General features: G+C 43.4%; 1 protein-coding gene and 1 long non-coding RNA gene across 2 annotated transcripts; both read left to right on the plus strand.

Annotated features, from left to right (window-relative positions):
- The first annotated feature begins 52,101 nt into the window (after positions 1–52,101).
- Positions 52,102–54,122, plus strand: LOC115892467. Its single transcript, XR_004052352.1, has 3 exons — positions 52,102–52,129; positions 52,536–52,611; positions 54,077–54,122. It is a non-coding gene; the product is annotated as an uncharacterized LOC115892467 (long non-coding RNA).
- Positions 54,123–104,356: 50,234 nt separating this feature from the next.
- ENPP6 (ectonucleotide pyrophosphatase/phosphodiesterase 6) lies at positions 104,357–228,610 on the plus strand. Its single transcript, XM_010377921.2, has 8 exons — positions 104,357–104,678; positions 160,812–160,991; positions 189,169–189,280; positions 198,235–198,376; positions 199,093–199,272; positions 203,241–203,378; positions 221,334–221,457; positions 227,418–228,610. Exons 1-8 carry the CDS (start codon positions 104,438–104,440, stop codon positions 227,621–227,623), a joined length of 1,323 nt encoding a protein of 440 aa, XP_010376223.1. The 5' UTR covers positions 104,357–104,437; the 3' UTR covers positions 227,624–228,610.
- Positions 228,611–288,358: the final 59,748 nt, after the last annotated feature.

Consider the following 288,358-nt stretch of genomic DNA (forward strand, 5'->3'; position numbering starts at 1 on the left):
CAGCCAGTAGCCAGGTCAGGCCCCCATTACAGGAAAGCTTAGACTAGTCCATCCACCTGGGCAGAATTTATACTTTTTAGAGCACGGGGCAGGTCTGACATTGTTGGAGGTGTGTGTTCCTGTTGCAAATAGCTGGGCTCTGTTGCTAGAGGCGACCATCTTGTCGTACGTAGGCTGAATATTAAGGCCTAGGTCTGTATGTGCAGCTGTGGTCTTCTTTGACATGGATGGACTTTCCTGCTAGGAATTATTTCAGGTGACAGGTCCTCAGACAGGAATGACGACCAGAACTCCCAAATGGGACAGGAAGTCAGAATTCACAAGGTGGGCCACAGGCAGGTGAGAAGGAATCCTGAGGTTTTTTCCCTGAGCCTCACTCCTTGGGTCTGAAATTTGAGGAACTGAAAAATACTTAAGAGGAGGATTCTAGGTGGTAGGAGTTACGTGTGGCGCCAGCATCTTGGAGGCAATGCGGGGAACTGGAGGCAATGCGGGGGACCTGCACAGAAGACGAGAAAGCTGTGCTCCTGCCTCAGCCTCCCGAGTAGCTGGGTCTACAGGCACGTGCCACCACGCCCAGCTAATTTTTGTATTTTTAGTAGAGACGGGGTTTTACCATGTTGCCCAGGCTGGTGTTGAACTCCTGACCTCAGGTGATCTGCCCACCTTGGCCCCCCAAAGTGCTGGGATTACAGGCGTGAGCCACCTCACCTGGCCAAAAGCTGTGTCTTCTAAGGCAGAAAATTCAGAATTGTCTGTGTTGATTTGCTGTCCCATAACATTGGCAACATTTTGGTTAAATGGGTCAAGGTTGCACTGGCTGTGTAGCTGGGGAGGTAGGCTGAGTGAGGAAGCAAGGAGGGGAGGATATTAGAAAAAGAATGAGGGAGAGGCACCTCTCCCTACAACCATTGCTGAGGTCAATAGACCTAAAGGGACAGAGCCCTGTGACTGAGTCCACCTGCCCTTCTCAGCACTGGGGCATGAGGGATTTCCCAAAACAGATACCTTTTTGTGGTTCTTTCAATATTTCAAGGTCAAACAGGAGAGATGCGCTTGTGCCTCTATGCAAAGAGAAATTCAATATGTGCAACTTTCATGCTCTCTTTTATGCCCACAGTGTGTCAGAGGTTCTAGTACTGTGGAAATTCCCCAGCCCTCCCACCATCATTTCGTTTATGACTGTCTGCGTGTGAAGTTTTGGTCTCTATCGGTTATCATGCTCCACCTTGCAGTCTATCGGAAACACCAGCGATATGATGTTAACAGGTGCTCAAATTATAAGGTCAAAACAATAATTTTATGGAAAAATTTCTAGAAAATTGACTCCTTAAAAATTGCAAGCAAGGGCTTCCTAAAAGAGCTTAAACTGAAATTTATCTTTGGGGCAGACTGTTCCCGCTTGACTGGGTCCTCACCATTAACTAGATGGCAATTGTACTCGCTTGTGCAAGGACCCTGTCTCCACCAGCTCTTTTATGGTGCTGATGGAGGGTGCACAAAGGTGGGAGGAATGATTCCTGGCCCCACATGGATTGAAGGTGAGTTCTGCGGCAACCTGCCGTGCAGCCTGCCCTTAACCTGCCGGTTTCTCTTGCTATGAGGCTGTATTCTTCTTTGTGCAGGTGTTTCTAGGAGCTGGAAAGCTCACGGCAGCATTGTGCAGGAAGGACACACAGACAGAATCGCCGTCCCAGGTTGGAGGAGAGAATGGCACCAGAACGAGCTCAGGCCCAGCGCTCTGTGGAGTGGACCTTTGGGGCCCACTGTAGGAGCATGATCCCACCAATTCAGACGGCTGCAGGGGCTGGGAAGGCGATACACAGGACTAAAAGAGAACTTTTAGAGGAAGGAGCTGTGTCTTAAGCCATTTTGTGTTACTATAATGGAATACCTGAGGCTGGGCAATATATATATGTATATATAATGGTTTATTTGGCTCGCGATTCTGATGGTTGGAAAGTTCATGATCAGGCATCTGCTTCTAGTGAGGGCCTTGCTCTGCTTCCACTCAGGGTGGAAAGTGGACGGGAGCCGTGTGAGCGGAGATGGCAGAGATGGCATGACAAGAGGAAGCACGTGTGTGGGGAGGCACCAGGGTCATGTTAACAACCAGCTCTCTTGGGAACTAACGGAGCGAGAACTCATTCATTACCATGGGGATGGCACCAAGCCATTCATGAGGGATCCACCCCATGACCCACACACCTCCCACCAGGCCCCACCTCCAACACCGGGGATTGCATTTCAACCTGAGATTTGGAGGGACACATCCAACTGCCGAGAGCTGCTGCAGAGCTCGCAGCATGACTGACATGCAGATCCAGAGGCTGAATGTTGTTTTCAAGAGAAGATAGAAATTTAGATTTTTTAAAATGTAAACTATCTCAATGGGAATATTGATAATAATTCATACATATTTTTTAAACTGCATGACCCAAATGAAACAGGTCTGTGTGCCTAATTTGCAGCCTCTGGGCCATTATGTGCCAGTGGAATCCTGTGGCGTGGGGTCAGGAAGCAGTGCTGCAGGCCCATGGGTACGGCCTGGGGACGTCCCCGAGTGCAGTGGGAACTCCCGCTGCCAGTCCTTCTGGAAAGTGGCCTGTCCTAGGACAGGAACTGAGGCACAGGGAGGTAGAGTTTGCCTCCCATGTGTGGAGGAGCTGCTTCTCTCACTGAGTCTCTGGAGGGCTGCCCTGCATGGTCAGGGGCAGGTGTGCTCATAGCACCCTGGTGGGCAAGCCCTGCTACAGGGAGGCAAGCTCGGGGCGGACTGACTGAGCAGTGGGACTAGCAGCCCCAAGTCCCCCTGTTTTGAGTGTCCCTTCTGCTGACACTTCCAACAAGGCCTGGTTAAAGGTTATAGCCCAGCTTAAGCTGGGTGCAGAGAGGAATGAGGTGGAGCAGAGGAGAAGGTGGGGAGCGCATGCTCCTTTTGCAAGGCCTGAGTTGGGGGACCCAGTAGCACCAGAACAGTGGTAATCTCGGGAGTGCCAGCAGGGGGAAGGCAGTCCTGGCCGCTCAGGAGTGGGAAAGAAGAGCAGACGCCCAGGTACATGGGAACCTATTCCTATTCCAGAGCACGTGTGACACAGCCCAGGGGGACCCCCAGAAATAACAGAAAGGTGCTTTGAGGGGTTTAGCTTCCTGTGTGGGCAGACAGGAAATGCATGCAATTGGTTGTAATTAGAGTATTGATGGAAACTTGCCCCGTTTTTTTTGTAGCCACAGGTGGTTAAAGCTGGGCCCTTTGTTTGAAGCAATGACAACAGATGTTTGCCTGGAGTTTTAGATTTACAAAGTGATCCACTAACACCGTCTCATGGAATCCTCACATCAGTGGTGGGGAGGAGGTGTTGTAGGCATTCCAATCCCTGCTATAGACGCGGAATCTGGGGCTCACTGTTCGGGCAGCTTGTCTGAGGTCACGCAGCTAGTAAGACACGGAGCTGAGATACAAACGCAGGTCTTAGAATTCTAAACCCAGGGTTATCCTCTCTGCCTGGCACTCGGGGACAAGGTGAGGGGATGAGCTACTCTAGCCCACTGTTATGGCTTGAATTTTGTCCCCCTAAAAGATATGTTGAAGCCCCTATGGATGTGACCTATTTGGAAACTGAGTCTTTACAGATGTAACCAAATTAAGATGAGGTCATTAAGTTGGGCCTTAATCCAAAGGACTGTTGTCCTTGTAAGAAAAGAGAAATTTGGCTAGGCGTCGTGGCTTATGCCTGTAGTCCTAACATTTTGGGAGTCCAAGACAGGAAGTTTGCTTGGGGTCAGGAGTTTGAGACCAGCTTAGGCAACATAGCGAGACTGCATCTCTACAATTAAAAAATATATTTTTTTTAAATTACCAGAGTATGGTGGCTGGCATATACCTGTGGTCCCAGCTACTCAGGAGGCTGAGGCAGGAGGATTGCTGGAGCCCAGGGGTTTGAGGCTGCAGTGAGCTATGATTGTGCCGTTGCACTTCAGCCTGGGCCACAGAGTGAGAACCCCACTCTAAAAAGAAGAAGATGAAGAAGAAAGAAGGAGCAGGGGAGGTGGAGGAGGAGGGAGAAGGAGAAAGAGAAGAAGAAGAAGGAGAAGGAAGAAGGAAGAAGGAAGAAGAGGAAGAGGAAGAGGAGAAAGAGGAAGAAGGAGAAGGGGAAGGAAGAAGGAAGAGAAAGAGGAAGAAGAAGAAAAAGAAGAGGGAAATTTGGACACAGGTGCACACAGGGAGAAGAAGGCCACCTCGAGACAGACACAGAGGGAAGAAGATGTGAGACAGATGAGGGCAATGCTGCTAACAGCCAAGGACCTCCTGGGGCTGCTAGACACTGGAGGAGGCGAGAAAGGGTCCTCCTTTCAGGACTTTGGAGGGAGCACCGCCCAGCTCACACCTTGGTTTTAGACTTCCAGCCTCCAGAGCCGTGAGGGAATGCGCCGGTGTTGTTGAAGCCACCCTGTTGTGATATGTGTTATGGCGGCACAGGCAGAAGTAGGGACACAAGTGCAGGTTCAGGGCAAGGTGTGCGAGCACACTCAGTCCCTGGCCTCGGCGTCTCTCTGGATGGCCTCTTGCCTAGGGTGCCTGACAGAGGGAGGGATGATATCAGAAGGCAGCTGTTCTCCTCACGACCTAACCCCAATTCTTACCCCAAGGGTTCATGGCAGCCCATTCTGCTGGAGACTGTGTCTGAAACCTTTCTCCCCTAGTTTCCCTCAAGTACCCCTCGTGCTTTCACTGGGCTTTGAACTCTTAGGCCATTTTCTTTGTGCCTTTCTACCAAAGCTTTAATATCAACTCAATTAAACCACATCTATTGTGGTTTTCCATTTTCCTTTTCTGTCTTTTTTGATTATTGTAATTTTTTCAAATGGATTATGTATTTTTATGTTTTTTTTTTTTTCCTTTTGAATTTACTTCTTTTTTAAGAGCCATTTTGTTGTTTGGAGCAAAATTGAGCAGAAAGTCCAGGGAGTTCCCCGCTGCTCCCACACATAGCCTCCCTGCTATCGACATCTGGCACCAGAGGGGTCTGATCCGTACAAGTGAGGAGCCTATGTTGATGCACCATTATCACCCAAAGCTCATAGTTTACACGAGGGCCCACTCTTGCTGTGGAACCACATTTTTTTCCCGCGTGTTTTCGCATCCCTTTTCTTTTTTCTGCCTTTCCAAACCCTACGATGTTCAGAAGAGCTATGATCGCTATTCTATAGAGAGGACACTCAAGGAAGCAGTTGATAAGTAGAACCAAGACTCAAACCCAGATCTCATAACTCTTAAATCCAGCGGTGGTAGTTTTTTCTCTTTAATACAGTTATGACACTCCCTTTTGAACTTGTTATGTACCTGCCGCTAACACACACACACACACACACCTTGAGAGGCTGCTGCCAATTGTTCTTTAGATGTCCCACACAGCCCCGGCACACAGTAGGGGCTTAATAGATATTCCTTACATCGAAGTTGAAAATCTTATCTCAACACTGCCCTCCTACACTCTCCTACAAATTCATCAAATAATAGAGCATCGATTCTCATTCTTTCCCTCTCCCTTCCTTTTAAATCTCCTGGGGCTTAGAATACATAATCTGTGGAATTCCCACATTCCCACATGTGTCCTGGGAGGTGGGCAGGGGCAGCACTTCCGCAGCTTCTGCAGCGCAGCAGACTCCTGGGCCCGATGTGCTGGCTGCCCATTCGCTATGGGTCTTCACTCGCCAGCAGTGCCTCTCTGGGTATGGGGCAAACACCCCTCATGGCTGCAATGCAGCCTCTGCCAAGTGAAACAGGATGCTTGATTTCTATTGCATCAGTAGCAACACTGCCCAGAGGTCTAAGAGAGGAAGTCAGAGCAGAGCCCATCAAAGCCCACCCAGAACAGCAGAACAGCAGGGAAATTCCAAGTCATCGGTTTCTAGTTCTCCCCATGCGTGTGGTGGCCCTGCTTTGTGGTGAGCTGCCAGGACTGTCCTGCTGTGCCTCTGAAGCACCTGCTCACAGAAGGGTGACCCATTGAGGCATGCGCTGGGTTGATACAAATGTCAACTCTAGCCCCTGTCATCAGCTAAAGGTCAGCAAATGAGTTCTCTGACATTTGGGGTCTGTGGGGGCAAGTGAATACTGTGAACACCTGCAGTGTGGAGACCACGTCCATCTAATTGGCATCTATGGGGCCCAGTGCCAGGCTAGGCCCAAGTGTCGATTCAGGAAGGTTGTCTCAGGATGCAGAAGCCCCCTGATGCGTGCAGAGGTGGATGGGCCTTTAGCCTGCTCTCCTCCTCTGTCCTGCAGACCGAGTGAGTTCTGTTAGCCTCTGCTTTCCTTTCCTGTCCTGAGCACAGGATTCAGGACAACCACACATCCTCTGAGAGATGATAAAAATAATGAGACCAAGAAGACTGGACCCAAATCGATGTTTTTTTTTCTTTGCACAGACCCCATAGTTTGTGTCGTGCTGCAGAGGGAAGCACCTGGGATCTTGGAGCCTCCTCTCTGCCTCCTCCCCGCTTTGGCGAGGGGTTTTGTCTGGGGAGGCCTCCATCCTTTGGAATCCTGTCTGCGCTGTGATTCTCCCTGATGGTCTTTATAACTTTGTGTTATTTTGCTTTCAGAGAACAGAGAAATGTGAATAAGAACAGAAACATGGCACAGATGTCCTCAGCTTCTTCCCCAGCTTCACAGAACTGCTGCTGCAAACTAGTAGTTTTGAGAAATTATGAAAAACGTGGTTTTCCCCAACTTCCAAGAATCAGAGGCAGATTCTAGGAGGGTGAAGGTGGTCTGGGCTTAAAAATAGTCATGCAACACACCTGCTGAGGAAATATGCTGCCTATCAAAAGGACAAGACAGGAGTTGGTGTGTGGGCAGTTTCTACACGGCACATAAAGGCTCAGCCCGGGAACTGCCTGCCCTTGAGGCTGGGGGCTCACAAAGAAAGATTTCCCCCAGTTTCTGATGTCTGTGAAGAGCAGGGAGCGTGCTGGTAGTCATTCATAACCCCCTGAAATGTATCCTCAGTTTGCCAGAGAAAAATTTCTAGGACTCCCCCTAATAAGTTCAGCCATTGGTTCCCAGACTCGGCAGGTTTTCCCAGATCCCTCACGACTGGTCCCAGCTTCTCTCCCAGCACATTACTCGAGGGTACACAAATAGTCCACTGGGCTTTGTTTCCTGTTTCTTCCAATTCTCTTTTCTGCTTGACCAGCTTGTACTTGAAGATCTGGGTTTTGGGAGATTCCTGGGATTGCTGCCGGGCACTGCCTGCCCCCATCTGAGTAAGGGCTGTAAACCTCAAGACTATCTGAGACAAGTCGCAGTTAATCAGGATTGTATTTTGCCAAGGTTAAGGACATGCCCAGGACACAGCCTCGGGAGGTCCTGACCACAGGTGGGCCTACAACTTGGTTTTATAAATTTTAGGGAGACATAAGACATCAATCAATGCATGTAAAATGCACATCGTTTTGTCTGGAAAGTTGGGACAGCTGGAAGTGGGGGCTTCCAGGTCACAGTCAGATTCAAAGATTTCCTGACTGGCAGTTGATTGAGTTATTATCTCAAGACCTGGAATCAAGAGAAAGGAATGTCTGGGTTATGGTAAGGGGTTGTGGAGACCAAGGTTTTATCACGCGATGAAACCTCCAGGTAGCAGGCTTCAGAGAGAATAGGTTATAAATGTTTCTTCTCAGACTTAAAGAGGCTGTTCTATCCATAATTCCAAAAGGAAGGGGGGTATCATGGGGCATGTCTGGCTCCCCCATGCCCTCACGACCTGAACTGGTTTTATAGGTTAACTTTGGAATGCCTTGGCCGAGAGGCCATCCATTCAGATGGCTGAGGGCCTTAGAATTTTCTGTTTGGCTTACAGGGACTTGCACTCACAGTGGCCTGGCTGTCCATGTGTCTAACCTGGTATTACGCACAGACTTGGAGTTATCTTATTCCTTCTCTGTGATCTCATTGCATGAGATCCTTGGATGCAGGAACCATGTCTCCTCCTTGTTCTCCAGAGTACAAATTCTTCTTTCAATAACTATGCACTGAGCTCCAATTTTGTTCCAATTGCTGTGCTAAGCTCTGTAGATGAAGTAGAAAAAAATAAAGTGAAGACATGATTGCTGCCTGTGTTTGTTTTCTAGGGTAGCAAAGCACCATACATAGGGCAGCTGAAATCACAGGAATTGATGGTCTCACAGTTCTGAAGGCTGGAGGTCCCAGATGGAGGGGTCAGCAAGGTTGGTTCCTTCGGACAGCAGCGCCTTCCTCCAAGCTGGTGGTTTGCTGGCGATCTCTGGAGTTCTTCGCTTGTAGAAGCCTCACCTTAGTCTCTGCCTTCATCCTCACGTGGTCTTCCTCCTGAGTGTCTTTCTCCACACTTACGCCTTTTAGAAGGACACCAGGTTTTTGGATTAGAGGGCACTCTAATGACCTAATTTTAGCTTGATTTGCTCTGTAATGACTATGTCCAAAGAAGGTCACACCCTGGGGGACAGGACTTTATGAGTTTTTAGGGGACACATTGTCCCGAGGCTTGTGGTGGAGCCGGGTGGGGCCGAGGTGCCCCAGGACGCACAGGTGCACACCGCATGTGCCCACCTGGGCAGCACACCTTGCCTGTGCCTAATGAGCAGGCAAGGCTTCCTGTGAACCGTGAGAGACTTCTGACGCCAGAGGGACAGGTCAGAATTACCCAAGTGGTGGGAAGGAAGGGGTGGGGAAGGATGTTTGGAGCTGGAGGAAAGGCATGGGGGAAAGTCCTGAGGTAGGAGAGAGTGTGGTTCCTTTCAGAGACCTCAAGAATGTAACAATGGACACAGCACAGAGCAAGAATGGGGACTGGCAGGGCTGAAGTTGGAAGGAAAGGAAGGCCCCAGTTTCAAAGGGTGTGCCTTTGGTGCCATGAGGAAAATTGGACTTTGTCCCGAGTGCAGGGGAGAATCTCTGAAGGGTTTTAAGCAGTGGAAGAACATGATTCATGGCAGCCTTCCAGAAGCTCATGGGCTCCTGGGAAAAACTGGCCTGGGAAGAAATCAGTCATGCTGGGCAGTGAGGCCGACTAGAAACATTCCTTGTGCCCAGCGAGCACAGACTCCAGGGCAATGCCTGTTCCTGGGAGGGCTCGGCCAATGCTGGGTAGTTTGGTTCAGGCCCTTCTGCCTGCAGCAGGGAGGCCCAGCACGCTGCTCCTGGGGGTCTTTGCTGGAGGAAGCTGGGAGGCCAGTGCACACCTGGGCTGCATGCACTCTTAATGTCTTTTGGCTTCAACATGGAGTTCATGTTCTCACTGCTTGTTGCCGCTGTTGCTGCTGTTGTTATTGTTGAGGGAATATGGGGCTGCACTGAGCACACCACATGCTGGAATGACCCTAAAATCCCGCCACGAGTCTCTGGAATGTCTCCAGTGAGGGACTCAGGGAAGGGCGTTTGCTCCCCCACACCAGGTTAGAAAGTTATCACATGAACAGAAGTGGTGGCGGGGGGTTATGAGGAAGGGACAGGGTGACACTGGCAAAGATCCAGAGGAAGCTGGGGTGGGTTTCATGCCTGAGGGGCCTGTGCACCTCCCTACGGCCCCCAGGAAGGTCACAGCCCGTGAATGGCGAGCAGGACAGTGTAACTAGGGAGGCAGAGGTGTACCCAGGACATAACAGTTCATTGCATGACCCTGAGAGTGAGTGCCTCCTTGCGGCTAGGGACGACACACTTCCTTTCCAGCACCCAGGGTGGCTGCAGGGCAGCTGAGGAAGGGACTGGGGCAGGTTGCGTGCCCACGTGTGGCCGTGGCCACCATTCACAGCCATTTCCTCTCCTATTGTTTCCTGGAAGCACCATCTCAGCCCTGAGGTTGGTGGGGCAGGGACTGTTGACTCTGCTGCAGGTGAGAAAACAGAGTTGGGCTGAGCCGCTGCCCAAGGGGGCCAGTGGGGACAGAGCTGGCCTGGCTGGGCTGGCTTCTCCTTGACCTGTACCTCTCTTCTCAGGGCTCAGGGCTAAGGAGATACAGGGCCTCCTCTTTTTCCAATCCCTGGAAACAGAATTGGTTAACCTGGCAAATTACTGTCAGTTGTACCTTAAAAAACCAAAATGGGGAGAATAGAGGCGCAGGTGTGGCTGCACCAAAGGATTGCTTAGAAACCTCGGGCCTCCTGTGCACACAGCAGCGTGGGTGGATCTGAACATTTCAGTGTGAGTGAAAAGGGTAAGAAACAGCAAGAGACGCGTGGCACAACGCTCCTTAGGAAAATTAAAAATACACACATGAAGTCACTGTATTTTAAAATAATTGGCACAAATAAAAATACATAAACACATTCTAATGGTTACCCGTGAGGAGGTGAGGAGAGTAAAAGTCCATAAAAAACAAACCACGGGAAGGGTCTTGCCCAGCCCTATAGTGACAGTGTGCCATTGAGAGAGGGCTACATGTCCTCCACCTCTGTGGCCAGAGGTACCAAAACTCCAAACAAATGAACAGACAAAAACCAAGACAACACCCTGAAAACACCACAGCAGCAGACTGTGTGCAGCTTGTGCCCTAGGCATTATTGGCAAGGCAAAGCAGGCACCCCTAATGCTTTACTTTTGTTTATTCACTTCACAGAGGGAAGCTCTTGATGCTGCCTTAATGAAGATCTATAACATCCATTTATCCACGCATCCATCCATCCACGCATCCATCCATCCACGCATCCATCTATCCACGCATCCATCTATCCACGCATCCATCTATCCACGCATCCATCTATCCATCCATCATCCACCCATCTAACGAAAACATATCAAACATTCCTAAATGCAAGACACTCCCCTTGGTGCTGGAAGGGAAGATGAGATAAAGACATCATCTCCTTTCTAGAGAAGTTTTTAATCCATCTAAGGGTGAGGCATTAGGGACTTTGTACAGTTGGATTTTAGAGCTTGACTATAAATACAGCTTGCAAAAATAGCACTAAAAATGCTGTTTGGATCTTCATCTTTTAATCACAATGAGGGAGGAGCAAGAGAGAAATAGCACAGTTGACCTACAAACAACACGGGTTTGAACTGCATGGGTCCACTTACATGAGGATTTTTTCTGCCTCTGTACCCCTGAGACAGTGAGACCAACCCCCTCTCCCTCCTCTTCAGCCTCCTCAACATCAAGACCAGGAGGATGAAGACCTTTACATGAGCCATTTCTACTTAATGAATATAAATACATTTTCTCTTCCTTATGATTTTCTTAGTGATGTTTTCTTCTCTCTAGCTTACTTTATTGGGAGGACACAGCATATATGCATAAGGATGTCCAGTGAGCAACACATCACATATATGACAGTGGTCCCACAAGATTTTTTTTTTTTGAGACAGAGCCTTGCTCTGTCGCCCAGGCTGGAGTGCAGTGACATGATCTCGGCTCACTGCCACCTCTGCCTCCTGGGTTCAAGCAATTCTCCCACCTCAGCCTCCCGAGTAGTTGGGATTACAGGCATATGACACCATGCCTCGTTAATTTTTGTATTTTTAGTAGAAATGAAGTTTCACCATGTTGCCCAGGCTGGTCTCAAACTCCTGACCTCAAGTGATCCAACTGCCTTGGCCTCCCAAAGTGCTGGGATTACAGGCGTGAGCCAACGTGCCTGGCGCCATAACATTTTAATGGAGCTTAGAAATTCTTGTTGCCTAGTCATGTTGGAGCTATTGTAATGTCATAGTGCAACACGTCATTCATGTGTTTGCGGTGATGTTGGTGTAAACAAAGCTGCTGAGCTAACAGTCATCTAAAAGTATAGCACATATAATTATGTACAGTATAGGATACTTGATAATGGACAATGATGCACCTGGTTTATGTACATAATATTATACTTCTTATCGTTATTTTAGAGTGTACTCCTTGTACTTATATTTTTAGAAGTTTGCTGTAAACCAGCCTCAGGCAGGTCCTTCAGGAGGTATCTAGAAGGCGGCATTGCTATCATAGGAGATGACAGTTACATGGGTATTATTGCCTTGAAGACCTTGCGGTTGGACAAAATATGGAGATGGAAGACAGTGATATTGATGATCCTGACCACAACCCTGTGTATTGTCTGAGTTTTTTTTTTTTTTTTTGAGATAAAGTTACACTCTTGTTGCCCAGGCTGGAGTGCAGTGGCGCGATCTCGGCTCACTGCAACCTCTGCCTACAGGGTTCAAGTGATTCTCCTGCCTCAGCCTCCCAAGTAGCTGGAATTGCAGGCATGTGCCACCACACCTGGCTAATTTTGTATTTTTAGTAGAGACAGGATTTCTCCGTGTTGGTCAGGCTGGCCTTAAACTCTCGACCTCAATTGATCCACCTGCCTTGGCCTCCCAATGTGCTGGGATTACAGGTGTGAGCCACCATGTCCGGCTGTGTCTGAGTTTTTACAAAAAAGTTTAAGAAGTAAAAAATTAAAAAAATTATAAAAATAGAAAAAAGCTTATAGAATAAGAATATGAAGAAAAAACATTGTCTAGCTGTACAACATGTTTGTGTTTTAAGCTGTGCTATTACCAAAGAGTCAAAAAGATTTTTTAAAAATTTAAAATATTATAAAGTAAAAAGTCACGGTAAGGTAAGGTTAATGTACTATTGAAGAAAGAATGTTTAAAGTGAATTTAGTGCAGCCCAAGTGTACAGTGTTTCTGAAGTCTGCAGCAGTGCACAGTCATGCCCTAGGCCTTCACATTCACGCACCGCTCACTGACTCACCCAGAGCCACGTCCAGTCCTGCAAGCTCCACTCATGGTAAGTGTCATGCACTTTCCCCAAAGCAACTGAGAAATGTTCCCTTCTAAAAAATAATAGCTACCCCAAGCCCCTTTGTCTTTAGTATTTTCTATATTGCCAGTTAGAGCTCAGAGCATTGTCAGTGTTGTACTTCATGGAACCTTCTGTATGAACGTATGAAGGTGTGTTTTTTTTTTTAATCTCCATTTTTACAGGTGAGAAAAGCTGAAGCTTAGGTGAAATAATTTATCCAAGGTCATATGGTAATGAAAAAGGGATTTGAACCAGGTATTTCAATTCAAAAGTATTCTTTTTGTAATCTACTTGATTAGGGGTCGGCAACCTTTTTCTGGGAAGAGCGAGATAGTAGGTAAATATTTGAGGCTTCATGGACCACACAATCTCTGTCTTAACTACTCAACTCTGTCTTGTACTGTGAAAGCAACCACAGGCAATAGGCAACCAAATAAGTGCAACTGTGTTCCAATAAAACTGTATTTACAAAAATAAGCGGTAAGCCAGGTTTTGGCTGGAGGGCTCTAGCTTGCCAATCTTTGCCCTAGACAATGAAAATAGCTTTCTTTTTTTTTTCATGGTTCTATAGTTGCCCCCTTCTAAAGGAAATAAGTTCATATGAGTATACAATTTGATGTTACATAGTCACCTGTAAAAAAAAAACAATTGGCCCAGCGCGGTGGCTCACGCCTATAATCCCAGCACTTTGGGAGGCTGAGACAGGCGGATCACAAGGTCAGGAGTTCAAAACCAACCTGGCCAATATGGTGAAACTCCATCTCTACTGAAAAAGTACAAAAATTAGCCAGGCATGGTGGCGCACGCCTGTAGTCCTAGCTACTCAGGAAGCTAAGGCAGGAGAATTGCTTGAATCTGGTAGGTGGAGGTTGCAGTGAGCTGAAATCATGCCATGCTGCACTCCAGCCTGGGCAACAGAGTGAGACTCCGTCTCAAAAAAACAAACAAACAAACAAAATCATTGCAATCAATAAAACAAACATACCCCGGTGGCTCAAGCCTGTAATCCCAGCACTTTGGGAGGCCGAGACGGGCGGATCACAAGGTCAGGAGATCGAGACCATCCTGGCTAACATGGTGAAACCCCGTCTCTACTAAAAATACAAAAAACTAGCCGGGCGACCTGGCGGGCGCCTGTAGTCCCAGCTACTCGGGAGGCTGAGGCAGGAGAATGGCGTGAACCCGGGAGGCGGAGCTTGCAGTGAGCTGAGATCCGGCCACTGCACTCCAGCCCGGGCGACAGAGCGAGACTCCGTCTCAAACAAACAAACAAACAAACAAAAAAACAAACATACCCATCACCCCCAAAGTTTCCTAGTGCTCCTTTGCAACGTCCTCCCTTGCCACGATTCACTCACCATCCCCGAGCAACCACTCATCTGCTTTCTGTGCTATTGATTGGTTTTCATTTTTACAGAATTTTATATAACGGAAACATGCAGTATGTACCGCTTCTGTGTCTGCCTTTTTCACTCAACATAATTATTTTGAGATTTATCCATGTTGTGTGTAGGGGACTTTGATGAATTCCGATTTATTGCTTTTCTGTTCTCTTATGGTCTATGCTTTTTGTGTTGTAGTTTATCTTTGCAAACCTAAACTCACTAAGATTTTTTCCTGTCTTCTAGAAATTTAGTTGTAAAATTCTAGAAAATTTGTATTTTTAGTTTTCTTATCTAGTCTATGATCCAATTCAAGTGAATTTGTTATGTATGGGATGAGTAAAAAATCAAGATTCACTTTTTTTTTTTTTTTTTTTGGCATGTGGCTAATTTGTCCACTACCATTCACTGAAAAGATTTTCCTCTCCCCGGTCAGTTGCCTTGGCACCTTTGTTAAAGATCAGCTGACCATATGTGAGACTATTTACGGACTTTCTATTTTATTCCATGAATCTATTTTTCTGTCTTTATGCCAATACCACACGTTCATTATGGTAGATTTTAAACAAATCTTGATATTAAGTAATGTAGTCCACCAACTTTGTACTTTTTCAAAGTATCTATTATATTTGAAGTCCTTTGTATTTCCATGTAAATTTTAGAATCAGCTTGTCAATTTTTATGAAAAAGCCTGCTGCAATTTTAAGTGGGATTGTATTAACATATAGATCAGTATGGGGAAACATGTAATCAAGCCTTTGATCTAAAAAAAAAAATGATACAGCCTTTCATTTATTTACATGTTTTTAAATTTCCTTGAGAAATGTTCTGTAGTTTTCAGGTACAGGCCTTGTATGTCCTTTGTCAGATTTTTCCCCTAAGTATTTCATATTTTTGGATGCTGTTTAATTGTATTTTAAAACCTCAATTACAGATAGTTCATTGCTAGTATATAAAAATACAAATTGTTTTGTATATTGCTTTCTTATCCTGCAACTTTGCTAAATTTACGTATTCACTATAGTGTTCTTTTTTTGTAGCTTCCTTAAGATTTTCAACATAGATGATTATGTCATCTATGAGTAAATATGATTTTATTTCTTCCATTCTAGTCTGTATGTCTTTTATTTCCTTTTTTTGCCTTATTGCACTGGCTAGGACCTCTAGTACAATGTTGTATAAACATAGTGAGTGTGGTCATGCTTTCCTTTTCCTAAACTTAGATGAAAGACATTCAGTTGTTAATCATTAAGTAAATGTGAGCTGTAGGTTATTCAAAGATGTCCACATCAAATTGACATCCATAAAGTTGAGAAATTTCTCTTTTATTCCTGATTTGCCAAGGGTTTTTTTTTTTAAACCAGGAATAGATGTTAGATTTTGTCAAGTGCATTTGCTCCACTTATTGAATAATCATATATATTTTCTTTTTAAGTCTGCTTATGTGATTAATTACACTAATTGACTTTTGAATGTTAAACCAACCTTTCAAGTTTGTTAAACCAACTTAGGATGAACCACACTTGGTCACAATGTATTATCATTTTCATAAATTGTTGTATTAGATTTGCTAAAATTTATTAAGGATTTTAACAAATCCTTATGGAAGATATTTGTAGTGTTCTTGTAATGTCCTTTTCTGGTTTTAGCATCAGAGAAGTGCTGGTCTCAGAAATTAAGCTGGAAAGTATTTAATTCTTTGTAATATTTGGAAGAGTTTGGATAAAATTGGTATTCTTATTTTCCTAAATATTTGATAGAATTCACCGCTAAAGCCATGAAATCTTATGGATCTGGATCTTTATGAAAATCTTTGAAATTACAAAGTCACTTCCTTTAGTAGATAAGAGGCCATTAATGTTATCTATTACTTATTGAATAGTCTCTGGTAGTTTGTGTCTTTCAAGAAATTTTAACATTTTATCTAAATTGTTGAATATATTGACACAAAGGTGTTCATAATATTTCTGAATTGCCCTTTTAATATTGGTAGACTCCATGGTGATCTAATTATCATTCCTAATATCAGTAATTTATATTTCTTTTCTTTTTTTCCTGATCAGTCTTGCTAGAGATTTATCAATTTCATTCATCTTTTTAAAGAAGCAGATACTGTATTCATTGATTTTCTCTATTGTTTTTATTTTTCTGTTTCATTGATTTCTACTCTAACCTTTATTGTGTTATTTCTTCTTCTTTGGGTTTCATTTGCTTTTCTTTGTTTAGTTTTTTAAGGTAGATAGTGAAGTTCTTGATTTGAGATCCTTCTTTTCTATAATAGGCATGAAGTGCTATACATTTCCCTTTAAGCACTGCTTTTGCAGCATCCAGCACATTTTAATATGTTATCTTTTCATTTTCATTCAGTTTTAAATACTGTTTAAAATACTCCTAATTTTCCTTCTGATTTCTTCCTTGAACCTAGGTTATTCGGAAGTATATTATTTAGTTTCTATTAATCTGAAGATTTTCTAGACATATTTCCAATACTGACCTCTAATTCAGTTATATTCCATTCAGTTCAATGAACATACCTTGTATGACATTAATACTTTTAAATTTATTGGGATTTATTTTATGTTCCAGAATATGATCTATCTTAGTACAAGTTCAGTGTTTACTTGGAAAGGATATGTATTCTGTTGTTGCTGAGTGAAGTGCTCAAAAAATGTCAATTAGGTTCAATTGGTTGATATTATCATTTAAATATTCTATATCTTTACTGATTTTCTTTCCAGTTCTTCTATCAACTGTTGATAGAGAGTTGTAGACATCTCTGACAATACTTGTGGATTTCTCTTTGCTGTCTTCTTCATTTTGTTTCATGTATTTTGAAGTTCTTTCATAAATATTTATGATTGGAAATGGTAAATATAAATATTTATGATAAATGGTAAATATAAATATTTATGATTGCATAAATATCTATGATTGTTATTACCTCTTGATTAGTTGACCTCTTCATCTTTATAAAATGATCTTCTTTATGTCTAGTAATAATCTTTGTTCTGAAATTTGCCTTGTGTAGTAATAGTCATTCCAGTTTTCTTTTGATTAGTATTATCAGGTTATATAATTTCCCATGTATTTTCTTTTCACCTACTTGTTTCCTTGTATTTAAAGCATGCTTCTTATAGGCAGCATAGTTGGGTCTTGTGTTTTTATTCAGTCTGACAATCTCTGACCTTTAATTGTGGTATTTAGGTCTTGAAATTTAATTTTATTATTTGTATTATTGGTTTTAAATTACCACATATTCAATTGTTTTCTATATATTTCATCTGTTCTTTGTTACTTTTTTCTTTTTTGTCCTTTTAGTGTTTCTCTAAGGTTTATAATTTACATCTTTAACCAATCGCAGTCTAACTTAAAATAATGTTATACTGCTTCATAGATAATATAAGAATCTTCCATCAGTACACTTCCATTTCCCCCTTCCCTGATTTTGTACTAATGTTGACATACATTTTACTCATATATATGGCTTAGACCCCACAATACATTGCTACTAGTTATAATAATAAACAATCAATTATCTCTTAAAGAGTCTTTAAAAATAGGAACCAATATTATATTTAATCACACATTTACTTTTCTGGTTTATTTTATTTTTTTGAACAGATCCAGATTTTCTTCTCTTTTTGTTTCTTCTTAAAAAACATACTATAACTTTCCTTATAGTACAGCTCTGCTGGTGATGATACTTTTAGCTTTTGTATATCTGAAAATATTTTTACTTCACATTTGTTTTTTGTCGTATGTTTTAGCTGAGTATAAAATTTTACGTTGACAGATTTCTGTTTTTAGTGCTTTTAAGATGTTGCCCCACTATCTTCTGCTTGCACTTTTTCTGACAAGGTGTCTGATTTATTCTTATATTTATTCCTCTGTATGTAAGGTGTGTTTTATTTCCCAGGATGCATTTAAGGTTTCCTATTTATCATTGCTTTTAATAATTTTGAATATGATATGACTTGTAGTTTTCTTCACATTTCTTGTGCTTGGAGTTTACTGAGCTTCTTGGATCTGTAGTTTCACAGTTTTCATCAAGTTTGAAAGTTTTTGGCCATTAATTTTTCAAATATATTTTCTGTCCTTTCTGATCCTTTATAGACTCTAATTACACATGTATGAAACTACTTAAAGATGTCCCACAACTCACTGATGCTCTGTTTATTTTTATTGTCAGCCGTTATCTCTGTGTTTATTTGCAGTTTTTACTGGTTTTCTTTAAGTTTACTAATCTTTTCTTCTTTGACATCTAAACTGTGATTAATCCTATCCAATATGTATTTTTACATAACCAATATGTATTTCACATAACCATGGACAATTCAGAACTACTGGTATGTGGACTCCACAGTTTTCAGGAACCAAATTCTTCTATTGCTTTGCCATCTTTGACTTTTGAATTCCATGTTGTGGGTGGAGTCAACTGTCACATCAGTAATCAGGCCAGCAGGAATGAGGTAAGAACTGGAGCAGGACATAGCATTTCCCTTCAAGGACATTTTCTTGAAGTTGCATTTGTCAATTCTCTTTCCATTTCATTGACCGGAACTTAGTCAAGTGACCACACTGACATGGAAGGCAGTCTGAGTAATGTAGTCCATATTTGAATGGCCATGTGCCCAGGTAAAAACATCTTCATAGACTATGGGGAAAATAGATACTGGGAGACTCCTTGCAGTCTCTGCCACTGGCTGTTGGGTACCTCATTTTCCTCTCTCTTCTTATTACTTTATTCAATCTTCAATCAAGAGTCAAGATTAAGTAGTTGGGTCTCTTATGTGACACAGACCCATGAGTGGTAGGAGGCCAATGGTCTACATCCCTATGGGGCAAGGACTCTAGTCAACTGTCCCTTAAAACATACATCTTCTTGGAAATGGTAAAAAAGAATGCAATTGTAGCTTTGGTATTCATGGACATAATAATAAAATATTGAAATACAAAGTTTGGAAGCAGTGGACTTGAATTAAATGCAAGCAGAACAAATAACAACTTTGATGATAATAATCTTCACATGACACTAACTTTTCAAAAGTGTTTCCACATTCTGGAATATTATTGTACTTGATAGTGAAAATAATCATAATTTGTTGAAACTTATATTAGTTCCCTATTGTTACTGTAACAGATGATCACACATTTAGTGGCTCAAAACAACACACATTTATTATCACAGTTCTGGAGGTCAGAGTGTCAGAAATAGGCCTTACAGGGCTACCATTAAGGTGTTGGCAGTGTTGATTCCTTCCGAAGGTTCCAGGGGAGAATTCATTCCCCACCTCTTCCAGCTTCTAGAAGCCATCAGTATTCCTTGGCTCATGGCCTCACCCTCCTCTGCTACTCATGCTGATCTCCTGCCTCCCCCTTCTAAGGATCCTCGTGATCACACCAGGCCCACCTGGCTAACCCAAGATAATCTCCCATCTCAAGATTCATGTTTTCTTCACACCTGTGAAGTCCCTTTTGCCACACTAGGTAATATTCACAGGTTCCAGAGATTGGGGCATGTGTTTTTACATCATGAGTGTTGTGGATTGAATGTGTGTGTCTCCTCCAAGTGCATGTATCACAGTCCTAACCCCCAATGTGATGGCATTCAGAGGTGAGGTTATTCACTGGGGCTCCACCTATATCATGAGGGTGGAGGCCCCATGAACGGATTAGTGCTATTATAAAAGAGACCTTAGAGAGTGCTTTGGCTTCTTCCAGCCACAGAGAAAAAGCTGGCTGCCCATGAGCCAGGAAGCAGGTTCTCAGCAGACACTGAGTCTTTCAGGGCCTTGACTGTGAACTCTCCTGCCTCCGGAAGTGTGAGAAATAAATATTTACTGTTTAAGCCACTCAGTCCATAGTATTTTGTTACAGCAGCCCAAATAGGCTGAGACAGTAGGTTTTATTATTATTCGGGTATGGTGAGGGAAATGGGTCAGGAGATGACTGCCATTCCGTAGAGAGTGTGTTAGTCACAGTTGAAGAGCAGCAGTCACACCATGCCAAGCAGGGCCATGTGGGGAAGCACCAGGATGAGTCAGGAGGCAGAGGGAATGAGAAGAAAATGTGGGCAAGAGACTTTATTATGGGTTGTGAGGGGGAAATGTAGGGCAGGCAAGCAGGTGTAGTATTACCCATTTTAAATAATTTCACCGGGCTCTAGGGCATCGTGGCTATTTCTAGTTGTTTAATATCTGTCCCTGGGGTGATTAGGGCAGGGGGATAGTGGCTCCGCAAGTGAGAGCTAGATAAAGGGGGTCACTGGGGGAATGGGCTTTGGATTGGTGGCTTGCATACAAAAGGCATACTTGCAGGTGAGTCCTTTACCACTACTAGGAACTGACCAGCCCTGGGAGGGGGAGTCTCTCCAGGATCAGCAAGACCCCAGAAGTCAAAACATCAGAGAATACAGAAACTAGAAAGGCACGATTAGAAGAACATGGACATCCTGTAATGTAAGTATGACATTCAGTGTAAGTGTTAGATTCAGTTTACAGACGAGAAATTTGAGACTCAGACATTAAATAACAATTGTTGCACAGTCTCTAAGAGGTAGAGACAGAATTCAAAGCCAAATCTGCCCAAATACAGCTCATTCTCCTTAAATAAATGTCGATATCCGCAGTTTTACAAATCACAACCATTTATCAATGAAAACAACTCTATACAGGTAAGGGAGGCATCCTTCATGAATTCTTCCTCCCATTTCCACAATTCTTGCAGTTAATCAAACAATCTGAGCCAGTCTTCACTTCATGAGAAAAGCTATCTCCAAAATGCCGAGGATGTAAACAACTATAGAATATAATGACTTTATGGCAGAAAACCTCCTATGATGTGGAAGAAAGGAGACCTTCGTCATCTTTTCCTGTCGTGGACGTCTTAGTGTGTTGAGGTGTGTTCTGTGACTTCTGTGGAAAGGGCATGGCTGTGTCCTTCTATGCATTTTGCAGTCATTCCCATCTGCAAACACCATTCCTTCCGTAAATAACAGTCACTTGTTAACTCCAGGAGCTATTGAATTCCCTTTCTTTAATACACACTTCTGTGGGCTTGCTGTCTGCTTCTTCCTTGCAGTCATGGTAACCGTTGTTGGGTAATGCATGGTTGCCAGGCTCCTGAACGGGAGTGAGATTTTTTTTAAACCTGATGTCACATCCAGGACAAACAAGAGAAGTCCTTTTAGCCATATAGGACTCCTATATAACAAGAGTCTTTTAAGTCGTGTGACCTAAGGTGTCCCCTCCAACTACTTTGGTAAGGGTCCTCCACCCGCAGAGATCTGTCTCTATTCTGAGATGGAGAAATAATGATTAGAGACATTATGCATAAAATGCCTGCTGTGCCAGCATCCATAGGTGGACCAAAATTCAGTTAATGCTCACAATTGCCTTAAACATAGGTATTAATATAATTGCCGTTTTACAGATGAGAAGAGCTAAAATTTGGAACATTGAGCCTGATGTCCAGCAATGAGAGTGAAGCTGGGATTTGGACCCGTGTGAATGATTCCAGGTTAGAGTGTGTGCTGTAAAACGCTCTTGCTGGTTCACCTGAAGTTTAGGGCACATACCATTTTTATTATGTGTATTTTATTACCCACCAGTTTTCTTGTTCTAGAGGTGAAAGGATAGGCTCTCTTCTCAATGAGTGAGCTTATATCCAGAAAATGCAGACTTTCAGGAAACTGGCAAAACCAAGGCAAACTTTCTCTAACAAGGAGAAAGGGAGAACTCTTGACCAAAAGAGATAGTAAAGGGCAGCTGTGACCAACTGCAACACCCCTCCCCTCCACACACACACAAACACACACACACACACACACACACACACACACACACACACACACTGTGGGAGGTGCACTGCCCTGATTCCACCTGGTGGATGGCAGGGGCGGTGCTGGGCCTCTCTGGAGTCTCTGAGCCTTTCCATTTCCTATAAGCTGGGATGGTCCTGCTATGGAGGCTGGCCGGACATTCTGGCCTGTGATGGCATAATTCACCTACCAATGATTTAACAACAAACAGCTAGAGTCTAATCACACTCAGACATTCAAAATCTACCACTTCATTGCAATGCCGCATCAGCCAGCTTTACAAGCAAGGTGTCAACATGAGACTGTGTTAGTCCATTCTTGCATTGCTATAAAGAAAGAAATGCCTGAAACTGAGGAATTTATTTTAAAACAGGTTTGATTGGCTCATGGTTCTGCAGGCTGTACAGGAAGCATAGCAGCTTCTGCTTCTGGGGGAGGCCTTAGGAAACTCACGATCGTGGTGGAAGGCAAAGCGGGAGCAGGTGTCTTCCATGGCAGGAGCAGGACCAAGGGAGCAGAGAGGTGCCACAGACTTTTAAATAACCAGATCATGTGAGAACTCACTATCAGGATGATAGCTCCAAGGGGGTTGGTGGTAAAGCATGAGAAACTGTCCCCATGATCCAATCATCTCCCACCAGGCCCCATCTGCTACATTGGGAATTGCAATTCAAATGAATCTGGGTGGAGACACAGATCCAAACCATATCAGAGACCAAAGAAGGACAATCTTCCTATAAAGTTATATTTGCTTAAGGGGTTCCCAAAGTGGATTTTCCTGGGGGCCTCTTCTGTGGCACCATGTCACTACACTGTGTCAGCACATCACTACACTGTGTCAGCACATCACGACACTGTGGCAGCACGTCACGACACTGTGAGGCATTATTCCTTGAACTATCTGCACCTTATTGACACTCAGATGTCGGCTGACATTCTTAACCCGTGTGAGAGTTTTTAGATTGGTAAGAACAAAAATAAACGTGAACAACCACACATAGAATTAGGAGAAATAAAAAATAAGCTGTTAATCAAAAGAAAAAAAATGAACTGCCAAAAAGGATATGAAAGTAGCCAGTCTTATTCTTAATGAAAGAAATGTAAAATCAATAAGATGCTATCTTTATTTATCTGCCCTAGAAAAAACAAAAGTAAAACTCTTCTGTAGACAGTATAAGAAAACATTTATATATGCTGTAGTGAGAGTATAAATTGGTTTAATTATTACAGAAAGACATCTTGGAAAAAATACCACCTTAAAAGCAATAGATTACATAGTTAGATAAGATAGGTAGAGCTAGGTAGGCACACACACACACACACACACAGAGTAAAAAACATACAGTAGTTCTCCCTTCTTCGCGGTTTTGCTTTTCCGTTACCTGAAACCGTGTTGTCCAAAATATTATAACTGTGTTCAACTATGGTCCAAAAATATTACACACAATAAGGTATTTTGACAGAGAGAGAGAGAGAGAGAGAGCACCCATATTCACATAACTTTTATTAGAGCATATTGCTATAATTGTTCTATTATTAGTTATTGTTGGTAATCTCCTACTGCGCCTAATTTATACCTTAAACTTGATCATAAGTATGTATGCATAGGAAAAGACAGTATCTAGAAGGTTCTGAACTACGTGGTTTCAGCATCCACTGGGGAGCTTGGAATGTACCTACGGCAGGTGAGGGGAGACTACTGTGTATATACTGCATGTCCTTTGACCCAGCAACCCAACTTTCAGGCATGTAATCTGAGGTGATTAAGAATATATGACCAGGCTGGGTGCAAGTGGCTCACACCTGTAATCCCAGCACTTTGGGAGGCTTGCAGATCACCTGAGGTCAGGAGTTCGAGATCAGTCTAGCTAACATGGCAAAATCCCGTCTCTAGTAAAAATACAAAAATTATCCGGGTGTGGTGGTACATGCCTGTAACCCCAGTTACTCAGGAGGCTGAGGCAAAAGAATTGCTTGAACCTGGAAGAAGGAGGTTGCAGTGAGCTGAGATCGCGCCACTGCGCTCCAGTCTGGGCGACAGTGCGAGACTCTGTCTCAGAAAAAAAAAAAAAAAAAGGAAAAAAGGATGTATGACCAATATACTTGAAAAGATGCTTAACCTCATTAGAAATCAAAAAAATGCAAATAAAACACAAAGTTCCATTTTTAATCAAAGTGGCAAAAATCAAAAGTTTGATCATATAAAGCGTGGGCGAGGTTGTGGTGGCATACGTGCCCTCAGCCGCTCTCGGGTGAGGGCGTTATTTTGCAGCTACTTTGGTGGGCAAAATGTTTCTCCTCTACGACCTAACATTCTGAATCTGCCCAGAGAGACATTTGCACATGTGCACAAGGTGAAGACTGAATGCAGCATTGTCTGTCTCAGCAAAAGCTAAACACGACCCAAATATCCAGGGATAAGAAAATAGCTCAATAAACGTCGGCTTATCCTTATTATGGAATCCCACACAGTAGTTGCAGATCTTCGTGTGTTGACGTGGAAACGTCTCCAAGTCATACTGCCAAGTGAATGTACAGCACGTTAACATCTGTGCACCACTCGGTCTCACAAATGAAAACGATTCAGCGTGTCTATCTATCTGTATCTCACTTAGGTATCTGAAAATACACGTACGTACATTTCAAAAAAGGGTACACATTAACCAATAATAGCGGGTGTCTCTATGATGGCTATAACAACTCGATTGAACCTGGTTAACAAGGACTTTAGTCTTACCTGTTTTCAGTAAGTTTTTATCAAGAACATACGTCCGTTTATAGTATGTATAACTTTAAAATGTTTTAAAAAGTAACTGTGAAGATTTCACTACACTAATACTTACCAAGGCATTATTTGGTATAGTGAAAATTTGGAAATAGCTTAATTGTCCAACTACAAGGTATTTAGTTAAATATATTATGGGAGATCTCGATAGATTACAACACAACCATCAGAACAATATTTAGAAGTCCAGTAAACAACCGAGAGGAAATGTTCAGAATAATGATCAAGAGAAAAAAGCAGATTAAGCGACAGAGTGCACCTCATCAAACACCTGTCAACTCCAGGGTCCAGGGCAGAGATGTCAGATTCCAAAATCGGAGCATGCTGGCCCAAAGGCTAAAGGTTCAGTAATACCGAAGTCAGCAATGTTGGTGACTAAAGTCACCATCGTGCAGAGACAACAGAAAACTGAGGGCCAAAGAAATTGAGAAGAAAGCCAGGCCGGATGGCTGGATCAAGGATGGAGGCAAAGTGCTAAGGGTGCTGCTGCCTTTGATGAATCCCATCTGCACCTCTCCTCCTTCCACACCCTTCTGGAGTAGGCCCAGCTGTGCCCAGGGTCTGATCCCAGGGACTGATTGTCTGGAGTCTGCAGGAGGTCTGGGCCTCGTCCTCTAACTGCTTGAGCAGGGACCGGGTCAGGCAAAGAACAATGGCCTCCACCTGCTAGGAGATCTTTCCAGACCACAGAGTGGAACCTGCAGAGTGCAGAGGCCTTCTGGTTTGCTGGACAGTGGTGTGCATTCCAGGCTCAACTCTTCATTCCTCCACGGAGTAAAAAGCCCTGCTCCACCTCCCAAGAGCAAGGTTAGGTTGTGAATACCCTTTCCTTTGACGTATTGAGAAACGGGTCCACATTCATTCAGTCACGAGAAACGTGACTCAAAATGGAAGTTTCCTCCTTGAAAGTCAAGAATGAATGTTAGAAAATTAAGTGGCAGAATTAGTCAAAGAGCAGCCCCTTAGTGGAATAGACTTGACATTACGGAAAAGGAACAGAGAGCAGGAGAGAGAACAGAAAAAGGGGGTGGGTGGGTAAAGGGGGGAGAGAGAGAGAGAGAGCTTGATTTCTGCGTTTATAAATGACAATGTGGTTTTGTCTAACCGCCTGCTGCAGCAGGGCTGAGACACAACGGAATCTGTGCCCTCCCGTGCGGTGGAGGGTAGGAGATCAGAAGGACGAGAGGCTGGGGAGAGGGCGAGATTTGTAAATACAGCTGCAAAATCATCAGGCTTCTAAGCACAAGGCAGTTATGGTTAAAAAAAATTAAAATTAAAAATTTAAATAAGTTTAACAGTTTAAAAAATTAAAATAAGCAACGAAACCAACCACCCAACACGTTCGAATCCCGGCATGAGTTTGAAGATCCAGAAGTGGGAGAATTGAATGGGGAGAAAGGAGGAAGGCGCGTTTCTGCTGCAGGAGGCCAATGCCAAGTGTGGGAGAATTGAATGGGGAGAAAGGAGGAAGGCGCGTTTCTGCTGCAGGAGGCCAATGCCAAGTGTGGGAGAATTGAATGGGGAGAAAGGAGGAAGGCGCGTTTCCGCTGCAGGAGGCCAATGCCAAGTGTCAGAGACGATTCCTGACGCTGGGAGCCTCTGAGTTCAACTCATTATTTCCATTTGTTCATTTTTTTTTTTCTACTGTGTTTCAATACCTTTTCCTCCTCCGGCTTTTCTACCTGCGTGAAATACTTACTGGTGGTGAAGGGGACGAACAATTCTAAGCCTGTTGTTTGTTTTACAAGTGGACTCTTGCATGGAGAGGAAGCTCAGGCGCCGGGTGGCTGGGCAGGAGGGCCACTGTGTGCCAGGTTCCAGCAGACTTGCAGACCTGCCCAGGGCAAGCGGAAGAACTGGTGAAACCTGCACGCCTGCTTTGAAGATCTCAAGAACAATTTGCTTTGCTTCTATGGTTAAGCCTGCAAACATATTAAAAGCTTTTCTGGGTGATTTGTCAATGGATTTAGTTAAACAATTTAGAACTTGACCCTGGGAATCGGTCTGTGCTTTAGAGCAACACTGACACCACGTGTTTGAATCTTTAGGACTGAAAGGAAAGTAAGATCATGAATGGAGGACAAGGAGAGATCCCAAATATAGCAGCTCTCATTATGAGGACGCGCTCATTTTACCCACTGAGGCTCTGAAAGGGTCAGCGGTGATGAGCTGGTCTGGCCTCTGCCTGCTCCACCCAAAAGTGAATGTGGGTGTCTGTGATTCTTGGAGTCCCTTTAGGTAGAAAAGATTTTTCAGGGACTATTTTGATTTTAAAAATTAATGTTCAACTTATTGAAGCTAGTTCTTAAGTTTTTAAAGTTCAGCTTCTAAATCTTATTACTTTATTTATTAGGAAAGTGTATGCTCAACATGCACTAAGTGTAGTATTTGGGAAAGTCTGTCGATCAGAAATGAAAATATTCAAAAAGAAACCCGAATATAAAAAATGGAAAAAGTACACTTACAATATTTAAGGGGCTAATTAAATTTGCTATGGGATCCCTTCAAATATTGACATTTCCTTTACAGATTTATTATATTCAGATTTTTTCAAGGGTATCTGACTGAGAAGCTTCCCCAAATACTTAGATGACTTTTAAAAATTATATAAAATAAACATAAAAATAAAACAGCATGTTAAGTTGCTGAAATGACCACATATTGTTTTCAAATTTTAAAACTTATGCTTTCAATTTAATATCATACATGTAAATAGCTAAAAGCATGTAACATTAGAATCAAGACTCATAAGACTTCCAAAGCACTTTGGTAGGCCTAGGTGGGCGGATCGCCTGAGGTCAGGAGTTCAAGACCAGCCTGGCCAACACGGTGAAACCCCAACTCTACTAAAAATACAAAACTTAGCCAGGCATGGTGGCATGTGCCTGTAATCCCAGCAACTTGGGAGGCTGAGGAAGGAGAATTGCTTAAACCTGGGAGGCAGAGGTTGCAATGAGCCGAGATCGCACCACTGCACTCCAGTCTGGGCAACAGAGTGAGAATCCGTCCCAAAACAAACAAACAAACAATTAAACAAAAGCAGTGCATTCCATTAGAGGATAAGTGGTCTATCTGACATTGAGAGGAGGTGCGGCCCTCCCTCTGCCTTATTTCTAAGTTTTGGCTAATTTTTCCTAAAATTGTTATAAAAGACTTTGCTGATGCAGCATTTAAAAAATAATGCATTGAGAAACCAAAACTTATGGTTCTGGCTTTTAAACTGGCAGAACAATGATGGAAAATCAGCCAACTTTTGTCTCTCCCTTCAGAAATGTTGCTGAGCACATCTGGTTCATCACTTCCCTGGCCTCCTCCTCACAGTCATTTGGTTCCTATGGCCTAAAAGTGTGTTGTGTAATTACTGCTAGGACTTTCTATCTACTCACTGTAAGTTTTGCTGCTGGCACTTTTACTTGGATTTTTAATTTAGATTTGCATTTACTTGGCTTGCTTGTGTACCAGTGCCAACTAAATTATGATACAATGGTTTCTTATTACTTAGAATTTTTATTTTAACCTTGGTTAAAGTTCTCTTTTGGACTTAATTAGATTCTTAATTATATAATCATTTTTACAATCATGTTAGCATCTCTGGGCAGTCACAACTGTGTCATGACGGTTACTTGACAAATATTGATTGTAGGGGACTGCTGATTTTAACATGTCCTCAGTTTCAGAGATGTCAAACTGTGGGTTGGTGGGGAACATGTCTCAGATCTGATGAAACATGGGACATCACAGAGTATCTGAAAGATTAAATTGAGAGTCTAGCATACAGAACACTTGTAGCATCTATTTTTTGGTTCTTCATAAATGTTAATTCCCCTTTCCTTCTCCCAAGACTAAACTTTAGGTGACTTGACTAACGTACATCTGCCTCCTGTGAAAAGCAATGCAGAGCATTGGGGAACAGTCAACTATTGTAAGGCTTTCCCAACCGCCAGCTTCTACAGACCCTGGTTCTTCCCTTATTCTTACCTGTGTGGGCATCTATCTGACAGGGCTGGAGGAGGGTCTGAGGTCTACCTGCTGCCATGAAGTCACGAACATGTGAATCAGAATGCTATTTGGTTTAAGTCTAATATTGCTTCTACTGATGCCCTAACCTACAGAGTAACACTTGACACAACGTTATTTTTGGGGGGATGTATTCCTTTTCCTTTTTAAAGAAACGTGTATAAATGTATGGTGTACAAGTGCCGTTTTGTTACATGCATAGATTGCCTAGTGGCCAAGTCAGGGCTTTAGGGTACCCATCACCCAAATAATGTACATTGCATCCATTAGGCAATTTCTTGTTATCTACCTGTCTCCTGCCCCCTCACTCTTCTTAGGCCCTATTGTCTATCATTCCGCTCTCTACATACATGTAGCACCCACTTATGAATGAAAACATGAGTTATTTGACTTTCTGTGTCTGGCTTGTTTCACTTAAGATAATGACCACCAGTTTCACCCATGTCGCTGCAAAAGACATGATGTCATTCTTTTTGATGGCCAAATAGTATTCTATTGTGTAAATAACACTTTTTCTTTATCCAGTGGATTTTCTTCTTCCATTGATGGACACTTAGGTTGGCTCTACAGCTTTATTACTGTCACTAGTGCTACAATAAATATATGAGTGAAGGTATCTTTCTGATAAATTGATTGTTTTTCTTTTGCGTAGATAACCAATAGTGGAGTTGCTGGATCAAATGGTAGCTCGATTTTTAGTCTGAAAAATCTCCATACTGTTTTCCATGGAGGTTGTACTAATTTACATTCCCACCAATAGTGAATGAGTTCTTTTGTCTCTACATCCTTCCAACATCTGTGATTTTCTGTCTTTTGAATAATAGCCATTCTGGCGGGGTAAGATGCTATCTCACTGTGGTCTGGGTTTGCATTTCTCTGATGATTAGTGATGCTGAGCATCTTTTCATATACCTGTAGGATATCTGTAGGTCTTCTTTTGAAAAAGGTCTATTCCTTTTTTTTTTTTTTGCGTACTTTAAAAAGTACCTTGAAATGGGGTTTTTTGTCTTTGTTGTTGTTGAGGTGTTTGAGCTCCTTGTGAAGTCTGGATATTAGTTTCCTGTTGGATGAATAGTTTGCAAATATTATCTCCCATTCTGTTGGTTGTCTGCTCACTCTGTTGATTATTTCTTTTGCTGTACAGAAGCTCTTTAGTTGAACAAGTCCCATTTGTCCATTTTCGGTTTTGTTGCCTCTGCTTCTGAGCTTGCAGTCCACAATGTCATTTGATATGAATAGTACTGGGGAGTGCTTTCCAACCTTCTCCATGTCAGGGCACATACAACAAATGACACATTCATCCAGCCGCAGGGGTCAGCAGGGAGGCTCCTGGAGACGGATTCTCCTACCTAGGCCGCAGGAGGACGCCTCTCACACTGCAATCCTCCTGCTCCTGCTTAGGGCGGACAAGAAACTCGCGGTGTTTTTTATTGGAATCACCGGAATTACTGGACCTAAGGAAGGATGTCTGTCCCAAGAAGCCGAGAAGCAGGGGCGGGGGCATCCCTGGCAAGGGTGACTTTTGAGGAAAAGCGGCAGGCTGATGTGGTCAAGCTCCTGGGCACCGCTGGTCTGCGCGGCCCGGGGAGCATCAGGAGCCTGGCAGAAGGAACACGGCAGCGGGCGCCTGGACGGCAGAGGGAGGCGGAGAACAGTGCCGGGACAGCGCGCTCACATCTCCTGCTGTTCTGAGAGCCTCCTCCCCTGCTTCCTGCCCCAGAAAGCCCCATGCCGTCCTCGGGAACACCACCCACGGGCAAGCTCAGCATGGCTGTGACGGGTCTGGGTCCGGTGATGCTCAGCTTGGGAGATGCCAAGGAATCCAAATGTGAGGCCTAGCGCCCGCAGACACCCTTGGGGTGGGGGTACTGTTTGCTCTCCAAGTCACCAGCCAGGTTGTGCACCACGCCAGGACAACTCCGCAGGGCTGAGACACTTGGCTTCCCTGGGCCCAGCTCCTGGGCAGCACGTTCCATGTGTATGCCCTGAAATCACACCAATACATGCAGCCAACCCTGAGACTCAACCCCAAGGCCAGGGGACGGGCCGGTGCCTGGAGCAGCACAACGGGGTGCCCAGCTGTGACCCTGCCTACCTGGCAACCCTGAGTCTGGTGGCACTGGAGGCTCAGCGCCACAATGATCCTTTCTTGAGTTACAAAAAAAAAAAAAAAAAAAAAAGTTTAACAAATGAAGGCCATTGCTCTTACTTTTTAAAAAAAGGACTGACTGCTTAGGGAGCTGTAGCCACTTAGCCCTACCTGACCTCCACGAGTGAAGGGGCAGAGTCCCCACCTGTCACCATCTGCAGGACAGCCACGCTCTGCTGCACTCTCATTGGCTGGGAACCTCCAGCATTGGCTTTAGGCCCCATTGTGGACCCAAAGTGAAACTCTGAAAATAGAAATAAAGCAGCTCATGCTCCAGCAAACAAATACTATGATTTCTGTCTACTGGAAGAAATGAGTAACCAACCTCTCAAAAGTCAGAATTCAACTACAGCATGTGCACAAAACCACTCACACTGCCCCTAGATGGGCACAGATGTTGACTCTGCCTCTCCTTCGCTGTTCTAATTTTCCTCATGAGCCCATACCCACTGGGTAATAGGAAAAGCAAACTGAACTGCGTTTAGCATGAGCTGGTAAACTTAGTCTGTTTGCAATAATAGAAACTACTCTAGTGTCAAACAAATGCTCAGCCCCTTAGCAAAGACGTGATGTTCAGATTTTGCCCTCCCTGGCTCCATGGCAAGGTGATGCCTGTGCTCTGGATAGAGTGACCATTATAAATCATCTTCCAAAAAGGGCGTTTTTTCATTTTTAGAAACAAGTGCCTGGTTTAGCATGCAATGCATATAAAAATAACGCGCCACTGTCCGTGTCCCCAAACCATCCTCAGGTAACCGTGGTTAGCAGTGTCCTTCCAAACATGCTCCCTGCATAGAGGAACCTTACACACGTAGGTGAGCTTTTTCTCATTATTACTTGGAATTACAGCATGCACCTTATTCTATAGTATTTATTTTTTAACCACTCACGTCAGATCAATCCGAGATGTGTTTGAGAGAGAAAGAGGGCACTATTAATAACTATGCCAGGACAGCAGGTGATGTTTGTTCACTCTAGTTAGAGAGGAGAGGTGTGGCTTAGGCAAACTCATGGCAGACCAGACAGTGAGGCCCATTTTGTGTCCTGTATTTACACGCCAGTCTGTGCAACAAAGCAGCTGGGTTGGTCCCCTTCCTGCACTGCGTTTGCCCTCTGAGGTGGGACTGGCCTCCTCTGGTCTTTTGGGGTGATGCTTTGCAGGCCGTGGTGGCATCTGAGGACCTGGAAACTGTTTTCTGGTTTTGACGCCTGATTCACTAAGGCTTGTTTGAAGCCACCCGAGATCTCTGTGTGCCAAGGTATCTCAATATGGCTGTGTGACCTTCATGTGGCTCGGGGGAACTGTCAGGACTCCAGGGTGCCACATGCAGGCCCCTGCACCCTACAACCCCGCCTTGGACTTAACTGTCATCCACTTGCACCATTTTTTTTTTTTTTTTTTTTTTTTGAGGCGGAGTCTCACTCTGTCGCCCGGACTGGAGTGTAGTGGCCAGATCTCAGCTCACTGCAAGCTCCGCCTCCCGGGTTTACGCCATTCTCCTGCCTCAGCCTCCCGAGTAGCTGGGACTACAGGCGCCCGCCACCTCGCCCGGCTAGTTTTTGTATTTTTAGTAGAGACGGGGTTTCACCGTGTTAGCCAGGATGGTCTCGATCTCCTGACCTCGTGATCCGCCCGTCTCGGCCTCCCAAAGTGCTGGGATTACAGGCTTGAGCCACCGCGCCCGGCCCACTTGCACCATTTTGGGTGTGGTGCTGAGCTGGAATTCTCTGGAACCAGAAACTTCCCCTTCCTCTGCCCAGAAAAGCAGAAAATCAAGGTTCCCAGGCTCACTGATCTGGGTATTTCTAAAGCCTCTCTCCTCCTGCTTGAGAACTGATTCTGTCCTGAGAGAAGGGAAAAACCGAAATCCCAGATTTTGTCATCCTTGATTTCTCTCTCTTTCCCTTCCTCGTGCAACCTCTCAGTTCCAGAAAATGCAGGCTGTCCATTTCCTCCAAGTCAGAACCTCCTGGTAAGGATGCCACTGAAGGACTGGAGGAATTTCTCTAAACTGATCTGGGCCTATGATCTGGGTCATCTAATTTGGTTTTTGACTTACTAAGAAAACTAGAAAACCCTCTCAATAGCAATCTGCTTTCCAGCTGATTATCTTACTACAGACAGAAATAGAAATTCAACGTGATGGTCAGCGCTGAGCAGAGATGCCACGGTGATGGTGGGTACTGCTTTTCCCCTGAAGCACTCCACTCCAGTCTGTCAAAGGGCAGCAAGCCTTGAGTAGTTACAGAAATGGTAGCATTGCCAAGATCTGCTTCATTCTTTGGCTGTTGAATAGGTGGCTTATGGCCCCTGAGCTCACGACGAGGAAAGAGAGAAAGAAAAGTGAAAAAGAGGGCTCCCACCACCCACCTACCTGCTGCCGTTCCAGCTCATCAAAAACAAAAGTCTAAAACAGTTGCTGGAAAGTACCTTGCATGATTCCCTTCACAGAAACAGCAGAGAGGAGCAGCTGCACAGTGACCACTGGACACCAGGCAAACATTCTCCCATTGCTTCTCCTGCCTTTAGCCTCCCTTTATCTTGCTTCTCCCATAAGCCAAGCATCAGATCTCATTTCCCTCTGAATTCTCCTATTTCTCCCGGCACTTTAGAAAACCAAGTCCTGTCCCCAGAGTCCCTGGTCAGTGCTCCCGGCACACCCAGGAGGAAACAGCAGGGTGGGGGCCAGGCAGTGGGCGGAAGGGGCACAGGAGTGGGAGAAGGCAGGCCTGGGGTTGAACCTCAGTGCAAATGCGTGACCTGCAACAATTTATTTATTCCAAGTCTCGGTTTCCTTATTTGCAAAATAAGAATATTATCATCTACTTAATGGGCTGTGGGAGTTAAATATGCTCGGGGTGTATAATTGATTCTCTGTGAGGAAACTTGTCTTTGTGTGAACAAGCCAACCATGCTTTTGTGAACAAATGTGTACCTGAAAGAGCCAATCCTTCAGGATAGATCCCGAGCTGCTAACTGGGCCTACATTTATAACAGAGCCAAGTGGCCCTTTGCTGGCTAGAGGTCACAGACGTACTCTGAGTTCTGGGAAAACCTACATCTATGTTTAACTGTGGACTTTCAGAACTTGCCTGAACCAACCAATCAGAGCTCCCCCACCTTGGCCAATCAGGGCTTAGCTGTGTCAACCAATCAAAACTCAGCTGCATTGATCAATCATAACTAAGCAAGTTTGAATCCCTTATTTGCATAAACAGACCGGATTTAGAACCTACAAAAGCCAAACCCTCTCTTTGTTCTCTGAAATGCACACGTTCCTTATACAGGAAGACAGTGTCTCCTGAGTTTGCAAACTGTTCACTGTAATAAAGTGTCTTTCCTCCAAATTCCTTTTCAGAGAACTTTTGTTCAAACTTCAAAATATGTAGCTGCCCACAGGTGTCACAGCTGAGCTCTGGGGACATAGCTATGGCCTTTATTGCTGATTTTTTTTTCAGGGTACTGCCTGCACAATTTCAAAAACAGAATTTAAATTAATCCATGGGAACAATTTTTATATCTAATTAAATGTGTTAGAGTTAATTAATGCAACAAACAACAAATATGTTCAACTGCAAAGAGCTTGGGACCACGAGTTCAAAAGCCAGCTAAAAGCCCTACCCAATATTATGACCTTGAGCAAGTCATCCAACTTCCCGAATGTTAGTTTCTTTATCTGCAAACACAGGGTCAGAACCAGAGGGCCACTGAGCACCCCTCAGCTATATAGGCCTTGATTTCTAATAACATCTAAGAATGCAGCTGGCTGCTGTTTTTCCTTTTCTAATATTCTCTGGTCATTACTTGGATCACTGACTTTTGAGTCCTTTACTGAATATGAGACTCTAACCCCTGGTCCTCAGTTCCCCAGGTCCCCTAGTCCCTTCCATAGACACAATCCTCCAACTCCCCTTTTCAGTTCATACCTATAAGGAGGGTATGCTAATGAGAGCTGGGCAGACTCAGCTGAAAGATTAGCCCAGTGGCTCCCCATTACTTCAATCCCCTTGCTCTTTTTCTTCTCCTGAAAAGAAGCCATTCATACTCTCCCTGCCTCATGCTACAATCATGCCATTTGAGAACTGTTCCAAACAGAGGCTTCTTGGCTCTTCTGACAAACCCATTCAAGACACTCTTTTAAACAGTAACCAGATTCTTGATTCATTAAAGACCCATATAGAAATGTTCCAACTAGTGTCTCTCTGTCACTGTGCCCCTGTCTGTCTTAGAAAGGGCCCCATGTGGCACTGTCTCCAACAGAGCATGCACTGGCTGGATAACTCCAATCCCATCTTCAAAGCTAAGAGGAGGTGAAATCATCAGCCAAGCAGGATTCCTGAAGTTGCCTGTATGTAACATGAGAGTTGCAACAACAAAAACAATTTTAACAACTGCACTGAAGTGTTTTGGGGACAGTTGGAAAAAAATGAAATAATAGAAATCTTGCCATTCAAAGTGAGATCTAAGAACCAGTAGCATTGGCCATCATCTGGGAGTCTTTGAGGAACACAGACTCTTAGGCCTACTCCAGAATTACTGAATTGAAATCTGCATTTTGTCAGAATCTGTAGGAGATTCCAATGTACATTAACATTTGAAAAGCAGTGATCTAAAATACTATTAAAAAACTAGAAGAACTCTGTGTTGAAAAGTCAAGAATTTATGTTGCCAGCTCTTAAGTAAAATAATCTCCAAGAAAGGTATCATTACATGTGAATTTAGATTCATTTTTTAAAAATGTTTATTTTATTTTATTTTTCTAGAGACAAGGTCTCACTATGTTGCCCAGGCTGGAGTGTGGTGGCTATTTACAGGTTTGATCCCACTGCTTATCAGCACAGAATTCTTATCTGTTCTATTTTAACCTGGTCAGGTTCAACCCTCCTTAGGCTACCTGGTGGTTCCCCACTTCCAGAAGGTCACCATATTGATGCTGAACTTAGTGCAGACACCCAATGGGCATACCACACTACAGCCCAGAACACTTGGGCTCAAGCCAACCTTCCTCCCTTAGCCTCCTGAGTATCTGGGAATACACGCATGTGCCACCACACGTGGCATACATTCATATACTATATGACAGAGACAAGTATACAAAGATCCTCCTCTCTTCCTTTCGCCTTCCAATGGTAATGGGAAGAGCTGTAGACATGAAAAAGCTTAGTGTAGGCAAAGAAACACTAGAAGGTTTCCTTAGGTGGAAAAGAAAAAAGTCATAAAATTGGAAAGGAAGAAAGGAAACAGATGAAAAATGTTGGAAGAGCAGCTTCTGGGATGCATGGAATTTAATAAAACTTTGCTGAGATGGGGTATGACTTTGCCGTCTGCTTTTGGAGTTGGTTTTATTTTATTTTATTTTTTAGATATAATGGCACATGGAAGTGTGTCATAAAGTGGGAGAAAAAGTGCAAGAATTCCCCAAGACCTATATGTAAGGTTTTCTATAATTCACTTTGTATGCTACAACTGTTTGCCCTGCATAGTGCCAGGAAAATATAAAAATGTGAAATGAACAAATATTGTTTTAGAGTTTAAAGATACTTTGGATGTCATGACTCCAATAATACTACCTTACAGATGAACATTTGTATTAGTCCATTCTCATGCTGCTATGAAGAAATACCTGAGACTGGATAATTTATAAAGAAAAGAGTTTTAATTGACTCACAGTTTCACATGGGTGGGGAGGCCTCAGGAAACTTACAACCATGGTGGAAGGCACTCTTCACAAGGCAGCAAGAGAGAGAATGGGTTTGGAGTGAAGGGGAAAGCCCCTTATAAAACCATCAGCTCTTGTGAGAACTCACTCATGGTGAGAACAGCATGGGGGAAAATGCCCCCATGATTCAATTATCTCCACCTGGTCCTGCCCTTGACCCATGGGGATTATTACAATTCAAGGTGATATTTGGGCGGGGACACAGAGCCAAACCACATCATTCTGCCCCTGACCTCTCCCAAATCTCATGCCCTCCCATTTCAAAACACAATCATGCTCTCCCAACAGTCCCTCAAAGTCTTAACTCATTCCAGTATTAACCCAAAAGTCTAAGTCCAAAGTTTCACCTGAGACAAGGCAACTCTCTTCTGCCTATCAGCCTGTAAAATCAGAGGCAGGTTAGTTACTTCTAAGATACAATGGGAGTACAGGCATTGGGTAAATGGTTCCCTTCCAAAATGACCCAAACAAAGGGGCTACAGGCTCCATGCAAGTCCAAAATCCAGCAAGGCGTTTATTAAATCTTAATGCTCTGAAATGATCTCCTTTGACTCCATGTCTCACATCTAGGGCACACTCATACAAGAGGTGGGCTCCTATGGTCTTGGCAGCTCTGCCCCCGTGGCTTTGCAGGGTACAGCCCCTCCTGCCTGCTTTCACAGGCTGGCATTGAGAGTCTGTGGCTTTTCCAGGAGCACAGTGCAAGCTGTTGGTGGATCTACCATTCTGGGGTCTGAAGGATGGTGGCCCACTAGGCAGTGTCCCACTGGGAACTGTGTGTGGGGGCTCCAATTCCACATTTTCCTTCCACACTGACCCAGCAGAGGTTCTCCATGAGGGCTCCACCCCTGAAGCAGACTTCTGCCCGGACATTCAGGCACTTCCATACATCCTCTGAAATCTAGTTGGAAGTTCCGAAACCTCAATTCTTGACTACTATGCACCTGCAGGTTCAACACCATATGGAAGCTGCCAAGGCTTGAAGCAATGGCCTAAGCTGTATCTTGACCCCTTTTAACCACAACTGAAACTGGAATGGCTGGGATGCAGGGCCCCAAGTCCCAAGGCTACACAGAGCAGCAGGTCCCCGGGCCAGGCCCAGGAAACCATTTTCCCCTCCTAGGCCTCCAGGCTTGTGATGGGAGGGGCCACTGTGAAGTTCTCTAACATGTCCTGGAGACATTTTCCCCATTGTCTTGTTGATTAACATTCAGCTCCTCATTACTTATGCAAATTTCTGCAGCCTGCTTGAATTTCTCCCCAGGAAATGGGTTTTTCTTTTCTGTCACAGCATCAGGCTGAAAAATTTCCAAACTTTTATGCTCTGTTTTTCTTGAACACTTTGTCCCTTAGAAATTTTTTCTGCCAGATATCCTCAATCATCTCTCTCAAGTTCAAAGTTCCAAAGATCTCTAGGGCAGGGGCAAAATGCCACCAGTCTCTTTGCTAAAGCATAGCAAGAGTGACCTTTATTCCAGTTCCCAACAAGTTCCTCATCTCCATCTGAGACCACCTCAGCCTATACTTCACTGTCCATATCACTATCAGCATTTTGGTCAAAGCCATTCAACAAGTCTCTAGGGAGTTCCAAACTTTCCCACATCTTCCTGTCTTCTTCTGCGCCCTCTAAACTATTTCAACCTCTGCCTCTTAGCGAGTTCTAAAGTTGCTTCCACATTTTTGTGTTCCAGTATAGCAGCACCCCACTCCTGGTACCAATTTACTATGTAAGTCTGTTCTTACACTGCTATGAAGAAATACCTGATACTGGGTAATTTATAATGAAAAGAGGTTTAATTGACTCACAGTTCCACGTGGCTGGGGAGGTCACAGGAAACTTACAATCATGGCAGAAGGCACCTCTTCACAGGGAAGCAGAAGAGAGAATGAGTGTACCAGGAAGAGGGAAGCCCTTTATAAAAGCTTCAGATCTTGTGAGAACTCACTCATTATCATGAGATTGTCATGGGGGACATTGCCCCCATGATTCAATTATCTCCACCTTGTCTCACCCCTGACACATGGGCATTATTATGATTCAAGGTGAGATTTGGATGGGGACACAGAACCAAACTATATCAACACCTTTTAGTCTTGACACTCAAAGTACTTGCCCAAATCCACAGGGAAAAGCTTAGCTCAGTTGCTAGGGTGTGCCATCCACACATTCATCACAAAGTAAAATAATGCCATAACAAAACTGAACATGTGACTCTTTTTCTGAAAACTTTTAAAGCATTAGATCTATCAAGCATCACAGCTCAAGAGGAAACGCTATCTGGAAATTCCCCAACTCCCTTGGAAATTCCCAGCTGGCTCCCTATACACTACAGATACCTGAAGTGGTTTTGAAGAGTGGGCAGCTAAGACTTAAGTGAAGAAGAATTCCTCCCCTGCAAGGATGACCAAGAACCCAGCCGCTCTGTTTCCTTCCTGACTAGAGTCCTCTTCTCCACTGGTGGGCACTGACCCCTGCAGAAGCTGCCCTAAGCTTCTGGGACCCAGCAGCACCTTTGACGTGGTGGTTGGGGCTCCCAGTAATATCTCCTTTCTCTGCAGCACCCAGCTCTTAAACTCTGAAAAGCACAGAGCTTTCCCCACTTCCTTTAATAAACTCAGGAAAGAGTGGGGCTTGCATGGGCTATTTCAGCAATCTGGAACACTTAACAGGCCCAAATACTTTTCTGTTTCATGCCTCAGCCCAACTCAGGCAACTCCTATTTTCCTCCTGGAAATGAAAAGTGGACATCCAGGAAGGGCTGTGGAAGAGGCAGAAGTCAGGAGGCTGCGGGTAACTGGGGCAAGTCGAGTGGTTCCGAGGGCCAGTGTTAAGGTGTGGGCAGCAGAGCAGCAGCGAGGGTGGGGTGGGCAGTGGAGTAGTAAGAGGGACGGTCACTGACGGGCAGCTCCACCTGCCCCAGCTGTTGGTCTCAAAAATAAACCAAGCCAGATGCTAGTTAAGTGGTAAAGAAAGACTGTAATATCTATTGCAATAGGGAGAAGGCCCAGTGCGAACTGAACTCTAGTTTGATTTGTGCAGTAGAGACTGGGCGTTTTAAAGGGAAAGTGAGAGAACTGGGTGGGAGTGACCAGGGCTCAGTGGGGTCGGGGAAGTGGAAAATTACAAAAAGCAGACGGGGCTTGGTCCATGAGAAACCCACCTGGGTTTGTTAACAGCCTCCCTCACAGAATGGCGCACAGGGCCCAATCTCCAGGTGTTGGCTGGAGCAAATGGCAAACTTCTTTGGCAGCCTTGGGTGTCCTTGGGAGGCACCTAAGGGGGCTGGGGCCACCTAGGGATGAGGCCCTGAGCTGTGAGAAGCCATGCTAGTGTTTGTCCAAGTCTTTGTAGGCCAGGGTTGAGCCTGAGGTGGTCTCCTTCATACTGAGTGTCTTCAACAGTAGCTTTGATTCTGGGGCCAGGCCACTAAACACACAGAGCTGACAGGGCTGTGCTGAGCTGGGAGCCTGAGCACACGATTCAGGGTCCTTGGGGTAGAGCTCAGGAAGGTGATCCCAGATTTCAGCCCCTAACTAGCATGCCCAGAAGGGGACAGGGGCGGCCCACTCAGGAGCCATGGCCACATCCAGGCTTTGGGGTGGAGCTGGGGCTGGCTCTTGGTTCTGCCACTCCCGGGGGGAGGGTCAATTCTTTCCTCTGAGCCTCCATTTCCTTGCTTGCAAAATGAGGACAGGGCCTTTCTCCTGGGGCAGGTGGATCAGAGAGAAGCATTCCAGTAACGTGAGTAGCACCTATTTAGCATTCAGTAAATGCTCATTCCTCTCCTCTTCCTTCAGAGGAAAGTTCAGGCAGTGTCTGATTTAATAAACAGGTTAAAGACCAAAATGCCCCCTGTAAGTTGGTTTGTAATTTGGAAACGTATTTTATTTAGATTCCCACGACCACTCATAAACATTCATTTATGTTGTGTGTAACTTAGAAACATGTTATATTTAGATTCCCAAGACCACTCACATTCGTTTACACCAAATATGGACACTTCACCACAGGCTTATAACAAAAAGTACAGAAGCAAAAAACCCACCTTTTTGCCAGCTTGTTTTGATGTGCTAGGTTTGTAAGTGAGGGGCCCGAACTGTGGAGGGTGCCCATGCTGGCGCCTCCCGGTGAGAGTGCCGAGGCCGAGAACCTGAGCTCAGCTCTTGTCGCCTCACCCGGGTTCCTGTGAATGTTAAGAGAACACAGCTTAGTGTCAGCTTTGAGTTCACATTTTGACTCCCCTGCTGAGTAATTCTGTGGCGTGGGGCAAGTCATTTAACCTATGTAAGCATCGGCTCCCTCATCTGTGAAATGGGCTGAGAACAGTTACTCCTCAGAGGGTTCTTTCGAGGGTTAAATGAGAAAACTCATGAAAAGTGCTCGGTGGAGTATCTGGCCAATCACTAGGCCAAGTGTCCCCTTGGGGCATTCATCTTTCTGCTGCAAGAGCTTGCTGGGTTGGCACGGTGGCTCATGCCTCTAAGGCCAGCATTTTGGGAGGCGGAAGCAGACCCATCTCTTGAGCCCAGGAGCTCGAGATTAGCCTGGTCGACATGGCGAAACTGCATCTCTGCAAACAATCCAAAAGTTAGCCAGGCATAGTGGTGCGCTCCTGTAGTGTCAGGTACTTAGGAGGCTGAGGTAGGAGGATTGCTTGAGCCTGGAGGTCAAGGCTGTAGTGAGCTGAGATAGATGGCACCACTGCACTCCAGCCTGGGCAACAGAGAACGACCCTGCCTCAGAAAAAAAAAAAAAAAGAGAAAGAAAGAAGAGCTTGTGCACAAGTGGTGTTCAGGGAATGTCTGGAGACCTGATCTCAAGCACTGCCTTCGTGTCTGGGCTGCCTCCCTCCTGGAGGCACAAAGCTCAGGAACAGAGAAGGTGGGAGGGGAGCGGGACTCCCGCAGACTTCACGACAGCCTCCTTTACGACAGCCACAGATAGGGACGGGATGGTGGGGTTTCTGCTGAGCAACTTTTATAGACTGAATAGGTGTGGAGCCAGAGGAAACAGAGCTCTAGAAAACAACTGCCTCCCGGTTGTTTCTGGAAACCCAGGTAGAAAACCACAGCAAGCTTCCTAGGAGTCAAAACTCTAGTCTTGGCTCACAGTGACTGAGCAGTGAAGGGAGCTGAAACTGCAGAGTCACAAAGGACATTCTTATTTCATCCCAATGAATGCTTTTTGTTGGGGAGGGATGAGATTCTAGAACCAAATTGCCCATTGTTGATGCGTCTGTGAGGCCAGGAGAACCCATGGGTTTTGACCCGTAACCCTGGCAAGTATTAAATGTGACGATGGTGACTATGTACCCAGGCAGCTAGCCTCCTCATTGATTGATTGAGTGACTGATTCATTGATTGATTGATTCATTCATTCACCAAACGTGCTCCCATGGTATGCTGGACACCGTTCTAGTGCTACAGGCACCACAGGGACTGAAGCAGAAAAACCCCTGCCTGCCTCAGGGGACCGAGCGGACACAGATATGCTCCTGCTCTTTGGAAATAATTCCAGAGTATGGAGTGCAGGAAGGAATCAAGAAGAAGGAGGAAAAAGGACAATAAAAGAAACATAAAAGCAGGAGGGGAGTGCAAGAGATGAAGACGCCCGGGTCACAGCCCAGAGGAATCCACCACGTGGCTTGAGTGCGTCTGGTTATTACCACGGTTACTGGCCCTGATGGCCACCCCTGAAGCAGAAAGCCCATTTCTGTTATTTCTGTAACATTCATAGATGACAGTTCCAAAGCCTCTGTGTGGGTTGACTAAAACCTGCTAGTGAACGTTTAGTGCTCAGGAAATGACCCAGAAATTCTCAACATTTGATTTTCTCTCCAAGACTGGGCATATCTACAAAAAATTCAAACATTTTACACAAAGGGTGGTGGGGATTTCATTTGACCCTCTGATGCATCTATCAAAATATGGTTGCAGATTAGAAAGCAAGTCATGTACGTGGAAAAAGAGGGAAGCCAGAGGGTTGAGGGCCTAGGAAATCTGAACACAGTCGTTGCTGGGTCAGGCCTTGGGGAGGGGAGCTGCCACATGAAGATGCCCAAGTCAGCAGGAAACCTTGAGCCTGTGGGCACTGGATGGCCACAGTTTCAGGCAGAGAATGATTATGTGTGGCAAAGGTTAACTTACCCCTTTGCCATTTTCCCAGGGACCAGCTATACCCACCCGACCTCCAAGAGCACTCTCCATGCCATGCACAGGGGATTGAGTGGATGCCCGCCTCATTTCTCCCAGCATGGAAAGTCATTCCCAGAATTCTGGGGGCAGCGGAGAGGCCCTTCCCCTTCCAGCATGGGAAAGTCAGGCCGTTTGGGAAGCAGCTCAATTCAAGCTGCGGCGGTCACAGGTGCCTTTTCCCAGCCCCTCCCTTGCTCCCACCTGCATTTCACCTTACTTCCTATCTAGATACGTGTCAGATTCTCTCAAATCCAGCAGCCACCACACCTGGCCTCACCAAGGGCTTGCATCATCTGAGCTATTTCAGTATAAATATTGAAAAAGAAAAGTATCCTTTTCCACTGATTTCAGCCAAGGCAGTTGATAATTTTTTAAGAAGATTGCTCAGTAGAGTAAGAAGGAAATGGGAAGAAAAATTCAAAAGCTTAGATGTGGATGAGCTTACAAAGCATAGGCATCTCTTACAAGCATCTAAATTCTCCTTCCAGGCTGACTTGGGCTCAGGGCACGGGCTGCAGGCGGTGGTAAACCAGACTAAGCTTTTTGCCTTTTAAAGTAAATTTAGTTGACACCGATTGGACTTCATGTCCTTTCAGAACCTGCCTGGAAAGTTAGAAGAATGGGACTGGGGTAGTTTTCAGGCCATCCTCCTGCTTTGTGGTTATGCTATAGTTTTGATCCCCCTGCCCTGGTTCTGTCCACTGGATCAAGACAATGCACTCTACCTGACCTGCTTGTCCTCCTCAGAGCAGTGTCTTATGCCATGCACCCCGCTCCCACACAGAATGAGAGATAGATGGACGGATGGAAGGATGGACGGATGGATGGATGGATGGATAGATGGATGGATGGAGAGACAGATGGATGGATGGATGGGTGGATGGATGGATGGATGGATGGAGAGATGGATGTATGGATGGATAAACAGATGGACTGGTGGATGAATAGATAGATCGATAGATCAATAGATCGATAGATAGATAGATGATAGATGGATAAATAGATGGATAGTGGGATAGATGGAAAGATAGATGGATAGATGGGCAGACAGATGGGTAAATGGATGCATGGATAGATGGATGGATAGAGGGATATATGGAAAGACAGATGGATAAACGGATGGATAAATAGATGATAAATGGATGGATCGATAGGTGGATAGAGGGATAGATGGAGAGATAGATGGATAAATGGATAGATAGATAGACAGATAGATGGATGAATACATGGATAAACAGATGAATGGATAAATGGATGTATGGATAGATGGATGGATGGATAGATAGGCAGGTGAATAGGATATCTATATGAATAGATGGAAAAATTGATGGATGGATAGATAGGTAGGTTGATGGATGCAATGGATGGATTAAATAGATAGGAGAAATAGTAGCTGTTTGAATATTCATAATAACAACAACTCAGCAGAGACGCTGGAGAGCATGTAGGAACTGCTGGAATGGTGTCCCTAAGTAGGTAAGAGGCCATGGATTTAGCACACAAATGAAGCAGCAGCTTTCAGCAAGTGTGTGCTCAGGGAAGGAGGTATGGTTAAGGCTGATCAGCCAGCGTTTGTGGAAGTTTTATTCTGATAGTTTCTAATTTATGGTGAAATGATAAGCCTTGTCAGGGGCTGGTCTTGGTGCTGGTGGAGATACTGGTGGTTTGTAAAGAGAGAAGGGGTGAAATCAGAGCGGGAGGGTGACTGGATTAGGGAAAGGGTACAAAAAGTGCCCATCTGAGATTTATGATGATGAATTAAGGGGAGGCCTGCCAACAGGGCTTGGGGATTTCCTCCAGGCCCATTCAGCTGCAGGGTATGTGGAGAGTTGGCTTTAGTGAGGGTTGTGGTTTTGCCTAGAGTGTGACAAAGCCAGGGGGCAAGGGAGTTGATGGTGTATGGGTGGGGGGTGAGGTTACAGTGAATTCCCATGGGGTTAAGAGCTGTGGGAGAGGACAGAGGACAGAGGGCATCAGGCAGAGATGGCAGGAGCTGTGGATTGAAGGACCTCACAGGGTCAAAGGACTATGTGAGTCTGGGTTCTAGAGGGAGTGAATGAAAAAGATTATAAGTGGAGGCTCCAGAGTGGACAGATATAACTGAGGTCGTCGGGGGTGGCAGTTATTGACAATGGTTTGATCACAGCTCAGGATATGAGCGTGAGAGTGGCCAAGGCAGGGAAGGGGGCGTGATCACTAGAGAAATAAATTCCACAAACTGAGGGGACTGGTTTGGAAGAATCAACTAAATCAGTGGTCGGCAAACTGTGGTCCACTGGCCAAACCCAGCCTGCTACCTGTTTTTAAAATAACAGTGAATACAGACATGTCCATTCATTTGTGTATTTCCTCTGATTGCTTCCATGCTACAGTGGCAGTGTCAATGCCAAAAATATTTATTATCTGACCCTTTATAGAACAAGTTCCCCAACTCCTGACCTAAGTGGATATAGAACTTACCATTGTTTGTAGGTTTAGGTGAACAAACAACGTTCTACAACAAAAAAAAAATTCTTTCTTATAATAAATACTCCTGGTGTAATGGCTATAGGCCAGCTGCCCTTGAAATTATGAAAACAAACTTTTCAACATACAGGAAAGCTCTTTGCCCTGCTTTGTATGCAGATATTTTGTTCGGCTTTGTGACAACAAGATACAGAATAAGTATCGACTTAACTGAGTTATATGCTAACATGCTAACAGTTTTGTAAATAGTCCCTAAACATTCCCCTATCTTACTATGAGACGTAGGAGCTGCCTGCTGTATCTTCTGTGGCTACCTGTGCATCACCTAAAGCTGAATGAAGGGATAGCCCGCTTTTAATTCCCAGATCAATATTGGTATGTGATTCAGCCCAACTGTGTCAGTACTGGACCTAATGAAATACTTTTCGATCTATGTGTAAATGTTTTATCCGTCTTTCAGAGAACCTCGGCTCCGCCCTCAAGAGTCAGGAACATGCAGTTATTTAGAGAGACCTTCCCAGACCTTATTTATTTAAGTAGGTCCCCCTGCTGTTCTCAAACCATCACCCCACTTATTTTCTCCATAGCAATTATGCAGTTATGCAAAACAAACCAAATATCTTCACTTACTATCAAAATTTTTCATCCATTTTTCCAATTTTGTAGCTATTCCAGATTTTTGACATAATTTTTATTAGTCGTATGTTATATTTTTACCTGTATAACTTTTTTTAGTATTATTTACATTTCATTTGCTTAAAGTCTCTTTAAAAAACTTTTTTGACTTATTTCTCTGATTAAATCTAAGATATTCTTATCGACTCCTTTTATGTCATAACCTTGTTCTGGAATCGCCCTTGTTAGACAGAGTTGGGTAGGGACATGTAGATGGTACATTTTCTTAGTTCTTGCAGATGTGACAATATCTTTTTGTTGCCTGCTCACATGAGTAACAAGGTTGGGTTGCTGTAGAATTCATGAGTCATACTTGTTAAGCTTCAAAATACAGACACAGTTCTATTGTCTCCTGGTAAGTGCCACACTGACTTTGCTTTTTTCTCTACGAGTAAGTTAAAACTGTTTTTTGATTACTCATTTAGGAAATTCAAGCATTTCTGGATGAAATAGTCATATTTTGGATTCTAATTTTCCTTGGCAAAGGGTGGACAATTTTAGACGCAGGTGTTCATTTCTGGGAACTGCATGTATATTTCTGACTGCTGTTTTTCTTCAGTTACTCTGGTTTCTTTTTCAGAAATGCCAATCTGGTTCACAAGGCATCTTTGCATTCTCTGCCATTTTCTCTCTCACCACTGTCATCTCTGTTCCTGTTTCCCTGTGTGGTGGGGACTCTCTGGTTTGCCCTCAGCCTCATAGTTCTGTTTTCTGTGACTGCAGTTCTGCCTTCGCTGCCTGTAATGAGGTTTCGGTTTCGCTATGGTGTTGTGAGCCTCTCTGACCATCTTTGATAGTCCTCTGCCATGCTGCTCAAGTCAGAAACCCAAATCACACCCGATGTCTTGCTGCCCCTTATGCCTTCCTCTTGTCCATCCATGGCTGCGGTTGCTTCAACCTCCAGAATATTTCTCTCACGGTTATTTTTGTCTCCATCTTTACTGCCATCACTTCAGTTCACGGGGCCACCATCTCACCCTTCTTTTCGCCCCGCCCCCCATGGCTCCTCCTAGTCTGTTCTCTATGCGGTAGTTGGAGTTACTGATGTCTATGCAGACATTTAAACATGTGTATGCACAGTTGACCCTCAAACAACATGGGTTTGAACTATTCAGGTCCACTTACACATGGATATTCTTCTGCCTCTACCACCCCTGAGATCCCAAGACCCAGCCCTCCTCTTTCTCCTCCTCCTTAAATTTTCTCCATAATATTTTCTTTTCTCTGGCTTACTTTATTGTAAGAATAGAGTATATAATGCATTTAACACACAAACTATGAGTTAATCAACTGTTTATGTTATCAGTAAGGCTTTCAGTCAACAGGAGGCTCAATAGTACCTGAGGCTTTCGGTCAACAAGAGTTGCATTTAGGAAAGTCAAAACTTATGGGTGAATTTTCAGCTGTCGGGTGGGGGTTGGCACCTGTTCAAGGGTCAACTGTATGCATGTGTATTTGTGTACAGATGTATACATGTGCATACACACACACACACACATACTGAATATACACACACTCACACACACATACTGAATATACACACACTCACACTGTCATTGGCTTTCTTTTGTACTAAGAATTCAAAGCACTTTTCCCAGCTGTGAAGCTTCTGCCTGAGCTGACACTGCCTATGTCTCCAAATTCAGCTGTGCCGTTTACCAGGCACATGGGTCTTTTTTCAGTTCTTCAGGCATGCGGAGCTCTTTCTCACCTTAAAGCAATTTGCTTCCTCTGCCGGAAATATGCATTACTTGCTTTCCATATCGGGCTCAGATGAAATACTACAGAAGCCTTTCCTGCCTATTTTATCTAAGTAGGTACTACCCGCCCCCAATTGATCCCTTAATAGCAATTCTCATTACGAATTATTTATTTATTAGTGCATCATCTGTGAACCTCACCAAAGTGTAAGCTGCCTCAAAGATGGCATCTTGTCCATTCTGCCCGTCTCTGGATTCTCCACCCCAGCCCCATGCCTCATAATGGGTTCTCCTTTTTTTTTTTTTTGAGATGGCATCTCGCTCTGTCGCCCAGGCTGGACTGCACTGGTGTGATCTAGGCTCACTGCAAGCTCCAACTCCTGGGTTCAAGTGATTCTTGTGCCTCAGCCTCCCAAGTAGCTACGATTACAGGCATGTACCATCGCGCCCAGCTAATTTTTATATTTTTAGTAGAGACAGCAGTTCACCGTGTTGGCCAGGCTGGTCTCGAACTCCTGACCTCAAGTGATCCACCTGCCTCGGCCTCCTAAAGTGCTGGGATTGCAGGCGTGAGCCACTGGGCCAGGCCTTCATAATGGGTTCTTAATAAATATGTGTTAAAAGCATTGGTTCATCACATATCAGTAATTTTCATCTTCACTTATTCCTTATGGTTTCTTGTTTGTTTAATATAGGTTATACCTTTGGATATCCTGTAAGAGGATTCCAGGGTGTTGGATCTCTTGGGTCCTCCTGTAGATTATTTTTAGAGTCTTCTAAAGTCTTCTAAACCATTGAGATGAAGTCTCTTTCCTATTTTCTGTAGCTTTAAAAAATTAACCCCCAGGCCCCGCCCCACCCCGTAGTTTTTCCTCCCTTATTTACTCATCCTTAAAGGAAGTGATATCTGTAGAGAGCCAGTGCTTGTCAAGAGCGAGGGTTAGCTCATCGTCCAGGTCTGGTCCTCGTGTGCGGAGTCCTATCCTAGTGCTCTCGGTGGAGGATACGCGGGCCGTGCCTGCTCCCAGCCTGTTCCTGATTCCTCACAGTTGCCTACAGAAGCTCTATTTCCCCAAACTTCTAACTTCTCCTGCCTTATCTGATTGTTCTCCGGTATTGTATTCTGAGTCCAAGGAGGGCACGAGAAACTTCAGTTTCTAACATGCTGCTGTGCGTGTTTCTTTCGTACTCTTCTCTTACTCAGACAGCTTTGCTCACGTGCACTGTTTTTCCTACGATGCGATGAGCCACCAGCAGTTTCTTCTACTTTCTGCACAGGTGGTTTTTCTTTGCTTGCTTTTTAAGCTCCTGTCTCTGAATGAATATAGATTAAAAGAGGGATGGGACGAGGGGTGGACAGCACTAAGGGTAACTGCATAGCACAAAGAATGACTCACCTGTGTGTTGCTGGTAGTTTCCGAGTTCAGGTCCTGGGTACTGGGAGGAGAGAGCTGCCTGCAGGGTGGTGAGAAATTCTTCCCATCTTTTCAGATGCTTTCCCTTTTCTGAAGTAAAGCCTGAATATGCCCTTAAGAGAAGCCGTGGCAGGTTTTCCTCCCACTTAGTTCTATCTGCCATGTAGTTCATGAAACATCTTTTCATAGTTTCCATGTGGTTATTCATTAAGCCTAGTTTTGGGGATGGTGTGAGTTTTGTTTTGTTTGTTTTCTTCCGGGGGATGGGAAACATTGCATTTTAGGGTTACTGATAAGATCTAATTAAAATCCAACTTTTAAAATTTTAGACACTGAGAGAATTTTCCTCAGAGTAGCATAATAATGGCCATTAAATATGTGGTTCGCCCTTGCCTTAGTCAGCTCTATACTAGGATTTAGCACTAAGAATATTAGAAGAGAGATGTTATATTTACATATTTGGTTGAGACTAAAGAATTTCTTCCTCTTAGCTGCAATAGACTGTCTTATTTTACTCTGGCTTTCTCTCCTAATTAAGCTGGGAACAGCAGCTATTGTCCGTTTCCCTTCCATTTTAACCTGCTGTTTCTGTGTTATTTTCAGCTATACGTGAACAGATATGGGCTAGTGAAACAGAAAAATTAAATCACTCCAGTGGGTCAATAAAAAGGTTACTCTGTTTCTTTCAGGGTTTTGGGGGATTATAATGAATAAAACAGAACCAGAGAAGTTATGAAGCATGTGTTTATCACTCAGCAACAGAGAATTTTAAATAAGTACTTTAAATCATTATTATATATAAAAATACATTTAGTATATTACTGTACATATAAATATAATAAATAATATATTTAATGGGTGTTTTAAATATAATTTGAGTTTTCAAGCATGGATTTATCACTCAAGAGAATTTTAAATATATAATATAAACAATTATATATAAATACAATAAACATATTTTATATACTTAAAAATATTTAAATATGTACTATATATAATTTTATATTAAAACATTAAAATGTTTTATATTCTATTTCATGGTGTATATTAAATATATACTGTATATGTTTAAAATATATTTAAAATTCTGTTGCTGATAATACACATTTTTTAACTTGTGTTTTTGTTTTAAGTTACATATATACACATTATGTATTATCATATGTGTATATGTGTCACACATGTATGTATTTCTCCATTGTACCGTATTTACTTTTAAAACAATAATCTAGGGACAAAAATTGAAAGCTTTAGCTTCTAATGACTACAAGCTGTAGACTGTAGGTTGGCACAAAATCTGAATGGGAGCCAGTGGATTTGGTGAGCAAATCTTTGCAACAAGTCCTTTGATGTTCTAAAGCTAAAGCCGTTTCAGCTGAAAGCCGGTTGGGGCGCGGGGATTAGGACTGTGGTTTCTATATTTTGAAAATAGCGCTCCCCCTTGTGGTCATTCGCATGCTGACTTCTAAAATTGAGTTCTGAGAGCTCTTCTGGCTCAAGGAGCATCTCTCCCAGTTTGTTTTCTTTCTGCTTTTATATTGTAGCCCTGTCTTCGAGGTAGATTTCAGTCTCCGCTCGCCCTCTCGGTCAAGAAGCCTTGTTTATTATTATTAGATATCGATGATGTTGACGGGCCCTACGTGGAGGGTCTGTGATCAGGCAGAAGGGTGATGGGTCAGGACTCACGTCTGCCGCGTTTGACGTCATCCCAGGTTGGAGGCCAGCAGTGGGGAAGTCACCGGGCTTAGACTCGCAGGAAACCAGGTTTGGGTCCCGGCTGTATCATTAACTGGTAGAGTTTTTTCCCGTCCTGGGCTCAAAGCCGTTATTTATGCAACCAAAGACCTCAAAGGTGATTGCTCTCCAGGACACCTTCCCGTTCTGAGAGGCTAGCTCTAGAGTATTTGGAAAGGGGGTATGTTAGACCCTGGCTTCTGCCATTTTTCCTGGGGGCTTATTCCACAGCCTGGGCTGCTGTGAGTTCAATCATGTGGTTACCTGGGAGCCTAGTGAGAAGAAAACCCAAGCACAAGTCCACTTGGAGAACTCCAGCATCATTTTAGTGGGGAGGTGCTATGTCCTCTACGTAGGGGCTGGCGGGATGGCAGCTTGTGCTGGCCGAAGAGTTCTTGGAAGAGATCCCCAAGGGACGCACATTCCGTAAAATGTGACAGGCACAACGAAGGACTCCATTTTAAATCTGTCAAATTAAAGATTGTTTTAGATTATGCTCAATGCATGCAAGGTTTGGTTAGATGGGCAAGTTGATGCAGGTGTAAACAGGTTGATTTTTGTGTGGGCAGTTTGAAAATATCAAGAGCTTTGAAAATGATGGTGAGTTTTTTCCTGAAATTTCAATCACAGAAGCAGAATGTGAGCAAAGATGGCTATACACAGACATTCACTCTGGCTTCCAGTCTGTGGTTAGAAAAACTGGAAGCAACCTAAATGTTTAGCTTTAGGGAAGAGGCTTAAGATGTGGTAACCAAGGTTAAGAAGAGGTAACCAAGGTTGCTTTTATTAGTTTTGCCATGGATGGAGCTTTTCTTCAGGTGAATTGTTACGTGAAACTCTAATTATGTACAAGGGGATTGATTCAAGTTGGTTGGTGGTGGGGGGGGGGGCAGTTTCTCTGGCGGCATCTCACCCAGACTGCATGACCCAGCCAGTCCTCAGCCTCCCTGTTGGCAGCTCATGAGGCACTTCCATGGCAAATATACCCCATGGCGTAGCTAGAAAGCCCTGATTCAGACAACTGTGGGATGTTAATATCAGCCTTTCCTTCTGACTGGTGGAAATTTGCACAGCTCTCTCTTTAATTCTTTTGACTTTTCTGTACTTGCCAAATTTTTCATTATGAACATATTACTTATTGCACTAAAATATCTAAGATGTTAAAAATGATGTCAGTTTATTATTTTAGAATTAGAAGTATAATTGTCATAGAAACCACAAAACTTGGGTCAGCCTGGCCAACATATTCTTTCCTTTTTGGCAGATCTTCAGGCTCATGTGGAAAAACTGATAAAACGGAAAGCAAATGTAAGAATATAAAAACCCCAATAATCCCACCACCTAGAGAAAACTACTGTTAGTATTTTGAGTGTATTTCCTTCCAGCTTTTTTTCTATATATGTGTATGTATTTATAATATATATTAATAATATACTATATATTAATAAAATACTATAATAAATACATTATATGTATCTTGCATAGAATACTGTTTATTGTATTATACACACAGTTTTGTATCCTGTTTATTTTTGTAAACGTTATATTGTAGAATCCCTAGATATTACCATTTGAAAATATGACCTTTAATGGCTTCCTCATATTTAAATCTATTGACAAACATAATTTTATAACCAATATTTCTTCTCTAATGGATAGCACTGATGTGAACATACCTGTACATAAATCTTGTCTATATTCGTACTTTTGAAAGTTGCAGTTTCCAAGAACCTATTCATGATGTTATGTGAGGACTTACTGTCCTTGAAAAAACACCTCCCCAAAAGTAGGTAAGAGACTTTCTTGTAGTCATTTGATTGATTAGAAATATATCTGAAATATGGCTTGTTCATCTATTTAGACAATAATTATAAACATACCAAATTAATTTACATTTAAATGTTTTTCGTTTGTTTCAAATTGAGCTATGATCTGTGGATTGTCAAGGCATCTTTTTGCTTTTATCGGCTTGTTATGGACCATCAATATTATGTTGTTAATTAAAGAAAGTAACTGGGCTGGGTGCGGTGGCTCACGTCTGTAATCCCAGCACTTTGGGAGGTTGAGGCGGGCAGATCACTTGTGGACAGGAGTTCCAGACCAGCCTGGCCAACATGGTGAAACCCCATCTCTACTAAAAATACAAAAATTAGCGAGGTGTGGTGGTGCTAGCCTGTAATCCCAGCTACTTGGGAGGCCAAGGCACGAGAATTACTTGAACCCAGGAAGCAGAGGCTGCAATGAGCTGAGATGGTGCCACTGTACTCCAGCCCTGGTAACAGAGCAAGACTCCGTCTCAAAAAAAAAAAAAGAGTAACTGGTCCTAAGTTTTCTGTTAGCAGCTGTAGTCAAGCGAAGTCTGAAAACATTCAATTTTGGAAGGAGAATTAAGATAAAAGCAAGCAAGCAAACGCCACCTTCCCACTATCCACCCAAATGTATGCAATCTTTTGCTTCACATTTTTGTGTAATGCGTTATGTTTTCAGAATCCTCCTCAGAATCTCGCCTCTCCTGTTGCTTTGTGTTATTGAACGCAGACTTGTGCAAGCGGAAGCTCTGCCAGGCGGGGCTGGGCCCTTTCCTCTCACACACTGGGACACTTCCTTATTGCCTCACCAGCCAGTTTGTTTTACAGCTTGCAGGACAGCATTATTACATCTGAGCACTCAGAAATTAGATGCTGACACTGAGTATTGATTTACATAAAAAGCTACATATTTGCAGTTTTTCGAGAGCTACTTACTTGGAACTTTACAAGGTCAGGCATCCCCTGAGCCTAGGACCATGCCTGACACAAGAGCGTGCTCAACAAAAAGTTGTTGAATTAAAAATCATCTTGGATGGCCGGGCGCGGTGGCTCAAGCCTGTAATCCCAGCACTTTGGGAGGCCGAGACGGGCGGATCACGAGGTCAGGAGATCGAGACCATCCTGGCTAACATGGTGAAACCCCGTCTCTACTAAAAAAATACAAAAAAAACTAGCCGGGCGAGGTGGTGGGTGCCTGTAGTCCCAGCTACTCGGGAGGCTGAGGCAGGAGAATGGCGTAAACCCGGGAGGCGGAGCTTGCAGTGAGCTGAGATCCGGCCACTGCACTCCAGCCCGCGTGACAGAGCGAGACTCCGTCTCAAAACAAAACAAAACAAAACAAAACAAAAAAAATCATCTTGGAATGTAAAGGTGACTAGCATTATGGAAATAGTTTATATTGACATTATTAGTAGTATTTACTATATTTATTTATTTTTTTATTTAGGGTCTCACTCTGTCACCCAGGCTGGAGTGCAGAGGCATGATCTCGGCTCATTGCAAGCCCCTCCTTCCAGGTTCAAGCGATTATCTCCCTCAGCCTCCCAAGTAGTTGGGATTACAGACATGTGCCACCATGCCTGGCTATTGTATTTTTAGTAGTTTTACCATGTTGGCCAAGCTGGTCTCAAACTCCTGACTTCAAGTGAACTGCCTGCCTTGGCCTCCCAAAGTGCTGGCATGAGCCACTGTGCCTGGCCTGTGTTGACATTATTCATCCTCCTAAAATAATAATAAAATAACTGGAAAAATTAGCTTGGAAAAAATTAAACTTTTTGTCTGAAATTTTGGAGAATTTTTTTTAACCTCCTCAGGTGTTTGCATCTTTTCTTTGTCTTAATCACGAACAGGAAATTTCAAAGCATAACAAAGACCCAATTCTTGCTGCTCTGGTGTTGCTTCCGTGGGAATTTCAGGAGCAGTTCTGTGGATTGTCCTGACGGATGCCACCACTTTTGCACACTGGTAAATTTAAACAGTGTAAATTGCGTTTGTTGTTTACAAGGATTCTCACATGCATATTTTCTCATTCAATTTTTAATGAGCTAAAACTTGATTGATACTTAATGCATAATTGCATGCTTTAAGTATATGTATCCTTGTTATTTCCGTTTTATAGCCAAAATTTGGACATGGAAATTTAGAGATTGAATAGCTTACTCACTCCAATGTTCAAGTTAGCAGTCAAACCCCTATTCTCTGATTATTTTCCCTGCACCATGAGGTTTCTAAAAATGTGAAATAAACTTGGTTTTATAAGTGGAGCCAGACTCTTCAGATTCTTCCCAAGTACAGGAAGTTGTAAGAATGTCTTCTCCCTGGCTTTAAGAAGCTGAGAGGCTGCAGCCATTAGAGAGTCCACGTGGCTCCCGGGGCAGCCCCTCCTATGCTGTCCTTCAGTGGCCCTGTCTGTTCACCCATGAGGAGCAATTTAAAGGTCTGCAAGCGCAGGTTACACAGAGCCCAGGTCACAGACAGGATGCCAGGCTCCCACCCCATAGCCCCCTTTCCCCCCCTCACCCCTTGACTGGTGCCTGAAGAATACGATGTCACAGTCACCAACAATGCAGTTACAGGGAATGGATTCGAGCTTCTAAAAGTAGGGTGAGCCAATGGTTTATTGGCAGAACTAGGAGCCTCTTACAGCAGTGTGGTTGTCCTGGCTGCTCATGGTGATGCACAATGAACCGATCACTACATTTTCTGAGGCCAGTTATTAAATGCATCCATTAGTAAATAATACACACTGAAATGATGCTCTGATTCCTGCAACTCTGTGAAGGTAGCATGATTGTAGTGAGTAGTGCTGGAGCTGAAAGAGGTTTCTGTTTAATGAATATGATTTTCACGAGTATGAGAAATTGTTTAACGTCAGTGCACATATCAGAGTTAGCAACAATAGACTTACTGGGAAAAGAATTACCAGATTGGAGTGCATCTCCATTTGACAAATCATGGTTGAATTACAACCACAGGTTGACTAAAAATACAAGGTTTTAGCAAAAATCAACCAAAACTTTTCACAGAATTTTATCTATGAGAATCGAGGGCTATGTGAAATTTACATTAAAGAATAACACATATTTTATTATTGATTGTAAATTTTGTATTACACAGCCTTGATCTCAAATATATGTGTGTGTGTATATATATTGTCATAGTCCCTTTAGGCTGCTATTACAAAATACCATGAACTGCATGGCCTAGAAACAAGAGAAACGTGTTTCTCACGGTTCTAGAGGACGGGAATCAAGCCCAGGATCAGGGCACCAGCAGATTCTCTGTCTCATTAGGGCCTGTTTCCTGGTGCACACACGGTGTCTTTTCTGTGTCCTCATGTGGCAGAAGGGTCAAGGGAGTCTCTGGGATTTCCTTTATAAGGGCATTAATCCTATTCCTGAAGGCCCCACCTTCATTGACCTAATCACCTCCCCAAGGCCTCATCTCCTAACTTTGGGGGTTAGGATTTCAACATGTGAATTTTGGGGGACAGAAACATTCAGTTCATTGCATATACATACACCACACACACATACTGTATGTGTAGATATAGTGTATATATAGTATATACATACTATATGTATATGCATATATGCATAATACAATAATACATATTGCATATATGTATACATATACATATATTCACACACATTGTATGTATATATACAGTATATACATACTACATGTATATGCATATACGCATAATACAATAATATGTACTGCATATTGTATATGTATGTACAATATGTGTTATTGTATTATGCGTGTGTGTGTGTGTGTGTATATATATATATTTGGGACCCTGTTTTATACATTTCCCAGCACACCACTGTTTTTGCAAATGAAAGGGGTGCCATTATTACATATGTCGAAATACCAGGTGAAATCACGACAGTCCCAGGCAATCCAAGAGCCTGTGGTCCTCACCAAACTTTCCAGGTCCAGTCCAGCACACAGTCTCCCTCTGGGCTGTTGTTTTCTTACAGCTCCCACCCCAGCAGAGACCCTGCACAATCCCTCCAAAAAGGCACTTTCTCACGAGTCCCTTTGCCACAGGGAGTCGCAGGAGCATTAAGTGACCTCCCGAGCAACTGTCTTCATCCTGCTTCATCCCTTTCCCAGGTCCTTCATGAAAGCACCATTTCTGGCATTCATTAGCTCTGAGGCTATAGAAGCGTCTCATAAAGTTTGTAGGTCTTAATTTTCTTACTGCAAAATGGGACTGATAGCACCCACCATGCAGGGCTGCTGCGAGGATTAGAAATAGCACGTGTAAAGTGCTTTCTATGTGCTTGGCACAAGATGCATGCTCAATGAATGGCACTGTTTTTGCTATCATTACTGCTCCTGCCCCTACTTTGTTTGAGTCTCCCTGCCTTAGGCTCCGAGTTTTGGACACATCCCCATTACTTGGGCCACTGGGACTTTGATGGTTTTGACTCCTTTCACCCACTCTAAAGCTGAGGGTTTCTCCAGCCCTTCCCATGCCCAGTCCAGACTTGTGGGGTGGTGGTCACCGTGAGGGGTAACCAGTGGTCACTCTGCTCTTTTCCTAGAGGGCCTTATGCTTAGGGGTGGGCCTCCAGAAGCAGCTCTGGGTCCTCAAACCTGCCCCTTGCCCTAGCTACGTGATCCAGCTGTATGCACTATACCCAAGTCAGGACAACCAGACGGCTTCAGCGCTGGACATGGTGGTCAGTCCAGAGGCCTTCCTTGTCTAAGATGGGCCAATGAGAACCCCACTGGACTTTTCTGAGTTGGAATGAAGGGAAGGAGTCAGTGCCCCTGATTGGGAGCTGGAGGTTCAGGAGCTGATGGAGACATGTTGGCTATCTAGAAGAGCCAATGGCAGAGTGTCTAAAGCCAATGACAGAGTGAACTAGACTCCAGATGGCAGAAGAGTCCTGCCAGAACAGAGGTCACTGAGGCCTGACTGCATCCTGACCCTCTCTTGAGGCACATTGAGATCTCCACTCCCATCACGAGGCAACATCACAACTCCTCTCCCCACTCCCACTCACTCCTTCCTTCCTTCCTTCCTTCCTTCCTTCCTTCCTTCCTTCCTTCCTTCCTTCCTTCCTTCCTTCTTTCCTTCCTTCCTTCCTTCCTTCCCTCCTCCTTCTCTCCCTCCCTCCCTCCCTCCCTTCCCTCCCTCCCTCCTTCCTTCCTCCCTCCCTCCCTTCCTTCCTCCTCTTTCTTGAGTCTCACTATGTTGCCCAGGCTAGGTTCAAACTCCTGGGCTCAAGAGGGCCTCCCGCCCCAGCCTCCTGAGTAGCTGGGTCTACAGGCACCCACCATGCCAGGCTCTCTGTTTTTCTTCATTGAGTCTCCAATGAATGGGAGGCTTTGAGCCTGAAAAGTGTGACACTATTTCTTTAAGCCCCAAAGACTCCAAATTACTACCCCTGTGCTTTTGAAGGGTTTCTTAAGGGTGATGTATGTCCAGAATGATTTACAATACCTTTTGTGCCAGGCGAGGCGACTTTGCATTTGTGCTTGTTGGTCCAGCCCCTGAGGCTGTAGCAGGGGATTCCACAGGATTTCTTTGGTGGAGTATCACTGCCATTTACTCTCAACCTTTGCCTAAACTAATTCAAGTCAGCGTTCCTTCACTTGCAGTAACAATGAAAACATTCCTAATGAGTCCTCCCAGCATCCCCAGTTTCAGGAAAGGGAAATCAGACACGCTCTGCCCCTGCTCTAGGCGCAGACTAGCCCCCATTTCATATCAGGGCTGACTCTTCGTGGTCTGTGTCAAATGCTCAAGAGAAGCACATTGCTTGACCCAAATAAAAGGAATGAGACACCAGCGCCCAAGCCCCGAGGAACCTGATTCTAGAAGGGTCCTGCGCTCTAGGAGGATCAGAAGTGACTTCTGCTACAATCTTGCTTTAGGAGTCCAAGTAAATAACAGACTGAATACACTGCTTTGCTCTGAAGTAGACATATGGGGTCTAATTTGGGAGAACCTGTGCCTCTGCAGCCTCTGCCCCCAAGTCTGTGGCAGGCATTGCCCATGGATCATGACACGGTCCTTGCAGCTTGAGTGTGCCAGCAGAGTGCTTCTCACCACAGGGCTGCTGGCCAGCCCTTCTCTGGTGCTCTTGGTCCTACTTGGAGAAGGACTCAACCGAGCTTGTCTTCTTGGCTGAGTGGGCCTCTGTGTGGAGAGGCCACAGCCTATGAAAGGGCTGTTTTGGATGTGGTTTTATGAGTTCTTGCATACAGGTATTCTACAATCCACAAAGCCACGCAAGTGTCTGCAAGTCAAAGGCTAATACCCAGGGAAGGCGAAAATCTCCTTTAAAATTGCTAGTGAAAGGTGGGTTAGGCCAGGGGAATATAGAATTAGGTTTATGTAGCAGCCTGGGTTTCCACAGAAACGAGATGCAGTTGCATCAAACACATGACTAAACTTTTCCACACTGGTTTTAAGCCTGGAAGGAGGCTAGAAGAAGGTATTTACTGACCGTGCAGGCACAGTGAGAATTTTGACAGCAAAGCCCTCCAAAAAGTCTCAATCAAAGCAAATGGCAGTGACTCCCCACAAAAATATCATGTGTGAGCCCCTGCTACCGCCTCGTGGGCCGACCAGAGTGGCACATATGCAAAGTAGTTTTGCTTGGGGGACAAATGGTATTGTAACTCATCCTGGAAACACACCACCCTTAAAAAACCCCTCAGAGGCTGGGCTCACGCCCGTAGTCCCAGGACTTTGGGAGGCTGAGGCAGGCGAATCATGAGGTCAGGAGATCGAGACCATCCTGGCTAACACGGTGAAACCCTGTCTCTACTAAAAATACAAAAAACTAGCCGGGTGTGGTGGCGGGTGCCTGTAGTCCCAGCTACTTGGGAGGCTGAGACAGGAGAATGGCCTGAACCCGGGAGGCGGAGCTTGCAATGAACCGAGATCACACCACTGCACTCCAGCCTGGGCGACAGAGCGAGACTCTGTCTCAAAAAAAAAAAAAAAAAAAAAAAAAAAGAATCCCTTCAGAAGCATGGGGTTGGTCATTTGGGGTCTTTGGGGTTCAATGAAATAGAGCATCACATTTTGCAGCTCAAAGCCTCCTATTTATTGGAGACTCAGTGAAGAAAGCCAGAAGTGTGATGTTGCCTGGGTAGGAGAGCCCGGCCTGCAGTCTTCTGCGAGCAGCGGCAGGAAGCTGCAGCCCTGAATCAGGGCCTTTGTTCTCCTGAAGCCTGTAGGGAGTAGGCGCTTCTGCTCACATTGCCCTGGGGCAGCACGGGTGTGTCCCCGGGAGCCTGCGGTGGCAGACCCCTAGGTGCAGCAGGAGTCGGGCCTGGAGGCCGGGCTGGGGGCAGCTGGGGACAGCATTCATTGTTTCTGCCCCTGTTCCTCCTCGCAGCAGTGAGGTCTGGGCTCCCATCCAGGGAAAGGGCTAGGAGCTTTCTGGGAAAAGCACCCAGGCTTGGTTTGTTGGTTGGTTGGTTTGAAATGTATCCATTATTGGCCGGGCTGCGGTGGCTCACGCCTGTAATCCCAGCACTTTGGGAGGCCGAGGCGGGCAGATCACGAAGTCGGGAGATCGAGACCATCCTGGCAAACACGGTGAAACCTCGTCTCTACTGAAAATACAAAAAAATCAGCGGGGCGAGGTGGCGGCGCCTGTAGTCCCAGGCTCTCGGGAGGCTGATGCAGGAGAATGGCGTGAACCCGGGAGGCGGAGCTTGCAGTGAGTGGAGATTGCGCCACTGCACTCCAGTCTGGGGCCACAGAGCGAGACTCCGTCTCAAAAAAAAAAAAAAAAAAAAAGAAATGTATCCATTATTTAATTAGGTTCTTTGCAAGAAATTGAGAACCGCAGTTGGTCAGGATACATTGCATCCGTGAATGAGAACACAGAATGAAGGCAGCCCTGGAGCTGAGGGATAACTGTGGTTCGGGGCAGAATGTGCAAGTCCACAGCTTTCTGATCTGTCTTGCGCTGCTGTGTAAGCTGCATTTCTTTCTCTGTGTGAAGTGTTCACCTTCCTGGTGTCTGTGCGTGTGCAGCAGTGAGACGTGGGGGATTTTCACACTGCTGATAGCAACTTTGACGGAGGTGGTGATGACACATTTCCGGTGTGTTCTACGCAGAGAAACTCAATTGAGGACCAGAGGTCTAGTTACTGCTTAGCTCAGGAAAACCACCCTCTGGACTCCGTGGCGCCCAGTGAGGATGACTGCAGCCGACCCCGGAGTGAGGCTGCATGCAGCCTTCCACGTGCGGACTGAAGAGATTTTGTTTTCTTTGCCAGGGCTCCACACTTCCAAGGCGCATCTTGAGTAGGCGCATAGGTAGGCATTTCGGGAAGTTTAACCACCCAGGCACCTCCATTCTTATCATCCCCAGCTGGTTTTGTGACAGTAGCAAGAACCTTCTCTTTTTTCAACTCTGGATTTAGCGGCTGAATGTTTCCTCTTGTCCATGGCTTTTCTGGACTACAAGCAGGTCAGAAATATCTGCCTATTCCCCTGACAGGACAGGGTTTCTGCTGCAGAGGGGCTTCCCCTTCCTGGGCTCTTTGGGTTTGAGATTACCCTTCTTAATCTTGTCACTGGCATCAGCCTCCTTGGCTACAGGTTGCTTTCCTTAGCTTCCTCCAGCTTCTCAATTTTTCACTCACCATCTTGCCACATGGGAAAGAGTTGGGTCTTGTTTTGATGCAACTCATTATGGAATAGATGCAGAGGCAGAGGCAAAAGTATCAGTGTTTCATCAATTGCTTGAAAGGCTACAAATACACAGATTCATGGAATGTGTAGCGCTGGAGGAGACCAACATACTCCAAGAGAAGGAAGATATTTAGCCTGCAAATATACTTAATGCCTGGCCAGTCTTAGGGAGAATGGCAGGACCAGCTCCTCTCAATATGAGAAGGAGCACTGAGGAACAAGATCCTGGGGTCCATGTTCTGGAGTCTGAATCTTGGTTGGATGTGAAACTTCTGAGCTCATGGTAGAAGCGAGGCTTACCGGCAGGTCACTTCTGATTAGGAAGAGTGACTTCAAGGTCTGTCAGTATTTCCGTTTCCTCTGGAAGAGCAAATACAGCATAAATGGTGTTTATGCCGTACTTAAAATTGCTGTTCTTAAAAATGTGTCAGAAATTGAGTGGCTCAAAACAGCACAAATGTATTATCTTATGCTCTAGATGTCACAAGCCTGAAACGGATCTCCCGGGGCTCAAGTCAAAGTATTGGCAGGGCTAGGTTTCTTTCTGGGGACTCTAGGGAAGAATCCTTTTCCTTGACCCCTCCAGCTGCCCATGTGCCTTGGCTTGTGATCCTCTCCCTCACTCCAGACAGCAGCAGCCATGCAAGCTCTTCCAGTTCTTTGCATGACACATTACTCTGACCTGCTCTTCTCCTTCCCTTTTCCACATTAAAGGCCCCTGTGAGTCCCCTGGATGGACCGCAGCGATCCAGGATAATCCTCTGGCAACTTTAATTCCATCTACTACTTTAATTCCCCCTTTCCATGGAACCTCCTTCATCTACAGGCTCTAGGGATAGGACGTGAACACTTTTGAGGGGCCATAATTGTTATAGGAGTTATTAAGAAATTATTTTAGGCACATAGAGAGGAAAAGGGGTCCTTGGGAAGTTTTTTTCCCTTTAAAGCAGCTCCAGAAACGTTTCTTGTCTAGCAGGAAAGCCCCGACTGTTAGTAGGGGAGTGGGGTGGGGGGAGGGCAAGCTTTGATACACAAATGCCAGCTGTTAGAAACTGGGTCCACCCAAACATGGCAATTCCCACAGTCTTCTTGTTTCCACATGTGCCTGGCAACATGGCCGCTCCCACATATCCCACGTGCGTAGAACATCATGGCGCCCTGTGTTTGCATATTAAAGGACTAGGGTGGGAAAGCCAGTTTTTTTACCGGCTACGTGAATGACTTGCCTGGTGAAACCGATCGCGGAGCCCTATGCAAATGAGACACGGCCTCCTCCAGCCTCCTCATATAACTGGCTGTTTTCCGCGGAGCTCGGGATTCCCTCTTTTGGCTTGGAGACCCCTCCTTCTGTCTCTGTACAGGGAGAGCCTCTTCTTTCTCTCTTGCCTATTAAATTCTCCTTAAAATCACTTAAAACTCTTTAAAACCACTCCACATGTGTCCGTGTCATTTTGTTCAAACTGGTGCGAGACCAAGGACCCTGGTGTTCCTCCAGTCATGAGAGCCATATCGTTATGTCTACCACAGGGCAGCTCCAGCTTGTCAGGGTACTTTTGACATTCATGGTCTCAGCTGCTGAAGTCCTTGTCTTCAACTATTTGGGAGTGACAATGAGGGTGCATGATTTGTCATTGCTCGCAATTTTACTTCTAGACGCTTGTGCCAAAGCCAGTAACTTCCTAGCGAGTACACCTCCCAGTTGTGACGTCTCAACACCTCCTTGCCAACCTCCCAGTTGCAAGGTCTTAACACCTCCTTGCTGATCTCATTTAGTGATACTCAGATTAGTTCTCACAGTAACCCTTTGAGATGGACAAAATCCTTCCCAGATTCATAGTGAGGAGACTTATAAAATTACATGCTGCAGTAATACTTCCAAATTCAGGGACTATTTCTGTATTCCCTACAGAAGTGTAAAGGTTTTATGTCCTTAATGACTCCAGTCCCTTGCAGGATTCTTTTTTTAAAATCTTTGGCCACTAGAGGGAGACGGCTCTTTGAAGAACTGAGGACATCGTGCATGTTTGTGGCTATAGATGGAGGAAAACACCGTGTTTAAAAATGGTATCCAGGCCGGGCACGGTGGCTCACGCCTGTAATCCCAGTACTTTGGGAGGCCAAGGTGGGCGGATCACCTGAGGTCGGGGGTTCGAGACCAGCCTGATCAAAATGGAGAAACCCTGTCTCTACCAAAAATACAAAAAATTAGCCGGCCGTGGTGGCACATGACTGTAATCCCAGCTACTCGGGAAGCTGAGGCAGGAGATTTGCTTGAACCCAGGAGTGGGAGGCAGAGGTGGCGGGGAGCCGAGATCGCATCCATGATTGCACTGCAGCCTGGGCAACAAGAGTGAAACTCCGTCTCAAAAAAAAAAAAAAAAAAAAAAAGGTATTCAGGGCTGACCTAATAGGTCGACAATGAAGGGGACCATGCCTGCCCTTGTGCTCCGTGCAGGCCTCGTTGGACAATTTCCCCCAGCATCTTCAGGGCTCACACTTCCATAGTAGCACGTGCCATTCAGACCAAGGTCTTTTTTTAGCCTAGCCATCGACGCTGTAACATTTTAAACAATCTTCTCTATCTTTGAAGCCTACTTTGTAGAAAGAAAGGCTAAGTTATCAGAACTGACACTATATAAAAACACAGAATCCAAAAAATTCGAAGTCTCTTAAGTGGTGCATGTGGGATCTAAAACCGTGGCCATTGCTTACCTAGACAAGGCGTGTTCAAACCACATGTCATCTGAGATTGCTCTGAACTGGGAATGAGGATTCATTTTCTCTGTTAGAGAGGTCTGGGTTCCCCGTCACAAGATTTGCTCCTGACACCTCAGAGTGTGCAATATGCGACTTCTGTACTAAAGAGGTTGCCTCCAATGAGGTAAAATGTCTAATATGGTAATCATGTGCGTCCAATTAAGGCTGCATGCAGAAAAATCAGCCACAGATGCCAAATAGCCAACTTAGTAACACAGGGACCGCAGAGAGAACTCAGTAAGGATGACGTGGAATGACTTTAGTTTAATGCTGTGTATGACAGATCTTTATGTTATTATTTAAAAAGTAGTTAGAAACTTACCTTTTAATGTCGATTGAAAACTTAATTAGCTATGGCCAGAGAATGTGGGTTGTATGATACCAGTTGTGAAATTTGTTATTTTATGGTCTGTTTTTCATAGCTATTCCACATATACTTGGAAAAAATATGAATTCTCTGTTCATTTGGTGCAATGTTCAGTATCTATCCATAAGATTATTCATGTTGATTGTGCTGTTAAAATACGCATCTTTAATGATTTTGAACTATCAATTACTTGGAGAGATGTTCTGAAATCTCCCACTGAGATAGGAGAATTTTCAATTCCTTCTTATAGGTGTATTTTTGCTTCATCTCTTTTAAGACTTTATTTCTGAGTTACTAGAAGTTTGGAGTTGACCCATTTTCTTAGTAAAGTGAGTCTTTTCATTGCGGCTTCTCTTCATCTCTAGTTATGATTTTTCCTTAAACTCTATTTTGCCCGATGTTAATATAGCCACGCCTGTTGACTTTTGTTTAAAATCTATATGCTATGGCTTTTCCTACCTTTTTATTTTCAATGCTGCCATAGCCTTACATTTTAAACAATTCTTGTAAGTGACAGATAGTTGCATTAAAAAAAATTTTAATTTTGGGGTACATAGTAGGTACATATGTTTATGAGGTATTCATCACATCAGGGTAACCGAGGTATCCATTGTCTCGAGTATTTGTCATTTCTTGTGTTAAAAACAATCAAACTATACTTTTTAAGTTATTTGTAAGACTCTAGTCACCCCTTGTGCTATCAAGTACTAGATCTTACTCATTCAATCTAACTACGTATAGTTGCATTTACAAAATTCAATTCAGTAGTGTTTGTCTTCCAAAGGGTGGATTTAGTCCTGGCGTTGGTTAGAAGTAATAACACATCTGCGTTTATTTCTCTCATCAACTTTGCCCTTGCTACTGCTCAATCTTTTCTTTTTTTTCTTTCCTTTTTGTCTTATTTTGGATTGTTTTTGCTCCCTTTCTTCTCTTTCCTACTACCATTAAAGTTATACATTTACTTACAAAATTTAATGGAAGATTTTCAGTTGAGAAAACAATGACTAGTTCTTTTTCAATTTACATGCAATTATTGTAGTGTATTTTATTTCTATTTTTGATTCCATGGAACTTTATCAATAATATTGTTTTAACTGATATTTCTTTTGATTTGGCAGCATATTCATCATTTTTTTAAATTCCTTTTTGCATCTTAAACTTTCTAACTGGGCTAACTTGCCTTGTGCCTAAAGTACATCCTTTAGAATTTCTTTTGATGAGGATCTATGAGGCAAACTCTTTCAGTCTGTTTAGAAATATTTTTTCCAGGGCCCACTTGAGGGTGGAGGGTGGGTGAAGGGAGAGAATTGGAAAGCTACCTATTGGGTACTATGCTTATTACTTAGGTGATGAAATAATCTGTACCCCAAAGCCCTGTAGCATGTAATTTACCTTTAGATCAAACCTACGCATTTACCTCTGAAACGAAAGGTTAAAAAAAGAAACTCTTATTTTGTTCTAATCTGCAAAGTTATTTTCCCTGAACATACAATTCGAGGTTCATAATTATTTTTTATTTAGCACCTTGAAGATATTGTTCCATTGCCTTCTGGCTTCCCTTGTTGCTATCGAGTAATAATTTGCTATTCTAACTTTTGGTGCTGCTGGGTAATCTCTTGTTTCACCATGTCTGCTTTTACAATTTTTCTTTTTGTCTTTGGTGTTCTGCAATTTCACTATGATCTGCCCAGATGAGTATTACCTTTAATTTCTCCTATTTGGAATGTATTGAGCTTCCTGAATTAGATAGTTGTCTTTCATTCCTTCTGGGAAATTCTCAGCTGCCATCTCTTCATATATCACTTTACCACTTTCTCCTCTACATATGCTTAAATGTTTGTTAGATGTTATCAGTCTATCCTCCAAGTTTCCCAATCTTTCTTTCATATTTTCTTTCTCTTTGTCTGTCTGTACTATATTCTACATAATTTTCTCAGATCTATTTTCCAGTTTACTAATGCCTTATTTAGCTTTGTCTAATTTTCTATTATTGTGTTTATCTTACTTTTCAGTTTTGGAATTTTTATTTTTTAAATATATGCTTCAGTTCTAAGCAGTTTTTTTTTTTTTTTACCACTTACTCATAGTTTTACCCCCTCTTTTGTTTCTTAAGCATATCAAATACAGGTATTTTATATTGTAGGAGAGAAAAAATGGCTTCCCTCTAGCTTTGTAGGTTCTTTAGCAGAGCCATAAATTAAACTGACATAAGACAGATTAACAAGAGAAAAATCACATTTTATTATGTATATACACACAGGAGTCCCAGAAAATATAAGACTCCAGGAAAGGTCAGATGATTAAAGCTTATACAGCATCCTGAGCTACAGAAAGGAATAGGAGCTTGGGGCTTCTTAGGGGACATGGTGACACAAGTTGTGGGAGGGTAAGGGGAGGAAATTTATGATGAATAAAGATTATCTTGTTAGGCAGATAAAAAGTCTCTCAGGTGATAGGCTGGGCGAGGTGGCTCATGCTTGTAATCTCAGCACTTTGGGAGGCCAAGGCAGGAGGATCACCTGAGGTCAGGAGTCCGAGACCAGCCTTGCCAACATAGTGAAACCCCATCTCTACTAAAAATACAAAAATTAGTTGGGTATGGTGGCACACACGTGTAGTCCCAGCTACTTGGGAGGCTGAGGTAAGAGAATCGTTTGAACCCAGGAGATGGAGGTTGCCGTGAGCCAAGATCACACTACTGCACTCCAGCCTGGACAACAGAGTTGAGACTTCCTCCGTCTAAAAAAAGAAAATTCTCTCAGGTAATAAAAGTTGTCCGGAGCAGCTGCCTTCCTGATACATATACTTTTACTGACATAGATTTCCTTTACAAAGGTAAATTTATTTTACTAAAGGACAAGAGCCACTCCTGTGTCTGCAGTTTCTCAAAATCATCAGCTCAAAAAATGCCAAAGAAGTATATTTTGGGGTGGCATATTCTGGTCTCTATAGTGATATTTTGGAGTGGTGTGTCCTGAGCCCTAATGGTATTGAGTGGCTGATAATTCCAACTTTTAATAATTCTATTTTATTTATTTATTTATTTGAGACCAAGTCTCACTCTGTCGCCCAGGCTGGAGTGCAATGGCATGATCTTGGCTCACTGCAAACTCTGCCTTCTGGGTTCAAGTGATTCTTCTGCCTCAGCCTCCCAAGTAGCTGGGATTATGGGCACCCGCCATCATGCTTGGCTAATTTTTGTAATTTTGTGGAGACGGGGTTTCACCATGTTGGCCAGGCTGGTCTTGAACTCCTGACCTCAGGTAATCCACCCGTCTCGGCCTCACAAAGTGCTGGGATTACAGGGGTGAGCCACTGTGCCTAGCCTGATAATTCTATTTATTATGCCTATCACTCATCAGTGAAGTTCCTCATTTCGTATTTGTGTGTGTGTGTGTGTGTGTGTGTGTGTGTGTGTTTAGGCTCCTATTCCTTGGAATTTTATATGTTGGAATTCTTTAGGTCTCAATTTCAAGGTGAATTTCTTCAGGGAGAATTAGCATCTGCTAATTACAGGCACCCGTGGGACTATCAACTAAGGATAATCTAAAGCAGGGGTGCCCAGTCCCTGGGCTGTGTACCAGTACCCATCTATGGCCTATTAGGAAAGAGGCCACACAGGGGAGGTGAGTGGTGGGCAAGCGAGCATTACTGCCTGACTGCCGCCTCCTGTCCGGTCAGCAGCAGCATTAGATTCTCATAAGAGTGCAAACCCTATTGTGAACTGCATATGTGAAGGATCTAAGTCGTGTGCTCCTTATGAGAATCTAACTAATGCCTGATGATCTGAGGTGGAACAGTTTATCCCAAGCCATCCCCACCCCCACCCTGGGCCATGGAAAAATTGTCTTCCCTGAAACCGGTCCCTGCTGCCAAAAAGGTTGGAGACTGCTGATCTAAGGCCAAGTTCTCCTCCTGGGGTGTATTCTACAACATGGTAATGTGAATTACCATGGTTCAAACTCACCTGAGAGCTGGCTTGTGATTTGGAATTCTCAGGGGACTTTTCATCTCTCAGGCATCCCATCATTCTACGCTAAGGCAGGCGGTTTTCCTTTCTTGTCTTCTCACATGACTGTTGTTGATGATGGGGTGAGGGGTGTGTGCGTGTGTGTGTGTTCCTTTCTGGTGGTGATGGTTTTTGCATGCTGCCTGTATGATTTTGTAAGACTCTCCATCTTTAGCTGGCCTAGGGTTTGTCTCTTGTTCCCTGCTAGGAGTGAAACTTTTAAAAGCAAACCTCTAGGTCATCAGCTTGACAAGTGTGTTCCCGTTGATAACTGATGTTAGTGTTCCGATCACTCTGATTTCTTGTGTTCACTTGATTTTGGCCTCCAATGATTCTTTTCTTTATTGACAGCTTATTAATACATTTAACAAATATCTTAAAGAAATCACTCAGCATTTTAGTTGTTTTAGCCAGCAGGTCAGTCTTGGTATTTAATTCATTACATTCCTGGAAATGATATCCCCATTAGACTTTTAAAAAGTTTTATTAACTATACTGGATTTTTCTATAACCCAATTTAAAATTAAACTTCAGTTACTAGTAGTATACATTGAGTTGGAATATATATTCTCTGTGATGTATGTATCTAGATACATACATCTTTCATAACTTAAGATCTGAGAGTGTTGCACAAATTTTACATAATGACGCCATTTGGTGTTTAAAAAGTCACTATTTTCAATACAATAAACTGTCTCTGTAATATATTTGTATTTGCAAATTGCTTCAATCTGTGTATCTCTTCAGAGGATGGGCTCTCAATAACTAGATGAATGGTCCAGCCTCTTGCAATCAGGGGACAACTTGGGTCAAACCAAGAGCAAACTCTTTTGGCTGAATAAACACGGGCCTAGAGAGTGTATTTGTAGGTGATTTGGGCCACTTCTGGCTCTACTTGAACTCATTCAAGCAGTTGTCTAATTGACATCCTGAAAGTTTCTCGAGGAAGGAAACTGGAGCCCGCTTTCTGGAATCCACTGGTGAAACCCTGGAGAGAAAAGAGGTACTTTGTGTGACTTGGCAGCTAGTAGCCTTAGTATTTGGTGGTGGTAGAAAGATCAGAGTCTCACTCAGATCCCCTCATGAAAAAGGAGATTTACTGAAAAAAATGACATTGGCTAGAAATGAAGCCAGCAAAGATCCAAGGCAAAAGTAGTCCTGGCCGCACCCTTCTTGTCTAGGTTATGGGCAGTCTCCTGGCCGCACCCTTCTTGTCTAGGTTATGGGCAGTCTCCTGGCCGCACCCTTCTTGTCTAGGTTATGGGCAGTCTCCTGGCCGCACCCTTCTTGTCTAGGTTATGGGCAGTCTCCTGGCCGCACCCTTCTTGTCTAGGTTATGGGCAGTCTCTCCACACACATCTGTTTCTCTTTCTTCATTTGCTCCTCTCTGCCATCTTAATTCCTCTGCTTATTTGTGGTTTCTACTTCTTTGCAGCTTTGGCTCACATTTGTCTCTATGTCTAACATGGATCCAAGTTCCAATTCCCAGAGGAGAGAATTTGATGGTGATGGCTCATGGGATCCCCCGAGGCCTTCTCCTCACACTGTTGGACTGGCTGCTCTTGGGTCACCCATCCTTGCCCAATCAGCTGTGGTTAAGCCTCTGGAAGATAGCCAAGTAACACAAACCAATCAGCTGTGGTTAAGCCTCCGGAAGATAGCCAAGTAACACAAAAATGGCTACCATAACGTCTTCTCTGCAGTAGGGGTTCAAGGCTGAGCATGCTTGTGTGGAAGAGAATACTTAGAAGGGGCTTGGCCTTCTTAAGAGTGGCTAAATGCTTATCACTGAGATCTAAATGAATATCCTACAAAACAAAGAGAGTTGGTAATTTTGTCCTAACTGACAGCCATGTACATGTTTATTTTTTTCCAGATTAGCAGCTCCTTCCTTTCTTGTACTTGTTTCTAGGCATTCTTACCTTCTTAGTTTCCCATGCCATGGCATATCACTGGGATATAGGCAGGACCTGCCCTTTCTAACAATGCTTTACATAGACAAGGCCTGACCAAGCCCTATGGACTAATAGCAAAGTATATATCCTTACCTGATCCATTTAGAGTCCTCTAAACACAAAGTTTATGCTCCTATGCACCATTATTCTGGAATTCAAAAAGCTCTAAAGGTACTTCCGGTTTCTAGTTCTGCATGTACAAAACTTAGAAATCACCGCTCTGGCCAGGTGCAGTGGCTCATGCCTGTAATCCCAACACTTTGTGAGACCGAGGTGGGAGGATTGCTTGAGCTCAGGGGTTTGAGACCAGCCTGGGCAACACAGTGAGACCTCATCTCTACAAAAAATTGAAAAGAAGTTAGCTTGGCATGATGGTTTGTGCCTACAGTCCCAGCTACTAGGGGGGCTGAGGTGAGAAGAGTTCTGGAGACTGGAAGTCGGAGGCTGCAGTGAGCTATGATCATGTACTACACTCCAGCCTGGGTGACAGAGCGAAACCCTGTCTCAAAACAAACAAACAAAAAAAAAAAAAACAGGAAGAAGAAAGAAAAGAAATCATGACTCTATCCACTCTATCCTAACAACAACTGAAAATCTGAACAGACTAAAAAATCAGCAACAATTCTTGGATCCATAAGCTAGCTGAGGACACAGGGCAAACGGCTGCCCCCAAGATTGGAGAGACAGATAGGAAATACGGGGAGTTACAGCTTATGAGAGTAGACTCATGAGCAGAGACCACCTTGGGAACTGGTTTTGTGGTAGGGAAATATGAACCATAATTGACAAACGTTGGAGACTCAGTGTGGACAAGCTAGGAGTTAAAAACTGCAAGCAGACCCAGTCATCGGGTGACCACGCCCCCAACCACTTTCATGAATTTTACCTCCAAGAGCCCTACCAAGTTCTCACAGTAGATAATGGAGAAAAACCCCCTTGTTCTCTGGCAGAAGGAAGGGAAAAGGAACCATTTTGAAATATGCCAGAGCACTCTGTTCTTCTTCACAAGGCCCAGTCCAGGGGAAACTAGTTAACCAGACCCTCACCTGCTGGAGTATGACCAGAGCCTAACTGACCTGGAGGAAGGGAAACAACCAACTTCAGTTGACTCCAGCCTTCCACATGGGAGAAAACAATACCGAACTCCAGTCCACTCTAACCATCCTGTCCCACCTACGGGGGAAGAAAAAAATGGAGAAGCACAGTCCAAAGCATAGGCTCACTAAAGGACTGAGACCTAATCTTAGGTCTATAGAACGCTTCCTCCACACATACACACCTCACCACCACATTACTAAAGACCTGTTTACAGCAGTTCCTTTTACCTGCTACATCATGTCTGGCTATTAAGGAAAAATTACAAGGCATACTAAAAGGCAAAATACACAACTTGGAAAGATAGAGTAAGCATCAGAACCAGGCATGGCAGGGATGTTGGAATTTTCAGATTGAAAATTTAGAAAAATATGATGAATTTGTTAAGGACTGTAATGAATAAAGTAGACAGCATGCAAGAACAGATGGGTGATGTAAGCAGAGAGATGGAAATCCTAAGAAAGATAAAAAAAAAAAAAACTAGAGATCCAAAGCACTCTAACAGAAGTGAAGAATCCCTTTGATGGGCTTATTAGACTGAACATGGCTGAGAAAAGAATTTCTGAGCTTGAGGATAACTCGATAGAAACCTCCAAAACTGAAAAACAAAGAAAATCAAGACTTTAGAAAGCAGAATAGAGTATCTAAGAACCGTGGAACAACTACCAGAGGTTTAACATGTGTGTAATGAGCATTTCAGAAAGATAAGAAAGAAGGAACAGAAGAAATATTTGAAATAGTAATGATGGAAAATTTCCCCCAAATGAATACTGGATGCCAAACAACAAATCCTAGTAATCCCAGAGAATACCAAATGGTAAAAATGCCAAAAAGAACCCTACATATAGGCATATCATTTTCAAACCACAAAAATTAAACATAAAGAAAAAATTATGAAAGAAGCCAGAGGAAAAATACAACTTACCTATAGAAAAACAAAGATAAGAATGACATTGGACTTCTCCTCAGAAATCATGCAAGCAAAAAGAGTGGAGTGAAATATTTAGTGTTGAGGGAGAGAGAAAAAAAGCTAGAATTCTGTACCCTGTGAAATTATGCTTCAAAAATGAGAGAGTAATAAAGACTTTCTCAGACAAACAAAAATTGAGAAAATTTTTTTTGCCAGTAGAACTGCTTTGCAAAACTGTTAAAAGAAGTTCTTTAGAGGGAAAGAAAATATGTCAGAAACTTGTAGCCACATAAAGAAAGGAAGAGCATCAAAGATAAAGTAAGTGGAGATAAAAATAAAAACTTGTGGCCAGGTGCAGTGGCTTATGCCTATAATCCCAGCACTTTGGGAAGCCGAGACTGGTGGATCACTTGAGGTCAAGAGTTTGAGACCAGCCTGAACAACAACATGGTAAAACCCCATCTCTACTAAAAATACAAAAAACTTAGCCAGGTGTGGTGGCACCTGTCTGTAATCCCAGCTACTTGGGAGGCTGAGACAGGAGAATCACTTGAACCCAGGAGGTGGAGGTTACAGTGAGCTGAGATCATGCCATTGCACTCCAGCCTGGGCAACAGAATGAGACTTCATCTCAAAACAAGTAAACAAAAACAAACAGACAAAAACCCTCCCAAATTTTTATTTTTATTTATTTTTAATTGAAGTAACAGAAAATTGTTCCAAATAACAATAAGGTATTTGATGATGTATGTTTATGAATATCATATATGTACACACACATATATATTATTATGCATGTTTATATATAAGTAGAACTAATAAAAGCAATGAAACTAGAAATAGGAATGAAGAATTTGGATTATTTTGTTGTAATAAGGTAGTCAGACTCCCCATGAGGTGGAATACTGTTATTTGAAAGTGGACTTGGATTCAGTATAAATGTATATTGTAGAGTCTAGGGCAACCATTAAAAGAAGTAAAAAAAGAAGTACAGGTGATATGCTAAGAAAGGAGAGTAAATAGAGTCATATGAAATGTTCAACTAAAACTACAAAAGGCAGGAAAAGAGTGAACAACAAAAATAGGAACAATGAACAAGGGCAACAAATATTAACAGAAAACAGTAACCAGTATGGTGGACATTAATCCAATCATATAAAAATATCATTTTAAACATCAATGATCCAAATCCATCAAATAAAAGGCAGAGACAGAGTGGTATTAGTAAACAAGACCATCTCTATATTGTCCACAAGAAACTCACTTTAAAGATAAAGACATATATAAATGAAAATTAAGTGAATGGAGAAAAGTGTATCATGCTAACAAATCAAAAGAAACCAGGGTAGCTCTATCAAAGACAAAGAAGGCATTGTATAGGGTCAATTCTATAAGAATACATAACAATCCTTAGCATACATACAATCTAACAACAGGGCACCAAACTATGCAAGACAAAAGCTGATAGAACTGCAAGGAGAAATAGATAAATTCACTTTCATGGGTGGAGACTTTAACACCCCCTCTATCATAAATGGACAGACCCAACTGGCAAAAAATCAATAAAGATGACATACCTGAACTCAACAATATCATCAATCAATTGAATATATGTGTAGGCTACTTCATCCAACACCAGCAGAATGGCCATTCTTCTCAAGGTTACATAGAACATTCAGCAAAATAAATCACATTCTGGGCCCTAAAACAAAGCTTAACAAATTTAAGCAAATAGAAATCATACAATGTCTGCTCTCAGACCACAATGGAATTAAACTAAAACTCAGTAACATTCAACAATTGGAAAATTTTCAAATATGTGGACATTAGCACACTTCGAAATAACACGTGAGTCAGTGAAGATATCTCAAGAGAAATTTCAAAATGTTTTGAACTAAATGAAGAGGAGAACATGACTTATCAAAATTTGTGGGATGCGATGAAACAGTCCTTAGAGGGAAATTTATAGCATTAAATGAATATACCAGGAAAGAAGAAAGATCTAAAATCAATCGTATACGTTTTCACTTTAGGAAATTGGGGAAGAAAAAGAGCAAACTAAATTCAAAGTAAGCAGAAGTAAAGAAATCATAAGAAGTAAAGGCAGACATCAATGAAATGGAAAATAAGAAATTTACAATAGAGGAGACCAATAAAGCAAAAACCTGATTCTTTGGAAAGACCAACAGAACTAATAAGCCTGTAGCCAGGGTAACTGAGGAAAAGAAAGAGGGCACAAATTGTTACTATCAGAAATGAAACAAGGGACTTCACTACAGATCCCACGGACACTAGAATGATCATAAAGAAATGCGGCCGGGCGCGGTGGCTCACGTCTGTAATCCCAGCACTTTGGGAGGCCGAGGGGGGCGGATCACAAGGTCAGGAGATCGAGACCACGGTGAAACCCCGTCTCTACTAAAATTACAAAAAATTAGCTGGGCGAGGTGGCGGGCGCCTGTAGTCCCAGCTACTCGGGAGGCTGAGGCAGGAGAATGGCGGGAACCCGGGAGGCGGAGCTTGCAGTGAGCCAAGATCGCGCCACTGCACTCCAGCCTGGTGGACAGAGTGAGACTCTGTCTCAAAAAAAAAAAAAAAAAAAAATGCTATGAACAACTCTATGCCTACATTTTGATAACCTAGATGAAATGGACCAATTATTTGAATGATATAATCTGCTAAAACTCAGACAAGAAGATATAGACAATCTGAATAAGCCAACATCTATTTTAAAAATCAAATAAACAATAACCTTTCAAAACAGAAAGCCCCAGGCACAGATAGATTCACTGGTGAATTCTGACATTTAAGAAAGAAATCATACCAATTCTCTACACTCTCTCATAAACATAGATGCAAAAATACTCAATAAAATATTAACAGATTAAATCCAACAATGTACAAAAATAATTATAAACCATGACCAAGGGGGACAAAACTTACCCCAAGTAGACAAAACTGGTTTAACTTTTGCAAATCAATTAATGTAACCTATCACATCAACAGGCTAAATAAGAAAAAAATCACACAAGCATATCAATAGATGCAGAAAAAGCATTTGACAGAATCCAACACCTATTCACACTAAAAACTCTCAGTAAACTAGGAAGAGTGAAATTTCCTCAAACTGACGAACAATATTTAAAAAAACCCTATAGCTAACATTCTTTTTTTTTATTTTTTAAATTTTTTTATTATACTTTAAGTTCTAGGGTACATGTGCATAACGTGCAGGTTTGTTACATAAGTATACTTGTGCCATGTTGGTGTGCTGCACCCATCAACTCGTCAGCACCCATCAACTCGTCATTTACATCAGGTATAACTCCCAATGCAATCCCTCCCCCCTCCCCACTCCCCGTGATAGGCCCCGGTGTGTGATGGTCCCCTTCCCGAGTCCAAGTGATCTCATTGTTCGGTTCCCACCTATGAGTGAGAACATGCGGTGTTTGGTTTTCTGTTCTTGCCATAGTTTGCTGAGAATGATGGTTTCCAGCTGCATAACATTCTTAATGGTGAGAAACTTGAAGCTTTTCTACCGATATTAGGAACAAGGCAAGTGTGTCCTCACTCACTACTCCTTTGCAACATTGTACTGAGAGTCCTAGCTAATGCAATAAGAGAAGAAAAGAATGTAGATTAGGAAGGAAGAAATTAAACTGCCTTTGTTCACAGATGACACAATCATCTATGTAGAAAATCTAACAGGATCAACAACAATGAAAAAACCCTTCTGGAACTATTAAGCAATTATAGGAAGGTGGTTAAATTCAAGGTTTACGTACAAAAGTCAATTGCTTTCCTATATGCCAGCAATGAACAAGTAGGATTTGAAATTTAAAATACAATATTATTTATATTAGCATCCCCAAAGATGACATATTTAATTGCACATCTAACAAAATATGTATAAGATCTTTAAGAAGAAAATTAGAAAACACTGATGAATGAAATCAAGGAAGTACTAAATGAACACTGCAGGTATTTATGTAATATACTGTACAGGCACCATGTTACCTCTCTCGCATCAGAAAAACACCTCAATTCCAAAACATAACTGACCCCAAGAGTTTTAAATAAGAAATTATGGAACTGAACCATTAAAAGCAAGTAATAGAGGTATTACTGGCAAATAAACAATAAAATGTGGTGAGGTGGGAGGAGAATCAGAATAAATAATCTGAGAAAGCACTACTATGGAGGATGATATCTACTGCAGACTCGACCATCCTTCATGTTCCCCCAGGCAAGTTCCTTCACCTATATGATGCTCAGCTTTCTCCAAAGTAAGGAAGTCAGATTGATTATCTTTACAATCTGTTCACAATGACATAATTCTGAGCTCCCAGTTCCTTTCTTCAAAGCAGTTCTTCCCCATCCAGGAGCAACTAGGATGCGGCAATTCTTTTTCAAGGCATTTTCAGTTACACGCTACTATGTTTTTCCTTCATATTGCCCATTTTATATGTAAACTCAAACATATTCCTTTGACCATTTTTTTCCAGTTTTCTTTACAAATCACTAAGCAGTTTTTATTGGTTTTAAATGAGTTTTTACATTTCAACTCTCTTATAATTATTAAATAATCCATCTTACTTCCCTCTACATACATGATGATTTTTATTTATCTGGCAAAGACATAAAGAAAGAACATTAGGTCATTTGTACCAGAGAATTTGAGCTAGGACTCAGAATTGCTCGTTCTTGACGGCTGTGCTGAGATCACTTCCCTAGTTCTAGTTTGAAGATAAAGTTCTTTTGTTACCTTGGATTATGGTTTGAATTAGGTTAACATCCCTCCTTTCTCTGATTTATATGATGAAGTGATTGCTTAAAGATGGCAGGTCTGCTAGAGTCCTGATCTTGACAAATGGTACCACTCCATCATTTAAGGCAGAACCTTGGGAGTCACCCAAGACCATTTCCTCTCCCTTACCACCCACATGTTCAATTAATCTCCAAGGCCTGCTGATTTTTAAAAAAATAAAATTATAATATGTTTCTACCCTATAGAAAATCAGAGCACATAATATAAACAACATCAATGAACCAACCCTCACGTTTGTTAAATGGTCACTTTTTAATATATATATGTGTTTAATATATATATGTAAACAACACACATTTAGTTGTTTTTTTAAGTAAATAGAACATTATAGAGAAAGTTGAAGCCCCCAATTGTAATTATGGTATTTATAATTTTCATGTTTGTACAATTATTATAGAGAAGCTCCCAATTCTAATTTTGCTATTTATAATTTTGATGGTGTTCTTCTATTACTATAGAACACATTGGGCTGCGTATTTACATGTTAACATTTTATAGTGCATGCATCCATCTGCAGCTTGTTTTTCATTTCACTTAACATTGGTCTTGAGATTATTCAAGAACTAGACACTTAAGTCTAGTTCATTCTCTTAAACAGATGTATAGTGTTCTATTATATAACTACTGATGCCATTTATTGATACCCTTGTTAATGGACATTTGGATTATTTCTAGTTTTTTGTTATTCAAACACTGCTGCAATAAATCTCCACGTGCCTGTCTCCTTGTGCAAACGAATATATGAGAGCTTCTCTGGGGCACAGTGGACTGTGGTGTGCCAAGATTTTTATCTCCTCCACTGATGGGGACCGTGGGTGGGGCCAGAGATTCAGAGTGGAGTCTACCATTTTTATAGTGTCTACTATGGGGTCGGACACCGTATGTAAAGCACCTTGCTTTACATAAATTAACTCATTCAATATCCATGATAACCCTATGGGAAAAACACGAATGTTATCTCCATTTTACAGACAAGGAAGCTAAAGCACAGGCAGCGATTAAATAACTTGACCAGAGTAAGCCATTTGTAAGTGTCAGAAGCAGTGATCAATTTCTCATTGAAGACTGCGGTGTTCTCTGTGTAAGTACCCGGGAATGAAATTGCTAGGTGCAGGAGTAAGTGTGGCTTCAACTTTACTAGATAATATCACATCGCTCTTCAAAAAGGCGTTATTAATTTACAGTCCCAGCAGCACTATGTGAGAGCTTCTTGTGCTAATCTGAGGGAGGAGAAAATGGTGTCTTTGTTGTTTGCATTTGATTTTCCTTGATTTACTCTGAGGTTGAACATCTTTTTGGAAGGTCTTTGGCTGATCATATTTTCTGATTCTGTTGCTTGACTGTTCATATTTGTTGCCTTTTCTCTTACCTTTTTCCTTATTGATTTTGGTGAGCTTATTACATATTCTGGTTACTAACCCTCTGTGTTCTATTTTTTTTTTTGCATATATCTCCTCTCAGGTGTCAAGAAAAACTGATGTACTGAGCTATAGTTCAAATAATATATGAGACAGTATTTTAATTTTAAATTTACTTTTTAAATAAGAAGAAATGCCTATAAGCTGTGTTCTATTTCTGAGAAAATCTTTTCCGTCTTTTTATGCTGTCTGAGCACATTAGACTGACATCAGTGTCAGACATCAGAAGAGGTTAATGACTCATCTTCCCAAGGAGGGTGAGTGTGACCAAACTTCTCTGAAAATTATAGCTTGTATCTTCAAGTGAACGGCTTTCTATAGCACTCATGGTTTCCATTAACAAGATTGTTTTGTTTTTGGTCACAAGACTATAAACTGTTTGTCATGGGAACAAATAGATTGATACTACGGAAAATCTTTTAACCTGTTTTAGTAAAGAGACATAGAAACTTTCCTATGGCAAGATGCTGAGTGAGCATAGATTTAATTCTTATGGTAGTAGGTTTCATTTGAAACAACCTTTTCTCCTAGCTTCTAAACAAAGGGCAATTGTTACTCAATTGTTTTGTATTCTCAAGGTTTCTGTTACTGATGACTAGGCTTCTGGTTTCAATTTAATTTTTTTTAGCTTTTAATTTTGAACATATTTTAGGTGTACTGAAAATTTGCAAAAGTCATGCAGAGTCTCCCATAAAACTTTTACCCACCTAACCCCAATGTTAACATCGTATATAAGCATAGTACCAAAACTAAGAAATTAACATTGGTACAATACTATTAACTAAACCACAGACTTTACTTGAATTTGCTGATGTTTTCCTTACTGCCTCTTTCTGTTCTAGCACCCTCTCCAGGATCCCACATTACATTTAGTTGCCATTTCTCCCTAGTTGCCTCTGTCTTCTTGGTCTACCCTTGCTTTTTACGACCTTGACAATCTTAAGGAATACTTGCCAGCCTGGGGTTGTCTGGCGTTTCCCCTTGATTACATGGGAGTTAGGAATTTTTGGAAAGAACATCACAGAACAAAGTGCCCCTCCCACCTCACTATAAGAAGAGGAGTGTGACATCTACATGACACCACAGGTGAAAGTAACCTTCGTCACCTGGTTAATGTCGTGTTTGCCAGGTTTTTCCACTGCACAGTTGCTATTTTTCCCTTTCCCCACTCTATTCTTTGAAGATGAGTCTCTAGCTCTGTCCCACCCTCAGTGGGGAGGAGTGGGGACTGAGCTCCTTCTCCTGGCTGGGGAGCATCTACATATATTGTCTGAAGTTCTTTTTTAAGGAAGATCTATCACTTCTCATCTGTGTGCATATTTATTTATTCATTCCATGGTTTATTGTACCAGTGTAGACTTGTATACTTATTTCATACTTCGGGTCATGGTCCAATGTTCCATTGTCTACGTGGTGGTTCCAGTGATTTCAGCTTTGGTTAGTGAGTGCTCTCCTAGCTTGGCTCCTGGGTCCCGTTGACACACCCCATCCTTTGGAGTTTCGAACACTTCCTGACTTTCCGGTTTTCCCAATAATTTTAGCATCCACCCGTAGGTGCTGTCTGCACAGTTATTTCTGTAGAGTTCTAGTGGTGATTTTTCTATTTCTCCCTCTCAATTTAATCAAGATAACTAAAGATATTTAGCATATAGGCTATCTGAGGGATTTGGGTTTGGATTTCAGTTCCAGCACTTCAAGCTATGTGCTGTTAGGGTTCTCTGAACCCTGATTTCATTTGTATCAGAAGGCAAAGTGTAAAACTGCTTCTATCCTCACAATATTTCCGATACCAAGTGTGTGAGGCTTTTATCCATTCCCCACCACCAAGCAAATTTCCAGTTCGCTGTGGACACCAAAATTGAGTGTCCTATAATTTAATGAGTTTGATACTTGCTGCCAGGAGTTAGTGGAGACCCCACAGGCTCAGTCCCAGAAGACTTCCCCGTACTTCAGACACCAACCAAAAGTCTCAGGTTACTTCTTGCACTTATGGCTGACTGGCTGGAAATTGAGGATTCCCATGACCCCCTCCTCACATTTAATAATTTACTATAACAGCTCACAGAACTCAGGGAAACACTCCACTGACTATTACTGATTTATTATAACGGATGCAGTTCAGAAACAGCCAAATGTAAGAGACGCACAGGGCAAGGAGAGGGGTACAGAGCTTCATGCCCCCTTTGTGGGCACCGTTCTCCCAGCACTCCAAGTGTTTACCCACCCAGAAGCTCTCTGAACTCCATTGTTAAGAGGTTTTATGGGAGTTCCATTACATAGGCATGGTTGATGAAGTCATTGGCCACTGGTGATTAACTCAGTCTCCAGGGCCTCTCCCCACCTGGCAGTCCAGAAGGTGAGGCTGAAAGTTCCAACCCTCCAATCACAGGGTTGGCTCCCCTGGCAAACAGCCCCACCCTCCAAGAGTCACCTCATTAGCATAAACTCAGGTATGATTGAAAAGAGCTTATTAAGGGTAACAAAAGTAGCTCCTCTCACCCAGGAAATTCCAAGAGTTTTTAGGAGCTCTGTGCCAGGAACTGGGGACAAAATCTTGCACTGTCCCACTCCACCAGCCTGGGAAGGGAATTATCCCTTTGGCACTGATACACTCTCTGTCCTCTAGTCACTTAGCAGGTATCTGAGTTATCAGATCAAAAAACATGGCATATATAGGGTTCTACACTATCTGTGGTTTTAGGCACCCACTGGGGGTCTTGGAACGTATGCCCTGAGGATGAGGGAGAGAGCTGTATTATTATTGTCGTTGCTGCCACCAGCACTGTTGTCACCTCCATACTTCTTCCAGAGCCTGCTTTGTAAAATGCAAATCTGATGATGTCACGGTATTGTTCAGGGTAACTCATTGCTGTCTGTTATTGTCAGCAATGGTTCCTAAGCCTGACTTCTGATCAAAATCATATGAGGAGCTTAGATAGAAAGATAGATAGATAGATAGATAGATAGATAGATAGATAGATAGATAGATAGATAGATAGATGATTGATAGATAGATAGATAGATAGATAGATAGATAGATAGATAGATAGATGCCCAGTCTTAGCCCAGACCTTATTGACTTGAATTTTGGTGGGGTGGGTCTCAGCCTTTATCTGTCCTGGAGAGAGATGAGAGCAGGGGTCTGTGCAGCAGGAATGAGCCTGGGATCCCTGTAAAGGCTGATAGCTGGTCCCACCCAGTGATGACTCACAGCAATAAAGAGAAGACCCTGGTTCCCATCATGAAGTAGCGAATATGATGCCCAGATGTGAGATGAGGAGTCCGATGAACTGTTTCTAGCTATTCTACTTAGTTCCCGTGTGTTCCTATCTAGTCAGTTGGAAGGTAGCTGTCCTTTATTTAAGGAATGTGTTCTTAGAGGACTTGTTCAATTTAAAACATGCACAAATAAAGACCATTATCCTAGTAAGAATAAATACAAACTGTGTATTCATAAACCTAGTGTTAAATCAAGTTAAGCCTAAAGTGGCCTCCTTACATATCTTAAATTCGGCCTAAAGATTTCTCTGTATACAGTGAGCCATAACCTAAATGGAAGTGTAAACAGATTGTAACCTACAGTTAAAAGAAAAACCTTAGCCAAATTAAATTTAAAAGAGTTTAATTGAGCAAAGAACAATTCATGAATCTGGCAGCCTCCTGAGCCGCAGTAGGCTCAGAGAGACTCCAACACAACCACATGGCGGAAGAAGATTTGTGGATAGAAAAAGGAAAGTGACTCACAGAAAACAGAAGTGAGGTGCAGAAACCGCTGATTGATTACAGATCGGTGTTCGCCTTATTTGAACATGTCATATTTGATTGGCCATATTTGTTGGCCATATTTGATTGGCCAAAACTGGGTGATTGGCAAAGAGTAGGTTACAGTCTGTTTACAATTCTATTTAGGTTATAATTCATGATGTACAGAGAAACCTTTAGGCCAAATTTAAAGCAGGTGAGGAGGCAGCTTTAGGCTAAACCTGATTTAACACTTCTCTTGTGCCAATCACTGAATTTTGACCAAAAGGGATCAACTGTTTGAAATGTGTTCAAGTAAATCAAATGCTGACCTGTAACCAATTTGGCTGTTCGTGTACCTCACTTCTGTTTTCTGTACATCACTTTCCTTTTTCTGCCCATAAGTCTTCTTCCACCATCTAACTGCCCTGGAGTCCTCTGAGCCTACTCTGGCACAAGAGGCTGCCCGATTGGCAAGTCATTCTTTGTTCAACCAAACTCTGTTAAACTTAAATTGTCTAAGGCTCTTCTTTTGACACTAGATTGATTGTTGTAAACACTTTCTTTTTTGAGACAAAGTCTCGCTCTGTCGCCCAGGCTGGAGTGCAGTGGCTGGATCTCAGCTTACTGCAAGCTCCGCCTCCCGGGTTCACGCCATTCTCCTGCCTCAGCCTCCCGAGTAGCTGGGATTGCAAGCGCCCGCCACCTCGCCTGGCTAGTTTTTTGTATTTTTAGTAGAGACGGGGTTTCACCATGTTAGCCAGGATGGTCTCGATCTCCTGACCTCGTGATCCACCCGTCTCGGCCTCCCAAAGCCTGGGATTACAGGTTTGAGCCACCGTGCCCAGCCATGAACACTTTCTTTACTACTTCTTTTCACCTTGAGCTCTGACACTTTGCAGGGTGCTCTCGTCTTAATGAACAGTCTGGGACAACATGGTATTTATGTGTGCCCAGCTTCTTAGCACTTTAACACACAGAATTTCTATTTCAAAGTTGATTTTCCGAGTACATTTTTTTTCAGCTAGCATGAGCCCCACTAATAAACACATAGATGGCATTATTAATAACAAAAATTTTAAATTATAATGTCACTGTGTATTAAAATATTAGTACAAGAGTGTTCCATTGTCTATGATGTAAACTACTTAACCTACTTCAGAATAGGAAGTGTAACTTATCTGTTGTATTAGTCAGGGTTCTATTGAGTGACAGAACTAATAGGATAAATGTATTTATAAGGGAGAGTTTATTAAGGAGTATTGACTCACACGATCACAAGATGAAGGCCCACAATCGTCCGTCTGCAAGCTGAGGAACAAGGAAGCCAGTCCAAGTCCCAAAACCTCGAAAGTAGGAAAGCTGACAGTTCTGTCTTCAATCTGTGGCCGAAGGCCCAAGAGCCCCTGGCAAACCACTGGTGTAAGTCCAAGAATCCAAAAGCTGAAGAACTTGGACTCTGATGTTCTAGGGCAGGAAGCATCCAGCACAGGAGAACAATGAAGGCTGGAAGACTCAGCAAGTCAAGTCCTTCCATGTTATTCTGCTTGCTCTATTCTAGCCATGCTGATAGCTGATTAGATGGTGCCCACCCAGATTGAGGGTGGGTCTGCCTCTCCCAGTCCACTGACTCAAATGTTAATCTCCTTTGGCAACACACTCACCGACACACCCAGGATCAATACTTTGCATCCTTCAGTCCAGTCAAGCCAACACTCAATATTAACCAGTCACATATGGGTACATGAGTTACCTTTCATCTATACTCCAGGGGTAATCACTCAGCATTTGAACAGAAATTTGTAATCAGAGGTGGTTAAAGAAAATGTTTTCTATTTTATTATAATAGATAAGAATTAGCTAGCATAAGGCATTTTAGAAACAATTTTCCATAGATAAAATAAGTGGTGTTCAAAAAATACAGTCACCTAAAAAGGCTGAATGGATCCCAGCACCTTGCTTGGTTGAAGGATCAGAATCAGGCCGGATTCTATGGGGGTGGGGCCCACATCCAAAACTCATGCCCTCTGGGCACCGCATGTAGCAGAGGACTCTGTCATGAGTTCTATCCCAAGGTTGGCTGATCTCAGAGTTCATGCAGGGAACTTGATTGTTGCCTGAGGACAGAAAGAGGAGATCTCACCAAGCTAAGGAGAACAGGTATGCAACTGCTTGTGTAATAAAGCACTGGACTGGCATTTGTTCCTAGTTCCTGGGAGAGAGACTCTGAGTCCTCGGAATTTCCTGAATAATAGGAATCTTTATTATTCATGAGGTTTTTGGGATTGCATCTGATTTACGCTAATGAAACCACTCAGAATGGGAACTGGTCACCAGAAACACCAACCATGTGATCTCAGGAGGTTAGGACTTTGAGTCAGTCTGATCTCCAGGGAGGGGAGAGCAGCTGGTGACTGAGTTTAATCCTTTGTCAATGGTCTGGCTAATCATGCCTGTGTCAGGAAACCATAATACAACTCTGGACACCAAAGCTCAGAGGAACTTTCTGTTGAATAAACACATTGATGTGTCGGGAGGGTGACGCGCTCTGATTTCATGGGGAGAGGGTGTGGAATCTGTGCGTTTGGGACCCTCTCAGATCTTGTCCTATGTGTCTCTTCATTATGCTGGTCCTGATTTGCATTCATAATAAAACTGTAATTATAAGTCTAGCACCTTCCTGAGTTCCAGGAATTGTTCTGGAGAAGTGTGAAGCCTGAGAGGGGTTGTGGGATTTATAGCTAGTTAGTTGGTCAGGGCACAGGTGGTCTGGAGACCTGAAATTACAGCTGGCATCTGCAATGGGGACAGTCTTCCTGGGGGCAGTGCTCCTAACATAAGGAATCTGATATTAACTCCAGATGGTTAGTGTCAGAATTGTACTGCAGGACACCCAAACTATTTTTAGCCTGCTTATTAATAAATAGTTGTCCACTTGGAAGAATATAGCCTTACCTTCATTTTGACAGACCAACTAGTAGTCTGAGGCTGGGCTTCTATAGCCCATACCTAGCTCTAACCTGGGAGGCTGCTGGTGTCCACCGTAACAACATGACAGTTGCCAAAGGGACAAATTGGCTTAGACCGGCCTGACAACCACACACAGAAATCCCTCCTGGAAGTTCCAACACCTGTAAATAGCAGCATGATTTCTAGGACACTGAAAGCAGGGGCTGGTATTTCTGTTTTCCTGTTCACATGGTGGTAGCTTGTGGGAATAGTATAAAAACATTTTACAATTCACTGGCTTTCAGCTTTGTAATTATGTAGTGTTTTATTTTTTCTGGGGTATCTGAATTCAAAATTTGCTTATACAGTGATTTTATTAAAGTTTTTGTGACACTATTTTAAGGAAATAACAGTGCATAAATGCAACCACATTTAATTCTGGATATCAATATTTTCATCGATAAACAGAGAGAAAAGTGAGAATGGCCCTACCTATTTGTATTGAGATTCAAAAAAAATGAAAGAGTTTTGAAAACTATATACATGATTTCTCTAATGGAAAGATTTCCCTAATGGAAAGATTTCCTTATTTTTGCATATTGGAAACAATGCTTAGAATAAAAAAGACCATAAGCAACAACCACAATAAAGAAGTAATCTATATAGTATATTAAAAGGTGATAAACCTATTAAATATTACAAACCATAAAAAAAGCATTATAAAGCTTTTCAGAATGCATGGTTGCAATTTTAGATGGGATTAGACCTCATCGAGAAGATGAGATGTAAACAGGGACTTGAAGAAAATGAGGGAGCAATGTGGATACATGGGGAAGAGCATTCCCAGGTAGAGGAAACAGCCAGTGCAAAGACCCAGAGTTAGAGAATGTCTGCCATGAGCTACTCTTAACAAGGAGGTTACTACAAGTGGGACACATGCATAATTGAGACTAGTAGGAAAGGAGGTCAGTATAACGGAAGGCAAAGTAGTATAGGGCTGGTTGACCAAAATGAACACCCTGGTTTATTATTATTATTATTATTATTATTACTACTACTACTACTACTACTACTACTACTAGACAGAGGCTCGCTCTGTCACCAGGCTGGAGTGCAGTGGTGCCATCTCGGCTCACTGCAATCTCTGCCTCCCGGGTTCAAACGATTCTCCTGCCTCAGCCTCCCGAGTAGCTGGGACTACAGGTACACATCACCACGCCCAGCTGAAACACCCTGGTTTCTACCCTGAGTGGAATGTGAAGTTATTGGAAGGCTTTGAGCAGAGGAGTGACATGCAGTGAGCTGAATGGTGTTTCCTGCCCCCACCTCCAAAAAGATATATCCACACCCTAATTCCTGGAACCTGTAAATGTTACCTTCTTTGAGAAAAGGGTCTTTGCAGATGGCATGAACTTAAAGATCTTGAGACGAAGACATCATCTTAGATCATCTGGCAGGCAAAGTCCAGTGACAAGTGTCCTTATAAGAAGAGAAGAGCAGAGGGAGATTGGAGACAGACAGAGAGGAGACACGACACACAGAGGGGAAGGCAGGGTAAAGATGGAGGCAGAGACTGGAGCAATGGGGCCATGAGCCAAGGGGTGCCAAGGATTGCCGGAAGTCACCACGAGGCAGAAGGGAGGCATGGAAGGGGTTCACCCTTAGAGCCTCCAGAAGTAATCAACCCTGCTAGCACTTTGATTTTGGACTTCTAGCCTCCGGAACTCTGAGAGAATAACTTTCTGTTGTTTTAAGACACTCTATTTGTGGTAATTTGTTAAGGAAACAACAGGAAACAAATACAGGAAGCCAGATAGTAAGGGACCTGATCAGCCAAACTGAGAAGACTCAGGGTTCTACTCTGAGGGGAACTGGGAGCTACTGGAAGGTTTTGAGCAGAGCAGTGACATGAACCTCTTTCTTGTTTTAAATATAGTCAGTTAACTTAGCCAGCATATATCCCTCCTCTCTCACACATTTTTCTGCCTGGTGATTGGATAAATAATTGGCTAGACACGGCCAGAGGCCATCTCAACTTTCAGTTCAATTTCACTCCTTCATGGATGCACTCCTTTGGATATTGAGCCTCTAAACTGGCTGTGTCCATTAGAACTGGATTTGGCTGCATTTAAGAAAAAACCTGGCCAGGCACCATGGCTCCCACCTGTAATCCAAGCACTGTGAGAGGCCGAGAAGGGCAGATGATCTGCAGTCAGGAGTTCAAGATCAGCCTGGCCAACATGGTGAAATCATGTCTCTACTAAAACTACAAAAAATTAGCCGGGCGTAGTGGCGGGCACCTGTAGTTCCAGCTACTCAGGAGGCTGATGCAAGAGAATTGCTTGAACCTGGGAAGTGGAGGTTGCAATGAGGCGAGGTTGTGCCACTGCACTCCAGCCTGGGCAACAGAGCAAGACTGTCTCAAGAAGGAATAAAAAAAAGAGAAAACCTAATAGTAGTTTAACTAAGAGAGAAGTTTATGTCTCTCTCAAGCAATAGAAAACCTGAGCTGGGCAGTCCAGGGCTAGAAATGTGGCTCCATCAGCATCATGGAATTTGGGTTCTTCTGGTTTCTCATCCTATTGTCTTTAGCATATAGTTTTTAGCTTCAAGGTTGCCTTATGGTCCAAGAAGACAGCTGGAGTTCCAGCCATTATTTGAAAATTGCACAGTCAAGGAGAGCAGAGGAGCAGAGCATACTGGTTATACCTCGAGGAAGAATAAAACCTTTTGAAACAGATTTCCTGGAAGCCACCGTCAGTTACTTCTGCTCACATCTTATTGGCCCCCCTGTTTCAAAGGAAGAAGGGATATCACATGCCATCAAGAAAAAGTCATGGGAACCACCACTCAAGTTAACGGATAGAAGTAACATTTCCAGCATTCCAGAGGCTGCTTCCTTCCCTTTCCTGGTCACCACCTATCCCCACCACCACCAAGGTAACTATCTACTTAATTCTTACTGGAATTACACCTTTACTTTTCTTTAGAGTTTTATTACCTGAATATGTATATATTTTTAAATATTAAGATTTAGGTTTTTTAGGTTTGCTTATTTGTTTGGGCTTTATATAAATGGAATTATTTAATAATAATTTTTAAAGATTGTGTTGTGCAGAAAGGGTAGAGAAAGGATATTAGGTGGGCAACTAGTAATCTCCGCTACATCAGCAGAACCCAGAGTTAAGGTTCTTTCAACCATTGGTTTCATTAATGTATCTTCATAATTTACCTGGATTCTGAGCAAAGCCAGTCTATCCTATGGCATAAGCCTCCTTTAGTATTCTAGGACAAAGTATTACAATTGCTTATCACCATCTTCCTGTCAATCTAGGAAGACCAAGTGTTTTTGGTAGTACTTCCTTGCTCATTGAAATTTTTAGTACGCTATAGCTAATAATTGTTAATATGTTTTGGTTGAAGTCCGCCATCTTGTTATTTGTTTCCTATCAGTCTTATCTGTTTTTATTCTTTTGTTTAATCTTTTCCTATCTTCTTTGAGGATAACTGAGTATTTTTAGTATTTTTTCTATTAGCTTTTGTTGCTTTTTATTATAATAAACAACACATAACATGAAATTTACTATCATAACCATGTTTAAATGTATAGTTCAATAATGTTAGGTATATTCACATTGTTGTAAAACAGAAGATCTCCAGAAATTTTTCATCTTGAAAATCTGAAACTCTATACCCATTAAACAAATCTCTTCTGCTCCCTCCTCCAACCCCTGGTGACTACCATTCTACTTTGTGTTTATATACATTTGGCTACTTTAGATAATGAATGTATGTGTAATTATACATTATTTGGCTTTTTGTGACTAGAGTATTTCACTTAACATAATGTCTTCAAGGTTCGTCCATGTTGAAATCTTACGATTTATTTCTGTTTAAGGATAAATACCATTTCATATATGTATATATCACATTTTCTTTATCCATTTGTCAACGGAAATTTTAGTTGTTTCTGTAGTTTGGCATTGCAATAATCTGCAATACTGCAATGCTCCCAAATTACCTGGAGGTGCAGATGCCTCTTTGAGATTCTAATTTCAATTCTTCTGGATATATACCCAGGAGTAGGATCATTGTATCATATGGCAGTTCTATTCTCAATTTCTGAGGAACCTCTATACACTTTTCCAGGGTGGTTGTATCATTCTGTATTCACATCAGCAATAAATAAGAGGTACAATTTCTCCACATACTCATCAACATTTTTACTCTTTTGGGTTTTTTAAAATAATAATCATCCTAATAAATGCAAGGTGTTACCTCATTGTGCTTTTATTTGCATCCCTGATAATCTGTAACATTGAGCACCTTATAATATACCTGTTGACCATTTGTGTGTCTTCTTTGGAGAAATATCCATTCAAGATCTTTGCCCATTTTCTAATTATTTGTTTATTTGCTGTCAGATTGTAGGAGTGCCATATATATTTTGGAAATTAACCCATTATCAGACATATAATTGGTAAATATTTTATTTATGTCACAAATTATCTCTTCATTCTGTTGATTGCTTCCTTTGCTGTGCAGATTTTTACTTCAATATCCCATTTAGCTATTTTTGCTTTTGCTACTCGCACTTCTGATATATCCATAAAATCATTGCGAGGAGCAATGTTATGAAGCTTTTCCTTCATGTTTACTTCTAAGCATTTTAAAGTTTCAGGTCTTACATTTAAATCTTTACTCCATGTTCATGTGATCTCTGTATTATGGTATAAGATAGGGGTCCAGTTTATTCCTTTTGAATGTGAATTTCCAGTTTTCCCAGCATCACTTGTGCAAGAGACTATCCTTTCCCCATTGCATATTCTTTTTTTGTTTGTTTGAGATGGAATTTCACTCTTGTTGCCCAGGATGGAGTGCAATGGCGTGATCTCGGCTCACTGCAAACTCCACTTCCTGGGTTCAAGTGATTCTTCTGCCTCAGCCTCCCAAGTAGCTGGGATTACAGGCATGCACCACCATGCCCCGCTAATTTTGTATTTTTAGTAGAGACAGGGTTTCTCCATGTTGGTCAGATTGGTCTCGAACTCCTGACCTCAGGTATCTGCCCACTTCAGTCTCCCAAAGTGCTGGGATTACAAGTGGAAGCTACTGTGCTCAGCTGCCCATTGTGTATTCTTGATGCCTTTGTTGAAGATCAATTGACTGTGCATGTGTGGGTTTATTTCTGGGCTCTCTATTCTGTTCTGTTGTTCTTTATGTCTGTCTTTATGCCAGTACCAAACTGTGCTGATTATTGTAGCTTGCTAATGTATTTTGAAATCAGAAAGTGTGATGTCTCCAGCTTTGTTCTTCTTTCTCAGGATTGCTTTGACTATTTTGGGTCTTTTGTTGTTCCATATGAATTCTAGAATTTTTTCTCTTTAAGAAATGCCACTGGGATTTTAATGGGAATAATGTTGAATCTGCAGATTGTTTAGTATGGACATCTTAATAATATTAATTCTTTCAATCCATGAACACGGAATATTTTTCCATTTATTTCTGTCTTCTTTAATTCTTTCATCAGTGTATTGTAGCTTTTAGTGTACAAGTTTTTCACTACCTTGGTTAAGTTTATTCCTAAGTAATTTATTCTTTTTGATGGTATTGTAAATAGGATTTTTCTTCTTAGTTTTCTTTACAGGTAGTTCATTGTTACTATATAGAAATACAATTGTTTCTTTGTATATTGATTTTGTATTCTACAACTTTGCTGAATTTGTTTATTAGTTGTAGCAGTTTTTTGGCAGAGTCTTAAGGGACACATATAATTATGTTACTAGCAAACAGAGATGATTTAACTTCTTCCTTTACCATTTAGATGGCTTTTATCTCTTTTCTTGCCTTTATCTGACTAGAAGTTCCAATACTTATTTTGAATAGAAATGGTGAGTGTGGGTATCTTTTTCTTGTTTCTGATCTTAGGAGGAAAAACTTTCAGTTTTTCACTGTTGAATATTGTATCAGTTATGGCTTGCCACATACGGCCTTGATGTGTTGAGGTAGATTCTTTCTATACCTAACTTGCTTAGATTTTTTTTTTTAATCATGAAAAGGAGGATGAATTTTGTCAAATGCTTTTTCTGCATCACTTGGGGTGATCATGTGATTTTTATCCTTCTTTTTGTTAATGTGGTGTATCACATTTATAGATTAGTGCACATCGAACCATCCTTGCATTTCTGGAATAAATCCCACTTGATTATGATGTATAATCCTTTTAATGTTCTGTTGAATACAGTTTGCTAGTATTTTGTTGAGGATTTTTGCATCTATAGTCATCAGGGATATCGGCCTGTAGTTTTCTTTTTTGGTAGTGTTTTTGTTGGACATTGGTATCAGGGTAACATTGACTTCATAAAATGAGTCTGGAAGTGTTCCTTCCTCTTCACCTTTTTGGAAGAATTTGAAAAAAAAATGGCATTCATTCCTTAAATATTTGGTAGAATTCACCAGTGAAGCTATCTGTTCTTTGCTTTTCTTTGCTGGGAGATTTTTGATTACCAGTTCAATGCCTTACTTGTTATTGGTGCCTTCAGATTTTCTGTTTCTTCATGATTTAGTTTTAGTAGCTTATATGTTTCTAAGAATTTCTCCATTTATTCTAGGTTGTCCAGTTTATTGGCATATAATTATTTGTAGTAGTCTCTTATGCTCCTTTTTATTTCTACAGTATCAGTTGTAATATTTCCTCTTTCATTTCTGATTTTATTTAATTGAGTCTTCTCTTTTTCTTAGTTTAACTGAAGACTAGTCAATTTGGTTTTTCTTTTCAAAATAACTAGCTCTTAGTTTTGTTGATTTTTTTCTATTTTGGTCTTTGTTTTTTTTCTACTCTAATCTTTATTATTTCTACTACTACTGTCTTGTACTACCTTTGGGTTTAATTTGTTCTTGTTTTTCTTTTTCTTTTCTTCCTTTTTTTAGTACAGTTATTTATCACTTAAACTTCCCTCTTCATACTTTACTGCCATAAGTTTTGATGTATTGTGTTTTCCTTTTGTCTTAAGACATATCTTATATTTTGATTTTTTTTTTTTAACCCATGAATTGTTCAGGAGAAGGTTAGTTTCCACATATTTGTAAATTTTCCTATTCTACTTCTGTTAGTGATTTCTAGTTTCATAACATGTGGTCAGAAATGATACTTGATATAATTTTAATCTTCTTAAAATTGTTAAGACTTGCTTTGTGGCCTAATAGGTGATATATCCTGGGGAATATTCCATGTGCACTTGAGAAGAATGCATATTCTGTTGCTGTTGGGTGGTATGTTTTGTATATGCCTTTTAGGTCCATTTGGTCTACAGTGTTCTTCAAGTCTGCTGTTCCCTTATAGATTTCCTGTCTGGATATTGTTCCCTTATGGATTTCCTATCTATCCATTGTTGAAAGGCAGGTGCGAAGTCTCCTACCATTATTGTATTGCTATCTATTTCTCCCTTCAGTTCTGTTATATTTGCTTTGTATCTTTAGGTGTTGTGATGTTGAGTGCTTATATAATTGTAATATTTTCCTGAATTAGCCCTTTTATCATTTTATAATGTTCTTGTCTCTTGCAAACATTTTTAATTTAAAGTCTATTTTCCTGATATAAGTATGGTCCTCTCTGCTCTTTTTTTGTTGACCATTTGCAGAAAAATATTTTTTCATTCTCTCACTTTCAACCTCAATGTCTCCTTAAATATAAGTCTCCTGTAGACAGCATATAGTTAGGTCTTTTCAAAAAAATCCATTTATCTACTTTATATCTTTTGACTGGGGAATTTAATCTTTGTGTTTAATTATTATTAATTAATTTATATTAATTAAGTTAATCAATTAACTTATTTAATTATTAATTTAATTAATTTAATTATTAATATACTTAAACAGAGATTAAACTCCCCAATAAAAAGATGTAAAGTAGATAAATGGATTTTTTAAAAAGAGCTAATTATATGCTGTCTACAGGAGATTTATATTTAATTAATTATTAATTAAACACAAAGTAATTATTGATAGAGAAGAACTTACTATTGATATTTTGTTAATTTCCTGTGTGTCTTGCAGTTCTTTTGTTTCTCTTTTACTGTGTTGCAGTCTTCCTTTGTGTTTTGATTATTTTTCTAGTGTATTTGATTCTTTTCTCTTTTGTATCTTCTGTAGGTATTTTTATGTGCATGTGGTTGCCATAATGCTTGCATAAAACATAGTTACAATAGTCTATTTTAAGTTGATAACATTTTAACTTCAATCGCATCCACATTTTTACTTCTCCTCCCATTAAACACACTTTATGTCATGGATGTTACAATTTACAGTTATTTTTACTGTGTATCTATTGGTCAATTTGCGTGTGGTAGCTATTCCTAGTATCTTTCAACATTTTTAAGTTTTAAAGTTTCAAAAGTCTTTTAACTTTTACACTAAAATTAAAAGTGATTTACATAACACCATTACAGTGGTACAGTATTGTTTTTTTCTTTATATTTGCGTTTGTAAGCTGAGTTCTATAATTTCATGTTTTGTGTTTTTATTTACTAGTACTTAGCTTCAACTTGAAGACGGGTGTTCTGCATTCTTGTATGGCAAATCTGGTGGTGATGGACTGCCTCAGTTTTTGTTTGTCTGGGAACATCTTTATCTCTCCTTTATTTTTAAAAGACAGTTTTGCCAGGTTTACAGTTCTTGGTTGACAATTTTTTTCAGTACTTTGAATATGTCATCCCACTCCTTGCTAGCGAGCAAAGTTTCTCCTGAGAAATTTTCTGGTAGCCTTAACAGAGCTTCCTTACACATGACACATCAGTTTTCTCCTGATGCTTTCAAAATTTTGTTTTTCACTTTTGACAATTTGTTATTATAGTGTATTTTGGAGCAAACTTAATTGGATTCATTCTATTTGAGGTTCTTTGGAATTCGTGAATCTGGAGGCCTATTTTCTTTCCCAGAATTGGGAAGTTTGGGCTTATTGTTTTCTTAAATAAGACTTTTCTTTCTGGAGAGACAGGGTCTCACTGTGTTGCCCAAGCTGGTCTTGAACCTTTGGCTACAAGCAATCCTGTCACCTTGGCTTTCTAAAGAGCTGGGATTACAGGCACAAGCCATTGTGCCCAGCCTATTTACATAAATAAGTTCTTTACTCATCTTTTTCTCTGTTCTCCTTTTGCAACTTTCATAATGTTTATATTGGTTCACTTGATGATGTTCCATAAGTTTCTGGGGCTTTCCTTACTCTTTTTAATTCTTTTTTTGTTGTTGTTCTTCTGACTGGATAATTCATTGTCTAATTAGTTAATTTAGTTTTTAAATTGACATATAAAAATTGTATATATTCATTTTGTACAATATGATGTTTTGAAATATGTTTATGTATTAAAATGACTTGATTGAGCTAATTAACATATGCATTACCTCACATGCTTATCATTTTTGTGGTGAGAGCATTTAAAGTCTACTCTTTTAGAAATTTTCAAGAATGTAATACATTTTTATTGACGACAGTGACTGTGTTTTATAATAGAAGTCTTGAACTTATTCCTCATATCTAACTAAAATTTTGTACCCTTTGATGAACGTCTCCCCATATTCCCCACCCCAGGCCTTGGGAACCACTATTCTACTCTCTACTTCTATGAGATTGACTTTCTTCGATTCCACATAGAAGTGAGGGCAATATTGTCTTTTTGTTCCTAGCTATTTCACTTAACATAGTGTCCTCCAAGTTCACATATGTTGGTGCGAATGACAGCTGTCTCTTCTTTATTAAGGTTGAATAGTATTTCATCGTGTATAGATACCATATTTTCTTCATTCATTATTGATGAACACTTAGGTTGATTCTGTATCTTGGCTATTGTAAATAATGCCCTTGCAGTGAACATGGGTCTTTGATTATTTAAAAAGAAGGTTTTTCCCACTAGCATGTAGTTTTCTGTATTTGTCTTTGAAGCCTTTTAATTATCGCTCTGGTTAAATAAATGAGATAAATAAATGAGATAAATTGTGATCCTATTTAGTTATGTGTTTTAAGTCTTTTTTACATTTTTGACAAGTTCCCCAAGTTGAATTCCAAATTAATCTCTTAGACCTTGAGTTAACTTTGGGATTTTTCAGTTGGGAAAGATCAAATGATGTGTTTTTTGCCTTGTATAAGAGGGATATTAAGCTAATTAGGCTTATTTGATAAATTATTTGGAATGCATGGTCACATAAAAGTGAAGCCAAACATTCTTTAAGTTATGCTTATGGATAGGTTATTGTGTTTTAAGAGCTGTAGGAGATCCCTAGATTCCTATTACGTTATCGATCATAATTTTGATATTATTTTTAAATGGTGTATGCCACAGAAATGACCAAATTTCCTTGTCAATTGCTTGCTATAATGTACTCTCATTGGATTTTAAACCGTGTTTCTTCTATGTCTTTGTCATCCACTGTTATTGTTTTTATTCTTCTCTGAAAGCTTTTACAATCAGCTGTAGTTCAAAATTGCTTCTTCAGGGGGATTTAGGAAAAAGACTGACAAGTACTCTAAAATACAGGTTTCTGATAACTTTAAGATCATACCATTGGAGTGGGTAGGAACTTTTAGAACTCTAATGAAGAAACTGATGTGCTCATGAAATTACCAATACAACATCAAGCAGAATAAGAATTAATTTTCTGGGGCCAGGCACGGTGACTCACACCTGTAATCCTAGCACTTTGGGAGGCCGAGGTGGGCAAATCGCCTGAGATCAGGAGTTTGAGACCAGCCTGGCCACCATGGTGAAACCCTGTCTCAACTACAAATACAAAAATCAGCCAGGTGTGGTGGCATGTGTCTGTAATCCCAGCTACTTGGGAGGCCGAGGCAGGACAATCGCTTGAACCCTGGAGGTGGAGGTTGCAGTGAGCCGAGATTGTGCCACTGCACTCCAGCCTGGGCAGCAGATTGAAACTGTCTCAAAAAAAAAAAAAAAAAAAAAAAAAAAAAAAAAAAAAAAAAAGAACTAATTACCTGGAACGGAACTAATAACGGATTATTATAGTTTTTAATGAAACATTGTTGTTTCTTCTTTATGTTTTGTTTTCCAGATTTAAGCGAACTTTTTGTAAAGCTATGCATAGTTTACAACAATTTGGTAAATTATACCTTTGTAAATAAAATATTTACGTTTTTTCTCCTGACCTGATCCCTCTAGAATTTGGAAACTAATATTGAGTATTCTTATTTTTTATGGCAATATAATTATTTGCATAAGTTCAATAAGAATCTGTTCTTCTTGCTACAGTGCACAATTGGAAACACTGGTTATACTGTCAAGGCTGTGACTGGAACGTCATGTTTTCTGACATGAGCAGCCATCTTTAAAGAACTAGGGTTGACTTTCTGCAGCCAGTACATCCTTTAGTACCATCCTTTAGGTACATCAAGGCCTGGTACCTTGAATAAACAGTTCACATGGTTGCCTCACACATAAGAAAGGAATCTGACTTCCTGGTAGGCCCAAATCATCAGAATATTTTGGGGACCTTGAGGAAAAAGTACTTCACCTATATATCTGCAGGTATTTCAGGCACAGTTTGAGGGTGAGTTTTTTGTTTGTTTGTTTGTTTTGTTTTTTGAGACGCAGTCTGGCTCTGTGGCCCAGGCTGGAGTGCAGTGGTGTGATCTCTGCTCACTGCAACCTCCACCTCCTGGGTTCCTGCCATTCTCCTGCCTCAGCCTTCCGAGTATCTGGGACTACAGGCGCCGCCACCACACTCGGATAAGTTTTTGTATTTTTAGTAGAGACGGGGTTTCACCATGTTAGCCAGGATGATCTCAATCTCCTGACCTCGTGATCCACCCACCTCGGCCTTCCGAAGTGCTGGGATTACAGGCGTGAGCCACCGCGCCTGGCCGATGGTGAGTTCTTAGCTTGGCTTCTCAGCCTTCAGAGGCTTTTAAAAGTCCAACCTGAGATTCCTTATTAAAAGTTCCAGCAAAACCGACTTAAAAACACCTATTTAATTATCACTATTCTTGCTGCACTTATATAAATAAGCAGGCCAAGCTTAATGAAACAATTTTTCTTACAAATAAACTGATCTTACTGTGATTATTTCTTTGTAGAAATGGGGGTGACCAAAGATAAATTTATGTTTCAGAAGAAAACCATAGTGCACCCATTATTAAATTCTAGCTCATTGTTTTTGAGCATCTGTAAACTGGATCCTGAATTCTTGTAGGTTTCTGCAATATCTGCCGCTGATTTTACAAGCTAACGTTTTCAAGTTTCCTCCCGCTCTTCTGACATGGAATTACTGCAATTAAAACTGCCCTTTCCTGAAGCCCTGAAAGCTGAAGCTGGATGACTTACTATAGAATTCAGATAAGTCACCTTAATAACTTATGTATAAACAACCTTCGTGTCTGTTGGCATCACTCAGAAAGTTCACTGAAACACATGATGCAAACTGCAGGCCTGGACAACCTTTCAGATTGCCTTTGCCAGTCTCCACTGGCAATGTCAGTCACAACAGCTTAATTCCAACTGAAGATGCTTCAGACCCAGCATCTAGAAATCTCACCTGGCTGCCCTCAGACTCAGAAACTAGTTTATGGACTCCTTCAAACATTAATCTTTATTTTTTTTTGTTTCCCTAGAAATGTATTAATACCTATTTCCATGCACCACATAGAGGCCTAACTTTGATGGGAACTCACCTGCAACACCACCTCCTAAAATGAGGCCACAGCTTTTTCATTGGACTGACCTCTTCCCAGGTCCCTTACCAGTCAGCTACTAACTCCATTTTTCTCTTAGCACCCACCACCTCAGCTTTTAGTGTGTGAAACTTCTAGGGAAGTTTCAGACAAGGGGAATGAAGGAGTTTGGGAAATACCACCCCAAAATACGACGCTTTGGTATGCTGATTACTTTGAACTAAAGACATGAGGAAGGGTGGATGCAGGGAGAGGCTTTCTTGAGCTCCCCTTATCTGCCTAAAGATGAATCCTCTAAGAGGAACTCAGTTATCATAAATCTCCTCCCCCAAAATCTTGCCACCAGGGAAAATTAACTTGCACCAAAGGAGAGGAGGCTGGAGATTGACACCATGTCCAGAGATACTATAACCTATTCTTCTGAGGGCTGCTCAGAGGCAACCTTTATTACTTGAGAGACTTTTTTATCTGCTTAACAAGATAATCTTTATTCACCATACATTTCCTCCATTCATTCTTCCGTAATTTGTGTCACCCACCACCTTCCCCAGAAGCCCTCAGCCTCATTTCTTTCTGTAGTTCAGGGTGCTACATAAGCTTCAATCATCTGACCCTTCTTCAGGTCTCATATTTTTAAGATTCCTGTGTGTCATATGTAATTAAATATGATTTTTCTCTCATTAATCTGTCTCATGTCAATTTAATTATTAGCCCAGCCAAAGAATCAAAAAGTGTGAATGCAAGCCCCTTTTCACTCCCCTACACCACCTTTGTCCAATATCCATTGAATGTAAATGTGTTGGTTTTTTTCTGGCCTCTCTCTTCCGTTCCTTGGGTCTATGTGTCTGTTTTTATACCAGTACCATGCTCTTTTGATTGCTATAGCTTTGTGGTATGTTACAAAGTCAGATAGTATGATGCCTCCAGCTTCATTATTTTTATTCAAGATTTCTTTAGTTATTCACAATTCTTTCTGTTTCCACACACATTTTAGGATTTTTTTTTTCTATTTCTGTGAAAAATATCATTTCAGTTTTGATAGAGATTGCATTGAATCTGTAGATTGCTTTGGGTAATATGAACATCTTAACAATATTAATTATTCCAATCCATGAACATGGAATATCTTTCCATTTATTTGTGTATTCTTCAATTTCTCTCATCAGTGTATTGTCATTTCAGCATGCAGATCTTCTACCTCTGTGGTTAGATTTATTTTCAAGTTTTTTTGAGATGGAGTTTTGCTTTTGTCACCCAGGCTGGAATGCAGTGGCACAATCTCAGCTCACTGCAACCTCCACCTCCCAGGTTCAAATGATTCTCCTGCCTCAGCCTCCTGAGTAGCTGGAATTACAGGCACCTGCCACCACGCCCGGCTAATTTTTGTATTTTTAGTAGAGACGGGTTTTGCCATGTTGGCCAGGCTGTTCTCAAACTCGTGACCTCAAGTGATTTGCCCCCCTTGGCCTCCCAAAGTGCTGAGATTACAGGTGTGAGCCACCATGCCCAGCCTATTTTCAAGTATTTTGTTCCTTTTGACGCTATTGTAAATGAGACTGTTCTCTTATTTTTATTTTGGACTGTTTATTGTTACTGTATAGAAACACAACTGATTTTTGGATGATTTTATATCTTGCAACTTTGCTCTGTGTGTGTGTGTGTGTGTGTGTGTGCACGATCTTTAGGAGTTTGTACATGTAAGATCATGTCACTGGCAAACAGAGATGGTTTTATTTTTTCGTTTATAATTCTCTTGCCTAATTGTCTGGCTGGGACTTCCAGTATGTTGAATAGAAGTGTTTAGATCGAGCATTCTTGTATTATTACTGCTCTTAGAGGAAAAGCTTTCAGCTTTCCACCGCTGGGCGTGAAGTCAGCTGTGGGCTTTTCAAATATAGCCTTTATTATGTTGAGGTAGTTTCCTCTTTCGCTATTGACCTTTTAGTCAAACCTCTTTGTATGTTTTTGTTGTTGTTTAGCACTGACTCTGAGGATTACAATATGCATGCTTATTACAGTCTAGTTAGAATTAATATTCAATTACTTTACATTTTACTCTTGACATCTGACTTTTTTTTTTGAAATTTCATAAATTTCAAAAAACTTCACAATAGCTTAATTCCATTCAAACCTTCTACCCCTTTCGTTTAGGCTGTTGTTTCTATATCTTTTAATTTTCATAAGTCATCTCTCTCAGCATAGTGGTTATTCTTTTAACTTTAAGAAGTTATTTTTAAGGATATTTATAAAAGAAAAACATAGTCTTTTATATTTACTCACATATTGATCATTTACGAATTTTTTTCCCTCCCTATGTATATTAATTTTCATCTGGTATTATTTCCTTTCAACCTAAAGGACATTCTTTAGTATTTTTTGTAGTACAAGCCTATTGGTAACTAATTCTCTCATCTTTTGTTTATCTAAAAATGTCCTTATGTCGTCTTAAATTTTAAAGACTAGTTTTCCAGATATAAGGAGGGAGGGTTGATATGGACCAACAAAAGATCAGCAGGACTGTAAAAGCTGGGATAAATTAATAGGACCAACCAGGGTGGATGTCGGCTGACATGGGCTGACTTGGGATCTCATCCTCAAATTGCATTGATTCTACAGCTAGAAACGACCTTGAAGCCTTTGTCACTTTTCAGAGGTGAAAACTGAAGCCCAGAAAGGCAATTTCCTCAGAATCACACAATTGCATCATACCAGGATCTTGCCTCTGGAATCACAATTTTTGTTTGTTTGTTTGTTTGCTTTGCTTTGTTTTATTTTTCTAAGACTCTTTCCCTTCCATCTCACCTGTCTCTCCATGAAGGCGAGGCACCAGGGTGCTGACTCATCTGGACAACACAATCCTGAGAGCTCATGCATGTCCCTTGAGAGACGTGCAGCAGCTTTAGGACAAAGGTTGTTTCAACTTCTGGAGTAAATTTTTCATATTTTGCATTATCTAAATGAAACCCCTGTGGACAATGACTTTACAATAATGCCAACCCTTGAAAACAAGTTGTAATAAGCACCCATAAGCATTAGGTGCCAATAACCACCCCCGAGTGAAGACATCCAGATCACAGACACATAGGTTTTGGATCACAAGACTTTGGGCACTTAATATTAACCACCTGTATGACATATGGCCTTTACCTATTGCTTTTTAGCTTTCATTTCCAGCCTTTTCTAGGTTAGATGGTTCAAGACCTGGAGTCTGGCTTTGAGCAACCCTAGGATTTACTTGGTTTGAATTATATCCCATATGTCTCTGTCTTCACATATTGGTATGTATATTAAAGATTCATATTGGCAATCATTTATTGATCCAAAGCTTTAGAGACATTGTCTAAACATGGTCATAAAACAATATGATCATAAACATTATCATAAAACAATGATGCCCCCACCCCAGATACATCACAACAATCTTTTCGGAGCCTTGGGAGCCTCTGGTGACCTGTGGACACGCTAATCTGAAACAAGTTACTTCTGAGATGACACCCACAATAGCTCAAAGAGGCACTCAGGGAGCCATATTTTGGGTGTACCTTTGTTAGTAGTGGAGAAAAGTGGAAGTTCCTTTATATTCATCTTTAACATTTGGAATGCTTAACCTCTCCCAAAGTGAACTGAGAAGCCATCCCAAAGTAAACCACCTGGACTTACACTGTTACCTCCAGCCTCATAGTCCAGACAATCCCTGAGCCTCTCAGGAACTCACAGAGCACAGCTATCTGGGCCTCTTACCTCTGTGGGCCCTCACCAGGGGAAGAAGTTCTCCTTCTAGCACATGTGATGCTCAGTGTCCAGGATGCCTATCAACCCATCAGCACACACCTGCCTTTTCCCCTCCCCTCCCCTCCCTTCACCTCCCCTTCCCTCTCCTTCCCTTCCATCTCCTCTCCTTCCCTTCCCTTCCTGTCCCATCTCTTCACTTCCCTTCTCATCTCTTTCTTTCTCCTCCCTTCCCTTCCCTCCCTTTCCCTTCTTCCCATCTCTTTTCTTCCCTTTTTCACTTTTCTTCCCTTCTTCCCTTCTCTCCCTTCCCTTCCCTCCCCTCCCCTTCCTTCCCCTACTCTCCCCCCTCCCTCCCTCCCTCCCTCCCCTTTTCTTCCCTTCCCTTCCCTTCTTCCCTTCCCTTCCTTTCTTCCCTTCCCTTCCCTTCCCTTCTTCCCTTCCCTTCTTCCTTTCCCTTCTTCCCTTCCCTTCCCTTCTTCCCTTCCCTTCCTTTCGCTCCCCTTCCCTCCTTTCCCTTCCCCTTTTCTTCCATTCCCTTCCCTTCTTCCCTTTCCTTCCTTTCTTCTCTTCCTTTCCGTTCCCTTTCCTTCTTCCCTTTTCTTCCCTTCCCTTTCTTTCTCTTTCTCCCTCCCTCAATTTCTTTCTCCTCCTTCCTTCCTTCCTTCCTTTCTTTCCTCTCTTTCTTTCTTTTTTTCTTTCTTTCTTTCTTTCTTTCTTTCTTTCTTTCTTTCTTTCATTCCTTCTTTCTTTCTTTCTTTCTTCTTTCTTTCTTTCTTTCTTTCTTTTTCTTTCTCTCTCTTTTCTTTCTTTCCCCTTCCTCCTCCTCCTCCTCCTCCTCCTTCTTCTTCCTCCTCCTTCCTTCCTTCCTTCCTTCCCTCTTTCTTTCTTCTCTCTTTTTTTCTGTTTATAGCAACAATAATACCACACAACTCAAGGAAGAAAGAGTAACATTGTTTTCAAAGTAACAACCATTTAGAATAAACTCCCCTTTTCCTTATTTTTTATAAGAAAAAAATTTAAATTTAATTATAAAAAGCATTAACTCTTATTGGAAAAAAGAATTCTGTTCCTTGGCCAAGTCCCTTGAGATGGGAGTGGTCATTTGGCCAATGTGTTTCTCTTTTGCAGCATAATTTAAAAAGTGACATGGTGATCCTGTGTATGGGCTTGACTCAAATACAACAGAAAAAGAGGAGAACAGACACTAGCGGAGGGCAGAGGTGGAAGAGGGCTTTGGGCTTGATTGAGAGTGGCTGGGGTGGCTGGTGTCTGTCTTCTTTCCCTGGAAAGTTTGCCCAGAGCCTGCAAGTTTCCTTTAGAGCCAAGTGATGTTATAATGCGAATAACATCTAACATCTAAGCACTTGCTGTGAGCCATGCATGTTTTATGTCTTTTTTTTTTTTTTTTTTCTGAGGCCGGGCCTATGTTGCCTTGCCTGGAGTGCAGTGATACAATCACAGCTTACTGCAGATTTGAACACCTGTGCTCACACAGTCCTCCCACCTCAGCCTCCTGCGTAGCTGGGACCAGGCACATGCCACCATGCCCAGCTAATTTTGAAATTTTTTATAGAGGTGGGGTCTTGCTATGTTGCCCAGGCTGGTCTCAACCTCCTGGCCTCAAGCAATCCTTCCACCTTGGTCTCCCAAAGTGGGCCACTGCACTCAGCTATGTTTTATAAGCCTTCACATGAATTGTGTCGTTCAAATTTATGTAGCATGACAGAGCCACTCTAGGGAACCTCCGGACTCTGGGTACTTTGTGCTAACTCTGTCTGCTCCCCAGCTCACATCTGCCTCCCTGTCACTTATCTCCTTCTATTTTCTGCTCTGCCTAGTCCTCCCTGTCCCAAAACCTGCATGGTAATTTCTAGCTCTGCTTTTCCATCTCAAGCTCTCAATCTCCAGCTCTCTATTTCATTTCCATCCTATTGGGGCAATGCTGCTTCAGACCATTCTGCCAGTAATGATTTCCCATTGTCCAACTCTGGAAGCTTCTCCTTGGCTCTAGGGCTCTTCTATGAACCACTTCCTTTTATGGGCACCAGCAGCTAAATCATATTTGAAAAATAAAGTAATAACACTGCATGTAAAAACGTAAGTGGCAAGACATAGACAAATAATTGTTTTTAAGTGCTGTGACTACAGAGATACAGCTGGAAAGTTTACAAATGGGTCCACCGAAGCGTATTGTTTCCTGTTTATGCGCTGAGTTCAGAGGTTTGCGTTACTAACTTCTAAGTGAAAAAGAGTTTAAATGAGGCCATGATGTGGGATAACATCAAATTAAAATCTTGCCCTTTTCCTTGGTTCCTCCCTTTGGTTAGCTCAACTGCAAAGTTAGTGTTGACTTTGTCATCTTCTAAAATTCCACCTCGGTGGGTGCTTGTATTTCTGGAACGTTCACCAAAAATAATAAGGTTGAACTCTCTCCCCTGGTGTTAATTCTGGGTTGTTTGGAACCCGGCTTATCTGAAGGAGTCGGTCTCTGGACTTTCTAGTAAAGGGTGAGCATAGATGTGTGGAAAAGGGGGTGCTGTTCCTTTAAATTCTGAAAGTGAACTTGGCTCAGGAAGGCCAGCGGCTCAAGGTCCAGCCCCTGGAAGAGAGAATAGCTACAGATTCTCCATCCTCAGTCTTTGCAAGGAGACAGCTGTGCCAGCTGGGCTCTGGCAGGCTCCTGGCAGCATGGCAATGAAGCTTGGGACCCTCCTGCTGGCCCTTGTCCTGGGCCTGGCCCAGCCGGCCTCTGCCCGCCGGAAGCTGCTGGTGTTTCTGCTGGATGGTTTTCGCTCAGACTACATCAGTGATGAGGCACTGGAGTCATTGCCTGGTTTCAAAGAGATTGTGAGCAGGGGAGTAAAAGTGGATTATTTGACTCCAGACTTCCCTAGTCTCTCGTATCCCAATTACTATACCCTAATGACTGGTGAGTACCGTGTCCTCTTCTGGGCAGGGAGGGGAGGGCTGGAGTCCAGCAGGGGACAGTGAGCTCCTGGCATCGGAGTCTTATTTAAATGCTCTGTATTCTCTAGTCCTTTGGGACATCAAAGGTAGATAAGAAATCTGTGTCCCTGGCTGAGAAGACTTTTGTTTTCACGGTGGTGTTGTTTCCCAAAAGTTATCCCAAGGACCTGTTCTGGATTCTCAGTGTGGAGGACAGAGAACTACAGCAGTAGATGATATTCGACGATATTGAAAGTGGTTGTTTATTTTAGAAAGAGAAGTTCTAATGAGCCTCGTATTTTCTAAGTTCAAGTTTGCACAATCAACAGGTGTCCGTGCATGCGTCCCAAGCTCCTTCTGTCCCTTTGCTCTGCGGTCATGCCATCCCGGCGTCCTGTGGGCTTGTTTCTCAGTGTGTTCGACTGTGAAAGTACCTGTGGGGTCCTCAGAGGGGAGTCGTGCTCCTGGACTTCTTGGGGAAGGGGGGATTTTTAGGTCTTATCCTTCTCTGTTACCTAGCAATGCCACCTTCCCCTTCTTCTGCCTTTTTTGGCCAGGTAAAATGATACAGAGAAGAAAAAGCTTGTGTAGTTCAGGTTCCCCGTTTGTGATTTGCAGCGTCTGCGAAAGACCAACCAACAAAAACTCAACAAAACAAATCCAACCTCTGCTAACCCAGACTGCCTGGGCTTGGGACAGCTGATTTTCCTAAGGATGGCCTTCATCTGGAATTGCCAGGACTCCAAACGCGACTGCATGAACCTGAGCCTCTACCCGTGCAGTTATAGAATGTGTGGCCTTCTCTTTGCTCACAGAGTTGGATTCCCAGTTTCTGGTTTGTTTTTCAGCTATAACCTTTGTAAAGGCAGTGAGAGGCTCTCAGAAAGAATTTAGCAAACTATCCAGGGAGGCCGTTAAGAATGCACTGTTATTGCTGGTTATGCGGGACTCAGCCATGTGCTCTGAGCACAGAGAGAACTCTACTAATTATGTTAACAGAAAGAGAATGAGATCTCTGATATCTCATGGATCTCCACAGAACACTAAAGCCGAAGGGGTCTAAAACACACATTTGTATCTCTAACTTTGTGCATAGACAGTATATACATGTGTATGTAAAAATGCCATAAACTGATGCCCCAAATTGAAGGGAAGAGATACTTTGGAGAAATAAAAATGAGGGCATGAGAGAGAGAAAAAAATTCAGACTGCACACAAGCAAGGAAGTTATGTATTTGTTTTTTATTTCCCACAGCAGACAAAAAAACAGTCTGTAAGATAAACAGAATGAACAAAAGTCTCTGGCCCTCCCCTGGCATGCGTCTCCCCTTGCAGGGAAGCGGTTTGCAGGCTGCCGGGTCACACATAGATGTCATTGTGTGCACGGCCGACTCCAGCTCTGCACAGCGGCTTCACACACACAGCCCACCCCCACTCCAGCTGTCTTTCAGAGCCTTGCTGGGGGACCCAATTCATAAACTGCCATGCCACGTGCAGCTTCTGCAATCTCAGTGGAAAACGAACAAGATCCATTTTAGAAAGGACTCAAGTAAGTACCAGGACCATTGCAGACTCCACAGAGACACTAAGCCAGTGACATGGTCTTTTGTTTGTCAGACTCACACTCCTGATATTGGCACAAGGAATAATTTGCACATAGCCTCCGTCATGCTGAGACACGCCTTCTTTTCAAGCTGTGTGTGTTTTCGCTTGTGTCGTCCTGAGAGAAGAGCCCCTTCCATTATGGGCGCACAGGTCCCGTGAGTGCCTGACAAAGATCTCACCCTGGCTTTGAAACTGAGGCTGGCCCGAGGAATATGTGTTAGTCTCTGTATTTGCAGATGGCCAAATGTATTCACTGATGTGGAAGTCTGCTTGGTCTATATGTTTCTTAGAAGCTGCCCCACACAAGGGAGGTATCTAGCAAGGCTCATGTTTATATACAAATGTCTTGTACCTACTGGCAGACTTGCAGACTTGAAGCAGGATTTGCAGGCTGGGAAATGCCGGGCCACGAAGCTGGTATCACCTCCACTGTCTTGGAACTGACTCAGGGTTAAATTTAGACTATTTTCCCCAATATCCATACTTATTTTTCCACCTGATGCTGAAAACCTCCTCTTTTATTCATATAAGGAAGGATATAGCCATTGGGAATTGTACCCAAACATATGGTTTGAGTATTTGAGCGTTTTATGAACCAACAAAATCGCTATGTTAGATCTTTTTGGAACCAAAAGATATGCTGTTTTAGGGTTCCTCAGCATTCATAAGAGACGCTAAGCTCTCACTTCATTACCCGAATTATTGCTCAGAAGACAGAAAGCCCCTGGTGTTCTTTCCTCTGCATAACGAGGAGTGATGAGTTGTTGGAAAGAATGCTGACCTTCGAGCTGGGAGAACTTGCTTGGAGACTTCAGGCAAAATAAAATGAGATGAACTGCCAGCCCTGCATCAGGCTGGGATTTCAGATGCTGCTGGATGCAGGCATAGAACTAGGCAATGCATGGGGAATTTTATTTTATTTTATTTCACTTTAAATTCTGGGATACAGGTGCAGAACGTGCAGGTTTGTTACACAGGCATAAATGTGCCATGGTGGTTTGCTGCACCTGTCAAGTCGTCATCTAGGTTCTAAGCCCTGCATGCATTAGGTATTTGTCTTAATGCTCTCCCTTCCTGTGCCCCTGATCCTCCAACAGGCCCTAGTGTGTGATGGTCCCCTCCCTGTGTCCGTGTGTTCTCATTGTTTGACTCCCACTTAAGAGTGAGAACCTGCGGTGTTTGATTTTCTGTCCCTGTGTTAGTTTGCTGAGAATGATGGCTTCTAGCTTCATCCATGTCCCTGCAAAGGACATGAACACGTCCTTTTTTATGGTTGCATAGTATTCCATGGTGTATATGTGCCACGTTTTCTTTATCCATTCTATTATTGATGGGCATTTGGGTTGGTCCCAAGTCTTTGCTATTTGCACAGGGAATTTTAAAGTTAGGGCTGGCCCCTCCTAGGATGCCTTCGTGTGGAAATTATGCAAATGGCTGAAACTCTCTTGAGAGGGAGAATTTCACAGTGGATGAGGATGGGGAATCAACAGGCCTATTTGTGAGCAACCTTGAAACCATCTAGCCCAGTTGCTGCCATGAAACCACCATGGCTGATTATTTATTTGCCTCAAAACATGTTTACATCAGGACAAACGCAACCAAAATGCCAGTCATGATCATGAAGATGAATCAAACAATTGATTGCTGGGAACACGGAATCTTAAAACTGGCCTTTCACCAGGGAGATTACATTCAAGTGGGGGAGGAAGAACACTCACGAATGGGCGCCTGCTAATATTCTAAAGTGTGTAGCAAGGTGTTGTGAGCCCAAATGTGTCCTCACCCTCCTGTCTCCCAGTTCAAGTTGGGGTTCCAACCCCCAGTACCTCAGAATGTAACTGCATTTGGAGATAAGGTCTTAAAGGTGACCAAGTTAAAATAAGGCCACTAAAGTGGGACCCTATTCCAATATGACGGTATAGGAAGGCGAAGAGACACAAGCACGTGCACGTGCAGAGAAAAGGCCATGTGAGGACACACCAAGGCGGCCCTCACCGGCAGTGGAGAGGGGCCCAGGAGACACCAACCCGCTAACACCTCGTTCATGAACTGTGAACAAACAAATTGCTGTTGTTGGAGCCACTCCATCTGTGGTACTTTATAATGGCAGCCAAGAGAATGAATACACAAAGAATAGGGAGTGGGGTCCCAGCGTGCTGCAGAGGACCAGGGAGAGGAGGCGTTCCTTCCAGTTGGAGTAGCGTGAAAAAGGCATTTTAAAGAGGAGAGAGCTGAGCTGGAAGAAACAGCCACTGGCATGGTGTGTGTCTTTACATCTTACTGTAGGCATAAGCTCCCTTTCTGAAGAGTGGTGTGTGGATCACCTTCATTCTAGTGAAAACACAACCACAGTTTCAATGCCCTTGGAATGCTTTCTGTTTGAGTCTATCTTACCCGGGATCTTTTCGCAAAGTTATTCTCTCTTTGGGGTAAATTCACGTTTGACTGAAGTGGAGTTTAACAGAAAGTCAAGGAAAGAAAGCAGTGATTTGTTCAATCCAGGTCATGGGTAAGAGGGAAATCTGTTTTGAGGCAGCGTAACTTAGCATCATTTTGTTAAGACTCATGGTAACATTTGTTTGCAATTCTCAAACACTTCTGGTTAAGCAGTTGGAGAAAGTGGCCCAGAAACGTTCTGAGTAGCGGGGAAGCCAGTCTAGAACTTCGTCTTGACTGCCAGTAACCCACCCAGAGATCAACAGATGCTGAAATAAGTTTGTCCCACAGTATATTACTAGTATTTCAACATTTAGACACTAGGAAATAAAGTGCAGGGAAATTTAGCTTTTTGTTTCAGGCACCAAAGAATGTCATGGCAGAGCTGAGATGGGAGAGTAGGCATCAGAGACCCCGTTCTCACACAGCAACTGGCCGGGGCCTAGGCCTGCATCTTGGAGTGGCCAGGTTGTTTTGTTGTTTTGTTTTGTTTTGTTTTGTTGTTGAGACGTAGTCTCACTCTGTCACCCAGGCTGGAGTGCAGTGGCGTGATCTCGGGTCACTGCAACCTCCGCTTCCCTGGTTCAAGTGATTCTCCTGCCTCAGCCTCCTGAGTAGCTGGGATTACAGGTGCCCGACACCATGCCTGGCTAATTTTTTTATTTTTATTTTTAGTAGAGATGGGGTTTTCACCACGTTGGCCAAGCTGGTCTCAAACTCCTGACCTCAGGTGATCCACCTGCTTCAGCCTCCCAAAGTGCTGAGACTACAGGTGTGAGCCATTGCATCCAGTGAGTGTTAATATTTTATCAGTAGAATGTAGAAAGTAAATGTTACCCAATAGACTTGCTGTGAGAACAGAATGAGCAAATATACATGTAAACTCACCTTTAGTAACAGCATACATATTACCCCCTTTATCAGTAAGGTGAGGCTGAGTTATGTTGTTGCAACAAGTAATTCCACACCATGTCTGAGTCTTAGAATAGCTAACGTTTATTCCTCAATCATGTGTGTGGCCTTGAGGAATGACCTCCACCCCATTTCCTCTTCATTCTGGGACCCAGGCTGAAAAAAGCAACTTCTAAATGAGACATGCTGCTCTCATGGCAGAGGTAAAAGAGAAAACAGAACATTGTCATCGTGGGTAGTTCGGGCAAAGGAGGAGAAGTGAGCGTGTTCAGGTCAGAAGGAGGGGTGCTGAGTCCATTCACCATCTGGGTGTGGGTTGGGGGTTACAGAGAATTGAGTGTGTAAAAAACATGTGCAACTGATGAAAGTCTATGAAAGCCCCACCAAAGGAGAGTCCAACAGGCTCCTCCTTCCCTCCTTTTCCACTCCAGACATCACCGCATCTGCTCTTTGTGATGGACTGTAAGTGAGGGGGAGAGTTGAATTTGAAGAGCATCCATGAGGCAGAACTTGCTGACTGGCTGACAAGTGAATATGAAAGAAGAGCCCAAACTGATGCCACAGTTATAAGATCTTCTGAAGTCTGAGTAAAGGGGCTCCTATTAGCACAGATGGGAAAGTTCGAAGGGTTGTTTATCTCAGTGAGATTTATTTGGAAAAGTAACTTTTCACCAAATTATATTTCAAGTGGAGTAAGATATTCACTTGACATTATCCCTTTAGGGGATCAGAGACAATGTCTTAAAGGAGAGTTCAAGAAGCATGCAGAATACCACCGAGGCAAAGGAGAGAAATTGATCCTGTGGGTCCTAGTGGACCCCAGGAAATGGACTTCCTATCTCACTGCTTGCTACCCAGCTGGTGCAGAATATTTCTCACAGATACACAGTTAAAATCTGCCTTCCCACCTGAATTAACTTTTGTCAACATTTTGTCATATACTTCCCAGAGACACCTAACAACATTTTTCCACTTAAAACTACACTCTCTGCAATGAGCCTCGATTAAGCTGCCTAAAGATGCAGGCATGGCAGGCAAGGTGTCCAGCAATAGAAGCTAGAAGTGGGTAAGAGCACTAATAACCAGCCATGCCCCGAGGGAAAAAAAATGCATTCTAAGAATTTACTAAAATAATGTCTCCCAGCACATCATTATTTAAGCTCCTATCAACAAAACTCTCTGCACTGAAGTATCACTTTTCAAAAAATATGTTTCTTTCGGCTTCCGTGGTGATGAGAGGGTGTTCTGATTATACGGCATTCAGCTGCTGGAAACTCACTCCATGAAGAAGGGAGTGGTTAGAGTAGTGGGCAAAGCTGTAAAATGTGGTGAAAGCTTTTGATTGTAATAACAGCAAAGGCGTTTCCAGAAGGCTTGTCCACGTGGAGCCACTGCGGTCTACACGCCATGGCGATCTCACAACCCCCACCCCTGCCTCCCTCACCCCAACGTTGATTGATAGGATCATGTGCCTCCTGTCAGGGCTTTCGGGGTGGCTTGACCCCTGCGGCTCCAGTTCCTGCTCAGCTTGGGTGCTGTGCCAAAAGTGGGTTAAAGGGCATTTCAAATTAATTCGGAGGGAGCCTGACTCAGCAGGTTAACATTCGTTTCAGAGACACCTTCAGCAACACCTGCTTGAGTTTCAGAGCCCCTCAGAGCCCCACAATAGGCCCATTGTGTCCGCACAATAACCAGGCAGAGACCTGGGGCAGGGCTAGGGGTCCTGGGAGCCCACGTGCAGCGTTTGGCTCTTGTTGGATACTCTGAACCAACTGCCGTCATCAGCCCTTTCGATAGCAAGGAGAGAAGATCGAGAAGGCAGATCATGGGAGGATGTGTGGGCCACCTTATTTAGACAAAGGGCTGTCGGGGCTGACAGCAATGGAACTTTGGTCCAGGATACTGAAGATGCTTTAGTTCTTGATGAAGGAACTCCCCCAGGCACCTTCAGGAGCACGTGGATGGGAGAATGTGTGTAAATGTCTGCAGCAGAACACCCCGGGCTGAGTGCTAGAAGTGGGCTCCAGGTGTGCCGGGAGGCCAAGTCCCCCGGGTGTCACCTTTGGTGGTGAGTAGTCTCGTCCACTCAACCTGGGTTGCCCTGCCGACTATCTGCACGGGGCAGGCTGGGAAGCAATGTGGTCCACAGGGCAGGGAAAGGGGGCAGAGGAGCCAGCTTCTCCTGACTGCCACAGTCCGCAAGGACTTGGATACATTACATCATCTTCCTAGTCCTGCATTCTTGCTGTTCAGCGTGAGAAGTCCGGACAGATGGAGTGCACAATTGATGTTAATTAGGTCCTGGCCACCTAGATGTGCTGACCCCAACCGAAGCCAGGAAGGTTCACAGTGACTCGACAGCCAACTACACATGCTTGAATCCACCTTTTGTTGAGAGGCCTCCATGCACCACGGATCATGTAATTAACCAACACACAAGCAGTAATAACAGTGTGGTAAGGAACCGCAGTGATGGCTCGGGTGACCAGCACACCTACAACTGAGCCGAGTGGGTCCGGATGTCCTTGGGACACTGGTCAACCAGAGCCTCACTGCTTCTGGCACCAGATGCCAGACTTGGAGAAGGAGAAGGCTTCAGAGCTCTCATGGGCAGAGGCTCTAAAGGTGTCTTGAACGAGGCCAAGTCTTGGCTGCTTTTGTTGTCCTCCCAGATGAGTCTGCTCTCATCATCTAAGCCACCTTTCACTTTCTATCGGTCTGTTTCAGGGTTGGGGTGGCACTGGGCAGCAGCAGGTGTCATCACTTCAGTCCATTGCATATGTGGATATCACTTTGAGGAGGGAGACAGCTTCACAGTGGGCTTACTGATACTTGGCATGAGTGACTCCATTTTGAGACATTAGGAGCACAAATTATTATATCAGGGATGTGTGCTGGGAATGTTCTAGGTGCTGAAAATACCATAGAGAGGTTCTGAGAGCCCACTGAGTGGGAGCAGGTGGAAAGGGGGACTGGAGGGGGTTCCCAGTGAAATGCTGTGTCCCTTGCCCTGTTTTATGATCACAATAGCTCCAATTTGACCTGTTTTCTACATATGAAGAAAGTGGTCTATAGTTAATCCCACTGGACACTAATGGCCCCTAACAAGGACTGGCCTGAGGGAAGGGTGGACGGTAGCAGACAGAAGTCCTGTATCTGTGGATGTCATGGTGGAGACACCCACGGAGTTTGCCTAAGTGGCCCCCAAGCCTTGGGCTCTCCTTCCAGGTTCTGCACACAAACCATCACAGTCACCCAGGTCCTGCACACGAACCATCGCAGTCGCCCAGGTCCTGCACACGAACCATCGCAGTCGCCCAGGTCCTGCACACGAACCATCGCAGTCGCCCAGGTCCTGCACACGAACCATCGCAGTCGCCCAGGTTCTGCACACGAACCATCGCAGTCGCCCATCAGCTCTGCAGCATGTCCAGCTTTCCCTGAAAGATCCTCTGTGTGTCTAAGAATTTGGCTTCCACAGGTGGACTTGAGAAAACATTCTGCTTTAAAGGTTGAAAGCAGCCACTGTACAGAAATATAAATGTTTGGGAGAAAAGCTCAAATATTGTATTCTTCAGCCACTCACTAGCAGACCATGGGCCTAGCCTGGAACCTGCTCTCCAGCCCTCTTCAGCCTCTGCCTGGCAGCCCGGATTCCTGACAACAGCCCCCTGGCCTATGAAATATCCCATCACAGAGTCCACCAAAGAGGAAAGACGGGTGACTTTGAGGCTGGAGCACGTCAAGGCACAGGGGAGCCTGAGAGAAGACGCCTCAGCTCCAGCAGCCCCTGGAAAATGCTGCCATGTCACTTAGCCTGAAGTTTTCCAAGCAGCGTGATGTGTGTGTTAAGTGCCAGTTATGTTAAAACCATTCATGCATGTTCCCTTGGTGTCTGGTCACACATGCTCTGTGGCATGGAGGCAGCCTCTCTACTTCTCTGTTCAGCCAGACTCTTCCCAGAGCCCCTAGAAGGAGACATTGCCGTTTAGGTCATCAGGGCCCCAGCACAGGGTACCTGCCAGTTGGAGGGAAAACATACCTTTGAAGATGCCTAAGAAACCAGGAATCATGGTACCTATCTGGATGGCAACTGGACAGATGAGAGACCAAGATGGGACAGAGACATCTTGTTGCCTGTTTTTGAACAATGTGGATTACTTACCTGTACGCAATACTAAATGAAAAATTTCTATCAGATCCAATGAGACTTGCTCAACTCTAGTAGAACAAGCAGACATTTTGTTCAACATTGATTGAACCCCTACTTGTGATTTAGGAAAATACATTCACATTCAAAGAGTTTTTAAAAACATGTTCTTCAACCTAGTGGATCTAAAGCAATGTTTTGTGGTTTGGTTTGGTTTTCTCAGTCTGCACCACAGATTTGCAAACAGTGACCAGCCAGGGCTCAGGACACCCCAGCTCAAGGTTTTTGTCACTATCCTTCTCTCAACGCCACCACCTCTAGGAGCTGCCACTGCCCCTCTGAGAAGCAGGACTAAAGGCCATCTATGAGACCTCCCCTAGTGTGCAGCCTCGGAAGGGCTCCCATTTCGCAGGTGGGTCCCTGCAGGCAAGACCTGTCCGTGCAGTGATCCCCGCCACTGTTGGTCTACAGTCCCTTGGGGGCAGTGGAGTGTGGACCGTCTCCACATCGGGGCCCAGTGCTTGCTCAGAGGAGACATTGGTTCATGTTTGTGGGACTGGACTGGCTCAGAGCCAGGGACTGGGCTTTTCCCAACTCTGTGGCAGAAGCCGTGGGTTGCCCATCTTCTACAAGACTCTGGAGTTTTGCTGCCAAGCCCTGTGTGTTGGCTGAGGTTGTATTATTTTCTAACAAACTACCCAATGCATCATATGCCTGTTTTGATCTCACTGGATTCTGGATTCTTCTGGCCAAGTTCCACGGGCCTCTTAGTCCCCTCCCCTCATCTTCAAACTGGATGCCTCTCTTGCCCTTTAGGCTGACAGCAGCACCACTGCCATGTTCATCCTGTTGTCCTGGACTTCCCAGCACCCAGAGCTATCCCTGGTGTTCACTGATCTCTGTGGGAGGATCTAATTCCAGGTTCCAGTTACTCCCAGTCTGGCCCACTCCCCTGCAGCTTAGCTGGCTGGCTTGGTCCCACACCATGACATCCCTCCCTGCCATTTCTATGAATGACTTTCATAGTCCGTTTTAGCATGCGTTTGTCTGTGTAAGACATAACACTAAAACTATATGAATTACCTTGGGAATATGTAACAAAATCCACTACACCCCAATCCAAATTTCCCCCAAAGGCATTCAGAATTACAAAATGCCAAAAGCAGAGAATGACTTAGAGATGCTAGCGCATTTGTCTTATTGTGCAGGACACAGAGGCCAAAGATTCAGATCTGGCAACCAGATAAAGGGAGAAGAACCACACCAAATGCAGGTTTCTGAGCCGGGGCCAGCATCTGACATCCCTTAGATGATCAGGGATGGAAGCCCAGGTGTTTGTTCCCTTCCAGCCCCTCTTCCCATGTGCCCAAGTTGCCCTCTTTGCCTGAGCTCTCCACCTGACGCTGAGTACTCTACTCTTTCCATTCTGAACTTCCCTGGTTGTTTTTGCTTCTTTCTTCACCCTCATTAACATCTCCCAGGATGTACAATCTAAGATGGAGATGAGATTCAAAGCAGTGAGTGTGTGTGTGTGTGTGTGTGTGTGTGTGTGTGTGTGTGTGTGTGTGGTGCATGTGTAGATTTCATCAACAATTTGGCCCAGGAGGAGGTGGAGCCACCTGGAAGACTGTGGCTGGTTTCAGGACACAACTTGGCCATCCTTTCTATTTTCTGGTGCCATGAATAGTAACTGAAGACTGTCTGCTATTCCTTAAACCTTTTACATAATCCCATCAAGCTCTGATGGAACAGATAAGAAAAGCACACTCCAAGGAATTCACTCTCAGCCTGTGTCAACATGTATTAGAACGTCCAGCTAAAAGCTAAAGGAATCTAATAAAAACAAAGCAACTTTACCCAATCCCCACCCACCTGTTTGCCTGTTCTTTTGAACTGACTGGCCAGCTTTGGGGGAGTCTTGAAAGTTGACCTCATGAGATTCCCTCAGGGGACATCAGACTGATCCCTAACCTTCAAACCAGGGGACCGTCAGGATTCTTGCAGCCAGTTGTGAGACGCCTGTTGGGATGGAATTTAAACCACGATCTCTTCACCTCTCCCTTTTCACCTCCCAGTTTTTGTTGGAGGCCTCTCTGGGAACTCTCAGTCCTTCTCTTTGTTGATACTATCTATTCTTTCTTTTATTTTAAATTTTTAAAAATTATTATTATTATACTTTAAGTTCTAGGGTACATGTGCATAACGTGCAGGTTTGTTACATATGTATACTTGTGCCATGTTGGTGTGCTGCACCCATCAACTCGTCAGCACCCATCAACTCGTCATTTACATCAGGTATAACTCCCAATGCAATCCCTCCCCCCTCCCCCTCCCATGATAGGCCCCGGTGTGTGATGTTCCCCTTCCCGAGTCCAAGTGATCCCATTGTTCAGTTCCCACCTATGAGTGAGAACATGCGGTGTTTGGTTTTCTGTTCTTGTGATAGTTTGCTGAGAATGATGGTTTCCAGCTGCATCCATGTCCCTACAAAGGACACAAACTCATCCTTTTTTATGGCTGCATAGTATTCCATGGTGTATATGTGCCACATTTTCTTAATCCAGTCTGTCACAGATGGACATTTGGGTTGATTCCAAGTCTTTGCTATTGTGAATAGTGCCGCAATAAACATACGTGTGCATATGTCTTTATAGCAGCATGATTTATAATCCTTTGGGTATATACCCAGTAGTGGGATGGCTGGGTCATATGGTACATCTAGTTCTAGATCCTTGAGGAATCGCCATACTGTTTTCCATAATGGTTGAACTAGTTTACAGTCCCACCAACAGTGTAAAAGTGTTCCTATTTCTCCACATCCTCTCCAACACCTGTTGTTTCCTGACTTTTTAATGATTGCCATTCTAACTGGTGTGAGATGATACTATCTATTCTTTCTGTAAGAGCTTCACTTCCATCTTCCCACACACCTACAGCCCAAGCTGAGGTTTTCCTCCACCTGTCTTTCTCTTTCAAGCCAAAATAAGATGCCCTCCTTCCAAAAGGCTTTGACGTGTAGGTAGCAACATTTCAGAGGTGGATGGTGCCTTGAGATCTTGTTATTTTCATCCACTTGCTAACTCCTTTTCTACTTACTGTCTGAACCACAGATTTTGGTAATTACGCCAACATATAGTATTGACATACATAGTCATACAGTGCCTTCATACATGAATATTATCCATTCAAGGATACCCTGAATATCTACTTTGTAAGAGTTCTAAAGATGCCAGGACGTGGCCTCTGTCCTGAACAAACTTGAATTAAGCTGAAGCAATTAAATATGTGTCAAAATGAATATAATCATTGGACAGGATAGAACAGGCACTGGGGAAGCACAGCTGATTTCTGAGAGTGTATGTGAAGAGGGAAGGTTCACTGAGGTGACAGTTATTTGAGCAAAGCCTGAAGGATCTGGACAGCTCGAAACCTGGAGGAAGGGCCTTGTGGGTGAACAGCATGGCACAAGCCAAGGGGCAGAGATGGGGTGACAAGGAGTGTTTGAAGACGAGAGCTGGGCTTTGAGATGATGACTCTGACATCTCTGAGCAGGGCGGGTTTCAGGCCAAGGGAGGCCATTCAAGTCTACGTTGAAAATGATGGAGCCTGGGGGTCGCGTCCCCAGTGCCAGAATGAACCTCAGGTCAAGAAGTTGATCGGCTCTGTGGGGAGGGACCTGCAGGAGCAGCTGGACATGGAGGATTAGAGAGAAAGGAGTCTTGGGTCAGATGAGAGTCTGAGCTAGCCTTAGGGGAAGATTAATAAATTACTCTGTGTGTATAGTGAATTGCAGTTCACAGACTCGGGTGTGTAAGAAATACTGCATTTCTCAGTTTTTCTTAAAAAACCTAAATCTATCCATGATCCTTGAACACATTCGTCAGAAAACCAAATACCACATGTTGTCACTTATAAGTGGGAGCTGAATGATGAGAACACATGGACACATAGAGGGAAACAACACACACTGGGGCCTATCGGACGGTGGAGGGTGGGAGGAGGGAGAGGATCGGGAAAAATAACTAGTGGGTACTAGACTTAATATCAGGGCGATGAAATAATCTGTACAACAAACCCTCGTGACACAAGTTGGCTTAGGTAACAAACCTGCGCTTGTACCCTTGAACTTAAAATAAGTTACGAAAATCAACATATGAAAATAAATAAAAAATTAGAAATTAGAAATTTTTCGAAATGGTTCAAATGGTACATTTTTGTGTTATGTATAGTTTACCATGATAAAAAAAATCTGACTCTAACTTGCAAGCCACTGGGCTTGTCGGCATTTCAGGTTTGAACTGCTGGGTAGGTGGGGGGCGTCTTTTTCCTGCTGAGGTCTAGGAAAGGCCCTTAGGTCATACGCAGTCCCACGGAGTTGGGTCAGCAGCCCTGGTCATTGGTCCACACTAGGCCCCACCAAATGCCCATGTGCCAGCTCCAGAGACCAGGCTCTGCGGCGTTGGGCAGGACACCCTTGTGCCATGATGCCAGCCTTCCCCACTGTATCTCACAGACATCAGTCCTCCTCTGTGGGTTCTGCCACCAAGCAGGGCACTGTCTCCCACACTCCCCAGACAGGCTGGCTCCTTCTGTTTCCTCCCTGGTCTGGGAAGAAGACGTCTCACCAGGGCCACCGTCACGGGTGTGGCCTGTGCAGTTCCACAGGGCTCTGTGCTTATTAAGACCTGTGCTTGGCTTGGCTTAATGCACTGTTGTCACTGTTTTGAAATTCTTAATAATTTGTGGATGAAGGATCTCACATACTCATTCTTCACTAAGCCCTACAAGTTATGTAGCCTTTCTTGCCTTCTTGTCTTCCTGTCTTCTCTGAAAGGCATGTGACCTTTTTCCCTTCCTGCCAGAAACATCGTCACGATGTGCTCAAATGCACGCAGGAGAGGTGCACCCAGCAGTCATCTTGGCTGTTTGTTGCTCCAGAAACACAGGACGGTGAGGGGGAACACACAGGGAGAAAACATGCTAATTAATGTGCAGTGAAACATCTCAGTGGAGCATCTAAATGAATCGTTTATGTCCTTGCACTGTGACGCCTGCAAGACGTTCAGGTGGTGACTTCTTAGCAGCCATGAAGGCCTGGAGATACTGACTGAGGAGTGGGAAATCATCTGAGTAGATGAGGGAAGATGACGGTAAGAAAGAGGAACCTCGGGGCCATGCTCACATTCAGTGGGCACAGTGTGGAGGAAGAGGTATCAAAGGAGACAAAGGAAGAGGCAAAGAGCTATCAGGGACCGTGGCAACAAAGGCCAAAAATAACCTTAGGATCCCAGCAGGGCCAAAGCAATCAAGGAAAGACCAAGCTTCTAACAGAAGAAAGGCAGTATTATCAAACTGAACAATTAAAGAAAACAGGAAATGAGAACGTCCTTAGGTTAGGGGATTTGTACTTAGCAGCAGAGTTTGCGGACCCCTAGGCAGCTGGAAAGGAGGAAAAATGCTTTGTAGGTAAATTCTGCATTTGGAGCTTTGGTGGTTTGTATTTGCCTGTGAAGCTGGGAATCTGGAGGATGTAACCTAATTTCCATATGCTAATTAGGTCCCATATATGGATCTATAGTGGTGATCTCAATTGATCTTTTAAAATGATTACTAATAGCTTTATTGAGGTATAATTTTCATGTTACAAAATCCAGCCATTTTAAAAGTACAACTCAGTTTTTTTTAGGATATTTACAGAGATGTGCAACCATTGCCACAGTACACTTTTATTTAGAATATTTTTATCACCCCAAAGGAAACTTTATGCCCTACAGTTGCTTCCCATCCTCACCTGCCCCTCTAAGTAACCTCCAACTCTGCCTTTATAGATTTGCCTTTTCTAGACATTTCATACACATGGAATCATACAATATGTGTTCCGTTGGGTCTGGCTTCTTTCATTCACTAACTCTAATGATTCTGAGGTTCATTCATGTTGTATTAGTATGTTTCTCCTTTTTATTGCCAACTACTGAACTGAGTGGATAGGCCACATTTTGTTCTTCCTTCATTAATGGATGAACATTTGGGTTGTTTCCACTTTGTGGCTATTGTGAATAATACTTCCGTGAACATTTGTGCACAAGCCTTTGTGTGAATATATGTCGTCATTTCTCCTGGATAGATACAAAAGAGTGAACCTGCTGTATCATAGGATAACTCTGTGTTTAACATTTTGAGAAATTGCCAAAATGTTTTTCAAAATGGCTGCACCGTTTTACATTTTCACCAGCAGTGTGTGAAGTTCTGACATCCCCACAACCTCAGCAACACTTGTCATCGTCTTTTTAAAATTAGAGCCACGCTGATAAAGGAGCTATTATTGTCTCTTTTATCCAAGCCGTTCCAGTGGGTATGAAGTGGCGTTTCATGGTCGTTTTATTTGCATTTCCCTAAAAACTAATGATGTTGAGCATCTTTTCTTTTCATGTGCTTGTGGGCTATGTGATAATTTATTTGGAGAAATGTTTATACAAATCCTTTGGCTCATTTTAAAAATTAGATTGTCATTTTATTTTTAGTTGTAGGAGTTCTTTCTATATTCTAGATATAAATTCCTTATGGGATATATGATTGGCATATATTTTTCTTCCAGGCTGTGGGTTGTCTTTTCACTTTCCTGATGGGATGTCTTGGTGTGTAAAAGCATTTAGTGCTGATGAAGTCCTATTTATCAACTTTTCCTTTTATGACTTGTACTTTTTGTGTCATAACTATGAAATAATCCCCTAACCCAACATCATGATAATTTACTCCTACACTTTCTTATAAGACAAATAAAGTTTCTAGCTCTTACATTTGGGTTTGTGATCCCTTTTGAATTACTGTTTATACGCAGTGTGAGATAGTTGTCCCAGCACTATTTGTTAAAAAGGCTAGTCCTTTTCCATTGACTTATTTCTGACACCATTGTCAAAAATCAATTGACCATAAATATTAGAGATTATTCTTGGGCTTTCAATTTTATTCCAATAATCTCTTGATCTTTAGGTGTATCCTTATGGTGAGATCAGACTATCACGATTGCCACAGCTTAGTAGAAAATTTTGAAATCAGTATGTGTAAATCCTTTAATTTCGTTCTTTTAAAGATTGTTTTGGCTATTCCAAGTCACCTGTACTTTCATATTAAATTTGGGAAGAGCATGCCAACTTTTGCAAAAGTCAGTTGGAATTTGGATAAGGATTGTGTTGTATCTGTAGTCCAACTTAGGTAGTATTGCCATCTTAACAATATTAAGTCTTCTGATCCATGAACATGGGATGTCTTTCCATTTATTTTGGTTGTTGCAGTTTCCTTCAGCAATGCTTTGTAGTTTTCAGTGTACATTTGGTACTTCTTTTGCTAAGCACTGCTAAATGTTTTATTCTTTTTGATGTTATTGTGAATGGAATTATGTTCAGAATTTTATTTTTGCAGTATATAAACTGGAATTATCTTCCTACTTTACTGAATTTGTTTATTAGTTAAAAGTTTTTTGTGTATTCCTGAGGATTTTCTGCATACAAGAATATACAAGATCGTATTTTCTGCAAAGGCAGTAACTTCTTGCTTTCTAATTTTGATGCGTTCAATTGATCTTTATAGTCACTTTAGGAGTTATGTACAGGCATTTTACAGATGAGAGAACTTTCATTTAGAGAAGTTAAGCGCCTTGCCTGAGGTCAGTTAGCCGGGAAGTGAGTGGATCTGGACCAGAACAGAGGGCTTCTGCTTCCCCCTCCATCACTCTGCATTTTCAACACACTGCCTCCAGTTGGCAGAGTCAGGATCTGAGAAGACAAAGGATGGCCTATCTCTGTAGCATTCCTATTGTCTTCCTTTATTACAAGCAGCCAGATTCAGTCAAGCAGGGAGCAGAACGTACATTTCCCAAATGTCTACCGTGTTTTGTACTATGCTCAGTGCTAGGCACATTCAAACACTGTTCCAATTAATCCTTAGAAAACCCTGTGAAGTAGTCACAATTGTTCGCATTTTACAAATGAGGAAACCAAGGCTCTGAGATATTAAATTACTTGTTCAAGATCACAGAGCCCATAAATGGAAGAACTATGAGTACAAAATCCTGTGCTCCCCACAACATCATGCTGCCTCTTCCTTCCTGCTTCTGAGGAAGCAGCTCTCAGGGCAGTGCCATCCTGCATAGCCATCTATGTGTCTCTCCCTTAGACAGTGATTTTGTAGCTGCATTATGCACATGGCATACGTCTGCACACATAGACACCCATAGTACATGAGCCACTGCCTTTCCAGGCTTCCTTCAGACTAAGCAACCTCATGGGTAACTATTTTTTAAACCCTCCTTTGTGTGTCTCAATGGACAATGTGAACAATAAGCGCTTCTGGGGTTGAGTATAAAAGAGAGGATTCAACATCAGACACTTAGCTACTTATCTCAAATGGTCAAGGCTGCACAGTTGTGAAAAATGGCTTAAACAGGCTTCTTTTGATAAGTCACATCTGGGATACTGCCCCAGACCACCAAGAGGCAGCTCTGGACAAGTTGCTTCTGATTATATTTGGTTATGGGGACCTGGGAGGGCATGGTGGTCTCAATGAGGTCAGGGTCTGACTCACCCTACATCCCATTCAACCTGTCTCATGCTCCCTGACACTTAGTAAGCACTCTATAAATGCCTCCTTGTATACGTTTTAAAGTTTCATGAAGCTGCTGTATCCTAAATAGTTAGCCAGGTTTCCTTTTTAGCTGTTTTCTTCCCCATCTCATTTCCACTCCAAAAAGAAAAGAAATTCCTGCTGCCAATCTATCAAGAGTGATATTTTTAGTCTTAGAGCAGACAAAACATCCAAATGAAAGTGAGGGAGATCAGCTCAGACACAGCCCCCGGTTCTCTTTGCTCTCTTCTCCCCAGTGACAGTCAACACGCAAACCAGGATAAGTTCTAGAAGCACAAAGCAGGAATGGAAGGAATTAAGTATTTTGGAAACTCTGTCAAATATTGTGAGGGGCAAGAAGGCACCAAACTTAAACTCTATGGTTTACCTTTTCACTTAATTCCAGATTGGTGAGTCATCCAGTACTCTGGTGGTTTAAACAACTTCTTTTGTATTACCCAAGAGATATTAGGTTTGGGAGTTCAAGCCATTTATAACAGAGAGTCTGGAAAAGTTCTCAGAGACGGCCGTTCCCTGAGGTGACACAGTGTGTGGTAGGTTTTCTACTTTAGCACCCCTGCTTCCAGGTGGTTTCATGGTCAGCAAGAGAATATGATTTTTAATAACATGAAATCAAAAGGCAATACTTCTGCCAAAATAAGATTACCTTGTATTTTACTCAGCCATATTTTATATTTTCTCAATTCTTTGCCAAATCCAACCACTTGTCTCCTCACATGAGTTCCCTTCCTTTTCATGCTCACATGCTGATCCTGGGCTCTGGCTGGCTCGCCCCTCCCTGTCTCTTGAAGATATTCATGGGAGGAGAGCCAGGAGGGACCAGAAGTGAGAGACACGGGCTCTACTCTGGGCTGTGGTGAGATCTAAACCTTGTGGCTTCAGACAAAGTCTCCTTGGGTTCAAGTGGCTTTTCTTTAAAAATGAGGACATTGAGGACGCCACGGAGTTTATTTGAACATTCCTGCAGGCTCCTCTCTATCTTCTGCCCTTCTGGCCTCCTCTGGTCTGTTTCCTCCTGAGGCTTCCTGACCTTTGTCCGTGGACAGGCAGGACTGTCATTGGCCACGAGCCCCTGCACTGCCAGAGCTGCGGACTCAGACCGGAGCTTCAGCGTTGCTTAGCACAGGAAGCCTGTACACGCTCACCTGTACTTTTTAAAGCGTGAATTTAGTCTTCATATACCCCTTCCCCTGGATAAGACTCAAAGTTATGATTTAAAAAGAGGGAAAATGGCCTGACTTGAGGTAGGATAGAGGGGATTAGAAACCTAGGCCAGGAATTTCTGTTTAAAATCACATGTTTCACCACCAGTTTCCCTGAGGGACAAAGTCTAATTCTTTTTGGGAACTATCTAACGGACACCATCCCCTCTGGTTTCAACGCAGCACCCCCGACTCAGAGCCATGGCAAGGAAAGGAAGGCGGCTGAGAGGAGAAATCCCCTGGCGTAAACATGAGGAACTATTTATTATATCAACTCCAATCCACTTTCCCGGCACAGCCCGGCTGTCTTACTGTGCAGAGCCACTCGGCTCCAAGCCACAGCCCCAAAGCACTTGACAGACTGGTGAGTCACATGTGGAATGGTCACCGTGGCGGGTCACATGTGGAAAGTCCAGGAAATTACATTTTCAAAGAATGGCAAATGCATCCACTTGCTTAATCACCTCATCTGCCATTTTGCTTCCTAGGAATCTTTCTAGATCTATTCAGGGTCAAGTCTAAGTGTTAATACGGCCAGGGTTTGACTTCTTCATGGAAATCAGTACCTCGTCCATCACATGAAATGCAAAGCTGGTCCTACCAGTGGGCCCAGGGGATTAATAATCCGTCTGTCATGTGTGAGCGTGAGATGCCTTTATCTTGAATGAAACCTCCCGCATTTAATTGGCAATACATTTTCCTGAATCTTTTCTCAGAAGAATTCCTTCTCTCTCCAGCTAAACTGTTTCTAAATCTGTAGCCCTCTGGAGCAATGTGGTATCATTTTCCCATGTGGCTTCTGAACTGGCTTTCCCTCTCACGTGAGATGCCTGTGTGTGGTCTCACGGAGCTGGTTCCTAGCAGCCATAGGCAAACACAGTGTGGCAAGAGTGTGACACAGCTTCGGGACGGAAGCTTTGAGTCGTGTGCCGACCCTTGACTCAAGCAGAGCATGGGACCCCAGATCGTCAGACAATTTAGGGGTGTGGGGGTGAAAACAGCAGTTGGCGAAGAAATTCCCTTCTTTGTTTGGAACAAAAACCTAGGACAATATTTTCTTTGGTTGAAAGAATTGGGTTAACAGCGTACATTGTAGGTCTTGGAATGTACCCCACAGAAGCCAACCTCCGTTGATGTTTTCATAAAGAGACACCACTGGGAAAGGCTTCAGGCACAACGGAAAATGACAGGACTTCTAGATTTGAAACATAAACATGAGGATGGAAACAAAACAGCCCTGGGTTTGTTCAACCCATGGGCCATGTTATACTCTGTTCTGGAATGGTCTTCTCTAAGAGCACGCTACCGTGAAGGTGACACACAGAGGCTGACACCAAGAGGCCTGTGCTTCTATACATCATCTATTGTGACTCTAGCATCCAGTCATAAACCTTATTTTAATTAAAGAATGTATGCTCCGAGAGAGCAGGACTTGGTCTTGTTCAGTGCTGTATCCCCAGCTCCCGGACAGTACTGGTTCATTCTTCATCCATTCATTCTTCATTCAACAAAATATTTTCAGAGCTTGCTATGTGTAGATAATAGGTGTCTATTCATTCATTTATTCAAAAAGTATCTCTTACCTTCCATAGAGCCAGAGATACTCTTCTAGGCCCTGGATATACAAATGAACAAAACAGGGCAAAGTTTCTACTCTCCTGAAATTTACATTCTTGTGAAATGTTACAGACAAATAACACATAAATATAAACAATGTCAGATGGAAATAAATTCTACGGAAAAAGTTAGACGAGGCACCAAGAATGACCACAGTACCATTTTACAGAGTGGTCTGCAAATGTCTTTCTGATAAGATAAAATTTGAGCGGAGACCTGAGCAAGGCCCTGGAGCTGGCCTGTAGATATCTGAGAACAAAGCATTCCAGGCGGGGAACAGCGACAGTTCTGAGGCAGGTGCATACCTGGGATATTGGAAGAAGCCAACAGCCAGTGTAGCGAGAGCACAAAGGAGCGATGAGAGTGGCAGTGAGGTCTGAGCAGTATGCAGTGGTGTGGCGGCCTTCACACAATGCTGCCCAGATCTGCTGCAGGGAACAGGGTGAACTGATGGTCCCAGCTGCTGCTCCTCTGAGTCCATCATCTTGGTGCCAAAGTTTCACTTCTCCCAAGCTGATCCTGACAAATGACCAAGCAAGGTCAGGCCCCTGGTGCAGGCCTATTCCTCTAACAGGTGACCTTGGCTCATCTTGAGGACTCCCGGCAATCTGGTCAAACCTCCTTAGATTTGCAGACATCCTTTCTACCCAATCCTTTCCTTCCCCATCTCCTCTCACAGATGCCAGACCTTCACAAATGGGAGATTTTACGGCCTACTCCTGCTTCCTCCCCTCTGTGTGGAACAAGTGCTTTCTTAACACATTTCGCATCTGTTTAACCTTGCCTTAGTGTCTGCTTCTTAAAGAACCTGAATGGACAAGAGGCTATGGCAGGTCCTATAGGTTGTGGTGCAGACTTTGGATCTTATTCTGAGTGTGGGGATTGCCTTTGGAGGGTTCTGTGTAGGGAAGCGGTGTGATAAGACTTTCATTTTAGAAAGATCACTCTAGCCCTGGGGTATGGAGAGCAACAGACAGTGAGGCTGAGGGTGGAAGCAGAGAGGCCTCTAGGAGGCTTCAGCCCAGGCCACGGCGGGGCAAATGCATGAATTGGAATTCCACTACTGATGTCATCCTCTCCCCTTCCTGCTCTTCCTAAACTCACTCAAAACCTAACGGCCAGACCCAATGGCATCTCTCAAGATCTCTCTGTGTATTTAACCTTTTGACCATTCCTGCCTCCTAGAAACCATCACTTTATTGGGGTCCAAGTTTTCTCCTTCCTCTCAACCTCACCTTCTAGATCCTCCCACTGACTTCTCTTTTGCTGGCCCCTTTATACTGGAGCTCCTCAGAGCCTGGTCCTTATTTCTCCTTCTTTCTTGTTCTCTCTTCTCACCTTGTTGGTCTCATGCACATTTATTGTTAATTCCCATTTGCCATCACCCCTCACCCCAGAAAACTGCTAATCTACTTTGCATCTTTTTAGCTTTGCCTTTTGTAGATATTTTATCAAAACAGAATCGTTCAACATGTGGTCTCTTGGGTCTTGATTCTTTTACTGAACATACTGTTTTTGACTTTCATTTTCATTCACATTGTAACGTGTATCCATAGTTTGTTTCCTTTTTATAGCTGAATAATAATATCCCATTGTACGGCTATTCCTCAAGTTTTTGTAATAGAAAATTTCAAAGTACAAAAACATTGAAATAGTATCATGAATATGTACCCTTTATCAAGTTTCTCAAATTGTTAAGGTTTGGCACATTTGCTTTATTTAATCATTTGAGAAATATAGGTTTCTCTTTTGTTTCTGCTGGACCAGCTGAGGATAAATTGCTAACACCTGACACTTCACCTCTCAATCCTTCAGCATGGGTGAGATATTCTCTATACAGCCACAATACTACCCAAGACGTTTAACACTGATTCAACAAATCAACTCACTAGACTATTTGCCATTTTTTTTTCAGGTTTTCTCAATGTCCAAAAAAGAATCCCTTAGAACATTTTTTGAGACCTACAATCTAATCAAGTTTCAAGCAGTACGTTTGGTTGCCATGTTACTTTGCTCTGCGTTAAGAGAACCTGTTTTGTCTTTTTGTTTTGTATTTTGGTCTTTCATGATGTTGGCAGTCATAAGGAGCCCAGCCAGTTGCCTTGTACAATATACCACATTTTGGATTCGTCTGATTTTTTTTTTCTTCATGAATAGATTCAAGTTAAACTTTTTTTGGCAAGAATACTACAACTTTTTTTTTTAAATCTAAATAAGGACAAGGTGTTCTGCAGGCTAAAGGAGGTAATGAGAGTGAAAGGACCTTGGGGTCTGGGCATGATTCTCCCAAAAGGACGCAGATCCTCTTCCCTGCTGCCCCACACAGAGGCTGAGACCGTGTGGCTCTGGAGCACTGGCTGGGGTGTTCCCACAGGCTTGTGTTTTGAGGTTCACAGGGATGCGTTGTCCCTTTATTTGGTTGTAGGTGTTGCCCATGGGATGTTATTTCTGGTGTTTGTCTTTATGGGAGGGTGAATTTAGTGACATTCAAAACCTATGCCAATCAGGACCTTTTTGAGAAAGAAAGAGGAGGTAAGAATCATGACAGGAGCAACAGGTGTAAACCGGACTGTCCTGGGCAAACTCCACCCGTGACCCTGTAGTTCTACTCCCAGCTACTCTGAAGACAGGGACGTTCTGTGTTCTCAATCCAGTTTAGTACACATTTAATACATTTTCACCTGCATTTGTAAAATATGCTGTATTTACTTATCTCAGGATTCATATAGTTCATCGGTTTGGAAAATTCCATGATTATCTCTCATGATATTGTCCTACCATTGTTGTCTCCACTCTTCCTCCCAGCTGTCTCTTTAGATGTGACACAGCAGCTCCTCTCCTCCCATTCCTCCTGTCTCGCAGCCTTTGTGTCGGCTCCCTAGGGCTGCTGTCACACACTCCACACACTGGATGACTCAGATGACAGGAATTGACTCTCATGGTTCTAGCGTCAGGAAGTCCAAAATCAGGGGTTTTGCCTTCTCAATGCTCCAAGGAAGAATCTGTTCTATGACTGTCCTGCAGCTGCTGGTGCTGCCAGAATTCCTTGGCTTTCTTGGGCCTGTGGACCCATCACTTCCACCTCTGCCTCCACTGACATGTGACTGTCTCCCTTTCTTATAAGACCTCTTGCCATTGGATGCAGGACCATTGGATCATCCAGGACGACCTCATCCTGAAACCCTTAACTTAATGGCATCTGCTAAGACCCTTCTTCCAAATGAGGTAACTTCCGCAGGTTCCGGGTAGGCATAGGTTGAGGAGCCACGATTTGCTTTCCCTCATATTTTAATCTCTTTCCCATATATACTGAATTCTGCATTATTTTTTCCAATTACATCTTCCAGTTCATTATTTTTTCAGCTGCATTGGTTCTGCTATTTTGCTTACTACCAAATTTTTAACATTGTTATATTCTTAATGTCCAAAAATCTATTTGATTCTTAATTCTACATGGTTATTTCTTATAGTCTCTTGTTCCTTGCTAATTTTGATTCAATCTTTTGTTTCTTTAAACATGTAATAAAGCTTGTTTTTTATTCTAAATATAATCATTCCAAACTTAAAGCCCTTGGTGCTAAATATGTGGTTGTCATTTCTGCTGACTCTCACAGTGACTGCAGTAGTTAAGATAAAACTTACCACTGTTCACTTACACTCTAAAATCTCAGCAGCTTAACAGGCTAGAATTTTTTTCTCCCTCACTTGATGTCCAGTTGGTGCATGGAGGTGGGGCTGGCTCCATGCAGTCATTCACAGACGCTGACTGATGAAGGCTGCACCATATCCAACTTCCAGGATCACCCTGAACACCAACATCCTGCTGGTAGACAAGGAAAGGAAGACTCTGGCGAATCGCAGGGGAAGCATCCATGGGCCAGGGCTAGAAATGGTGCATTTCACTTATGCCTTCTTCCCATTGGCCTGAGTGCAGTTCAGGGCTCCATCTAGATGGAAATGGGCTAGAAAATGCCTCTGCTGGTGAGGCAGTTGCTGAGTGTTTCCCAGCAACATCTGTTCCCAGAGGAAGGACAATAGAAGACATTGGTTGAGAGCTAGCCCCCTCTGCCATGCGGCTTATTCATGTGCATGTTCAGTAAAAACTTTTGCTCATATATGATTGAACTTAGTCTGTGGGAAACTTGGGGACTTAAATTGAAACTGTCCTGAAAAGAAGATATTCTTTTCTTTCTCCAAGAAAGAAGGAACACCGCTGACCTGGTGGGATCACTTGTGAGCTTGGCAATATTTTTTAAACTCTTGTGTGTGTGTGTATGTACATGCATGTGCATGTGTGTTTTATCCAGGATCTAGTTAAATTGGAAAAGGAGAATCCTACAGAATACCTAATCTGTCCGGCTGTACATCCATGTTCTTAACATGCCTGTCAATGGTGGGAAGCATCTATGCTTACAATATTCAAGTTTAACCTATTCCATCAGTGGTGCAAAGGCTGGCAATCTAAAATTAAAAGCTATTTACATATTTCTACATACTCAGTATCTGCCTAATAGAATCAGATATCTGGTTATGTTCTATTCATCTGACTATCTGGCTTAGAACTAATAGGAAACATGAATCCTTCAGTGCAATAGCATATACAAATACAGCATGCACATCAGGCAGGCAAACATTGCACTACGTTTCCATAGCACCTTTCTTCCAAAGGGCTCTCAAATATTTTCATACTTATAAACTCATTTATCCTTCAGATTTCATAATTTGTTGGAAAGAGGTGAGATTCTATTTTATTTTATTAAATTCTGGGGTACATGTGCAGGATGTGCAGGTTTGTTACATAGGTAAACGTGTGCCATGGTGGTTTGCTGCACCTATCAACCCATCACCTAGGTATTAAGCCTAGCATGCATTAGCTACTTTTCCTGATACTCTCCCTCCCTCCACATGCCCCAACAGGCCCCAGTGTGTGTTGTTCCCCTCCCTGTGTCCATGTGTCCTCACTGTTCAGCTCCCACTTATAAGTGAGAACATGTGGTATTTGGTTTTCTGTTCTTGTATTAGTTTGCTGAGGATAATGGCTTCCAGCTTCATCCATGTCCCTGCAAAAGACAAAATCTCATTCATTTTTATGGCTGTATAGTATTCCATGGTGTATATGTACCACGCTTTCTTTATCCAGTCTATCGTTCATGGGCATTTGGGTTGATTCTATGTCTTTGCTATTGTGAATAATGCGATGAACATCTGTATGCATGTACCTTTATAATAGAATGATTTATATGATTTAGAATATATACCCAGTAATAGGAATGCTGGGTCAAATGGTATTTCTGGTTCTAGGTCTTTGGGGAATCGCCACACTATCTTCCACGGTGGTTGAACTAATTTACACTACCACCAATAGTGTGAAAGTGTTCCTATTTCTCCACAGCCTCACCAGCATGTATTGTTTCTTGACTTCTAGTAATCGCCATTCTGACTGGCATGAGATGGTATCTCATTGTGGTTTTGATTTGCATTTCTCTAATGATCTGTGATGTTGAGATATTTTCCTTATCTTTGTTGGCTGTATGTATGTATTCTTTCGAGAAGTGTCTGTTTATGTCTTTTGCCCACTTTTTAATGGTTTTTTTTTTTTCTTGTAGATTTGTTTAAGCTCCTTGTAGAGTCTGGATATTAGATCTTTGTCTGATGGATAGATGGCAAAAATGTTCTCCTGTTCTGTAGTTTGTTCACTCTGATGACAAATTATTTTGCTGTGCAAAAGCTCTTTAGTTATATTAGATCTCATTTATCAATTTTTGCATTTGTTGCAGTTGCTTTTGACGTTTTCGTCATGAAATCTTTGCCCATGCCTATGTCCTGGGTGGTATTGCCTAGATTTTCTTCTAGGGTTTTTATGGTTTTAGGTTTTACATTTACGTCTTTAATTCATCTTGAGTTAATTTTTGTATGAGGTGTAAGGAAGGCGTCCAGTTTTAATTTCCTGCTTACGGCTAGCCAGTCTCCCAGCACAATTTATTAAACCAAGAATCCTTTCCCTATTGCTTGTTTTTGTCAAGTTTGTCAAAGATCGCATGGTTGTAAATGTGCAGTCTCATTTCTGAGTTCTCTATTCTATTCCATTAGTCTATGTGTCTGTTTTGTATCAATATCATGCTGTTTGGGTTACTGTAGCCTTGTAGTATAGTTTGAAGTCAGATAGCATGATGCCTCCAGCTTTGTTCTCTTTTGCTTAGGATTGTCTTGGTTGCACAGGCTCTTTTTTGGTTCTATATGAATTTTAAAGTAGTTTTTTTCTAATTCTGTGAAGAATATCAATGGTAGCTTAATGGGAATAGCATTGAATCTATAAATTACTTTGGGCAGTATGGCCATTTTCACAATATTGATTCTTCCTATCCATGAGCATGGAAGGTTTTTCCATTTGTTTGTGTCCTCTCTGATTTCCTTGAGCAGTGGTTTGTAGTTCTCCTTGAAGAAGTCCTTTACTTCCCTTGTTAGCTGTATTCCTAAGTATTTCATTCTCTTTGTAACAATTGTGAATGGGAGTTCAGTCATGATTTGGCTCTTTGCTTGTCTATTGTTGATGTGTAAGAATACTTGTGATTTTTCCATATTGATTTTGTATCCTGAGACTTTGCTGAAGTTGCTTAACAGCTTGAGAAGCTTTTGGCCTCAGACGATGGGGTTTTCTAGATATAGGATCATGTCATCTGCAAGCAGAGATGGCTTGACTTCCTCTCTTCCTATTTGAATACACTTTATTTCTTTCTCTTGCCTGATTGCCCAGGCCAGAACTTCCAACGCTATGTTGACTAGGAATGGTGAGAGAGAACATCCTTGTCTTGCGCCAGTTTTCAAGGGGAATGCTTCCAGCTTTTGCCCATTCAGTATGATATTGGCTGTGCATTTGTCATAAATGGCTCTTATTATTCTGAGGTATTTTCCATCAATACCTAGTTTATTGAGAGTTTTTAACATGAAGGGATGTTGAATTTTATTGAAGGCTTTTTCTGTGTCTATTGAGATAATCATGTGGTTTTTGTCATTAGTTCTGTTTATGTGATGAATTACACTTATTGTTTTGTGTACGTTGAATCGGGCTTGCATCCCAGGGATGAAGCCAACTTGACTGTGGTGGATAAGCTTTTTGATGTGCTACTGAATTCAGTTTGCCAGTATTTTATTGAGGATTTTTGCATCAATGTTCATCAGAGGTATTGGCCTGAAGTTTTCTTTATTTGTTGTATCTCTGCCAGATTTTGGTTATCAGGATGATGCTGGCCTCAAAAAACGAGTTAGGGAGGAGTGAATCCTTTTCAATTGTTTGGAATAGTTTCATAAGAAAGGGTACCAGCTCCTCTTTGTTCCTCTGGTAGAATTCAGCTGTAAATCTGTCTGGTTCTGGGCTTTTTTTGGTTGGTGGGCTATTTATTACTGGCTCAATTTCAGAACTTTTTAATGGTCTCTTCAGGGATTCACCTTCTTTCTAGTTCAGTCTTGGGAGGATGTATGTGTCCAGGAATTTATCCATTTCTTCTAGCCTTTCTAGTTTATTTCCATAGAGGTGTTTAGAGTATTCTCTGATGGTTGTTATGTATTTCTGTGAGGTCAGTGGTGATATCCCCTTTGTAATTTTGTATTGTGTCTATTTGATTCTTCTTTCTTTTCTTCTTTATTAGTCTAGCTAGTGGTCTATTTTACTAATTTTGTCAAAAAACCAGTTCCTGGATTCACTGATTTTTTGAAGGGTTTTCATGTCTCTATCTCCTTCATTTCTGCTCTGATCTTGGTTATTTCTTGTCTTCTGCTAGTTTTGGGGTTTGTTTGCTCTTGGTTCTCTAGTCCTTCTAGTTGTGGTGTTAGGCTGTTAACTTGAGATCTTTCTAGCTTTTCAATGTGGGCATTTAGTGCTATAAATTTCCCTCTAAACACTGCTTTAGCTGTATCCCAGAGATTCTGGTACATTGTCTCTTTGTTCTCATTGGTTTCAAAGAACTTCTTGATTTCTGCCTTAATTTCATGAGTTACCCAGAAGTCATTCAGGAGCAGGTTGCTCAATTTCCATATAGTTGTGTGGTTTTGAGTGAGTTTCTTAACATTGAGTTCTAATTTGATTGTGCTGTTGTCTGAGAAACTATTTTTTTGTGGTTTCATTTCTTTTGCATTTGCTGAAAAGTGATTTACTTCCAATTACGTGATTGATTTTCCAGTTAGTGACACATATGGTGTTGAAAAGAATGTATATCCTGTTGTTTTTGAGCGGAAAATTTTGTAGATATCTGTCAGGTCCACTCGCTCCAGAGCTGAGTTCAAGTCCTGAATATCTTTGTTAATTTTCTGTCTCAATATTGACAGTGGGGTGTTAAAGTCTTCCACTATTGTTGTGTGGGAGTCTAAGTCTCTTTATAGGTCTCTAAAAGCTTGTTTTATGAATCTGGCAACTACTGTATTGGGTGCATATATATTTAGGATAGTTAGTTCTTCTTATTGAATTGAGACCTTTACCATATGTAATGCCCCTGTTTGTCCTTTATGAGCTTTGTTGATTTAAAGCCTGTTTTGTTCAGAAACTAGGATTGCAACCCCTGCTTTTTTCTGCTTTTCATTTGGTTGGTAAATTTTCCTCCCTTTCTTTATTTTGAGCTTATGTGTGTCTTTGCATGTGAGATTGGTCTCTTGAGTACAGCACATGAATGGGTCTTGATTCTTTATTCAGCTTGCCATTCTATGCCTTTTAATTGGGACGTTTACCCCATTTACTTTTGAGGTTAATATTGTTATGTGTGAATTTGATCCTGTCATCATTATGCTAGCTGGTTATTTTGCAGACTTGTTGATGTAGTTATTTCATAGTGTCATTGGTCTTTGTACTTCAGTCTGTTTTTGTGGCAGCTGGTAATGGTTTTTCCTTTCCATATTTAGTGCTTCCTTCAGGAGCTCTTGCAGCGCAGACCTGGTGGTGATGAATTCCCTCAGCATTTGTTTGTCCAAACAGGATTTTATTTCTTCTTTGCTTATGAAGCTTGGTTTGGACAGACATGAAATTCTGGGTTTGAAATTCTTTTCTTTAAGAATGTTGGCTGGGCGTGGTGGCTCAAGCCTGTAATCCTAGCACTTTGGGAGGCTGAGGCGGGAAGATCACGAGGTCAGGAGATCGAGACCGTCCTGGCTAACACAGTGAAATGCCGTCTCTACTAAAAAACACAAAAAAGTAGCCAGGCAAGGTGGTGGACGCCTGTAGTCTCAGCTACTCGGGAGGCTGAGGCAGGAGAATAGCACAAACCCGGGAGATGGAGCTTGCAGTGAGCTGAGATCCGGCCACTGCACTCCAGCCTGGGCGACAGAGCAACACTCTGTCTCAAAAAAAAAAAAAAAAAAAAAAAGAATGTTGAATATTGGCTCCCAGTCTCTTCTGGCTTGTAGGGTTTCTGCAGAGAGGTCTGCTGTTAGTCTGATGGGCTTCCCTTTGTAGGTGACCTGGGCTTTCTCTCTGGCTGCCCTGAACACTTTTTCCTTCATTTTGACCTTGAAGAATCTGATGATTATGTGTCTTAGGGCTGGTTGATCTTCTCATGGAGTATCTTACTGGGGTTCTCTGGATTTCCTGAATTTGAATGCTGGCCTGATTTGCTAGGTTGGGGAAGTTCTCCTGGATGATATACTGAAGTATGTTTTCCAGCTTGGTTCCATTCTCCTCGTCTCTTTCAGGTATCCCAATCAGTCATAGGTTTGGTCTTTTTACCTAATCCCATAGTTCTCAGCAGTTTTGTTCATTCCTTTTCATTCTTTTTTTCTCTAATCTTGTCTTCCTGTCTTATTTCAGCAAGATAGTCTTCAAGCTCTGAAATTCTTTCTTCTGCTTGGTCTATTTGGCTGTGGATACTTGTGGTTGCATTGTGAAGTTCTCTTGTGTTTTCTAGCTCCATCAGGTCATTTATGTTTCTCTGTAAAGTGGTTATTCTGGTTAACAGCTCCTGTAGTATTTTATTATGATTCTTAGCTTCTTTGTATTGGGTTAGAAAATGCTCCTTTAGCTCAGCAAAATTTGTTATCATCCGCCTTCTGAAGCCTACTTCTGTCAGTTCGTCCATCTCAGTCTAGCCCAGTTCTATGCCCTTGCTGGAAACATGTTGTGATCATTTAGAGAAGAAACACTCTGGCTTTTTGAGTCTTCAATGTTTTTTCACTGATTCTTTCTCATCTTCATGACTTTATCTGCCTTCAGTCTTCTAGGCTGCTGACCTCGATGGGGTTTTTGTGGGGACTTTTTTGTTGATGCTGTTGTTTTTGCTTTCTGCTTATCTGTTTTTCTTTTAACAGTCAAGCTCCTCTTCTGTAGGGTTGCTAAGGTTTGCTAGGCATTCACTCCAGACTCCATTCACTTGGGTTCCTCCCACATCCGGAAGTGTCACCAGTGGAGGCTGCAGAACAGCAAAGATGACTGCCTGCTCCTCCCTCTGGGAGCTCCATCCCAGAGAGGCACTGACCTGATGCCAGTGGGAATGCTCCTGTATAAGGTGTCTGGTGACCCCTGTTGGGAGGTCTCAATCCCTCAGGAGTCATAGGATCAGAGACCTGCTTAACAAAGCATTCTGGCTGCCTCTTGGTGGAGGGGGTGCACTGTGCTGGAAGGAATCTCACTCATCTGGACTGCCCAGATTCCTCAGAGTCAGCGGGGAAAGATCAAGTCTGCTGATCCATGAAGACTGCAGCTGCCCCATGCCCTAGGGGCTCCATCCCAAGGAAATCAGAGTTCTCTCCCTAACCCCATGCCTGGAGGTGCTGAAATTCCTGCAGGGAGGTCCCATCTGGTGAGGAGGGATGAGTCCAAGTTTGGCCTAAAGAGGTAACCTGGTCATGATCTGCCATAGCCACTGTGCTGCACTGTGGAGAATTGTTCCTGAGTCCAAACCCCCCAGTTTCCCTGGCATCGGCAGGGGAAAATGGCAGACTGGAGCTACAGTGATGGTGGCAACCCTTCCCTCTGGGAACTCTTACGCTGGAGTCTTAGGCAGTCTCCAGCTGAGTGGCCACTGAGAATCTGCACAGCTCTGTGCTTGGGACCCAAGGCCCTGGTGGCGTGGGTTCACAAGGGGATCTCCTGATCTGTAGTTTGCACAGATTCAGGGAAAACGAGTGGTTTTCCGGGCAGGGTAGCTCAATCACGAGGTGAGATTCTTTCAGCCCATTTCAGAGATTAAAAAACTGAGCTTCAGAAGGTTGTAGTTAGAGACAGAGTCTCAGGAGGCCAAGACCCAGGTTTCCACCTCCTGTCCACATTTCTTCTGTATGAGTGCCTTCAGGACCTGGGCAGCAAGATGTCTTGCTGATAGTTTTCTCTTAAGCTTTGATGTTTTCATGGTCCTGTGCTAATCCTCATGATTAAAATTCTTGTACTGTCACTTTAATAAAGATTCAAGCAACTGTAACAGGTTCTTCTACAGACCCCAGCAGCATGAGAGTACCCAAGGAGCCAACGTAGCTCAGTGGCCCCATTGAGTTGGTTTTTAGGACTCTGATCCTTAGCAATGTCTTTTTCCTCCTGCAGTTCAGCGCCTCCGGAGGTGTGCTCACTGTGGTCCACTGGAGATGCAATATGGCACACTGCTCAAAAGCCTTACCCCATGTTGAATGGCCCACACTCACACCTCATCGCACTCCCCACGTCCCTGTGAGCAAGCCACTTAGCACTGAACTTCTCACAGTTTCCATCTGCTTTCCTGTTCAAAAAGAGGGTAATGATAGTGCCAACCTCACAGGGATGGTGTGAGGATTCGCCAAATAGTGTTGGCAATGCACCTTGCATCCTATTTGGTATAGACTTAGTATTTGGTACCTGTTAGCTGTAATGATGAAGATGATGCTTGGAGAGGCCTTGATCTGTTGGCCAAAGGTGCTGCTTCTGAAGTCGGATTCCTAACTCTACCACTTACCAACTACATGACCTTGGGATATTGACTCAACCACTCCAACTCTCCGTTCAGTGTCAATAATAATGATACACAACTTTTAAGATTATTTTGGGCCAGGTATGGTAGCTCACACCTGTAATCCCAGCATTTTGGGAGGCTGAGGCAGGAGGATTGCTTGAGGCCAGGAGTTTGAGATCAGCCTGGGCAACATAGTGAGACCTCCATCTGTACAAAGAAAAAAGATTATTTTGTACCATTTTTTTACACAACACCTTTCCTCTCCTCCAACCTCCTTCTCCCTTCATAAACACCTGCCACTTTTGTGGACATCTGACCCAGTGCACCTAGCAGGCCAAGACGTTACGTGGAGTGATGGTTCATAGCAGATCTGGCCAGGTCCTCTAATGGCCAGGCTCTGTTCTCATACGCCACACTGCTGTTTCCCTCTACCTTTGGGGTGGAATAAAGACCACGGCTTGATGTAAGTGGGACTCCTGTTTCTCAATACTCCAGAACAAGATCTCATCACAGACTTTCCAGTTGTTGATGGTATTTCCATTTGGGGAGACTGCCTAGTTTTTGGCCCACAGGTTAACAACATATAGATTTCTGTGCTAGTGATGGCTGTGCTTCTTCCCAACGGTGATAAAATGCCCCCCTCTGTGGTGGTAGCCCCAGATGAAGGGCTTTTCTGCCATAGAATCAGCCATGACATCAACTCAATGGTGTAGAAGAAAGCAGGGAAGGTATGATCTCTCCATTAATGAAGCTAATGGCCGCCTTTCATTCCGTGATTATTATGTGATTCAGTTATATGAATTATCTCTCTAATCATCCCTCCAAGAGGGAAAAAATAACGTGATTTATGACCCTGCACTGATTTTTAAGGGGAGTGGATCTTGGCTTGCTGAAGCAGGGAGATGTATATGGGCTTGTCGGTTTGGAAACTGGGACTGGAAATGAACCGAGGCCTCTGCCAGAGAAGAGAGAGAAACTGAGAGTTCCGGGGGCCGGTGGAGGGGAGATGGACCTGGAGGCGAGGGAGTGAGGATGCAGGGTAGGGCAGTGGGCAAGGAGGGAGAGTGGGGTCAGGTCCTGGAAGCCAAGAGGAGAGACTTGGATACTACATCAAGTGGGGTTTTTCTGTCAGTGCTGAGCCCAGCGCCTTGTTGGGAACCTCACTGATGCTTTTGTGTGAGTCAATTATTTCCAGTCAGTAAATAGAAGTGACAATTTCTGCTTCAAAGTTGCTGCAGAGTGAAAACAAGAGACAGTAAGTAGGGTTAGCAGATGCGTGAATTACATCTCCTACATTTTAAGATAAAGAAACTGGGAGTCCCCAGGGTGGCCATCGGGTCATCGAAGTTTGGTGTGGGCTTACACTGACTTCAAGGCCTGTACATTTACATACTTTGCTAAATTGTGCAACGTCTCTGAACATGGGCAGTCAAACCCAAGTACATAGACTGTATTTAGAAGTAATATTGTAACATACTTTGGAGGTACAAATTAGATGTAGATTAGTTCCAATCCTGGTTCTGACACATACCGACAGGGTAAATTTGGAGAGTTTACTTCACCTGTCTGAGTCTCGGTTTTCCCTTAAGTAAAATACCTGCTTCAGAAGGTCAATGGGAGGATACCATGAGGTCATTCTGGAAATCTCACAGCACAGTGCTCACAGAGAGTAAATGTTTCCATTCTTACAAGGCTGTCATTAGTTATTGTTACATATGTTGCAGGTAATAGAATCTTGTCTGTTTCACTAGCCTGACATGGGATTAAAGCACCACGATCTCATCTCTCCTTTTGTAATTGATTGGTTGGTTCATTGATGCCCCCACTTATTTCAAAAACAAACAAACAAAAAACTATACCACTAAAAATACAAAAATTAGCCAGGTGTGGTGGTGGGCAACTGTAATCCCAGCTGCTTGGGAGGCTAAGGCAGGAGAATCACTTGAACCCGGGAGGCAGAGGTTGCAGTGAGCCGAGATCGCGCCACCGCACTCCAGCCTGGGTGACAGAGCGAGATTCCAGCTAAAAAAAAAAAAGGATTTGGGGCCTCTTCTAAGAGCTTGCTTTTTCACTATTTAGTAAAGCTGTGGCTTCAGATCTTGCCTCTTCCGGCCTCATTTCTAACTCAGCATTTCTCTAGAGTCTGAGACCTGCTCATCTCTTTTCTTCAGAGTTTTGGGAATTAACGATCCGCAGTGTTCCCAGACGTGACCCACCAGGAGTCCCCTGAGGCTGGATCTCCCGCCCGCCTCCTCACTCACTGTTGGTCTGACCTGGCATTCCACATTCAGCCTGTGGTGACGTGTTGCACACTTCTCTTATGCCCAGTGCTACAGTGTCAGGCCCTTATGCACTAGAATCGTGCCCTCCTATTCGCTGTACCTAACCGGTGCCTGGAAAATAATAGATACTGCAGAAATGGGTGGGTGTTTTAACCAGAATGTCTCTAAGACCCTTTCCTTTTTTTTTTTTTTTTTTTTTGAGACAGAGTCTCGCTCTGTCGCCCAGGCTGGAGTGCAGTGGCCTGATCTCAGCTCACTGCAAGCTCCGCCTCCCGGGTTCACGCCATTCTCCTGCCTCAGCCTCCCAAGTAGCTGGGACTACAGGCGCCCACCACCTCGCCCGGCTAGTTTTTTGTATTTTTTTAGTAGAGACGGGGTTTCACTGTGTTAGCCAGGATGGTCTCGATCTCCTGACTTCGTGATCCGCCAGTCTCGGCCTCCCAAAGTGCTGGGATTACAGGCTTGAGCCACCGCGCCCGGCCGACCCTTTCAATTTGGACTCTGTAATTTGAAAGTAAGATTCCGAAAGTGACCCTGCCAACACCTAAATGGAAAAACTATTTTCTCTTTCCTCAGACACTTGCAGACTCTTCAAACTGAGCCACTTGGCTCTTTTGGGAGAATAGTAAATCCCAGAGTAAAATTCTGGGCACCAACTACATGCAGGCAAAAAATTTATTTCACAAAAACATTTGCCCTTACACCTTCTTGGTCGTCAAATTCAATTTTCTACCTCAAGTAATTGTACCTGAACTACCTTAGAAAGATTGGAAAATGGAAACTCACACCATTTATAATAGGTCAGGAATGAAGGGGGCAGAATGTAATACATCATTTGTGTTTGGTTTTATGCTCAGATTGTTTCCAATATTGTGTTGAACATCCATATTCATGAATCCCACCTTTGATTTCTTCCTTTTGTTAAACCTCTCGAAGTGGAGTTACTGGGTCCCAGGCTCCGGTGAACACTTTTAAAACCCTTGATAGGCTGGGCGCAGTGGCCCACGCCTGTAATCCCAGCACTTTGGGAGACCGAGGTGGGCGGATCATTTGAGGTCAGGAGTTTGAGACCAGCCTGGCCAACATGGCGAAACCCCTTCTCTGCTAAAAATACAAAAAAAAAATTAGCTGGATGTGGTGATGGGTGCCTGTAAACCCAGCTACTCAGGAGGCTGAGGCAGAGAATTGCTTGAACCCTGGCGGCGGAGGTTGCAGTGAGCCGAGTTCGTGCCATTGCACTCCAGCCTGGGGGACAGAGAGTCTCCGTTTCAATTTAAAAAACAAACAACAACAACAAAAAACCCTTAATAAATATCATTCTGTTGCTCCTCCCACAAACGGTGAACCAACGTACATTTCCTGTGGCTGGTACACGCACCACTCAGGAACTGTTTATTTTTGTACGTTACAATTTAAAAAGCCAACAAAAGTGAGATTGCATTACTTTCCACTTTCATAATTTTGACTACATCAAACCTTTTAAAGTCATATTACTTTTTATAAGGCTTCTGTGGACCTTAAACTGAAATGGAGAAGCTAGAGGAAAAAACCCACATAAGTCATTACAAATCAGAACCCAGCCACCATTCACCGCACCCACTGCTCACCCCAGTCCAGGGTGCCTGACGTCCTCCCAAGTCGCCCTGCTTCCATCCTGATCTGCTCAGTTCATTCCCCTTGGCTGCCAGCAGTACCCTTCAGACGGCATGGGAGGGGCTGGAGCTGTTTTCTGCCTGAGTCACCTCAACCTGAAGTCACTGGGGCAGAGGAGTGTAGCTGGGGGCTGGGGATTGATGGAGGCTTGACTGCTAGCCAGAGGATGGAGGTTCTTCAGGAGGCAGATGTTGGCTGAATTTCTCTCCTGCGTGGAAAACTAAGGGTGAGAAATAAGATTTCCCTTCCAAACACCTCCCATCCTGAGAAGTCCCTAGAGGCACCTTTCTAAAAGGAGGACCTGCCAGCATTTTCCATTATGCCTAGAGTAAAATCTAAATCCTCCCGACAGTGTGCCACATCACTGGGCTCTACCTATCTCTGTGACACCAGCTCCCCCATTTTCTACACTTCTTTCTTCCCACCCTCTCACCCTGGAAGCTCTCATTACACCAGGTTTCCCATGGCTGTGTCATCGTCATTATCCATGCCACCACTCAAACATCATCTCACTGCCCGCTCAAAACCCTCCCGGCCCCCCAGCCAACACTGCACCTCCCTTGCACACTCTCCACTGTTACTTCCACTGCCCACCGCACCTCGCTTCCTGAAACTGTCCGGTATGTTAGCTTACGTGTTCATGCTCTGTCTTCTCCCGCCCGCAAGCAAGATTCCTGAGGACAGGGATTCTGTCTGTATTTTTCACTGCTCTATCTCAGCATCTCGAATCGTGCCTGATACATTGGGGTTTAAAAAAAAAGTCAGTGTTTTTGTAACTAACAAATTATGTGAACACACAAGTTTTTAAATAGCCAACTATATCAATATGTCTGTTTATTCTATCAAGGCAAGAAGTCAAGCTAAACTACAGCCATGGTCTTGGAATAGTTTTTTCTTTAAATGGCTTAGATAAAGCTGTGACAAATGTATGTCAACTGTGATGTGTCTGGCTTGTGACACTTACCCCTTAATTACTTGAATTTGTTTTCTCATGGTGGCAAATCGTATTTCCCAAAGAAAACTGCCGTAACAAATTTCATTCTACTTATTCTTTATATGGTGACACTCCCCCATCAAGGGGTGTCCCCTCTGAACCTGAGCAGACCTTTGTGACAGCTTTGACCAACAGATGCAGTAGAAGTGATGCTGTGTGACTTCTGGATCTAGGTCACAAACAATGCCAAGCCTGTTCTCTTTGCTTTCTTGGGGTGCTCATGCCTGGAGCCTGGTCACCATGCTGTAAGGATGCCAGGTGGCCACATGGAGAGGCCACAGGTGGATGCAGCTGCTGACAACCCAGCTAAGGTCTCAGTCAGCAGCCAGCATCAACTGCCCGCAGATCCTTCCAGCCTTCTGGTGTCCGGTTACCCCAGACTCTGAGCTGCCCTTGCAGGTGCTGCGTCCAACGGAGAGGAGTCTTCCCTTCCATGGTCCATCCAGATGGCAGATTTGTGAGCTGAATACATGACTATTGTTTAAGCCACTTGAGGTTTGAGGTTGTCAGTTACACAAAAACAGATAACCGATCCACTCCCTCACTTCAATGTACGGGGTATACAGGCCAAACAGACGTTCCTAAAGGAACCTGCCTGTTTCAGAGAACAGTTTCACTGGGAAGGGCTTTTGTGACTAAAAGGAACAGATGTAGGTGATGATTATCGGTGGTTGCTAAAACCATTACATGCAGGTTGATAGGAACCTTGACAGTGCATAGATTAGGCTGACACCATCTGAACCCACCAATCCACTTTAACAGACACCACGAGCCACATGGCCTGATGCAAGAGCAAGTACCTGGCACCATGTGCAGTGGAATCTTGCTTAAGACACATTGAACCTGATTCTAAGACCTGTAGATCAAACTAGGAGTCTGCAAGAAATACAGGAGACTAAGGAACATGCCAATGGCACCATGAGGACACAATTAGCCTAATCCAGAATATGGGACATTTTCAGACAAGTGACCCAGTTCCCTCCATAAATAAATGGACAAGAATTAATAAAATGGAGGAGAACCATTATCAGTTAAAAGACACTCAAGAAATATAATCAAATAAAATGCATGGGTTTTGTTTGAATGCTGATTCTTTTTTTTTTTTTTCCTTCTTTTCTTTTTTGAGACAGAGTCTCACTCTGTCACTCAGGCTGGAGTGCAGTGGTGTGATCTTGGCTCATCACAACCTTCAACTCCCTGGCTCAAGCGATTCTCCTGTCTTAGCCTCCTGAGAAGCTAGGACTACAGGTGCACACCACCACACATGGCTAATTTTGTATTTCTTGTAGAGACAGGGTTTCACCATGTTACCCAGGCTGGTCTCAAACTCCTGGGCTGCAGAGATCTGCCAGCCTTGGCCTCACAAAGTGCTGGGATTAAGGCATAAGCCACTTTGCCTGGCCTGAATGCTGATTCAGAGAAATGAACTTCACAGAAGCATTTTAAAGATAATTAGGGAAAACGCAACATGGACTGGGTATTGAATGATATTAAATAGTTATATTCATTGATATTAAATAGTTATATTCACTGATATTAAATAGTTATATTCATTGATATTAGTTATATTCATTGATATTAAATAATAGTTATATTCATTGATATTAAATAGTTGTATTCATTGATATTAAATAGTTATATTCATTTTGTTGGGTGTGATAACAAGAGTATGTCTTTTTAAAGTCCTGCGGTACTAGAGACAAGCACAGAAGTATTTATGACTTCAGATGGGATGTGTGGCATTTGCTTTAACAATATTCCAGTGTGGGGAGGAAGACACAGGAAACCAGAGTGGAGCACTGTCCTGTGTTATCACACTGTTTTGTACATTCGAATATTTTCATAATAGATTATTTTTAAACTAAGTGTAAGCTCTTCGGGAGAGGTAGATGTAGGTAGTCATTACTTTTAACACAAAGTCGCTTGTGAGATTTGCCACCGGTGATTGGCCTTGGAGAAAGGGGCGAAGCCAGGTGGCGAAGGCCTAATGCTCGGAAGCCTTGACTGCGGCCTGGAGCCTTTGTCTACAGTGGCTCGAAACTGGTGCCCTCCACAGCCAGGACCCTGCCCAGCCGCTGTGAACTCAGAGGAGGAGGGCAAGGTGGCCAGAAATGTGATGACGGCAGAGAAAGGAGCCAGGGACAGGCAAAGGAAGTGAGTGACAGAAATCCCAGGCCTGCTACTCCAGGCTGAGAGAGGGCTGGTGGCTCCCGCAAAAAGTAGGGGTGAGGCAGGAGCCAGGCCAGCGGAACTCACCCTCCCACCTCTTGCCCCTGCTGCCCTCCCCGCAGCCCTGGCTGTAGCCCCGCCGTCTCTTCCTGGGGCCATGTCTTTACATGGGGACATTTCCTCCCAGCTTGGCCACCGAGAGGAATGGATTCTTCCAGCAGGAAGAATCCTCCCGTCCAGCCTGGATCCTGGAGCCACGGTCACTGTGGCAGGAATGCAGCTCCTGGCTGGCCTGGCTAGGGCTAGATGCCACTTTGCCCTCTCCCCAGAGCCAGAGAGGTTGGGTCACAGACGCTCCTGAATGAGCCCATGCAGGGTGCAGGAGGAATTTCGGCTTTGGAGGAACAAAGGGGTGTTTGAAGTTAAAGTCCACTGCAGTGACCATTACAAATTGTGGTTTAAAAAAAATCATAACCTTAACCAAGAGGAACTAAGAGAAGGAGGGAAAGAAAGGGCTGGGGTCAAGAATAATACAATCCCAAATAAGAAGCATACATCCTAAAGGGAAAACGAAACCCAACAAGGGTGAGGAGGGTGGGGTGGGGGAATGAGGAAGCTGGGGGCACAGCACGAGACTCCCAGCCTGGACAGCCCAGGCAAGGCCCGGCCTCCAGGTTCAAGGCCCCCGAGGCTCGCGTTTGCTTCTGCGCGTGGCCACCCGTCCGCCGGCCCGGCCCGGACTCTGCCTGCCTTCTCGGCATCTTCAGCATAGTCACAAGCAGCTCTCAGATTCCTGCGAATCCTGGGGGGCCCTTCAAACCGGGAGATGCAAACACAGAATTCAAGGCTAACCCAGGCTGGCGCCTCTCGGCAGGACCTCGGGGACGGCTGCGGGCGGTGGCGATGGCCGCAGCCGCCAGCAGAGGGCAGTGGCGGGCCAGCAGGCCGGGCTCGGAGGGCGCGTTCCCAGCCGTCCGGAGCCCCGGGCGCAGTTTCTGCCTGTGACTTTCACCCCCGTGCAAACCTTCCAGCTTCCTGTGCAAGGCGGGTGCAACGTGGTGCTGCTTTTCTTTTCGTCAAGGGGATTTGAGACTTTTCCTCTGCAAATGGTCTGTAGATATCAAGTAAGAAATGGACTGCCCGGCCCATCCCTCCCTAGAAGAGGATTTTTCAAAGTGCCGTTTTTAAAAGTGGCCTTTTTAAAAGGCCCATTTGATAGGCTTGGCCTTTTCCGCGCCAGACACCGTGCGGAAGCCATCGTGACAAAAGCTTTCCCTACCAGAAACCACTTAACTCTGAAAAGAGCTATGATTATCTCCATGTTTAAGAGGAGGAAACTGAGGCTCAATAAAGTGAAATGAGTCGTGTGAAGTGGCTGGGATAGGATTTGAACTCTGGTTTCCTGGGCTCCAAAATTCCTTCCACTTAGGCCACACGGTTCTCACAGGTCCTCAGCTCCTGCCAGTTCTCATCCTACCTGTTCCTTCTGGTTTTAACTCAAAATCTCCCCTATGCCCGGGGAGTCTACCGCTTGGACTGGGAAACTATCAATACATCACAAGGATGCAGCTCCCTTGAGTTGCTCTTTGATCCCTAAGGCAGATTATCTTTCAACAGCTTTTATGCAAAGAGCACCCAAGGAGGATTATAGACATGAATCATTAAATGAGACCCAGTGTCTGCTCCCAACACCATCTGTTGATATGCAGATCACCGGTGATCATTGATCAGGATGAACCAGCTGTAACTGCGTGAAGTTAACTCCTGAGACTTGAGAGGCTGGTCTCGCTTCTCTATGGGCACACCTGGCCCGAGGCCGTGAACTTGGTCAGGCCAGCATCATGCCTACCTCGCATATTCTAGCAACGACAAACAAAACTAACCATGCTAACAAAAATGAGCTTGCTTCCACTTGTTTCTTTCCCCCCAAAAAGAGGGCGGGGAATGGTTGATTGATGGGTTCGTACTTGATTGAGCTGTTAAAGTCCCTGATTAGTTCACACTCCTGAAGAGCTGGGTTCCATCATTCTCTATCAATTCCTGGCATTAAAAGTTGATCCAGTAATATTTTGGTAACTAGTCTCTTCTGTTGGAAATCATCACTCATTGGCCATTCTAAGTTCTACTCCAGCTGAAAAGCTTGATCCCACTTTGGGAGGCTGAGGGGAGCGGATCACCTGAAGTCAGGAGTTTGAGACCAGCCTGACCAACATGGTGAAACCCTGTCTCTACTAAAACTACAAAAATTAGTCAGGCATGGTGGTGGATGCCTGTAATCCCAGCTATTTGGGAGACTGAAGCAGGAGAATCGCTTGAACCCGGGAGGCGGAGGTTGCAGTGAGCCAAGATCACACCACTGCACCCCAGCCTGGGCGACAGAGTGAGACTCTGTCTCAAAAAAAAGAAAGAAAAGCTTGAACCTAAATGTGCTTTTTTTTTTTTTTACTGAGTTAAATTTCCTCTCCTTACCTCCCAACCCCTGCCCCAGGCACAGGTGGGGCAACTGTGGGATGAGTGCAATCTCTCTGCCCCTGGCATGAGGAGAATTTCTGTCCTGAGTGAGGACACAGGAAGAGAACATAAAAGGGGTACTCCCACCACCTGCGGGGGGAGCCTGGTTTTTGCCAAAGTCACCACCTACTAGTGTGGGGAACGCAGCCAACCTGGTCACTGGTGAGAGGAGGGAGTCCGGTGGGTGGGAAGAGGAAGCTTTATCACGAGCCAGAAGACGGAGGTGCTTCAGGATGGAGATGTTGGCTGACTTTCCTGTGCGCAGGTAGACATGCCCCAAGTAAGAAGCTCCTCCCTCCAAACATCTACCATCTTTTGAGAAGCCTCTATAAGAACTCAGTAAAATGGGAGTGTGCCTCAAAAGAGATTTCATTTTCAATGTAGTAATTAATTGATGCTCTTTTCCAATATTACACAGTGGTGAAGATGGATTGAATTGTCAGGAAATTTCTTTGAGCTTTGTTAAAAATTAGCTTTCTAAGGCCGGGCACGGTGGCTCAAGCCTGTAATCCCAGCACTTTGGGAGGCCAAGACGGGCGGATCACGAGGTCAGGAGATCGAGACCATCCTGGCTAACAGGGTGAAACCCCGTCTCTACTAAAAACTACAAAAAACTAGCCGGGCGACGTGGCGGCGCCTGTAGTCCCAGCTACTCGGGAGGCTGAGGCAGGAGAATGGCGTGAACCCGGGAGGCGGAGCTTGCAGTGAGCTGAGATCCGGCCACTTCACTCCAGCCTGGGCGGCAGAGCGAGACTCCGTTTCAAAAAAAAAAAAATTAGCTTTCTAAAAGTAAAAAGTGTTTAAGTCAAAATTTAAGGGCTCACATTTTTGTCCTTATGCAGGAAAATTATTTTTTGTTTCCTTTTTTGTATTCTAGTTGTTAAATAATTGCACCAAGCTGGTGGGCGCTGCAGAGACATAAAGCAATGCATTTATTTTTAAGTCCAGTGACCTCAAAACAATAAGTGTGAATGTTCCTAATCAAACATGTCTCCTCTTTTGGGGTTATTTTTGTTGCAGTCCCTACACTTCACACTATAATCAAAGCCTGTTATCTCAGTCTTACAGTATTTGTGTCTCAGGATATAATGATGACTGTATCTGGCACATACTTCAGTAGTTGCTTTTAAAGATGTGCAAATTGTGAGATTTTCTTTCACCTCAATTTTGCATATTTCATTGGAAACCACTTCTTTAACATCCAAAGTCTGTCTTTGAACAAGTTAAAAAAATAAAATGGATTTCCCAACAGAGGTTATCTGCAAGGCAAATTTCAATTTTTAAGTTAGGTACTTTGAGCAATGCATTGTTAATTCTTTCAAGTCTCTTGGGTATAAAGTAGTTATTTGAAAGTTCACTAATCTAAATAGGGTCTAAACTAATCTTTACACCTCCAAATGCTCAAGGAAAAGTACTAAGAGGAACCTACTAGTGGGAATGTCTGACTTATTTAACATTCTCTGGCTGCTTGGCTCTGAATTGAGTATATAAAGTTACTTCTTGGAACCATGTCAATTTGAGATAATATATATATGTTCAGTCTCTAAAATGTGTCCATTAACTTAAGACCCCCTGATTTCAGAATTTGGGAGCCTCTCTTTCCACAGCTGGCCTCTTTCCAGAGGAAGAGGAAGCTTAACGTTACCATCTCCATTGTTGATATCCATAGTCAGAGTATTCCCTCCTTAGAGGTATTTACGGTAAACCCTGGTGCATGACAGTTGATTGCAAGAGATAGGAGAATGTCTGGCATTCCACAGATCTGTGCATCTCCATGTGGTTACTTTGCTGAGAGTCTCAGAATCAGGCCTGACGTATGAGGTCATTTATATTAAAATGGCCAGCCCTGGTGAACTGATGAGGCAACACTGTGGCTGGAGGGGAGCAGATGTTGGTGCGGGGCAGGGCGGATGCTGAGTCAGAGACCTGGTTGGGACTGGGGTTCTGCCCTCTTCCTAGCTGTGTGGCTCCAGCCTCCTCACTCAGACACTTTGAATCTTAGTTCTTCCATCTGCAAAATGGAGATAATATTCTCCATCTCCTACAGTTATGTTGAAGACTATCTAAACAGGGTCTAAACTAGTCTTTACACCTCCTTATAAATGTAAAATGCTTTACATTTATAAGATGCAAACGTTAAGCATTTAGTTCCAGATACAAAGGAGATGGCCAAGGACTGGGAACTATTCTAATTAAACTGATCAGCAAGTGTCCAGAAAATCGATTTCTGCCTTTGGTCCTAGGTTAGGAGGTTCACCCCTCCAGAGTCCCAGGTAAAGTGCTTCCTCAGTGGGTTCAGCCCCAAGACCTTCCACCTGGACTGAGGTGTTCCCCTGAATGCATCCTGTCCTTTAGGGTGGAGCTTCACAGATTGCATCATAGCAAGCATGACACCAGCAGCTTCCTTCTCCTGTGGGCTTCCTGAGTGCTGGGAATCGCGTGGATTGCTGGTTCATTCTGGTTGCACAAGTGTTAGTAGATCGCAGTGGTGAAGAGCTGAGCCTCGGGATCCAGGCTGCCTGAGTTGAAATCCTGGCTCCAGTATACCTGGTGGTGTAAGACTTCAGGCAACTCACCTTCTCTGTGCCTCAGTTACTTTACCTGGAAAGCGGGGCTAACAATCGTACTTATCCCTTAGGGCCACGGTGAAGATGAAATGTGGAAGTCCTTTCCTAGGCCTGCTGTAACAAAGTACCACAAGTTTGGGTGGCTTAGAGTAACAGAAATGTATTGTCTTTTAGTTCCGGAGGTCAGAAGTCAGAAATTAAGGTGTGGGTGGGGTGTGCTCCCTCTGAAAATTCCTTGGTTCTTTAGCTTCTCGTAGCCCCGGTGTTGTCTGGTTTACAGAGCTATCTCTCCCTCTCCAAACATCATCTTCCCTGGGTGCAGGTCAGGTTCTCTGTCCGCATTTCCCCTTTTTATAAAGACACCAGAAATGTGGGATTAGGGCCCACCCCAAGAACTTCATTTTAACTTGGTGCCATCTGTAAAGACCCAATCTCCAAACAGAGTCACATGCTGAGGTACCAGAGGTGAGGATCTCAACGCATCTTTTTGGGGAAACACGATTCAATCCATAAGAGAGGCCCTTAGAACAATACCTGCAATGTAGCAAGCATCACCTGTGCGTCGACCCCTTTTATCTTTAATGCTCATTGCAATCTAGCCAGGTAAGTATTATGAATCCCGTTTTAGAGAGAGAAAAAGTGAGGCTTTGAGAAGCTGAGGATTAGACTCGATTCCCACAGCTAGAAAGTGAGAAGACCTGGACCCAAACTGCTCTGTCATCTCTCCACCGTAGCCACCATCTCCCAGAGGCGGACAGAATGCCCACAGCCCAGGTCCCTGTGCCCACCACAACTTGTTATAACCCAGGCTTCCAGTGGGTGGCCCCAGAGGCCTGCCTGCAACTCTGGACTCAGTGCCCCATCGAATGCCGCCTCTGGGCAAAAACCTGCAGGTTATAAAAGAATGATTTCCATGAGCCTTCTTAGTGTATGGTAAGCCCCACTTATATCCCCATGTTTTGACTAAATTGATGTGCCTCGAATGTAACCCCATTTCTCCCTTTTCTGCCAGCTGTTTTGATTTCTAGTAGACACAACCACGTCGCCTAATGGAAATACACGTAGGCCTCAGAGAAACAAAACGAATGGCTTAAAAGTTAAAGATTATTATTACTTGCTAAAGGTGGTTATACACCGGATTTAAGAAAGCATTCATGGAATTGAGGAATTCCTCACTGGCTGCAGAACCTGATTGTTCAGCGATATAACCAGCTATGCAGTTGTTTTTCTGTATATATATTTGGAGATGTGAATAAAATGTTGTGTTTTTTTAAACTGAGAGCTTTCACCTTGAACTGAGCATATGTTTCATATTCCAGAGTCCAACTGTAACCATAAATCTGTTATTGTCATGGAAAGTGAAGTGTGAAGAGCATGATATGAGAAGCCGGGAGGTCCAGGTTCAAGTCGTTCTCATTCCCTTTGCTTCTCCACCCCACCCACCACTTATTGGAATTGTGGCTTTGGGCGCACACTCGAGCCTTTTACACCTAATACATACAAAGGGCAGGGAGTTATTCCTCACCTCTGAAATTGCAGGGAGAGGATTAGATTAGGAGGCCGCCTGAGGTCCCTTCCATTCCTGAGAATGTGTGATACCATCAAAGCTCACAAGTACTTGTTCAGAGGACGCTCAACTTGTGTGGTCTCTGATATTTAGCGAAAGACCCTCGCCCAAGTGATCAATGTGATTTTCTTGAAAAATCCACGTCTTACGATTTTCCCTGGCCCTCGTGCTGGAGAGCCTCTGTTTGCCTGTCTGCCCTCTTCTGCTTTCTCCAGCCTGCCTTGAGCCTCAGCAGGTGACCGTGAGGGACAGCCTCTAGGACAGTGGCAGGAGAGGCAGGTATGGGGTCCCCGTGGCCACACCTCCTCCCCTTGCTATTCACCCCTTGGGGAGCGGAGTGGGTGGGTGATGGTGGCTCGCTGCCACCACCCCTCCTGGGTTGCTTCGCCATGCCCTCGGCTCCCCTCAGCCCGGCCCACACCTTTGTAAAAACCCCTGAATTAAACTCTGTGCAGCCTGTTTATTGCCAGGACCTTGAGTGAGTCCAGCTGTGACCATCTCGAATTGTGTTAGCACCACATCTAGCACATCAGTAAGAGCATCTCACCTTTCAAAGAAAGTGAACTTTGAATGTGGTGAATAGCAACATGCCACATTTTACTGGCATGAGGACTATCCTAATTCCTACTTCAGTAGGAAGCCCTCTGTCTTGGCTCATTCCCCTCCAATCATTCTTTCCCTCCCTCCCTCGCTCCTTCCCCTCTTCCTTCTATTCTTCTTTCCTTCCTTCCTTCCTTCCTTCCTTCCTTCCTTCCTTCCTTCCTTCCTTCCTTCCTTCCTTCCTTCCTTCCTCCCTTTCCTTCCTTTCTTCCTTATTTCCTTCTTTCAAAAGTTGAAATAACTTAGGCTTCAAAATATCCAAAGTTGAAGTAACTTACTCTCCCATTTAATAGATTATTGAAGTTGTCTTTGTAGAAGAAACAAACTTTCACATATTCATTCGAGTACTCAAGAAGATGAGGATGATGAGAGCATTATCCAACAATAGTCATGCATTTGAAGTTTCTTCCTTCCTTCCTTGCTTCCTTCCTTCCCCCCCTTTTTCCAGCACCCTATGAGCCTGCAAATATAAGTTGAACAAGAACACTGGAAGGCTGAACTGTTTTTGAGAAAACCAAGTTTGGAGAGAAATTTTGGAGGAGGTTGCTGTGGAGCAGAAAATAGAGAAGCAATGAGACAATGTGATGTGTCAGCTGGGTCCCTGAGAGCGGCAGCCAGGAGAAAACCATGAGGGGAGGGGCGAGTGGTTGCTGGAAAGACTGGGAATACCTCGGATGCCTTTTCTCTTATTATTTCCATAGATTTTGGGGAACCGGTGGTGTTTGGTTACATGAGGAAGTTTTTTAGCAGTGATTTCTGAGATTTTGCTACATCCATCACCCAAGCAGTGTACCCTCTACCCAGTGTGTAGTCTTTTGTCCCTCACCCCCTCCCACCCTTTCCCCTAAGTCCCCAAAGTCCATTACATCTTTCTTATGCCTTTGCATCCTCATTGCTTAGTTCCCTCTTATGAGTGAGAATATACAATGTTTGGTTTTCCATTCCTGAGTTACTTCACTTAGAAGAATGGTCTCTAATTCTATCCAGGTTGCTGCGAATGCCGTTATTTCATCCTTGTCATGGCTGAGTAGTATTCCATGGTATATATATACCACACTTTCTTTATCCACTTGTCGATTGATGAACATTTTGACTGATTCCATATTTTTGCAATTATGAATTATGCTGCTATAAACATGCATATGCAAGTATCCTTTTCATATATAATGATCTCTTTTCCTCTGGGTAGATACACAGGAGTGGGATGGCTGGATTGAATGGTAGTGCTACTTTTATTTCTTTAAGGAACCTCCACACTTTTCCATAGTGGCCAGAATAGTTTACATTCCCACCAACAGTGTGGAAGTGTTCCACTTTCACCACATCCACGCCGACATCTTTTATTTTTTGTTTATAGCCACTCTTGCAGGAGTAAGGTGGTGTCGCATCGTGGTTCTGATTCGCGTTTCCCTGGTCATTAGTGAATGTTGAGCATTTTTTCATATGTGTGCTGGCCATTTGTGTATCTTCTTTTGAGAACTGTCCATTCATGTCCTTAGCCCACTTTTTCATGGGATTGTTTTTTCTTGCTGATTTGTTTGATTTCTTTGTAGATTCTGGTTATCAGTCCTTTTTGGATGTATAGATTGAGAAGATTTTTCTCCCAGTCTGTGGGTTGTCTGTTTACTCTGCTATTCCCTTTGCTATGCAGAAACTTTTTAGTTTAATTGAGTCACATCTATTTATTTTTGTTTTTGGTGTGTTTGCTTTTGTGTGCTCTATCATGAAGAGACGTTGGATGTCTAAGGTTCAGTTGGAAGTTCTTTGCATTGCCCTCAATCTTCCCCTCCTCTCCAGACTGAATCCCCAATAAAGTTCACCCCACTCAGGAATATTGCATGTGAGGAGGTTCCTTTTTGTCATATAGGAAAGGGCTGATCTACATTTCTAGACACTATATGTCCTGGAAGCAGGAGTGTGGAGGTAGAGATGCCTGCAGTTATGTGCATCTCCTGTGGACTTGGGAGAATCTGGATGGAAGTAGGATTGGAGCCAATCACATGAAGAGCTCGTGAGAGAGAAAGCTCCATCTGGCCTCTAGATGGCATTTGTTTGTGTGACTCTCCCCCTAATACTCATAAGTTAATATTAATAGTGCTTACTATGTGCTATGTATGTTTATGTGTATGTAGGCATATGTGCATGCACACACACTCTTTGCTTTGCACATTTCAGATATGCAGAAAACTCAATTACCACAGGTTAAATAATGTCTGTTCTCCAAATAATCCCATAAAAAATGGGCAAAATTCATGAGTAGACAATTCTCAAAAGACAACATACAAACAGCCAACAAACATATGAAAAAATGCTCAACTTGACTATCAGGGAAATGCAAATCAAAACCACAATGCAATACCACCTTATTCCTGCAAGAGTGGCTATAATTAAAAAGTCAAAAAATGACATATGTAGGTGTGGATGTGGTGAAAAGAGAACACTTTTACACTGCTGGTGAGAATGCAAACCAGTGCAACCACTATTGAAAACAGTACGGAGATTCCTTAAAGAACTAAAAGTACAACTACCATTTGATCCAGCAATATCACTACTAGGTGTCTACCCAAAGGAAGAGAAGTCATTATATAAAAAAGACACTTGCACATGCATGTTTATAACAGCACAATTCACAATTGCAAAAATATGGAACCAACCTAAGTGCCCATCAATCAATGAGTGGATAAAGAAAATGTAGTATATGGACACCATGGAATACTATTCAACCATAAAAATGAACGAAATAACATCATTAGCAGCAACTTGGATGGAACTGGAGGCCATAATTCTAAGTGAAATAACTCAGGAATGGAAAATCAAATATTGTAGGTTCTCACTTATAAGTGGGAGCTAAGCTACGAGAATGTAAAGGCATAATAATTATGTAATGGACTTTGGGGCTCATGGGAAAAGGTTGGGATGGGTGTGAGGGATAAAAGACTACACATTGGGTACAGTGTACACTGCTCGATGACAGGTGCACCAAAATCTCAGAAATCACCACGAAAGAACTTATCCACACAACGAAAAACCACCTATACCCCAAAATCTATTTAAATAAGATATTTAAAAAATAAAAAATAATAATGCCAGTTCTCCAATAACATGATTCAAATTTCAGTTACCACAGTTATATTGACTACAATAAATCTGGCAACCCTAATTGTAGCTACTGTCGCATAAACTATAAACTTCCTTGCTAATCCTCAATCCACTAGGACTATTTATCACTATGTAAATAACAAATATGTGTCATGATTGTCGGTCAATTACATCATTTCTTTCATAGTCTGCTGGTGATTGGCTGCTGCTCGTCTGTTATTAGCTCATGCACAGACCGCAAAGCATGCAGTTGTGTTGCTTCCCTGTGTCCCACTGATAAGCCCATAGAATTTAACTTCTAATGCATCACTATCACTGGGTAATGCTCTGGGTCATTCTGACCCTCCTGAATACCTGAAAGAATATGAGAAAATTTGCTTTTTCTATAAAAACAACTTTAATCATCTATTAAATGGGACAATAAGTTATGTCAACTTTTGAAGCCTATGATTTTAGATGTAATAGCCTGTATTTCAGACAGGTTATTGATGATACAATGGGATATAATGCAATTTATTTAGCTAAACTTTGGAAGAACTGTGATATAAAACATGCAACCAGAGACATTCAAGCATCATGATAGACAGGAACAGCAAGTAATATGCATGGAGGATGGCAGAAACTCTTACTCTACTGGAATACAACTTTGCAGGATTTGAATCAAATGTAAGTGGAATTATAGAAGAGATCATTGACCACGTGAATATTGACACTGAAATCATTTACAAAGCTCTAGGTATGCACCCTGAGGACCTTAGTGATGGTGAATTTATTGACATAAATGAAGAAAAAAGTTGTGAAAAAAGGATGAAGATGTCCCAGAGGAAGTGACACCAGCAAAAACTTCACATTAAAGAACCCCTGGAGCTATTTTATGACATTGAAAGCACAAAGGATAAGATGTTGAAAGTCAATCTATACTTAGAAAGAAGGTAACAATTCCCTAAGGCATGGAAAAGATGTTCGCTCATATTTTGTTATACCTCTAGAAGAAGCCAAGTACTGTTCAAAGCATTCTTCATAAATTTCTTACAAAGAAATAGTGCCCTTTAATTCTCAACGTTTCTAATATTGTAAATTATAAAATACTAATAAATTATAATTGTGTAATTCTTCCTTCATTTTCCTGTATAACTGATAGTAGGAGAATTTTCAATATTTTGGCAAACATTTTTAAATGTCACAGAACAATCCTATTCCCCCCACCCTACCCCACTGATTACTAAGATAGCTTTTCATGGTTTTGGCTTGCACAGCCATTTTTATGGTTCCACACTGCCACGCAAAGGGATGACTATTCACAATAATTGTTACGATGCTCATTACTCAGATGAGGAAATTGAGGCTTCAGAGAGTCTAAGCTACCTGTCCAAGGTCATGCAGACAGTAAAAAGTAGAGTTTATACTTGAACCTATACAGTCTGACTCCAAGATTCGTTCCCTTAACCACTGTGCCTGCTACTATTGTCCATAGCAGACGGTAAGCCAAAGACAGCGACCATTTCTTTTTTATCTTTATATACTTAGCATACAAACATTATCTGATAAATACATGTTGAGTGAAGGCAAAAAGAATAAAAGAGGTAAGGAACTATAAAAGGAATTGACACTGAGTGTTTGAAAACAGTGAGAAAAAATTAAGACTGATTGAAATCTAAGCAGTAGCAACATTATAGATATCCACTGTTAAAGAGAAACTTGGCTGGGTACAGTGGCTCATGCCTGTAATTCCAGCACTTTGGGATACTCAGGCGGGTGGATCACTTGAGCCCAGGAGTTTGAGACCAACCTTGGCAACATGGCAAAACCCTGCCTCTACAAAAAATACAAAAAAAAAAAAAAAAAAAAATTAGCCAAGCTTGGTGGCGCATTCCTGTGGTCCCAGCTATTTGGGAGGCTCAGGAGGAGGTTGAACCTGGGGAAGTTGAGGTTGCAGTGAGCAATGATTGCCCCACTGCACTCCAGCCTGGGTGACAAAGTGGGATTGGGAAGAAAGAAAGGAAAGAAAGAAGAAAGAAAGAAAGAAAAGAAAGAAAAAGAAAGAAAGAAAGAAAGAAAGAAAGAAAGAAAGAAAGAAAGAAAGAAAGAAAGAAAGAAAAAAGAAGAAAGAAAGAAAAGAAGAAAGAAAGAAAGAAGAAAAGAAAGAAAAGAAAGAAAGAAAAAAGAAAGAAGAAGAAAGAAAGAAAAGAAGAAAGAAAAGAAAAGAAAGAAAAGAAAAGAAAGAAAGAAAAAAAAAAAAAAAAAAAAAAAAAAGAAGAGAAAGAGAAAAAGAAAGAAAAAGGAAGGAAGGATGGAAGGAAGGAAGAAGGAAGGAAGGAAGGAAGGGAGACAGAGAGAGAAATAAAGAAAGAAAAAGAAAGAAAGAAAGAAAGAAAGAAAGAAAGAAAGACAAAGAAAGAAAGAAAGAAAGAAGAAAGAGAGAGAAAGAAAGAGAGAAAGCCCTAAAATAAGATAAATAAGAAGAAATAAAGATATTGAAAAAGACTAAATCCCCTGAAACACATCCGCCCTCATCCCCCCCTTCTCCCTCGTCCCTCCCCCCCCCCAAAAACCGAAGAAAATACTGATTTATGATGCTTGTTAAAGATGGTAAGGCAAACTTCCTTTAAGAAGGAACCACTGTGATAGATGGAAGGACGCTGCAATGGGATCTAGCAGTGGGAGAGAGATTGGGCTCCACTCCAAGTACAACAGACAAGTAGAGATTGACAGGCAAGGAACATGGTGGGGTCAGCAGATGGAAAACTACTAAGAAGAAACATCAGGGGAAATGGAATTCTGGCTAGATCTACTCAGCAGAACTCTTGCTGAAGGCAGGCAGGGTGGTGAGATATTGAAGGTGGTCAGATACCAAGCGTGGAGGATTATCACTAAACTGACTTAGCAGGATTCTTGCTCAACCTGGACTCTACAAGAAAAAGGAGGGAACCCCAAGGTTGGGTCTAGTCGAGGAGAGGACTCAGAGGTCAAAGAGAAAGTCTCCGTGACCATGAGCTGTAGATAAGATGGACATATCCTCTACCTTCTCTGGCCAGAAAAGGCCAGCCATTTCTGAGATGAAACATATAACATGGTTCAGAGGTTTCTGGGAGCTTGCTAAGAAACTTCTTGTGATGGTCATTACGTCTGAACACACTTGAGTAAGACACTGGGGAATGAACGCTGAAGGTGTCATATCCCACCCCCTTCATACAGCAGTTCTAGCTATGGGAAGGATTCCAGGAGCTCTCTCTGAGAAAGGCAAACACAGATTTCAAAGCCTCCAGAGTCGTTATTTGGAGGAGGAAGAGCAGTAGACATTCCTTACATCATACCTGAAAACCACCTGCAATTGTGGTGTTGGAGGATGTCAGGAAAGTTTCTACTCAAGCCTTGAGCAAAGAGACCAAAAACCAAACCACATCCGAGCTCTGTTTGGAAAGCACAACCAGAGAAAAACCCAGAGCTACAGATGTATAAAAATAGATATGGGTCAGGCAGGAATATGGAGATGAGAGCTCGTGGGCTGCAGAAACCAGTACATTGTGTTCTGTTCTGTTCTTTCAGCCACCACTTTTACCGAGGCAATAAAAATGAAAGAGCAAGAGAGAGAGAGGGTTGGCAGGGAAATCAACTTGAGTCTGAGTCGACTTCGACTGTTGCAAGCACAGACTGCAGCCTTACTGTATTCATGGGAAGGCAGGAGAAAATCTGAAGCAGCCTCCTCCTGCCGGCTTCCAGGAAAGGCCGCTCTTTGCAGAGCAAAGGAAGCCCTGCGGACAGCACACCCTCCCATTTCATCTCAGGACCAATCCACCAAAAGAACAAACCCAATCCGACTTTCTCCACAGGAGTCTGAGGTGACCTTCTTGAAAGCACCCCACCTTACAGGAATTCTCTGGGAGAATGTTCTCTCCATCTCTCTCTCTGTCTTTCTCTGTCTCCCTCTGTGTCTCTGTCTCTCTCACACCTGTGCATGCATGCACACACACAATCCAGCCATACAACAGCTCTGCAATCCACAAGAAGCTCCTTATAATTTTCTACCCAGAGAACAGAGAACAAAGAAGAATGAGCGACTTTGGACAATTTAGAGTCCAGAGTGCTAAATATGTGTGTTGAAGAGAAGACAGAAATTTTCACCAAATGATATGGGGTTTCTGAGATATACAAGTATAGATTATTATGTACTTTAAAAGTTGTTTTTTGGTTGCTTCATGCTTCCTTGTATGCAGCCTTGTGAAAACCACACCATGTGAAGCCTCCATTTATCTTTGAGTTTCATGCCCTTGTTCTAAAATGGTCCAAACAATTCCAGCTTGGAAGCAGAGATCCCTCCACCCCTCTCACTCAGCATCTGTCCTTATTATTCCCATGTCTGATATCCCTGGTCCTTTCCTGGTGATTCATTCAGAGGCTCTTCTTTGGTTCTTGACCTCAGGAATGATGCTTCCCACACCCCCTTCTGATTTTGCACATTTGCTCAGCTTTGCACACCAGCTGCAGTTGAGTCCTCCTGGACTTGGGAGGGCATCAGAGAGCATCTATAGGGAAAGACTGTCCATGAAGGAGGCCTTTTCCTATGGATATGATCATGGTTATCTTGCCTTGTGAAAGGATGAGTAAGCATCATTAGGATGATACAATTTGTGAAACAGAATGCAAAATTTTGAATAAAGGGACTAGATAAGTACTTTTACTTGTAAGAGGGGCTCTCTTAATACGATTCAACTTTCATATACTAAAAACGATAGTATAGTTAAACCAATAAAATTAGGACCCTACTTTTAATGAGTTGGTGAGAACATACTAGGAATTATCCTCTGCAACAGGGTGAGTGAGGGTCATCATAATTCTGAAGTTATGGCTGCAACCTGTCCTCCTTCTCAGATCCAGCCCCGGGAAGCCTGGCTGTTTTACACAGAGGACCCTCTGTTGAGTATTAAGTTATAAGCCACTTGAGGATGGGCATGACATTTACTCAGATTGGAATCTCTACACCTATCACAGCCTAAAATTCATAGGACTATATATATAAGAGCACTGAATACATGTTAGTTGAGACAATAAATAAAATAACTTCCTTAACCATTGCAGAAATTTCTCAACATCTTAATTTTATTATTTTTTAATTTTATTAATCTTTTTAATGTGAAAGTTTTGGTCAAGATCAAAACACTAATTCTACAGCTTTGGGTAAAAACCATTTTTGCTGGGATCTCTGGGAGCATAGTAGCATAGTTTGCGGCATGCCTTGCTTTCTGGGATGAAATGAAAGTTTTTTCCATTTGATATTTTTAGTGTCTATTTTCCAAATAGTATTTTATAATTTTTCTTTGTTTTTGTTTAAAAATAAAATTTGGGGAGGGGGTGGGGAGAAGAAACAACAACAGTAAAACAAAGAAGAAAAGCCACTTGATTAAGCATAGTTAGGCAGCTCAGTGAAGCATGTTTCATCCCGGTGCCAAATGACGCTCACTAAAATTGCAGCAATTTTTGATGCACTTGCCAATGTTTGTGTTATTTTTACTTTAAAGATGTAACAGATTGCTCCAAAATAAATAATTTAAGCCTAATGTTTCAAAAGAGTCCAAGCGTTTGCGTCTCTCACTTCTGGCTTGTCTTCTGGGACTAAGCTGTGCTCAACAGAACCAGCCCTCGTTTCTATATAACACTGCATTTGGAGGGTTGTTTTCTTGCTTTGTTTTTCAAAGTTGAATCTATTTTTTGCCATTCTGTTCCAAACGTCATAGGTTTTATCACTGTTCAGCACTAAAGCAACAGCTCCTCTTATCTAAGAAAGTAAAGAACAAACGCTGTAACAGCTAGATTCCTGATCTCACGGGAGGAGGATTTGGAGGGTGCAGAGAGGGCTCTGAAGTGAGAACCTGAGACCAGGTCTCAGAGGAACCCACGGATGTCCACGCTAATTCATATTTAGACTTCAAGCTCTGCACACAGTGTCCTCAGTGTAACTTAAAACAGCTGACTTGACAGGGTGACGTCACTCAAAATGACCCCACCCTCCGTCAATTAGTGGACATCTTACTGGATTGTCTATCTTCATGGCACAGCTTAAGAAAAAAAATCTAATTTTTTTTTTAAAGTCAAAAGCAAATCTTTATGCTGTTCTGTACTTCCTAAACGATCATGAATGGCTTCTATGATCAAGGAACAAAGATAAAAATAGAAACCACCAGAACTGTAAACTGACAGCTGTGTTCTCATTGACATAGGCCGCCACTGTGAAGTCCATCAGATGATCGGGAACTACATGTGGGACCCCAACACCAACAAGTCCTTTGACATTGGCGTCAACAAAGACAGCCTGATGCCTCTCTGGTGGAATGGGTCAGAACCTCTGTGGATCACTCTGACCAAGGCCAAAAGGAAGGTCTACATGTACTACTGGCCAGGTGAGTGTGTGGACATCCATTCCAAATTTCAAATCATCGTAGAATCTCCAAGAACGGTCAGTGTCAAGTTACGGTTTGAAGACCAAGCTGTGGTTTGGAAAATGGGATCTTTATTTAAGAAATATGCCTTGGCTGAGCACGCTGGCTTACACCCATAATCCCAGCACTTTGGGAGCCTGAGGCGGGTGGATCACCTGAGGTTGGGAGTTTGAGACCAGCCTATCTAACATGGAGAAACCCCATCTCTACTAAAAATACAAAATTAGCCAGGGTGGTGGTGCATGCCTGTAATTCAAGCTATTTGGGAGGCTGAGACAGGAGAATTGCTTGAACCCAGGAGGCGGAGTTTGTGGTGAGCTGAGATAGTGCCATTGCGCTCCAGCCTGGGCAACAAGAGCAAAACTCCATCTCAAAAAAAAAAAAAAAAAAAAAAGGAAAGAAAGAAAAAAGAAAAGAAAAGAAGATATCTTATAGGCACATTTTTCTAAAATGTATTTTTAACTCTCTAACATCATACTGGACATAATGCTATTTCCTGATTCTCTTGACTTAGCAAACACCACAGGATAGCTTGCTTTTTTCATGTGCAAAATGTTGGATATACAGGAGAGAGAAATTATAGGGTATTTATTGGCTAAAAAAAAAAAAAAATAGTGTACCATTTCTATACGTGTTTGAACTCCTCTACAATATTGAAAAGATAATTGAAAGCACTCACTATTTTTTGGTAGTCCATGAAATGCAGTCTCTTTATGTTAAGACTCCTGAGCTACACCCTAGCTCAATGAGGTAAGTAGTCATGTAAACTGCCTCGGCTGCTGTGAGAAGTCCTCGGGATACCCTCATCTTGGTCACTGAATATCTTTCATTAATGATGAGAGGATTCAGTGATAACAATATAACCGGCTTCCCATTGTCTTTCCATTGGTGGGATTCATTATTTAGGTAAGTGGGCAGTTTACCTTTCCCACACACATGGCAATAGACACTTTTTTCCTAATTTTCAATGGTGTCATACTGATGATGGCCATTATGGAGGAAGATACCAGGGGAGGCCTAGAAAGTTGAAGGCATAATGAAGAGCAGCCTATAGGAGATGGGGTGAAGTGGCTGAGGGTGTAACACTGGTCTGGATTGAGGACAGCCTGAAGGGTCTGTGAGAGGGCAGTGGGTTGTGAGATGTGTGGTCTGTAGGGAGGGGGCAGTGGAGAATGGGGTGAAGGCCCACAAGGAGTGCGTAGGCCTTCGGCAGGAGTTTGGAGGATGCTGGATGGAGGTGGGTATGTGGGGAGCTGCTGGGGCACTCCAGGCTATCCAACTGTCAGAGGTGCATGGAACACAGACACATGGAGACATCAGAGGGCAGCCCACCACCCAGCTGTGGTGCAGTGCGTGCCGCAGAAGCTGCTGCAGAGCAGTGGCCATACCCGCAGGTGAGCTTCTGAAGGCCAGGGCAGGCTGCATGAATTCACAGCTGGGCCGAGCAACAAAGACATAGCTGGCATAGACTCTCCCAGCAGACACAGTTTCAGGGGGGCTGATCACAGTTTCTTCAGAAGACACCTAAGATTCCCTCCATAGCAACCATCTTGGTGACGCAAGACACTTTTGAGCAAAGGAAGAGTTTAGGAGGATCCCATTATCTTACAAGGAGACAACTTTTCATGGAGGTGGACTAGATTTAAGGAAGCAAGTCAGTGCATGGACCAGGCCCATCAGGCTTGCTAGAGGAGCCAAACCCAGGGGTGAGTTTGGCTCTTCTAGCAAATATAATGAGGTCAAGGCACAAGGATTTTGTTGCACTTTGAGGTCATTCTCAGAGGTATTATTATCAACAAGTTCATACATAGGGAGGGAATGGATTAGACACACTGCATTAGGGACCACCTGGAAACAAATCTAAGGACCCTCAAGATAAATACGGCCGATACCATGAGGGTCATCTTCCATGACACCTGGTTAGTTTGACTTTCTCTATCTTGGAACTGAAGTTTTTCCTGCTTTGAAGAGCACACCCTCACACACAAAACCTTCCTGCCAACACCCGTTGAGCTCCCTCCACATAATATCTCCCAGAGAGGGTCTTTCAGCAGCCAGGATGCCAATGCTATGGCCAAGTGGGAGGAGATCCTACCGAGGGGCAGCTGCCGTGCTGCACTCACTTCTCTCTGCAGCAGTACAGGGTATTATCATTATGCTTTATTTCCCTTTGTTTTTGACAGAGTTTCACTCTTGTTGTCCAGGCTGGAGTGCAGTGGCGTGACCTCGGCTCACGGCAACCTCTGCCTCCCCGGGTCAACTGATTCTCCTGCCTCAGCCTCCGGAGTAGCTGGGATTACAGGTGTGCACAATCACACCTAGCTGATTTTTGTATTTTTAGTAGAGACAGGGTTTTACCACGTTGGCTGGGCTGGTCTTGATCTGCTGACCTCAGGTGATCCACTCGCTTTGACCTCCTAAAGTGCTGGGATTACAAGCGTGAGCCACTGCTCTAGGCCTTTATCTCCTCTTATATATCATTGAGTGTCTAAAGAAATGTGAAAGCTAATTTGCATGAAAAATATCTTGTTGCTCCTTCAAAACAGCGCCTTCAGGACAAGAAGGGACCAATCTCTTCCTCTGATTCACAGTCTAACAGCTAATGGGATGTGACAAAAATGCTTTAAGATCAGTTATACTGTTAACTGTCAGAAGGAAAGAAGCTATAAAGATAGCCTCCTAGAGCTTCCTCAGTGACCTTAATGAAGATTCACTGAAGATCTGGCTGTGTTGAAGTCGTCATAGATATAGAATAAAGTCTCTAGTCTCTCAGACACTGTCTAGTCCTTCTAAACTAGATACTCAAACGAAGCTCTCAGAGAGCCGGCTGTCTCTGCTGCCAGCCCAGCAGGGTGTGCCCTGGCACCCTCTCATCTTCCTGGGGGCAGCTGCAGTATTTCTGGTCACTGCTGTCATTTTTGTGTCCACCCTGGTTCCCTCCAGCCTCAGCCAATAGCCCAGTAAGCACTCATATGTCTCTGTAAGATTAAGCGAGTTGCAGGGGCATTTCTTCAAAACATGACTTGATTGTATTTTTCTTCTTAAATCCTCCTTTTCCTTCTCCACTCCCCACAGGATATTGTACAGACCTCTTGATGAGGCCTGGAAAATCTTCGTTGCTCTAGTGAACTGGGTTATGACACGCTGAGTCTCGCCATTAAGTCAATATTTAGAAGTGCAATTTAGAAATGGCACTAGTTCAAGTCTTCCTGTCAGGTAGATAAAGCAGCAGGCTTAAAAAATCATCCACAGTGAAGAGTCCAATATACTCCACCTCAAGTCTTGAGGTGTTTAATATCGTTCACCAGGCCCTTTAGCACCCCGCCCAATGTTGCCATTGGAGTGCAGGGAGAAATATGCCGAAATATGCCTCTGGAAAAGATCCCAGGCCCTAAGTCAGGGTAGGCTCCCAGAATCAGCCAGAAACTGTATATAGGACCCAGTTGCGTTCTGCAAGGAGTGAGAGCTGAGTGTGTGTTGTTCACTCACTTAATCCCTCCACCCTATCCTTCTAGTTTAATGTTAAAGGAATTGGTGGGAGTGGAGGGCGGTGAGGAAGAGACTCCAACGTTCACTTCATATTGGAAAGCAACCCAAAGCAGAGAAGACTTATGGGAGAAAGGAGGAAAAATAGGGAATATGGGAGAATAGTAAGATATGGTGTAGAAATGCAGCTTGATATCTTTGGATAAGCATGGCTACCTTACATGGTAGCAGCAGTTTTTAAGTTTATTCTTATGACTATTATAAAATACAAAAAAGGAATTAAAAAATAGCAACTTTTTAAGAGTCTGTGCTTAATACTCCTTGGAGTTCTAAGTTCACATCTCCCACCATGCATTTGGCAATGTTAACTCCCTACAGCCAAGCAGTCAGGAGGACTTGGATGCAACCACTCATATGCTCCTGGAATGGGGCTCGGTGTGGGTCTGGGCTCTTCTCCTGGCCTCTTCCTGTCCAGGGCAGGCCTTCAGACCAATAAGACACCTTCTATATAGAGAAACACACATTTACACCTGGCTTCCACTCCCACACTTTCCAGCAGTGGGCTGGGTAGGGAGTTAGTGGGTGGGCATTTGACTCAGCTTCTATCAAGTTTTGCTTGCTATAATCAAGGTGATGTCATCTGGATAATAAGAGGCATGCATTGGCTACTGGTCAAGAATTACAGGTCAGCTCTAGCCTCTTTCTCTTTCTTGCCATGGTAGGTCCTTGACAACCTTCAGTCAGGCTGATCTTAGAAGCAGAGGCTCAGGCACAGGGAAAATTAGGAGCTCAGCATTGCTCATACAGAGGTGTAAGTAAACCTAACAGCTAAGTCACGGCCTCTATGCATGTGACACCAATCCTCTGGATAAAAACTGGAATTTTTTTAGGCAGATGTCAAAACATTGCAAACACAAGTGGTCTGGATATCCACTAGTTTTTAAATAACATTACCAGTTTGGCATTAGACTTTGTGATTTATGTAATTTTAGGACTGGAAGAGGCCTGAGTCAAGGCATAATTTGCTGGTTCCTGCCCTCATTAGTCAAGAACCTCTTTAGGAAACTGATAAAAACTATAGACGTCTTTCCAGAAGAATGCATCCACATCCACTACACTCACACTTTTGTTGTCATGTAGTATAAGAGATTACAATGCTGAGGATTGCCAAGCAGTCCTTGATGTGATAACACACACATACCTATGATAGGTAATGGATTTGATTTTTTTAATGCAATAGAAATGTGTTAAAAACTCATCGAAGTATCAAATGAATCCTAAGCTTCTGCAATTAATGTTGTCTGGCAAGGGTAGGCTTGGGTCAAAACTCTGTAAGCCTCTTTGGGTTGAATTCACATTGCATCATTTCCTTTGTCAGTAACTTTGGCAAGATCTGCATCGCTGATGTTGTCTTTGACAGCAAGAAAAGGATTGCAAATTCACATCTCAAGAGTGAGATTGTCTCCACAAAATGATCCTCAAAAGCATTCTGCAGGGTTTCTAGGCGTCGACCCGTTTCTGCTGCAGAGAAATGGAAGAGATGCTGCCTCTCTGGACTGCTGGCTGTCTGCAGAAGTGATCCCTCCAGTGTTCAAAAGTTTTTATAGCTGTCTAACCACATCCAAACTCCCTTTGCAGGATGGTATCTTGGCCAAAAGAGCACATAGTTTTTTAGCAGCATCCCTTATGTTGATTAGAAAGTCTTAAAGAGAAATCCAGGGACGAACATCCATCCTTCGAAAATCATGGCAAATCCATTTCTTCACAAAACATCTTTAAAGGGTGTGACTCAAGGCCTTGGGATGGACTCTCAGGAGACAACCATGAGCAAAAGCAGATACAGACCCTCCTCACCTGCACCCCCTCCTGAGAACTTACCATCCAGTGAAGGAGGTAGACAATCTAATACTTATCCAAATAAGTGTAAAAGTACAGTGATCAAAAGTACAATCATGAAAAGCAAGCATGATGACATCATCTAATAAGGAGTCTAGCTCCATCTGAGAGGGTTAACGAAGGTGTCCTTAGAAAGTGACAATGAGGGCATGGGTAAGGTGGGAAGGAGACCCCAAACTCAAGGAGCAGCAGGTGCTAAGGTCCTGGATAGGGTGGGAAGCATGAAAGTTTCAAGACACTGAAAGAAGGGAGGAAAGGTGTGGTGTGGAAAGGGCAAGAGAGGCTGAGGCCAGGTCAGGCTCTAACAGCCAAGCTGAATACTTTTATTTTTCTTTGAAACAGGGTCTTTCTCTGTTGCCCAGGCTAGAGTGCAGTGGTGCGATCATAGCTCACTGCAGCCTCGACCTCCTGGGCTCAAAGGATACTCACACCTCAGCTTCCTAAGTAGGTGGGTTGATAGGTGCACCCCTCCCCACCCCGCTAAGTTTTTTACGTTTTATAGAGATGTGCATGGAGTTGGGGGTGTCAGGGGTTCACTATGTTGCCCAGGCTGGTCTCGAATCCTGGACTCAAGCAATCCTCTTACCTCAACCTCCCAAAGAGCTGGGATTACAGGCATGAGCATCTGGCCCACGCTGAAGCATTTATTCTGAACCTGAAATGAATGAGAAGTCACTGAAAGGTTTTAAGGAAGAATGTGACGGCATCATACTTGCATTTTGAAAGCACTACTCCGGCTGCAACCTGAATGGAATGGAGGCATCCGGGGGGGTGAATGAGGGCGACGGACGCATCAGGAAGTCATTGTGGAAACCTGGGGAGCAGGTGAGCATGGCTCAGACTGGGCAACAGAAGTGGTGAGAAATGGCTGGGTTGGAGGCACACTTAGGAATTGGAACTGCCAGGACCTGCTGATGAATTGGATTTGGGAGTAAGGGATTGGACGGTGACAGGAATGGCCCTGGGCTTCTTGCTCACAGAACTGCATAGATGGTGATTCTTCACTGAATCAGGCGTGGCTGAAAGAGGAGCAGTCTGGAGGCAGAGGGACATCAACTCCGAGTTGGCTCTGGGACATCGAGCTGCCAGGTCTCAAGCTCAGAGAAGAGAGGTGGAGATAAAGACATGACTCAATGGCGCATCAGAGGTCAGCGCAGCTGTGGGAATGGAGAAGTTTACCCGGGGAGAGTGCAGAACTGGAAAGAAAAAAGGGTCCTGGACACAGCCTTGAGGAAATCTAATTTTTAGTAACCAGATGGAGGAGGGTGAACCTGCAAAGGACACCAAGGAAGAAAGGCTTCAGAAGCAGGAGAAGCCCCAGCAGAGCTGAGAAAAGCAAGGGAAGGTAGCATCACTCTGCGTAGCCATCTGATGAGGGGCCCGTCCCATCTGAGAGGCAGGGAAAGGCTTCCCTGAGACAGTGACACTACTTGACAACTGTTGACACACACTCATTACAGAGGCCAAAAGGATGCAAGACGGAGCGGGCATTGTAAGCATTTAATGTTGCTGAGCATCACGGGGACTGCAAAAGGAGCATCTGCATTTATTAACAGCGCAACCCTGGCCAGCTCTGGACTTCGCGGCTGTTTCATTTCTTTAACATTATAATTTCTCACTTTGTGTAGCAAGGATGCATTGTTTTTATAGCAAGAAAAACAATTCAGGTTGTTTCAACTAATTTCTTTTTTTTTCGAAACAGAGTCTCTCTCTGTTGCCCGGGCTGCAGTGCAGTGGCACAATCTCAGCTCATTGCAACCTCTGCCTCCCAGGTTCAAGCAATTCTCTGCCTCAGCCTCTCGAGTAGCTGGGATTACAAGCACCCGCCACCATGCCCAGCTAATTTTTCTATTTTTAGTAAAGACGGGGCTTCACCATCTTGGTCAGGCTGGTCTTCAACTCCTGACCTCATGATCCACTTGTCTCGGCCTCTTAAAGTGCTGGGATTACAGGCGTGAGCCACTGCGGCCAGCCGTTTCAACTAATTTCTAAACATCATTAGTCAACCGTTGAAAATTAACTGGGATATACACAAAAAAGAGAGGACAGATGAGTAACAGCAGACAAACTAAACCAAAAAAAAAAAAAAAAAAAGAAAAAAAGAAAAGCTTAAAATCAGAGTCATGAATATTCCTTTTAAACCAAATTATTGTGTTGACAAAATTGATGTGCTAACCAAATTATTTCCAGCCAGATTGCTTTGTTCCAAATTTGTTTCAACATAACTGCACAATAGTCCACTCATTCTTGGGCAGTCACTGGCCCCTGTGGGTTTACTGTAAGGAATTCCCTGACATGCATCGCGTATCTACCGGAGGTTTTCAAACTGCATTCGCTTGCCCTCAGCTTCCCAGTCAAGTTTCAGGGGCTCAGGGGCTGGAGAGGCAGGAGATATCTGGGATTCCTTTGGGAAAAGGTTTCTCTGAAAAAGAAAGTTGGAAATCAACTGCCTATGCTGTTCACTGGTGTGTTCATTCCATGATGGTTTTCTTGTGTGGCCTGTGTACCTGACACATGGGACACAGACGGACTGTGTCACAGACCTGCCACCAAGAAGCTTAGAGCCTAATCACACAGCCAGGTGTGTCGAAAATAATTGCATCACAGCACAACACGTGCAGTGGGCAAAGGAGACCAACCTCAGGCTTCATCACGTCTCCCTGGAGCTGTGTTGTGACAACTTCTTAAAATCAATGGAGTGTTGTCTCAGGAATGGAAAACAACATGTGTCATTGATGCTTTCATGTTGAAGGAAAAAAGAAAGAAGAAAAAGGGGAGAGGATAGAAAGGAAGGGAGGGAAGAAAGAAAAGGAGGCAGGGAGGTGAAAGGGGAGAAACAGCAAGGCAAAGGAAGGAGGAAAGGTGGAAGACAGAAGATAAGGCAGAAGGGACTCGGGAAGGACAAGCGTTCCTTAGGCTGAGCGAGTCGCTCCACATGCAACCCTGCACTCAGGCGCCTGCAGATTAGAACAAGTGAACTGTGTTTTGGGGGCTCTCCTTGAGGCAGTGGCTAGGCCAGGGCATGAGTTCGGGAAGGCCCTTCTCAGGCTGCTCACCTCTTCCTCCTCCTGGCGCTCCACCTGGTCTGCCCTGCTCGGCCCAGTCCTTCCCAGGGCCTGCCCTTCCTTCCTCAGTGCCCTCTGTCCTCCACTGAATTTCAACCAGGGCCAGGACCGTGGGCTCTCAGGCCACACACTGTTTCATCCTAACACTTCTCGGTGCCTTACATAAAGGAACCATGAATGCAGGATTGTACCCCAGGGTGGGACCCAGTGAGGAAGACCTTGTTCTCAAGGTCAAGTGCCAGCTACAGATGCTGGGGCCTCTCTCTGTGTCCTGCCTGCTCGGAGCTTGTTTAGGGTGGAGAAGCTTCCTTCCCATGGAGAGTGCCGTCTGACCTGTAGCAGGCGCTGGTAGTAGCTCAGGGGCTGGGTGAGGCGGTCCTGCCACCTCCCTTTGCCTCCTACCTTAGTTAGGCCATTGGACTTGACCTCAGTCTCCCTGGAAAGCCTTGGCTGCTCCAGACACCTGCAGAAAGAGGGGTCTCTCCAGAGAATCCCGGGGGAAAGGCTGCTCCCAATCCCCTCCACAGGACTGGGGAAGTGGAAGCTGAGGGAACATGCAGGGGGAAGTGGGTGGCAGGGCTGCCGTTTGGGGCTGTCTGACCCTAGTCCCACGAGAGGTCCTTGCACCAGGACCTGGTTTCTGGCCAGGTCTGGAGAGGGGCTGGCACTGCTGGGGCTCCCGCTGGCCTTCCCAGCTGTGCCAGCCCAACTCCCCAGAGCACAGTCCAGGGGTGGCAGATTTGGGTGGGGAGGAGTCCTGGCAAATTAAAGAAGGGGGCTCCAGGTTGGTACCCCCATATTAAATTGGCCCTCAGAGGAGAATGCCAGAGTCTGGGGCGTTTGGTGAGTGGGGCAGCCTGCACTCTTTCTGTATCGTCTGCCTTCCTCCTAGGCCTAGGCCCCATTCTGTGTCAGCACCAAACACCTCCTAGAGCAGAAATGTGGGTTGCGAGACCAGGGGGCCCTGCCAGCCTCTGCTGCACCTTTCCTAGCTGAGTCTGTGGGCTCTTGGCAGCCTGATCCAGAGTCTGTTGGAGGGACTTCGCTGTGGTGGAACAGAGAGGTGGCACTTTTGCCTCACCTGAGCCCTTTGTGTGCAGAGAGCTGCGCCCCCTACCTGCCTGTCCCTCCTGTTCAGCTGTAGTATTTCCAGCACTTCACTGGGGCACTTGGGGAACTTCAGGGCAGAAGATTTTTTTTTAAAAAGCCAGAACATGGATTCCAGATCCTTGCGGTCACTCATTCACTGCGAGGCGTGCAGAAGTTCCTCAGCCTCTCTCTGCTCTTCCCTCCCTGTCTCCCCAGATCCTGCACTAGGTTGCAGAGGTGCAGGGGGCAGCAGGAGCCCTGTTTCAGATTGCCCAGAGAATTCTGGGATAGGCCATGAGGGCCAACGCCATGACAGGAAGTGGGGTTCCCAGGAAAGGGACGCATGGGGGAGAGGCCACCAGGTCCATGCAGAAGGGGAGGAGGACAGAGCCTGACCGTGTCATGTCTCAGGGCTCACCCACAGGACTGAGGCAGAGGAGTTCATTGAAAAGGCCACAGGACTGGGTAGGCCGTGAGAGCTGGCACCGGGCTGCTGCCCAAAACCCGCAGAGAAGAGGCTTTGCAGGGCCCACAGGCACTGCTCCCTCCTCGCCTCGGCTCTTCCCGTGAGCGGCTCCGAACCACCTGAGAAGCCTGGGAGACCATGAGACTCTAGTAGACATGGGGAATAAGGTCATTTGTAAGACTTGGGAATCACAGACTCAAATTGGAGGGGTGAGGGAGGAATTCCTAGACAGGGGCAAGAGGTTCAGCAACCCTGATGAGCTCTGCATTAAAAGACCTCTTGGCATCCTGCATCCCAGGTAGGTCCAGTCTGCTGCGATCCAAGTGCGAGGAAACCAGCTCCTCGAAGAAGGAGGCTTTGGTCAGGAAAACCGTGCGGTGCAGACAGTCAAGAGGGCTTCCTTTGTGGGAAGCATGGAGTCACGGTAATCCTTTCAAGATTGAGAAGGTCATGAGGCACGTGCCTCAGACACAAAGACCCTGTGGATCACATATGTCACGTGGCCTGCAGGGGCCGTAATTCCAGTCATGGCCATTCATTCCGCTCACCTGGTTCCACCTGGAAGAAGCGCAGTCCCTGACCGTGAGCCAGGGATTTTTCCTGATCTAAAGCTAACCAGCAGATAGAGAGATGAAAGCGTGGCCTTTGGCCTCATTAGGCCTGGCTGTAGTTTCACCACCTGCCTCCCTGAAGCTGAGACTCAGCCTGGGTATGGCACAGATTCCCTCTCATCTTGGTTTCCTATTAGTCACTTTCTGTGCCCAGTGGGTCATTTTCAGTTGAGTTTTCAGAGTCAGCGCTAATGGATGAGTTGGTTCTCATCTAATTTGTCTTCCCCAGCTTGCTCTCACCCCTGCACACAAGGCCAGTCTGCAGGGTCACCCTGCGCTCAGGCTAGCCCACCCCCTTCCTCCCCGCATCAGAAGGGAGCCACTGCCAAAGGTCCCCCAGCCCCGTGGGCAAGGCCGACCCCAGGAAAAGTGTCTCTGAGATCAAAGGCCGTGCTTTCCCCCAAGGACTTGTTCCCACAAGCTTCTGTGCCTCAGATGTACTTTCCTGGAAAAGGTTACGTGCTTTTAAGAGAGTTAATTGGCTTAGCTGTTTTAATAAGCTCTCTTGAGACATGTATTCAACAGTTGCACACCTGTCTCACATCACATAAAATGCAGCGCACAGGGGTTATTGTTACAAGATGTGTCAAAGTTGGCAGGCAGCAGGAGCTACACTTGGAAGGGGAAACCTAGGCTCTAGGAAGTTTGGAGAAATGTAATTTTTATGGGCTCAACTCGGTGGTCCTTGGAGACAGTTGCCAGAAGCGAGTCTCCTTCAGGAAGGCAGTGTGCACAGTGGAAAGTACCAGAGCTAGACCCGATGGCTGGCAGACCGGGAGACCTTGGGACGTTCACTTCTCCCATAGGAGGCCTTTGCTTTCTCAGCTGTAGATGAAGGGGTTTGAGGTACAATGGCAGGTACAGCTGTGAAAGCTGTTAATTGCACAGGATGCCACATCTATGGGGGGCATCGTCCATATTGTAGACGTTACAGATTTGCATATATATGTTGACAATATTTGGTCCAAGCCAATAAAGTGTTATAAAAAAATAAGTATATCAAAATAATTTTCTAATGGGTGGAAGTTATACGTTTTGAAGAAGAAATGCCTTATTATTATTATTATTATTTTGAACGAAAGCCCATGGGCTTAGCGATGGCTGTCATTGGTTGTCCTTTAAGTTCTCACTAATGCTTTTTTTCCAATCGGGATGTACTTATTAGGTTGTAGGAGAAGACTGCCCGAGGTGGGAATACCCAGCAAGAAGGCAGACTCTAGACAGAGATAAGAGTAGGTCCTAAAAAATGAGCCCAGGCCGGGCACGGTGGCTCAAGCCTGTAATCCCAGCACTTTGGGAGGCCGAGACAGGCGGATCACGAGGTCAGGAGATCGAGACCATCCTGGCTAACATGGTGAAACCCCGTCTCTACTAAAAAAATACAAAAAACTAGCCGGGCGAGGTGGCAGGCGCCTGTAGTCCCAGCTACTCGGGAGGCTGAGGCAGGAGAATGACGTAAACCCGGGAGGCGGAGCTTGCAGTGAGCTGAGATCCGGCCAGTGCACTCCAGCCTGGGCAACAGAGCGAGACCCCGTCTCAAAAAAAAAAAAAAAAAAAAAAAGAGCCCTAATTAAGGGCATTTCCCTATAATGTTCCCTGGGAATGATGAGGAAACAAGAGAGAGTAAAGCTAAAACATGCCCTCAAAGTTGTCATGAAACCAAAATCTTGCCCCAAGTCCCTGATTAATGTTTGAAATTGCACAAGGCAGCCCATCTCCCTTGTTGCCGCCTTCTCCACAGATCCCTGAGGCAGAGATTCAGAAAGCCCTGCTTTCTTCAGTTGTGTTGGGGTGACTTGCAAGCTCTCAGCTGACCAGATTCCATGCTCCCTGTGGAGCCATGAAAATGGCCTGGAGGCAACAGCCTGCGAGGTTGAGCAATGCTCGCCCACTTCACAGATTGAGCCTGTGGGAGATACAGGAGAGGGGCCCGCAGACTCCTGATTAGACAGCTACCTCCTGGCATTCACACAACACTCCCCCTCCAGTCTGATTTCCATCAGATAAAGACTAGAGAAAACAAAACAAAGCTCCCACGCAAATTCACCTCGGAATAATTAACCTTGCTCCCTCTAAAACTTTGCTGAATCTGAAACTGCTCTCTCTTCCACGCTCCCTTTCGCTGCCGTTATCATTTATTGCTGGCCGTTGCCTTTGCCAGTCATTTATTCACTCTGGGTTTTAACATTAGAGGTAAGGGCAGATGTTTTCCCCTTGGGGATTTCACCGCCGAGAGACACAGCAGAAGGATCGCACCTGTCCAGTCTCCATCCACTTGGGTGGTAGTCCCATTCCTTCTCAGAGACACATGACTTCCACTCAAATGAATGGTGTCTGCAGCACTTGCATTCAAAGCACCTCTGATGGGTGGTGCTTCTCACCCTATTATCTGAGTCTGTAATCATCTGAGTAGATCGTAATTAGGATGTCCTATTTGCCCTGGCTTCGAAGTTTCTTCCTCTCTCTGCTCTGCACATAGAGCTTTAGTTGGGGGATAACCTCAAAGAGAATAACTTACGCCACTGTCAGACAGATTTCACCTCTTACCTCCAACTGTCAGCATCACTTCTGGCCCAGTTGCTTCCAGGACATTACAGTTCCCATAGAGTGGAGCTACTGCTGCCTAGTTTCTTAGTTCAGGAGTCTTCAGACTTAATTCCCAAGGATTTCCAAGAGCAAAATTAGTTTTAAAGAAACCAATTCTAAGATCCTCAAAGTCCATGTGTATTGCTAAAGTCATCCTGACTGAAACATGTTCTTTACTGTTTTATGTAAGAAAAAGATACCTCTCACCCATCAAGAATATTACTAAGGTGCATTGCCACAGTATGTAAATGCCTTTAGCCCCAGACAGATGGTTCAAAATATTGACGCAAATGTTGGAAAGTGAGTGAATCCAGTAACAAAATAACAAAACTTAAAAGAGAAGACATTTCCAGTGTTTGCTTTTAAATTATTTAAGAAAAACTTAATTGAGCTGTCAGCTGAAATATTGTTTTCAAATGCATGATGATAGATCATTGTGCGATTTTGGCATTCAAAGAAGCAGTTCAAAGAATTAAATGACATTGGTACAAAAAACTCCTTCTATTTCTATATATTTATTTATGTGAACAACTTTCTCAGCACTTACATTTAATGACTAGAAATAGCATTGATTCTGAACTTGTCTCATTCTAGAAATCAGTCATATTTATCCATGAATATACAAATTAGTTTTTTAAAGCACACCTATTTCTTTCATTAAGACATACATTTCTAATAAAATGTAAAGATAATTTCTAAAATTACAACCTTTTATGTTTAAAAATTATTTGTTGAAATGTGGGGTTCTAGTTGGTACAATGCCCAGCTAAGTTGTTTTGAAACAACGCATCTCTCCAGGAACAACTAGAAAAGCTGCTGGCCTGCATGCATGTGTGCATGCATTTATGTGTGTGATGGACCAGAGACAAGCCAAGTCCTGGAGAAAGAGCTGCATCTGGCGGCAATGGTACCCTGTCTCTCCTTCAGCCAAATGCTGATCACAAAAGCAGCAGCTGAGAGTTCAAGAGACATGGCAGCACTATTGGATAGGGGAAAGGACAAAAATTGGAGTTCAGGGCCCACTAAGGAAAAGAAATCTAGTAAAAATCCCAGACTTTCAGTTGGAACAATAAAAAGCAACACCCTAGCAGTAAGAATAAGCTAGAAATAGACAAGGGGGAAGCTGTCATAAAGATACAGCTAAGCTCCAAATCATCTTAATCCTTGACTGAATCCACTCTGGATTAAGGTAGTCTGCTGATAGCCTAAATCCTCACCATGAGCAAAACTGTGTGCTTGCTAGAAGATAACTACATATCCTGTTAAGCGGTATTTACAGTTTTGTGTATACAATATGTAGTATTCAATTTAAAGGAAAAAAAAAACCCGAAAACGTAATATAAGAAAACAAGGCCTGACTGAAAAACCAAGAGAGAGAAACAAAGCAGAATAGACCCAAAACCACTATAGGCCGGGCACAGGGGCTCACACCTGTAATCCCAGCACTCTGGGAGGCTGAGGCAGGTGGATTGCTTGAGGTAAGGTGTTTGAGACCAGCCTGGCCAACATGGCAAAGCTCTGTCTCTATTAAAAATACAAAAATTAACCAAGTGTGGTGGCAGGTGCCTGAAGTCCTAGCTACTCAGGAGGCTGATGCAGGAGAATTGCTTGAACCTGGGAAGCAGAGGTTGCAGTGAGCTGAGATAAGATTGTGCCCCCGCACTCCAGCCTGGGTGAGAGAGGGAGACTCCATCTCAAAAAAAAAAAAAAAAAAAAGAACTATGATAAAAACTAAATCACAAAATGGAGACCTGCAGGAGTAAGTTAAAATCTTTTTTACAAAGGGAACTCTAGAAATAAAGAGAGAGCTATCCAGCTTCAATGTGAAGACACAAAAGGATGAACAAGGCAGAAAAGCATGTAAGAGACATGCGGTGTAAAGTGAAGGGGTCACAGCAGGAGAGGGAAAATGGGGCAGAAGTAATATTTGCATAATAGTAATTGAGAATTTCCCCAAACTGACAAGAAATACCAAACCATACATTCACGAAGTGCTGTGAAACGCAGGAAAGAGCCTCATGGATTTCAGAACTGGTGAAAACCAAAGACAATGAGAAAATCTTAAAAGAAGCCAGAGAAAATTGTTCAGTGAGGCAATAATAAGACTGACAGCTGACTTTCCAACCAAATATTGGAATTCAAGGAGATAGTGGAATGAGATGCTCAGAATGATGTGAGAAAACAATGATCAACCTAAAATTCTGTATCAAGTGAAAATATCCTTCAAAAATGATAGCATAGTAAACTGAGATAGCAAACTGAGAGAACTTATTGCCAGCAGGCCTAGAGTAAAGGAAATATTAACTTCTGTAGACAGAAGGAAAATGATCACAGATGGCAGCGCAGAGATGGAGGAGGAAATGAAGAGTAATAGAAAGGGTGAGTGTGTAGGTAAACTTAAATAAATAATAACACTAAAAGTCCCTTTTTGGATTAAAATTCTGTAGAGAATTAAAATACATGACAATAGAAGCACAGAAGATGGGAGAAATGTAAATTTCCGAGTTAAAGTATCTGAATGTTCTTGCATTTTCTGGGAAGTTGTGGAATAAAAATTTATATTTTAATATTTTAATAATTTTAATTTTAAAAAAAATTAATAAAAAATTTAATAAATATAAAATTTAATAGACTTTAATAGACTAATATTTCCATTTTTATCATCTCTGGGGCCCTTTGCAAGGAAGAGGTTAATCAAAATATAGAAATAGCAAACTAATAGAGGAAGGAAAATGGCACAATAATAACAATGTATACTTTATTCAAAAGAAATTAAAGAAGGAGACAAAAACTATCAAATGTGTGATGGATACAAAATGTAGTTAATTGGCTGATTTAAACACAAAAATATCAGAAAATACATTAATGTAAATTTTTATTTTTTTACTAGTATTTTGTTAAATATTTTAATGAATCAGAATATATGTAGTGTTCCATTTACAGAAAATTCAAAACAGCTGAAGCTAATGTACAGTGTTAGAACAGTATTCACCCTTGGGTGAACAGTGATGAGAAGGGAGCATGAAAAGGCACCCATAAGTGATGACTGTGTTCTGTTTCCTGACATGGATACTCAGTATACAGCTGCCTTCGCCTCTTAAGGATTCACTGAACAGTACCCTTATGAATTATTGACTTTTTTGCATCTATGTTAAACTTTGATAGAAATTTACTTTAAAAATAACTATCATTGGACTGGATAAAACCAAAAACTAGTATAGGCTATTGATGAAGACATGCATTAAATATAAGTATGCAGAAAGTTGAAAGTGATCGCATTTTTAAAAGACACACTGCACAAAACACTAAGAGAGCTGGTGCAGCTATAATAACACTAGGCAATGTAGAGTCTAAGCCGAGAATGTTTTTAAGTTAAGGACAATTCATGTTGATATAAATTTTTATCTGCTAAGAAGATGTAACAGTGTAAATAGTAATGTTCCTAATTACACACTCTCAACATAAATAAGTCAAAAATTGGCAGCACTAAAAGGAGAAACAGGTAAATTCACAATGATAGTGGACTTAAATACATCTTTCTCATTAACTGATAGAATAAGAGAACAAGAAGTTAGAAACATACAGAAAATTTACATAATTAACATTTTTACCTAATTGAATTTACTAGAACTCTGCACCTAGCTGCTGCATAAACATTACTTTCAAGTACACATGAAACATTTATCAAAAATGGCCATATGTTAGCCATAAAATCTTTCTCAACAAATTGAAAAGGTCTGAAATCATCAGAATGTGTCCTATGACTCTCATGTAATTAAACAGTAATCAATAACAAAAATAAAACTTAAAATCTCATACATTTGGAAAATAACCAGACTTCTAAATAACTTTTGATTCAAAGAAGTAATTGTGAAAACTTAGAAAAATCTTGAACTGAGGGATAGTAAAAATGCTACATATGATGTAGTGGCTTAAGAATAATGCAGCTAAAGTCAACCTTATAAGGAAATTAACAGGCATACAAGATGCATTAGCTAAGATGGCAAAAAGTAATGATTTGTCTCCAACTCAAGGCAAATTAAATTATCCCCAAATATAAAGAAGAAAATCATGAAGAGCAGAAATGAATAAAATAGAAAATAAACATACGACAAAGAAAACTGACAAAGCCCCATTTATTTTTTGGGAAAAAAGGCCTATTAAAATGGATGCAAACTTGACAAGGCTTATAAAGAAATAAAGAGCGAAGACACAAATAGCCAATAATGAAATGAAAAAAGGATATCAACAGAGAACCTGTAAACCTTAAAAATCCAGCAACAGAGTATGAAAATGTTACACCAATGTATTTGAAAGCGCAGATGAAACAGACAGATTTCTAGGGAAAACATCACCAAAACACAAAAAAAGAAATAGAAAATTGGAATACTTCTATATCTGTTTTTAAATTAAATCTTTAAAAAACCATTCCTAAAATAATAACCCAGCATTAGACACCTCCACTAGTGTAGTTTTCAAACATTTAAGGAAAAAATAATAGCAATCTTACAGAAATTCTTTCAGAGAATGCATAAAGATAAATCGAGTCAGGCATGGTGGCACACACTTGTAATCCCAGCTACTTGGGAGGCTGAGGCAAGAAGATCCCCAGAGTTCAGGAATTCAAGACTGGCCTGGCCAACATAGTGAGATACCAACTCTTAAAAAAAAAAAAAAAAAAGATAAATCACTACCATAATGAGGTTAGCATAATCTTGATACAAAAATGTGACAAACATTAAAAGAAAGTAAAATTACAAGACAACCTTTTTCATGAACATAGATAGAAAAATTAGAAGCAAAGTATTTGCATCCTGAATCTATCAATACGTAAATAGAATAATATATGCCAAACAACTGGATTTATAAAAGGAAAACGCACGTTTAACATTTAAAAATCACGCCAGTCTGGGTGACAGAGTGAGACTCCATCTGAAAGAAAAAAAAAAAATCAATCAATATCATTTACAACAGTATTACAATGAAAGAGAAAATCATTTAATCATTTCAGTAGATACATGAAAAGCAATTGATACAATCCTAAACTAAGATTTACTAAAATAAAGTTGGGTAACTAGTACGCTGCACCCTTAGTGTGATAAAGGATATCTACCAAAAAAAAAAAGTGACAACAAACATTATAGTTTATGGTGAAATGCATTCAGGACTATGTGAGGGTGCCTTCTAGCATGACTTCTATTCAGCTTTGTCTAAAAGTAAAACAATTACAAAGGCAAAAAACTGTCATTATTCACAGATGACTGTTTTGGAAAAACCCCAAAGAATTCACTTTTAGAATTAATAAGAGGCATTTTTATACAAATTCAACTGTTTAAAAATTATTGTATTAATATCAACTAAAAACTGAGAAAAAATTAAAAGGTCGATACCATTCATAGTAAATTCAAATGCATGAAAGATGGAAGAATAAATCTAACAAAAATGGCTCAAGAACGTAATATCAAAAAGCATTTAAAGAAATGTAAAAAGGCCTAAATAATTGGAAAAATATATTATGTTTATAAATAGGTAATCTTAATATTTTATCAGTTTTCTCAGAATGGATCTACAGATTCACTGTAATCCCAATCAAAATCCCAACTATGTGTGTGTGTGTGAATTGAAAGATTGATTCTAAAATTTATATGAAATGAAAAGACTCAAGAATAGCTGAAACTATTTGGAGACAGATGAACAAAACAGGAAGATTTACTCCATTAATAGATACAGACCTATTTTAAATGACAAAAAGGAAGACAAATTGTATTTCCGCAAGAGTAGTTAAATAGACTAAGGGTAAAGGTCAGAAATTCCTGAAATAAACCCACAAACATATGATCCAATATCAGATTTATGACAGTGACACTGCCACAAAGTGATAAAAGATAGTCTCCAAAAAATTATGATTGATCAATTGGAGATTATATATATATGTATGTGTGTGTATATGTATTTATACATCTTCTAACTCCTATATGTGTGTGTGTGTGTGTGCATATACATCTTCTGACTCCTATCTAATGCCATATATGAAAATTAATTCTAGGTAATTCCTGATGGATTGTGGATCTAAATGGAAAATGGAAAACATAAAGCTTCTGTGTTTAGAAAAATTTGGAACCGAAGAAAGAAAACATAGGTGAATATCTTCATGACTTTGGATAAGAAAAATATTTCTTAAGCGGGAAAAAAATAGCATTAACAATACAGAAACATGACTGATGAAGTAGTCATTAAAATTAGAAGCTTCTCTTTATGAAAAGACCTTATTAGGAAGGGCAAAAATAATTACAAAGTATGAGGAAATAAAACAAACAACAAGTTCGTATCTGGAATATATGCAGAATTCCTATAAATAAAAAAGAAAAAGTTAGCTCAACAGAAAAATATGGAAGAGATTTGAGCTAACAGTTTACATAATTGGGTATCCCAATGGTCAATAAACATATGTAAAGACATTCAGCCTTGTTAGCAGAAAAAAAAGTAAAATAAAACTACAATGTGATAACTCATCATACCCTCTCTGATGGTTACTTCTATGTGTCAACTTGACTGGTCGAGGGGTTCCCAGATTAAATATAATTTCTGTGCGTCTCTGGTAGGGGATTTCCAGTTGAGATTGACGTTTGAATCAGTGGACTCAGTAATGCACTTTGCCCTCCCCAGTGCAGGTGGCCATCATCCAATCCCTTGAGGGCCCGAATAGAACTAAAGGCTTGGCTGGGTGTGGTGGCTCACGCCTGTAATCCCAGCACTTTGGGAGGCTGAGGCGGGAAGATCACGAGGTCAGGAGATCGAGACCATCCTGGCTAACACGGTGAAACCCCGTCTCTACTAAAAATGCAAAAAATTAGCCAGGCTTGGTGGCGGCACCTGTAGTCCCAGCTACTCGGGAGGCTGAGGCAGGAGAATGGCAGGAACCCGGGAGGTGGAGCTTGCAGTGAGCTGAGATCTGGCCACTGCACTCCAGCCTGGGCCACAGAGCGAGACTCTGTCTCAAAAAAAAAAAAAAAAGGCTTAGGAGGGAAGGAGTCACTCCTTCCTACCTGATCACTTCAACTGGGACATCCATCTTCTGCTCTCAGTGCTCCTGGTTCTCAGGCCTTCAGACTGAATTAGGACTGAATTACAACCACCAGGTTTCTTAGATCTCCAGCTTGCGAATGGCAGATGGTGGGACTTCTCAGCCTCCATAATTGTGGAAGCCAATTCCTCATAATATACCTCTTTGTATATCTGTGTGTGTGTGTGTGTGTGTGTGTGTGTTTGTGTGTGTGTGTGTGTATTCTATTGGTCCTTGTTTCTCTACAGACTCTTGACAGTCGCACACAAAAAGGGGAAATGGATAATTTTGAAAACCAACAAATCCAAGTGTTGATGAGGATGGAGCAACTGAGTCTTAGAAAGTGCTGGTGGAGGCCGGGCACAGTGGCTCACACCTGTAATCCCAGCACTTTGGGAGGCCGAGGCAGGTGGATCACCTGAAGTCAAGAGTTCGAGACCAACCTGGCCAGCATGATGAAACCTCATCTCTACTAAAAATAAATAAATAAATAAATAAATAAATAAATAAATAAATAAAAAATTAGCCGGCCATGGTGGAGGGCACCTGTAGTCCCAGCTAGTCTGGGAGACTGAGGCAGGAGAATCACTTGAACCCAGGAGGTGGAGGTTGCAGTGAGTCAAGATCACACCACTGCACACTGCACTCCAGCCTGGGTGACAGAGGGAGACTCTATCGAAAGAAAGAGAGAGAGAGAGAGAGAGAGAGAGAGAGAGAGAAGAGAGAGAGAGAAGAAGAAGAAGAAGGAGGAGGAGGGGGAGGAGGAGGAGGAGGAGGAGGAGGAGAGGAAGGCAGGAAGGAAGGAAGGAAGGAAGGAAGGAAGGAAGGAAGGAAGGAAGGAAGGAAGGAAGGGAAAAGAGAAAGAAAGAAAGAGAGTGCTGGTGGAAGCAAGTTGATACAACAGCTTTACAAAACTCTTTGACACTATCTTATAAAGTTGACTGTATGCATTCCCCAAATCTAGCTCTTCTCTTCATGCGTGTATCCTAACAGATATGCATTCCTATGTGCAGCAAAGAAAGTGTACAGAAATGTTTCTGTCAGCATCATCTACTGTATGTGAACACTGGCAATGACCCAAATGTTCAACAACTTTAGGATGGATAAATAGTGATACAGTCACACAATAGGAACTTCTGTGTCCTAATTGGCATATTACAAGGCAGTTGGAAGTTAACACTAAAAAGTAAGTTTTGGTTTCTTATAACAAAAGCAACTTTTATTTTATAAAAGTTAGCTCCATTCAGATAAGTAATAATAAGAACAGAAAGTTGCCACTATCTCTCTCTGTCAGTTAGGACTTGTCTGCTGCAAGTGATATAGAATCTAGTTTAGACTGGATAAACACAAAGGAATTTATTTGTGTCATGTAACAAGGAGTGCTTTATGTGGTTCAGACATTTACCAAAGTCATTTTTAAAACCCAGACTCTTTTTTTTTTTTTTTTTTGAGACGGAGTCTCACTCTGTTGCCCAGGCTGGAGTGCAGTGGTGCAGTCTCAACTCATTGCAAGCTCTGCCTTCTGTGCTCACGCCATTCTCCTCCTCAGCCTCCCGAGTAGCTGGGACTACAGGCACCCACCACCTCGCCCGGCTAATTTTTTGTATTTTTAGTAGAGACAGGGTTTCACCATGTTAGCCAGGATGGTCTTGATCTCCGGACCTGGTGATCCGCCTGCCTCAGCCTCCCAAAGTGCTGAGATTACAGGTGTGAGCCACCACGCCCGGCCAAAACCCAGGCTCTTTATATCCCTTGCCTGTTTCAGCACATTGGCTTATCTTCATGCTTGCCGTATAGTTTCAAGACAGCTACTGCTGGCCCAGGGATCCTGCCCTCACAACCGCATCCCAAACTGAAGAAGAGAGTAGCTTGGCCAGCGGCACACCTTGTCTTTCATGAGAAGCAAAGTTCCCCACCCTAAGCTCCACATCCAATCTCAATGCCACTTCTAAGTCAAATGACAATTCCTACCCGCAAGGGGACCTGAGGAAGTGAGGAAGTTTTCTTCTTTACATTCTGCAAAATAGAAACAGAGAAGGGAATTTGGAATCCCTTCAACCAAAAAAGTCTCTGCCAAACCAGTCATCAAAATTGTGTCCTTTCTTCTATTTTGTTGTATTTACTTCTACTCTTTTTCGGACATAATCTGCTTTAAATATTTCCAAAAAGGAGATCTTCCATGATACACTATTTTGTAGCTTTTTTCTTTCAAAATATTATGTCACTAAATAAAATGACATCATTATTTGAATGCCTGCATAGTACTTCATTATGTGGATGTGCTATAATTTAACCATACCTCTATTATCAAATGTTTAAATTGCTTCTCAATTTTATAAATAATATTGTAATAAAGATGCTTGTATATACAACTTAATTTTTTTAGAGTGTGTTTCTAGCAGTGGTTTGCTAGGCAAAGCATGTAGACCATAGAAGTTGTCTGAGTTTCATAGCAACCTTAGTCTCAATGGATGACAGTGAGCCCCAAATCCAAGTTGAAACCAGCTTATGGACTGCTAATAAGCATTTTTTAAAAACACAGAACAGAATAGAAAAAGGAAGTATTCATGTACATTGCCTATAATTTGGTGAAATTTTGTTTCCGGGGTGTGTGTGTGTGTGTGTGTGTGTGTGTGTATGTTGGGGGGTGTTTTTGTACTATGTCAATGCCTTTTGCCACAGATTACAGACAAAAAGTTTTCAAAACATTCCAGTAGAGGAACACTCATATGCCTCCTGATTTCCAGCATTCGTTTCTTATTTCTTTTTCCTGTTTGAGTTCTATAACAGTAATAATAATAAATTACAGCGGTGATGATAGCATTCCTGATTTGCTTCTCACCTAAATGAAAATGCATCCCTTGAAGTTTTGAAAAATGTAGAGTTTTCACTGTTGTTAATAACTAGCCTGTCAGTGAAGTTTTCATTTCCTCTTTACACCAAGTAACATAAAGGTTTCTTTTTAATATAGGCAGTTAGATTTATTGGTAGTTAAGTATCATGACTAATTCCTAATTTTATTATCCTTGATCAGATAGTATGCATTGTGGCCTACAAAAATTCTGCTTTTTGGAAGTTACTGAGGTTTTCTTTTTGACCAGAATATGATCAGTTTTTTCAACAGTTATATTTGAAAAGAATGCACATTCTATGCTAATAAGACAAACTTTTCAGTATCTATTGAATCCAGCCTATTGATACTAACATTTGAATTCTCTATCTTTGTATTTATTCTTTATATCTTGAACTGTCATGAAAGTTTTCCACCAAGTTGCAATTTTGCACTTCATGTTTCCAAGATTTTTTGTGTGTGCAGGTTTTTATGATATATATATAATCATACACATTCATAATTATTTATGTATATTTATAGCTGTTTTAGGCTTTCAATGCCATAATTTACTATAATATTATTGACAAATCTGATTTTTTAATTTACCTTTGGGTTTTTTTTTTTTTTGCCTATTCTTTTATATCTATTCTTTCTGTATCATTTTATTTCAAATGTGCATTTTGTAAATAGTTTAAAGTTGGATTTTATTTCTTACATCATCTTGACATTCTTTAAAAATAGTTTAACCGCCCAGGCATGGTGGCTCATGCCTGTAATTCTAGCAGTTTGAGAGGCCGAGGCAGGCACACCACTTGAGTTCAGGAGTCTGAGACCAGCCTGGCCATCATGGTGAAACTTCGTGTCTACTAAAAATGCAAAAATTAGCCAGGCATGGTGGCAAATGCCTGTAATCCCAACTACTCGGGAGGTTGAGGTGGGAGAATTGCTTGAACCTGAGAGGTGGAAGTTGCAGTGAGCCGAGATCATGCCACTGCACTCCAGCCTGAGTGATAGAGTGAGACTCCACCTCAAAAAAAAAGTAGAGTTTAATCTATTCCCAATAATTCTGAAATTAATGTATTTGGTTTTCTCCTTTTTTGTTCATTCAGTATTAATGCTTCTTGGTTGCTTCCTTTTATTCACTTTTATGTGCTTTGATATTTGATCAATTTTTTATGTTTTTTTCCTTGATGACTCGAAAGCTATGCATACAACTGTTCTGTACGTTCAAATCTTTTAAATCAATATCTAGAATGAAACATTGTATATTGACCATCCCTTTCCTTCATCGACAATGAAAATGCTTTCTCTTCCTTCCCTGGCACTCTCTCCCAATTTTTGTTGACATAATTTGGAACTTTAGACCCAAATTATTACATTAAAAATGCTAAGTATACACCTTATTCTTCCATAAAATATTTTCACATAACTACCTTAATAGTTATTATCACTTAGGCTTAATGATATTTTAAAATTTATTTTGATACAGAGTTTCGCTCTCATTGCCCAGGCTGGAGTGCAATGGCACAATCTCAGCTCACTGCAACCTCCACTCCCTGGGTTCAAGGGATTCTCCTGCTTCAGCCTCCCAAGTAGCTGGGAATACAGGCACGCAGTATACATCTGGCTACTTTTATATTTTTAATAGAGGCAGGGTTTCACCTTGTTGGCCAGGCCAGTCTCAAACTCATGACCTCGGGTCTCGCTTTTTTATTCAGTCTGACCCACCTCTGCCTTTTAAATAACAAATTTAGCCCATTTATATTTGATGTAATTATTGATATGGTAGAGTTTTAAACTCTCATCTTCATACTGGTTTTTTATTTGTCTTAACAGTTTTTGTTCCTTTGTTTCTCCTTTCCTGTCTTTTTCTCACTGATGGAGTACTTTTAGAATTCTATCTTTATTAATAAAGAATTCTTTAATAAATTCTTTAATTCTTTAATTAATTCTTTAATAAATTCTTTAATTCTTTAATAAATAAAGAATTCTTCTTTATTAATCTTAGATTTTATTGTGTTTTTTTCCTAATGGTTATTCTAGACATTTCAGCACACATCTATAACTTATTTATGTCTACTTTAAAATAATATTACTTCACAAATGACATGAGAGTTTAAAAATTTTATTATATAATGCCATTTGTCCACATATGCACTTTTTATATTCTTATTGTCATGTTTTACTTTTACATATGCTGTAAAGTCCATAATATATTGTTACTGATTTTGCTTTAGTCAATAATCTTTTTTAAAAATGTATTTTATGTTTAACCTTTCTCGCTGACAATTGTGCTATCTATGGATCTGATTCTGTTGATTATTTTTTCTCTTAATTATGGGGGCACGTTTTACTGTTTTTAACATGTTTCATGATTTTTTATTGTATGTTGGACATTGTGTGAGAAAGAACAATAGAGATAATATGGTAAATAATATTTTCCCCAGAAAGACCCTATATCTTCCTATTTCATTCCTCTAGGGTGGCATCCAAATCAATCTAATTTGTAGTTGAGCTGGCTCTGGGCTTTCTTGAAGATTTAGTTAGATTCATTTTCCCACCAGTGTCACAGGTGAGAAATGATAGGGATGATCACTTTAGCAAGTCTTGCCATTTGTCCAGTGCTTTACATAGAGAATTCATGTTGCCAACTTCCTGGGTCACTGAGGAATTCTTTTTCTTTCCAGCATTATCTACAGCTTTCTGCAAGTTGGAAGATCCCTTTCCACTCTGATGTATGTCCTTAGTCTTTGATGAACTATTGCTTTGCACTCAGTGAAGAGTCTGTGTACTTTGGGGGAATTTCTCTCGATTCTCCTATCCTACCTTTAGCCTAGGTAGCCACTGTAGGCTGCTGCCATGATGTTTGGTTAAATTAAAATTAATTATAGTTTTTGAAAATAAAGAATTCCATAGCACTGTAACAACAGCTCTACTTTGACACATCCTGCCTCTACCTGTACTAGAGAATTTTACAGGTAATTAATCAATAAAAATAGTTTGTATTCTACTTTAACCTGAGGCAAGGGTAAATTTCTCAAGTGAACTGTATTACTATGCCAGTGTTAAGTCCAGATTCATTTTATTTATATAGAAGTATTAAGAGAACATGTTTGATAACATTAACAGACATATTTATTATTGCTCATACCAAAAACATTTACAGTTTTGTATTACGTGCAAACACCAAAAAAGAATGCCATTTCTTTTATCTTCAAAACCATGATCATACCTGCATTACTTACAATTTACATACAGATGTGTCAGAGATGCTAGAAGCAGACACCTGGTCACATTGTACGTGCCTGTTAAACTTTTAAAGGGTAGGTGATATCTTATTTGCCTTGGGGTTTCTGGCACTGAGCACAAGGTGGATACAGAAAAAATAGCTTGGAAAGAGCAATAACAATTCACAAATCACCTTCAACAATGAAACACTGGTATCTAAAGTGATATAGTCATTCAAGAATCCACCGACATTTCTTACTCTAATGAATATTTTCCTGGAAGTCATGAGCAGTATTTATTTCTGGGTCACCTAGCCTATTTTTTCCTCTCAAAAAACATGTTTTGGAAAAGGACGCTTCGTGCCTTCTAGTTCTGTCCCAGTTATTGTAGGGGCCCTTGCTCACCCTGAACCCAACATATCAAGCAGAAAGCACTAGGGTCTCCCACGACACACCCAGGTCTTGCTATAGTATGCCAGATGAAGGGATGCTTTCTGGAGGCTGCCCTATGGTCTTTTAAATCGGCTGTAACCAGCTGGCAGGTGTACCCAGGGGTGGGGTTGATGTGCTTCCTGACAGAGACTCCTTCCTCCTTTCCTCCTGCACTCCCTCCTTGTCCCACTTTTAATTACCTCACCTTGTATATCATTTTCCCTGGGCTACAAGAAAGAGCAGCATCTGGTCTCCTGGCATCATTGTCTGGCATATTATGGTATTTACAGTTCTCTACACATACAGTATTGCTCAGAAATTCTCTGAACGTTTGGCCAAGCTGCTGCCTTGGCCTGGAACGTCCTCCCAGCCCACCTGCATCCCATTGCCGTGGCTAAATCTACAAAACTGAGCCCAACATTGGGACCTGAGGAAGGCTTTCAGGAGGAAGGGATGCCTGAAGTCAGGGCCCTTCATCTGATTCCCACAACACCCAGGAATTATGCACCTTACTTCACATACTACGCTGCTTTCCTGTGTCCCCTCCCACTAGACTAAACTCTGGGATGCTCCTGGAAGGAGATCCTACCTGATTCATTTCTGTTTCCACTGTGTCTGAACATAGTGACTAGGTCATAGTAAGTGCCCAATAAATATTTACCCAACTAGCGGAAACCGAGTTGGGCACATCCCTCTCCTGTTCTATGTTCTCCTAATATGGATGGGTGTCTCCTCTGCAGAGCAACTACTTCTACTTGTCCAGGAGTCTGGGGCAGAAAAGCTGAGTCTGTTCACGTCGGAATGAGTTTGATTCTTTCACTCTGTTTTGGGCGAGGCAAGGATGTGGCTCAGACCTCTTGCTTGAACTCACTGATTTTTAGCTTGCCAATTTGATAGAGTACCTCTAAGTCCAGTTAGCTTTTGTATAATGCCACAGGATAGTGAAATATTTATTTTATAATCTTCTGACTAATCAGATACTACCTAATACTTGATTCTAAAAAAGGCAAAGGTACACTAGAAGACTTTCATGAAAGACTTAGATTCATGAAAAATCGATTGAAGAAACTTTCAGTTGAGGTATTTGTATATATTGATTAATTGTGTTTTGTTTCAAATTGGGAAAGATAGTTGTTGTCTAATTTTTGCCAATCTCTGACATGGGACACCAGTGTTGCATAGGAGTGACGTTTGAGAACCTCTGCTCCAGTTATGCAAAATTGCAGTTGAATACACCACCTATTAGCAATAAGTTATTTTAGTTCATAAAAATACACATTTTTATTTTTTATTTTGACTAATGGTGTTTGCTTCCTGAAATAGGCTCATAACTTGACCTTGCTTATTGAAGAGAGTAACTATTTGCCATCTTTTTCCTTCTCAGGCTGTGAGGTTGAGATTCTGGGTGTCAGACCCACCTACTGCCTAGAATATAAAAATGTCCCAACGGATATCAATTTTGCCAATGCAGTCAGCGATGCTCTTGACTCCTTCAAGTAAGTGTCCCAAACGCACCATTTTCTTCCTTGTTTCTGGGACTGATCATGGATCCTAAACTGAATTAAGAGGGCTTGGTGGCGGTGAAATCATGTCTCAGAGAGTTGGTGAGCCTCTTGTGTGGTGACTGCTAGCTGCTAGTAGGGAGTAACTGCGAGCAAGTGATTTTGGGCAGGGGCAATGTCTGGAAATGTTGAATTGAGAGCAGGAAAATCCCTAAGGGTTTGAACCTCCTTTTTGATGTTGTTAAACAATGGAAAAACAATATAAATGGCATCATTTCCCTCAGCATGATTCAGTGACCAATTGTGTCTCTGAAGGTACTAATAAGTATTTGGCAAAAAGGAAGGATATGTGGTCAAATAAGTGTGGGAAAATTGCCTACCCTACCCCTTTCTTAGAAATGTACGAAACTCATGGGTATATTAGAACACAGAATCTGTTTTTTCCCTCCCACATGGAACCATGACACACAATTGGAAAAATGTAGGAATTAGTAATGCTGTCTTATATAGCACACAAAAGACTGTCAAGCAAACTGATCAAGACAGTTCAGGACAAAGCCTCAAGTCAGTCTCAGAAATCTCTGGAAGCAGAAATCAAGGTGGGAGCCCAAGTGGGAGTTTGCATTAAGTAGAGATCGGCAACCGAGAGGCTGTGGATGTTGGGGGCTCTTGAGTTTCCAGGAGCGGACTTGAGGTCACTGTGGCCACTGAATGTGTTTCCTGGGTGCCTCAGGCAGAAGACCTGCCATAATCAGAGCAAAGAGACTGGGGACGGGACCTTCATTCCCGCCAAGAAAAGGAGCCTGGTTTCAAACTGGGCATATCTGAGAACCAACTTACCCAGGGCACAATGTACAGAGCACTAGCACGAGCCACATGAAATGGCCTGTCACGAAGACCGCCTCAGATCCAGAGCTGACCTATCATGGATTTTCTTCTTGCCACGCCCCTCCCACACCATGGCGAACAGCAGCCACCCCCACAGAGCAGTGAAAGCAGAAAACGGCACCCTGCCTTCACTGCTTCTTAGAATGATTCCACTTCCAAGAAACCTACCAAGAGGGTTCAGGGAGGTGGGGGCACATAAAGGTTCATGCTCTCATTGACAGGTCGGAGAGAAAACAGGTTTAAAATACATCGAAATGGAGAAGTACTTGCCCGTGAGTGCTGGAGAACCACACAAGGATGAGCTGGATATTGCTCTGCAGTCTAGTTTTGTGCGAGTGAAGCAGAATAGCACAGCACGTGCAGCAGATGAGCGAGGCTGGCACTTGGACATTGCTCTGTGTCTGACCTATGCTGTTTCCAACATATCCAGAATGCCAGCCATCCCTGCAGCCCATGGCTGTGCCAAATATGAAAATTTGGATTAGAGTTGCCATACAAATACCTCCAAATAACCCAACAGTCTGGCAATGTCATCCTTTTTGCATTCATTTTATCTTAACAGCCGACGGATTGTCACTTTGTGCCACCCGGTGATTCACAGAGGGGTGAGCACAGATCGCACAGCCATGAGAATCCCAGGTTGGCACTGGCCTACTAGCTGGCCAGTCTAAGCAGACTTCCTGTCCTGAGAGACACCAGCATGTGGCGGGGAATAAGTGCTGGGCTCTGTTTCCTCTAGAGAAGCTATGGAAATGCATCCTTACCTTGGAGAACATTTAGGAACGGCGAAGGTTTTGGTGGTGGTGGTGGCGGCGGTGGTGCTGGTGGCGGCTGCGGTGGTGGCGGTGGTGGCGGTGGCGGTGGTGGTGGTGATGGCGGTGGCGGCGGTGGTGTTGGTGGCGGTGGCGGTGTTGGTGGCGGCGGCGGTGTTGGTGGCGGCAGCGGCGGTGGCGGTGGCGGTGATGGTGGCGGCGGCGGCGGTGGTGGTGGTGATGGTGGCGGCGGCGGTGGTGGTGGCGGTGGCGGTGATGGTGGCGGCGGCGGCGGTGGTGGTGGTGATGGTGGCGGCGGCTGTGGTGGTGGTGGTGGCGGTGGTGGTGATGGTGGCGGTGGTGGTGATGGTGGCGGCGGCGGTGGCGGTGGTGGCGATGGTGGCGGTGGTGGTGATGGTGGTGGCGGCGGCGGTGGTGGTGGTGGGGTATGAGCGTGTGTCTACCATAGGTATTAGGTTCCACTAGGAAGAAAAGGCTACGAAAAACAGGAAGCCCAGGAAAGTGTCCCCAGCTAGACCTCCACCTAATGTGCCCTGGTATTACCATACTGCCCAGCTCCACATATTTATATTGTGTTCTATGTAGATGGCCTTGAGCTCCATGGGTTGGCATTCACATGGTTTGCAATAAGAATGATACCCCTGAAGCAGTGACGGCCTGGGTTGGATGGAAACCAGGCCAGTGCGCTTGTCTCATGGGGTCTTCATGTTGCCAAAGTTAACAGGGCCACCAGAAACAGCCCCTTTGGGTAGTAGGTGGAAAGATGGAGACCCACTATCTCTAAAGCTAGGCAGCTCTTGACATGAGAGAAAGAAAAGAATAATAATAGGCTGGATGATACTGCCTATAGAAGACAGTGAGATGACTTGGGCCTCCCCTGAAGACACAGGAAGCCCCTCCTTCAGCCAACCTGAGTGTTATTATTAGAACATGTCTCCTTACCTTCTTACAAAGAAGAATAAAGACCTGAAAGTTGTGGGAGAACATTTTTCTTTGAAAGAAATCTAACCTTTGTCCCTTTCAGGAATGAGGTGAGTGAGGAAGATGTCCAGTCTAGAACAGTCTAGACCAGTCAAGAGCACTTTGCCCATAGTAGCTTGTCCATGCAATCATGTGGCTCAAAGGAATCATTAAGTCTCTTGGTATGTGTGTCTAGCAAAGATGTAGGATTATTGATCTGTCCATCAGAGACCCCTAAAAGAGGAGCGTGTCTAGAATGCCACAGCTCACCTCTTGACTTCTCTTCAGCTCTACTGCAAATTCCTAACTATAATTTGAGGAGCACTTGGAGTTTTCATACATGAGTGTCCAAACACATACTCACATTTCTCCAAGTCACTACAAGACTCACAGAGTGTCTTTTTTTAATCCGCTTTGCTATTAGCTTGAGAGACAGAGAGAACGGAACCCAGGATAGATGGGCTTTGACAGAAAGCTGGAGAGGCTGTTAAGATCTTGAACATAGAGGTCTGCCCAGAGACATTTCAGCAGAGGATCCAGGTCAGCCTGTGGTAGGAAGGATAATCCCTCGTCCAAGTTTGATCCAGGCCCTGCCTTCCAGTGTTCATAACGCATTACTGACCCCAGACATATCCTTGTGTAATGCCACCTTTGAACTTGGACAATTTCTAGAATAGGGAAAAGGAGGAGGGAAGGGAATTAGTGCTTTAGCAGCCATCGGCTAGTATTGTGTCAATGGGCTTTATTTCCAGTAACCCACTTGGTTCTCATGTCCATGGTATCATGTGGGCATTGCTCTCCCCGCCTTACAAAAGAGGTCACTGGCTCTCTGAAGGTTAAATACTTCTCCTTGGACCTCACAAGCCAGCCAGTGGTGGAGCCAGAGCCCAGCTCTTTCCACAGCGGCTTAGGGCCTAGTCTATGGAGGCCCGCCTTGGGGACGCAGTGACTGAGAACTACTCTAGGGTCAACTCCTCAGTCCTTCACCCTGGTCTCTGCCAGCTCACACTTCTAAGACACCCTGAAATTGAGACAGTGACAGGGAGTCCAGATGCGCCCCTTTGCAAGTCTCCTCTTTGGGGCCATCCTAAAGCCTGGGGTTCTGCAGCCTGCTCAGGCATCGTGTGTCTGCAGCCTGCAGCCCAGGCACTGGAGCCATGTGCCTCCCATCACACATGGCGCTCTGCAGGCAGTGCCCCCCACACACGGCCCTTTACCCTGGCTGAAAAGGAAACAGGGTTTGTGATCTGCATGACTTACTCCCATCCTCCAGGAAGTTCTATTTGCAGGATATTCATGGTTCAGTGGGCAGGAAAAGGTGCATGGTGCTAAAGCTGAAATAAGCCTTGAATGGCTCATGGGGTGGGTGGAGGAGGGCAGGGGGCAGTCACAGTGGGCTGGGCAACTGCTTCCAGGCTTGTATAGTAGACTCACTGTGCAGCCTCACAAAAGTGTCAGTCAGGAAACAACTGGGCTGCAGGACCAGTGGGCACAGCCATAGGCTGTGGATAGATATAATCCTTTGTCAAGCTCCAGGCTACTGAAGACAGCTCAAAAGGATTGCCTTCAGGATCCCAGAGCCTCAGTGGTGCCTGTACTAATGAAGGAATGGATGACACAACTCTTTCCACAGGCCACCAGGAAGCCAGCTCCCCCGTCCTGGCCTGGTCCCTCCTCCCTGTGGAGTACAGGGAAGAAGGAGCTGGAATCAGGCTGGGGCTAGGAGACTGGCTCCTCCTCCCTGCTCAGCCACATACTCAGGAAAAGCGATCTAGGGCCACCTGGACGGAAGAGAGAAATGGGAGGCATTTCTTTCCCCTCCCCTCCCTTTCACTATGTGCCAAGTGCTTTATACACATCAGCTTGTTTAATACACCATGTTACCCTTTGAGTAGTGTATCAGTTCATTCTCGTGCTGCTAATAAAGACATACCTAAGACTGGGTAATTTATAAAGAAAAGAGATTTAATTGATTCGCAGTTCTACAGGGCTGAGGAGGCCTCAGGAAACTTACAATCATGGCAGAAGGAAAAGCAGACACATCCTTCTTCACATGGCAGCAACAAGGAGAAGTGCCAAGCAAAAGGGGGAAAGCCCTTTACAAAACCATCAGATCTCATGAGAACTCACTCACGATCATGAGAATAGCAGCATGGGGGCAACCACCCCCATGCTCCAATCATCTCCCTCTGGATCCCTTCCACGACACATGGGGACTATGGGAGCTACAATTCAAGATGAGATTTGGGGGGGGGGGGGACACAGCCAAACCTATCAAGTAGGTTTTTCAGATGGGGAAATGGAGGCTTGGAGATAATCTTGCCATTCACCTGAGGCCTCGAGGTTAGTTCGAAGAGAAGCCAGAGTTTGATCCCAGATTTGTCTGGTTCCAATGACCCTGTCAAAAGAGAATTTTCAAAATTAAGACTTGTTATGGGCTCAGTACATCTGGGTATGAGGAATATGCCAAGGTTCAATGTAGTTTCTTGCTGAGGAGAATCAGGAGCATGACAAAGCTGCTTATAAGGAGAAAATGAGACACACACACACACATCAAGAAACAGAAGGATGGAGAATGATGAGGGATAATTGTTGTTTGATGTAGATATGGTTAATAATATGGAGGATAATCAAACCATAATGTTAGAGCTGCTTTCTCCATCAGACAAAAATAATTTTCATCTTATCAGTTTCCTACAAGTTAGCAGCTAGGTTTCTAGAGTCTGAACTCCAATCAGTAGTTCAGTCTGGTGACTCAAGCAAGCTTATTAGACAGTGCTCACCACAGCACTGAAAAGACAAGCAATCATACTGTAGGCTTTATTTCTAAGTTTTGGATCATTTTTCTTAACAGTCACCCACTTTAGCAAGAAAAATGGAAAGAATATTAAGAACTTTTTACATGGCAAAGAAACCGGGACAGGTGATGGGAGACTCAGGTGTCCCCGAAACACCAGGGCTAGGAACCCCTCGCAGCTCTCAGGTAACAGTGCTGGGGCCACATGTCCTTCTGGAATGGTTCCTGGACTTTAGGGCTGTCAATGGCCTGTAGTAGATGGGCAGGCATGACTACTGGTCACTCCTCACCCAACCAATTCATTGCAAATGAGCTGACCTGGGATGGAAACAAGATCTGCGTGGAAAACAGCTGGCAAGCAAGCATCTGTCAGCTAAACTAGACAGACAAGAGGTCTCAGCCCTTGAAGACATAGGGTTTAATGAGTCAATGAAATGTCAACGTGTAATCCTTTCACAAAAGACAAGTGTATAATCCCTGAATCACGAGCATCCCAAATCCAGGATTCCCAGCATCTGGGGTTGACAGCTTCCTGACCAAAAGCCATCAGGTAAAGTGTCATACATAATGGCTGATGTGGAGGTTTGTGAATACGGTAATAGCCTTAAAGAAACCAGGACAGTGAGTGCTGCACTAAGGTGTGGTATCTAACACAAAGAGATCTAGAATTAGTTCATTCATTAAACTTTAATGCCATGGTAAACTGTATTCATGAAATTCATTCACTGTAGTAAGTCACCACTGAATTTAATCGGGTTTTTCCCTACACGGAAGCCCACTCTGGAAGTGTGGACACCTAAACAGATGCCATACTGTGTGAACAGGCACATCTGAAATGCTAAACATGCACGTACCTAAAGCAGTGAAATGCTGAGGCTTATCCAAAGGACAGAGTTTATGGAAGTTTCACTATGTTCAAAGATTGCGATGGCAGAAGTGCCATCAGCCTATCAGTCTAATGAACCTGGGCCTTGAAAGAGTTTTGGCACATGTGTGACAATGCTACTGTCTATTTTACCAACCACCTACACATTTGTGGGACCCTACAGTGACTTTTTATTCTCTGCTATCTATAGAGGCAGAAGGAGTTTGGATTAGTCACGCACACATTAGTGAGTATGAATAAGGATAATGCCATTCATGAGAAACACCTAAATAATAACCTAATCCACTCCACAATGTAGAGGAGGGTGGTAAAGGGTCTTTTTAACCAGGGGGCAGTTTGTTTTATTCTAAAAAGAAAAAAGAACATTTGACTAGCAATTTCGTTTAACTTGAAACCCATGTGTCCTCAAAACTGTGAATGAAGTTCACCTCAGGGCACCCGGGAGGGCATGTAAAGAATGTGCCTCTTGCAGGTTTGACTGTGATGAAGGAAGATGCCAGGTGAACATTCTTGGGACTTGCTCCCAGTTGAGTGGATGCAGTGCGTGTGGATGCTCAAAGGCCCAGTTTGCTAGAGTTAAAAGTATCCTGACTTTGGAGATTTGATGGCTTGCATTTCTGGTTCTAGCTGTGTCTCAGAGGTCTGTGAGGCCTTAAGTGACATCTCGAACCCTCTTAGGCCTATTTCCTCATCTATGAAACCTGTAAGTGCTTTTCTATGAGGATACTTTTCACTGCAGTGACAGACGTGGGAGGCCTATTCAACCCACAGACAGAGCACTGAGCGTGCAGAAAGGAAAGAGACTTGAGGTCACTGTCACCCTCTCGCCTGTCTCACACCTAGCCTTCTAGGGGTTGGTAGGATTCTAGTAAGAGAATAAGATCCATTTCGAAAAGATCATGAAGACTAAGCAGAATGCTTCTCGGTTGGCATGGGCAGGTTACTGAGTTCCTCCAGAGTATGCAGTGGTTGTGTTCTGGGGCTGGGAGTGAGCTGCACCAGGGTTTGAATCCCGGTCCATCTCTTACTAGCTGTGTGATGCCAGGAACTGTCTTGTACTCTCTGTTCAGGACATTCCTACCTTTCATGGCTGTTTGAAGTTTAAATAAGATAACGTGTGTAAAAGCTCTCAGTGTAGTGCCTGACCCATAGGAGCTGTCACATACTGAGCACTGACTGTGATTATACAGTTACAGGGCAGTTAACAGTGCTCTTACTGTGCACCAAATGCCAGGCTAGAGCTCAGATACGATGGACAATGCATCGTGGCTCCTATAGTGAACGAATCTCACAATTTAGACAGGGAAAAGGACACATAAGTGGGCAATTACCGCACAGTATGAAAAGTCATGGCCCAGAAGTGAACCCAGGGTGCTATGGGAACACACACAGGGCTGCTCAGTCTAGCCGCAGGGCACCAGAGGAAGCTTCCTGGAAGAGGCAGTATCTCTCCAGGGACCTGAATGGTGAGCAGGAGTGGTTTCATGACGGACGGGCAGACCGAGCTCTCTGAGCCACCGTGGTGCTGTTTTCCATCCCCTGTGGACCGCAAGGTCCGAGGCCCTGTGGGCTCCAGGATACATTCTTTAATTCCTCATGTTTTAAGTACTGGGGAGGCCATATCAGAGGAGGCTGTGCTACTTCATCTGGGTGCGCACATGTGTATGTTTAAAATCCACCAAGAGTATTAGTTATTAACCCATGTAGACTCCAAGCAGGGAAATGAGCTTTAATTCCTTTTCCTTTGCTGCATCTTTTGTTAGTCACTGCTAACATCATCATCATCATCACCATCACCATCGTCATCATCACCCTGATCCATTTCAGGTGCTTTGTGTGGAAGTTGTGGAAAAGCCAGCACTGGGGAGGGAGTCACAGTGGAAACACTGTGGGAAGGGAGGAGAGAACATTCCACGTTATTCCTCCCCTCTCGTGGACTCTGCAAGCTTCCTACTCCAATTTAGATCGCTCGCTCCCAGTCCTTCTTAACTCAAGAATGAGGGTGAAACAGCTTGGATTTTTACCATCAATACTCTAGCCAAGAAGGGGAGTTTTGTCAGAACTGGGTCTTCTTCGGCCCCTAGAGGTGTGGTCACTGCTGGAATTCACTCGATATCTACATTGGAGCTGACCCATCACATGCCCCCATAGAACAAGTGTCGGAGGGAGGTCCACAGACGCCAGACCCTGAACACTCATCTGTTTGCCTCCTGCAGAGTTGCTGTGGAAATGCCGTTCCTATCCTGGCCAACCAATTAGGCCCACAATGTAGTGCTTAATTTAGAGTCCAGCAATGACTGAACAGTAGTTATTTAAATAACAGCTTCCAGTATTTCTGACCTGGTGACAGCAGGCGGTGAGGATGCAGCAATAACTATCCTTGGCCTGTTATCACATCTTCCCCCTCTCCAAGGCATGATGAGAAATCTTTAATCACCAAGGTGCTCAGGACCAGCAATTCTTGGTTCAGTGTGTGTGTTTCCCTTGGAGATCTGACCTCATTTATTTTAGGGTATTGGCTTTGCCTGGCCCAGGGACAAGGTTTCAGGGAGTGTGAACACCTTCGCAGAGTGCTATGGGGGTGATAAGGGAGCAAGCTGGCAGGGGCCTCCCTCACCTATGCCTCTCTCCTCTGTCCCTCCAGGAGTGGCCAGGCCGACCTGGCAGCCATATACCATGAGCGCATCGACGTGGAAGGCCACCACTACGGGCCTGCATCCCCGCAGAGAAAAGATGCCCTGAAGGCTGTAGACACTGTCCTGAAGTACATGACCAAGTGGATCCAGGTGACCTGAGGCAAAGACACCTGGCCTGGCCTTCTCTCTGTTTGTCTCCTCCATAGTCACGCCTGTCAACATCTTCCCTCTTACTGCTAAAGGCTGACGGGGCTGGCACAGGCTTTGACGAGTCCCTTTGCTTCACACAATGCCTCCTGCGGTACCAAGCGATCCCTTGTTCCATAGCCAGGCCAGTGAGAAAGATGGACCTAGGTGTGCCTTCTCGCCTGGCTCAGCTGGAGAGATACCCAGCTCTGTGGAATCCTAATAAGTTTGGTAGCAGCTGGGCCTGTAGACAGATTCCAGTGCTGATTCTACCTCATGCTTTTGCTGAATGACTACAAGTGTTTGGTTTTGTTTTTGCCTTTGCTTTACCTTCCTGTGCTTTATCCTGTACATCTGCAACATGGGCACGTGATAGTTCTCAAATAAGCACACAAGTTTGTTGAAAGAGCCAAAGAAGATGCAAACAGAGGGTCGACCTTAAAAAGCTGAAAGTACCGTGTCAGGTGTCAGCACGAATTGAACGGGACTGAGCCTCACAGTCCCCTCTGCAAAGGGCTTCTGTTGTGGGTTTTGAACTGGGTCTCACCAGGGCAAAATAGTAGATGATTAAACACAGAACTGAGAAGATAGCCTTTCTCCTATCGTTTGCAGTTGACAAAGTGTTCTGAGTGTATGAGCCTCTCTGAGTGCCATAATGACTGCCTTTTCCCACCCCACAGGAGCGGGGCCTGCAAGACCGCCTGAACGTCATCATTTTCTCGGATCACGGAATGACCGACATTTTCTGGATGGACAAAGTGATTGAGCTGAATAAGTACATCAGCCTGAATGACCTGCAGCAAGTGAAGGACCGCGGACCTGTTGTGAGCCTTTGGCCGGCCCCTGGGAAGCACTCTGAGGCAAGAAAGCCCCGTAGGGGGTGCAGGGGGGCCATGTGGGCCCTCGTGTATCGCCACTTTGTACTGTGTCCTCTCCTTGTAGTTTTTTTTTTTTTTTTTTTTTTTTTGAGGCGGAGTTTCACTCTTGTTGCCCAGGCTAGAGTGCAATGGTGCGATCTCAGCTCACCACAACCTCTGCCTCCCGGGTTCAAGTGATTCTCCTGCCTCAGCCTCCCGAGTAGCTGGGATTACAGGCATGCACCACCACGCCTGGCTAATTTTGTATTTTTAGTAGAGATGGGGTTTATCCATGTTGGTCAGGCTGGTCTCGAACTCCTGACCTCAGGTGATCTGCTCGCCTTGGCCTCCTAAAGTGCTGGGATTACAGGCATGAGCCACTGCGCCCGGACTTTCCTTGTAGTTTTAATACTGACATACGGAGCAGTGTCAGGAGCTCAGATGCTGGAGGCAGACGATCTAGTTTGCCTGTCACTCCCTGAGTGACCTCTATCAAGTCTCTGTTTTTTCTTCTCTGAAACTGGCATGATGATACCTACCCCATTGAATGTCATGAGAATTAAATGAGATCAAGGAAGCACCGTACAGGCCCTCACCAGGGCTGTTTTTGTTTGTTTGTTTGTTTGTTTGTTTTTGAGATGGAGTCTCGCTCTGTCACCCAGGCTGGAGTGCAGTGGCATGATCTCGGCTCACTGCAACGTCCACCTCCCGGGTTCACGCCATTCTCCTGTCTCAGCCTCCTGAGTAGCTGGGACTGCAGGTGCCCGCCACTACACCTGGCTAATTTTTTTGTATTTTTTTTAGTAGAGACAGGGTTTCACTGTGTTAGCCAGGATGGTCTCGATCTCTTGACCTCATGATCCAAGCCTCAGCCTCCCAAAGTGCTGGGATTCCAGGCGTGAGCCACCGCAACCGGCCTAGGACTGTTTTATTATAGGCCCAAATGCAGCACTTCTCAGGCACATCTGGGGAGCACCAGCAGCATCCCTAGGCTGCCCTTTCTCAGGAAGCAGGCTGCTGCCAGGCTGATCTGTTTCTTTGGGGGAACGAGAGGGTAAAGGATGAAGGGCTGAGGTTGTATGAAGTACCATCCCCTTATGTCAGAAGCCACCATTCCCAGCTCTGTTCAGTTGGAAGCCAGGCCAGCTCCCCACCCTGGCCCCTCTGCCTCCCTGTATGTGAGCATGGTGGTGTCGTCATAGCTGCCTCCTGGCTGCTGTGAGGGATATGGAAGCACGCTGAGCCCACTGCAAGGACAGTAGGGTCCATGACGATCCCTATCAGAGGGTGATCCCCAGTCACTGCCCTGCACTGGGTGTAGTTGAGTTCCCACAGTGCCAAGAGAGGGGATAAAGCGCTGCTCCCCACAGTCACTGCCCTGCGTCAGGGATGACTAGACCTCTGCTTACCCTGCTCTCAGAACTAATATTCTCCCCGGCAGTAGCTGGTGACCTACCCTGAGAAGGGAGGAGGAGCAAGTGGCACCTTCTGCTGGCTGCTTGTCCCCTGAGTTCCTAGTCACTTCCCAATATGGGCTTTGTGGCTCGTCCCACTCCCAGATGAAACTGATCCTGGCGGGAAGCACCTGACTTCCTGGGGGCAGGCGACCTGCTGCCGCTGGAGGTTGCCAGCCACAGGGTGCCAGGAGTAGGTCCTGGCTGGCCTGCTTTCTCTCTCCATCCTCACTGCAGCGATGCAATTGGCTCTCATTAGTAAGGATTAAGCACTGGTGGAGGCCAGGGTCTCACCTCTTTAGCTCAATCCTTCTGCAAATGCATCCTCCTTTCCTTAAGAACTCCGGATTTCCTTAAGTAGAAAATCATAACTCATGGGGCCTACTCCCCTACAAGATCTGTCTATTTGGGGTTGAGGAACACAGATGCCCACAATGCCCCTGCTGCCAGCCTTGCCCCATGCCCAGGGGGACGGCCCTTTGTTCTCAGGCCCCACGGTCAGGAACGATAGGTGCGGGCTATGTTTACACAGTGTTCCCATGAGCTCCCAAAATATGAAATCAGGAACAATATTTTACACATTGGCAGGTTCTTGAAAATCAGTATTTTGTTGTTGTTGTTGTTTTTGGCAAGAAAGATCATCCTTGTCTCCAATTTGGCACTTAGGAACGTGCTGTCTCCAGAACTTGGGCATCAACAGCTTTTGAGCTAGGGAGAGCTCCTTCCAAGGTAGTGTTCAAGTCAGGCATTGCAAGCGGCCAAAGCAGTTGGTAGAGTATTCAAAAGCGGGGGCCATGTTTGCTCGACAGTTTGTCATGTGACGGACACAACAGTTTGTGAGACCTGCTGTGTGTTGCCAGATTTTTCACTTATACAAAAATCCTTCTGCAAATGCATCTTCCTTTCCTTAAGAACTCCGGATTTCCTTAAGTAGAAAATCATAACTCATGGAGCCATCAGAAACCATCCACTAAATTATTTCACAGAGTTGAATTGATAAACTCAATCTTATCTTCAGTTATGCCCAGAAATATATGCCTGATTTGGCTAAAGGCCAAGTCAACATCAGCCAGTCGATTTTAATTTTAGCCATAGATATTTAAGTGGCTGCTACTATTAGAAATAAGTACAGGGCCAGGCACAGTGGCCGATGCCTGTAATCCCAGCACTTTGTGAGGCTGAGGTGGGTGGATCATCTGAGATCAGGGGTTCAAGACCAGCCTGACCAACATGGTGAAACCCTGTCTCTACTAAAAATACAAAAATTAGCTGAGCATGGCGGTGGGTGCCTGTAGTTCCAGCTACTTGGGAGGCTGAGGCAGGAGAATTGCTTGAACCCAGGAGGCGGAGGTTGCAGTGAGCCAAGATCTCGCCATTGCACTCCAGCCTGGGTGTCAAGAGCAAAACTCCATCTAAAAAAAAAAAAAAAAATATATATATATATATATATATATATATATATATATGTATATGAAAAAGAAATATGTGCAGGGCTACACTTGGTGGCTGAAGCCTATAATCCTAGCACTTTGGGAGGCTGAGGCAGACAGATGTACAAAATATGTACAAAGTTTGCATCTTCATCATGAAATTAGCAATGTAATTAATGGCAAACAATTACTAGTGCATTGAAGATTCATGGGCAGGTAGGATGGGCTCTAGGTCAAGTTGAAGAACAAATCTTTTTTGATCTTTGCAATATTTAATATTAGGTAGACCAATTTCTTACTTTCCCTTTAAAATCAGCATGGGAGTTTAGACATAAATAATATCAGAGCATGGGCATTTTGACATTATTATAAAATGAATAAGGTGTGAAAGGTAATGTTACAGCAGACCCTTTATACTCACAACACTTGAGAAATAGGACATTACCATACCTGGGACATGGGTATGTCCTTCTCAGACCCAATCCCCCTTTTTGCCCCCTCAGAGGAAACCACTGTCTTAAATTATTAAAACTTCTCTTTACAGTTTTACCATACATGCTGTTTAGTTTTGTAGTTGCTCAAACTATAATAAGAAATATAAAATTGGAATAATTTTGTCTGTATTCTTCAGCAACTTTCTTTTCCCCCCCTCAAGCTGAGATCCCTGAGAATCTTCCAGGAGTGTTTGTAGCTATAATTCATTTGTCTTCAGTGCTGTAGAGTATTCCATTGCAGAACCACACCATGAATTCTTTCTCTCCCCTACTATCGCCGGGCATTTGGGCTGTTCCAGTTTGCAGGGTTCGTTGGTCCACATATCTACAGGTGCACAGACTTGAGGGGTTTCACTCTGTTCCTCACAGTCAACTTCTTAGGTCAGAGAGTATGTGGATCTTCAGCCTTCCTGGATAAAGCCACCTGGCTTTTTGAGACACACAAGTTTTTTGTTTTTACGCATTCAAGTCTATCAAGTATTTGGCAATTTCTTTCTTTGGTCTTATACGTAAGTTCTCCTCTCCCCTAGCTCTAGTAAATATTCACACATATTTAAGATAGTGAAACTGATCACTCTTGATTTTCCTTACAGGTATATAACAAGCTGAGCACAGTGGAACACATGACTGTCTACGAGAAAGAAGCCATCCCAAGCAGGTTCTATTACAAGAAAGGGAAGTTTGTCTCTCCTTTGACTTTAGTGGCTGATGAAGGCTGGTTCATAACTGAGGTAATTATGAAATATGCACCAATTTATTCACTATGTGAATTCTATAAAACAGTCCAAAGTTAAATAATAGTTACTCAAGTTTTTACACATAAAAGATTTTTTCATGTAGGCATCATTTGTTGCATTATGTCTTTCTTTAGAGAATCAAAAGTCTTGATCGGGTAACTTTGTAGACACAACTGTAGATGTGAACCCAGAGTCGTGGTTTAGACTTCGTGGCTCCAGACTCGCTGTGTTTTAACAAACGGGCCTTAACTCGATTACTGGGCTTACAATGTTACCTGTTTGCTTGAAAGCGGAACAATTACTGTGAACCAAAGCAATTGCTCAAGGGCAGTCAAAAGCAAGGAGAGGCTCAGCTAGCTTTCACCTTCAAGAGAAATGTTTGGCAAACGAGACTGCGAGTCCCCAGCTTGCCAATTTGATCTTTCAGAGGAGATTATCATGCATTTTTGGTCCAAACTTTAATTGGACCTGTGGAGGCCTGAATAACCTCCACAGGGTCCTTCTGGTTGGCCTGGACTCTAAGCCCCCCCAGCTCTGGCATCAGCTTGTGATATCAGGCCACGGAGGGAAGGCCCTGCCCTTTAGGGGAGTCTATGGTCAAGTGATGTTTGCAGTTCATTCCTGAAGACAGCACGGCTTATTTTAGGAATTTGAAGGTAGGTTGCAGTTATTAGCTTGGTTCAAAAGTAATTGTGGTATGGCAAAAATCACAATTACTTTTGCACCAACCTAGTAGAACAGGCTCCAGGGTACATGAGAGTAGCTGGTTGAGGCCAACCAAGTGGAAGACCTAAGACTGTTGGTAGCCGCCCTGGGAGGCGGGCAGGTGATGACCAGCAGGAAGGCTGACTGGGCAAGTGAGTGGGAGTTTGGGACATGGGCATGGGAAAATGGGGGTTGTGTGACATGAACCTCAGTCATGTAGGAGGACTGCGTGACTTCTGGGTGCTCTCAGACAGAGAGAAGCATCTGGCACCAAGGAACTGAGAAGAGAGCAGATCCGATTAGGAATGTGAGTTGCACAGAGCAGAGGCCAGCGAGGCCCTCCTCAGGCAGCTATGGCTTCTCTGCCACGTGGTTTACAAGGTGAGGGTCCCTCCGTTCCCTAACGACCTCTCCTTTACAATCCAAAATGCTTCGCATCGCTTCATCACACCATGTGAGGTCATCTGGAGTGAGGTTAGGTTGGGATCACCAAATCATCACTTACAGTGGTTTGCTGAGGACCTCACACAGAGCACATATGTAGTCAAGCAAGTCACCGGTCTCACTATATTCCACAATGCCAGCCTTCTAGATCTCACCAAAGGGCTTACTGTTTGAAGTTTTTTCAGTTTATAAAATTCTGGCAGAATTGCTTTGAATTTTTAAAAGCAAATATGCCCTGAAGGTTAATTCACAGCCGTCAGTCATTTCTTAGCTGGCTATTTGCATCCGTCTTTACTTTGTCGTCTTTAGCTAAAGTCGCCCATGCTGAGAGACTGGGTGGTAGGGAGGGAAGGTGTAAGAGGGCAGAGGTGATTCGGGCATCTTGGTGGAAAACAGGCTTAGGTAGGGGAGTGCAGGGCCAGAGGTCACTATGGAGATGCTGGATGACTAATGAGGTGCCATCTCAATTCCATTGAGAAAGGTCTTGGCCCCCTGCCGTAGGGTGTGACAGGTGCTGGGGAAGCAGCTTCAGCCCTGAATCCTCTCAGTGAAAGTAAACATGGTGTCTCAGCAGCCACATGCCTGGCATGAAGAGGCTGGGTCTTCCAGTGAGTGATGAAATGCAGTGCTGGGAGACCTTGAGACATCCGTTAAGATGCTCTTGGTCATAAATCACAGCCATTTGATAAATGTGACTGAAACAAAAAGGATTTGCTATCCCACGTAACTGGAAGTCTGGAGGCAATTCCAGGATTGCTGAATTCAGCAACCCAATTATATCACAGCCCAAGCCAGCTCTTCTGCAATGATCTTGGCTTTCTTCAAGGTCACAAGATGGCTGCTGCAGCTCCACACATCACACATCACATCATATCCCGTCAGGACATTCCAAAGCAGGAAAGAAAGGGTGTGGGTTCTGTTTACACATCTCCTACTTTTATCAGGGAGCAAAATATACATACCAGAACCAGGGCCAGACTCGGGTTTTGTAGGACTCTGAAGATTATGGAATTAAGGTGAAGGGGATCTCTCTTTAAGAAGAAAACGTACACAATTATGAATACAAAATTAGGTACAGGGATTTGGAAGAAGTTCACACACATGAGGAACCTTGGTGCATAAGCTGTAAATCTGCTTCTGCCCAGAACCCCCTAGTGACTTCCCCTGGTCTCATCAATCAGCTGACTAGTGGGGCTAGGAAGTTCCCGCCTTGGGTCAGCTTTGGTTCTGAGATCTGAAGTTGTGCTGAAGTGCAGACCAGGGGGTCCCAATCACGGGACAAAAGTGAAACAGAGGCCAGGAGTCAGGCAGACTGGGACCCCGAAACAAAGAACAGAAAGAAGGGGTGAGGGGAGAGCGAGGACAAACGGCAGCCTCTGCCCCATTCTGACTTGCGCTGGCCCACTCAGGATGCCCAGTGACAAGTGTGAGGACACGTCCTCCTTCCCCTGGCTCTGCTTTCGTCTCCCCCGCATCCTCCCGCCCCGTACTCTGCTGTGGGTCCAAGTGCCTGCTCCCTTCCATCTCCCCTGCATCCTCCTGCCCCGCACTCTGCTGTGGGTCCAAGTGCCTGCTCCCTTCCATCTCCCCTGCATCCTCCTGCCCCACACTCTGCTGTGGGTCCAAGTGCCTGCTCCCTTCCATCTCCCCACAATCCTCCTGCCCCGTACTCTGCTGTGGGTCCGAGTATCTGCTCTCCTGTAGGAAATGACAAATTAGTGTTGACCATGTTACGTTCTATTACGTATTTTGTACGCATTGACAAATACACACATACACGTTTGTCTGAGTAAATCAGAAGTGAGACCATCAGTTAGCAAGGGCTAACCAGTACTGTATTGTACGTCTTAGGGAGAAGCCACAGAACAGAAAAGAAGAATGCCTAGCTGTTGACAATTACTAGAGCAGCATTTTAAAATATACAATCATTTCCAAAGGAAGATTCTAGGTAATTTCAAAGATAAGTGAAGCAGGAACTTTAAAAAGAAAAAAAGAACATCAGAAATAAGATAAATAGGGTGTGAAAAAGTAAGATTGGCTCTGAAAGATGAGAGTTGCTCATGATAGACTATCCGTGGTGGCTCACACACCTTCAATCACTAATGATAAGGGCTGCGAAACTCATCTTCACGCATCACACCCAGATCCTTAGCAACTCTAGAATGACCCCTCCCCCAAAGCTTCAGTGACATGCATAGAAAGTTATTTTATACCTTGCAGATAATAAATACATCAAGAAAAATTTGTTTAAATTGTAGTCAATGACAACAGCAACTACTGCAATAATGATAGCTATCTTGAATTAAGTGCATCCTAGTTCCTGTTTCTAATTCTCCTAATGACTCTGCATCATGGATATTGTTAGTTTTGTTTGTTTGTTTGTTTTGTTGTTGTTTTCTTGTTTTGTTTTGTTTTTTGACATTAGTCTCACTCTGTCACCCAGGCCGGGATGCGGTGGCACCATCTCAGCTCACTGCAACCTCTGCCTCCTAGGTTCAAGAGATCCTCCTGTCTCAGCCTCCCAAGTAGCTGAGATTACAAGTGCCTGCCACCATGCCCAGCTAATTTTTGTATTTTTAGTAGAGATGGGGTTTCACCATGTTGGCCAGGAAGGTCTTGAACTTCTGACCTCAAGGGATCCACCCGCCTTGTCCTCCCAAAGTGCTGGTATTACAGGCGTGAGCCAGCGCACCCAGCTGTTATTGTTAGTTCTGAAAATAACATACAGCCAAATAAAATGGAACACACATGTGGTTCTGAGCTTCCAAGAAGCTAATCCAAAGAGAACAATCAGTTCCATTAATATAAGTTACAGCATCTATATTCATGAGCATGTATGTTTCTCTGGAATATCATAATTGTCCCTGAGTCCTGAGAGACACTGAGATATCTTTTAATGACTCTTTGCAGTTTCCTAGACTAAATATCTTACCCATTTTACTTCTACCCTGGAATTTGCAAATTTTTATTATGAAGACACCATATGTAAAAGTTAAAATTTCTTATTCTACTTTAATATAACATTGGGGCTTTATTTATTTGTTTTCTGAGAAATCCCAAAAACAAGTGCCCATTCTTTCTTTATTGGCTTAAACTTCTTTTTTTTGACATCATTCTATTGTTTGTTGTACTTTCTTGACAACAGAGAATTAAAAACCCCATTCTGTATCCTTGTTTCTGCTCTGTGCCAAGGCTATTAATCTGTCACATTCCTATTCGCAAAACTTCTCCCCAAATGGTAAAAGAATGTTATGTTTTGCCCTGAAACCTACACACCCATCCACAGTGCACACGATGACATTTCAGGGCTGTCTTACACTTCACATCTGTGGCATGGCAAGACTCTCAGCCTGAAAGCAATCTCTCTGGGTCTGAGTTCGGCTGGCAGATGAGACTGGTTTCTGGTTTAGCCATGATTAGGAAAACAGCTGAGTCAGGACACGGTGATGCTGGGTGACAGCCACTAGAGTCCTGTCCCCCACTCCTTTCTGCCTATAGCCGCCATCCCAGAAACATGGAAGATTCGGTTTCCTTGGTAAAAATGCCCTTCCCCAAAACACACTAACTTTCTACCATCGATTTAAGTCTTGCAGACTTTAAGGCGGCGGCACTAACAGGAAGACTTCATTGAGTTCATCTTTTTCTTAGGATTTCTTAGAGAGGAGTCACTGAAAAAGATAAAGACAGGAACAGATTGTCTTTTTTTTTTTTTTTTGAAATGGAGTCTTGCTCTGTCACCCAGGCTGGAGTGCAGTGGCGGGATCTCGGCTCACTGCAACCTCCACCTTCCAGTTTCAAGTGATTTTCCTGCCTCAACCTCCCGAGTAGCTGGGACTACAGGTGTCTGCCACCATGCCTGGCTAATTTTTCTATTTTCAGTAGGGATGGGATTTCACCACATTTGCCAGGCTGGTCTTGAACTCCTGACCTTGTGATCCTCCCACCTCAGCCTCCCAAAGTGCTAGGATTACACAGTCATCCAGCGGGATTGCTGACCCTGCCATAGTAAAGCAAGCCCCCTGGCCAGGGGCCCCCAGTTTGCCTCTGCCCCTGAACTCTTTAATAAACCAGCTGGATTTCCAACTGCTGTCAGTCCTTTCTCCAGCCTCCTGTCCTGAAAGGAGAGAAATCTGAAAGTGTTCTTATCCCCATAGGATAAAACAGAAAGAGGTAAAGCACAGGCTGCCTCCACGGGTCCAGCCTGAGCCCGTCACACCAGCCAAGTTCTTTGCTTCAAGGATAGGAAATGGGCCTTCCTCACGGAAGTCCTGCCTGAGACCTGGTCCCTGTCCTCTGGAAAGCCTTTGCCCTGCGTCTTCCCGTCAGGGGATGAAGATCACGCTCTTCCCCAGAGCACGGGAGCCCTGCCCAGGTTGGCTCCACTGGGGTTCTCCGTTGGTCACCCTGCCATTCCCTCTCCCAGGGGCCTGGGGCAGGTTGGGTTGTCACAATGTCGTGGTGGGCCAAGGACACTGAGGAGGCAGGCTTGGTGATGCTAAATTATGGGAGAGTCAGGCACAACACAGCAAAATGCCAAGTGGAGAAGGGCAGTTTGCAGCAGACTCAAGCATACTCTTCTATCCCCGACTGTGAAGGCCGTGTGTGTCAGCCATCATGTGCCTAGCAAACCAGCAGATGTGTGCCGAGTGCCGACTACATGTGATGGCCAATGAAAAGTTCTAATTCCACAGTGGGGAGCCACTGGAAGTCCTTGTCCCCCTCCCGCTTTCCCTGCTAGTGAAGGCACTAGATACTAAATAAACACACATGCCACACCAATAAATCACCATGGTAAGAGCTGTCATGGACACAGAGAGTGCCATGAAAGAGGGTACCGGGGTGGGGGAAACAGGAGCCCGATGTAGATGAGGGGCTGCGGGGGCCTCTCTGAGAAGAGAGCTTGAGGCTGAAACCCAGAGGAGGAGTTCTCAGCGGTCAGGCGGGAAGAGGAAGTGCTCTCCAGGCTGAGGGAACGGGCTGCTTGAAGAACCTGAGCCAGGAAAGACCTCTGAGAGTTAGAGGAATGGAAAGAATGGGCCAGGTGGCCAAGTGTGGGGAGCCAGGAGAGGGGACGTGGCAACGAGATGGGGCTGCTTAGGTAAGCAAGGGACCATTGGCCCAGGACTTGGTATTTTTTATCTTAAGACTTGGTATTTTTGTGGCCGGGCATGGTGGCTCACACCTGTAATATCAGCACTTTTGGAGGCCGAGGCAGGAGGATCACCTGAGGTCAGGAATTTGAGACCAGCCTGGCCAACATGGTGAAACCCCGTCTCTACTAAAAATACAAAAATTAGCGAGGCGTGGTGGTACGTGCCTATAGGATCCCAGCTACTTGGGAGGCTGAGGCAGGAGAATCACTTGAACCTGAGAGGCGGAAGTTTCCGTGAGCCAAGATTGCGACACTGCACTCCAGCCTGGGCAACAGAGCGAGATTCCATCTCAAGATAAAAAAACAAAAAACGAGGTATTTTTTTATCTTAAGTTCAATGGGAAACCACAGGGAATTTTTCCAGGGGAGGATCATGATCCATTATCTTCAGGGTAATGTAATTCACAGCTCATGGGAAGAATAGAGTCAAAGTTCTGAGGTCATGAGCAGTTCCATGAAAATTCTTACACTGACCCGCTAAACAGGCCGTCAGTGTGATTTCATCCACCTTTAATTAGTAATACTGGTTGCTGTGAACAACAATCTTAATTTTTCATGCCTGAATCATTGTAGACTTTGGAAAGAGCTCCCTATGGCCCTCCCAAAAGTTTCAATGACATATACATCAAGTTATTTTTTATTTTGCACATAATAAATATATAGGGATTTTTAAAAATTTTGGTCAGTAACAACCATAACAGTAGTGGCTATCTGGAATTAGGTACCTCCTCAGTTCACTCTCTCTGCATTGTGGATACTGCGATCCCAATTTTACTGAGTTAATGGCGGCTCAGCATTTTAGGTGCCATGCCTATGGTTACAAATCTCTGAGCAACAAACCCGAATTCCAGTCTAGCCATGAAGCACACAGTCCCATCCAGTTCTTCTAAGATGTTCCAAACATTTCATCAGAATGTTCAATGTGTTTCTGACCTCGTGTTTCCCAGTTACAGACTCACCCTTCTGGCTTCTGTGGGGTCTAGAGCTACGTCTCGGCTCCTTCCCACTTGCAGAAACAGAAGTTCTACCATTGTCCTTTTAAACTTTTTTGCTCATACCGCAAAAACCTCTACAGTTGCTCCAAGCCCAATTTACCTCCTTTTCTTCTTCCTTACCCCAACCCCTTTCTTTCTTATCACCAACATGGGTGATTTGCATATACCAGAACCAAAATTTTTCTGGTTGCGAAAACAATTCTTCCATTGCAAAACTTAAGTGTTGGGAATTTGGTGGTCAGGGAGAGGTAACCGAGCTCCCCCAAGTAACTTCAATCAGCCTAATAAATAATCAGTAGAATCCCTGGAATGCCCTCTCTGTGCCAATCCCTCACTATCCTTCAAAGGCCATATCAAACACCATCTCTTCCAGGAAACACTCAAGAGTTGCTAATGTTCTCCAGTTTGGAATTCCATAAGACCTGATGCTACATTTGTTTATTTGTTTTGGACTCTGCCCTCCTAGAGTGGAAGCTCCCTGAGGACAGGTCTTTGGCATCTTGACCTTTGTTTCCCATCGTGAACTTGTACACAGTAGAGTCTCAGTAGATGTTAGTGGGTGGTACGAATTATTAAATATTGAGGCAGTTGATTCCTGACTCTACTTATTGACAGGTTGTTCACTTGGCTGGTGTGTAAATCAGTCACCGTGTAAACCAGTCACCAAGTAAACAGAGAAGAAAGCGAAGTCAGGCTTTCAACCCTGGCTAATTATTAGTAGCCCCAGAAGAGATTCCAACAGGGAAGAGATGTTGAAAGCACGAATTCTCCTCGCATCAGTTGACCCAGAGCTACAGTCCAAGGCCGAGACACAGCCCTGAGGGGCTGATTCCTGCAGCCTCTCCTGGACAGTGTCCATCTTATGCCACCATGCTCATGAAGGTAGGATGGGGAAAGATTTCCCCAGAGCTTGGTGAAAGATCATAGAACATGGTCCGGACCCCTGCCTGACTTCAGAGAAATGCAGCAAATTCAGGCCCAAGCTTCTAAAGGAGGCCAATATTTTTCTCCAGAGGAGAGACTTATTTTGAAAACTGGAAAAGGATATGAAATGCCAGGCTCAATTCTTTTATTTATTTATTTATTTATTTATTTATTTATTTATTTATTTATTATACTTTAAGTTCTAGGGTACATGTGCATAACGTGCAGGTTTGTTACATATGTATACTTGTGCCATGTTGGTGTGCTGCACCCATCAACTCATCAGCACCCATCAATTCGTCATTTTTATCAGGTATAACTCCCAATGCAATCCCTCCCCCCTCCCACCTCCCCATGATAGGCCCCGATGTGTGATGTTCCCCTTCCCAAGTCCAAGTGATGTCATTGTTCAGTTCCCACCTATGAGTGAGAACATGCGGTGTTTGGTTTTCTCTTCTTGTGATAGTTTGCTAAGAATGATGGTTTCCAGCTGCATCCATGTCCCTACAAAGGACGCAAACTCATCCTTTTTTATGGCTGCATAATATTCCATGGTGTATATGTGCCACATTTTCTTAATCCAGTCTGTCACAGATGGACATTTGGGTTGATTCCAAGTCTTTGCTATTGTGAATAGTGCCACAATAAACATACGTGTGCATGTGTCTTTATAGCAGCATGATTTATAATCCTTTGGGTATATACCCAGAAGTGGGATGGCTGGGTCACATGGTACATCTAGATCTAGATCCTTGAGGAATCGCCATACTGTTTTCCATAATGGTTGAACTAGTTTACAATCCCACCAACAGTGTAAAAGTGTTCCTATTTCTCCACATCCTCTCCAGCACCTGTTGTTTCCTGACTTTTTAATGATTGCCATTCTAACTGGTGTGAGATGGTATCTCATTGTGGTTTTGATTTGCATTTCTCTGATGGCCAGTGATGATGAGCATTTTTTCATGTGTCTGTTGGCTGTATGAATGTCTTCTTTTGAGAAATGTCTGTTCATATCCTTTGCCCACTTTTTGATGGGGTTGTTTGTTTTTTTCTTGTAAATTTGTTTGAGTTCTTTGTAGATTCTGGATATTAGCCCTTTTTCAGATGAGTAGATTGCAAAAATTTTCTCCCATTCTGTAGGTTGCCTGTTCACTCTGATGGTAGTTTCTTTTGCTGTGCAGAAGCTCTTTAGTTTAATTAGATCCCATTTGTCAATTTTGGCTTTTGCTGCCGTTGCTTTTGGTGTTTTAGACATGAAGTCCTTGCCCATACCTATGTCCTGAATGGTGCTACCTAGGTTTTCTTCTAGGGTTTTTATGGTATTAGGTCTAACATTTAAGTCTCTAATCCATCTTGAATTAATTTTCGTATAAGGAGTAAGGAAAGGATCCAGTTTCAGCTTTCTACTTATGGCTAGCCAATTTTCCCAGCATCATTTATTAAATAGGGAGTCCTTTCCCCATTTCTTGTTTCTCTCAGGTTTGTCAAAGATCAGATGGCTGTAGATGTGTGGTATTATTTCTGAGGACTCTGTTCTGTTCCATTGGTCTATGTCTCTGTTTTGGTACCAGTACCATGCTGTTTTGGTTACTGTAGCCTTGTAGTATAGTTTGAAGTCAGGTAGCGTGATGCCTCCAGCTTTGTTCTTTTGACTTAGGACTGTCTTGGCAATGCGGGCTCTTTTTTGGTTCCATATGAACTTTAAAGCCGTTTTTTCCAATTCTGTGAAGAAACTCATTGGTAGCTTGATGGGGATGGCATTGAATCTATAAATAACCTTGGGCAATATGGCCATTTTCACGATATTGATTCTTCCTATCCATGAGCATGGTATGTTCTTCCATTTGTTAGTGTCCTCTTTTATTTCACTGAGCAGTGGTTTGTAGTTCTCCTTGAAGAGGTCCTTTACATCCCTTGTAAGTTGGATTCCTAGGTATTTTATTCTCTTTGAAGCAATTGTGAATGGAAGTCCATTCATGATTTGGCTCTCTGTTTGTCTGTTACTGGTGTATAAGAATGCTTGTGATTTGTGCACATTAATTTTGTATCCTGAGACTTTGCTGAAGTTGCTTATCAGCTTAAGGAGATTTTGGGCTGAGACAATGGGGTTTTCTAAATATACAATCATGTCATCTGCAAACAGGGACAATTTGACTTCTTCTTTTCCTAACTGGATACCCTTGATTTCTTTCTCTTGCCTGATTGCCCTAGCCAGAACTTCCAAGACTATGTAGAATAGGAGTGGTGAGAGAGGGCATCCCTGTCTTGTGCCAGTTTTCAAAGGGAATTTTTCCAGTTTTTGCCCATTCAGTATGATATTGGCTGTGGGTTTGTCATAAATAGCTCTTATTATTTTGAGGAACGTTCCATCAATACCGAATTTATTGAGCGTTTTTAGCATGAAGGGCTGTTGAATTTTGTCAAAGGCCTTTTCTGCATCTATTGAGATAATCATGTGGTTTTTGTCTTTGGTTCTGTTTATATGCTGGATTACGTTTATTGATTTGCGAATGTTGAACCAGCCTTGCATCCCAGGGATGAAGCCCACTTGATCATGGTGGATAAGCTTTTTGGTGTGCTGCTGGATCCGGTTTGCCAGTATTTTATTGAGGATTTTTGCATCGATGTTCATCAGGGATATTGGTCTAAAATTTTCTTTTTTTGTTGTGTCTCTGCCAGGCTTTGGTATCAGGATGATGTTGGCCTCATAAAATGAGTTAGGGAGGATTCCCTCTTTTTCAATTGATTGGAATAGTTTCAGAAGGAATGGTTCCAGCTCCTCTTTGTACCTCTGGTAGAATTCAGCTGTGAATCCATCTGGTCCTGGACTTTTTTTGGTTGGTAGGCTATTAATTATTGGCCAGGCTCAATTCTAAAGCCTGTGGTTGAACGGCTGTGAGGTCTGGACCCAAAATATCTGGGGAAATCAAGACAATCTGGAAAACGTGGCTTCGGAGCTTTAGTGGCAGCTCGTGTGGTATTGTCCAGGCCTGCCTGAGCTTCAGGAAGTCAGATGTGGGGCGGGAAGCTGCATGCGTTCTGGTGGTGACCAGGGCCGTCTGTGTGAGCTGCGTGGGAACATAGGCATCCCTTCTCGGCCTGGCTGCACTGCAATCCACGTGATTCGGAAAAAAAAAAAAAGAGAAGAAGAAAGAAACCCCATCCACGGAGTGGTTTTCTCCAGCGCCTCGCTCCACTCCGAGAACGTCTGCGTCTCTGATCCCTGCTGACTTTGTGCCTGCATTTCCCATTTCGAGGATCAAGCAGTGTGTGGCCAGAGGCTCTCTAGGGTCAGGCCAGGGGTCTGCTGCCTGAGCAATTCCATTCTGTTTTAGAAAGACAGAGAAAGGGAAATGGTTAGAGGAACATGTCTTTGGAGCAGCATGCGGCAAACACATCTCAAAGGCTCATAACCACCACTCCCACAGGCTCCAAAGAGTCCTGCTGGCTGGAAGCCTCTTTGCAGGACAATTTAAAATAGCAATGCCACAAAATCCGAGAAAGCGTGGTTTATAATAGAAACCATATCTCGACCTTCACACTAGCAGCAAAACCATCCAAGCCAGCCAAACTGTCATCGTTTCACCAGAGTTTTCACTGAAGCCACCCATGGCTTGGACGCTATTGCTGACTTTTCTTAGACTGGGAGGATGTCAGAAGTGTATTGTATTCCAGGGAGGTGGGAGGCTTCTGATATAACCATGTCCTAGAAGAAAAATGTGGATTTTTATTAGGCCTCTAATACACCTTAGATAGGTTTCACCTTTTATTTTAATCTGACCAGATTTCAACGCTGTCCCCCAGTTTCCTGGAGACCTGTTGTGATGCCTCAAGGGAGAAAGGGAAGAACTTGGGTCCCTAACCCCACACCTCGTGAGAATTATACTTTCAGTAGTTGAAAGGAGACACGATCGTTAAAATGTGTAACAACCAGCACCCCATGGGTGCCAGCCATTGAGAATGAAGCACCTGTTGGAGCAGCTGGACGGCCGCCCTGACTCCTGCCTGTTGGAAAGCAGCCCTGTGCCAGCTGATCCTGTGCCTAATTCTGTGGTCCCTTGAAGCCCTTTGAACTTTGTAAGAGGGAGGGCCCATTTTGCTATGCCCAGGGCCACACAAAGGGAGATGAGGCACAGTCCCTGATCTCAGGCACTTCTCAGAAAAGGACAATCATCCTTTTACATGGCCCATGGCAGATGCCAGGTGAGCAGCTTCCAGGGGTTCCCATGCCTGACTGCATATCCCGACCACCTGGGGGACATTCAGAAGAGATTCCTGAACTCCTCCTGACCTGCTGAATGCAAATATCCAAGAGCCAGGTCCAGGCCAAGCTCAGGGTGGTCCTTGTGCAGCCAGCATGGGATGCACTGGTGTGGATGGTGAGCAGCCTGGTTTCCAGCAGGGAGTGACGCTGTGGCCCCTGTGGGAAGAAGGCCAGAGGGGCAGCACCAGGCAGCGCAGAAGGGACCAGACAAGGCCCCGCAACGGCACCTCTACTCTGGGTGGGATGCCAGGGAAGACAAGATTTCAACTCTCCCGCCACCTTGAGAGGAGTCATTTAGGGATGTAGGACACAGCTGGAGGCTGGACGTTGGGCAGCTGTTGGCCACCAGCTTTCTCTGCTATTCTTCCTGGCTTTGCAACCATTCTCCTATATATGGTGGAGAGAGATAGGAAGGAATGGGTGAGAAATATATATGCTCATGTATTCCAAAAATGCATCACGAAAAGACAAGTAAATGCGCCTAGAGTTTGCCAAAGCCACACCTTGCCCATGTGCAACAGCAAATAATGAACATGGACCACTCGGTGCTCCCCACCTCTTCCTGTCCCTCCACCCCTCCCTCCGCCTGCACCTTCATTCCCAGCGCAGCCTCGCATTTCTGGGTGTGCTCCCCAGACAGCACAGCTCAGCTCAGCACACAAAGGGATCCTACAATGCTGAATGCAAACGGATGGGCCCTGGCAAGTGTAGAACACACTGTATTTACTGGGTTTCTGATTTGGAGGTAAAGCGCGAATGTTGCATTTTCTTTTCATTTTAATGCTAAGGATGATTAAGACAAAGGCCTGGTCTAGAAATTATAACCCTTATCTCATAATTATTCCTTGGCTACCCAAATTAATGCAAGCATATAACAGGCATTATCACGGGGAGCTGGCGATGGAGTGCAGGCACCCAAATAGAATGCAGCCACCCGCATGAAACCGCCCAAGCCTGAAGGCAACCGCTCAGCCGCTTCTCACTGCACTTCCTGGTGTGGGGCGATTTATTTCTGGTTCCTTCCTGTTAGAAATGATTAATTGGTTGAGGGGCTCATCAAGGAGGGTCCTGGCATTGCTGTCTACCCCTGTCTAGAGGAGGGGTCCTGGAGAGCACTGGGAAGCACTGAGCACATCACCGTGGGTGAAGATGTTATCTAAATTCCTAATATAGTGCTGACTGTACAGTGGCCAACTTGTCCTGGTTCACCTGGGACTGTCCTGGTTTTCAAACTGAAAGTCTTGCATCCCTAAAACTCTCTCAGCTACAAACCAGGAGAGTTGATCACCCTGTTTAGTTGCCACAACCCCGCTAGCAAAACAACCCAGTTCCTCTCCCCTTCCAGCTCTGCCAGCCGTCTCTCTCTGATGGCAGCTTTCTTTCCATCTTTCCCACCTAGGTCATTCAAGGGCTCCCCTGCTCTTGGAGTTCCCAGGATTCTTTCACTGCAGAACCCTTGTAGTGACCCCACCCTCTTTATTTGGACTCCCTGTGTGGACTCTTCATCCTGATTTTTCCTCTCCACCTCCCTACCCCACTGCTACACACACCCACACACACATAAACATTAATACACACATACAACACAGACAGACGCACACAAACACACACTCACATATACATACTCATGCACACACATACATGCTTAAACTCATGCACTCACACACACTCTCATACCCAGGCACATACATACTCATGCACACACACATTCACACACACATGCACACACGTGTTTACATGCATGTAGGACACATGCACACAGCTGCGTCCCCACTGACTGACTTTCCCCACAGCCTCCTCCTGTGTCCCCTCCACTGAAGGCCTCCCTGGGGCCTGAGCCTCCCTCCCTCCTTTAGCCTTGGGCACCCACTCCTGGTACCGACTTACTCTGGAGTCAAGGCCCAGCAGCTGCAGCCTCCTTCCTCCCTCACTAAAGCTGAGCTCTGTTAGGGGAAGGAGCCACCCTCCACCTCTGTGCCCCTGACCCCAGAAACCTAGCCGAGTTCCTGGCATGAATCCAGCGCTCAGTGCATGTCTGTGGAACTGAATAAACCAGCCCTGAAATCTTGGGCTTCTCCTACATGCTGGCAAGGACGTTCCACCATCGCCTGGGACTCCTCTCACCTGGGGCCCCCCACTCCTTCGCTGCCTGCATGGAGTGGATTCCCTCCCCAACAGCTGATGAGTTGGGAGCCACCCCCTCCAGCACACGTTACAGGAGAACCGGGTGCTTCCTGCCACCCTGGGAATTGGCTGCCCACCCTACAGTGGGATCCCACTTAGAGGCCCCCCTGCCTCTGAACACACACACACACAAGCCCACCCTCTACCCTTGTTTCTCACCTTCAGCCAGATCTGGAGGGCTGGGTCGCCTCCCTGACTGTCACTAGGTGGCGCTATGTGGCAGTCCCTGGGCCCTCAGAGGCTGGATGGGGTCAGCAGGCCAACCAGGAGCTTCCGGATCCACAGGTGGGGATTCCCGCTGTGGAGGTGGAGAGGCGTGTGGCAGGCCCGTCTTCGTAGGCCTGGCCTCACCTGTATGCCCTTGAAAAGATAATGTGGGGTACAAAACAAAGGTGCTAAAAGTCACTGGCAGAGGGAAAAGAAGAAAATCATCGCCTCAGCATTGTGAAATGAAGGCTGAGTCCATCACTTAAGCTACACAGTCGCCTGTGCTCCTGACCCGTCAGGTGGCTATGATTTTTTCATCAGTAAGAGCAATTGTTTTTCTGGGGCAACTTGTTATTTTAATAAAAATGAGTCGATTTACCTATGACTAGAAAGATCCAAAATTACCTTCAGGGCTGGGGTGTTCATGGCTGCGTGCGTTGATTTGTGGAATCTAGGCCGTCAGGCTTCATCTCTCTTGCTTCTGTTCTTTGTCATGGCACACACGGACTATGAGGTTCATAATTGGTGAGGTCGTTCATAGCAAAAGAGTTCCACTTCGTGCTTCAGTGCTCACCGCCTTGTAGACTGTGAGAGGGAGAAGCAACACATTAAATTAGCTGACGAGACTAAATTGGGATGTGTTGTGATCATCACCATGGACAGATAAGGAAGAAAAAGAGAAAGTTAGAGATGCAGTAAGTGAAAGAAACCTTCCCATGGAAAAACACGAGCCACAGCTGGAGAAGGAGGGACGAGGGATGCGGGAAACTCAGGAAACGGAGAAACTTGGAAAGCTGCAGTGCGAGGGGGCGATTTATGGGGTGAGAGCAGATGGCTGTGCAATGTGATATGACAGCTAAATAAGCACAAGCAGGCTCAGCCCTCACGACCTACGCTGCCCGGCTGCATACGGCCTGGGTGCCTGGCCCCACCGCCAGGGGCATCTGCGGACCAGACCACTGCCACCTATTGAGCACCTATTGTGTGTCAGGGACTTAGCACACAGTCGTGCCATCCCCCACAGACCCTGCAAGGTGGCCAAGACCAGCAGGGAGAATGCAGCTCACAGAAGTGAAATAGCCAAGATCCCAGAGCTAGAAAGTAGCAGTGGGAATTTAACCCGATTTAACTGCACCAACCCAGTTCCAAAATCCTGTTAGTGCTTTGTGTCTGGTCACACTCTGTGAGTGAGGATGTGAGGTGCAAGGTGACACCTCACTGGCCAGTGTCAGCAGGAGCACTGCAGTGACCTCTGGCAGTGCGGAGTGGAAGGGGCCCAGGCACCGGGAGACAGATGACCTGGGTTCCAATCCCAGCCCTGCCTTGCACTAGCTGTGTGGCTCTGACTTAGTCACTTCACCTCTCTGAGCCTTAGTCCCTTCAACTACAACATGGAGGAAATGGTATCATCCCTACTGGGATGTTGTGATGGTTAAGTGGATGTTGGTGTCAGCTCTTGGTGAACTGCTTGGCTCACTAAACATATGATACTGTTACTAGTCTCGTGAGCCAACCTGTAAATTGCCGGTAGCTTAGCGGTCTTGATTCTACTCATTCATCACGACCAGCCTATTCTACCTCCTGCATTTGAAGTAGTAAATATTTGTAATATTGAAACCTGCTTAGCAAGGATGGACCATTCATCCTTGGTGAGGTCTTAGAAGAACGAGTGGCTTCTGTGGTGCATGACTAGGCTTGCACCCAGCTGGCTGCAGCCTCCATAGGACTTGCAAAGCCTTCTCTCAGTCCTCTATTTCATAGCAAGTGAGCAGCTGTAGTCTAAGAAAATTTGGTTCTGAAGAAAAGAAGGGTGATGGGAAGTGATGGTTCTGGAACCCCTCCCAAAGGAAGAGTGGTTGAGGGAAATTAAGATCTGCAAAGCCTGGAAAAGGGGAGCAAAGGTGCCATCTTCCAGTGTGCTCATTAACGGAGGAGAGGAGGCTGGCTTGGAGTTGCTCCCAAGGTCAGGGCTAGGAGGAAGAAGGGCAGGGTGGGCTGCATAGGAAAGGGCATTGGGATGTGCTGAGGCTGGGCTCCAGCTGCTTTGCTAGGAAATGTGATTAGATAGATAATGTTTCCCAACAATTCTCCGTCAGCTGGATATCCCGCCATTCAGTTCAATGCTGACAACAATACTTGGAGTTAGAGTGGGCCTCACAGGTCAAGGGGCTCCATCCCACAAGGCAGCCCCCACTCAGATGCCAGCCACAAGTCCCAGGTCCCCAGGATGCCGGCACCTGTGTTTGATTTGGCTACATTCGAGGGGTCACCCTTCAGGTTTGATCATTCACTAGTACAAATCACTGAACTCAGGAAAGCACACTACATTTAAGATGACTGTTTTATTGGAATGGATGGCCCTTAGGGAGGCACCACATCGAGAGGCCCGTGGGAGAGAAAGCATGGGAGGTGAGGCACACAGAGCTTCCACTCCCCAGGGGCTCCGGAACCACACGCCCTGTGGGCTTCACAGGGGGCTTCGTTGAGCAGACACGAGTGAGGAAATCATGGGTCAGGTGATTAGACTCAGTCTCCAACCCCTCTCCCCTCCTCTGGTCTGGTTCCTCTGGTGGCCAGCCTCCACCCTGAAGCTGTCTAGCCCCCAACCCCAGGACCCCTCTCAGTAGCATTAATTCAGGTGTGGGAGAAAATAGCTCCTTTTGAATGAAAAGCCAGAGACATTCTTATCACTCAGGAAATTGTACCCCTGGTTTTCAGAGCTCTAGGTTAGAAACCTGGGGCAAAGACCAAATACATTTTTTATGACACCACAGATACACTTTAACATCCCTTCTGCCACTAACTTACTATATTTAGTGGCTCTAAAACTGATTACGGAACACAATTCAGCCCCATGTAGGAAAACATCTTGTTAACCAGAGCACTTAGCAATTGAATAGGCTGCTGCCCAAGGTCTGAGCCGCCTGGAGCAGGAAGAGTGGCAGCGGAGGCTGGGTGGCTCAGTCAGTGTGCAGAGGAGGAAAGCGCCCCCCGCTGGAGTGGCAGCGTGGAGCAGATGCCCGCTCAGCGCCACTCAGGACTCAGAGTCACGTGTCTGCCTTGCTTGGTTTCAGAATCGAGAGATGCTTCCGTTTTGGATGAACAGCACCGGCAGGCGGGAAGGTTGGCAGCGTGGCTGGCACGGCTACGACAACGAGCTCATGGACATGCGGGGCATCTTCCTGGCCTTTGGACCTGGTAGGCGAGGAAATGACCAGATCCTCTCAGACCCCATTCCCAAAGAAGTGTCTGTAAGTGGGGGCTATGGGTGCCAGGAGAGGCTGCAGAGATTTCCTTACAGACCCTCTTTATGAGCCAAGCAGAGCAAACCCAGCCGGTCTCCATGAAACATCTTTTGCTGGCTTCCTTTCAAATGCTTCTTGGGTTTGGCAAATGTAGCCAAATACTTTGCCTCGTAAATTTTAAATCCTGAGTGCAGTGAAGAAAATGTATTCCACATGTTTGTGATTCATTTTTTACCTAATTCATCAAAATGTTATTTCACAGCTATCTGATGTCCAGGAAAGCTTATCGGACACCAGGTTGCTGACAGCTGTGAGTCTCACAGTTGATGCGATCGCTTCTCAAGGTCTGGCTCTTCCACAGTCCTTCCCATCTACAGCACCCACCTCAGGGAGGCTCATTTAGTTTAGGGCCCAACCAGAAGCTGGGATGTGCTCAAGGGCAGGCGCGGAAATGACCTTGAGCCTGTCTTTGAGAATGAGCCAGAATGACGAGGGATGCCTTGGATGAGAGCAAATTTGCTTTGTCTTCCTTGACCAGATTAATTCCTAGGGCTAGAGGAGAGGAGAGATGGAGAAGGCCTATCTGGTCATTTGATTTAACAGATGGATCCCTGTCAATTCATACTTTGGAAAAGTTTGCCAAACACTCAAGATCTTACTACTACCTGAACACCCTCTTCTCCCAAAAACAAAAATTTAAAAGGGGAAAAAAGCATCCAACAGCCATCAGCCATCAACCAACCAGTTAACTGGTTCATGAGCTGTCCTTCTTTCTTAGTACAGTCCCTCCTCTTGTACTAATTATCAGCAGCTTACCCTGATACCTGTATTCTGAATGCCTTTTTCTAGATGTTGGTCAAAATGTTTCAGCCCCCAAAAGTCCATGTTTGCCTTTCATATAGGTTAGACATCACATCTACAAGCTCTGCTTATCTCTTCAATGTAGTAAGATCAAAGACGTATGTCAGCATCCCTTATTCGGCCTACCACGGTTCACTCTACTTTCCACAAAATCCCTGTTAAGAACTATGAGGTGTCAGTTTCTGCAGCCTTCGTGGGTGCCTGAGCTTAGGAAACACATTAGTCCAAATCCCTTTCCACATGTGATCCAGGTTCCCAAGTCCTCAAGGGACTATTAGAAGCAGTAGCAGCAAATTCGTGGAACACTAACAGGGTTCATGATGTTGGCCTAAGAGAGGGTTCTGAAGACGCTGCCTTTAACCAATAATGGTTATCAGGTGCTCCCTGTCAGCCGAACCCCAGGTCAGACATGCAGAGCCCCAAAGCTAAAGGAATTAGGAATGGCGCATGCTGAGGGTAACTGCTGGATTACATTGGATACATTCCAGGGTCGTGGTCTTTCTTTGGGAGAACATTGGTCAGCAAGGCTTTCATTCAAAAGCGTGGCACCCTCCATTCCCAGATGAGGGAAATAGGATCATGAATGCAAAGCAGTTGTCTGGGAAGGACTATATACAAGTGAGAGTCTCAGAAATATATATATATATGTGTGTGTGTGTCTGTGTTCTTGTGTGTGTGTGTGTTTCAGACAGTTTCTTGTCACCCAGACTGGAGTGCAGTGGTGCGATCTCAGCTCACTGCAACCTCCACCTCCCGGGTTCAAGCAATTCTCTTGCCTCAGCCACTTGAGTAGCTGGGATTACAGGAGCCCATCACCATGCCTGGCTAATTTTTCTATTTTCAGTAGAGACGGAGTTTCATCATGTTGGCCAGGCTGGTCTCAAACTCCTGACCTCAGGTGATCCACCTGTCTCAGCCTCCCGAAGTGCTGGAATTACAGACGTGAGCCACTGTGCCCAGCCGAGTCTCAGGAATATTTTAAAGCAGAACCAAATCTAGCCCCAAACCCCAAATTTTAAACAAGGTACCCAAAGCTGCATTAGCTTAAAGTTAAAATTCAGTGAAGAGGCCTCCGTCATAGGCTCCTTTAAGACTACAAGCCCCCAGTCTCTTACGGACAGATAGATGACCCCTGATGAAAACGGACTGGGCTAATTGCAAAATGTTTCCAGGCAGATATAGCGTCGAGAGCCTCCCGCAAACCATCACGTTCTGGCTCCAGTTCTCATGAAAGATTAAACAGCTTTACACACTGGCTGTTTACTGAGAAGAAAATTTAAGAGCAAGGCCTTTAATAGCTATCTAGCTGCACTTTGAGATAAAGGTGCATCCCTCCTGATTAACTGTATGTGCTTCTTGCTTAGGGAGAAAGCTGAGCATCACTGCGGCTGCCCAGACATAGCCTTAGAAGTCAATGAGTCTGGTCCAGGAAAGAGAAAGGGAAGTAATTCTGCAGGAGAGCCTTTCTCTCGTTAATCCCAGTTTCTAATTTGAACGGTCTAATCTTGCCCTGGAGAACTCCACATTCGAGATAAGACAGCAGGAGTGTGAGTCGGTGAGCTGCCTGAGAGCTAGCAAGCCTCACTGGGAAAGCAGCCCCCGGTGGCCAGGCACAGTGTAAGCCTGCAGAACCTCCTCTCTGTAAGAGACACATCTTCTCTAATAACCAAAAAAATGTAAACGTGCGAGGATAACTTGGACGTTAGTCCATGTCTGAAGTGCCATCTTGAGTTAGTAGAGCCTGTCTGAGTCCTCAGTTGGATCAGGCGTTGTTTTGCTATTCAGGAATTTTCTAAAAGCTTTCTCATTTCAGCCTGGATCATTTCTGCACTGAGCCCAAAGCACTATCCCTGCAGAACAGGAGGCCATGAACTAGATGGGATGGGAAAGAAATCTCAATTCTCCTTTCTGCTTAAATGCACAGAATTTGATTTCATATTTTCAGTATCAAAAGATAATATTTTCTAATACTTTTGTCAGAAGAATTTGATCTCAGTTTTTCCTGTGAAGTGTTAAAGAAGAGGATTTTTGTTTTGTTTTGTTTTTTAGAGACGGTCTCTCTCTGTCATCAAGGCTGGAGTGCCATGACGTGATGACTCACTTGTAGCCTCTATCTCCTGGGTTCAAGAGATCCTCCTGCCTCAGCCTCCTGAGTAGTTGGGACTACAGGCACACACCACCGCACCTAGCTAATTTTTTTATTTTTGCAGAGTTGAGGTCTTGCTCTATTGCCCAGGCTGGTCTTGCGCTCCTCAGCCTCAAGCCATCCTCCTGCCTCAGCCTCCCAAAGTGCTGGGATTACAGGTGTGAGCCATAGTGCCCATCCAGAAGTGGATATTTGAAAGGCTGGGGGACACCTGGGCTTATTATGGTCCACTGCCTCATATGCCCTCCCACCCACACACAGCCAGGCATGGCCCCATGTGGCAGTAGGATTATCACATACAGGTCACATGAGAAGAAGGAGATAGAAGAGTTGCTTCCATATTGCTGGAACAAAACTGTTCCACTGGTTTCTCATGCTGCAGTTGATCCCTCGGATGGGAAGTGTAACTATTATCCTCTTCCGATTGTCTGATTTGCCTCGATACTGAGAGGGGCTGGGATGCTGGGGTAGCCCTTCCTTTCTCCTCTCTGGGCAGGTTTTACGTTGTTATTATTACTATTATTATTTATTATTTTGAGATAGAGTCTCGCTCTGTCACCCAGGCTGGAGTGCAATGGCACAATCTTGGCTCACTGCAACCTCCGCCTCCCAGAGTCAAGCAACTCTCCTGCTTCAGCCTCCTGAGTAGCTGAGATTACAGGGGCCTGCCACCACGCCCGGCTAATTTTTGTAAATTTTGTAGAGACGGGGTCTCACCATGTTGGCCAGGCTGGTCTTGAACTCCTGACTTCAGGTGATCTGCCCACCTCGGCCTCCCAAAGTGCTGGGATTATAGGCGTGAGCCACCATGGCTAACCAGGTTTTACATTTCTTAAAACTAATTTTTACTTTGAGGAGAAACTGACCCTTATCCGCCATGCCCCTGAAGAAAAGTGAACCCTCCAAATAATTTACAAAGTGAATATATTCAAATCACAATTGGCCCTTGTCATACATATTTGTTAATAATAGCAGTGACCATTTATTGAGTATACACAGCGTGCCAGGAATGACGACTTCCTATGCCTATTTCCTGAGGTCACCCAGCTAGTGCATGCTGGGGGCAGGCTGGTGGTAGAGCCCACATACCTCTTTATATTGCATTCAACTTTAATTCTCCAAAGGGAGCAACACGTGCTACTTGGGCAGTTGCCCTGGATCTAACATACTATGTGGCAGAAGTGTCTATATTTAACTTTTTTCCAATTTATAATTCCAGGATAAATAGAGGAGCAGAATTTGGCGTTGATACCTCTGGAATATATTGCCGTGTGGTGTTGTTTGTTTGCTTTTTAATGGAAGTATTTATTATTATTTAACGAAGCAATTATAAAGATTATTTTCTAATATCTTAAAAAACTTGGCTTTACAGGCCCCAAACAACTCATTTCCTTCAAAAGTTGTAGGGGAACTAAAAAGCACAGGCACAGGCCTTTATCAATGGCTCAAATCTCCTCCCTCAATTCAACCTTAACGTAGCATTGGGTATTTTGTTGGAAGCTCTGGTTTGGAGCCTAAAAGTGAAGCTTCTTATGTGTATTACTAAAATCTTACATTCACTCTTTAAATGGACAAGTGCTTTGAATTCTGTCTCTCATTTGCCCCCTGAAGAGGAGGAGAAATCCCTTGATTGAAATCCCTCCAAAGGCTTGCGGAGTCACCCTCGGTGCCCCTCGCTCATGATGCTGGGCATGGCCACTTTACCTGTGTGTTCTTACCTGACTCTCGAGCTTGGGGCCACTCTGGGCAGAGGCACAGTGGTCTTCTCCATTAGATGTCTGAGAGCCTGCACATGGATCCCTGATTCAGATACCAGTTTGCTCATTTTCCACATGGCTAATTTATTTTATCTGTTGGTAAAATTCCCCAAGAGTGTTCCAGTCATCTTCCAAATGTATTTAGGAAACCATCGCCGTGGCTGCTGAGCTAGCCAGCACCGAGAAAACTACACAGTTTCACATTCCTTCAAGACCTGTGACCTCGATGGGGCAGCAAAGTGAGAAAACATTCTTGAGTTACCATGTGGCCTCTGCAGTAGACACTGGCACTCTGGCTGTCGTGTGGCCTCTACAGTAGACACTGGCACTCTGGCTATCCTGCGGTCTCTGCAGTAGACACTGGCACTCTGGCTGTTGCGTGGCCTCTGCAGTAGACACTGGCAGTCTGGCTGTCGATCCTGGCTAGATAGATGTTCTGGAAGATGACATAGCATTTAATTTGGTTAAAGGCAAGACAGTCACTCTGTGACCATACAGGCTCTACTGCACTCTGCAGACATGGAGAAGCACCAGATGGCCGGCCTTCAGCCTCCCTGCAGCCTCCCAAAGAAAGTGCTGTTGTCACAAAGAAAGCACAGTTATGCACAAAGAAAGTCTGTTTGCTGATTACCTTTTTTTGAGAAAGGATCTCGCTCTCTCGTCCAGGCTGGAGTACAGTGGCACCATCGTGGCTCACTGCAGCCTTGAACTCCTCGGCTTAAGTGATCTGCTTGCCTCAGCCTTCCGAGTAGCTGGGAGCACACCACCATGCCTGGTTTAAAAAAATTTTTTTAGAGATAGAGTCTTGCTCTGTTGCCCAGGCTGGTCTCAAACTCCTGGGCTCAAGCAATCCTCCCTTCTCGCCCTCCCAACTTGCTGAGACTACAGGTGTGAGCCCCCAAGCCTGGCTCTGCTGCTTGTCTTTTAAAGAAATTCATTTCCATGAGCCATAGAAAGCTATTTCCCTTTCTAACCTACAGCCTTCCAGAGACCCTTCTATGTTCACACTCACTAGGCCACATCCCACTGATGGAGCTGATTCCCTAATCTCAATGCCACCTGCAGCCTGAATGTAATCCTTTATTGCGTTCAGCCCACCTCTGCCCCGGAGCTGCCATGACAACTTATTTGTTTGCCTTTCCCTTTCAGATTTCAAATCCAACTTCAGAGCTGCTCCTATCAGATCGGTGGACGTCTACAACGTCATGTGCAACGTGGTGGGCATCACCCCACTGCCCAACAATGGGTCCTGGTCCAGGGTGATGTGCATGCTGAAAGACCACGCCGGCACCGCCCCGCCTGTCCAGCCCAGCCACTGCGCCCTGGCCCTGATCGTTGTCCTCCTGCTTGCGTAACTGATCCTATTGCTTGTCCCAACAAAAACACCATCAGCAAAGTGGGCCTCCAAAGCTGGATGATTTTCATTTCGTGTGTGAATAATAGCTTCATTAACACAATCAAGGCCATGCACATTTTAAATATATTATTCTTGGATAATTCTATACATAAAAGTTCCTACTTGTTAAAAAAAGATACAAACCTTGTTTTTCCAGAAGGTAGAAAAATCCTAGCTTTCCATTTGTTCAGTTATATGTCATTTTCTCCTTTCTTTTCACATTACTCAGGATGAACTCTCTGAGCAGGGACCTGCTCCTGCAGCAACCAAACTTGGAGTGGACACTGCAGACAGATGCGGCTCTGGGCCCCTCTCTGTCCCACCTTGCACAAAGGAGCCCCTCAGACCAGGCCCTTGTCTGTGCCCTGTCCATACCCAGGAGCCATCCTCAGTGTCTGTGGCCACAATCCTGTACTGTCCCTTCCATCCCGATAAAAGGAGGTCTACACGAAAGCAAAAGCTACTGTCTATTTCTGACCCAACTCATGGAATTTTTTCATCTTATACTGAGTTCCAGAAAGGCCATAACTTAGCATGGATCACCAATCAATCAAAAGATAAAGAAATCACTAAGGATTGGAGAACTCACAGAACAAGGTGAAAGACACGAGTCCCCTCCCAAAGTCTGAGTGCACAAAAGTTTCTCCCTTGCCTTGAGGAGCAGAAAAGCTTCTGATGGACATGGGTTTCTGTGAGACTTATCACACATAGTACATCATGGCATGAAGCCTGGCACATAGCAGGCCCTGCTTGTTGATGGACGGATGAATGGCCTGCCTGGCTGCCTGCCCTGCCCATCCACCTGTGCAAAGGCTTCCTCAGATGCTGCCACTCTGTGGCTCCCAATACAGGGTGCAGACAAGAGCACTCCCTGACATGGTAGTATAGGCTGGGAAAGCGCTGGCTCACTGATGAGAATGTGGAGGCATCAGCAAGGATCTCAGTGGGTTGCTTGGAGAGGTGATGCACTAAGTCTCAGTCCTGGGCACCAGTACTCCTGCAGCATGGCTTGCTTAATGACAGTCTTTGAGTGGCATAGAACTCCAAAGAAAATGGTGCTCGGTGGAGAAAGGAGAGAGCACGATGGAGCAGAATCCCAGTCACTGACCAATTAACTGGTCATTTGATTAGGAAACAGTTTGGCCAAAGTACCACCTTTGAGACCTAAGTTCTTTTGATACCCTTGAGAAGAGCCATGGAGCCTGAGTTGAAATATTTTTAGCGTAGTCATCTGTGTTTGCTCTAGGGGAACTTGTAACACAAGAGATAACTGCCTTTTTTACATGGTCATTCATACCTATATACATATATGTATACTTGCATACACTATTATTGCATTAAAAAATGAGTTTAGGCTGGGCATGGTGGCTCACACCTGTAATCCCAATACTTTCAGAGGCCAAAGAGGGATGAACGAACCCTTGAGGCCAGGAGTTCCAGACTAGCCTGGGCAATACAGGGCGACCCCCCTCTCTACAAAACATAAAAGATTTTTAAAAAATTAGCCAGGCATCGTGGCACACACCTGTGGTCTCAGCTACCCAGGAGGCTGAGGCAGGAGAATCACTTGAGCCCAGGAGGTCAAGGCTGCAGCGAGCTTTGATCGCACCACTGCACTCCAGCCTGGGCAACAGAGCAAGACCCCATCCCCCAACCCCCCAAAAAAAAGAGAAAGAAAAAAAAAGTTTGCACTAATTGAGGTACATCTCCAAATGAGACTTTTTGTTGGGAAAAGGCAATATGCCAGGTCTCCTCAGGACGATGGAGGCCTCATATGGTGTGTTACCTTGAAAACTGAATATCAACGTTCACCTTGATTCAGGAAGACTGGGTGCTGTCTCCATGCCATGAATCATGAGAGCAAAGGATTACTGCTTAAAAATACTGAATTTACCTTCACAAAAGATTTCTAAGGATTTATGTAATGTGTTTTAAAAGCGTCGGTAAACCATCGGATCAACGGGAAAGAAGGCGACGTTATCAAAGGCGACGTCAGCCTTTGTTATCCAGCTGAAAACAAATGAGAACTTTCAAAACATTGGCAGTAGTTGTTGAAAAAGACATCTGTTGTTCAGAGTTTCTTTCTCCTTAAGGGACGGTGTTCCAATGAATTTGGTGGAGCCCACTTTCCTCCATTGTGAAGGAAGAAACCCCAAGAGATATTCAGAGGATTAAATTAAAAGTGGATCATCAAACTCAAGAGAGGCATAAACTTAGACATAGTCTTGCATTTTTGTCTTTCCTGAACTCTTTTGCCATTTTCCTCCTTCACTTGTCCTGAAAATCTGCAAGTTACATAATAAAATTTTAGATATTTGACTGACAAAGTGTAATTACTCAACTGAATAAATGACTGAGAACAAGTTACAAAAGGAATCATGAATCCTGGTAAACAATAAAGAAAATTCAGACACTGAGGGTAAAAAAGAAAACTTTTTACTTAAATAATGCATACATTTTTGATGGCTTAATTATTTGGTGAAAATTTGTTCCCTTTTATTTTTGTTTTAAAATTACATTGTTCTCCTTAGGAAAATTCCACTTTCTCTAAATGTGTTTTTTTCCATAGAAGTAAAATCTGCTAGGAATATGTATAGACACTTTTTCTCCTGGATTACTTTTCGACTTCACTGCTGATTCCAGGACAAAGATAATTGGGTTGGTCTACTGAGGACAAATGAAAGGAATGAGCCTCGGATTAAAGATGAGATGGCTTTTTAATAATCGCCATTCTGACTGGCATGAGATGCTATCTCATTGCAGTTTTGATTTGCATTTCTCTAATGATCAATGATAATGAAGCTTTTTTCATAGGCTTGTTGGCTACATGAGTGTCTTCTTTTGAGAAGTGTCTGTTCATACCTTTTGCCCACTTTTTGATGGGGTTGTTTTTTTCTTGTAAATTTGTTTACGTTTCTTGTAGATTCTAATATTGGACTTTTGTCAGATGGGTAGATTGCAGAAATGTTCTCCCATTTTGTGGGTTGCCTGTTCACTCTTATGATAATTTCTTTTGCTGTGCAGAAGCTCTTTAATTTAATTAGATCTCATTTGTCAATTTTGGCTTTTGTTGCAATTGCTTTTGGTGTTTTAGTCATGAAGTCTTTGCCCATGCCTATGCTCTGAATGGTATTGTCTAGGTTTTCTTCTAGGGTTTTTATGGTTTTGGGTTTTACATTTAAGTCTTTAATCCATCTTGAATTAATTTTTATATAAGGTGTAGGGAAGGGGTCCAGTTTCAGTTTTCTGCACATGGCTAGCCAGTTTTCCCAGCATCATTTATTAAGTAGGGAATCTTTCCCCATAGCATGTTTTTGTCAGGTTTGTTGAAGGTCAGATGGTTATAGATGTGTGGTGTTATTTCTGACATCTCTGTTCTGTTCCATTGGTCTATATATCTGCTTTGGTACCAGTACCATGCTGTTTTGGTTGCTGTAGCCTTGTAGTATACTTTGAATCAGGTAGCATGATACCACCAGTTTTGTTCTTTTTGCTTAGGATTGTCTTGGCTATACGGGCTCTTTTTGGATGATTATTAAAAAGTCAGGAAACAATAGATGCTGGTGAGGCTATGGAGAAATAGGAATGCTTTTACACTGTTGGTGGGACTGTAAATTAGTTCAACCATTGTGGATGACAATGTGGTAATTCCTCAAGGATCTAGAACCACAAATACCATTTGACCCAGCAATCCCATTACTGGGTATACACCCAAAAGATTATAAATCATTCTATTATAAAGACACATGCACACGTATGTTTACTGCAGCACTATTTACAATAGCAAAGACTTGGAACCAACCCAAATGCCCATTAATGATAGACTGGATAAAGAAGATGTGGCACATATATACCCTGCAATACTGTGCAGCCATAAAAAAAAAATGAGATTATGTCCTTTGCAGGGACATGGATGAAGCTAGAAGCCATTGTTCTCAGAAAACTAATACAGGAACAGAAAACCAAACACCACATGTTTTCACTTATAAGTGGGAGCTGAACAACGAGAACACGTGGACACAGGGAGGGGAACAGCACACACCGAGGCTTGTTGGTAGGTAGGAGGCAGAGGGAGGGAGAGCATTAGGACAAACACCTAATGCACGCAGGGCTTAAAAGCTAGATGATGGATTGACAGGTGCAACAAACCACCATGGCACACATATACCTATGTAACCTACATGTTCTGCACATGTATCCCCGAACTTAAAGTAAAAAAAAAAAAAGACAAAATAATAATAATAAAGATGAGATGAGTGGCCTCTCTTCCTGTCCATATGCCTAATCTCCAGAATCCAATTCACTTAAGTTGTGAAGAGGTAAGCATAAGCTAGATCAGGCCCAGGGGATTCCTTTAGCCTCCAACAGTCCTCAATTATAAGGCCCTAGTTTCCTTTACTTTCAAAGGGACCTTGGAAGTCCACCTCAGAGCTGAGTTCATCATAGATAGTAGTTTGCAAACTTCCTGGGCTTTTAAGCTGCATCTGACCCACCTCCAGACATGCAGGTTTTGAGGGTCTGGGGTGGTCCTGAGATAGCACTTTGAAGTCACATGGACCCAAGGCTTGGGTTTGCTCTGAGAAGAGGTGGGTTCTGACTTGATCCTGTAGACCCAGTTCTTCTGAGAGCCATTTCATGATCAGCCCATATCTCTAGGGGCCATGAGACTGACACCAGCCACTAACCTCGGTTGGGTCAAATGTTCAGCCCTCCAAAACCAAAGTAGATCTGCAGCCCCAGTGGTGGAGGGGGAGGACCCATAAAAGGCAGACTTGGTTCCTCCACACCCCACTCCCTGTGGCTCTGAGATACCCAACGGTGCTACAAGACACACTCAGACATTGTTCAAGACTCACAGCTATTTTATGAATTTTCTAAGAAGGTGCTTTGCATTTCTGTAAATAGCAAGAGATTTCCAAATGTGATTGTGGGTTTTATCTTTGTAAGCAATTTGTGATAGACCAAAGTCAGCTACTGTAAATGACTTGCTAGAAAAAAGGAAGGATGTAGCCTCAACAGACTGACTATAAAACATTTAAAACTTGGTCTCAGGTGTGTGCTATGGAAAATATATGTTGCTGTGAAATCATAAAGTAGCACCTAGTACAGTGCCTCAAATGTTTAATACATGTCCCATAAATATGTTGATAAAAAAATGAATACATATCATTAAGGAGACTTGCCTAAAACTCAGATATCCTCTCTGTCTGTAGTTTCTCAAATTAAATGAACTTTCCACTTTTGGCTTGCTGTCTTTTCTTATTACCCAACTAACAATATAATTATGCTTTATTTCATGGATCTAAACATATTCTATCTCAGGCTTATAAATTAAGCATGGAGGAGGGAGGAAGGAAGGAAGGGAGGGAGGGAGGGAGGGAATTATATTTTAAATATACTATGCATATTAACTTTTTAAAAATATAGCACTTAATATATTGAGGTTGAATTCACACACCATACAATTCATCTATTTGAAGTGTACAATTCAACAGCTTTTAGTATATTCACAGAGCTGTGCAACCATCACAAATTTTAGAACATTTTTATCACTCCAAAAAGAAACTCCAAACCCGTTAGTACACTAGCAGTCACTCCCCATTTCCTCCCACTGCCACCCCAGGCAACTACGAAACTACTTTCTGGCTCTACAGATTTGCCTGTTCTGGACATTTCATAGAATAACAATATGCTGTCCTTTGCAGATGCCTTCTTACACTTAGCATGATGGTTTCAAGGTTATAGCATGAGTCAGTACTTCATTCCTTTCATTTACAAAGAATCATTCCATTGTATGGATATACTTCATTTTATTTATTCATTTACCTATTGATGGACATTAGTTTTTCCCACTTTTTCGATTTCCATCATGTATTTCATTCAAGAACACATTTTTGTGGACCCGTTTTCGTTTCTCTTGGGTCTGCCACTAGGAGTGGAACTTCTGGGTCAGATGGTAACTTTATGCTAAACTTTTGAGGAACCATCAGATTATTTTCCAAGTTGGCTGCCCCATTTTGCATTCCCACAAACAGTGTAGGGGAGTTCAAATTTCTCTGCATCCTTGCCAATATTTGGTACCAGCTGTCCTTCTTAATTACAACCATCCTAGAGAGTGTGCAGTGGCATTTCATGGTGGGTTTGTTTGCAATTGCCCAGTAATGAGTCATGTTGAGCATCCTGTCATGTGCTTATTGGTATTTGTCTGTCTTTGCTGAAGAAATGTCTATTCAAATCCTTTCCCGTTTTTTTTTTTTTTTTTTTTGGTTTGTTTGCTGCGTAGGTAAACTTGTGTCAGGGGTGGTGGGGGGTGGTTTGAACAGCTTTTTTCATCACCCAGGTATTAAGCCCAGTGCCCATTAGTTGTTTTCTTGATCCTCTCCCTCCTCTCACCCTCCAACCTCCAAACAGCCCCAGTGTTTTTTTTTCCCTCTTCGTGTCATGTGTTCTCATCATTGAGCTCCCACTTGTAAGTGAGAACATGCCGTATTTGGTTTTCTGTTCCTGTGTTAGTTTGCTAAGAATAATAACCTCCAACTTCTTCCATGCTCCTGCAAAATGCATGATCTCATTCTTTTTTATGGCTGCATAGTATTCCGTGGTGTGTACATACCACATTTTCTTCATTCAATCTCTCATTGATGGGCATTTAGGTTGATTCCATATCTTTGCTATTGTGAATAGTGGTGCAATGAACATTTACGTGCATGTGTCTTTATGGTGGAACAATGTATTTTACTCTGGTTATATACCCAGTAATGGGATTGCTGGGTCTGATAGTAGTTCTGCTTTCAGCTCTTTGAACTTTCCCATTTTTTAATTGGATTATTTGTCTTTTGAGTTGTAAGCATTCTTTATACATTCTGGATACCAGTCCCTTATCAGATATATGGTTTGCAAATATTTTTCCCATTCCATGAGCTTCTTTTCACTTTCTTGATGGCGTCCTGTGAAGCCTAAAATGTTTAAACTTTTGATGATGTCCAACATCGGCTTTCTCTTTTGTCAGTTGTGTTTTTTGTGTCACATCTAAAAAGGCTTTGCCTAAGCCCAGATTATGAAGATTTACCCCTTTAATTTCTTCTAAGAGTGTCACAGTTTTAACTCTTACATTTAGGTCTATGATCCACTTTGAGTTAATTTTTGTGTTAGACGTGAGGAAAGAACACGACTTCATTATTCTCCATCAGATATCCAGTTGTCCCGGCAATACTTGTTACAAAGCATGTCTGCATTTTAGAGAAATGTTTAAATTATTCTGTTGACCAAAACACTTATTTAAAAAAAAAAAATCCAAATCACTTCAGAAATTTGAATTCTGTATTTCTGGTTACACAATACATGTTTGGAACACTAAAATGAATATCCCATAAAGTCAAGGAGAAATATCTTCTATAGAAAGTGAGCCCTAATGTTCTTGAAAACAGCTCCCGTGCCCTGGAAGCACTGCGGAGGACCCTACCTTAGGATTCTGCACCATCTTCCAGCTGAGCCTGTGTCGAGGCCCCATTTCCACCACCATCCCTGGGACAGCCCGTGTCCAGTCTCTATCCAGTTTCACCACCCACGTTCACCCAGGCTCTCCCAGAGCACTCTTATGGCCTCACCCCAGAAGCCAGTAACAGACCCACAAGCCCCTTCCTCCCAGTACCCCAACTAGAAGTTCCACCTTATCATTCCACTTATCTTTTTTTTTTTTTTTTTTTTTTTTTTTTGAGCTGAAGTCTCGCTCTGATACCCAGGCTGGAGTGCAGCGGCACCATCTCGGCTCACTGCAACCTCTGCCTCCCGGGTTCAAGGGATTCTCCTGCCTCAGCCTCCTGCGTAGCTGGGATTACAGATGCATGCCACCACCCTGCTAATTTTTGTACTGTTAGTTGGCCAGGCTGGTCTCGAACTCCTGACCTCAGGTGATCCGCCTGCCTTGGCCTCCTGAAATTCTGAGATTACAGGCATGAGCCACCACACCCGGCCTACTTCCACTTTTTAAAGTCCCTGCTTCAACATTTCAATCTAAACTCTGACCTTCTTATTTAACCCCATTTTCCCTCAATTACTTCACTTTTGTTTCCCTTTAGCACTGGGCAATGTTATGGTTCACAATTATCTTTATTTCTATTTCCTTGTATTTTGCACGAAGTTTTTTGCATACTAAATATGCAAGTAATTCTATTTTTCTTCTCTGTCTCATAGTTTCCTTGGAAGCAGAAAGCTAGCTTGTTTTCTCTCTTTTTAGAATGTTGGGGTCTGAGGGACCCTCATAATTTTCACCCCTGCATCCTAACTAATTTGAAAACTCACTGAGGTAGACACAGGGTATGGCAGATGGAGAGTAAAATATCCTCTTGCTTAAAACAAAGCTGATGGCTACTGGAGAATGTGGTTTATAATACCGCACCGCTGAATCCCACAGGCTTGCCCACCGAGGCCCTGCACCTGTGAGACTCAGAGAACAGAGGAGCAGGGGACACTGTGAGCTCTGTGTGCACAGCCGGCCCTTCAGAGAGAAGCGGGGAAGGAGCCCCTTCACAAGCTCCCCAATAAGGTAAATCACTTCTCTACTGGGGAGACGAGGGTGTGAAGGGTGGAGAAAGGCCAGAGGTGGGACTGTAGTAAACGTCCCTGAAAATAAAATAAAGGGGTGCTAAAAGTGGAGGCTCCACCCCCTGCCCGCTTCACATGGAGCCTCTTTGGCCCTGCACATTCCTGGCTGAGAGGACTAGAGGGTGCAAGGCCCAGAAGCAGCTTCCGTCACTGTGAGACCTACTGTTGAAGGATCCAGCAAAGGCAAGGTCTGAACCAGGCTCAACAGCAATGGGAGGCTGGTGGGTGTGGAAACTGATAACAGTTTATGGATGAACCACAGGCGTACCCTGGGGAACTGCAGTGTGGCCACAGTGCCATCATGGTGACGCAACCCAGGCTCTGCAAACACAAGGGTTACACTTGGGCGTGTGGGCTAGTTGAGGGTCTGAATTTGATTGATCAGATGCAGTGCTTTATTTCTGCATCAGCTGAGCAGCTCTGCTTCTCACACCAAAGTAATTCAAGGTTAGTAGAGTCAAACATCTTGTAGAGGGCTTTCAGATATGTCACATATATCTGCATTCTTCTGCAGCCTTTGGTGACAAGTTTACGTTGGCCGCTTGCACTATTTTGACCTGAATCCTGAACTTAAATGCACTGGATATAGATTTCTTTCGTTCATTTTCAAGTCTTAGAATTAAGGATTTTAAAAAATGGCATACAAATGAATGTAAATCTCACACACTAATATAAAATATTATGAAACTACTTTTGATTGCTTGGGGAAAATAATCCAGTCATTTTTTTCATAGTTGCTTGGTATGTATTAATAGAACCCGGCCCAGAAGTCTGTTCAGACCTTCAGTAGGAAACACCGGCCTCTGGTACACAGGCCACAGCCAGGATGACAGCCGCTCATTTTGTTGAATACTGAACTCTACCTGCAGGTTATGATGTCTCATGATCCTCCTACGAGCGGGGGTGGCAGTGGAGAAACTGGATAGGACTTTTTACTGTAACCATACTTTAGCAATGGTGCTTGTCATTTGTGTGGGAACGGTGATCTTCAAGATCCTTCCTTCATTCTCATATATACGCTGCGTGTCACCAAGTAAAAAACTATGGAGAGAAGTAGCGTCGCTCCCAGTTATTTGGGGGGTTATACAAAACAACCACATTTATGTCCATGTTTCATGTTGCATCTCAGCCTTTGTCCCTCATGGCTGGTGAGTACTCCAAAAGTCCCGGACCAGGACCCTGCTTCTTTGCTTGCTGTCACTGTCTTTGAGTCTCTGCAGCCTTAGCCGGGCAGGAGGAGCTGTCCAGAGGTCCATTCACAGATATCAGCCATTCCACCTCCGCCAGAGGCCATTTGTTACACATTCTCCATATTGACAAAGGGGAGACGAGTTGTTGAGAGCCCAAGGATTGAAATCAGAGGCAGGAGGCAGGCGGGGAGGCACATGGAGTGTCAGACCAGGAGGCCCAAGGGGAAGAAGGGTGTGATGGCAGCCTGAGGCCATGCCGGGAAAGCCACGAAGAGGAAGAAGGCCGAACACACAGCTGTCTTGGGGCGGTTCCCTGAATGCAGAATGCCTGCTCCAGTGTGTTTCTTTCCTGTTCCACCCAGGGCGCTCGCTGGATCAGGAGAAGCTCCATCATGTTTGTGGTTCCAGCGGCCACCAGGACAGCTCAGGAGGACTCCCGGCCTGATCCACTGTCGAGACCCCCAGCACCACTGCAATCCATCCCGCAGCTCCCCTTCATCTCCCCTCCCTCAGACCACTCATCCTTGCTTCTGTATTTGTCACCCTGCTGTGCTCAGATTCGGGGCACTCCAAGCTGGGCTCCACAGTTTTGCCATAAGCCCTTGTCCATAAGGCATGATCCTATAAGAAGACTTTTTCCCAGTCATGCATCTTCCTTTACATCTTGGCAAAAAGAAAAATGATTACCTTCCTTCCTCTTAAAACTAAGTTTTAATCATGTAATTACCAGAAGAGTCCATGATGCTCTTGGCAAGTTTAAAACACAAACAATTGTATTTGATCAGAGTAAGTCTGGTTTACTCATCTCTCCACATCCAGATCCTGAAGCAGCATCAGCACACGGTAGGTCCTTGAACACTGGAAGAATGCATGAATGTAGCCCTTAGAAAAGGGCGTGCTGACCGTGTAATATAATTATTTGACGTTCTGGAACTGCCCCTGGAACCATCTGCCCCATGTGGAAGGAGTCCCTCCAAAGAAGCTTCAGACTTGTAGATACAGAAGAAGAGCACACATAGCACTCTGTTGGTTACACTGTGCCCCTCCCAAAAGATACGTTCCCATTCTTACCCCTGGTAAGGTACTTGTGAATGTGAGTTAATTTGGAAATAGGGTTTGTGCAGATGTAATCCAATCAAGATGAGGTCACAGTGGATTAGGGTGGAACCTCAACCAATGACTGGTATCCTTAAAGGACAGGGAAATGTGGACTCAGTGACACAGAGAAGAAGGCAGGGAAGTGACAGACAGAATACGGAGCGGTGCAGCTGCCAGCAGGGGAATGCCGAAGCTTGCCAGCAACTGCCAGACCCTAGGAAGGGACAAGGAGGGAGTCTCCACTCGAACCTTCAGACAACTCATGACCCTGTGGCACCTTGATTTCTGTGGCTTAAAGCTACCCAGCTTGTGGTAGTTTGTTATCGCAGCCATAGGAAGCTAACACACCCTTGCAATTGTTCAGGAATCAATCCAGCTCATCAAAGATTTTTTTGAGTCAGTGTCTCACTCTGTTACCTTGTCCCTTACTAGCTTCTAATGGTTGCTGCTAAGCCATGGCTGCCATAGCAAACTACCACAAACTACCACTTGCCCAGAGGCTGGAGTGCAGGGGTGTGACCACAGCTCGCTGCAGCGTCCGACTCCTGGGTTCGGAAGGCCATCCTCCCACTTCAATCTTCTGAGTAGCTGGGACTACCAGCGCACCACACGCCCAACTAATTTTTAAATTTCTTGTTAAGATGGGGTCTCACTATGTTTCCCAGACTGATCTTGAATTTCTGGCCTCAGAGGATCCTCCCACCTCCGCCTCCCTAAGTGCTGGCATTACAGGCGTGAGCCCACTGTGCCTGGCCTCATCAAAAATCTGTCAAATTCCTCCTTCACACAGGTACTGTGCTGTATTCTGGGGATACACAGAAGAGAAAAATACGGTTACTGTCCTCAAAGAACTTACACTATAGTCATTGCATTCTTCCATTTTTGTTTTTTGTCTTTTTTTGAGACGGAGTTTTGTTCTTGTTCCCCAGGCTGTAGCACTATGGTGCAGTCTTGACTCACTGCAGCCTCTGCCTCCTGGGTTCAAGCGATTCTCTTGCTGCAGCCTCCCAAGTAGCTGAGATTACATGCCGCCACCATGCCTGGCTAATGTTTGTAATTTTAGTAGAGACAGGATTTCACCGTGTTGGCTAGGCTAGTCTCAAACTCCTGACATCAGGCCATCCACCTGCCTCAGCCTCACAAAGTGCTGGGATTACGGGCGTGAGCCACCACGCCACACCACATTATTGCATTTTTGAGCAGATTAAATTTTCATTTCTATGGGACGAAATGTTCCTGTTGCAACAGGCAATGCATAGAGAGCATTTTAGGGAAAACAGGAATAATGCAATGAAAGAAGGCACCTGCTTTCATGCAGAGGGGCTGGTGACAGGAAGCTCAATGGCCTGTGCTCCTGCCAGTCTCCTCACCTGCTGCCTCCTTCAGGACCTCACTCTTGGCCTTTGGATGTACCACTGCAGTCAGCTCTTTGTCTTGCCTGTAGAATTGTCTCTCAGCAACAACAGGTTGCTCACCTGCTTCAAAGCCATCCTTATCTCTCTCATGCCTATCGACTTAAATTCTAAATTCTGCCTCTAACTTATTTCTGGGGCTTGGCTTCCCCTCCATCTCTCCTTGCTCCCTGACAAGTTTCACAAATGAGCCCCTGGCTGTGCCATTCTCAACTCTCTTGGGCTGGCCGTGTGTCCAGATGTCCCGCCCACTTTGTCTAGCAATCATTTATCCTTCGGATCTTAGATGCTCTGTAATGCTGGTGTGCTTTCCGGTTCTTGTCATTGTCTTGCTTATTACAAAACAACTCACACTATGTTATAACTATGTGTCTTCAAGTTTTCTCTAGTCTGTAAACAAAACCAAAGCTGGGATAGTATATTTTCATTTGGGGGGAGGGGTCTCCTTCAACACCCAGCAAAGTCTGCCACAAAATAGTTAATAATTGTCTGTTGAATAAATGAATGAATGGTTGAATAAGTAAATAAAGCAAGAAAGGTTAGGAAGCTCTGGTCAGATCACCTAAATTTGGACAGCGCTCCTCAGAGAGGGATGGGTTGGAGAAGTTGGATGCAGAAAATGTTTTGCAGAGAGTAGCAGGATTGGAGAAGTGACAGGCTGCGTGACATGAAATCCAGAGGGCGGAGTTTCTTTCTGATGTTTCAGCAGCCTCCGTCTTCAGGCGTATACCAAAGGGAGCGGAGCCATGGAGAAAGAAGAAAAGGCAAACGAGCTCTGTCTTTACCACACTTTATTCAACTTTTCAACAAAATGCTGGTACACTCTTGTACTGTCATTTTTCCTATACCTTACAACAGAAAGTTGCTGAGTCCTGAACACCCAAGACTTAGCATATGGAGGAGGAAGAATCCCACTCAGCATCGCCTTCCTTCCCGCACCTTCAGAGTCGGATTTGCCTTTCATTACCTTTCAGCAGCATCGGAAAGTGGAAATAGCCTTGTTTCCACCTCTCCTCTCTCCCCTGACATTCTGCTGGTTAGAACGTCTGGCCCCAGGGTGATGTCAGCAGATGCCCAGGGACCTGAGCCTCCAGCCTGTCTTTGAAGGAGGGGGTGCTCTGAGCACCTCCTGCGCTCCCACAGAGGTGGAATAGTGGCAGACAGGGCAGGGGCATAGGTCCAGAGAAAAGGAGACGAGGAGGCCTCCTCCTTATGATGACGAGGTGGCCCCTGCACCATGAGGGTGATGTGCACCATGAGGGCACCACCTGCTTTGTAACAGAGCCTCGAGCAAGTGCCCTCTCCCTCTTCTGCCATGTGAGGACACAGAGAAGGCACCATCTATGAGGAGCAGGCTCTCTGCAGACACTAACTCTGCTGGTGCCTCTGCCTTGGACTTCCCAGCCTCTGGAATTGTGAGCAATACATTTCTCTTCTTTATCAATGACCTAGTCTAAGGTATTTTGTCATAGCAGCACAAATGAACCGAGACAAATAAGTCGAAACAGGAGGCTTGCGCTGCGAACAGCTTCTGACATACCCTCGGCATATCCCCCACCAAGCTGTCCCCTGGTGGTCCCCCATGCTATTTTCAGATGACCCCAAAGCTCCCATGAGATAGCCTCTATACACTCATAAGGAGAACTGCTATCTCTCTATGGCTATTGTATGATAGCCATAATGAATTAAAAGTTTTGAACTGACTGTCCAAAATTACTGGAGAACATTATTTACAAGTACTGATGTCCAGGCCCCACCCTGCAGATTCTGATTCAAAAGACCTAGAGGGGGCCAAGAGCTGATATTTAAAAAGAAATTCCCAGGTGATTATAATGTTCAACCAGGAATGAAAAACAGGAAAAAATTTAATAAAAGAAGAAAAATATTAGTAGGTATTAGGCCCTTTTAAGAATCCAAAGGGAGCATTTATGCTTTACATAATTTTAGTACTAGAATTTGTGCAGATTAGGAAATTAATTGTGCTCTGCTGTGTTGCATAAACACATCTAATACAGTATGCTACAAGTTCTTTAGTACTTTTAATAGCAATGTAACAAAAAAAGGGCTAGAAAATGGCTTCTGCTTTGAAACAAACCACACTGCAGATGAAAACGCTCCTGAGAGTGAATCACAACTCACTTGGAGCCGTCCTGCAGACCCTTTGCAACTAGTCCCGCTCAGAAGCATCTACAAAACAAGAAACAGTGCATGGGTGCAGCCAGAACGGAATACTTGGGAGAGTGTAGTTAGAGAGGCAGTAGGCCTTCTTCTGAGCCACAAGATACAAACTTTTGTGGCTGATGAGATTTTATTTGTCTTTAGGGAAATCTATCTCCCTTATTTTATTCATCCACTTGACCTAAGAAAATTCAATCTAGCTATCAAATTAACACAGATCATAGTAAGTCCAGCACGGACCAGACAACTTCATGTTGAGAGAGCTAGCAGAGTCAATGAAACGTACTCAGCAAATACTTAATGAAGGGCTTTTATGTCATGCAGGTGAGACCCCTTAGTTTGTAGGGAAAGGCCACGCTGAAAGCAGCTCTCAGGGTGGGCTCAGCACCAATAACACATAACAGAGCTGCCACTGCTGGGATTCTCAAAGACTGGGAAGGGCCAGCAGCGCCACAGGACAGCCGGTGCCAGGGTTAACGATACTCTTCTCTGAATCACTTCTAGAGGTTCTGGAGCTCATTCGCATAGCATGTCCCCGATGGTGGATGGAAGTATTGTCTGTTTTCTCCCCTGCAGATACAGAATGTCCTTATCCCAGCAAAAGGCAGCTATCCAAGTCAAGTGTGGTAATAAAGTGTTATTCATCAAACCTTTGGATGCCGGTATGGGTGCTGGGAGAGAGAAGATGAACTTTTAAATCTTGAGAAATAATGACAGCAACCACAAAAAGAAGTACAAAACTTCTGAACTTTTGTGTGTCAAAAATTAAGCAAATTTAAGTTGAATTGATTCTTAAACAAGAAAAGAACAAAGTGGAAAAAATTATAGTGAATATAATAAATAGTCAATTTCCTTAATCTTTTTTTTTTTTTTTTTTTTGAGACAGGATCTTGCCCTGTCATTCAGGCTGGAGTGCAGTGGTGCAATCACAGCCCATCAGAGCTTCAACCTCTTGGGTAGCTGGGACTACAGACTCATGCTACCACACCCAGCTAATTTTCGTATTTTTTGTAGAGACAGGGTTTCGCTGCACTGCCCAGACTGGTCTTCAGCTCCTGGGCTTGAGCAATTTGCCTGCCTCAACCTCCCAAAGTGCTGAGACTACAGGCGTGAGTCACCATGCTCAACCTCCTTAATCTTTAAAAAACTCATATGAATCGAAAAGAAAATCATTAATACCTCAGTAAATAAATGAGTAAAGGACATAGATTACTATATACAAACAGTTTATATGCATTTTTAAAATCACATAACTTCAAGTGTAATCAAAATTGTAAATAAGTAAGATGCTAATTTTGTCTATGAAATTGGCAAAGGTTCTTCTCAAATTGTAGCAGGGAGCTGTGGGGAGTGTTGTCCTGATGGAATTCCATCCACGTGGAATGATACGTCAGAGGGGATTCATGACCTCAAACAATGTTAAATTAATGTATCCTTTCTGAGAACAATTTGGCACTTAATATAAGAACCTTGAAAAGTACATAACCTTGTATTCAGCATGGCTTTTCAAATGTTTTTATCCCAAATTATTAACAAGGAAATAGTGCATGTACATATTTTAGAAATCAGGCCAGGTGCAGAGGCTCATGCCTGTAATCCCAGCACTTTGGAAGGCTGAGGAACATTGATCATATGAGGTCAGCAGTTCGAGACCAGTCTGATGAACAGGATGAAACTCTGTCTCTACTAAAAATACACACAAAAAACCTAGCTGGGCATGGGTAACCTCAGCTCCTCGGGAGGCTGAGGCAGGAGAATCATCTGAACCTGAGAGGCAGAGGTTGCACTGAGCCAAGATCTCACCACTGCACTCCAGCCTGGGTGACAGAGCAAGACCTCATCTCAAAACAAAACAAAACAAAACAAAACAGTAATTCTATGTTCCATTCCTTTAAGTCCTCAGGGTTTGATCTTTTAGCAGTTTTTGGTTTTCCTCTGGTATATATCTCCATGTTCTGTCCACAATCAGTACGTTTATGACATTATTTCTTACATTTTTAGACAGCATCTATTGACTCCTAGTGCCCACTGCACTCATCTTTTCCTCTCACTGTGATTATTTCACAAGTTGTACTTAGAGTGATAACCAGTGTTTCAAATATTATGATTATGTCAACACTGTTCACTTTGCTATGATTATTTCTTTTCTCAATACCATGTTTTTTTTTTCCCTGGGTTAGCAACTGTCCTGTTTTCTTCACTCATGTGGTTTTCTATACATTTATCTTTAATGATTCAAGTGCTCTGTCACATGTGTCATACATGAATACATGCAGCTGTTTCTGTAATAACATGAGACACATTTACTGAAAAACTTCGCCTTCTCTAAAGCTGTGTACTAAATGTCATGGGGTTTATGGAAAAAAATGAGGTTAAAATAGGTGTCTCAAAACCTGTGCAATTTTATAATCAAAGCATTGACAAAAATAATAACTGGCACCTTTAGAGATCCCCTGGAGAATGTGCGTGGGTAGCTCAGTATGGCTGTGATCTGCTTTAAGGATATGGAAAAGAAATGGTGGCTTATGGGTGGGCACGGAGATAGTATCTGTGGAAACAGAGCCCTGAGCACCAGAGGAAGAGCAACCTGTTCTAAACCGAGAGCTGTGCAAGGCTGGGGATGTGCCTGGTGGAGAGGGAACCCCAGGCTCATTATGCTCATTTTTAATTAAAAAGATAAAGTTGAAAGAGATTCTGGGAGGGTAATAATGGCAGCAGAGACTGTTTTTTCTTTTTAATCTCCCTGAATCCCCACATTAAAAATATCAAACAACAAAATCAACAAGACAGACATTTATAACAAAACTGAGTGACAAAGTATCCCCAAGAACCCCAAGACACAAGTAGATGGGGTCAAATTACCAATAGCTATAAGGTCTGCATCATGTCAGTGTCTGTGAGGAAGGAAGGAGTTGAAAGCACTCATGAGGATTGCACCCCCATGACCCAAACACATCCCACTAGGCCCCACCTCCCAACACCACTACACTGGGACCAAATTTTAACATGAGTTTTGATGGGGACAAACTCAAACCACAGCAAAGCTCAAATATACAAGCTTTATACACAACAGAGCTATCTTGAGATTCCTTCAAGCTGGAGGAATAAATAGCCTCATCTTCTGGCTTCCTTACCCTTCCAAAGTAGGGAATTATTGATGTGGAACTCAAAAGTTGAGACTGGTCTTAGAAGTCAAGCTGAGTCATCATCTGTGCTTATGACCAATATTGCTGGGCATGTGCATCCACTAGAAGCACCATGTCTACCCATGTCCACTGAGAGGTCCTCTTCTGTGGTCTTCAAGTACACAGGATTGTCAAAGATCATGTCTTTCATGTTCTCGTGTTGCCAATTCTGCCACTCAAGTATCCACCTACTGCTGCCATTGCTTAGAGCAAAAGGGGAAGGATGACCCAGACCAGAGAAGTCCCTTTTGAAGGAATACTGACTTTTGATACCAGAGTGGTCACAGTGATCCTTTGACACTCTCTACCATTTTCCTTTAGATTGTACCCACTGGGACAGGAACAGGTATATTTGGGAGAGCAATCATTAATCTGTGGTGCTGGAAGGTGTGGGTATTCAAATCCTCTATTCTCTGTGTCTTCTTCACGCACATCTTTATCTGATGGCTTCACGTCAATTTTTACAAGTTCATGAAAGACAATACAGTCTTGGGCATCATTAAGGTTGTTAACTAGAGTGGACAGCTCCAATCCAGTGAATTTACTGGCACCATAGGCTGCTTTATTTTCTCCATCTATCCCCATGATCCTCAAATATTGTTAGTGCAAGACAATGAGCTAGGAACCCAACAAAGCAAGAAAACTTTCCTGAAATTGAAAAGAAAAAACCTGAGACTACACACTGAAAGAACACGCTACCTACCTGTGAATATGAACCAGAACCACAAATACCAAAACCAAACTAGACTGGAATTTAAGACAAGGAAAAATCTTTTTGGGCATCTAAGCAACAACAAGAAGCAATTTACAATGAAAAGTCTTTCAAACACATGCTTTATGGCAGAAGAAAAGGGACTAACATGTTTGAGATACTAATGGAAAGAAAATGTGAGCCAAGAATCTTATGTCCAGCAAAATGGATTTTCTCAAGAACAAAAGGTACAAACTGTTATCAACATCAAAGAATTTAGAAAATACTGTCCTCATGGATTCTTTCTGAAGAATCTACTAGAGAACAAGATTCAGACAATAAAAATGACCAGAGAAACATTGATATAAGTTCTAGTAATGAACAGTAAATGTACAGTCAATACAGAAGAGAGGTGAGCATACATCATGCAGTGGTTGTGTCTTGATAGTATAGACATAGTAGAACCGTTTTAAAATGGGAGGAGGATAAATAGGGAAAAAATATGCAGTAAAAACACTGTTTTCAGTAATCACATTGGTGGTGGGAGTATTTGTACTGTTATTCTGAGATGATTGTGTAAGTAATATAGAGTAAAGCATATGAATTAATATGGAATATTCTAATTATAGTAATATGGTTTGGCTGTGTCCTCCCCCATTTCATCTTGAATTGTAGCTCCCATAATTCCATGTGTTGTGGGAGGGGCCCAGTGGGAGATGATTGAATCATGGGGGCAGTTTTCCCCATACTGTTCTCATGTTCGTGAGATCTGATGGTTTTATAAGGGGAAACTCCTTTCGCTTGGGTCTCAATTCTTTCTCGTTTGCCACCATGTAGGACATGACTTTTGCCTTCTGCCATGATTGTGAGGCTTCCCCAGCCACATGGAATTGCGAGTCCATTACACTTCTTCTGCTTTATAAATTACCCAGTGTTGGGTATGTCTTTATCAGCAGCGTGAGAATGGACTAATACATATATCATTTCTGTGTCATTGAGAACCAGGCTTCTCAGTGTGAAAGAAAGGACATGCAGTTATAAAATAGAAGAGATTAAGTAAAAAAGTAAAAGAATACCAGTAAAAACTCATGGAGATTTTATATTTAAATATATATTTTCTAGCTGTCTTCACCAAAAAGACCTAGAAACAATTACACATCCTTTGACATTCTCAGACTCCAGGTCTGAGAATAAACATCACTGTCCAAGAAATGAACCAAGGCTTCTAGAAGAAAAAGCTGGTTTTTAGTCATATTGGTCATATCAAATATGTTTTTTTTTTAAAAAGCAAGGAAAAAACTAAAGAAAACACACCAAAATAGTAGTGGTTATCTCTGGGGATGGTAAGAGCGCAGGTAATTTTAATTTTCACCTTTATACCTTCTGTATTTTACAAATTTCTATAATGAACTTATGATCAAAATGAACCTATAATTGAAAAAGAAGAGCTTTAAAACAAAAAGACAGAGAAGGAAATTATATTAGGAAAACACACATATAAAATACATGCATTAAAGCATATGTTTTGAAAAAGGATCATCAAGCAGCCAAACAAAACACAGCAATTCAAACACTGTTTAAAGGAATCCTTCTCTGAGGTAGCTCTGTACACACTCCTCTCTCTTGACAGAAAGATTCCTCAAGTCTACAGGCAGAAATGGCTTTGAACTACATTAAGAAATGACAGCCCAGCACCTCCGTGTGAGCCTCGATGCCCTCCCTTTGGCTGCCATGGCCCTGAGTGAGGAATGCTCTGTCAGCCCTGCTGGGAAACAGAGGTAGAGAAAAAGGGCAAGACCTCCACGCTTTCATTTCAAATGCTCATCACTGGGCTGCAGGGACTTGGGAGCTGTAGATAACTTCTTTCCAAAAGACATGGTATTCTGAAGAAGTATCCTGTTAGCCTATTCTCACCTTGCTATAAAGAAGTACCTGAGACTGGGTAATTTGTAAAGAAAAGAGGTTGAATGGCTCATGGTTCATCAGGGTGTACGGGAAGCATGACGCTGGCAACTGCTTGGCCTCCGAGGAGGCTTCAGGGAACCTTCAATCATCGCAGGAAGTGAAGGGAGATCATACACATTACACAGCCAGAGCAGGAGCACGAGAGAGAGAGCAAGGAGGGTGCCACACACTTTTCAACAACCAGCTCTCACAGGAACTCACTCACTGTCCTGGGGACAGTGCTAAACCATTCATGAGAAACTCATCCCCAGGACCCGATCGCCTCCCACCAGGCCCCATCTCCAACACTGGGGATTACAATTCAACATGAGATTCGGGCAGGGACCCAGATCCAAACCCATAGCAAGTATGAAACGGAACAGCACACCTCCTGCCTTGAGTCTCCCAACATAGCCTGCAAACCACCATCTCATCACCTGAGGCAGGACGCTGACACACGCAGCATCTTCAGTAGAATGTTTTTATCAGAAGTTCTTCCCGGTGGGTTTCAGTGGCCACAAGAGTTTTAGTGGTCAGGGAAGGGAAAACACGGGCGTGGCTACCAAAAAGAAAAGTGATTTAATCACTTATTTTGGCCCCAAAGTGTCTTCACAAGTCAACTATCTGATGCCTCGGTTTCCCTCCTGCAAAATGAAGACAATCTCACTTGTTATTTATTTTACAGGAGTGCAATGAAGATTAACGAGACGATGTTTATAAATATCCTAAAAGCCCCTGAGAGAAAAGTGACTAAGCTTCAGGGGTTGCACCATAGAGAGCTATCTTAGCACAAAAATAGAGGCAAGAAGCTCAAAAGGAGAGTTTGAGTCTTAAAAATACACCGCGGAGTGGGTTCTCAGTTGTTGGGTGTTATATATGTCTCTGCATGTGGCTGACTGTGAGCAAGGTGATTATAAAATACGGGACAGTGACGAGCAGCGGCCTTGCTGAGGGGAGAGTGGGGGCTGTCTGTCGCTGGAAACTGAACAAAGACTGAGTGAGAAAAAACCCGTAGTTCCTAGACAAACCATCCTCCGTGGAGGGTCTATGTTAGTGTTCTCAAACTCTGATGTGTATTAGATCACCTGGTGATGTTGATAAAAGGCATATTTCCAGGCCTCACCTCCAGAAATCACCATCAGTGCCCAGGAATCTGCATTTTAATCAGCAAATTCTTACTCCTACCACATTTTGGGAATCAGTAGTCTAAACTTTCCAGTCTGAAGGTTTGTGGTGAACTAATGGTCGTATCATTCTCTGAAGGCAGAGAAGAGCTGGGACTAGCAGAATTCTAACTCTAGCTCTAAATGTTGGTCCAGAATGGGATAATGGAGAGAAAATAACAAAGGGCAGGGAATGCACAATTGTGTGGGGCAAACTGTCTACCATGATTAAGTACAGTCACTCACACACCCACAGCAACAAAAGGCAACCAACTGAGGCTACGGAGTTAGTTGGAATAAATAAACATTCTAGATCCATGCTGTCCCACACAGTAGCCACTAGCCACATGTGGCTATCAAGCATTTAAAACGTGGCTAGTCAGAATTGAGATTTAATGTGTGTACAAAATACATATCAGATTTCAAGGACTTCATACCATATACATGTATGTGTATACACATATATATACATATATGTCTCAAATATCTCATGTCTTATTTCATTCATGTTGAAACGATAATATTTTGGACATACTGTGTTAAATAAAATATATTTAAATTAATTTCACTTGTTTCCTGATCCTTTTCTAAATGTCACTACTGGAAAACCAAAAATTACTTATGTGACTCTCATTGTATTCCTATTAGACAGTACTGTTCCAGATTGGGACAGTCTGGGTCTTAACTGACAGAATGCCTTGATCTTGGGGTGTGCTTCTTCTAGATGATATTGGTGTGCCAAGAGCCCCTTTTACACTGCTTGTCATAGCAGGTGACTTAATGGTAATAGCCCCTTGAGAAAGACGAAGAGCAGACAGCCCTGGCCCAGCTCATTCACCAGTCCAGGAAGCCTGCCAAATATAAACACTCCTGCAATACAGAGAAGGAGTCAAAAGACATATATTAATTAATAACTGAAAAGATGATAAAAGCCCAGCAATGCCCAAAGCTTACAGCCACTGCGTGCTGTATGGTAGCCTCCAGCTCCCAGTGTCTCGCTCCTACCCATGTCCAGTGGGGAAGGGCAGGATGGGGATGGACGCAGAGATAGAGTGAAGGAATTCATACTCCTTGCTCTAGAGGGGGCAGGAGCAAATTTGGGCCATTTCATTTTCTCCTGGAGTAGATCTTGCACCTGGTACAAATCTACCCAGTGTTACCTGTGGTGACTTGAGAAATATTTTTGGGAAGTATTTCTTTAATTTAAAATAAGTCATTACATTATTATTCAGGTTTTTTTCCATCACTGGCCCCCAAATGCCACTAAAGATACAATTAAAGCATGAGCAAAGTTCTTTCAATGACAGTACAAGCAGAGACAAATTTGTAAGTTATTTCGGAGCATGACAAATTTTACACCTAGAGAAAAGTGTAAGAAAAAAGGATTCTCACCTTGTTAACGAAACTAGAACAGAAGATTCAGATGTGTTCTGACTTCCTGGCTGCTGTGGGTGCTGCAGTACCCTACAATTCTACAGAGACTCCAAACTCCCACAGCCTCCATCTCTCTGCTGTGCTCATTTGAGCTCCCCTCTTGTACCTTCTGTTCTAGAGGTCCCAGAGACCGGTGCCATGCCATCGACAAGCTCTCCACCTGAATCTCAGGATGCCAGGACATCCACACCCCTAAGTCTGGAGTCAGTGCCCACGGCAGCTTTCCTCAGTGACCCAAATTGTAGCACCGTCACTTACAGGCCAGAGCTGCAATCTATGTTGAAAAACTCAACTTTCCAAAACGCAAAGTTCATAGCCTCTTGTCAGACCTTTGTGTCAGGTATGACCTCATTCACCCAACAGAAGGAACTGGATGAGACTAGAAATTATATTAAATTATGAAGAGGGAAGTTATATTTTGTCTTGCCCAAATGCTACCTCGTGGGACAGTGTCCGAGACACTTCATGGCGTTTAAGTCTACTTGTACTGAGTTATACTAAATTGAATGTGGCAATTTAGTTTAAACAAAAGTATACAAGAGAAGTCACAGACATGTTAGTCACATGCTCTGTGTGGCAGTGAGTTACTCCTCAGCCATACAGGTCAGAGGCCAAACAGTCTCCTGATTCCACCATTTTGGTTCTGCTTACTGTGGATTTTCTGACAGGAAATGGAAATTTGGTTGATAATTACCAGGCGTACAGATAAGGTTTCCTCATTAAAGTCTCATAAAACCATGAAAATAAATCATTGCAAGTGAAGAGGGAAAGAAAATCTTCTGTTTAGACTTTTCTGTGATGATTTAGGCCAATTATTTTTTCTCTTCCAGCCCAGTGATTTTATTTTCAGCTAGTGTGCAGGCTGAGCATCAGAGGAAAGAATTCAGCGACCTCACAGAACTTTTCTGATTTTGAGTTAATAGTTTGGTATGTCAAGGACATGCCGAGCCTGGCAGAATAAATTATGAAACTGCAGCTGAAGAAACACAGCAGAGGAAACCCACGTAATACATGTCTGCAGATATGGTATAGACATAAATAAATACTATAATTCTGAGAAAATCGGAGGGGTCTATTTGGCCTGTCCTGAAGGTCAACGCTGTTCAGAAGTCACAGAAATGGTGATCACCCCAAATAAGACTCAGCTAAAAACTGGAACACATGACCTTTCCCACTCCCCATCTGGTGGAGTTTCTTCCTTTTCTGAACATCAGTTCCAGGCACTGGGGACCCTTACACAGTTCGGGTTCTCCCAGGAATTCCTCTCCAAGCATTTCTCAACTCAGCTACAAGCTCAGGAGCTTTCCAATTTTTCTACCATAATTTCTCTAGTCCCAAGTCTTAGCTTTTCTGCATTCTGGAAAAAGGTGTTACTGCATCGATACATGTTAGAATAGCCTTCACGGTTTCACCTAGGGTTCCTGAAAAGTATGTCACCCTTGGTATGTTATGACTTTTGCCAGTGGAGCTACTGCCTGCAGCTCCCATCTTCATTAGACTGCCCTTGCAAGAGCAGGGGAAGAAACACACTCTCAAGTAATGTCATACTTTCAGACTACAAGGAATCCAGATTACTTATGAGCCAAGTTGTTAAAACGAAGATTCTCAGAGCAGATTACTGGGAGGCAAGGTGACCAACTGCCAGGGTTTCCTGGGACTGGGGTTCCAAAGAGGTGAGATTTTTGGTGCTAAAGCCAGGCAAACTTGGACAAATTGATCACCGGTGGACCAGAGACGTTCACAGAAACTCAAGACAACGTTCATTTCACACTTTCCTAAGACAGTGAACTATGTTGTAAGCAGTGACTACAAACTACCCAAACACGAGGAGGTTGTGATTGTTTCCTTGCCTTCAGTGGCAAGTAAAAACCTAGGCATGCAGGTCGAGATGCAAGGCTTCGTCTGCTCTAAATGTCTCTGTGACTATAGGTTTTGTCACCCCACCAAAAGGAACTGGCCAGTTTTAAACCCTCATTCTCTCTCTCTTTCTGTCTGTCTGTCTCTCTCTCTCTCTCTCTCTCTCTCTCTCTCTATATATATATATATATATACACACACACACACTTTAAGTTTCAGGGTACATGTGCACAATGTGCAGGTTTGTTACACACGTATACATGTGCCATGTTGGTGTGCTGCACCCATTAACTCGTCATTTACATTAGGTATATCTCCTAATGCTATCCCTCCCCCCTCCCCCCTCCCCACTCCCCCCACCCCATGACAGGCCCTGGTGTGTGATGTTCCCCACCCTGTGTAAAGTGTTCTCATTGTTCAATTCCCACCTATGAGTGAGAACATGCGGTGTTTGGTTTTCTGTCCTCATGATAGTTAGCTCAGAATGATGGTTTCCAGCTTCATCCTTGTCCCTCCAAAGGACATGAACTCATCCTTTTTTATGGCTGCGTAGTATTCCATGGTGTATACGTACCATATTTCCTTAATCCAGTCTATCATTGATGGAGATTTGGGTTGGTTCCAAGTCTTTGCTACTGTGAATAGTGCCACAATAAACATATGTGTGCATGTTTCTTTATAGCAGCATGATTTATAATCCTTTGGGTATATACCCAGTAATGGGATGGCTGGGTCAAATGGTATTTCTACTTTTAGATCCTTGAGGAATCACCATACTGTCTTCCACAATGGTTGAACTAATTTACACTCCCACCAACAGTGTAAAAGTGTTCCTATTTCTCCACATCATCTCCAGCACCTGTTGTTTCCTGACTTTTTAATGATTGCCATTCTAACTGGTGTGAGATGGTATCTCCTTGTGGTTTTGATTTGCATTTCTCTGATGGCCAGTGATGATGAGCATTTTTTCATGTGTTTGTTGGCTGCATAAATGTCTTCTTTTGAGAAGTGTCTGTTCACACCCTTTGCCCACTTTTTAATGGGGTTGTTTGTTTTTTTCTTGTAAATTTGTTTGAGTTCTTTGTAGGTTCTGGATATTAGCCCTTTTTCAGATGAGTAGATTGCAAAAATTTTCTCCCATTCTGTAGGTTGCCTGTTCACTCTGATGGTAGTTTCTTTTGCTGTGCAGAAGCCCTTTAGTTTAATTAGATCCCATTTGTCAATTCTGGCTTCTGTTGCCATTGCTTTTGGTGTTTTAGTCATGAAGTCCTTGCCCATGCCTCTGTCCTGAATGGTACTACCTAGGTTTTCTTCTAGGGTTTTTATGGTTTTAGGTCTAACATTTAAGTCTTTAATCCATCTTGAATTAATTTTTGTATAAGGTGTGAGGAAGGGATCCAGTTTCAGCTTTCTATACATGGCTAGCCAGTTTTCCCAGCACCATTTATTAAATAGGGAATCCTTTCCCCATTTCTTATTTTCATCAGGTTTGTCAAATGTCAGATGGTTGTAGATGTGTGGTATTATTTCTGAGGGCTCTGTTCTGTTTCATTTGTCTATATATCTGTTTTGGTACTAGTACCATGCTGTTTTGGTTACGTAAACTTACAGTATAGCTTGAAGTCATAAACCCTCATTCTTTTTTTTTTTTTTTCAGACTATAGAAAATCCTTTAATTTAAAAAAATCTGTTTCACATTAACATATTGTTACCCAGACTATTTCATCAGGGATCTCCAAAAGAAGCATAAGGTATCCAGTGTTTCTCAAATGGTTCTCATTGCTTTTAAAAACTGTTCACTTAAGGGTCAGGCACAGTGGCTCATGCTTGTAATCCCAGCACTCTGGGAGGCTAAGGCAAATGGATTGCTTGAGCTCAGGAGCCGAGAACAGAGCCTAGGCAAACAGTTCAAGACCAGCCTGGACTACATGGTGCAACCCCATCGCTACCAAAATGCAAAACATTAGCTGGACTTGGTGCCGTTTTCCTGTAGTCCCAGCTACTCAGGAGTCTGAGATGGGAGGATCGCTTGAGCCTGGGAGAGGAGGTTGCAGTAAGCCAAGATTGTGCCACTGCACTCCAGCCTGGGCGACAGAGTGAGGCCCCATCTCAAAAAAAAAAAAGAAAAGAAAAGAAAAAATATTCACGTTTTAATATCTCACAATATACAAGTTGCCCACTTATATATACTCTAGGCAACATTTTTAAAGTAGTTTTTTTTCATTATTTATTTATTTGTTTTCTTTTCTTTTTTAAATTTTTTTTATTATACTTTAAGTTCTAGGGTACATGTGCATAACGTGCAGGTCTGTTACATATGTATACTTGTGCCATGTTGGTGTGCTGCACCCATCAACTTGTCAGCACCCATCAATTCGTCATTTATATCAGGTATAACTCCCGATACAATCCCTCCCCCCTCCCCCCTCCCCATGATAGGCCCCGATGTGTGATGTTCCCCTTCCCGAGTCCAAGTGATCTCATTGTTCAGTTCCCACCTATGAGTGAGAACATGCGGTATTTGGTTTTCTGTTCTTGTGATAGTTTGCTAAGAATGATGGTTTCCAGCTGCATCCATGTCCCTCCAAAGGACATGAACTCATCCTTTTTTATGGCTGCGTAGTATTCCATGGTGTATATGTGCCACATTTTCTTAATCCAGTCTGTCACAGATGGACATTTGGGTTGATTCCAAGTCTTTGCTATTGTGAATAGTGCCGCAATAAACATACGTGTGCATGTGTCTTTATAGCAGCATGATTTATAATCCTTTGGGTATATACCCAGTAGTGGGATGGCTGGGTCATATGGTACATCTAGTTCTAGATCCTTGAGGAATCGCCATACTGTTTTCCATAATGGTTGAACTAGTTTACAGTCCCACCAACAGTGTAAAAGTGTTCCTATTTCTCCACATCCTCTCCAGCACCTGTTGTTTCCTGACTTTTTAATGATTGCCATTCTAACTGGTGTGAGATGGTATCTCCTTGTGGTTTTGATTTGCATTTCTCTGATGGCCAGTGATGATGAGCATTTTTTCATGTGTCTGTTGGCTGTATGAATGTCTTCTTTTGAGAAATGTCTGTTCATATCCTTTGCCCACTTTTTGATGCGGTTGTTTGTTTTTTTCTTGTAAATTTGTTTGAGTTCTTTGTAGATTCTGGATATTAGCCCTTTTTCAGATGAGTAGATTGCAAAAATTTTCTCCCATTCTGTAGGTTGCCTGTTCACACTGATGGTAGTTTCTTTTACTGTGCAGAAGCTCTTTAGTTTAATCATATCCCATTTGTCAATTTTGGCTTTTGTTGCCATTGCTTTTGGTGTTTTAGACATGAAGTCCTTGCCCATGCCTATGTCCTGAATGGTACTACCTAGGTTTTCTTCTAGGGTTTTTATGGTATTAGGTCTAACATTTAAGTCTCTAATCCATCTTGAATTAATTTTCGTATAAGGAGTAAGGAAAGGATCCAATTTCAGCTTTCTACTTATGGCTAGCCAATTTTCCCAGCACCATTTATTAAATAGGGAGTCCTTTCCCCATTTCTTGTTTCTCTCAGGTTTGTCAAAGATCAGATGGCTGTAGATGTATGGTATTATTTCTGAGGACTCTGTTCTGTTCCATTGGTCTATATCTCTGTTTTGGTACCAGTACCATGCTGTTTTGGTTACTGTAGCCTTGTAGTATAGTTTGAAGTCAGGTAGCGTGATGCCTCCAGCTTTGTTCTTTTGACTTAGGATTGTCTTGGCAATGCGGGCTCTTTTTTGGTTCCATATGAACTTTAAAGCTGCTTTTTCCAGTTCTGTGAAGAAACTCATTGGTAGCTTGATGGGGATGGCATTGAATCTATAAATAACCTTGGGCAATATGGCCATTGTCACGATATTGATTCTTCCTATCCATGAGCATGGTATGTTCTTCCATTTGTTAGTGTCCTCTTTTATTTCACTGAGCAGTGGTTTGTAGTTCTCCTTGAAGAGGTCATTTACATCCCTTGTAAGTTGGATTCCTAGGTATTTTATTCTCTTTGAAGCAATTGTGAATGGAAGTTCATTCATGATTTGGCTCTCTGTTTGTCTGTTACTGGTGTATAAGAATGCTTGTGATTTTTGCACATTGATTTTGTATCCTGAGACTTTGCTGAAGTTGCTTATCAGCTTAAGGAGATTTTGGGCGGAGACAATGGGGTTTTCTAAATATACAATCATGTCATCTGCAAACAGGGACAATTTGACTTCTTCTTTTCCTAACTGGATACCCTTGATTTCTTTCTCTTGCCTGATTGCCCTAGCCAGAACTTCCAAGACTATGTAGAATAGGAGTGGTGAGAGAGGGCATCCCTGTCTTGTGCCAGTTTTCAAAGGGAATTTTTTCAGTTTTTGCCCATTCAATATGATATTGGCTGTGGGTTTGTCATAAATAGCTCTTATTATTTTGAGGTATGTTCCATCAATACCGAATTTATTGAGCGTTTTTAGCATGAAGGGCTGTTGAATTTTGTCAAAAGCCTTTTCTGCATCTATTGAGATAATCACGTGGTTCTTGTCTTTGGTTCTGTTTATATGCTGGATTACGTTTATTGATTTGCGAATGTTGAACCAGCCTTGCATCCCAGGGATGAAGCCCACTTGATCATGGTGGATAAGCTTTTTGATGTGCTGCTGAATCCGGTTTGCCAGTATTTTATTGAGGATTTTTGCATCGATGTTCATCAGGGATATTGGTCTAAAATTTTCTTTTTTTGTTGTGTCTCTGCCAGGCTTTGGTATCAGGATGATGTTGGCCTCATAAAATGAGTTAGGGAGGATTCCCTCTTTTTCTATTAATTGGAATAGTTTCGGAAGGAATGGTACCAGCTCCTCATTGTACCTCTGGTAGAATTCAGCTGTGAATCCATCTGGTCCTGGACTTTTTTTGGTTGGTAGGCTATTAATTATTGCCTCAATTTCAGAGCCTGCTATTGGTCTATTCAGGGATTCAACTTCTTCCTGGTTTAGTCTTGGGAGAGTGTAAGTGTCCAGGAAATTATCCATTTCTTCTAGATTTTCTAGTTGATTTGCGTAGAGGTGTTTATAGTATTCTCTGATGGTAGTTTGTATTTCTGTGGGGTCTGTGGTGATATCCCCTTTATCACTTTTTATTGCGTCTATTTGATTCCTCTCTCTTTTCTTCTTTATTAGTCTTGCTAGCGGTCTGTCAATTTTGTTGATCTTTTCAAAAAACCAACTCCTGGATTCATTGATTTTTTGGAGGGTTTTTTGTGTCTCAATCTCCTTCAGTTCTGCTCTGATCTTAGTTATTTCTTGCCTTCTGCTAGCTTTTGAATGTGTTTGCTCTTGCTTCTCCAGTTCTTTTAATTGTGATGTTAGAGTGTCAATTTTAGATCTTTCCAGCTTTCTCTTGTGGGCATTTAGTGCTATAAATTTCCCTCTACACACTGCTTGAAATGTGTCCCAGAGATTCTGGTATGTTGTATCGTTGCTCTCATTGGTTTCAAAGAACATATTTATTTCTGCCTTCATTTCGTTATGTACCCAGTAGTCATTCAGGAGCAGGTTGTTCAGTTTCCATGTAGTTGAGCGGTTTTGATTGAGTTTGTTAGTCCTGTGTTCTAGTTTGATTGCACTGTGGTCTGAGAGACAGTTTGTTATAATTTCTGTTCTTTTACATTTGCTGAGGAGTGCTTTACTTCCAATTATGTGGTCAATTTTGGAATAAGTGCAATGTGGTGCTGAGAAGAATGTATATTCTGTTGATTTGTGGTGGAGAGTTCTATAGATGTCTATTAGGTCCACTTGGTGCAGAGATGAGTTCAATTCCTGGATATCCTTGTTAACTTTCTGTCTCGTTGATCTGTCTAATGTTGACAGTGGAGTGTTGAAGTCTCCCATTATTATTGTATGGGAGTCTAAGTCTCTTTGTAAATCTCTAAGGACTTGCTTTATGAATTTGGGTGCTCCTGTATTGGGTGCATATATATTTAGGATAGTTAGCTATTCCTGTTGAATTGATCCCTTTACCATTATGTAATGGCCTTCTTTGTCTCTTTTGATCTTTGAGCGTTTAAAGTCTATTTTATCAGAGACTAGGATTGCAACCCCTGCTTTTTTTTGTTCTCCATTTGCTTGGTAGATCTTCCTCCATCCCTTTATTTTGAGCCTATGTATGTCTCTGCATGTGAGATGGGTCTCCTGAATACAGCAGACTGATGGGTCTTGACTCTTTATCCAGTTTGCCAGTCTGTGTCTTTTAATTGGAGCATTTAGTCCATTAACATTTAAGGTTAATATTGTTATGTGTGAACTTGATCCTGCCATTATGATATTAACTGGTTATTTTGCTCGTTAGTTGATGCAGTTTCTTCCTAGCCTCGATGGTCTTTACATTTTGGCATGTTTTTGCAATGGCTGGTACCAGTTGTTCCTTTCCATGTTTAGGGCTTCCTTCAGGGTCTCTTGTAAGGCAGGCCTGGTGGTGACAAAATCTCTAAGCATTTGCTTATCTGTAAAGGATTTTATTTCTCCTTCACTTATGAAACTTAGTTTGGCTGGATATGAAATTCTGGGTTTCAAATTCTTTTCTTTAAGAATGTTGAATATTGGCCCCCACTCTCTTCTGGCTTGTAGAGTTTCTGCCGAGAGGTCTGCTGTTAGTCTGATGGGCTTCCCTTTGTGGGTAACCCGACCTTTCTCTCTGGCTGCCCTTAAGATTCTTTCCTTCATTTCAACTTTGGTGAATCTGGCAATTATGTGTCTTGGAGTTGCTCTTCTCGAGGAGTATCTTTGTGGCGTTCTCTGTATTTCCTGAATTTGAATGTTGGCCTGCCCTACTAGGTTGGGGAAGTTCTCCTGGATGATATCCTGAAGAGTGTTTTCCAACTTGGTTCCATTTTCCCCCTCACTTTCAGGCACCCCAATCAGAAATAGATTTGGTCTTTTTACATAATCCCATACTTCTTGAAGGCTTTGTTCATTTCTTTTTCTTCTTTTTTCTTTTGGTTTCTCTTCTCGCTTCATTTCATTCATTTGATCCTCAATCGCTGATACTCTTTCTTCCAGTTGATCGAGTCGGTTACTGAAGCTTGTGGATTTGTCACGTATTTCTCGTGTCATGGTTTTCATCTCTGTCATTTCATTTATGACCTTCTCTGCATTAATTAGTCTAGCTATCAATTCTTCCACTCTTTTTTCAAGATTTTTAGTTTCTTTGCGCTGGGTACGTAATTCCTCCTTTAGCTCTGAGAAGTTTGATGGACTGAAGCCTTCTTCTCTCATCTCATCAAAGTCATTCTCTGCCCAGCTTTGATCCATTGCTGGCGATGGGCTGCGCTCCTTTGCAGGGGGAGATGCGCTCTTATTTTTTGAATTTCCAGCTTTTCTGCCCTGCTTCTTCCCCATCTTTGTGGTTTTATCTGCCTCTGGTCTTTGATGATGGTGACGTACTGCTGGGGTTTTGGTATAGGTGTTCTTCCTGTTTGATAGTTTTCCTTCTAATAGTCAGGACCCTCAGCTATAGGTCTGTTGGAGATTGCTTGAGGTCCACTCCAGACCCTGTTTGCCTGGGTATCAGCAGCAGAGGTTGCAGAAGATAGAATATTGCTGAACAGCGAGTGTACCTGTCTGATTTTTACTTTGGAAGCTTCCTCTCAGGGGTGTACTCCACCCTGTGAGGTGTGGGGTGTCAGACTGCCCCTAGTGGGGGATGTCTCCCAGTTAGGCTACTCAGGGGTCAGGGACCCACTTGAGCAGGCAGTCTGTCCGTTCTCAGATCTCAACCTCCGTGTTGGGAGATCCACTGCTCTCTTCAAAGCTGTCAGACAGAGTCGTTCGCGTCTGCACAGGCCTCTGCTGCTTCCCCTGTTGTTTTTTAGCTGTGCCCTGTCCCCAGAGGTGGAGTCTACAGAGACAGGCAGGTTTCCTTGAGCTGCTGTGAGCTCCACCCAGTTCGAGCTTCCCAGTGGCTTTGTTTACCTACTTAAGCCTCAGCAATGGCGGGCGCCCCTCCCCCAGCCTCGCTGCTGCCTTGCGGTTAGATCGCAGACTGCTGTGCTAGCAATGAGGGAGGCTCCGTGGCCGTGGGACCCTCCCGGCCAGGTATGGGTATAATCTCCTGGTGTGCCCGTTTGCTTAAAGCGTGGTATTGGGGTGGGAATTACCCGATTTTCCAGGTGTTGTGTGTCTCAGTTCGCCTGGCTAGGAAAAGGGATTCCCTTCCCTCTTGCGCTTCCCAGGTGAGGCAATGCCTCGCCCTGCTTCAGCTCTTGCTGGTCGGGCTGCAGCAGCTGACCAGCACTGATTGTACGGCACTCCCCAGTGAGATGACCCCAGTACCTCAGTTGAAAATGCAGAAATCACCGGTCTTCTGTGTCACTCGCGCCGGGAGTTGGAGACTGGAGCTGTTCCTATTCGGCCATCTTGCTCCGCCCCAAACCCTCATTCTTAAAGATGATTGAGGCCAGGTGCAGTGGCTCACACCTGTAATCCCAGCACTTTGGGAGGCCAAGGCAGGCAGATGAGCTGAGGTCAGGAGTTTCAGACCAGCCTGGCCACATGGTGAAAGTCCATCTCTACCAAAAATACAAAGATTAGCCAGGCATGGTGGCAGGCGCCTGTAATCCCAGCTACTCAGGAGGCTGAGGCAGGGAGAATCTCTTGAATCCTGGAGGCAGAGGTTGCAGTGAGTCAAGATTGCGCCATTGCACTGTAGCCTAGGCAACACAGCAAGACCCTGTCTCAAAAAAAAGAGAGAGAGAGAGAGAGAGAAAGAAAGAAAGAAAGAAAGAAAGAAAGAAAGAAAGAAAGAAAGAAAGAAAGAAAGAAAGAAAGAAAGAAAGAAAGAAAGAAAGAAAGAAAGAAGAGAGGAAGGGAGGAAGGAAGGAGAGAGACAGAGAGAGAGAGAGAGAGAAAGAAAGAAAAGAAAGGAAGGAAGGAAGGAAGGAAGGAAGGAAGGAAGGAAGGAAGGAAGGAAGGAAGGAAGGAAGGAAGGAAGGAAAGAAGGAAGGAAGGGGTTGAGAAAAAAATGGCTCTGACAGCTCACGGCAGACCAGATGCCCTGTACCAGGTGCTCATATTGTGATGATCCGTGAGGATGACCAGCCACTGGTACATTGTTTTGTCTTCTACTGAAAATACCCATTTCCTCTTTTCCACCTTTCTAAGTGTGTGGACTAGTCAATGGCTTTTGTGTGCTGCTCGTCATCTGTTACCTGTGCTTTCAAAGGAGCCCTAGAATACCCTCCCCTAGACCCAAACTACCTGGCCCAGCGGACAGACACACCCTCCCCACCCGCTCTACCCCGTCCTTTCTTTCTGTCCTCATGCTCAGGTGCTGTAACAGGCAGGGTGGGCATGGCTGGAGAAAGGAAAGGCGGCACTCTGGAGTCCAAAGTCCACTGCATGTCTCCCACTTGCAACCTGGCACCTCTTCCAGTGTTGTGTCCTGAACTTTTGAAACTTGCATCCCAGAAAGTTATTTTCCATATAATCATGAGCAGTCCCCTACTACCCAGCTAACTGTATTCACTCCCTTCTCCATCTTATTTGCTAAGGCAGTGTGCCTATTTTTCTCTCTTTTCAAAAATTTCATTAATGGTACAGTGCTGGCTTCAAGGAGTTTCCACTGAAGAGCTCTGAGAGTGACTAATGCACTGAAGGGACCATGGGCATCGTCTCACCCCCATCTGAATCTGTGTCTTGGTCCTCTTCATCTCTAATTGAAAACATCCAAGCAAAAGTTTATGCCTAAACCCAAGTGTCAAGAACTCAGAATTAGTCCCTGGTTCATCTGAACCTTCATGGAAGCAACAGTTTTGGAGCCGCACCTTCAGGGCTCCCATGTCTGCCATGTGGGAAATAGATTTGTTAAGGGTTGGGAGTGATACCGCAGAGGGGCAGTCCATGCTTGTCATTGTCCAGATGACTTGTCCTTGCAGAATGTCAGGTGTGTTGTTGGAAATGTTTGTTGACTGAACACAGAAAAGTGTGATCCTGCTATTTCCTCCTACATTCATGTGCTTGCTCCTGTTAGCTGTGATTTCATGACTGATAAAACTTGGAAAAGTGCAGCCAGATGCAGTGGCTCACACTGTAATCTACCACTTTTAGAGGCCAAGATGGGAGGATTGCTTGGGCCCAGGAGATGGAGACCAGTCTGTGCGATGGACTATGGGTCTATGGAGACCTTGTCACTCCAAAAAAAATTCAAAATTTTTTTAAATGAAAAAAATTTGTTAAACACTGGGAAGACTGTTGAATAAGAATTTAAGCAGAAAGGAACTATTGGCTATGTGTTTGACATCCCATTGGAAATTCTGATTCCCTGTCAGTTGTGGGCCAGACCCTGGACATGACACTGCAGCTGTGGAAGACTCTGAGCGCACGCAGCCTGTGGGTGCTCCTGCATTGCTAAGCAGATAACAAGGCCATCCAAACCTTGGAGGCTGCTGTATCCACACAAAGCATCCACCCAGTTATATTACAGAAGCATAATCACGGGAACAAGGCTTTTTGAAAACAAGAAAAGGCAGGAAGCGGGAAAAGAGAAACTTCACGGTGGAGGAATCTGGCAAACGCTACTAAGCCAGTGATCAAGGTTAATATCAGCAGTCGTAAGTTATGTTGCTATGTGCCCCTCATATGGACTCTGATGAAAATACCACTTTACGTCTGTGACTTTTCTTCCAAAGACCCGTAACCCCAGTCTCATCATAAGAAATGCATCACAGTCCAGTCATGGAGCATCCTACAGTACACCTGAGCAGCGCTTCTTAAAACTGTCAAGGTACATCACAAACAAGAAATGTCTGAGAAACTGTCACAGGCGGAGGAAGCTTGACAGACGTGACAGCTCCATGGAATCCTGTGTCCTGGATGAGATTCTAGGACCGCAAAAGGACATTAGGAAAAACTCAGGAAATGTGAATAAACTAGAGACTTTAGTTAGTAATAATGCATCAGCACTGGTTCCTTAATTATGACAAATGTACCATTCGGAGGTAATGTTAATAAAAGGGGAAATTGTGAAGGCCATGGGGACTATATAGGAATCTATGTACTCTCTGTTTAATTTTCCTAAATCTCTGCTAAAAATAAAGTCCATTAATAATAATAATAAAGCACATACCAGACACTGGCACTATTTCGCCAAGGTGAAGGGAGATGCCAAGAATAAATCAGGTCCCTCCACACCCTGCACACGGGGCGGACTAAGGAGGGAATGGTTAATAATCTTACTAAGTTTACTGGTTTTCGCTTCATCTACTTACTAATGTACCAAGCAGTACATCAAGATAATTGCCAGAGAAGCCAGACACGAAGGCCACACGCTGTGTCATTCCGTTATTATGAAGTCTCCAAAATAGGGGAATCCAAGGGACACAAAATGCAGGGGCCGTGGTGAGGGGAATGAAGCAAGACTGCTTCGTGGTTAGTAGGTCTCCTTTTGGGGAATGAAAATGTTTTCAAACTAGAGAGAGGTGATCGTTGCACAACACTGTTAATTACTAAATGCCACTGAACGGTCTACTTTAAGATGGTTAATTTTATGCTATGTGAGTTCTACCCCAGCAAAACGTAATTAATGACAATAAAATGATTTAATAACTTAAACATAAAATAATTGTAAAGTCATTTAATAATGATAAAAAATGAAAATGTGAAGCTTTTTGTCTATCTGCTATTTTTCATCTGTCGGAGTCTGGATGTCAACTTGGTAGTATTGTAAAACTGTTAATGACCAAATAAAATCATAGTCATTTTCATTAAAAAAAAAAAAAAGAGTCAGGACACGGTTATTAGTCAAAAAAGGGGTCTGGCCCCAGGACAACATGTTTGGAACTGGACAATGGTCGGTGATGGGAGAGGGTCAGGGGTCCTTAATTTCCCAGACCTGAGTCCTTCAGAAGTGTGGGCCTTCAACCAGCAACTTGAATTTCATGGTTGTTACCATCTTTGTAAACTGTGGAGAGGGGCAGGGTGAGCATTAAAAGACCCTGCCAGGGAGAAAATCCAAGGTTCTCAAGGAAGGCTTTCGGTGGACCGTTGCGTGAGTGAGTGTGAGCAGGAAGAGAGAGGCGAGAATGGGCAGGGGTCATGGATGAAATGTTACCTCCTGGACTAAACTGACCAGCTGTTCTGGTTTCATGTAAACCCAGCAGGGAACACAGGCAATGCAAAGTGTAAGGTTTTAAGTACAACATGGAGCTGTTTCATGGATTTCCTGACACACTTAGGCCATGATAACAGGGCCCTGGGATACGGCAGTTTTCAGAAGGATGTGCTGGGAGCAAATTTAATCTTGTGCCTGGTTTGGGGGGCTCTTCTTTCCTTTCCAATTGTCTCTCCAGAAGTGCTCTCTCCCAGCCCAGGCTTCCCTGCCTTTCACCTGGGCCCAGGAAGTCCTCTGCTATGGAAAGGGCTTCCGCAGAGGCCTTGGGTGCTCTGCAGATGGCTGTTCCTCCCTCTCTGCTCTGCAATGCCCTTTTCTGGACAGGTGATGCTGAATGGTGATGTGTTAACTGCCCCTGGTTGGGGAACTAATGCCTGAAAGATCTCACTAGAATGCAGGAGGAGGGAGCTTTGAGGCAGGGCTGTGAGGTCTTTTTCCCCTCCCCGCACAGCTGGTCACCTCCTCCACACACCGGGCCAGCCCAGGGTCAGGCGCTAATTCTGAGACTTGCACCTTTCCAGGTTTCTTTCCACTCAGAGGAGCGAGTAGACCATCCATCATGAAGCCTACACAAGGCGAAGCTTCCAGGCAAGGGCCTGGATGGCCTAACTCAGAGCTCCCTCTTCTGTCCCTCCTTCCAAGTCCAAGCCTGGGAATGTGCAATGGGGAAGGGAAAGTCGTGATTCCCATGTTCAGGGCAAGAAGAGGAAATCAAAAATCTTTAGCTCTTTCAACAATGCTGAAAGTCAACAGAAGCCAAATCATGGCAGAACCCGAGTCTGCCACTTACGCACAAAACTCGCTAGAGGAGCAGTTCACCCTCCGTATCTGTGGGTTCCCCATGCATGGATTCAATCAATGGCAGATTGAAAATATTTGAAAAGAAAATTGCATCTGAACATGTCCAGACTTTTTTCTTCTTGCAATTAGTCCCTAAACAATACACAATAACAACTCTTTACATAGCATTTGCATTGTATTGGGTATTATAAGTAATCTAGAGATGATGTAAAGTGTATGTATATAGAAGGATGTGAGTAGGTACAAGTACTGCACCTTTTCATATCAGGAGCTTGAGCATCCTCACATTTTGGTACCCATGGGAGTCCTGGAACTAATTCCCCTTGGATACTGAGGGACAATTGCATTTGTAATTTACCTTCTGAATTGTAAACATATTTTCTCATTCTTGGGATTTTCTTCCTCTTTTTGTTTTTTAAAAATAGAGACAGAGTCTTGCTCTGCCACTCAGGCTGGAGTGCAGTGGTACAGTCACAGCTCACTGCAGCCTTGATCTCCCGGGCTCTGGTGATCCTCCCACCTCAGTTTTCTGAGTAGCTGGGGCTACAGGTGCCTGCCACCATGCCTGGCTAATTGTTTATTTGTATTTTTTGTAGAGGTGGGGTCTTACTATGTTGCCCAGGCTGATCTTAAACTCCTGGGCTCAAGTGATCTGCCCACCTTGGCCTCCCAAACTGCTGGGATTACAGGTGTGAGCTATCACAACCAGCCCTTTTTGTAATTTTGTTAATAACTTTTTTTCTCCAGCTTTCTTTCTTGAAAGAATAGAGAAGATATAACACAAAGTATGTGTTAATCAACAGTTTGTGTTATCGGTAAGTCTTCCAATCAACAGTAGGCTACTAGTAGTTAAGGTTTTGTGGAGTCAAAAGTTATACATCGATTTTTGACTGCACGAGGGGTTGGGACCTCCTACCCCCATCTTGTTGAAGAGTCAACTGTATATTTAGGATGGTGTGAGAGCATGAGGGGAAAGAATTGAGCCCTTGCATGGGGGTTAGGGGACACTCCCAGGAGAAGAGACCCCCCAGGGCTGAGCCTGGAAGGACCTAAGCAGGTTGAGGCAGCATCCAGGCCCTGGGGATAGCAGCAGAGTCAACAAATGAGGACCCTGGCAGAATCAGTTCCAGGAACCTTGGGTAGCTCTGTTTGGTTTCCCTGCAGCTCTGAGTCTTCAGTCTCTCGAGAGTGGAATGGCATCGAGATGGTGGAGTGGGGCCGAGGTTCAATCCAATCCTGCCCCTGACACCTATTAGCTATGTGTAAACCCCTGGGACCCTGCACGCCCCCGCCCCCTACACATTTTGGTGTAAGTGTGCAAGAGTTTTCCTACTCCTTAACTTAGAATCAAGAGGTCTCAGCAGTCCACAAAGATCCTAAAGGCCTGTGGTCAACAAGGCAGCTCCCCAGGGGCCCCCAGGAGCTGGTTCGCATCTCAGTGGAAAACCTCACTCACGTCCTTCCAGGTCTTCAAGCTTCATTTGGGGAACCGAGTCTTCCACACTTTGTGAACGCTGGTCCCCACTGCAGCCCTTCCATCACTAAAGTGTTTACTGGGAAATATTGAAGTGAGAAAATTAGAACAATATTGTCAAGAATTTCATTTTTTATGACGCAAAATTTATTCAATGACAAAATTCATCCTTAATTTTGACAGTATATGTTTTCCCTTCTAGGAGGAGGTATGTGACATTATACGTCCTTTTTAACCAAATAGTTGTAACAGTAGATGACAGGATTTTTTCAAATTCCTTTTCTTGGCAAAATTATCATTTGGTAACCCCTGTCAAACTCTCAGTTTTTATTTTGACTGTTCCCAGTTGATGAAATCTCAAAATCTGGGGATCATTGAATTGGTCATTCTAGAACTAAAGTTCTGGGACTAGGTCTCAACTCTCTCTTCTTGGTCAGAAGTAACAGAATAGGCCTCTGGCTCAACTCCGAGATACTTAAGATGCATTCCTGTGGGGTCTGCCAGGATAGCACAAACTATTCTATAGTAACAAATTAAGCCTAAAATCTCAAAGGCTTAATACAAAAACAAAATTATTTCTTACTCATTACACACACACCATGGGTCAGCAGGGATTTGTATACTCCACATGGCCAGGAGTCCCAGGCTGACAGAGCTTCACTATTTACAGCTGCACTTTCTGAATGTGCTTAGAAAGTGCATGTGATCTCTGAAGACACCATGAAATGTGAAGAGAAGACTGGAAAGCCACCTAGGAGCTTTTATGTCCAGGCCTAGAAGTGACAAACCTTACTTCTACCCAAATCCCTTTAGTCAGAACTCAGTCATCCTGGCCCAGTCTGCCAGTAAGGGAGGCCGGGAAATGCAGGGGAGCATGTGGATATTCAGTAAATACTAAATGCTTCTGCCATATCTGGACTATCAGGGGAAAGAGAAACTGAACAGGTAAACAAAGGCAAGACTGCAACGCATTTTTTTTCCAGGTTAAAGTGTTAGCGCACTACTCTATAGGCATCAGAGAGCATGAGGGGATTTAAAACAATTAAACTAGTCCCAGTATGAAGGATGGATTAGAAGGAGAAGGCACTAGAGTCAGAGAGACAAATTAAGAGATGTTGTAACAGTGCTGGCATTTAATAACAAGATCAGCATAAGTGCGATCTAAAGGGGAGTGAAAAGTGGGAATGAGTACGAAATTTTCAGTAGAAGATTAATTACATGGAACATCAGGATTGAAAATCCAGATTCTGGAGTCAAGAGGCAATACTTGAAACCACGAGACCCTGCCAAGGGATAGAGGAGGGGGCTCCACACGAGCTCTGCTGCCCCTTGACAAGGCGGTGTGTGGGAGTGCGGGTGGAGACCGAGGTGTCAGCTTCCTCCAGGGAGGTGAGTGTTGAGAGGACAAGATTTAGACTCACGCATTCTGTCTTTCTGAAAATGACTTACCTAGCCTTCAGATAAAGGGACCAAGAATAAAATCAAGATTTGTATTTCTGTACAAGTTTGGGGCTCTCTATATTTTTTCAACTTATCTAAATTGAAGACATATTACCCTTGTAATAAGATTATAATGTTTTTAGTTTAAAAAAGAAGAGAAGTAAGATGTCAAATGAAAAGCAAATTTCCTTGTCCATCTACTGTAAAACTAAAATTTTCCCCTGAGAATCATGCGCATTCTAGTCCCTGTCTCCCATCCTCACACACATTTCCTGAGAACCCGACACCCCATGGGAACCAGATGTGAGGGTTTCTATGAATGAACACATCACAGCATACACACATAAACACACACCTTATTGTCATAGGCAACTCAGTGACTCTCTGTCCATCTTTATCAAACCACTGTCTGATCCATAAACTGATGAATTACACTTACTGTTTGGAATACAAAATGTATGCACTGGATGCGTGAGAAATTTTCCTTTTCTTTCTTTTCTTTCTTTTTTTTTTTTTTTTTTTTTTGAGACAGAGTTTCATTTTTGTTACCCAGGCTGGAGTGCAGTGGCGTGGTCTCAGCTCATCGCAACCTCCGCCTCCTGGGTTCAAGCGATTCTCATGCCTCAGCCTCCCAAGTAACTGGGACTACAGGCACCTGCCACCACGTCCAGCTAAATTTTTAGTAGAGATGGGGTTTCACCATGTTGACCAGGCTGGTCTTGAACTCCTGACCTCAAGTGATCCGCTCACCTCAGCCTCCCAAAGTGCTGGGATTACAGGTGTGAGCCACTGTGCCCAGCCAAATTTTCCTTTTCTACTCTTCCTCAACCCCTTAGGCCACGCACTTCACATTTTTATTTAATGAAGTTACTCTTTAAATACCAGGCATTGCAAAATATGAACTGTTGGATGTAAGACCAGGGTGACCCATTGAGAACATAGAGAAAGAAGCAGAATTATCCCACTGCTGTTTTTTTTTTTTTGTTTTTTTGTTTTGTTTTGTTTTGTTGTTTTTTAAAAAAGCCCACAGTGTGCTGCACTGGCAGAATTCAGAGTCTGTTGTCTTTGTGTATAAAGAATGATACCCTATTGAAAACAAAACGTGTTCTCGTTTCATGTTTGACAGCCTCAATCCATGGATCCCTTTAGGAGTCTCCTGTTTCAATACCTATGGTAAACAAGCTGATAAAACAGCCCGGAGCAGCAGCGCAGTGCGCTTCAAAATGTGGGCTCTGTTCATATCCTTTGCCCACTCTTTGATGGGGTTGTTTGTTTTTTTCTTGTAAATTTGTTTGAGTTCTTTGTAGGTTCTGGATATTAGCCCTTTGTCTGATGGGTAGATTGCAAAAATTTTCTCCCATTCTGTAGGCTGCCCGTTCACTCTGATGGTAGTTTCTTTTGCTGTGCAGAAGCTCTTTAGTTTAATTAGATCCCATTTGTCAATTTTGGCTTTTGTTGACGTTGCTTTTGGTGTTTTAGACATGAAGTCCTTGCCCATGCCTATGTCCTGAATGGTATTACCTAGGTTTTCTTCTAGGGTTTTTATGGTATTAGGTCTAACATTTAAGTCTCTAATCGATCACTTGGACTCGGGAAGGGGAACATCACACACTGGGGCCTATCACGGGGAGGGGGGAGGGGGGAGGGATTGCACTGGGAGTTATACCTGATGTAAATGACGAGTTGATGGGTGCTGATGAGTTGGTGGGTGCAGCACACCAACATGGCACAAATATACATATGTAACAAACCTGCACATTATGCACATGTACCCTAGAACTTAAAGTATAATAAAAAAAAAAAATGTGGGCTCTGGATTGAATCAGATTAGAATGCAGAATCTGCCTCAGCCACTCACTCACGAGTGACCCTGGGCAAGTCATGGAGCGCCCTGTGCCTCGGTTTCCTCACCTGTGAAATGCCAATAATGCCTCTCACCCCGGGGCTGCTGCAACTATTCAAAGTCACAAGCGTGTCAAGTGCTTAAGCCCCTGCCTCACACAGGACGAGTCCTCCCCAGATGGAAAGCCTTTTTGAAACACTGCCTCATTGGCAAGAAACGAAACCTCAAATGTCTCAGTGGCAGGCACAGGGCTCAGCACAGACAGAGCCATCCCCATACAGCCCTGACGACCCAAAGCTCCCGACACTTGGTGGGAAATAAGCTTTTTCACACTGAGGGGAGCACAACAAGGTCAGCTTAGCTCAGTGTTGGAAGTTCCGGGTGGGAACGTATAGGGCACCTGCACAAACCAGGGCACGATAGGTAGCAGCTTGGCCAGTCTTGGCCCTAGCAGACAGGTCAGAGAGCAACGCAGTTCTCGAGATGCCATCATGGGTCCCTGGCTGGGATTTCCCATGGCCTCCTATGTGAGGGATCTGCCATATGCAGACGCTGTCATTCCAGGGCTGTGACTGAATCGCCAACTCTGCCTCATGCCTCTGCTTAGCCAAGGATGGCCTACAGGCTCTGTCTTTCCTCCATGCCATGGAACTCCCAAGAAAGACCTGCAGCTGTGGCAGGCACCAAAGGCAGCTTGCATGTGTCTAAGGGAAACTGGTTATCTGAGAATTGCAATACATGCCTTTTTCGTTGGTGATGGTTGGGGAAGGTGTCTAAGATGCTTCTGAGGCTGTTGGCCCCTAGTGCAAGTCTGAAATATTCAGGCCCCGTGTATTTCTCTATTTGAGAACATTGATTTGGGATATTTCAAAGTTGACCGTTGATTTCTCTTAGCACATAGTAAACAACTCTAAATGTCACTGATCAGAAAACTAACAACTAGTTATTTCAAATTCCGTCAAAGTGCGCCATTCAATGATGTTTTTCTACAGTAGAAAATGTGATAGACCAGAAACTTTTCTATAACGTAAAATGATAGTCATTATACGATTCCATGAAAAGAGAAAGGAGCAATACCACTGAAGGATTTTGGAAACTGTTTTCCGTTCTACCAGTGTTCGTTGGGCTTTGTCGTCCTTTGCAAATCTCCAAAAGAGAAATGTGATTTTTTTTTCAGTTTCAAGGGTATGTACATGCCACGTAAGCCGTCTCTCAACACACTAAGATGACTTTGAAAATGTCTGTAATCCAATTAAAATCAATATGGGGCAAGCTCAGGAAGACAGGGACTTGGATGTGATTTAATAAAGGAACAGGTGTCACTTGTACAAGGCCTTGACCAGAGAAAGACTGTCGACCAAGGCCTGTGGCAAGCAGGTGCTCAGTAAATATTTTTATGTGTAAGACTTGCTCGATGAGTCCAGAACTCAGAAAAGAGGTAAAAGGTCAAATAATCAGGGACTGGCAAGATTGATGGGGCACAACCGACACAGAGAGACATGGGACTGACAGACACAAATCCAGCCAGGAGAGGTTCACAGGCCACTGTCGGCCAGGAGTCACGTCTTGTGCTGAAATCTTTGCTCACCAAACAATCTAGTGATCATGCATTGAAATTCTCAGGTGAAATTCTAACTGATGGGATGGCGTGTGAGCATTTTGATCCCCTGGAAAGGGCTAAATATTTGGGAAGCACTGAAAAATGTGAACTGTGAAATATCTTTAGAATCAGTGTCCAGAAATCTCCCATTTTTTCCTCGTGCTTGTTTCTTTTCATACCCCGTTCAGAACTCCTATTGACTTTAAACCAACTCAGAGCCTTGGGAAGCAATTTGTCGGAAGATGAAAATCAACAACAAAATAGGACTCTAGGTCCAAAAAGTTCTCCTCTAAACACTTTGTGCATGTGATTATCTGATTTGCCTCCCCGCAACATAATCTTTCTTAATTAAATTTAAAATCATGGTTTCTGTTCACTTTTCAAAAATTTTGTAAAGTAAACAATGCAGCAGGCATGGCTGTATATTAGCTTTAGCTGCCCTGCTACTTGTGAGAATTGGCGTGTTGTCTTCCACGGTGTGGTTTTCCATCTATAGTATTCTTTCGGGCATTACACTAGAAACTGCAAGCAGAATGTGCATCACTGTCCATATAGGTGAAGTGTAACATTTAGAAACTTACTACTCTGTCCCTGCAGTGAGAGAGCGATATTAATTACCTTGCTCCTGGCATGAAAAATGATGAAAATGACCTGCACAATGAGGATGTCAAACTGTCTTTTTTAATCTGACACCTGGACTGGAAATGCTAGGAATCTATGACACTTACAATTAAATACCTAAGATTATCAAACACAAGTTCAGACAAGCCTAATTTAAAAATTATTATCAAGACTCACCAAGGAACATTCATAATTTGGAAGAAAAAAAAGCTTAAAATGGCAAAGAGCCCCACAGAGGGACCAAGTACATGGTTTCCCCTTTTAGAAACTGAACTGAAAGTCAACGACATTTGCTTTGTTTAGAATAAAATCACATCAATTAAAAGATGTGTGTGATTAAGAATAATCTTTGTTATTGAGCTGTTTCCAGAGAAGAGCTGCCGTTTCAATGGAGGAAAAGGGGAAAATTTTACATTCTGGATCTCTCTTCTCCTCTTATGTTTTGATAAAGAACAAGAAGGTTACCTCTAACGTTTTCTGTTAAACTCAACTCATTGCTTGACGCCATGTTGGCATTTATTCCCACGTAGAATAACCTTGAGGCAGGAAGTAGTGAAAGATACAAGCGCCAGACTATGAGAAAACCAGGATCTATCTTAAGATATTCTCAAACTCTCAAGAAGCTTCAAGTACATCCCAAGTCATCCTTCTTGAAATAAAGAAAAATCCAGAAAAGTACTTTTTCTATCAAGTTATTTTCTCTTCAATATCTTAACTGGCAAAGAGAAAATTCCCAATTTATTTCAAATGAATTATCCATGTCTATTTGAAATATTAGAATCCAAAATACGAATACAAAAAGGTATTTTTGAACAAGGTACTTTGAACCAAAGTTATGGGAGTGAGAAGCAATATTTACAGAAGAACATTACACGCAGGTATAATGACAAACTAAAACGTGGCCAAAATCTGATACATTTCCTTAAAAAAAAAAAAAAACCACTCTGTGCATTAAATCAGAAAGTTATGTTTTCAGTTCAGTTGCTCATGTTTGGACAATGGCAAGTTCAGGCCCATTAGGAAGGAGGGCGTGGTGCTGAAGGGAAGGTTGGCAGAGGGAAGATTAACCATGTACCTGTTTGGCATCTGTGAACCAATCACAGCTCCATAAAGGCCTGGGAAAGCAGACAACAGACTGAGAGAGGGACCTGTGAAGAGTCAGCCTTGGTTTTGAGAGTTTTACATGCAAAAAAGAAAGGAACTGGACCCGCCTACTCTGTAGAGAGGGATTTCCCTTCCAAGGAGGGGAACCCTGACTTGGATACGGAACATGCAGAGCTTGGAGTGCTGGCAGGCAGGCTACTGCCCCACGAGAACGCCCATTAAAATGGATTTGCTTCTGGTTTTTGAGATTCCTGTGACCCCTTTAAAGGCACAGCCTCTCAATGATACTTCAGATTACCAGCACCAATACAACATGTGCAGAGGATGTCTCGGGCAGAGCTGCAAAGCAGGCAACCTTACTTTCTTGGGTGGCCCCAGCTTCCTCTACCTAAGATTTTTAGTGATGTTTCTTTCCTCCCTACTTCTGAATGTGTTGGGCTCTGCATGTGACACTGGGAATTGTGATGGATAGTCCTCCTGCGGTTGTATGTGATATGCACCTGTCGTCACGTGGTGCTGTGGTATACGCGTGTTCATCTTGTGCCGGCCTCGAGGCCCTTCACCGCATAGCAGGGTGGAGAGCCCAACTGGAAGAAGTGATTTCATGGAGATCAGGCATCAAGGGAAGCTCATCTCTCAAATTTAAAGCTGGAATTTGGAAGGAGAGCCTCAGAGAGAAAGAGAGTCTCTGGGCCTGGACCTTAATGGATGAATATCCATCCATCTAAGGACAAGCCAAGAGCTGGGACTCGGGAACTCAGGAACTCTGACAGGATGACCTCATTTATGGTAGGCCATTGGAGTTGGAAGGTAATTAGCTCAGCCTTTTAAAGCAGGGCTGTTTGAATGCTCATATATACTGTGTTTTATTTTCCATCTGGTGCACCTGTTAGAGCAGTGTTGAAGAGCCTCGGTCCATCCAAGCTGGATTAAAGGGAAGGTGACAGCAATGGCATCCGGGCTTGAGCAAGAAACTTCAAGTGTGTGCAGCACGTCTCTGGGGCCAGGAACAGCAGCAGAGCTAGATGAAGTAAAAGAACTCTAGAAGAAGTTGAAACCCTTATGAACACAGCTCAGCTCTCCCTCTCAGCAAAAAGGTTCCCTTTCAGCTTCTAAACTTTAATTCTGGATGTGGGATTCTGATTCTTGGTTCTTGATTTTGTTTTATTAAGAAAGTGGTGACTCTTACACTCCAGGCTCTTTCTTTCTACCTCCTTACAAAACTTGCTTCTAAGGGGGGAAACGCCGTATCTATTTATTCAGCAAACACGTATTAAAGGCTTCCTGGGTACAGGGCTGCAGGTGATGCTCTGGAGGCTGCACTGTGCCCCACCCCTGCCTGCAGGGAGCTGACAGCCTATTGGTCAGTGCTCATCCCCCAGCTATTTTCATTCTAAGACTGTGAATGAAAATGTTTAAGTCTACATCAAAGGAATAGCTGATGTCACCAGCAGTTGGGGGCTAGTTTTCTGGGACCTCAGATCTGTGCAAGGCCCATTTGGGGCATGGATGCCAGTGGACCAAATTCTCCCTCATTGCTCTACAGAAGTAGAGCACTATGGTACCTAGCACACTACCAGCTGGCTCCATCTGTTTACCCATCTGTCTCCCTGCCCCACCTGCCAGACATGACTGCTCCAAGTTAAAGCTCCTAACAGCAGCTTTAACAGTATCTTGCCCTCTAACAAATTTAAATAGACACGGGATACACAACAGATTCAGGGTAATAGGCTATATTAAGTTATGATGGCTTTCCTAGCCTTCCGTGAGAGGACTGAAAAAACAGGATATGTCATCCTCACATGAGAAGAGTCTAAACCTCCGAGCCTGCTGTGGGCACCTTCACCACCTTTATCCTACAGTCAGTGCCCAGGATAAGATAAAAATTTCAGTGCTTATTCACAATAGCAAAGACATGAAATCAACCTAAATGCCCATCAATGATAGACTGGATAAAGAAAATGTGGTACATATCTACCATGGAATACTATGCAGCCATGAAAAAGAATGAGATCATGTCCTCATGCAGCGACATGGATGAAGTCAGACCACGTCAAACCCTGTGATGCTTTTCCGTGTCACTCGGGATAAAAGCCAAGGCCCCAAACAGCTTACAAGGTCGGCCTGCTCTGTGTCCTGAGGGGTCGCAAGCTCCCTTACCCCTCTCTTGTGCCAGCTGTGTGGGCCTCCCTGCTGTTTTTCCACAAGCTGGGCACGATCCTGCCTTAGTGATTCCCTCTGCTACGAACCCCCTTCCCCTAGGCAGAGTGGGTGCACATCTAGCCTGCTCCACAAGGCTGACCCCGACCACCCCACTGCACGCTGTGACCTTCCCCATCCCTTCTCTGGGATTCCACATCTGCTGAACCCTGGTCTGCTTTCCTTCCTTGAGTAGCCCACGCCGCTGTCCAGCCTGCGTCCACTTCTTGGGCTCACTGCTCCAGGCTGGCTCCCTGGGCAGGGAAGTTCTCCTCACCGACTCCTCCCCTTCACCAGACTGCGTCCTCCACACAGAGCTCAACAAACACCTGCCGAATGAGGAGCACAGGAGTGAATGGAAGTACAAAATTATTTTCAAATGGCAGGTGGATCACTTGAGCCCAGGAGTTCGAGACCAGCCTGGCCAACATGGTGAAACCCGCTCTCTACTGAAAATATAAAAATTACCTGGGTGTGGTGATTCACACCTGTAGTCCCAGCTACTTGGCGGGCTGAGGCAGGAGAATTGCTTGAGACTGGGAGGTGGAGGCTGCAGTGAGCCAAGATCACGCCACTGCACTCCACCTGGATGACAAAGTGAGACCCTGTTTAAAAAAAAAAAAAAAAAAAAAGTTGTACATCTAAAGGTGCTATTTAACATAGGACATAGAGGAATGTGAACCCGTTTGTGCCACAGTGGTGCTTCTAACAGTAAGAAGGCCCCGTCTCCTCAGATATCTGTTCTCATGGTTTCCTCTACCCGGTTCTTCATACAACACTCTTACAAATCCCAATGAACTGCTTCATCTTCTCATTTCTAAGATGACCTATTCATCTTCTTCCTGTTTCCCCACCCTAGTAACTCCAAGGTTTATTTCTCTTCCTAGGACCAGGTATTTTCTGGACCATTTCTAAAAGAAAAAAGTTTCCACAAAAAATTCCTTCTGGAGTCAGACAATCTGGGTTTGTACCCTGGTTCCACTTTCCTCATCTTTACAATGAAAATTATAATAGTAGCTATCTCACGTGGCTGTGTGAGGCTAAAAGGAATACATTAATGCAAATTCCCTAGGACAGCGCCTGACATACAGTAAGAAGTTTCTGTGTTGGCTATTTTTATTCTCAGTATTACTGAATCATGAAGAAAATTGTCTAATTTAGACATACACTGTGCTACTTTAACTTGGTTTTAAATGGTATTGATCAGCATAACCGAAAGTAAAGCAAAAGAAAAATAAAAGTTCTACCTGCATCACACAAAATATCTGGACAGGTCTTCACCACATTTGGAGTTATCTGACTTTCACATAGAATTAGTGGCATGGTCAAAACTCAGTTTGGAAAAGAGCCAAAGGAAATTTCAACAGGATGGGCAGTCGTTGTCCAGAACAACCCAAACTCGAGTGTATAAGACTCATAGAACCAAAAACAGAGAGAGGTGTTCTGCAAACATTGAGATGTGATGGACGGAGAAAACCTGAGTCATTTTGAACATGAGCCCTAAACTGCAAGTCACAAGGCCAAACACTCCTACCTGCCCATACTGAGTTGCTTTCAAGCGACTTGCCACATGAGCAACTACACGCAGGCTGGCCCAGGTGAGAGAAAGAGGGTGGTTTATTTAATAATTATTCATGCTGGCTGGGCGCAGTGGCTCATGCCTGTAATCCCAGCATTTTGGGAGGCTGAGGCAGGTGGATCACCTGAGGTCTGGGGTTTGAGACCAGCCTGGCCAATGATGGTGAAACCCCGTTTCTACTAAAAATACAAAAATTAGCCGGGCGTCGTGGCAGGTGCTTGTAGTGCCAGCTACTCGGGAGGCTGAAGCAGGAGAATCACTTGAACCCGGGAGGCGGAAGTTGCAGTGAGCCAAGATCATGCCACTGCACTCCAGCTGGGCAACAGAGTGAGACTCCATCTCAAAATAATAATAATAATAATAATAATAATAATAAAAGTTAATGCTTTTCCAAAGCAACTCTAAGGAGATCGTTCAGCAGGTTAAAACTAATCAGCCCCTTTAGAGAAAAAAAGTCAAATTTTCATTAAGATCGAGTCCGAGGAGACAGGCTGAAAACTCATGAAAGTCGTGAGTTTTGGGATTTAAGGTCAGCCCACAAGTAGGGGAGAGATGTACCACAGGATTTTAAAATGATAAGTGACCTTAGAAATGATCATTTTGCAGTTGAGAAAAATTAATAAATTGAAAGGTTGAGTCCGTAACAAAAGAAAAAATCTTCTCCCTCTTGAGACGCTACCAAATGTAAGGATAATGAAAGATCCAAAAATGTATTAATCTACAATGTCAAAGAGACTAGAGAGTAGCTATCTGCCAAGAGTGATTTCAACAAAAATTTCAACAATAAGGCAGAAAGCCAGTGGAGAAGTGAGGAATGACATATACAAGGTGGAGGAGGAGGTAGCATAGTGCTCACTGGGGGCATCTGGATCACAGGGAGTGGTAGCTGGTCCTACAGGACTCCTCAGAGCCCTAGGAACTGGACACTTTGGTGCAGCAAAAGTCTAAGTGAAATTTAAGGCTGAAAACAAATGGACTTTTTAAAGATAAATAAATTAAGGAATCCGTGTCCCTGGTCTTTTACACAGAATGCTGTTACCTAAGCATTTGTGCTTCCAAAGCTCACAAATATAAGGTTTCACTTCTGGAAATTAAATATCCATCCACTACCCCCTGCCCCCAAAGACCTTCACATTCTGGCTTTTGATGAATTCCCGGCATAACAACTGTCTCCCTGCCTGACCATCCTAAAACACAACCCTACCCAAACATACAAAAACATACAAATTCCTGATCTAATTTTAGAACCTTCTTCTTCTTCCTTTCTTTCTTTCTTTTTTTATTTTTTTTAATAGATGGGTCTCTCCATGTCACCCAGGCTGGTCTCAAACTCTTAGGCTCAAGTGAGCCACCCACCTCGACCTCCCAAAGTGCTGGGGTTGCAGGTATGAACCCCCACTCCTGGCTGAACCTTACTCTTAAATATGAATGAGCAACCTAGGATCAATTAAAAAAAAGAGAATTCATAATAAGCAGACAGGAAATATGATTTCAAAAGGAAGGGTTAATATAGGAAGCAGGAAATAATTAAAACACAAAAACTATGATGTTCTCAAAGAAACTGAAGAAGCTATTGCACGTATAAAATGGAATCAGGATGTTTTGACAAAGGAATGGGTAGGAAACAAAATAAAAGGCCTCATAAAAATATGAGGGCCAAGATGAAAAAAAATTAAATAGGGTGATTGGAAACAGTCAAGGAAATCTAAAAAATAAAACTGAATAACAAAGAGATGGTATGAGAGGGACAAAAAGAAACCCAGAGAAATATTACCCAAGGCAGCATGTACAATACCTGAGGCAGATGGTGGATATGAAGAACAAAGATTCTAGTTCTTTGTAGATTTTTCTTAACTGAAACAATTATCAAAGGATAAACAAAAATTTCTGAAGAAAAAATCTAGACATAAAAAATTTAAAAGTTCACTATATTTCATGCATAATTAATAAAAAGATACCTACACCTACGGAGAGTTCTAAGTTTTGAGGAAAATGGCAGCCAATTCCACATCTCCTCCTATACCCTCCCAGAAAAACACAACGCAACAAAACCAAAACATTAAAATTAACGAAAAAAGAGAATACACCACTAGTACTCATGCTTTCAGTATTACAAAAAGGCAGACCATCCCACGACCTTCAAATTACTTGTAAAGAGATTTTTAAAAACTCCAACAAAGCCCTGACTACCCACCTGCCACTGCAAGCCTGTGGGTATGGCAAACAGGAGAGGAGAAGCTTAGAAGTCTGTGAAAAACAGTAGGTGGTAGTGAAGAATTTAGATGAAGTACATACAAGATCACTCCCAGAAAGAGAAAGTGAAATAATACATGTCAACATACTCAACTCAGATCACAATTTGGTAGTTCTCAGCTCTCACTACAGATAATCGGACTGAAAAGAGCACAATTAGAGCAGGATCAGAGCAGGAGAGCTTCCAGGGTATAATCAAATACATGAGGAAGTGAAGGAAATAAACAGTAAGATACCATGCAGTAATAAAAGATAAGAAACATCAACACTTCTCCCTAGCCTGACCTATCACCACCAACTTCATCTCTAAAAGAAACTACACAGCAGAGATGAGAACTGACAGGGAAGAGTGATGGTAAATTACAATCTCTACCCGTGAAATGAATAGGAATAGGAAAAGGCAGCCACATTCATATAAAAATATTGTATAAGACAGAACAAGTTCACTAAGGCTCTTCTGTTTATAAAAAAATATCCTCCAAAAATCTAAATATGAAGTTAAAGAAAATTATATCATAACACTCCAAACAGAACTAAAAATCCTCAAACAGGCATTTGGGATATTAAAATCAACCCAATTAAGAAATATAAAAGCTAAAAAGAGAAATAGCCAAAACAAACCAACAAAAAATCTGGAAGAAATACAATAAGGATTTATCCCAGGAAAAAGTAGCAAGACAGCATTATATCAGAACTGAAAACTGAGTGTCAGTATGTCAAGGTAAGAATATATTCAAAGGAAAAAAAGATGAGAATCAAAGGAAAACCAAACGGAAACCACTGAAGAAGAGCAAGAAATAGCCAAGAGAATGAAAGCAAGGTAAAGAAAAAAACAAAAACACAAACAAGTTTAAGAAAAAGTGATTGAAGTCGGAGACAGGCAAAGCAGATATAACATATATATAATTGGTAGCAATGCAAAAGAAAATCAAAACAATGAAACAGAACTAATATTTAAAATGATAATCCAAGAAAAGTGTCCAGAAATAAAAGAAGAATTGAATCTACACATTTAAAAGTCCACCTGGGCCGGGCGCGGTGGCTCACGCCTGTAATTACAACACTTCGGGAGGCCAAGGCGGGCAGATCACAAGGTCAGGAGATTGAGACCATCCTGCCTAACACCGTGAAACCTCATCTCTACTAAAAATATATATATATAAAAAATTAGCCGAGCATGGTGGCAGGTGCCTATAGTCCCAGCTACTCAGGAGGTTGAGGCAGGAGAATGGCGTGAACCTGGGAGGTGGAGCTTGCAGTGAGCTGAGATTGCACCACTGCACTCCAGCCTGGGAGACAGAGTGAGACTCCATCAAAAAAAAAAAACAAAAAAAAAAAAAAACAAAAAAAAAAGTCCACCTGATACTAGAAAAATTGACACAGAATGATCCACTCTAAAATATATTCTAGTAAAATTATAATATCTGATTTTAAAGATAAGGAAATATTCTCAGGGCCTCTAAGCAAAAGATAAAGTAACTGAAAATGCAAGAGAACTAGACTGGCATCAGACTTCCATAACACAAGACAAGGCAACTATGGTGCAGGATTTTCAAGAAATGTAAAGAAAGTTAAACAAAGGACATTATATCTAGACAAGTTGTCTTTCAGGTAAAAGGCAAGAGAAAAAGTTTAAAAAATGTCAGAGGTCAGTGAATGCTATACACATGTGCCCTTTCCGATGAATCTATTAGAAGATGAACTTTGTCCAACCAAAAACTGATGAGGATTTCAATAAATAGCTTAACTCACATATTATAAGAAAAATATTTTTAAATTGGTTTATAAAGAAAATCCAACACTTCAATGTATAAAAGTGATATACCTGAACACAGTGACTTGAAAAGGCTAAAAATAAATAAATCCATTCCTCACATGCTACTTAAGAATAAAATCCAAATAGACCAGCAATCCAAAGGTAAATATATATATTAAAAAACTCTAGAAGTACCTTAGGAAAACATGAGTAAATTCGTCCATACCCTGGTTTTTGGGAGAAACTCTCTGACTAAACATGCCATAAGAAAAAGATTGATAAATTTGACCACATAAAAAGAAAACACATTTAAATGACAAAAAATAAGCAAAGATAAATGACAATCTAGGAAAGAATATTTGCAATATTTATTGCAGTTAAAGAGCCAATATTTTAAAGAAACAAAGAACTTTTTTAAATTGAGGGAGAAAGACCAAAATCATATAGAAAATGGGCAAAAGACATGGATAGACAATTCATAAAATGATTAAACATGACTCAAACATATGAAAAGTTATACTCTGTTGGCAAATCTAAGAAGAAATAGGCACTTTTCACAGATCGCTGTGGGGAATGCAAAATGGTACAATTCCTATGAAGGGAATTGTGAAAGCTGGAAATATCTAACTAAACTATATACTCATTTACCCTTCAACTCAGCAATGCCACTTCTGACAATTTACCCTGAAAATATACCTCCAACAATATGAAAATATGTTTGTACAAAGTTATTCAATGTGACAGTATTTGTGACTGGAAAACACTGGGAACTACCTAAGTGTCCAAATATAGGAGATCAACGGAATGAACCATGAGGGGCAGATGGATATCATATGCCTCTAAAGGAGATGCCCTAAGGAGGGCACATCACCTATGCAGCATTTCAGCCAAGAATGTGTCAACCATGAAGAAGCATCAGACAAAGCCAAAATGAGGAATGTTCCATTAAAAAAAGGAGGAGGGGGCTGCATTCTTCAGAATATGTAGATGTGATTAAACACACACACACACACACACACACACACACACACACACGGCTTTGGAAACAGTCCAGATTGTAGGAGGCTGAAGACACACAGCAAATACACAGACTATGTGAGTCTAGACTAGACACTATGCTAAGGGAGAGAACATGCTATAAAGAGCATTATTGCATCAACTGACACAATTGGAAAATGAGTGGTTAGCTTAGCTTTTAAAAATATTTTTCCAATGTTAAATTTTCTAAAGTTGAAAATATACTCTACCTTGTCTTAGAAAATACACACCAAAGTATTCAGGGACAAAGGGTCATTATGTATCTAACTTACCTTCAAATGGTTCAGATAAAGTTGGGTGTGTCTGTGAATGGAAAGACAGGGAGACAGGCAGGGAGACACAAACAGAGAAGGAGAGAGAGAGAGAGAGAGAGAGAGAATGAGAGAGAGAGAGAGAGAGAGAGACAAAGACAGTGAGGCCAAGTGTTAGCCACAGGTGAATCTGGGCAAAGTGCACACGGGTGTTCTTTGTACTCATCTTATTCTTACAACCTTTTTGTAAGTTTGAAATTATTTTTTAAAAAGATTAGGCTGGGCGCAGTGGCTCACGCCTGTAATCCCAGCACTTTGGGAAGCTGAGGCGGGTGGATCACGAGGTCAGGAGATTGAGACCATCCTGGTTAACACGGCGAAACCCCATCTCTACTTAAAATACAAAAAAAAAAAAAAAAAAAAAAATTAGCCGGGCGCGGTGGCGGGCGCCTGTAGTCCCAGCTACTCGGGAGGCTGAGGCAGGAGAATGACGTGAACCCGGGAGGCAGAGCTTGCAGTGAGCCGAGATAGCGCCACTGCACTCCATCCTGGGTGACAGAGCGAGACTCTGTCACTAAATAAATAAATAAATAAATAAATAAAATGTTTGTGAAAGTATTCCAACAAACAACAAAAAAATTCTAAACATATGTATTACAAAAAAGAAGTTCCCTCATAAAAGAGAAGTTTCCTTAAAAGTGAATGAAAACCAACCTGGACCAGTAAAGTGGACTCTCAGACTTTTTTTTCTGCCACACCATGTACCAGAAGAAATAAAATAATAATTATAGAAGTTGGAATAATATACTTACAACATAATTTTTATCCTCAGTTATTTTTCTTTTGTGAAGGTATCAGAAAAATGGTCTGGTACATACAAAGGCTCAGAAAATATCATCTATGTCTCTTTCTTAAAAAATTATTTGCAGAAGCATTCCAATAGACTTGAAAGAGAATTGTAATTCCAGCTCTAGTTGTGCATACAAGAACTGACCATTGTCATTATAACCAATTAAGACAGTGTTAAATCTCAAAAAATCATTCCACATAAGTAGATGCCAATGAAATTTAGATTTCTCAGAGACAGAGAAGACACATGATGTAAAAATATGTAAAAAACAACAAACTGGATTTTAATGAACAAAGTCTGGACAACAGGTAAAGGAAGAAATGTTGTAATAGGTGGGGAAATATAAGTGAGTTAAATTATTCATTTCCTATTTTGGGGAAATCAGAAGATAATGCATAATCTTGACCTTGATGATTAAAGGTAAGTGTAATAAAACAACACAATTTCTGTGCTGTGAACAGCTGCTGGCTTTAAGTGAGAATTGGGCCAGAAGTTTGACCTCCAAGCCCAAAATTTCCTCTTCTTGAAAAGGGGAGGATGCCAACTATCTTATGTTGTCCTTATAATGTGGCCAAAATGATTAAAAGTGGTGAGATGTGGAAGGTGTCTCTCTGCCAGTACTGAGCTCCCGGCAGGGACTCTATGTCCACTCCATGTGTGGGAAGGGAGAGTCGATGACGGGAATGGAACAAATGGAGCCACCAATGCTCTTTGTAGCATGTTTTTCTCCTGCAGTATAGTTCTTATGCTGCTCAGGGCCGCAGACCAATAGATGTTGTTGCTAGAACCTCATGACTCTAGAAATAGAGTCAGTGCTATGAACAAGCAGTGCTTGAAAGACCTAGAGCACATCAGGAGACTGTCTGGAACCTACTGCAAGCTTCCAGAGGAGCATCAAAGGTGAAAGACCTTCAACAACAAAGGAAAGCCTGATTCAAAGATGGGCAAAGGTCTTGAATAGATGATGCTTCTAAGAAGATATACAAATGGCCAATAAGCACAGGAAAAGGCACTCCAAATCACTCATCATTAGGGAAATGCAAATCAACCATGAGATACCACCTCACACCCACCAGTATGGCTTCTACCAAAAAAACAAAAAACCAAAAAAGTACAAGTTTGACCAAGGATGTGGGGAAATTGGAATCCTTGTTCACTGGTGGTGGCAATGTAAAATGGTACAGTCACTGTGGAAAACAGTATGATTTCCCCTCAAAAAATTAAAAATACAACTACCATATGATCTAGGAATTCCACTTCTGGGCATATGGTTGAAAGAACTGAAAGCAGGGTCTTGAAGAGATATTTGCATGCACGTGTTCACAGCAGCTTTATTCACAATAGCTAAAATGTGGAAGCAACAGAAGCGTCCATTGACAGACGAATGGGTAAACATAATGTAGTACATACACACAATACAATATTATTCAGCCTTCAAAGGAAGGATATTCTTACACATGCTAACATGGGTGAACTGTGAGGACATTATGCTAAGTGAAATATGCCAGTTGCAAAAGGAAAATACTAAACTGTATGATTTCATTCATATGAAGTATTTGGAGTAGTTAAATTCATAGAGACAGAAAGTAGCATGCTGGTCTACTTTGCCAGGAGCTGGGAGGAGTGGAGAAGGGAGAGTCGTTTTTTAATAAGTATAGGGTTTCAGTTTTGCAAGATGAAGAGAGCTCTGGAAATGGATGGCAGTGATGGTTGCACAATATTATAAATATCCTTAATACCACTGAATGACACACTTAAAAATGGTTAGGATAGTAAATTTTATGTTATGTGTACCTTACCACACACAAAAAAAATTCTTTAAAGAAAATGAAAGACCTTATAATTTATGAGTCAAACTATGCCTCCGACAAATACCTCTTCTCCTTCTAAGAGTAACAGTTCCTGGCTTGCCACCAGATCCTGGGGGAGATGACTGACCAGGTGACACCAGGTGACCAGACACCCAATTCTTAGCATTCATGAACTGTGTGTTATAAGATCTACTTGGTCATAAAGTTGGAAATTCCAAGAAGTGCTCCACCATTAGGGACAGATGATACCTACAGCTCACAAAGGCATAAATAAGTCATATGTGCTCAGGAGCCCAGGATGCTGCCCTGGCCACATTGACAACATGCCCTCCGCTTCTACCCATGACCTCATGGAAATTCCTAATGGCCTACTGACAAAAGAGGAAAACAACTGAAGCCAAATGTACAGATGGCTCCGTAGCATATGCCAGAACCAGCCCCAAGAGGAGCACTGCAGTCATGATAGCCCCACTTCATGGTAACCCTGAAATGGGGGAGGAAAATCCTCCCAGGGGGCAGTACTTTGCCTATAGAATAGACGGTCTGGACTAAGGCCCTGCATTGATTCATGGAGTGGATAATGGTTGGCCATATGGTCAGGGACAATGTCATAGTTTTTTAAAAAGGTCATATATAATTAGTCTGATTTATTAAGATGTATATATGTACAATGGAAACTACATACAGCTTAACGTTAACCCTATGGGTGGTTTTAAAATTTGTCAGTTATATTTTCCTAGTTTTTCTTTTTCTGATGGTTGTGTATTATTCTTATAAACAGGAAAAAAGTTAACTTTGCTTTAAAAAGAAACTTCCTTATGGCTCCACGTCATAGGAACCCATTCAGCATGTTTTGTGGAGTTTATTTTGCTCTGAAGTCTGTCTTCTCTAAGCAACACTGTGGTCAGTCTGTGGACACATTCCATTATGGCTCCGTATGAGCTTGGTTTGGCACGCTACAAGCCAAAGACAGTAGAATCATAATGTTTATAACTGATACAGTCATATAAATTGGATACAAAATGAGGGGCTTTCTGTTGATATGAAAGTACATGAGGCAGCTTGGCGCTTGGCGTCTCCAGCCATTCAGGTTGTGGCATGAGCCTGGCTAGTGTGTAATTCCTAACTCTGCTGTTCACCAACCATATGACTTTTGACAACACAACCTACCTCCAAGCCCAAATTTCCTCTTCTTGAAAAGGGAAGGATGCCAACCATCTTATGTTGTTCGTATAAAGTGGCCAAAATGACTAACAGCGGTGAGATATGGAAGTTCTCTACCAGTACTGAGCTCACGCCGGGGACTCTGTTGATTCCACGTGTGGGACGGGAGAGTGAACGATGGGAATGGAACAATGAGATGGCACCCTTCTTTCCCAGCTCTGAAAGGGTGCTTAAAAAGGACCCAAAAGTCTCAATTTACTTTCTGCCCCAGTAGACCAGGATCAAATAGGTCATGAGCAAAAGGTGGCTTGTTGGAAGGGAGGGCTATCAGTGCTTTGGGAGACTGAAGTGGGAAGATCCCTTGGGTCCAGGTGTTCAAGACCAGCTTGGGCAACATAGGGAGAGTCCATCTCCACAAAATTAAAAAAGAAAGAAAAAAGAGAGGGATATGAGGAGCCTTTGTAAATTCCTCCCTTCTCCCTGAGGGCCCCGATCCTTCAGTGGGATTATACCCAATATGGGTGGGAGCGACTCCCCAGGTGCGTCTAAAACCCCCACTGGCAGAGGGGAAGTCACGGAAGAGCAGGGCAGCGTTTACAGTCTTGAGGAGCCAAGCCCACCGCAGCAAAGTCACACAGGAGGAGCCCTTGCTGTTCTCTCTGTTCTCACCTTTTACTTGGGAAAGAATTTGAGAAAGATCAGCTCCAGCATGTCCCAGGTGGACCAAGGCTGGAGAGCAATAAGACAGCATTGCAGTTACAAAAAAGCATTTTCCACCCTCCATCGCTACAGGGAGCACAGCTTCTCTCTCCCTCCCGCCCAGGTTCTTAGTCTTGGGGAATCCGATGCTACAGGGGCACAGCCAGCTCCCAGGGCTCCCAAGAGCGGACTGCCCCGTGGGGTTTGGTGAGGTCCTGTGGACAGCCTGAAAGTGCAGTGGAGGGAGAACTTACCACCCACACACTGCTGCACACACGCTTCTGATCCATTCGCGTCTGCAACCTGGGCTGCCCTCTTTGGCTTCCTACCAGGTGCTTCCGTGAATCTGAGGCCCCTCATCTGTGAAATCACGCGGATGAACTCATTCAAAGGTCACTGTCCCTAATCTATGAAATGTACCTAGCACAGTACTGGAGAAATAAGGGAGGGTCACTTAGGGTTAAGGTCACTTTCCCTTAGCAGTTAGAAAGTTTCTGGAGTTTTCTAGGGTGCTCTGTTAGCTTTCCCTATGATTTTCAGGCAAGGAGGAAGAAACAGCATAGGAAGCTCTTGTCTCCAAAACAGAACTGCAGGAGGCTCAGCCACGGGGAAGGCCAGAGGCGGCCAAGGGGCCACTGCTGAGGTGCCGCTCATGCCACCGTCCCCTCCACTTTCCCACGTGCTGTCCAAGTTTGTGACATCCGAAATATTTCTAACCAACCAAAGTCTTTTAATACCAGCTGTATTTACTGAAATGTGGGCAGGTTTTTTCATAAGGGGAGGTTCTGAGTCAACCTTCAACTCCCCTGTATCCTTTAGACAAGAAAGAAAAGGTGGGGTGGGCTTGGGGGATGAGAGAGATGGAGGGAAAAAGCGAAGAGGAGGGAGGGAGGAAAGAGAGAGAGAAAGGCAGTGTTCCTTTCCTTCCTGCTGGCTTCCCTGATGTCATCTATCATGTCTGGGAATGACAGGCTTGAAGAAACATCTGGGACCCGCCATGTACCTTCTGCTATGCCAGAGAAGAGATGATTTCTGGATATTAATCTAACATGGGAGCACTCTCTAAGCCTACCAAGGGGAGTAGCAGCCTTTTCTAATTTATTGTGCTAGATGAGAGAATTCAGAGATTTGAGAGAAAGTTTTCATTGCAATGTCAAGGTGGGAGTCCTCAGGACACCCTGTACCCTGAGAAGCGCAAGACCCATCTGCTCTGGGAAGATTTGGGCTGTGGAAAACAAGCTCACCTTTTTTTGTTGTTTTGTGCATACACTGGAATGAATAGATCATTCCAA

This window comes from Rhinopithecus roxellana, chromosome 2 (genome assembly GCF_007565055.1).
Source record: "Rhinopithecus roxellana isolate Shanxi Qingling chromosome 2, ASM756505v1, whole genome shotgun sequence".
Classification (NCBI taxonomy): Eukaryota; Metazoa; Chordata; class Mammalia; order Primates; family Cercopithecidae; genus Rhinopithecus; species Rhinopithecus roxellana.

Excerpts from the sequence above, each read along its gene's own strand:
- ENPP6 (XM_010377921.2), top strand. The coding sequence starts at position 104,438 with ATGGCAATGAAGCTTGGGACCCTCCTGCTGGCCCTTGTCCTGGGCCTG. Across the intron at positions 203,379-221,333 it reads AAGGCTGGTTCATAACTGAG|AATCGAGAGATGCTTCCGTT; the intron begins GTAATTATGAAA and ends GCTTGGTTTCAG. Across the intron at positions 221,458-227,417 it reads CTTCCTGGCCTTTGGACCTG|ATTTCAAATCCAACTTCAGA; the intron begins GTAGGCGAGGAA and ends TTTCCCTTTCAG.